Source organism: Hippopotamus amphibius, chromosome 11 (genome assembly GCF_030028045.1).
Source record: "Hippopotamus amphibius kiboko isolate mHipAmp2 chromosome 11, mHipAmp2.hap2, whole genome shotgun sequence".
Taxonomy (NCBI): domain Eukaryota; kingdom Metazoa; phylum Chordata; class Mammalia; order Artiodactyla; family Hippopotamidae; genus Hippopotamus; species Hippopotamus amphibius.
In genome coordinates, this window is record NC_080196.1 from 235,371 (window position 1) to 522,984 (window position 287,614).

The following is a 287,614-nucleotide window of genomic DNA, read 5'->3' on the forward strand; positions in this document are numbered from 1 at the left end:
GGCTTCGCGGCGCCTGCTCCCTTCCCCGCTGGCTCTCGGTGGGCGACGAGGACACGGAGGAGCGAGCCCCACGTGGTGGCAGCCAGTCAGAAACACGGCCGGCCCCCTGCTCTCGCCCCGAACCCTGACCCAAGAGGGCACCTTGTGGAGACCCCTGACCTCCCCACAGTCATGGGAACAGTTTTGGCCGTGGGAACGGGCCCCCGACAGCACGCAGCCCGGCTGCCCGCTTCCAGGGCCGAGCGGCTCTTGGCTCAGGCAGGGCCGGGGAGGAGAGCCCTCCCCAGAGCCGCCGTGTCCGCAGGGCGACTGCACGTGCTCCTCTTCTCTCCCGATCCTTCTCCTTCCTCTCCTCGCCCTCCGCGTGCGTCTTCTCTGAGAGGGCCTGGTTTGGCATTTCCTTCCAGGGCCGGGAGCCTGAAAGGAAGTCCCCTTGGGCAGCTCCCACCAGGCCTCCCCAGAGCCGTGCCAGGGAAACCTCCCAGGAGGGATGTGACCGGTCCCACGGTCAGGGGAAGCCTGACCTCCCCTGCCCTCAGCCTGAGCGTTCTGCGCAGGCGAATAGAGGAGGCTGCTGGCAACTTCAGGACCCACCGTGCTGGGGCAGCTTGGGGCCCCTCCACCTCCCTCCCAGGGGCCGATCTGCCCCGCGAGCCTGCTTCTGGCTCGGATTCCACTCCTTTTTACAGCGTCCTTCTGACCCACCACGTCCAGCTCCCAGGTCAGACTCACCATCCTCCATCCTAAACGTGGTCTCCCTCTGTGCTGGTTCTCCGCACACCCAGGCCCACCTGGCTCCGGCGCCGCCTTTTCCGTGCCCGCCTCGGTCCCCGTGCCCGCCAGCGCCCCACCTCCCGCCTACCTGCGCCGGCACCTCTGGCCCGTCTCGCCCCCACTGCAGAGGGTCCTCCTGAGACTCGAGCTGGGCTCTGTCACTTCTTGCTTTAAAACGGTCAGTGTGCCCCCTGTGGCCCCCTTTCTCCCAGCCATGTTTAAAATGAGTGGTCCCGCTGTCTGATGGAAATGCAGCTTCCTGGGCCCAGCGGCTGAGTCCGAACCCCTGGACTCACAGTGACGCTGGAGAACCGGTGTCCTGCCCACACAGTGCGGGTCCCTTGGCTCTTCTTGAGGCTCCCGGGGTCTTCCTGGTGGGCATCAAGCCCCCTCCCTGGCCCTTTCACCCTGAGTCCCCTCCCCTGGACCCTCCTCTCCCGGAGTCCCAGCCTAGAATATCCTTTCCCTTCCTCTGTGACACTGAAGCCTTGAGGTTCAGGTCAAATGCCACCTTCAGGATGCTCTGGGTTCCCTCAGGGCCGCCCCTTCTGTCTGCCTGATCAGATTTCCTCCTGTGGGCGGTGTGCACAGCGGGGCGGGGGGGGGAAGTGCGTGGGTTGGCGGGGGGGGGGGGGTTGTCCAGGCAGCCCAGCCTCCTGGCTTCCTGGGTGCCTGGTGCCAGGCCTCCCAGAATCTCAGAAGAAAACCTTTGCTGAGATTCAGGGTGTAACTCCAGCCTGAAACAGGTGCAAGGAAAATTAGGGTCCTTGCTTCCAATTTCCAGACTCTGCTTTTGCACGCCCTGCCTTCCCGGAAGAGAGGGGCCCTGCAGCAGAATCTTACTGAGAGAGGGTCTGCGCCAGCCTGGAGAGGGGACTTGGAAGTCACAGGAATGCCCACTGCCACGTGGGGAGGACAGCCCCTGACCCTGTTAAGGAGGGTGAGACCTGCAGGGCAGGGGCGCGGGGCCAGATCACGGGCGAGGCACCTGTTCCTACGTCTCTGAGACCTGGTCACACAGTGGGGGTCACAGCCCGTGGCAAAGCTGGGGCCCTGAGGTTCTGCTGCTGCAGGTTGAGACGCGTGGACGCCAGGACTGAAACCCTGGGGCGGACAGATGGACAGACACCGGCGCATTCGTGGAGCCTCCCCACAAAGGACGGACACGTCCATGTTACTGAGACGTGCACGGTTTCCCGTGTTTCGAGAATAAGCTTCTTTCCTGAACGTTATTCAGTAAGCTCATGCAGAAAACAGCACCCGCTAAATACACACTCATCAACTGGGTGTTTTAACTCGAGAAGCAAAATAAACAAAAGTAACAAGGACTGTGCTGATAGACCCTGAACTTGAAAGAACAAATTCTGAAGGAATTGGGGAGTTTCAATGAACTTTTAAAAAGGAATATTGATTTTTAATTTATAAAGACGAAGGCAGAGAAGAATGGAGCAGGACTTTTGTTTTAGATACTGCAAGAGGAAGTAAAGAAATCGCAAAAATTTACCCCCAAAGGGGCAGCATGTTAATAAAATGTTTATATGCCACAAATTGTATATAAGTCACAAAATGCAAAAATTTAGCCTCACAAAGGCTCTATGTAGGTCATCCAGGATGAACACCTCCAAGCACAACCTGTAAGAATCCATTTACCGCCTGTGACCGTCAGGGACGCTGGTGACGCTCGGTTCAAAATAAAAGCAAAGAGCATCTGCCAAAGAAACTGAGTTAGGGTGTTCACAGCACAGCTCCTCTGAGGCCTTGTATTCTGCATACGCTGGTTCCTTTTAACACGTGACAGACAATGCCGAAAAACAGAGAACCGACTTCTATGAGCAGAAAGAAACACTCAAGTTCATGGGTTTATTCAAAATGCACTGCCTACTGGCTTTGAATAATGATTTTGCCACGAGCTGAAAGAAAAAGCACAACATTTAGAAGAGAAAGAGAATTTCTGAAGGGAACTTCAAAGCAGAAATTTCAGTGTAAACAGGATGAAGGACACAGGTCCGTTCCGTGGCTGCCGAGAGCCTCCGGGGAGCTAGGTGCCCGGGAGGAGCAGCAAGGCTCAGACAGGTGCCTCCTCTACCAGGGGAGGTTCCTGCCCCACCTGTGCTCGTCCACAGGCCACACGCAGAGGGCCACAGGGGACAGAAGGGGAGGACAGCCAGGCACGCACGAGGTCAGCGGGGAGGACAGCTCATCGCCCACCAGAGACCTCAGCCGCTTCCCGGCAGAACCGTCCCCGGCTTCTCACGTTGGGGCTGTTACTGGCGCTCTCTGATGAGCCTTACAAAAAACAGCTTTCCACAACATACGCCTTTTGAGAAAGCCAAACATCTGTCCATGTCCAGACTGTCCCTGTCCCTCCCCAGGGGCCGTGAGTACCTGGCTCGTCTTCCTACCCTGGCCAAACGTACCTTTCAGAACTTTGAAGACGGGAGGCGAGTTGGCCAGCTGGGCACCAGCACCTGGACCTGAATCTCGGTGGGCACCTCCAGCCACCCCTCCGCTCCCTCCTGTGGCCTGTGGACGAGCACAGGTGGGGCGGGAACCTCCCCTGGTAGAGGAGGCACCTTGGCTGCCACGTGGGGGAGGCGGCTGAGGGCAGGAGGGTGGCCGGGCGCTGTGGCGTCACTCCTCAGTCACCACCAGCCGAGTGGGGGAGGCGCACGTGGAGGCCAGGAGGTGCTGGTCCTGGGGGGCCTGGCAGGAAGGCTGGGTGAAAGGTCAGAGGCCAGGGGGCTGCGGGCGTCAGCAAGGTGGGTGGCCTCACCGACCAGCTCATCCTGCCGACATCTGTGCCTCTAACCACTCCTTGATCCCAAGCGTCCGTCTCTCAGATGGACTCGTCACACCTGCCTCGCTTTCCCACGGACCCAGGAGACTAGCCTCGCCCGCATCACGGAGCCTGTCTCTGCGTCAGGACGCTGGGGGGCGTCTGGAGGGAAGAACGCCACGCCGTGTCCCTGAGCTTGGAAACCCTGAGCTTGGAAGGGCAGAACACGTCTGGGGGGGCAGGCTGGGCTCCCTAACCTGATGGGGCGGGCCTCGTGTCACCCCCGGTGTCCCACCCAGGAAAGGTGTCAGGGCTCGTGTGGGTGTGCGGGTCTGAGGCAGGTGCCGTGCACCCTCGGGGGTGCGGGGACCCCACTCTCGGAGGGCCAGCGTTGCCCCATTCGTTGCTCAGAAGCCGATTCCACACGACACTCCCAGGGCGTCCACTTCCACAGCGGCAGGCGGCTTGGCAGCATTGGTGGAGAACGGGGAGCTGAGCCCCTGAATCAGATCGTGTCCGACGTGGCCTGGTGGCTCTCATGCTTCTAAAACAGGGTGAATCGTCTGCGTTCATAACTGGAGGCCTCGGAACATTAAAAAGAACTCATATGCAGATTTTCACATATGTGGCGAGTAGCTGAAAGACAATTTTTTGAGTTGCTTAATATCCAAGTTAAAGTTAGCTACTCTTGCTACAGTCAGTTAATGCGTATAAAGCAGTCAGACAGTTGTGTGTCAAAGGGTGTCGAACATGTAAAGCACAGAGCAAAGGAGGAGCCAACGATTTCCAGCCGAACATGCCATCTGTGAATCTCCCCTAGCGGCCGGGGGGTGGCGGGAGGCTGCATCCCGGCTGCCCCTCCCACGCCCGGCCCCACTCGGCCAGGCTCCACTCTGCCAGGCTCCGCCAAGTTTCCACACCCGGCCTCGGCTCTCCCGCCTGAAGCCTGGAACGTGCGGGCTTTTCTGCGCGCACGCAGGGAGAGGCGCCGTGCGCTCCGCCGGACTGAGGGGACCTGGCCGGGCACACCCCGTTGGCGGGTCACACAGATAAGGACCGAGGCCCAGAGGAGACAGGCCCTGCCCCCTCAGCAGAGTCCAGACCTGCCAGACTCCCCCGGACGCCCTGCGCTGGCAGGAGTGCCGCCTCCTGCCGAGGCCACTGCCCCCCTTGTGTGGAGATGACGCAGAAGACCTCGCTTCTGCCAGGCAGCTCGTGCCCCGGCGGGTTCCGCCCACTGCTCCTCCGGGGTGGCCTCTGGGGCCAGGTGACCAGGCAGCCCGGCTGGGGGCGTGCGGGGAGGGACCAGCAGGATGCAGGCGGTGCCCCTGCCCTGGGCTCAGAGGGCGCTGGGCCACCGGCGCAGGGCCCCTTCAGGCGAGACACACAGGACTGAACACCCAGCAAGGAGGTACCGAGCACGTGCAGGGGGGAGGAGAGCTGCCCCGCCACCGGGGGTGGGGGGGGGGGGGCGGGACCTTCACGCCACACATTCTTCGAAGCAGCACAAGCAGCTCCGGGAGCGGGAAGAGTGGGCGCGGTGGGGGGTCAGGGCTGCAGTGCCATCACTCCTGGAGACCACGGCAAGGAGGTGCCCCCCAGCAACCCGTCGAGTCCCCCCAGACTTGCGCCTCACCTCCCCATCTCTGAGCCTGGAAATTCCAGTCATGTCAGCTTGAGCTCGGCGCACGCGCACCCAAAGCCCCTCACGCGGCCTCCCTCCTCTGACCCCTCCTCGCACCCTGGTCTGCGAGCCCCTCGCTCTCCCCGGGCTCTCCCAGCCCCAGGCTCCCGCCTTAGCCAGGCCACGCCAGACATCCTCCCTTCAGTGGGGTCCGTGCCGTCCATCGGGGGCGGGGGCCGGATTCGCGGTGAGAACAGCACGCACGGTCTCGCCCTGACCCCACCTCTACGCCCTGTGGCCAGGAGGGTTCTGGATGCACACGGCTTTGTTGGCCTGAGTTCTCAGAGTGGTGGCGATCGGCAGAAACGGCTCGTGTGAACCAGCAGCAGCCCTGCGTGGTTCCAAGCCCCTGGGGTTGGGGAGGCTGGGTACAGGGCATAACCAGCTGTCGCACCCTGCCACCGACAGGACCCTCAAGTCTCAGAAGTGACACTTCTTAGGTGACAAGTGACAGTGCGCCCCACAGTGTCCAGCTGGAAGGAGGGTGGAGCTGGAGAATAACGCAGCCTGTGAACGGCTGCAAATGGGAGGAACTGGCTTTTCATGTATTGCTTCAGTTTTCAGAAAATTGCCCAAAGTCTGTGCAAACCATTTGCCCTTTTGTTGGCTTGGTGGAAGGAGTTGGCAGAATCCTAAGGTCCCTTGTGAAGGCCAATTCACGCGTACGCAGAGTCAGAGAAAGGACGCATCACAGGAGACTTCTCAGAACGCTGGCAAGAAGAGGAGACAGAGGGAATAGCTGTTTACACCGTGTCTTTGACTCAGTGACTTTTTACTGCATAATTGATTGAAAATCACAAGCCCAGTTTTCTGTATGTCTGGGTTGTCCTCTGTGCCTGTGGGCAACAGGGTCCCCGAGCCAGGCTTCTGCTCTGGGAATGCTCAAGGCTGTTCTGCAGAGCTGGTTCATTGAAGAAATGCAGGGCACTTAGCAAATTAAATCAGGAAAGTGTATACAGCTCTGCATGAAAAAAGATGCAGGTTTAGGTGCCCTGTTGGTTTTGCCAAGAAATTTATCACATTACAAAATTCAACTCAATTCCTTTAAACTGGGTGTGCTGTGACAGCATTTAACACACAACTTCTTCTCCAGAAGACTCCAGCCCTGCTCCTGTCCTGTGTAAGTAGCTCACACGGTTAGATTTTCCCAGAGGACTGACTGCTCGAGCCCAGGACCTGTTTCCTTCCGTTCCCTCAGAGGGAACATGGCTTCGTGGAGAAGAATGAAGGGAAGACCAGAGGTCAGTGAGTGGCTTTAAAAAAAGAAAAAGGCAGTTTTTCTTACTGTGAACTCACCAAAACCAGAAAGGGCACTGGTTCTCAGAGCAGAAAGAAGAAAACAATTACTTAGGGTTGGAAGACGTGCCAGCGGTTGCTGCCTCCAGCCTGGACGGCACAGAAGGGTGGGGAAGACCACCTCTCGCCCAGTCACACGCGAGGGGCCCGGGCTGCCGTCAGCGCGCCACCGCCAGGCTGACAGGCCCACGCTCAGAGGCTGCTTCTGAAATATCACGACAGGCGACCCAAGGACCGGGAGACCAGGGTAGAGGACGGACTGTGTCCCAGGGTTGGCCACGAGGACCTCGGCAGACCCCTGGGGACCCCTTCCCTTGTCTGTCCCCAGGCCTGAGCACGGCCTGCCCTGCCCCCCAGGGCAGTTTGGCTGGAGATCAAGTAAGAGAAGGCCTATGAGACGACCCTAAATGTGGGCGCACAACCAAAGTGGTGACAGTCTCGACTTGTCGAACACGGCTCAGCGCCATCCCCTCAGCACAGGACGCGGGGCGGTGAGAAGGCCATCGCCTCCACTGCACACCCGAAGGTAAAACTCCACTTTACAGTCCATCGCGAGCTCAGGAATCTGAACCAGGTGCAGCTGCCCCCACCCCTGAGCACTTAATTATCAATAATACCACGCAGCAATAATACTGTCCCATACCACAGTAATGCAGCAATAATACTGTCCCATACCACAGTAATGCAGTCATAATACTGTCCCATACCACAGTAATGCAGCAATAATACTGTCCCATACCACAGTAATGCAGTCATAATACTGTCCCATACCACAGTAATGCAGTCATAATACTGTCCCATACCACAGTAATGCAGTCATAATACTGTCCCATACCACAGTAATGCAGTCATAATACTGTCCCATACCACAGTAATGCAGTCATAATACTGTCCCATACCACAGTAATGCAGTCATAATACTGTCCCATACCACAGTAATGCAGTCATAATACTGTCCCATACCACAGTAATGCAGTCATAATACTGTCCCATACCACAGTAATGCAGTCATAATACTGTCCCATACCACAGTAATGCAGTCATAATACTGTCCCATACCACAGTAATGCAGTCATAATACTGTCCCATACCACAGTAATGCAGTCATAATACTGTCCCATACCACAGTAATGCAGTCATAATACTGTCCCATACCACAGTAATGCAGTCATAATACTGTCCCATACCACAGTAATGCAGTCATAATACTGTCCCATACCACAGTAATGCAGTCATAATACTGTCCCATACCACAGTAATGCAGTCATAATACTGTCCCATACCACAGTAATGCAGTCATAATACTGTCCCATACCACAGTAATGCAGTCATAATACTGTCCCATACCACAGTAATGCAGTCATAATACTGTCCCATACCACAGTAATGCAGTCATAATACTGTCCCATACCACAATATTATGTGACGCTGGAATACTATGACTGCTTAACGTACAGCATGTACTGCTGTACTTACACTAGCACCGTACACACGCGCACCACAGCACTGTGCTATCCGGGTGTACCGCCTGCTTCATACTGTGGCATATCACTACACTACTGTACCATTGCACAACGTATATGACGACCTGTATGAAGATATAATAGTACAATAATAATTTAATAATACTGCCATATAGAATGCCACGGTCAAAGGTAATAATCAGCATTGCATGCACATACAGCCAAAGAGCATTAGAGGAGATATTTACCTTATATGAACTACATCATAACAACAAAACATTTTCAGTATTTTCCTGGCATTTCAGAAGTAACTAAAACTTGCTGCCCTTTGCGTGTTTTCAGTGATATTGTTACACTATTTTTAACACATTGCAGCTCCCTCCCTCTTAAAGAATAGCGAGAAAATAGTTTTATCCAAAACAAGGTTTCAATAATCTATTTTTTGTGTCTCGTATGGGTTTTTCTAAAATACTGTTCTTGCATGTGAGTGTAAAATTTTAAAAGATTGATTTTTAAAATATTGCATTTAGGTAAATTCAGCTTTCCTTACCGTTTCTTTACGACAAATATGAAACGAAAATCGAGCGCCTGTGTTCAGACTGGGCTGCATCTGCAACAGCACGTCCGCATCTGCACAACTCACTGCAGTAGAATCACCTCCGCACGGACTGCGATGATCAGCTCTGTTTTGGGTAGACATTCAATTAACTGATTTCCCATTTGTTTTCACTTTTTTGCAAGCTGTGACATTTGAAGATAACGTCTAGTCTTTCACTGAGGGGCACTCTGATTTCCTCAAGTGTGTGGGGGAGGGTCAACTCTAAAACGTCTGTCATTTCTGTTTCAACTGTGACTAAGACAGAGAAGCCTTCTGTGAGCAGCTGGGGGGCCCGCCTGCCACTCCCCCACTTCCCAGGGGCAGTAAGGGCATCGAGAGTTTCAGTGATTAAAATACACTATTCTTTGTATCCACCTCATCATAAAGAGAAAATACCACTTCTGGTAGATCAATATGACAAATGAGGAAACCAGAAGATGGCGTTGAAGGTTTGCGATCACAGCTTAAAACAAGGCCAACGTGGTTCTCAACGTCTGAAAGTGGATGAGTGAGGAGACTGTTGAAGCAACTGAGTCGGGGCAGAGGACACGTGTGCGAAAGTGCGAAAAGCTCAAGTTTGCCGTTTTTGTTCTTAGCAATCTCCCGTCTGCTGTTGGTGAGCACTTTGAGGAGAGCAGTTCCCCAAAGCAGCACTGATTAAAGTGTAAAGTGGCGTGAAGGCAGCGATGTTCCCCTTTTCGCCGAGGTACCCCAAGTGCCGAGAACGGTTGCTGACAAGCAGAGGTGCCCAGAAACCATCTGTCGGTCGGACGGATGAGTCCATGGAAGAAGAAAGGAAGAAAAACCGCTGTGACCAGAATTTTCTGTGAAAAAAACCTTGTTGTTTATTACACAGACTCTGATAATGGAAAACTTACTTGAGTGAATAAAAACATGGCATCCTGTTAATTTCTGAGAAAGTCGTTGGTTTGAGGAAAAGCATACCCACTCTGCATCTGAGGCTTGTTTTGCTCTAGCCTGAACTTAGTTTGTTCTTTGGGTAGGAGACAGTGGCCCTATATAGAAGATTAAAATAAACACCGAGAAATGAGTGAAATCAAAATCTTTTCAAACCTTGTGAGTTGACCTGGGGTGGTGGTGGTTTACCTGAAATTGCCAACTACACAAAACATGCTGAAGCATCCAAGATGCCCTGGGGCAGTGTAGCAGGTGGGTGCTCAGGGAGTTAATTTGATATTAAGGAGATCTTGGAAAACTAAGTAAAATCACTTCCCTTAAATATCATTCCTATTCTGGACATTCCAAACCCCCATTTCTAAGTTGTTTCTTACCAGGTTGCGCTTAAAACGAGGTCACTGTGAGGTGAAGCCCTGGACCAGTTAGGCACCTGGGTGCTTGGGGATGCTTCCCCGTTTTCCCTGTCGCATAATTACACCTTTGGGGGCTGCGCACTGTCTGGGTCACTGCAGTTCACCAGCTTAACGGATGCCGCATGTGTGAGCATTCCACACACGCAGACGCTGTGAGCCAAGCTAGAGCCTAAGCTATAGCTCAGGGGGATCTGGGCCGTTTCCTTTTTTCTTTTCAATGGGTGTGCTGTTCTCTAAACACGGCGGAGGGGCGGGGCTCTCGCTGACAGCGGCCCTACCGAGGGTGCCCCCCGCTCCCACCCCCATCCCCCACAGCTCTTCGGTAAGGACCATCCTCTATCTTTGGTTACGCGCCCTGCCAGCCAAGTCCCCTTCGCACCGGGTTCCCGCTCCTACACGCCCCCTTCCCGCCCTGACGGCGTGGCTGCAGCTGAGCTGTCATTCGCTACAGGCGCGCCTCCCGCAGTCCCCGCGCGGAGGCCAAGTCCCCCTTCGCGCCTTGCCCTCGGCAGGAAACCGCCCGAGTGAGGTTCCCGGGGCCGTGCGCTCGACTCGAGGTGCGTCCCCAGCCCGGCTCCGGCCCCGCGCGCCCAGCTCTCCGTCCGCAGCCCCGCGCCCCAGCCCCGCGCGCCCAGCTCTCTGCCCGCACCCCCCACCCCCAGACCAGCCCCGCGCGCCCAGCTCTGCGCCCGCATCCCCCACCCCCAGACCAGCCCCGCGCGCCCAGTTCTCTGCCCGAACCCCCCCCCCCCCCGCCACCTCCAGACAGGCCCCGCGCGCCCAGCTCTGCGCCCGCATCCCCCACCCCCAGACCGGGCCCGCGCGCTCAGCTCTGCGCCCGCATCCCCCACCCCCAGACCAGCCCCGCGCGCCCAGCTCTCTGCCCGAACCCCCCCCCACCCCCAGACCGTCCCCGCGCGCCCAGCTCTGCGCCCGCACCCCCACCCCCGCCCGGAGGCGCACCCACTGCGCCCCGCCCCGCCCCAGGCCCCGCCCCAGCGCGGCTTTTAAGCTTTATAAAGTTCCTCTTTCGCACCTCGGAGGCTTAGTTTCGCTGCTTGAACTTGGGACTCGCGGCTGCCCTCAGCTCCGAGTCGGGGGCGAGGTAAGACTTGGGTCGGGAAGGAGCGGGCACTACGGGGGAGCGGGGCGAGACCGGAGATCCCGGGGTCCCTCCCGCGGGCAGCGCAGGGGACCGCCGAGTGGGCCCCAGGAGCAAGCCCGCCCCTCCAGGGAGCCCCGACGCCCGCCCCATCTGCGTTTGGCCCCGGACTCCCGCGGCCCCACAGTCCGTGGGTCGGCCCGGCCCGAGCTCGGGGAGGCCACGCGCTGCACCGGGTGGGATAACGCGAGGTCGGCGGGGCCCGGCAGGGGCCAAGGGGGGGCCCTCGAAGGCACCCACACCGGCGCAGGCTTCACGGCGGGGGATGGTTCCTTTCTCCCGCCGAGGCTGCTTCTGCTCCTCGCCCTTGAGGGGTTCAGGCTCCCTCGGCCTCCGGCTTGCGGCTTCGCGGCTGGCGGTGGCCGAGGAGGCGCTCCAAATTGAGGCCACGCCGGGCCCTGCGCCCCGCGACCCCTCGCCCTCCCCGGCACCCTCACCGCCCCCGCCCTCCCTGGCCGGCCTCCAGGTCGGGCTGAAGCTCGGCGCGCGCGGATGCCCCGCTACGAGGCCGCGCTCCTGGCCCGTCCTCTCCTTGCCAGCTGCCTGGGCCTCCGGGGTCTTCCTGGGGCAAAGAGCGCGGGTTCCGGAGAAGGCCGCTCGCCTGCAATGATGGGCCGCAGGGGAGCCCGCGTGCGAGACACGCCGGGCCACCAAGGGAGCGGGAGCTTGGGAGAGCGCACGAGCGGGGCTGGCCGGCGGCGGGGACCTGGGCCGGGGGGCCTGGGCAGGGGGGCGGGGGCCACGAGGGGGCAAGCGGAGGGCCACGCGTGCTGGCGGCCGGCTGTGGGGAAGGGGGAGCGCTGCGCGAAGGCCAGAGCCGGCCGGCCGGGCAGCGCGTGGGCTTCGGGGCGTGACAGGAGCGGAGCGCCTGGGGGTGCGCGGAGAGGACGGGCCCCGGGGCGGCGGCGGGACGGCGCGCGCGCCCCGCAGACCCGGGCCCGTGGTCACCGCGGGAGGGCGGCCCTCCTCCCCCCCGCAGCGCGGGGCGAGCGCAGGAGCGGACGCTGGGCATGAACCTGGACGGCGGCGGCCGGGGCGGCGAGTTCGGCATGAGCTCCGTGAGCTGCGGCAACGGGAAGCTCCGCCAGTGGCTGATCGACCAGATCGACAGCGGCAAGTACCCCGGGCTGGTGTGGGAGAACGAGGAGAAGAGCGTCTTCCGCATCCCCTGGAAACACGCGGGCAAGCAGGACTACAACCGCGAGGAGGACGCCGCCCTCTTCAAGGTGCCGGGGCGCGGCGGGGCGGGGCGGGCCCGGGGCCAAAGCCCTGGGAGGAGGAGGGGTCGCCACCTCTCCGGTAACTTCGCAGAGGGAGGACCCACCCCCCCCACCACGAGCCTGAGCGCGTGGCGCGCGCGGTACCCGGGGTCAGATGCCCGAGGCTCGCGCGCAGGGAGAGGCGAGGTCCGAGGCTGCCCCTCTGCTTCCGCGGGGCCTCTTCCTGAACCTCTGGGCCGCTCCTCACCAACACGCGTCTGTCCCAGGGCCCCCTTCTGTGAGTCCCCCCCCCCCCCCCCCAGGGTGTGCTGTCCCTGTCTGCTCTCTGTGCCTCTGGGTCTGTTCTCTTCATCTCTCTCTGGATACTCTTCCCTGTGCTCACGTCCCTCTCTGGCCTGCACTCTCCTCTCTGCGCCTTTCGTCTGTGTCTCTCCCCCTGTCTCACTGTCTCCCTCTGACTCCCTCTGGAAAGTTTTCTCTGGGTCTTTCTCCCATCCCCACCCCTTTTGTGTTTCTCTCCCTTCCTCTTTCTGTCTCTCTCCCTCTCAGGGTCTCTGTTCGGGCCTCTCTCTGGGGGTTTCTCTCTTGCCCTCTGTGTGTGTGTCCCTGTCCTGACCAGTTCCCCCTCGGGCACTTTACCCAGTGACCCCACGCGTTTGCGCCCAGCCCCACCACCTGTGGGCAGGGCAGGCGAAGGGGACTTCCTCAGGGAACTTGCTCGCAGAATATCTCAGATCCTCTGACGTCCAGAGATGCTCTACGGTGGCCCCTCACCCAACAGCTCTGTCCCTACTTCCAAGCTTGCCTCAGACACTTGGGTGGGTGGGTGGCTGGGGCCATTTCCAGGGGTCCTCCAATCTCACCCACCTTTTACAAACACCTGATGTCTTCCTGTCCCACATTTTGGGCAACAGTGTGAATCTGAAGCCCCTAACATCATACTTTCCTTTAGAAATACAATTCCCAGATTCTTTTTTGAAAGACCTGTATTTTAAACTTTTTCCCTCTTCTTTCCCACCAGGCTTGGGCGCTATTTAAAGGAAAGTTTCGGGAAGGCATCGACAAGCCAGACCCCCCTACCTGGAAGACACGTTTACGATGTGCCCTGAACAAGAGCAATGACTTTGAGGAGCTGGTGGAGCGGAGCCAGCTGGACATCTCGGACCCCTACAAAGTGTACAGGATCGTTCCCGAGGGAGCCAAGAAAGGTGGGGCGTCCTGACACTGCAAAGTCACGGTCTCGCTGTGAGGGGCCCTTCTTCTGGTTGTGGCGTTTTATAGCGTCCCTGCCTCCGCCTCCCGGTCAAGCCCAGCGGGCGATTTACCCAAGTTCTCTGGTTCTTCAATGGAAATTCTCACGGTTTTAGGGCAGGATAACGTCTCAGACTCCAAGTCTCTACCTGCGTGTGCGCCCGTGTGTGTGTGTGTGTGTGTGTGTGTGTGTGTGTTTCAGTTAGCTCTACTAAGACGTGGGTCCGACTTCCAAGCCCCAGGTGGAAGAGCTGCTGGAAGCTTTACTCACCTCTCAGTCTCTCGTGATTAGCCATGCTGTGGAAGGGAAGCGTTCCTGAGTGTGTGTTGTTACCGTTCACAGTAAGAGAAGTGTCGGTGTTTAGGGTGTGCCGTGGTCAACTGGGTTCAGATTCCCACTTTCCCAGATCCTGACCCGTGTGTCAGAGTAGAGCCCGGGAATCTAGACCACGAGGTGACCTCACTAGCTGCGCGTCTTGCTGGGGCGGGGGGGGTTCCTCGATGCCACAAGGCCCATCACACCGCGGGCTTCATCTGCTTCCCTACTTGTGCTCCATGTGTCAGACCTTGCAGGAACCAGTCTAACGGCCTGGACACATAATTGCCCACGGGAATTGCAGAAAAATGCCTTATTTGTCAACACTGTGTTATGCATTCTAGGAATTAAACTCTCAGGTATTTTTCTAAGTCCTGCCAGTTCCCTTTTCACACTGCGTTTCCCTTTTGCGCAAACACTCAGGAGCGAAGCAGCTGACGATGGAGGACCCGCAGATGCCCATGAGCCACCCCTACAGCATGCCGGCCCCTTACTCCTCACTCCCGGCTCAGGTACCGGATGGGCAGGGCTTCGAGAAGGGGAGGCTGCATCCGTGGGAGGCCACTTGGGCCAGACCCCGCACCGTGGGAAAGACCCGCAGACAGAAGCAGCAGAACTCCGTGTTTGCTGTTTGTCAAACTGCCAAACCAGATCCCAGGTCATTCGATGAATGTTTCCGTTTCCACCCGGTGTTGCTGGTTTGAAGTAAGGGGGACGGGGGGGTGGTGTGTTAGACTTCTGCCGCTGACTCCGAAATCTGGGAAACCGACGTTCTGTGGAAGTCAAAGATTTTGGAAGCAGGACTTTATCATGTGAAACCACAGGGCAGCTGATCCCCGCAGACTTTTCTGATGTGAATTACAGCTCTGTTTTATTCACTTTGCTGGTAAAGGAAGGCACATTTCCCTGCAGTAATTTCGGTGCCAGCTTTAACCATATGATGAAGCTTCACCTAAATCATCACTTCCCAACACTGTCTCCATTGTGTTTTTTAATTCTTCATGGCGAGCTTCCACCAGGCCTTTTCGGATGATAAGATGATTTGGCTGCCAGCCACACGAGAGGTTCTCGAGGAGTCTAGGGGACTCCCCGAGGCTGACACCCAGCTGGCCGCTCTCCACCCCAGCTCCCCCTCTGGTTCCTCCAGCAGGTTCACAACTACATGATTCCACCCCACGACCGAGGCTGGAGGGAGTTCGTCCCTGATCAGCCACACCCAGAGATCCCGTATCAGTGTCCCGTGACCTTCGGACCCCGCAGCCACCACTGGCAAGGCCCAGCCTGTGAAAATGGTAAGGAGGGTGCAGGGGCAGCTGCTGTGGCCAGGGGGCCTGGCCCCTCCTGGTCTGTGCCCTGGGCAGTCCCACGACTCTCCCCTCCTCAGAGGTGCTGGGAAAGGCCTCACCTGCGGTGAAGGCGAGGGAAGGTCCCCAGAGGAGGACCCCAAGGTTCACAGACACCCGGCCTGCCGTATGCCGGTCCCCAGGCTCGGTGCTGCCTCGTGGAGTCTTATTTAAATGTTGCAGGGATCATGCCAGGCCCTGAAAACAGCCCTGGGTTTTACAGGGGCGAGTTTACAGAATGTAAGCAATGTGCCCAAGCTACCCGGTGGGAGTGAGGGGCTGGGATTCAGCTCCAGATCTCCTGGCCCCAGAGCCTGGCCATGTAGGACAGGGGATGTCAGATTTCAGACGGATTGGCTGTAAGTTTTAAATTATCTGCTCAATAAGTTAACATGTTTCTTCCTCCCTGAATAATCTTACATTTTATTTTTAACCTTGGGCAAAAACCAGTCTTTTGCAGTCTTCCTAGAGCAGACTGGACTCTCCCTTAATGCTGACTGTCCCCGTCCTCACATCTGTGAAGTCAGCCCCCTGCAACCGAGCCCGAGCCCCCTCCGCAGGGACACCAGGAGACTGTCGAGCTGCTGGGCTTCTCTTAAGCAGTGGTGTGCCCCCGGCAGTCAGTGCTGGGGTTAGAGGCAAGAGTAAGAGGGGAAGGAGTAGATACTGTGAAGGAAACATAAAAGGCCTCCTCAAAAGGGCATCTGGCTGGTGTTGGTGCCGGGGGTCCCCTGGAGGCCTTCCCCAGACATCAGGACGAGATCTCGCAGCAGAAGCACGGATTCGCTAAGTACAGAGAAAATGTCACCCAGTGTGTTCAGTGCCGCAAAACACAAGCTTTCAGGGCTTTTGAGTTAGTTGTTTAAATAGAAAATCCTGAAACCAGTCAACACACAGGTGGTTTTGGATGGTCTAGGGGTATTGGCTCCCTTTTCCAGTCATGTCTCCGTCACTCTTGCCTTGTGGGATTGAAGAAGTATACCGTTATTTAAGATTTGTATTGAGTGGCTTGTTTACAAACGAGCTATGAGTTGTTTTATTAGCTTTTCGAGAGTGATTTGCAGCGAAGGTGGGTTTTCCACGTTGCCGTGGGGGAGTCGGCGGATGCTGGGTGGGCTTTTGGAATTCGGACTCGGGTCCAGTGTACCAGCTCTGCCGAACGGGTGGCGTGGCGGAGAGGCCGCCCCTAGCGCTGCGAAAGGACAGCCTGGGGCACACCCTGGAAGATACGTGACCTTAAGCGATGCACCAGCGCAGCAAGGCTCTGCCACGCACTCTTCCTCTGCGAGTGTTTCATGCAGCACGCGGCTGCCGTGCCAACAAGAGACGTGGTCCCGTTTTCTCCTGAACCCAGAAGCAGCAGCTGAGGAGCAGGGGCCAAGCCCTGAGCAGGGTTTTGGTCGGGCTCTTGGGCATCAGAGCTCACGCAGGGAGACCGGGCGCACAGCTCTGCGCGAGCTCGCGGTGCGGACACGGGCGAATCACGCTGTCGCTGAGCCTCAGGCAGCGTGCGCAGCAGGTGCGGGGGGAGGCTGCTCAAAGGGCGCAGACTCCAATGACAGGACGCCTGAGGCCTGGGGCCTCGGCCCGGCAGGCGCAGTCGGCAGCGCTCTGTTGTGTTGGAAGTTGCCAGCAGAGTAGGTCTTCGATGTTCTCAGCGCACACACGCGCGCACACGCGCGCACACACGCGCGCACCCAGGGTAATGGTGTGAGGCCCTGGCGGTGTTACCTAACAAACAAGGAAGGAAGGAAAGAAGGAGGGGAGGGAAGCGGGGAGAGAACGACGGAGGGCGACTCCGCCTTCCCTCCCGGCTGGGGAAAGCCTGCTTCCTCCTTCGACCTCGGGTCTCCCGACGCGGCCTCAGCGCGTTTGCCTCTCGGGGGGCCCAGGCCCTCCCCAGGGGCTGGCGGGCCACACGTCAGGGGGAGGCCGCCTCCCTCCGCATCGGGCGGACTCTGTCTAGACGCATCTGATTTCTATTTGCAAACGCAGGTTGCCAGGTGACAGGAACCTTTTATGCTTGTGCCCCGCCCGAGTCCCAGGCCCCCGGGATCCCCATAGAGCCAAGCATAAGGTCTGCCGAAGCCTTGGCCCTCTCAGGTGAGTGGGGCCCCGGAGGCGGCATCGGCGAGGGTCCCCTCACCTCTGGGTGGCTTCCAGGGTCGGCGCGCGAGCCCCGGGAGGCCGGGCCCCGGTCCCGACCCGCCTGCGCGGGCCGCTCCGGGCCGAGGCGTGTGGGGCGCCGCGCGGGTCCGGGGACGCGCTCCAGGGCCCCCTCCGGCCTTGGAGGTGCGCAGGGTCCCAGGGCCGCGCGGGCGCCCCTCGTCCCCGCCGGCTTCCTGGGACCCTGGTGCCCGGCGCTTCCTCCGCGTGGCGCGCGGAGCCTGAGCCCTGAGCGTCTGCGCCTCCTCCCAACGCGGCCCGGCTCGCAGGCCCGCGCGGCTCAGATCTGGCTTTTAGGGGTTCGCCCCTCAAGGAGGCGCCGCCTCAGCGGTCCCGCCTGTTTCGGGGAAGACACCTTGAGGTTTGCTGAGCACGTGTGGTGTGTGTGTATGTATTTTTTAGGTGATGTTTGGACTGTTGTAAGATGAGATGTGCATATCTTAAAAATGAACTGCTTGAGCTTCAGGAGTCTCACCTTGCCCCCAGCCTCTCTGAAAATCAGCAACAGAAAATATAAGCTGAGTTCCCCAGGTTTCAGGAGAGGGGCGCTGCGGGCCCTTCCTTGCGCCCAGGGGAGCTGGGCCGGCGGTTGGGCCCTTTTCCCTCACGAGGTTCTGAAGGAGGCTTGCCGCCTCTCTTCTTAGATGCTCCTGGACGGTGGAGGGAGGAGAGGGTTCTGAGCAGGAAGGCCCGTTTGTTTTTAGAAACTTTCAAACCCTTTTCTTGAGCACCTAAGACTTGTGTGGGTGCCTGAAGAGTAGGAAATAAACAGCTATTTATATCCCTGTGACCTCGTGATTTCTGATGACGTGCAGTGAAAGGAAACCTCGAGTGGCCGACACCCACTGCTCGGAGTTCACAGCGCAGGAGTCGCAGGGGAGGCTTGAGGCAGTGATGTGGGTTGTCTGAGTCTCAGAACCTACCCTTGAGGAATGAGAGGCTTTTGTGGGTTTCTCTGGGTGCGTGCAGTGCAGATAAATTACCAGCCTTGCCCGTGTGTCAGAGGACTGCCGCCTGCTTGCGTTTGAGCCCCACGCGGTTACAGTGGGCACCTTTGCTTCTCGGGAAGCCCTTTGGCGGTCAGGTTGGGGGCCCTTGGCAAACCTGGCTTGGTCCTTTTTGCCCATGGGTCGGATTTTAAAGAAGCTTCTAAAATCAGCAATATTTCAGAAATGAGTTCATCTTGTTTAGTGTTCGAGAAGTGCAGTTTTTGAGCCAGCCTCAGACTCAAACACAAAGTGAAGCGGGTCTCAGCAGACTTTACGCTTGGGACGTTTCCCTCACAAGGTGATTTTATTATACAAGCAGTACATACACAGTGGAAAAATAATTTAAAAATCAGAAAGCAACAAATGGAAAATAAAAACGTCATACTCCCGCCACCCAGAGACCACCGTCAAGGCTTATCCTTCCCGAAACGTCAGTGTGTACTTGTAAGTGTATGTGTATATTTTTTTACATAAATGGTATCATGTTGATATTTTGGGGGTAGTTTTGGATATGGGGACATGTTTGCTTTCATTCTGAAACACCATTAGTGTTAGAAATTATTTGAACTTCGGGTTTACTTCTTCCAAAATCGAGGCTGATTGCTGTGCTTAAGACGGATATTTGTTTGGTGGCGCACGACTCAGGGTATCGGATGTGAGTGTTGTCACCACCATCGTGCACCCCCAAATTCCGAGTCCCAGACACTTGGAAAATGCCGAGTTGGAGAGCGTTACACAGACTCTCCCAGAACTTCTCCACCACCGGGCGAGGTCTCCAGGGGGGAACGTAAGGCCTCGCAGCGTCTGGCCCCCGGGCCCCGTCTCACGAGCGTCCCACCAAGGACACTTGGTTCTGGGCAGTCGTTTGGCATCATGTGGGTACCAGCACCTTGGCTCCTTAGCACTGACCCCGACAGCTCTGTGTTTGCAGACTGTCGGCTCCACATCTGCCTGTACTACCGGGAAATCCTGGTGAAGGAGCTGACCACGTCCAGCCCGGAGGGCTGCCGGATCTCCCACGGCCACACCTATGATGCCAGCAGCCTTGACCAGGTCCTCTTTCCCTACCCGGAGGACAACGGCCAGAGGAAGAACATCGAGAAGCTGCTGAGCCACCTGGAAAGGGGAGTGGTCCTCTGGATGGCCCCCGACGGGCTTTACGCCAAGAGACTCTGCCAGAGCAGGATCTACTGGGACGGGCCCCTGGCCCTGTGCAGCGAGCGGCCCAACAAGCTGGAGAGAGACCAGACCTGCAAGCTCTTTGACACACAGCAGTTTTTATCAGGTACGCTGGTGCATCTCTATCGGACCCGGGCGGCCGTACCTGCGAGGTTTGGGGAGGGTGGAGCTGGTGGGCTCGCCTGCCACGGGGGTCAAAGGCAGCAGGTCCCTCCCAGCAGGTCTTCCTTCTGTGGACCCCTGAGCCCACCGGGTGTGATCCCAGTATAGGTCTCCTGTTGGTTCACCTGTCACCCCGTCAGCAGAGGGTTGTGAAGAGGTGGGAGGTGATCAGGGGGGGCTGCGGTTCAGGCTGAGATCTTGAAATGCTGGGATTCCTCCAGTACTCATCAACGAATAAGGTTCGTATTTACTGGCAAGTGTGATCTCAGCAAGCAGGTCGGCTGATGTTTCAGCTCTTTTAAGGTTCCTAGAAAAGTCACGAAGTTCTAAGTACGCTGTTAGCGTCTGTGGTTGTGAGGTACGCCGGACCTCAGCAGCAGCCTCCCAAGCAGGTGCGACCCCAGGCAAGTGTGTTGAACTGATTTTGCAGAGGGGAAATTATGAGATGGCTTTCAGTTATTTCTAGGTTTCAAACCATCTTCTCCAGAACCAGTAGGTTTTGTTTTCCTAGTTTTGATTTCATGACAATTGAATCAGCCCCGGGCTGGCTTTTGTAAGACCTCCGGCCACCTTCTGGTGGAGGCTTGTCCAGAGGGTCCACTTAGCCGTCCCCGTTCACGATGCTGCTTCTGGACGGAGAAGGCTCCTCCCTGCTGGTTCCTGCCACCCTTCCTCGACCTCATCCTTGACTTTTCCTGTGTAAGCGCCTCCTTCAGAAACACACTGTGTCTTTAGGCTTTCGCAGGCCTCTCTCTTCCCTGAAGCTGCTCCTTGAGTCAATTCACGGGAAGCCCAAAGCGCCTGTGTGCTCCACCACCAAGACGCTCACTCAGCCTTCGGGGCTCCAGTGGCCCACGTTCGCTTAGGCTCTCCAGATGCTCCTTTGCTGCCCAAACACACGTGTCACTGGGCAGCTAACCCTCCCCCAGAGACAGGGGAAGAGGCGCGCTGAGCCCCGGATCCCCCGGCGGCCCCTCCCCGACCCGGACACGCCGCCTCTGGCTGGACCGCCCTGTCTGTCCCGGGGCCCCGCACGCGGACCGCGGTGGGGCCTGAGGAGGAGCTGAGAGCCGCACCTCTGGGGTCTGCGGCGGGGTCTGAGAGAGCCCTGGCTTTGGACCTCCTCCCAGGTGGTGGCTCTCGGATTCAGAAGATACAGCAGGGCGGCGGCTTCATCCCAGGGGAAGGGGCGGGATGCTGGCCGCCGGCCTCCTGGGGCCATGCCCTCCTTTCGTACTTGTCTGGGACCGACAGCTGCTTTGGTTTTGCTCCTTCCTCTGGGCCCAGTGCAGCCTCTTATCTTGACGTGTTTGCTGAGGTTCAAGGAGGAAACTGTGAACTTAGAAGCTGCAGCTGTACAGGCCCTCCCCTACAGTCAGGGATTCCCGCGAACGTTCTCGAGCTGCCAGGCGCCTCAGCTGACTTTTTCAGAGAACTGCGCCAACGTGGCTGGCGTGGGCGTCGCCTCCTGCCTCCCACCTCGCAGTGTGGAAGCCTTGCACACGTTCTGCTGAAGTCGGTTAGGTTTGATTTGAATTCTGGAAGAAAAAAAAAGCAGGAAGTCAATGGTCCAGTGAGTTAGCTAGAAACCTTTCTTCAGTTGAAGAGAACAGTGGAAATCTTTGATATCTACCCATTCAGGACCTGCAGCCGGCTGGGGACAGCCCCGCGGAGCCCGCGGTGCACATGTGATAAGGCAGCAGCCGCAGCCCTGCGGACGGGTAGTGGCTGCGCAAGCGTGTTTCTTCTGGGCACCTGACACTCGCCCCTAGAGGGTGAGCCGGACAGCGAGGCACATGCCTCCAGACAGGCAGGGTGAACGTGGGTGCCTTCGGGACGCGCACCCACGCACGTGGGCCCAGCGCTTCCTGCAGGGCCGCCCTCCCGTCTCAAGTCCACGGCGAGAGAGAAGTAGCTCCGCGTCCCACGGTTCGGTCGCGGCTGCCGGTAACCGGCTCCGTCTCCGAGGTGACGTCAGGCGCTCTCTGCAGTGCCCAGGTCACGTGGGGGCGTGGGGCGCGCAGGTGCTGTGCTAGTCCTGAGATGAGGCTTTCAAGTCATCCTGGATTAAGTCACAAAATTCTGACTTTTTAAAAAGCAGATTTCTCTTCTGTGTAACATGGCTCCGTTTCCTCTTCTTCCTCCTCACTCCTTTCTGTCACCTCTGCCTCCTCACGGCTCCAAGGCTGCCAAGCAAGGTTCCCCTCTTCGGGTGAGACCCCTGAAGTGAAGCGGGGCCCTCGGGAGAGACACGTGTGAACACACACGTGCACGCCTGTGTCCGGTCCCCCCCACCCCCATTCTGGCCCCCCCAGCCTGCGTCCAGCACGTGGGGGTCTGAGCGGTTTCTCTCGTGGTCTCTGCAGAGCTGCAGGCATTCGCCCACCACGGCCGGCCCCTGCCGCGGTTCCAGGTGACTCTGTGCTTCGGGGAGGAGTTTCCAGACCCCCAGAGGCAACGGAAGCTCATCACTGCTCACGTGAGTGTCTCGTCGCCTTTGGGTGGTTGAGTTTCCCTGACCTTCATCAGGGGCAGGGCCCCATTTACAGAAATTCAGACGAGAAGGAAGTATCCAGGGATCTGGGCAGAGGGGGTGGAGGGAGGGAGGGTGTCCAGTGAGCTTGCAGGAGCGCAGGCCAAGACCACGTGCCTCCCAGCCCCGGACGTCACTCACCACCACCGGGCGACCTCCAGCCCTGGGCTTTGTCTGTCCCATCTTTTTTATTTCTCAAGGAAATTGTCCTATTTCCATTTTATAGGGGTTTAAAGGATGATCTAAAAGCCGCCCTTTAAAATTCTTCACATTTAATATTGCTTTTAAAATGCCACCTAAGTGATCTTCACTTGAAGGGGAAGCTTCTCCCAAATGGGAAGTTGTCCACTGACGTGCGTATTTTGTAGGTCCCTCCAAGTGTCCCCCCACCCCCGATCCTCTTTTATTTCTGGATTTTTAGAAATTATTTAATTATCGGAAGCAGGGCCGTGTGCTATTTGGGGGAGGAAAATCTCACAAGAACTTCAGGTAGCCCAGGCCGTGGTCCTGTTCTCCAGCAGAGTCTAAGACGGTTCACCTGTGCCAAGTACACATCCTTCACAAAAAAAGAAAGAAAAAGGTTTAGGTAGATAACATTTAGCATTCATTTGCCACAGAAAACAGTTTTGAATACTTAAGATTTTTGAATTTGAAATCTGAGTACTCTGCACCACCATGTGCCTGCAAGAGGTAGAAAGTTCTACCAAATAATAACAGCATTCAGGTCAGATTTTAATTCCGATAATGTTAATACTGATTATTGAAATCTGAAATAAAACACTATCTAATCTTAAACACAAGACCCCTGCTTCTTGGTTATAAAATCAAAAAAAAACCAACCAAGAAAGAGAAATACAGTCCCCGTAAACTTTAGTTTTCTGATGGTTTCTCCAGTGATCGATAGAGTTAGTGATATAATAATTTATTCTTGTGAGTAACTGTCAAAGGACTCAATAACCTCGGCCCTGGTGAATAAGCGCTCCGAAGGCGGTGGGGAGCCTCTCCTCTGAGCCTCGGGGCGTGGCCGCACCGGCCCGGGTTGGTGAGGACGAGGCCCCAGAGGGCACCCTGAGCCCAGGTGGATGGAGGACGGACTCGTGTGCACCCAGGAGTCCTGCTCCTTTTATTATGATTCAGGTTACATCAGTTACTTCAAAGGAGTTATGCTTAAGTCATTATGTGCCAAATAACATCAAAGCTCAATTTAATAACACAACTGATTGGCTGGAAGCATTCGGTTCTCTCAGACGCCGTAAATTCAGGGAAGAGCTGAATGTTGGATCCTTTTTGGTGAATATGGTTCCCACTGATAACCAGACTAGAAGCCTCTGGGGTCCGTGACCTTCTCTTGTTCCGCAGTAGCCGTCTTGCTGTGGTTTGCTTTTGCTGCCTTCTGTTTTTCTTTTGTCTTTGGTTTAGAAATATACAGATTACCAGGTCATGCGTGCATTGTAAATCGTTGAGCCTCTCGTTGCTGTCAAACTGCAGCTGTGGAAAAATAAATCCATTGGCCTAAATGACCCGATTACCTTAAACGTACCTTTCATTCGGTCACTTTACTCGACTTGCTTCATTCAGTCCTAGTTTAACGTACATTTCAAGCCGCCGTTGGTTTAGAAGTAACGTCTTTACTTTCCCCGTCAGCGGAAACGCAGGACGAAGTAGATCCTGCTCATGGGGTGGTGTACGTGAGGACGCACAGAGCGTCCGTTCTCCCGCAGGCTCCCGACGTGACCCGCGTCGCTGGGTCGTCGCACCTGCCTTTAGGCTCGCCCGTACCCTCAGATGGGAGCGCCGTTGTGGGGTGTTAGAAACAAGAGCTCAGTAACGCCTTTTTTCAATCTTCCACTAAAGGTTGAACCGCTACTAGCCAGGCAGCTGTATTATTTCGCTCAGCAAAACAGCGGACATTTCCTGAGGGGCTACGACTTGCCCGAGCACGTCAGCGGCCCCGAGGATTTCCACAGGCCCGTCCGCCACTCCTCCATCCAGGAGTGAGGACGCCAGGCCAGAGACGTTGCTTCATTGTAAATACCCGACGTGGAGGAGAGCTGACTGGACCCCGACGTCGCCTCTTGAGGAGTATGCAAACTGGGGCTTCGCTCCCACCCCGGAGGAGACACGTAGAAACTCATCTCCGTCTAGCTGACAGAGGGAGCTTTCCTCAGAAGGAGGAATGGCATTGGGGTCCTCTGTCAGCCCCGGTGGTAATGTGAAAACTCGCAACAGTGTGTTTCAATTGACTGAAAAGGCTTCTCCACTTTGATGTGGACTCTTTCTTGAGTGAAGACTGAGAAACCTGCGCCTCAGTTCTGACCACTATGGAGGCCAGGAAGATGCCCACGTGCCCCTCTTCCGCTCAGGGAGGGAGACATGTACCAGCACCTGTGGACGGCTGCTCCGCGGGAAACGCCTGCTGATAGAGCGACGCAGACCCAGCCCTGGGGGCTCCCCCTGCAGGGTGGCACCCCCAGCCCCATCCACCTCGCCGTCTCTTGAGCCAAAAGCATTAGGGCTGCCCTGAGTAGAGCATTTAGTCCACTGATGACAAGATATGATTGTCTTTTTGTCTCTCATCCTATAGAAATGACTGCTAAAACTTTTTCTTAAAGACAACAACAAAAAGAGAGACACGTCAACAATTCAAGTACTAAAGATGTATTTTTGAGTCAACATTTCCCCTCTTGTCCTGCTTGTTTGTTAGGCGACCAGTTACCACGGCAACACTAAGAGGAGGAGCCCCTGCTTGTCCCGGTGGTGAGCCCTGAAGGGAAGGGAGGACAGGCTTCTGAGATTGAGTAATTGCAGGCTCAGGGAGCTGTTTTTGCTTATTTTGTATATTATACGCTTCCTCATGCCAGTGACGGTTTGACAGGGCCTTAAAATGAGTGGGCTTTTCCCAAATACCGCTTTTTATAGAAGCACTAAGATCTCCACTTGCTTAAGTAAACCTGATCATTTATTTGTTGTCCCTTCTGGAAAAGTAGAGACATTTAGACTGATGTAGCTGCTGAATTTTTGTTGTACTAGAAAATAACTGCAATTACTTTTAGGCTCAGCACAGGACTTGAAGTTCTCTTATTCTAGTCTATATTTTTAACTCATTCAACAAACTTGCATTAGACAGATGGTAGCTTTTATCCAACGGCAATGAGAACTGAGAATATCATTTCTTCCTTCCTTCCTTCCTTCCGTCTTTCTTTCTTTCTTGAAGACGTTTTTAGGGATATAATAATACACATTAACTACAGAAAGGGTAAACAGTATTAAAGGGCAAAAACTAAAGCAAATCTTCCTTTTTTCCAGCCCAAATCCTCCTACCTAGAGATGTCCACAAGAAAAGTTTGATTCTTCAAGCACATTTTACCTTTCAATAAGTATACGTAATCTTGAGAAAACTCAGGGGTCCTGTGTGCACTGCCTTGTACGCAGTGCTCTGTTCACCCAGCGGTGCGATCAGCTGTGCTGCTTGGAGGTGCAGCTGCAGGATACACCTCGAGGTCGTCAGCACAGTCTAAGGTGTTCGTTAGCCACGCGGAATGAGCACGTCTGGACGGTAGATTGTACTCCGTGGGCTGCAGTGACGTATGCATCTTATAGATGCGGTATTTGGGGTACATTATCCCAAGGGGGAGACGGATGAGGAGCCGCTGGGAACAGCCGTGTGGCCCCTGCCCCAGGCATGGACCCCAAGCCCCCTGCGCGGTTGTGCTGTCCTCCTGGCTCTCCAGGTAGACACTCAGTTTCAGTCACTGCTGTGGACCCTTTCCTTCTTCTCCCTTTTCGAACATTAAGCTGCTTGACACTGGGGTTACATCTTCTGGAAAATGCGGTTGGTCTGGGCCAGGCCGCTTCCCGCCTCCACAGACACACGGCGGCCTCTGCAGTTCTGAGGGATCCAGAGCCTGAGGTGTTAGAGGGACTGGTTGTGAAACGGTCTGGGGGAAGGGTCCTGACCGTCCTCTCAGGACCTCGCGGAGGGGCCTCCTTCCTTGACAGTGGGCTCAGCAAACCGGAGCTTAGTTTGCTCTCAGCGGAAGATGCTCATAGAGTTTAGGCCCTCATGATTCAAAGGAGCTTTCAGGTTCTCAGGAGAAGAACGTGTAGGTCACAGGGGCGTTCCTGGCTTATTTCCTGTTCTTGAGATTTAGTGACACCATGGGTAGTAACCGATGCCTTCTGGAACACTGTGGGAAGCTGTTTAAACCAAGGCTTTGGAAGCCCCTCAGTCAGCGTGCAGGGAGCCCAGCAAGACAGCTGCGTCTGAGCTGGAGAGGCGGCTCCGCTGGGGGAGAACCCGCCATCTGCCAGCACGACAGCCCCCGGCACTGTGGCCGTCACCTGCGCTGGCTGCGAGCAGAGTGGCACCGTGGGGCGCAGGTGTGAACAGGATTTTCTTCCCGTGTCACCGTGAGCCTTGGTGCAGGTCTGACGTGGGCTTGTGTCTGCCCGCAAGGCTGGTGATGGGGTTGCACCCCCAGGGAAGGCTGCAGCAGCGAAGGCCTTTTTTCTTTTTGGCACGAGTCTTTTTTTTTTTTTAGTAAAATTCCAGACCCAGTTCAGCCCCGCTCTTGCATTTCTCTTGGTTGCGTTTCTCCGCTTTCTCCCCATGTGAGTGCTTCTCTGGCAGTGGTGAGCTCCCTTAAGCTCTCTATTTTTTATCATGTGTGTCCCTAAGTGGTGTGTGCTGATTCACATGTCACTGTTGGGCCGTCCTGCCACAGGCATCGTTCTGCAACTTGCCTTTTTCATGGCCCCGTCTCAGAGCTGGACCCGTGTCTGTGCGGGGGCCCCGTGCACCCGTGTCCACTGCTGTGGGGGAGCCGTCACATGAGTGCAGGGAAGGTCCGTTTTCCTAGTGTCTCCTCTCACGGCTGTTAGGAAGGCACGTGTGTGGCGTAAGCCGAAGGCAGAAGAGACAGGCCAGCCTCCTCCGGGGAAACTCACGTTTTGACCTCGATTCTTGGAGGAGACAGGGATCTGACGGGTGGTGGGCGCGCCCCACGTCGCACTCTGCAGGTGGAGGGGACGAGGCGGCTCCCCAGACCTCACGCCGACCGGGGCTGGTCCCTCTCACCGCCCCGCCTCTGGGGCCCCAGGCTGACGTCCCTCAGGCAGTTGTACATAATTGTGTCATAAAATCTGTTGTAAATCGCTTTTCAAAGCAGATTGATATTTGTGATAACGTTGTGTTTTAGATACTTGATAAATAAAGACTTTTTTAAAAAGTAATCTGTTTTGGGCTGTGTGTGCTATTAAACGCTCATCTTGATAGCTTTTCAAATACTTCCTTCTTCTTCTGTGTTTGGCAGCCTGCTTCCTTCCTGGTTGCTCTGGGCCTCCCTAAAATCAGATCTCAGAGCGCTCAGCGTGTTTAAAAAACCTTGCCACACGTGTCCCAGCACCGAGCAGCCGCCTGCCCTCCTGCTCCGTCTAAGCGGAGCAGGGACGACCCTCGGCCGCGTCTCACAAGGTCTTGCAGAGCCGAGGACACTGGGTCAAGCTTCCCTTCGATTCTGTCACGGTTGCTAAGGGGAACGGGGTGTGGGTTCACCCGCAGCCTGAACGTGGAAAATGACAAGAGCGCGTGAGTGGGGAGCACAGGTGAGACGGAACCGCATCCCCGGAGGCCGTGCGCCCCGCTCCCGCGGCTGCGGCTGCTGTGACCCGGCCTCCAGCCCGCCGGCTCCTGCTCGCTGGCGGTGCTGTTAAAATCCTCGCAGCCAAAGAGCGTGTGGAGCTGTCAGAAGTGTTTGAACTCTGCATCCAGGAGCTGGAATGTTAGAGAAGAATAATTTTGGATGTGCCAAGTGATAACCAAATAGAAATGAGGGAAATGAAGCTATTACACTGATTCGGGGGGCTCTGCCTGCTCAGAAAGTGTGGACGGACGTGAGTTAGGATCACAGCAGGCTGTAGTCAAATGATCTATCGACTCAGTACCCCTGAAAGAGGGTGTAAAGGGAGTCTGTGCCCTTGAATGTGTTCTCAAGTAAGTCCACACCTCTGTCAGGTACCGCATTTGTAAGCCTTTCTTCACACACAGAGCAGGTCTGTCTGTACTGGATTTGGTTTCCTCGACAAGTACACCCTTTCCCATGAAGTACCTGAGCAGAGCAAGCCTCTGCCGGGGAAACCATCACCCCCCACCCCCGTCATCTCTTTGGAAAGAGACTCCTGGGTGACACTAGGTCATCTTCTCCTAGGAGAGACGATACCTAAACTAACCCCGAACATCCTCTGAATTAGAGCAGAGTTGTGAATTCTACGCTGCTACAGGCACCTGGAGAACCAGGAACTCTTTCAGTGACCCCGTCCCCCAGGGGACAGCATGCGGCCCATGGCTGTCCTCGGAGACTTCCTGGAGGACCGGCACCTGGCAGGCAGCAGGCACCTGGCAGAATATATTATCGAGTTCATCTTATCCCAGTCCTTGAATGAATGGTCAGAAGTTTGGAATCTGTTACTTCGCTTCTTTAGAAATTACCATTCTCGGCTCCCCCCTTTCCCACTGGCGTGGCATCACGATGGCTTCACAGAGAATCGTCCCAGCAAACAAAACATCTTTGCCTCCCATGTCCTCTGCTTCTGGGTCAGGTTTCCACAGCAACCTTCCTCTGGAGGAGAATCAGCAGGTCATCCAACACCTCTGTCTTCATGTCTCACCGACCCCTCGCGTCCCCTCGGTGCTCCTGAGCAGCCGCCGGGCCCCCAGGCACCTCTTCTCTCCTGGAAGACTTCTCCTGCTGCCACCGGGCCACCCCGTTCCTCCACCGGGTCCCAGCTCTGACGGCACCCCTTTCTGGAGGCATTTCTTCACGCCCAGGGAGGCTTCCTGGTCACCCCCTCTGTGTGGCTCCGTGAAGCCCGGTTGAAATATTGAAGACGTGCCCCCTCTACGTACCGCCCCCCGACCCCCCGCTCATTCCCAGGGCAGAAGGAGGGTAACGTGGCTCTTGTCTTCCGAAAACACGGGTTCTTCGTGAGGAAAGAGAGGACGGAAGGAAACTGGGAGTTTCGTAAAGATCGCCCCCTTCAGCCCTTCTGGACTCTCAGCAGACGAGATAAAGGTGCCGCGGAAGCGCGTGTGCAGTTGCCAGCGGCTCCCAGGTGAGGGAGAGCTGGGCTCCGCGGCCTGGAAAGAGACTCCGGGGCGTCACCTGAGAGCAGCTGCTGGAGGGGCAGGGCGCGCAGGCTCCGAGGCGGGGGCTGTGCCCGCGCGCAGACCAGGCTGAGGCCAAGCACCCCGGCCTCCCGCTGCCCCCAACCACCTGGACCACAGGGACAGCACCACACTCAGTGCCACCTCCAGGGAAGGGGAGTGAGCCAAAGTGAACTGAGACTGAATGTCTCTGGCGGAGAAAGAGCTAAAATGAAAATTATGCTGTGAAAGAAAACATGAATTGTATTTCTTGAAAACATCAGTCAAGGCTTAGATGTGTACGTGCTGTGTCTGTAGTATGACACTGGCTGTTCTTTGTTGTAGTTGCCTGTTCATTAATTTTCTTCCCCAAAAGAAACTCCTTGAAGACAGGCGCTGGGCCTCACCGTGTACAGTAAGTCCACTGTAATACTCACGAATCTTCCAGTTGCAAAGTTCCAAAGATGCAAACGTGCATTCACATGTCCAGTCGCGTTCGTTCACGTGTCTGGCATACATCGTCACGTGTGGGCATTCTCTGCACATGGCTGTGGTTTGTGTACTTTACTGTGCAGCACCCTAGAGAGTACAGCAGTGCAGCCTCTTTACTTCACGTCCAGGGTGTCCGGAAGCAAGCGTGAAACCAGAGGTGATGGAGCTGGTACTGCTGTACTTTTCAAGGTACTGTACTGTAAGGTTAAAAATGTTTATGTTTGTGTTTGTTTTTATGTATTACTTGTGTGAAAAGTATTATACACCTATTATAGTACAGTATGGTATAGCCGATCGTGTTCGTCGGGGGCCTGGGCTGACTTTGTTGGACTTATGAACAAAGTGGACGTACACACGCGCTCTTGGAATGGAACTCGTTCATGTGTAGGGGACTTATTGTACCTGGTACCTGCAGGGCACGCACACGTGGCTCAGGAGCACCTGTCCACTACATCGGGCAGGTCCAGGGCTTGTGAGCTAAATGGAGGCCGCCAACAGAATGGGAGGCCACGTGCCATTTCAACGTGTTTGGTGCAGAAATATTTGTTATGTGGTCAGGTGAAAAGAAAGCAAGTTCCAAAACAGTGCGATAAACGTTGAAAATGTCTATGAAAACCATGTGTGAAATGTTTTAAAAGAACAGTCAAAAGTGTAAATTGTACCTCTGAGTGTTGGAATGATAGGGGTTTTTAATTTTCTTGTCCACTTTTCCGTATTTTCCAGAGTTTCTCCAGGGACCATGTAGTTAGTACCAGAAGTGAAAAAAAAGCACAAAGTGTAGTCTTTCTAGGTGCGTGTGTCCTTATAAGTTGGTGTGTGGTTTTTCTTTCTTAAGTTGCCCTGTGGGGTCCCCAGTGGTCTCGTTTCAAGGGGACACATTGCACAGCGTGGCCCTTCCTGCCAGGACGTGAGGGACCTCGGTGCTCGGCCCTCCCCTGGCCCCAGGGGCTCCCAGCCTCCCACCCTCCTGGGGTCCTCCTCCTCCTGCGGCTTCCAGTCGGAAGCCAGTCCCCTCAGAACCACCTGTCCTCCACCACGGACGCTGCACGCTGTGCTTGAGCCTCTCTGGGGGCCCTCCGTGCCTGGGGCCGCCCTCCCTCCCTCCCCGGGGGACCTCCCCCACCCCCTCCCTCCCTGGGGGACCTTCCTCCCCTCCCCCACCCCATTTGCTCCTCCAGCCTCCCTCTTTGCCTTTGGCCTCACTCCTTACCTCCTGTGAATGGCAGACGGTAGGGCTGCTCGGAAACAGGAAGGAAAAGAGCATGGATGTGTATTTTCACGTGTGGTGAAACACAGAAATAAAATGTATCCTTCCGGGCGCAGCTCCGTGGCATCAAGTGCAGTCACTAAACGCTGTGCAACCATCACCCCCAGAAGCCTTTCATCGCTCACACTGAAACTCTGTCCCCAGTGACACTCACGCCCTCTGCCTCCCTCAGGCCCTGGAAACCACCATCTGCTTTCTGTCTATGAATCACTCTAGGGGCCTCGTGTAAGTAAAATCATTCCTTGTTCTTTGCGCCTGGTTGACTTCACGAACACACGTCCTCAAGGTCCATCCGTGCCGTAGGCCGCGTCAGGGCTCCGCTCCCTGTCTGCCGGCGGACGGGCCCCGTGCGGACATCCCTTGGTCCTGCTCCGCGGGGACGTGGGGTTTCTTTGGCCGCGGGGCTGGTGTGAACGGGACCGCGGTCGATGTGGGGGCACGATGCCCGAGACCCCGCTTCTAATGCCGCGGGGTGGACGTGGACGCGCCCGAGCCGCCCCACCGTTTCCCCAGCAGCGGCCCCGGCGCGGCGCCCGCCCCGGGCCCGAGGCGTCCCCTTTCTCCACGTGGTCACGCCAACACGTTGTTCTCTGAGGAACACCTTTGAAGACGCGCTGCTCGCGAGCGCAGCCCTGCTGAAGCCCCGCGGGGCGGCCCTCGGCGGCCACTCAGGGAGGCCCGGCCCCGCGCGCGGCGGCCTCCAACAGGCACGCGCTCGCACCCTCCGTTTCTCAGGTGAAGGAGCCGAGGCTCAGCAAACCGCACGTCACCGCCTCATGAACAGCGGCTACGAGGAAAGCCAGGGCTCGAAAGCCCATCCTCAGGCGGCAGCCGAGCGGCGGGCAGGCGGGGGGAGCCCGCGCTCAGCCGCCGGGCCCGGACGTGCGGAGGCCTTCGGCCTCTTTCACCACGAGGAGGCCGCGGGTGCCAGCGCAGCCCTCGAGGCGGACAGAGACCAGAGCCGCCACTTCCCGGGAGAGAGAAGCCCCCCTCTGCGGCGGCGACGGCTGCGGCCCGCTTCCCTCTCTGGGACCCTCTGCACGGTGTCCCGGGTGCCAAGGGCCCTGACGCCTGGGACCTGCTCCTGACGGAGTCCTAGGCCAGAGACGTTGTGGCCCTTGCCCTGTTGTGGGGGACACGGAGGGCCGTGACGGTAGCTACCGTGTTTCAGTCGTGTGGCCAGCGCGTCCCCAGAAGGGACCTGACCCCAGCTCGTCCTGCACCAGGGCCCCGTCTTCCTGCCATAAAAGGCTCTGTGTTTGTGTTTCTTCTGTGAAACGGGGCACGCGCCTCCTGAGGCTGTCACCAGCGCCAGCGGTCGGGTGCTGAGAGTTGGTGCCTGCAGACGCTGGCTGTCGCTCGGGCCAGCCTGGCGTTTATCATGACCTCCTCTGAGGTGAGGGAAGGTGTCGTTCCAGTGTCTCCTGAATTTTAGTCACGTATAGTATTCTGCCTTCAAAATGTTGATTATAATTATGTAAATATTATCTAATGAACATGTATGATGACAAATATGTATGCAATACACGATTATCTATGTGAAATGTGACTTCTCAAAATACATTTAAAAGTACTGTTATTTTTTTAAAAATTTTAGGGTAACTCACTTTTCAAGTTTAAATGTCTGCTTTAGCAACATTTCACTGTAAGCAATGAAAATCTATAAATACACAAAGTGGGTGTGCTTGTTACATATCTATTTTCCAATATCCGTTTAGAATAAATGATAATGGCTGAAATAAAAACACCCACCCTGAACCACCTGAAACACCCTCCCGGGGAGACACCAAGTTCTTTGGGCCCCTGTCTTCCCATGGCATCCGGCATGGTCTTTGTGTCACAGTGTTTATCAAATGCATGGAATATTTAATCAATTAAAAATAATTAATTTCTTGATTGATTATTGACTTCATGGGAAATACATCCCACCTCTAACCCGGTAGCTTTCACTGGCAAGGTATCTCATATCAATGAAAATGCTGTAACACGCTCTTCTTCTTTTAAAGAAGGTTCAAGTGTTCAGTTTGCCGAAATGGGACATGGCGAGTCCTAAAGAAACCCCTGCCCCGGAGACCAAGCACCCTCTGCGCACTGGCCTCTTGAGGGCCTGCGGGGTGGTCTCCGGTGCCCGGGTGGGGCAGGAGGGAAGGGACAGGCCCTCTCTGACCCCTGAGGAGCGGGGCCTCCCTGACCCCTGAGACCTGACCCTCCCTGCATCCTGTTGACCCCACGCTGCCTCCCCAGGTTGGAGGGAAAGCAGAGCCCCGCTGGCCTCGTCCATGAATCTCCTTTCTTCACGTTGTGAGAACATGCTTCTCTCTGTAAACAGTGAGACATCAGCGCCTCTTCCTGGCAAAAGGACCAAGAAGCGCAGTCGAAGGGCCCTCAGGCCCAGCCACCCGGCTGGGCAGCCTCGCCGCACGGACTCGCTGGGTGACTCTGGTCTCACACTCTGGCTGCTGAGCACCCGGACGGCTCCTGGGATGCAGCTCAGGGGGCTGCTTTCCATGGCCACGAGCATCTCAAGGTCTTCAGTCATCACGTGCAATGCTAAACTTTGAAGGAAAAAAAAACCCTTAGGTTTAGATAAAAGTATCTTTTCTTCTTTTGCTCTTGAAGAAAGTGTGGGGGTTAGCGGCAGGCTGTTCTCCATCCGTGAGACGTGCCTGCCCTTCTGGTCACTTTCCTTCTCCCCGTCTGTGACCCACAGGTGGCCCTGGGGTTTCCGTGCTCCTTCCAGCTGGAGCCACGACCCCCATCACCGTGGTGAGCAAGATGGGTTACAGAAGGGAAGATTCGGAGGAGGGCACTTTCCCACTTGAGGGTCTGGGAGGTGGGGCGGGGCAGAGGGTGAGAGGCAGGGATCGGCACCCTTCCACTAATCCCAGATGCCTTTTCAGCCATGAGGTCTTTGAAGGCAGAAGGGCCCCCAGAAGTCCCACCGGAAACGCTGGCAAAAAATCCAGCTATTTGACACAGCTATTTAGACAATCACGAGATTTCAGGGACCAGAAAATCTGAGTGAAAATTGGGTGGACCCTAACCACCCTGGTGGAAGCTTCCGTCTGGGGATGTTGCGGAGGAATACGGCCCCTCGAAGGATGGCCTGAGGGGCACGGGGGAGGGGAAGGGGGGAGGGGAAGGGGGGAAGGGCACGGGGGAGGGGAAGGGGGGAGGGGAAGGGGGGTTGGAGGCAAGGTTGGGGGTCCCTCCCAGGACGCAGCCCAGTGAGTTCGAAGGAACGTGCGGCGTTTTCCATCAGCAGGGAGCGGGAGAGGAGGAGGGTAAGACCCCGGCAGGCCCCTCCCCCAGCACCTGCTCCACCCGTGACCCGCGGGAGCACAGGGCGGGCGGGCACTCGGTGTCAAGTCGCCGCTCGCCCTCCCTGGGCTCAGCTGGAGGCGCCCCCAGCCCCGCTTGCTGGGGGCCTGGGGCGCGCGAGAAGCCCGGCCGGCCTGTTCCTGGAAGCCCAGCAAAAGCCCCCTGCAGCCCAGGCGATGAATAACTGCTTCGCAATTAGAAAGCAACACCAGCAACAGAAGCAAAACCCCAGCTCGGGGGAAAAACGGACCTTTACTCATCCGACAACCCAGGCCTTGGGGCCCCCCGGCGCCAGCAGGGTGGGCCCCCTCCGGGCTCTGGTGTCCCTGGGGGCGGCAAGAGGCTTCACGGGGGAGGGGCGCGCGGCGGCCTGGGGCGGGGCCTCCCCTCCCCCCTTGGAGGATTCTGCATTTTCCCTCCGGCTGCCTCTCCACCGGCCCGCCCGCCCGGGGGGCCCGGTGGGGGGGTCTCCTCCGGGGTCTCCTCCATCCCCTGGGTCCCCTTGGATGGGGGGCCTGCAGGCTTTCTGCAGCTGCGAGGCCTCCCGTGGGGCTGGGCTGTGCTGGGAGCCACCGCTCTCTCCGCGGAAGGGCTGGGGCATCGGAGGGGCTGCAGACCACGTGGGGAGGGCCAGTGGGGGCCACGGGGCGGGAGAGGACCCGGACCTGCAGCAGGAAAAAGGGGCCGCGGGCCCGGACCCTTGGGAGGCTGCTGGGAGGGCGGTCCCGGGGCCGCCAGACACAGGGAGCCGCAGGTAGCAGCTCTGGCCACGTGTCAGCTGCACAGAAACCAGGAAACTCCAGGGTTGCTTTCTCAGGTGCATCTTTGCATGTCTCCTGGGGTCAGTGCTATCTCCTCGCGGGGAGGGGAAAATGACGGCCATGCGGGGTTTCCTGTGAGTCAGAAGTGGGTGTGCTCTCTGCTCTGGGTGGTGGGCGTGAGGGCACAGGAGGAGGGAGGCGGCCGCGACACCCTCCGCAGATGACTTGCTGGCATCGCCGGTCCAGCCTCTGCCTCCTCCCACCCGGTGCCGTGGTCAGCCGGCTCCAGAGGCTGTTAAACAGCCATTATGGGAAATTAGACTGTATAAATGTATAATAAATCATACTACAAGAAGAAGAGCAAATCCTCAAAATACTCATTATTTCCAAACTGTTTGGCTGCCGTCTGGGGCATCCCTGCTCTGGGGATATTTGCGTAACTGTGCCTGTGCTACTGCCTGGTTCTCCCGACTCCGCACCTCTGACCACGGGAGCGTGGGGGCGCTGGGGGGCCCCTGTGGCCCCTCCCCCAGCCGGCTTGGGGAGAGGAAGGGGCGGGGGGAAGGACCCGGGGGTCTCCCGCGTGGGCCCCAGGGGAGGTTCCTAGGGAGCAGGGAACTCGTGCCGCTCCCGACCTCAGGCTGGCCCTCCCCGCCCCCCACCCCCACCCCGCCGGGCCACATCTGTGGGTCCTGCTTTTGCCACGCCCGACACGGCTGCCCCCTCTGTGGCCCCTGCTCCTCTCTCTCTGGTCCCCTTTCCCCTTCTCTTGGTCATGGACGTGCGCTGCACGTCTCTCCCCGGTGCAGGCTCCCCAGGCCGACCCCATGGGTTTCCTGGAGCCCCTCGCTGGGCCAGGGCACAGGAGAGACAGCCCACAGCACCCCCTGGGGTGCGGCGCCCACAGGCACTGCCTGCTGGGCCGTCTCGTACCCTAACTCTTCGAAGCAGGAGGGGTGGTGTGGACCTGGGCAGGGTAGCCCCCGGGTCCATTTCTTTCTTAAGGGGGCTTCTGCTCGCCTCTGGTCACGGCTACTCCCCCAGCCCAGTGCCCCATAAATAAGAGGCGAGCTCGGGAGAGAAGGGGTGCAGCCGAGTGTGCTCCTGGGGGGGATGGGTGTGGATGGGCCCTCCTCTGTGGGCTGGAGCAGCTGCAGAGCGCCTGGCGTGGGCGAGCTCGCGGGCTCCTCCTGGAGAGCAAGTGCGAAGCCTCTGTCCTCAGCCCCCACAGTGAGTGCGCCCTTGTCGTAGCCAGGGCCACGTCTGCCATCAGAAAAGGGACCTCCAAGCCACGGCCACATTTGTGCAGCGCCTCAGGGGCACACACGCCGAGGAGCTCTGTCCCTTTGCCTGTGTGCGTGGCGGGGGTTCGGCAGGGACCGCCGGCCCTGCAGGCTCAGCACTGCCTGCCACGCCGTAAACCTGCCACCTAAGAGGAGCTGCTGCCACAGGGAGGCCTGGTGAGAGGGCAGTCGCCTCTGCAGCCCCTTGTGGTGGGAGGAGTCACCAGGATGGGCCCCCAGGGCACAGGCCCAGCAGCCCAGGAGGCTGCCCTCCACCTGTGGACTCTCTCAGGTGGGTCCAGGGCCCCAGGTGGGGTCAGCCAGCAGGAGAGATGCACCACGAAGGCCTGGTGAGAGGTGAGTCCCTTGGGCCCAACAGAGCAGGTCACGCCCTGCTCTTCCCAGCTGCCCCCGTCCTGATGCCCTACTTACCCCAGACCTCTCAGTTTAACTCAGCAGGGGCCGGAAGGGGAAACACGAGTGGGCAAAGTTCAGGGAAAGTGACCCAAACAGCAGGCTCAGCCCACCTCCCAGCTGTTTCCATGGCACCACTGGTTCTGTCCCATGCTTGTCACCCAAGCCAGGAAGGCACGTGGCAATGAGGTGCCCAAGTCAGTGGCGTGGCTTTCTGGGGTAAAGACCGCCTCAGACCCCAGCCCTTGACCCTGAGACGGGCCTCACACCTTCGAGTGGGTTGTGTGCACCACACAGGGGACCTGCGTCCTGTTCTCTCTGCCACAGCCTGTTCCTGAAACACTGAAGGTCAAGGCCGATTCTCCAGCTGCAAACTGGGCCCCAGGGAACAAGGAGGGGCCATCGCATTGCTGCTTCCAGAGGCCAGGTTTGTACCAAGCAGCTGACATAATGTGCGAAGGCTGTGTAGACAGAAGGGCCCACTTCAGAGGGTGTGCCTCTGGGATCTGTCTTCTACATCTTTATTCCAATGATGCTATTCTCCTAACCCGACACCTTAAATTCAGCTGAATACCCACACCACCTTTATGTCATTATTAGTAATCCCAATTTCTTGTTTAATTTCCATTCAAGATAGGGCTTGCCTGTAAAATGCATTGACAGAGACAGTGTTCTATATTTAGTGAAAGAGATGTTATCTCCAAATTACAGGGAAATTATTACATCAAGTTCCTCTGTTGATGAAATAAATAAACCACAAGAAAGAAAGAAAGTGTATGAGTCGCTGAGAACCAACGCTAGTTGGCTTTCTTGCATCTGAAGGTCCCTTTGCCCATACGTGCTGTCCAAGTGAAGGAGCCACGTGGCTGTGTACTCTCCGTGGCTCAAGAAACAGCAACTGTGACAATCCTCTATGTCCAGAGAAAGTCCTCGACCACAGCCCACCAGGCAGACTGCTGTGTTTGGGGGACAAGACACAATGTGTCCCCTTGGCTTCTACATACAAACTCGAGGTGGACATCCTCCCACTTTTCTTGACACAGAGACAAAGGTGCAGGGCCGGGAGGCTGTGGAGACAGAGACCCTTGGGCCTGGGGTTGCGAACCCCAGCTCCACTTCTGCAGGGGTGACATCGGCAGTCTCCCGACCTCCTCGGGCTCGGGTCTCCCCAGGTGCAGAGCGAGGCCTGAGGACCACCTGGTCCCCTCCTCTGCCGTCACCGCACCTCCCTGGGCTGGGTCCTTCTGGGGTGACCTGCTTCCAAGGTCCTGGGAAGGACGCCCCTCCCTCGGAGGATCAGTCAGGTACTTCAAGTTCTTAACAATGTGTATCGAAAGCCTCCCGTGTTCCGTTTCTCTGATGACTGGTGACGTTGAGAATATTCCACGCGCCTCTTGGCCGCCCGCATGTCTTTTTTGGGAGAAATGTCTGTTTAGATCTCTGCCCGTTTTGTGATTGGGTTGTTCGTTTTCTTGACATAGAGCTGCACGAGCTGTGTGTATATTTTGAAGATTAATCCCTTGTTGGTCGCTTTGTTTGCAAATCAATTCTCCCCTCCTGTGGGTTGTCTTCTTGTTTTGTTCCAGGTGGGCTTGGATATGGGGCTCGACGTTTACAAATACGCGGTTCCTGTGGGGGGTGAGGCGGGAATGCCGGACTCCCTGCTTAATTTTCCTGTAAAAACCTCAAGCTGTTCTAAAAGATAAAGCCTGTGCGTTAACAAGAAGACGGTGTCACTGCCATGTGGGTGACCAGAGCCAGCACCACACGCAGCCTGGTGGGACCTTTGTGCAAATGAGACCGCGTACATCTCTCTTAAGGCGTTTTATTGCCAACGACGAGGCAGTTGTGCCGATAAATATATAAATATTATGTGTGCATTGTTTATTTATAAACACGGACACGAGACTGAGGTGAGCTGCCCCGGGCCGTGCACGTGAACCCTGCAGGACAGCGCCCAGCGGCCCCGCCTCCCGCCAGTCCACGGGGAGGCCGAGGACAGAGAGACACCATGCTTGGGAAGACACATGTCGGAGGTCAGGAAAGATGTGGGGACCAGGTGCGGGGACTGACTCGTCACTGTTCGGGCGGGCTCCCGGCCTGGCTGAGGACAGAGGGTCCGCGCGAGCCACGTGGACAGGAGATGCTGAGTGGCCTCACGACGCTCCTGGGTGACACGTACACCCGGACGCGACTGTCCTCTTCACTCTGGGTGCCACACCCCCCAAAGCAGCCTCGAAATACACGCTGCCCCCCAGGCTGAGGCTGTGACCAGAGCACAGGCTTGAGTGGAGCTGCGTCCGGGTAGCGGCCCCGGCTGCCACCCCCGCCTTTGCCCAGACCCCCGTGGAAACGTATCTGCAGGTGGCTGAGCCCCGGCGGGCGCCCACTGGTTTCCACGTCATGGCCTTGCTACCCTTGCGCACAAGACAAAGAAGCTAAACCAGCCTGGCTCCACAAAGAGCTGCCCCGTGTTCCTGTCCAAGTGAGCTGTACAACTCACACCCCGTGGAGCGGATGTGCCCCACGGAGCCCCCACGTGGTGTCCTGCAGGGCTCGGGTGTGGGGGAGCCAGCCACGGCCCTGCAGAGCCCCGGGCAGACATGCTGGTGGGGTCACATCCGCCAGAGCTCCCCTCACATCCCAGCCACCTGTCGAGGGGGAAGCTGCAGGAGAAAGGCCAGGGCTGCTGGAGCACAGAACACACGCACCGTCCCCACAGTGGGGTCTGGGGAGATGTGGGCTCGAAGAGGTAGCTCTTTGACACTGGTGGCAGTCTCCATTTCCACTGCATTTTTCCAGAAATATTCCACTTTCATTATGAATCTCCAGCTATATGGTTAGTGGATATTTACATAAGTAGTAAATGAGCAAAAACATTCATAGAAATTATACCCATCAACTTCAGGGCAGTGACTCCATCTTTCAGACGCTAGTGGCGGGTAGGCAGTGTAGACCTCTGTTACATTAATATCTGCATGTTTGAAATATTTCCTTAACAAATAAACTACCACCAAAGAAGGTATATGGATGGTAAATAAACACATAGAAAGGTGTTCAATATCCTCGGTCATGAAAGAAATTCGTGTTTAAGCTATAACAAATTCTATACGCCTATTGCAATGGCTAAAACAAGAAAGAGAAAACCTGACAAGAGCAAGTGTTGACAGGATGCAGAGCAACCAAAGCTCTCATGTGTTGTTGGTAAAAAGGCAAAGGTTGGCCGTTTCTTATAGAGTTAAACATACACTTACCATTGACCAAAATATCCCACCACCAGGTATTTAATCCAGAAAAATGAAAACCTCTGTTCACACAAATCATTTCTTGAATGCATTTTTTAAGTGAAAGAAGCCAGACTCAACAGCTACATACTGTACGATTCCACTCACATGACATTCTGGAAAAGTCAAGAAGCGATTAGGCCAGAGAACAGATCCGTGGACGCCAGCGGCATGGATGTGGGAGTTTGGGGAAGGTTGACTGGCAGTGGTCACCCAACTCTGTGCATGTGTCAAAACTCAAGAACTGCACATCAAGAAGAGTGAATTTTAGTGCATGTACATTTTTTTTAAATCTACATCAAAAGTAGGTTTACCTGGTGGTTTCGGATCTCGAGAAAATCATTTTCCCTCCTGAATGTCATAGAATTTTATTTTTCTAACAGGTAACATTCACGGAAATGCCAACTTAAATTTCAGAAAGAAAAACTAAAGAAAGAAGTGGACATCACTGACAGCTTCTACAGAGTCCCAACACAGTGGGGTCAAGAAACCGTCGGAAAAGAGAAGCCAGCTCCAGGAGGCCACGGCCGAGAACCTGAAAATCACAGAAGGTTAAGTCAGAAGAGATGTCAGAGGCAGTTTGTTTCTTCCTCAGTGCGGAAGCTCTGCCCCACGTGGTCGGAGTGTGGGCTGTGGGCGGCACGGGCTGAGAAGGGAGGGGAGAGCGTGAACGGCGAGGCAGGTGCCCCGAGGTATGAACCTGGTACTCTTTTTGTGTCTGTCACCAGACTCTCAGGGCCCTTTCCCTTCCTTTGGCATTTCTGCCTTGCTGGAAAATGTTTCAAATGCCAGGATCCAGGAAACCTCAGCAGCTCCAGCCAGGTACCCTGAGCACAGAAAAGTCAAAGTCCCACGGTCACTCCTTTCTTGGCCGGCCCACCTGTGGGCTCCCCCGAGACTCTGTGGGGGCCTGTGGCTTGAAGATGAGGTGGGGGCCCTGGACGGCTGGCATCCTTCCTTCACGGCAGTCCTGGGGCTGCTAGTGCTACGGGCTGCGTCACACTGATCCCACATCCCCGGAGACCGACAAATGGTTCTGGGCATCACTGATCTGTGAGGATGTGCGGAAGGAAAGAGATCAGAGCAGGGCACCCGGCCTTGGACTCCCTCTCCCAAGAAGGCAGGAACTCCAGAGACATAAAACGTCAGATCTTTTGGGGAAAGGTGCTCATCTCAGGTGGGTTATTTGCACAGCACCTCAGACCACACACACTCAGAATGAATATTTCATAATTGAAATGAGAATTGCCTTCATGGCAGGACCGGCCAAGTGATCTCTAAAGGGAGCGCCTTCAGTCCCCTCTGGCCCAGCGGAAACACACAGGGGCCCTCCGTGAACGTGCCCTCTGCTCTCTGTGCCGGGGCGGGTGGACGTGCCTGTGAGCCCCCCAGCCGTGTGGGGTGGTGAAGACACAGCAAGGAAGCGCAGCGGCCAAGAGAGTGGTCAGAGCAGTGACTCATCTCACTCTCTGCAGGGCTGAGGAACGTTCGCTCTCACAGGGAAAACGCCCAGGTCAAACGCAGGTCTTCGGTCATTAGAAATGCTGCCCGTTCCCCCAAATCCTCGGCCGTCGTCGCTGGCGCGAGCTGAGGTGCAAGAGGACATCTGCCCACAGGCTGGCCTCGTTTGTTCTTGATTACGATGAACTGTGCCTTACAAAGGGGAGAAGAAACAAGTCCTTCTGAGGTATCAGGGCCAGGGTCTGGGCTTGGGACCTGCAGAGGCAGGCGTTCTGGCCCGGAGACGCTCCCTCTCCACAGGCCTCAGGAGAAACCGCGGAGCCACCGCCCTGGGGGACAGGCACCCGCCAGCCCTGCAGGGAGGAGCCGCTGGCCCCCCAGCCTCCGGGCCCTGCGGCCTGGCCAGGCTCCCGGTCTCGAGACGCGTGGTCCTCGAGCTAAACGCTGTCGGTTGACTGGACCCTGAGTAACGTCTGGCAGTTTCCCCAAATCAATCTCACTGGCAGCTGTAGTGAACACTCAGAAGAATGTGTTATGTTCTGCTCTGTGAAGACTTCCAGAAGGAGGACACCGGCTCTGACGCCGAGCTTTTTGTACACAGAACATGACATTGACCATCTTGACCACTTTTAAGCGACAGCTCCGTGGCCTTAAATACGTTCACACTGCCGAGCGGTCGTCAGCACAGAGCTTTTTTCTTCTCTGAACTGAGACTCCGTCCTCGTTAAACACCGACTCCCCGTCCCCTGCCCCAGCCGTCGCCCCCACCCTCCTGCTCTCTGTCTCTACGAATCTGACTCCTGCGGGGACCTCGTGTGAGTGGGATCACACCTCATCGGTCTTCCTGTGACTGGCTCATTTCACTGGGCATCACGTCCTCACACCTCATCCACGTTGGAGCAGGCGTCAGCGCTTCCCTCCTGTTTGAGGCTGAGCAGTACCCCAGCGTTCGGGTGGACCAGGTCGTTCATCCATCGCCCTCTCTGGATGCACTCGCGGGCTGCCCCCCGCCCCAGCTGTTGGGAGCGGTGCAGCTGTGCGTGTGGGTTGCGGACACCTCGTTGACACCCTGCGTTCGTGTCTTTTGGACACACACCCAGATGCGGAACTGCTGGGCCACGTGGTAGTTCCACGTTGAGTTTTCTGAGGAGCCTCCGTGCTGTTTTCCACAGCGCTGCACCACTTCACGCTCCTGCTCTGCCTGGTCAGCGTGGGCTGCTGTAACCAACCACTGCGTGTTTATAAACAAGAAGCAACCACGTCTCAAGGTTCTGGAGGCTGAAGGCCACGACGGTGTTGTGCGCTGGCTTGGTGTCTGGGGAGGATCCTTCCCGGCTCGCAGATGGTCATCTTCTGGCCGTGTCCTCACATGGTGGATGGAAGGGGCAAGGGAACTTCCTGGGGTCCCCTTTCATGAGATCACAGGCCCCATGAGCTGAGGCTCAGGACCCGGTTGTCTCCCAAAGTCCCCACGTCCTCATACTCTAATCCTGACCCTAACCCTAACCCTAACCCTAACCCTTTCATAAGATCACAGGCCCCATGAGCTGAAGGCTCAGGACCCGGTTGTCTCCCAAAGTCCCCACGTCCTCATACTCTAATCCTGACCCTAACCCTAACCCCAACCCTAACCCCATCACCTTGGGGTTAGGATTTCAGCATATGAACTTGGGGGGACACAGGCACCCCAGGATTGAATTTTCTCTAAGTTAGAGACAGACAGGTACAGTTTTAACCGAACGGAGTCGATGGGTAATTGGGGGGTGGGGAGCCGGAACCCCGGATCGGCCTGCCAACCACCCCGCATTTTCAAGGGCCCCTTCAGAAGATGTGTCCCTGGTGCAGCTCTGCAGGGCAGCACTTTGGCAGGAGGCAGAGAGGGACCCAGACACGAGGGGCAGCACCCGCTCGGAGTGCCCGGCCGAGCCGGGCCGTCGCCACGTCCTCCGTGGGGACGGCGTGGAAACCCCGGGAGGTAAAGCACAGCAGCTTGAACCTGGCCAGAGCTGGGTGCCAGTGCGCCTGGGAGACTTTGCGTTTTCGGATTTTGGGGGTTTTCTGGCAAGGAGGGTATATCTAGGAGAATCACCTGCAGGGACCTGCTGAGATGAACTGAGACACTTGGAGGGTAATAATCCCATAAATGTGCAAATAGCACGATTCGTGAGGGTTCACTTGCCGGCTCCCTACACAGCCCCACGAGGGCGGAACGGTGACCCCCACCCGAAGGTGAAGCGAGTCGCCCAGGGTCGCGGGGCTCCCGGGGAGCAGCTTGGATTCCACCCTGGGCTTCTGTGCCCTGTTCTGTCTCCTCGGCAGAGAAAAGCGCGCTGAACACCCAGCCGCCTGCCCTGAAGGTGCTTGCGGTGCAGGTGGGGAGACAGAAAAGAACAGACTCGATGCACAGCGCGTGGCTCTGCGGGCCGAGACTGCTCCGTCTGCCTCGGGGGCAGCTACTCGGGGGCCGCGCTGTGCCGTCTGACGGCATCACACATCACGGCCGGGACCCCCGGGACCATGGCTCCAGGGCAGCGCCGTCTGTGGAGACTGACTTCTCATGTCTGATGAGTTTGGGTCCCCAGAACGGGGTGTGGGGTGGGTGGAACGGGCGCCTTCATTGTTGTCTTAGACGCGTGTCTACCTGATATCATAACAGCGTCTGCAAACCGCAGTCCATGGGTCAAATCCAGCTGCCTGGATTTGACGTTTTTACCAGCCTTTAAAAAATATTGGAAAGCTCTTCTTTGTTCCACCATATTTGACCTCATTGAACAATTTCCATTATCGAGAGCAGCACCAGGAATTGCTCTGATGCCTTAAACGACCTTGTCTGCCCAGAGTATAAATACAGTGACTTTTAAAGCATCTACCACATTCCAAGCACACAGCCTGGGGCGTGTGCTCACGGCAGCCTCAACCGTTCCCGTGGAGCCTGGGGGCTGGGGGCTGTCCTGCGCCACTGTGAGCCTTCTGCTGCCCCCACACCCAGGATTATTGTGAAATAAATCCCAGGCATCACACCAAGCAATAAACCAGTTTTAAAAGCACATATGCCTTAGAAAACTTATTTAACATAAATATATCAAGCAAATCAATTAAGGATTATATTAAATGTCCATGAATGTGTATTGTTCAGAGTCATCTGGGTTAACTAGAAAAACCTTCAATATTTCCTGATACAAATGCACCAAAGACATCTCACTAATCTAGCTGAACTGAAACCAGATCCAGTGTACATTCATTTTCAAAAAAAAAAAAAAGAGCCAAAGAGAACATCATGCAATATTAGAAAACACAGGAAAGTTGAATTTCCCCAGAGAGCCCTCCTGCCGGAGCTGGCGTGGAACCTGGCGGAAGCCCAAGGACAGGGTGGTTGCCGCCACGCCTCCAAGAAAGACGGGCTGACACCCATGCAGCTTGGACCAGAATCGTCCCTCGGAATCAGCACTCTGCAACTGGCGACCTGTGCCCCAGGACATGAAATGTCTGACGTTCCCACAGCACTTTTCAGCCGGCAAAGCACTTTCTTTCCCACGTCATCTCACGGGTGCCCCGAGGAAACTCGTCCAGAATCAGGAGAGCTTGGGTCACAGCCCGTTCCTGTGAACCTCCATCTGGGCACCGCCTCCGCTCCACGGAGAAGGGCCCTTCTGGTCACATCTTCCTGCCGAACTACGTCTGTCCTCAATACCCCAGCCAGAAAGAGGCCTTCGGCCTCAGGGGACGGGACTGGGGCGGGGCAGCCGCGTGCTGCCCCCATGGCAGGACCAGCCGATCCATCAGTGCTCTCTGTGGATGTTTGAGGCGTAGGCGGGTTCAGAACAGACGCGGTCCTGCCTGTGGACCGTCCCCCAGCCCCTGGCGCCTCTGTCCCAGGCGGGCACCTCCTGCTCCGCTCCTCACGGCCGGGGTCCAGGCCGCTCCCAGCACGGAGGACCGTCTGTGCTGTCGCCATCGCACTCAGAGACGCTCGCGTAGGCAGCCCTCCCGCCCCCGGCCCACCTGCAGGGGCCCCCGGCCCTGCGCCCCCTGCGGACGCGTGCCCACTGCTCTGGCCTCCATGTCGGCACCCGGGGACCCCACAGGTCATCGCGGTGAGTCTGTCGCTGGTCAGAGTATTTAAAGCTCCGGGCACCTGTCTGTGTGTTCGTGTCTCCGAAGTCGTGAGTGCACGAGGTCCCCGGCTCCCCTGCTCGGCGGGTGAAGCACTCCTTCCTCAGCCCGTCCCCCCACCCCAGGCTCCCTCCTCGCAGGGACGGCCCTTCTCCATCGTCCCGGCCAGAGACCATCTAGGTCCATCCCGGCCGCTGTGACAAAGCCCCACGGACGGACGGGGCCGTTGGAACAGCAGACACGGCTTCCCACGTTTCCGGAGGCTGAGCCCAGGCCGGTGCCGCCCCGGCTGGCACCCGGTCTCTCTTCCTGCTGGGAGATGCTGTCCTCTCACCGTGTCCTCACAGGTCCCCTCCGAACAGCTTCTCGTAAGGACACGAATCGCATCACGGGGGCCCCACGTCGTGTCCCGATCACCCCCAAAGTCCCCTCCCAGCCCCACCCCTCAGGGTCAGGCTTCAGACACTGGGGGGACGCGTTCGCCCTGTGGCAGAGGGGCCCCCTCACGAGTGCCTGGAGCCACACGCTTCCCCCTCCTTCCCGAAGGCCGAGGCGGGGCTGGTGCTCGCGTGGCGCCCGGGGCGCCGGGCTCAGGGCGTGTAGGAGGGCCCCGCACGCTTGGCGCACAGCACACACGCACTCTCCTCGCTGCTCTCCACGCCTCCCCGCCGTCACGCTGTCTGCATGGCTGTCGCTGCCGAGTAACGTGTGGGCTTAGGTCCCTGCTGTCCACACACAGCGGCCTCCACCGCACGCATTCCTGTGTGTCTGCGACGGTTCCCAGTCACGTGTGGCCGTGGCTGGACGGCTCCCAGGAAGCCCGGGGGCTCTGCGGGCCGGGCGTCTCCCCACCTTTGGGCCTCAGATGTCCTCTCGTCAACCTTCGCCGCCCGTTTAAATGGCTCTCAGTGTCTTCATTTGTTTATTTTTATTTTGGGGCTGTTTTTTCACACTTGTCCTCCTCCTCTTCGTGGTGCTGCAAACACGCAGCTCATAAAACACCGAAGCATGTGCTTCTCTCTGACCCTCGAAAGGGCCCCGGGAGGAGGCGAGGCAGGACGGGTCACCAGGAAGCCATCCCCCGGGGACACTGCCTGCTGGTGACGGGTGAACCGCGAGTCCCGTTCCTCTGATTCTTCTTTCGCTGGTCTTTTAAAAATAATCACCAAGGTGGCAGGCACACGGGGCGAAGACCAGAGGCTGCGGCGCGGCCGCGGGGGAAGCACACGGACGGCACCGGGTCCCTGCCGGCTCCGCGTCCTCGGACCGGCTCCTGGCGGACGCCCCCAGCCCCAGCACGCGCGACCACCCTTCTCCCGGGCACGACTTTAAGCGAGTTCCTGCGCTCCTGACTGGAGGCTGCAGCCGTCGTGCTTTGGCGCTCGTCTCTGAGACTCAGGACCGTGCCCCGTCGGGCGGCGCCCAGAGACCCTGGCCTCCTCTGTGGGCTGCGTGGCGGCCCCGCCGCCGCACATTCCGTTCACAAGTTGGGCCCAAGGACACGGATTTTCTGCTCGGCCAGCCCGTCCCGGGGGAGCTGACACAGCCGTCCCGCTACTCTCGGCTGCAGGCTTTCGCAGGGTCCCTGACGGACCACCTGGGCCCAAGGTGGAGAAGACAGGAACCAGGCACCCCGGGGTCTCCAGCCCTGGAGGCGAGCAAGCCCACAGAACACAGCTGCGGCCAGAAAAAGCACGTGGACGGGGTCCCGGAGGAAAGGACACTTCACTGAGAGAAACGTTTGCATGTGAAACGACAGGGCTTCCTGGAGATGGAAGACATGACCCCTCGAAAACCCGGACCCCACCCTGGACCAGAAACAACCGTGGTCTTCTTTTCTCTCGAGAACCTCAGTGAGATGGTTGGCGACGTCAGAAGACTGTCTGGAGAGCAGATGACAGGACCGAGGTGTTGCCTCTCCGTGTGAGTGACCACGCGGGGCTGGGCAGGCGGCCTCTGTCTTTAATTTTAGGGAACGCGCAAGGATTTAGTGGTGGAGGAATGCGAAGTCTGTGCTTCCAAATGGTCCAGGAAAACATGGTGCAGACAGAGCGAGATGGGGAGGTAAAGGGAAGTGCGTAAGGGACCACCTCGCGGGAGACTGGGTGGAGGGAACGTGGGATTCCCTTACACTGTGGTAGCGACTCCACGTAGGTCTGAACAATTTCAGAATAAAATGTTGGAGAACAGCTGCACAGAGAGCACTGGTCCCGGGGCCACCTGGCTGCCACCGAGGCCTGTGGGTCTGAGGGACAAGCGCACGGTCGTCAGATAGACTCTGTCCTCACTCGGGCAGGAGGCCGCCATTTTCTAAAAGTGTTCGTTCTGATAAAGTGAATGCAAACTTCTGTATAAATGCCGCTAAGCTGGCTTTAGCTCTGATCTTTCCTCTTCTAGGTGAAGGTGTATTAAAGAGTGTGGGTCAAAGCCAGCAGCTGCGCGGCGGGTCCGCGGGGTTCTCTGCGCGGTCTCTGGCGGTTTTCAAGTATGTTTGAAATTTTTATGTAACCAATTCTTGATTGAGATTTGGGTGTGGGCTCTGCTGTGAACGGCGAGGCGCGAGGCTGGGCCGCTGGGCGTGTTTGTCTTGCGTCTGCGACGTGGGGGTCACAGGCCTAAGACCCGTCTGTCGGGGGCTGTGCGGGACGGCGCCGTCCTTTCCGGGGACCCCACCTGCCACCCAGACGCAGCCACCCCTCCCCTGGAGAGGCCAGGCCGGGGTCACAGGAAGTGTAGAGACACGCAGAGCAGGGCTGGAGGGGAGGCAGACGCGAGACCAAGCCCACCTGGTCTCTCCTGACCGACGTGAAAGGAAACGAACGAGAAGGGCAAGAAAGCAGAGGGCGGGAGTGGGGGCAGAGGGGGGCCGGCCGAGGGCCTCCTGCAGGGACAGGGTCAGATGAGGAACCCACCCGCGGAACCCCCCGCGAGCGGCAGCGCAGACAGCGAGGCGGGGTTCCGGGGGGTCCCTGTGCTCAGGGGATCCTTGCGGGGCAGGCGCCGCGGGCACGAGGCTGGTGGACCTGGGCCCTCTCTCCGAACCGAGAACATCTCCACCGGGGACGCCCCCCCCAGAACAGCTTTGGGGAGGATCCTTGGGGGAAACAGCCGGGGGAGGGGGCGGCCGGGGGGCCACAGGAGCAGGCACGTGGGGAACCCACGTGACCGCTGTGCGGAATGTGTTGAATGAACTTGAAATCAAAGACGAAACCACAGCTCGTGAGAGGAAGCGAGGATGCTTCTAGAGAGCGTGAGGCCGCACGGCCCCGAAACGATGGAAAAGCCGGGTCTGCGGGGGGGGGGGGGGGCCGGGGGGGGGTCAGAAACCCAGACCGTGTGAGGCCCTGGTTTTTTCTTCTCAGACGACGGCGGTGATTGCTTTGTTCTTCTTCTGATTTTTCAGACTTCGACGTGATCCATTAGGGGCTTCATAAGAATCACGGTGAATAAACAGCCCGGCACATCTTCACGACCTGCTGGCGGCCACCGGTTTCCGTGGTTTCAGCACCGCTGTTACGACACAGAGTCTGGAACAAACACGGGTGAGGGTGGAGAGCATCGCCCAGGAGCCAGGTCTGGGCTTTTCCAGAAGCCGCCACGGGAACCGACCGCAGACAATGGCAACAAGTGGCAAAGACGAGCTCATCTCCCTCAATGAGGCGCAGCCCGTGTTAAGTTAGAGCTTCCAGGTGGGAAGCCACAGGGGCCGCGGGCCCCTCGGAGCCAGGAACGGAGACGCCCCGATCGCCGGAGCGGACGGGCCCCGACAGGGTCCCACGCATCAGGAAGCGGGGGCCGTGGTCTTCAGCAGGTCTACCCCTCAAGGCGGGGGACAGTGGGGGGCCCGCGGACACTGCGGTCACGGGGGCATCCAGAGGTGTCCGTGGCCTCAGCGCCGAGTCACGGTTTTAATGGAGATATTTGGAATCTGTCCCTTAAGGCCTACCCCGCTCTGATCGTGTGTCCCCGACTCCCAGGCCGCACGTTCTGGCTCTGGGCCTGGGCATCCAGCCCCTCCCGGTCCGATTCCCAGGACCTGGTGCCTGCCCGCCCGCCCGCCCGCCAGAGCCGCAGCCCCTCCCCCGGCCCAGCCCCCGAGGGCAGCCCCCGCTCCACGCTCCACTCGGGAGGACGGAGAGCAGCCCTCCGTGGGGCTGGGGGAGGGCTTGTTTAGCGGCAGCCCCGAGGACGCGCTAGAGCAGATGCACGTCAGCCACGGGACGTGAGGGCGCACAGACCCGAGTGACACAGAAGGTGTCTCCGCTCTGTCCCCGGCGCGGCCTGCCCGGGTCCCCAGCCTTCCGTGGCTCGTGCTGGCGTGGACGCAGGCATCACCCCAGGCCTGTCCTGAGCGGCGTCCCCGGGGTTGGGGCGGGGGGCGCTTTACCGCGCTGGGAACGTGGACGGTGGGTGAAGAGGTGGAGCTCACCTCTCCCAACCTATTCAGTGACTCACGCAATCAATCTTCAAACAAGCACAGGACACACACACAAAACCACCCCTCCTGCGGGTCCCGGGAGAGCGCGCCTCTGGGTGGAAACAGTGATGGAGCGGCGCCGGGCCCAGAGCGCGGCGGGTGCGAGCGCCGGCCTGACTCAGGGGAAGGAAGTAGTGTTTCCACTCAGCTCAAAACAAGTGGTTTCAGGACGGCTTCTGTGTCACTGGCATTTCCCTGCTGTGTTTATGAGACGAGGTGGGAATGGGCGCGTGGTTACTCTCATCTCGTCTTTTACAAGAAACAAGAAGCCCCCGGCGGAACGCTGGCAGGGGGCTGCGCCCTCAGGAGGCGCGGGGGAAACCCGAGGGCGCCCGCGGGGGGGGCCGCCTCAGGACGGAAAGCTGGCAGGGCCGCCTGTCGCAGGCCCCGGACGCCGAGCGAGCGGCAGGTGTCGGGCCAGGCGCGGGGCGGGGGGAGGGGCGCCCCGGAGGACGGGTCGGCGCACGGCCGGGCGGGGGGGGTGCAGCGACCCTCGTGTCCTGAGGACGCTTACCGAGGTCGGCAGCTTCCCCAGAAACCAGACTGCCGGTCCAGAGGTCACAGGGCTGCCTGGATGAGGGTAGGAGCGCGGAGGGTGACCGTCCCAGGGGCGGCTTCTGCACCCCTGGGGGAGCCGGGCCACATTCCCAGAGAGCAGAGCCCGCAGAGGCCCCGACAGGCCCCAGCTGGGGGCCGGGGAGGGAGGACTGGGGCCGGGGGCCGGGGACCAGGGCCGGGGGCCGGCCTCCTCTCCCTGGAGGCAGCCTTCACTGGAATCTCCCAGTCCAAGCAGCCCCAGAGAGTCAGCTGCCTTTGAAGTGACATATCGGGTTCGTGTCTATATTTAGCCTGGAGCGAAAGCCAAGCAGATGAAAGAGTTGCCTGAGCACAGCCAGCTCGGGGAGCGTGCGGCCTGCCAGCCGCGCCGTCTGGGCCAAGCCCATGTTCCACTCACCTGTTTGGGCTGCGATCAGGCAACAAAACAACGGGAGGAAAAAAATCCCCCCGTTTTCGCAAGGAGGTTTACTGGAAAATCTAATAAGCGAGTCGGAAGCACAGCACAGAACCCCGAAACCACCTTCTCATGGCGGAGATGTTCTCACAGTCACCGCTCTCCTTGGCACTGCCTGCAGGCCTGGCCACCGCATCCCCTCTGGCGGCCCGGGCGTCCCGCCGCTGCACCCCAGGCTGCACCGTTATCACCTGCCAGGGCTGACCTTGTCCCCCCACATTCATGCGCTGAGTCCTGGCCGCCAGCACCTCAGGGTGTGGCCGTGTTTGGAGACGGGGCCTGCGAAGAGGTGATCAAGGTAAAATGGGGTCACCAGGAGGGCCCTGACCCCACAGGACGGGTGTCCTTGGACGCAGAAGAGATCTGGATGCAAGCCACACGCCGCACACGGGGTGACAACCACCTGAGGAGCCGGGGCGGGGGGGATGGCCTCGACTGGCCTCAGGGGGGACCACCCGACCAACACCGTGGTCTCGGCTACCCAGCCTCCAGGACGGAGTGGAAGCAGCCTTCCTGCGTTTAAGCTGCCTGACCGTGGAGCTCAGTTACTTGTGGCGGCCGTAGCAGACCCACCCCGTCTTCCTAGGCCCACCCCGTCTTCCTAGGCCCACCCGTCTTCCTAGGTCCACCCGTCTTCCTAGGCCCACCCGTCTTCCTAGGCCCACCCCGTCTTCCTAGGTCCACCCGTCTTCCTAGGCCCACCCGTCTTCCTAGGCCCACCCCCTCTTCCTAGGTCCACCCGTCTTCCTAGGTCCACCCGTCTTCCTAGGCCCACCCGTCTTCCTAGGTCCACCCGTCTTCCTAGGCCCACCCCGTCTTCCTAGGCCCACCCGTCTTCCTAGGCCCACCCCGTCTTCCTAGGCCCACCCGTCTTCCTAGGCCCACCCGTCTTCCTAGGTCCACCCGTCTTCCTAGGTCCACCCGTCTTCCTAGGCCCACCCGTCTTCCTAGGTCCACCCGTCTTCCTAGGCCCACCCCGTCTTCCTAGGCCCACCCGTCTTCCTAGGCCCACCCCGTCTTCCTAGGCCCACCCGTCTTCCTAGGTCCACCCGTCTTCCTAGGCCCACCCGTCTTCCTAGGCCCACCCCGTCTTCCTAGGTCCACCCGTCTTCCTAGGCCCACCCGTCTTCCTAGGCCCACCCGTCTTCCTAGGCCCACCCGTCTTCCTAGGCCCACCCGTCTTCCTAGGCCCACCCGTCTTCCTAGGCCCACCCGTCTTCCTAGGCCCACCCCGTCTTCCTAGGCCCACCCCGTCTTCCTAGGCCCACCCGTCTTCCTAGGCCCACCCGTCTTCCTAGGCCCACCCGTCTTCCTAGGCCCACCCGTCTTCCTAGGCCCACCCCGTCTTCCTAGGCCCACCCGTCTTCCTAGGCCCACCCCGTCTTCCTAGGCCCACCCCGTCTTCCTAGGCCCACCCGTCTTCCTAGGCCCACCCGTCTTCCTAGGCCCACCCGTCTTCCTAGGCCCACCCGTCTTCCTAGGCCCACCCCGTCTTCCTAGGCCCACCCCGTCTTCCTAGGCCCACCCGTCTTCCTAGGCCCACCCCGTCTTCCTAGGCCCACCCGTCTTCCTAGGCCCACCCCGTCTTCCTAGGCCCACCCGTCTTCCTAGGCCCACCCGTCTTCCTAGGCCCACCCGTCTTCCTAGGCCCACCCGTCTTCCTAGGCCCACCCGTCTTCCTAGGCCCACCCGTCTTCCTAGGCCCACCCGTCTTCCTAGGTCCACCCGTCTTCCTAGGCCCACCCCGTCTTCCTAGGCCCACCCGTCTTCCTAGGCCCACCCCGTCTTCCTAGGCCCACCCGTCTTCCTAGGCCCACCCCGTCTTCCTAGGCCCACCCGTCTTCCTAGGCCCACCCCGTCTTCCTAGGCCCACCCGTCTTCCTAGGCCCACCCCGTCTTCCTAGGTCCACCCGTCTTCCTAGGCCCACCCCGTCTTCCTAGGCCCACCCGTCTTCCTAGGCCCACCCCGTCTTCCTAGGCCCACCCCGTCTTCCTAGGTCCACCCGTCTTCCTAGGTCCACCCGTCTTCCTAGGCCCACCCGTCTTCCTAGGCCCACCCGTCTTCCTAGGCCCACCCGTCTTCCTAGGCCCACCCGTCTTCCTAGGCCCACCCGTCTTCCTAGGCCCACCCGTCTTCCTAGGCCCACCCGTCTTCCTAGGCCCACCCGTCTTCCTAGGCCCACCCGTCTTCCTAGGCCCACCCGTCTTCCTAGGCCCACCCGTCTTCCTAGGCCCACCCGTCTTCCTAGGCCCACCCGTCTTCCTAGGCCCACCCGTCTTCCTAGGCCCACCCCGTCTTCCTAGGTCCACCCGTCTTCCTAGGCCCACCCGTCTTCCTAGGCCCACCCGTCTTCCTAGGCCCACCCCGTCTTCCTAGGCCCACCCCGTCTTCCTAGGTCCACCCGTCTTCCTAGGTCCACCCGTCTTCCTAGGTCCACCCGTCTTCCTAGGCCCACCCGTCTTCCTAGGCCCACCCCGTCTTCCTAGGCCCACCCCGTCTTCCTAGGCCCACCCGTCTTCCTAGGCCCACCCGTCTTCCTAGGCCCACCCCGTCTTCCTAGGCCCACCCGTCTTCCTAGGCCCACCCCGTCTTCCTAGGTCCACCCGTCTTCCTAGGCCCACCCGTCTTCCTAGGTCCACCCGTCTTCCTAGGCCCACCCCGTCTTCCTAGGCCCACCCCGTCTTCCTAGGACCACCCGTCTTCCTAGGCCCACCCGTCTTCCTAGGCCCACCCCGTCTTCCTAGGCCCACCCGTCTTCCTAGGCCCACCCGTCTTCCTAGGCCCACCCCGTCTTCCTAGGCCCACCCCGTCTTCCTAGGCCCACCCGTCTTCCTAGGCCCACCCCGTCTTCCTAGGTCCACCCGTCTTCCTAGGCCCACCCCGTCTTCCTAGGTCCACCCGTCTTCCTAGGCCCACCCCGTCTTCCTAGGCCCACCCCGTCTTCCTAGGCCCACCCGTCTTCCTAGGCCCACCCGTCTTCCTAGGCCCACCCCGTCTTCCTAGGCCCACCCCGTCTTCCTAGGCCCACCCGTCTTCCTAGGCCCACCCCGTCTTCCTAGGTCCACCCGTCTTCCTAGGCCCACCCGTCTTCCTAGGTCCACCCGTCTTCCTAGGCCCACCCCGTCTTCCTAGGCCCACCCCGTCTTCCTAGGACCACCCGTCTTCCTAGGCCCACCCGTCTTCCTAGGCCCACCCCGTCTTCCTAGGCCCACCCGTCTTCCTAGGCCCACCCGTCTTCCTAGGCCCACCCGTCTTCCTAGGCCCACCCCGTCTTCCTAGGCCCACCCGTCTTCCTAGGCCCACCCCGTCTTCCTAGGCCCACCCCGTCTTCCTAGGACCACCCGTCTTCCTAGGCCCACCCGTCTTCCTAGGCCCACCCCGTCTTCCTAGGCCCACCCGTCTTCCTAGGCCCACCCGTCTTCCTAGGCCCACCCCGTCTTCCTAGGCCCACCCGTCTTCCTAGGCCCACCCCGTCTTCCTAGGCCCACCCCGTCTTCCTAGGCCCACCCCGTCTTCCTAGGTCCACCCGTCTTCCTAGGCCCACCCCGTCTTCCTAGGCCCACCCGTCTTCCTAGGCCCACCCCGTCTTCCTAGGCCCACCCCGTCTTCCTAGGCCCACCCCGTCTTCCTAGGTCCACCCGTCTTCCTAGGCCCACCCCGTCTTCCTAGGCCCACCCCGTCTTCCTAGGACCACCCGTCTTCCTAGGCCCACCCGTCTTCCTAGGCCCACCCCGTCTTCCTAGGCCCACCCGTCTTCCTAGGCCCACCCGTCTTCCTAGGCCCACCCGTCTTCCTAGGCCCACCCCGTCTTCCTAGGCCCACCCGTCTTCCTAGGCCCACCCGTCTTCCTAGGCCCACCCCGTCTTCCTAGGCCCACCCCGTCTTCCTAGGCCCACCCGTCTTCCTAGGCCCACCCCGTCTTCCTAGGCCCACCCGTCTTCCTAGGCCCACCCCGTCTTCCTAGGCCCACCCGTCTTCCTAGGCCCACCCCGTCTTCCTAGGCCCACCCCGTCTTCCTAGGTCCACCCGTCTTCCTAGGCCCACCCCGTCTTCCTAGGCCCACCCCGTCTTCCTAGGCCCACCCGTCTTCCTAGGCCCACCCGTCTTCCTAGGCCCACCCGTCTTCCTAGGCCCACCCGTCTTCCTAGGCCCACCCCGTCTTCCTAGGTCCACCCGTCTTCCTAGGCCCACCCGTCTTCCTAGGCCCACCCCGTCTTCCTAGGTCCACCCGTCTTCCTAGGCCCACCCGTCTTCCTAGGCCCACCCGTCTTCCTAGGCCCACCCCGTCTTCCTAGGACCACCCGTCTTCCTAGGCCCACCCGTCTTCCTAGGCCCACCCCGTCTTCCTAGGCCCACCCGTCTTCCTAGGCCCACCCGTCTTCCTAGGCCCACCCGTCTTCCTAGGCCCACCCCGTCTTCCTAGGACCACCCGTCTTCCTAGGCCCACCCGTCTTCCTAGGCCCACCCCGTCTTCCTAGGCCCACCCCGTCTTCCTAGGCCCACCCGTCTTCCTAGGCCCACCCGTCTTCCTAGGCCCACCCGTCTTCCTAGGCCCACCCCGTCTTCCTAGGCCCACCCGTCTTCCTAGGCCCACCCGTCTTCCTAGGCCCACCCGTCTTCCTAGGTCCACCCGTCTTCCTAGGCCCACCCGTCTTCCTAGGCCCACCCGTCTTCCTAGGCCCACCCGTCTTCCTAGGTCCACCCGTCTTCCTAGGCCCACCCCGTCTTCCTAGGTCCACCCGTCTTCCTAGAGCCACCCTGTCTCCTTTGCTTTTAAAAAGGAAGCTTGGAAGTCAGCGAGCCCCTTCCCTCTGCGGACAAGGAAGATGAAGCCCCTCATTTGCGCTCAGCCCAGACCCACTGGGCACACCGCCAGGCCCCCCCTGCATGCAGCCACCAGGAGGCCCCTCAGGGTCCAGGTGAGAACTCGGGGTGCCAGTGGGGGCACTAGATTTGTCAGCAGATCAGATGTGGGTGCAGAGGGAAAGGAACAGCAGAGAACGATGCCAAGGGTTTGGCTGGAGGACAGAGACCTGGGTCCTCAGCTTGGACCAGGTCACCGAGGTCCCAGATAGGCCAGGGGTCGCGGGTGGGGAGTGGGGTCCGGGGGACGCTGTGGGGGGGGCCACAGGGCCGGGCAGGGGGAGCCGGGCGAGCCCGGGACCCAGCGGAGGCCGCGGTCAGGGGCCGATTGCCTGCTGCGTCCCTGCAGTCCAGACGTGGATCTGGGGTGACACACACCTGCCCCTCAGTGTGAGACCGTGTGTTAGTTTCCTCCTTCCCATCGGGTGCTCTGGTCATAAATCTCCCTTCTACATGTTACAAACGCCACAATACATTTTCCTACTTTTGGTTTAGACAGTCTCTTAAAGCAATTAAAAATAAGAAAAATGCCTTTGATGTATATTCTCATTTTCAAAATGTTCAGGGTTCTTGTCTGTGTGCGTGTGTGTGTGTCTGTGTGCATGTGTGTCTGTGTGCGTGTGTGCAGACAATAGTTTCCACCTAGCATCTTCCTTTTGACTGAAAAACTTCCTTTCACATTTCTCGTAATGTAGGTCTGCTGTGAGTTCTCTCAGCTTCTGTTTGCTGGAAACGAATTTCCTTAGCTTTAGTTTACCTAAACACCTATATTTTACCCCCTCATTTTGGAGACTTTAATTTGGTGAGGAAATCTGCATAGGGTGTTTGTTTCAGTACTAAAGATGTTTATCCACTGTCTTTGGCAAGGTGCGTCCTCCTATAATTTCCACTCATTAAACCTACCTGTTCAGGCTAAAACTAAGTTCAATACATCTTCTATGCGATAGCCCTTCAAATACTTGAAGACAAGTGTTATTCACCAGTATATTAATTTAAAGATTTAGTGCCAATGTGCCTGATACTCAACAGAAACTAGAGTCAGAGACGAAAGTGGTGCAATGCTTTCTTTCTGGGGCCTCGCGGTCTCGTGAGGACGGAGACCTCGTGCGATGTGGCAGGGGACCGTCCACAGAGCATCCGGGGAGCACCGAGGACGGCTGCAGGCACAACGGGGGTGAGGACGGGGCGCCTGGGAGGGAAGCGGAGCTCGTGAGGGACCCGCGGGGGTGGGGACACTGGGCGTGGACGCTGCGCCAAGGCTCACGTGGGGGGCCCGGGGCCACGTCGTGGGGGCGTCGCTGCCCCTTCCCGCGGTGAGAGCGGCCCAGGCACAGGGAACAGACACGTGTGCGGTGTCGCCAGCGCCGAGGGCGCAGAGGAAGAAGAGCGTTGCTCCTGGGCTGTGCTCGACACCCAGTAGGCGCCGTAGAGAGAGACTCTCTGCACACGTGAGTCGGGACGGACGTCCACAGGCAGCGCAGCCTTCCGGATGCGTTCACGCCCGGAGACGACCTGCAGGGGGCCGGGCCGGGGGCGGGGATGCAGCGACCAGCAGCCCTAGGGAGGCCCCGGGAGCGGCGAGGCAGGGCCGCAGGTGTGGGGTGGACCTGAGACGGCGGGAGGGTGACCGTGCCCAGGCGAAGCCTGGCGGCTGAGGACCGACGCGGGGAGGGCGGGGAGGCCTGGAACGGCGAGGGCCGAGGCGCGGCCCGGGGCAGAGGTGACGATGAGGCCGCATCGCGGGGGAGGACGGGGGCCGGCAGGACGGCCCTCGCGGTCGACCTGGGTGCCGGCAAGGCCCACCCGGCGTCCACGTCTGGCAGGGCCCTCGCGGTGCGCACACCAGGGCGACCGCTACTAAGGACGCCTCGTGGAGACGGGGATGCGGGCTCCTGGGGGGGAGGGACGGCAGGATCCCCGCCCATTGGGAGCCTGCAAGGAGGAGGGTCCAGATGGGACTCAGAAAGGAGGCTGGAGGGACGCGGCTCAGGTCAAGGGCAAGGTCGCCCTCCCCACCGCTCCCGCCAGGTCCCCCGGTGCCCACGCTCCGGGAGCCGCAGAGGGGCTGGTTCGTGGGTCTGAACCGAGCAGACGCCGTCCTGCACCTGCAGCTCCCAGCTCCCCACCTTCCCCAACCGCATCCTTCGTGCTCCGGGCCCCTCTGAGCCCCTTCACGTGGGGGGGGACTTGAACTTCCGGCAGGTTGACGACATGGTCCTCAAATTTCCCCCCAGCTGTTTATTCTGGAAGGATTTTAGGCTTCGGGAAGATGTAGAAGACAGTACAGGGTGGCCCCAGCCCGCACCCGGTTCCCTGACGCCAGGACCTTACACGTGTGTCATCAGTGACCAGAAGGAGGCCCCAGTCCTGTAGAAACATGGCTTTCTCTGCAGGTCTGGTGGCCGGAGGCCGTCTGAGCAGACAAGCCCCGGGGAGGCAGTGGGCAGCGTGGCCCTTGGGGAGGAGCAGGCGGCCTCCCTGCCGGACGGTGCCTCCCTGCCTCGGGGTGGACGTGCCAGCCCTGGGCCGGGTGCTCGTGGGAAGAGACGGGCTGCCTGATGGAGAGAGAACAGCTGTGGGCACTTTACAAACTGTCCCAAAATGACTGAAGGGGTAGGTTCACCTCTGGCGGGAGGAAGGGCGGCCGGCGGCCGGGGCTTCTGCAGGGTCATAGCCCAGGGAGGGCAGCGCTCTGAACTTCCAAGCCCATTTCTATTCTTCTCGGTTTTTCACTCCGATGTCCTTCCGGACTCAGGCAGGAAAACTCACATCAAAGAGAACAGAGCTGACGTGACCGGGTCTCCAGGGCGGCGTCGCACCTGCGACGCAGGGCCGTGCGGGTGCCCAGGCCAGGGCAGGGCTGCACCGGCTCCAGCCGAGGCCCAGCGTGGACCCGACTCCCAGTTCTCGAAGCCCCGACTGCCGGGGGGCTTTCCTGCCTGACACCGTGCTGCCTCTCGATGTTCTTAACATCTCCCGCAGCACTTGCGTCTCAGATGTACGTGAGGGAGCAAATGTATCATCTCTTCTTGTACAGAAGCTTTTTATTTTCTGAATGAAAGCGCACTGGATCTTCTCGCACGTGAAGCAGCACAGAGGTTTCCTGAAAGGAAGGGACAAGGCCTGCCTGGCCGGTGGTCCCGCTCCGGTTCAGCTGGAGGGGCCGCGCACCGCAGGCGGGCGATGGCCTGGTCTCCCCCGCCCCTCACCGCCTCCCACGCAGCATCGTGTGTCCAGGGGATACGTGGTCTCAGAGGCCGGCCCGACCCCACCTGACTAGCTTGAGGCTGGAGGAGGGGCTTAGAATCCACGGAATTTGTACCACAGGCCTGACTGGAGCTGTTCGGGTTCACGGACGTGGGTTTAATGAGACCAGGTCCCTGCAGGGAGAGACACGAAGCCGAGGGGAGCCCGTCCTGTGGAGGAGTGTGGACACAGCACCGGGGCGCAGAGCAGCCCGCGGGGCGGGTCAGGGGCCCCCGCGTTTCTAGGACACGGATCAGCTAAATGACCAAGTGTGAACACATTTTCTAAAAAGTAGACGTTGGCGCAACCCCTTCGTGCGGCCTTGGCCCCCGAGCCCCTGCGCCTTCTGGGTCCCCTCTGTCTTGCCCCGAGCTGGGACCCAGGAGCTCTGTCCCGGACCCGCCAACCTTCCCGCCCGGCACGATCCCACCCCCCGTGGCTTCTCGTGCGCACGACCGTGGGGGTCCGGAGGGGTGCACCCCACGTCTTCAACCCCGAAGAGAAACGTCAGGGAGCTGGCGAAGCGGAGGATGAACGCTGACCCGTGAATGCAGGGCTGACACGGGGCACGTGCTCCCTGCGGCAAGCGGCCGAGGGCGGGTGCTCAGACCGCGCGACCGGGGCCACCGGGTGCCGGCCCTGCCCGCGGGCGCCGGCGGGGCGACGCGCGGCTCTGTGCCCAGACGCGCGGGCGGTTTCCGGAGGTTCCGACCGGGCGCCCGGCCCGCGTGGGTGACGCGTCACGCGCCGTGCCCGCGCCGGGCGCCAGACGGAGGGGACGCGCCTCCGCCACCCGGACGGCGGCCGCCTCTCCCCTGGCCAGGACGGCGGCGCCGCGGGGAGGGACGGGCGCGGGGAGGCCGCCGCGGACCATCGGCTCCGGGGCCGCGCTCCTCCTAGGACGCGGCTTCCGTCCCGCCCGCCTTCCCTCCGGCTCCGAGGCCCGGCGCGCGGGGCGGTGGCGGTGCAGCCCGGCCCTGCCCGGCCCTGCCCGGCCCTGGGATCTCGGCCTCTGCCTCCTCTGCAGCCGCGGGCTCTCCTCTTCGCCTCACAAGCTCCACGCGTCCCGCCTCCTCCTGGCCTTCTTCTTCCGCCGCGTCTCACACTCGGGTGTGAAATTTCCCTGGGCTCCTCGGCTCTCGGTTTTTTCTAACGTTTGTGATGGTTTCTCCTCGGACCAGCGTGTTCCTCAGAAATCTGCTGTGACATTCTCACACGCGCGGTTTCACACTCCTCTCCTCCTGACCGGTTTCTAATCAAATTTTCTTGTGGTTAGGGAACCTGAGAGGGACTTCGCTATTTCGTTGAGACATGCTTTGTGGCTACCATGGGGTCAACTCTCTAATGGATTGTTGTAAGCTTCCAGAAATTTCTGCCAGATTGCTTTCTAATTGTGCTTTTCAAATTTTAAATTTTATGAATATTTTGCTACTTAATCCGTTAATACTGAGAAAAATGTATTAAAAAAATCTACCAACCTGATTGTGGATTTCAGCAATTTTTAAATTATGTATCTTGAGGTTATATTATCAAGCATACCTAAGTTTAGAACTATTTTATCTTCCCGGCAAACTATTACTTTTATCCTTATATAGTAGCTGTTTTTACTCCTGAGCACATTCTGCCCTAAAGTCTCCTTTATTTGATATTAAATTAGCACTACCAGCTTTCTTTTCATCACTATTTTCCTGGCACACTCTTTTTTTTTTTTTGGCCTGGCGTTCTTTTGCTTTCAATTTTTATGAATCTCTATCTTTTAGGACCCAGAAATAACATTTAAAATACCGTATAGATGGAATTTTTGTTGGTCTAATCTGAGGTTCTACCTTATCTGAAAACATTAGTTTGTGACATTGTGTTGATTCATTTAAAAGTACTTTAACCTCCGTGTTCACATTTTTCCATTTACTCTTTTCTGTGCTTTCTGTCTCACCCAAATTAATTACTTCTATTGTTTTTTAATTTTCCTCACTAATATACACTGATTTGAAAGTTCTCTGTATTTTGTTTTGTTTTTCTCTTTTTTTTAAGAACTTTTATTGAGATAGTTAACAGACAATAAACTGCATATATTTAGAGTGTACAATTTGGTGTCCCAATCTCCCAATTCCTGTGAGCCACAAACCTGAAGACCACGCACGTGTAAGCAGCTTGGTGCTGTGATCAAACACGACAAAAAACAAAAAGTTAACCTGAACTTTCAGATGCCAGATTGAAACCATACATTAACCTTAGCTCTAACCAAAACCCCCCAAGAATGACTGCAGCTGTCTGTGCGCGCATGGTGCCCAAACCCAGTGCACGCGCAGCCCGTCTCCCGCCTTCGACAGAAGTCCACGCGCAGCCCGTCGCCCGCCTTCGACAGCACAGACGTAATCACACAGAGGTCGTCAGCACCACAGGCAGGCGTGCGTGCACATCCACACAGGAGAGCGGGGGAGGACAGGTGAGTGGAAACCCACGCAGCCGATCTAAAAAAGTCAGATTCTAACTTGGCAGTATGAAAAGAAAAGATGCAGCCTAGTTTACACTGCAAAATTGAGCCCTAAAGGCTCAGGAACTTGCAGTACACGAACTCCAGAAGTGGGGAGAAAGCTGGGCTGAAAGAGGCAGGTGTTCTTGGGCTCCTCACCTCCCTGCAGGGGAGCCGCAGGAGCTTGGGCGATACCAAGTCCAGGTGAGACAGCGTGGCTGCCCTGAAAACGTGACCTCGGAACCCTCTTTCTGCTCTTGCTTCCAGACATTGAAGGCACCTTATACCCACCTGAGATCAGAAGAACCTCTGGGAAATCTCATCAGCCCCAGAAAAGGGACCTAAATATACCAGTTTTCTGGACTGCCCAGTGGAAAGGCCCATCCAGACCACCCTGAGGCCCAGCCAGCACGTCAGAGCTCCACTGCTAAATTTAAAGATATCCACACTTGCTAGAAATCTGAGGAAAGCTTATGACATTCATTCTACTGCATAAGAAAGAATACAGCAAATTGGAGACTATGAAAAAAGGAAAAAAAAACTTCTAGGAGAGTATCATTCTTTCCAGAGAAATAAGAAATAAACAGGACTCTATAAAAAAGAATATTTAAAGGACAAAAAAGTCATATATTAAAAATAACAGAGCAGAAATAAAAAACCTAATAGAAAGTCTGGACAATAAATGTGAGAGTTTCCCAGAAAGTAAGATAAAGACAAAGAGAAAACAAGAGGGAAAAGATTTAAAAAATTTTAAAAAGGTCCAGGATAGGAGAGCCCAATACCAAACTCAAAACAAAACCCAAAACACCAGGGTCAGAGAAGATTCAAAGAAATAATTCAAGAAAAATTCCCAGAATCTAGACATTCCACCCAGCACCAGGAGCGAAAAAGGCGTCACCCCCAGAGTGGCATTACGGACCGGGCCCCAGGCAACAGGGACGCGCCTCCAGGCAGAGAGGGAGACGGAGCCGGACACGGAGGCCACGGTGCGAAGGCCTCCCACCCCGCGCCCTCGCCAGCTCCTCTAGGCCTCAGACGCTCGCCTCCCGCACACGCTTCTCGGGGGCCGTCAGGCGGAGGGAGAGGTGGTGCCCCAGCTGCTCCGGCAGAGGCTGCGGCCACGGCCGGGACCCGAGGGGACAGGCTGGGCGGCCCGTGGGGCCTGCTCCACACAGAGCTGACGAGCACCTGCAAGGCTGTCCGCAGAGCCGGGCTGGAGGGGCTTCGGGCCCCGGGAGCAGCTACCTGACCGGCCAGGCCGGCGCCGCGGGGAGAGGTGGGTGGGTCACCCAGAGGCGGGGAGGCCGCGGGTGCAGCTAAGAGTGAAGCAACAGCAAGAGCCCGCAAGGCCCAGACGGGCGGGTGGTGGAAGCCACAAGGCTCCCGGGCTCCGGGGAGGGGCCGCACGCGGCCCACTGTCGCGGCACCAGTGCCATCCAGCGTGCTGGCTCCGGTGGCCGGGCAGGGCCTGCGGCCTCCGGGCACTGGGGACGAGTGGGGGGCCCGTCCCGGGAGCCCTGCCGCTCAGCCGGAGACGCGACCAGCGCTCTGCAGGGCTCCTCCGCAGGGAGGCGGGCCCGGCATGCGCGTGTGGAGGCCGGCGGGCAGCGGGAACTGACCAGACACCCAGCGCCGAGGTGGGGTCCGCACGCTGACCCTCTGCACGAAGGCCAGGAGGCTGCGGTCTCCCTGGAGGCCCTGGAGCGGGTGGGGGGTTGGCCCCACGTCTCCAGCCTCTCTGATTCCTTCCTTGCCGCGCTCTGGTCACCCAGGAAACTGCAGATCCGGCTGCCACCTCTCCGTGCTCACCCCCTGGACACCCCTCCCCCACCCAACCTGCCCACGGTCCCTCTGAGCTCGCGTGACTCTCACCACCCTGTGCCCCGCGAACACGGTCCTACTTGTGTCCCCGGGGCGTCCCCTGGCAATCGGAGCTCAGCCAGTCGTTTCTGTTCTCAGGGGTTGTTTGTGCCCAGCTGGAGGTCTGGGGCGGGGAGCAGGAACATTCAAGAAAAATCTAACAGAAATAAGGAAAACCAGCACAACGGTTACCAGCGGCCACAGTCACAACCGGGGACGGTCACGGCTCAAGCGGAGGACAGTGCGGCCGCTCCAGGGCCAGCGGGCCGAGGGACACTCCTGGCCGCCGCAAACAGCAACCACAGACCCAGTGTTTGTTACTTATTTATAGCCTGACCAGGTACAAAGAGGCTTTCCAGGGACACACACAATAAAACCAAATGAACTCTGTGGGTGAGCAGAAAAGGAGGTGACCTTGGTATACAAAAAGCATGATGACTCTACGACATAAAAAAATGCAACCTGCATTTAAAGCAAAGCGAGAGGCACTAAAACTGACGTCCTGAGTTACGTGTATCAAACACTCAACCTGTGCTTCGGGTTTCAGAGCATACTCACCTTTATGACAGTGCTGCTGGATAAATGCCTGACGGCCACGACTTCAAGCACGCGTTAACCAGAATACAGTAAACGCTGCCTGTTTTAGAAACCTCTTGCTGACGGGCAAGCGGGTCGGAACGCATTGTGACTCACACACCCAGCCGAGGGCCTGACAGCACGGGATCAGGACAGAAACACAGCACCGTCTTGAAGCAAATCAGAGCTGCAGTGCCATCTCCCCCATTCGCCTTCTTCAAGGAAACCCAGGGAAGGACGGGGACAAGACAGTGACGCCCGCTTGTGGTGCCGGAGTCACTGCTGGGACACGCACGTCCATGAGACACGGACGCGGACAGTCTCAGCCAACCTGGATGGCTTCCCGTACGTTCTCTGCGCTGAAGGCCAGGCTGACGTGTGGCTGGGCTGTGCCGAACCCAAGGACCTCTGGGCGTCGCACTGCTTCTCGGCACGTTTTTATCTCTTGCACGTTTGCTCCAAGTCCCGCACTGCCTCTCAGGTGTGCTCTACCTTCCCTACGTCCAGCAATCTCCTCTTAACCGCCAAATTCTTCTGTAGCCCAAGCAGCTCTTCTTCCAAGAAGTCCTCCTTGAAGCCCCTCCTTCGGGTCTGAGGTCCTGAAGCGCCAAGGACGGAAGTGCTTCCCTCGTCCTCCTCCCGTGACTGTTCTCGTCCTCCGGCCCGCGCCCCTTGAGCCCTCGGTCCTCCTAGGGGCCTGACAGGGGTGGAGTCCAACAAGGGGAGAAGTAGCAGGACACCTGGTCATGCTTTCCAACAGCGATTAGACAAACACACGGGAAACTGCATGTAAGTATTGGGTTGGCCAAAAAGCTCGTTTTATTTATCTTGAGTGTTAAAACTAGACACATGAAGTTACATAGCTAATGAAAATGTTGAAATAAAGATGGTTAGGGAAAAAACGCCAACAAAATTACATCTCGCATTAAAGACACATTCTTTATTGGCTGAAGGCTGTGCATCAGATATTTAAAACAACAAACATTCAGGATTGCAGTTCTGTAGTTTAGTTCATAGTCGTGGTAGATACAATGGTTAACATGCTTAGAGAGACAAGAGTCCGCGTGTTTCTTAAGAAGCTTTGTTATACGGATACATCTGTCCAGGACGCAACCGTCCCTTCCAGTTGCTACGCCCTCCCCCGACCCCCAATGAACAAATACAACAGCGACTTATCGCAAACGACGGACGCCGCACACGGCCACGCGGGCCCCCAGAGCCCCTGTGTCAGTACAGACGTGCGTGCCAGTGCTGCACGGGGGATTCTGTGACAGCCGAGAAATCTAAAACCCTGACTCAGCTTTCCAAACCAAATGGTGTGACAAAGTCAGGTCGGGGAAGCTGCCCCTGAAGGTCACTGTGGCCTGACCTGTTCCGGTGACGGCGTCAGCGGCAGCGTCCATGCCTGGTGACAGAGACGCCACCAGAGCAGAGGCCCCACAGCCGCCCAGCAGGACACGCGAGGGGCTAGAAGTGGAGCGGAAAGGCCAGGGGGGCTGTGCGGGTGGGGCGCTGGGCCCGCCTGGTTCTGGAGGAGACGCTGACCATGGCAACTGCCCCCAGCTCCCCCCGTGTAAGGGGGTCCCGGGGCAGGAGGCCCACGCCGTGAAGCCCACGTCAGGTTCAAGGCGAGTCACACACAAGAGGCCTGATGTCACGAGCACTGTGAACACAGAAACCAGGCAGAAGAGTTAACGCACGGACAGAGGACCACAGATAACATCCCCAAAGAGAACCCCTTTTTAGGTAGGGCGCACATTTTTCTAAAAGTCTACTTGAATTAGGAACAGTAGACGCATCTGTATGAAACACAGGTTTGAAGCACGCTGCAGAGTTTAGGGCAGGTGAGGCTCCAGACGCGTCCACGTAACTTTCTGATGAATCTCTCGTCCACCCACCACGCGTCTCAGAAGCTGCAGGAGGCCCCGCAGGATGCTTCCGTGCGTGGCCTGAGCCGCCCCGCCTCCCGCAGCCTGCATCACGTGCACGCAGCTGTGAAACAAGTCTACTGTTTTAAAAAGTATTTTAAAGTCATACAGGGTCTAACGTGATAAAAATGACAACGCAAACACGGCTTGGGCATGTTCAATCGGGTCATTTTAGTTGAAACAGAACATATATCAACATCTCTCTAAGCTACCGATTCAGGGGAAAGAAAGGAGACAGAGAGGCTGCAAGCCTAACCAGTGCTTTCCACGCGATACCTGTGGGCACCGGGAGCGCGTCGCCCTGAGGCACCTAGGTCTTCGCGGCGGGCGGGGGGGCGGCCTGGAAGCAGGCCAGCTGCAGGTGCATGCCGCTCTCGACCCGGCTCAGCAGCTCCTCCAGAAGCCTGCAGGCGAGAGGCGGGTGCAGGGCAAGACGCGCTCAGCCCCAGCCACCCCACGGCCCACCCCCGCCCCACGGTGCTCCTCTGGCCGGGAGAGTCACGTCTCTCTGGGCTCTGGACTCGATGACGGAAATAAGTCGAGCAAAGAAGCGCGTCAGAGGGTCACGTATTTACAGACACTCTGCCCCCTTCCCCACCTTAAAACAGACTGCTGTTGGGTGTTTGAGCCTCTAATTTTAAGCCCTTCACATACACTGAAATGTACTCTTTTGGGCATCATTCTGTGACTGTTAATAAACACACTGTATAGCGGCCTCACGACCCCCTCCATCGGGACAGACCAGTCCTGTCACCTCCAAACCCTCTCGTGCTGCCCTTCTGTCGTCACCTCTGCCCTCACCCCACCCCTTGGCAACTACTGGTTTCCTGTTCCTCTTGGTTTGCACTTCTGCCTTTAACAAACATTGCAGAAGTGAACTGAAGATGAATTAAGCCTCAAACGCATCAGGGGCCGCTCCAGCTCCAGCAACATCCGTCTGGTCCCTCCGCTGGCCTGACACAGCGTGTAACTTCAGGCCACGAGGGACCAGACAGCGCATCGGGGGCCCAGAGGAAGCAACCAGGAAGCGAGCGCATCGGTACTGGGACCGAGATCCCTTCTTGGTTTAACGACGCTCCAGCAGATCTGAACCAGCCCCCGTCCCGAACTTCGTCTCGGTGCCTGCTGTTCTCGACTCTGCTAAAAGCACCAGGCTTTTAAGCCTCGTGAGCACGAGCTCCACACGTGAACAGTGAGCGGTGACTTTACTCCTTCCCTGTATTTATGTTAAAGGGACGCACAGGGTCTGAACCATGTGGTCAGAGGGAGGAGCAGGCCTGGAAGGCAGGGTGGCCCCCGGGTCCATCCAGGAACCTGCGAGGCTCTGCTGCCCGCCCTCCCGTGCCCGTCCACGCCCCACGGCGCACGCCCCCCCCCCCGCCCCGGCCCTCTGAGCAGCCACGACGCCCCCGTGCTGTCCAAGCCCATGCCGAGGGCTTCACACCGTCAGGGCGTGTAACTGTCTAGCACGCACCAGCCACCTGCCAGGGCGGGTGGACCTTGCTGGGCTGGGGCAGGAGCCCAGGCCTGCGGTGTTTCCGCTGCCTCGGGTGAGGCGGGCTGGGCACGCGTGACCTCTGCCAGGCCTAGATTTCACCTCGGGTCAGAATTTCCTGTTATGTGAGTAGCAACGTTTCAGGTCAGGCTGAGATCATTAACACAGTATGAGTGAAACACCTATAACACTACTATGTCATGTGTACAAGTTCACTCTTAATACATCATCTCACACAGAGCACAACATGGATACTGCTGACTACTCGAAGGAAAAAATCACTGAGTCCTGCATTTTACTATGCTGTCCTCTCTTACGTTTCTTGAGGTATTATCTTCTTAAAAATTTCAAAAAATAATACAGTTTACTGAGTGAGTCAAAATAAACTTTCTTATGAAAGTTTAAGCGACTGGTATAATCACTCAAAACAAGAAAAAAACTAATTTCTGAATCGTCATAAACCTAGAAGAACGCACCCAGGTCTACCTCCTCCTGTCGCGTGGGAGACAAGCTAACACAACGCATACCTGAGGGCCACCAAGGACCGCCTTCCTCAAGCCCAAGTCTCTACCTGGAGAGGAGGGCTGGGCCCCTGAGAACAGCACCCACTTACTTCCTGTCTGCTGCACTCGACAGCTGCGGCAGGGCTTCCAGGGCCTGCTTGAAACTGGACCTGGAACACAGACAGCATCCCAGGCGGAGACGCGGCCCCACCGGGAAGAGGAGCGTCAGAAAAATGTCTGTCTTACGCACAGAGAAACACACAGGCCCATGAAGCCAGCAGACGCAGGAGGAAAAGTGAACGTGAACGTGAGGGTCTGTGGGAGCAGGGTCAGAAGAATTCAACCAGGAAATACAACACGACTTGAAAAGCAAAGGAGAAACTGATTTTTACACAAGGGTGCTGCTCGTGGTAGATGAGGGCTTGGTGCAGAACTGTTAAATTTAAAAAAGGTCTTTACTTTCAAAACAAAACAGAACTATATTGATAAAGCAGCTGCTGAGACAGGAAGGGAACGATGTAGAAACAGGGATGGTCTTGTGCAAAATTACACAAAGGGGGCATTTCTAGTGCTGACGTGTGCAGGGCCTGGTTCACAGACGATCTCTTAGAGCAGCCGAACATGTCTTAACAGGATTTACCTATTATCATGTTTAAAATGTGTACCATAATGGACAGAGGGGTGTGTGTGTAATTCCACATCATTTCATTTAATGAAACATGGAAAAGGGAGTGAATTTAAAAAGCACCAATTTGGTATGTTTAACTTTTTAAAGTAGAAAGTATCAGAAACGTTACTAAATCAAACGAAAGGCATTTTGGGGGAGATTATTTGGTAATAGCTTATACCGTCCCCGAAGGAACAGTTCTTCTTTTCTCTTTTTGTTTTGACTAAAGCAAATAAATCAATGTGACTATGTTGACTTCAGAGCGGCCTTTGATCCTGTTTTGTAAAAACGTCTGCATCAGGCGACCAGGAAATCAACTCTCAAGCAATGTTTCTCAAACCAGGGCCACGTGTCACAGCAACACAGAGAGACAGCAAAGTCCCAACGGCGTGCCAGCCATTCCTGGGGGCAGGTGCGGGGGGCGGGGACAGGTCACAGCTTGTGGGCACTTGGTCCTCTTCCCTGACGTGGAGAGAAGCTGCTACGACTGCCTCCACTGTCGTCTGGTTTCCTGTAAATCTCCTCATTCACAGAAAAAAAATATGAGGCCATTGCTCTTCGTTTTTACATCAAGACTGTGATGAACAGTTTAGTAGGTGGCTTGAGATATTTTCTTGTTTAATTCCCCCAAAACTTTGCCTAGAAAGTATTATCACCTTCCTTTCAGAGAGGAAGAAGCTGGGCCACGAAAGGTCAAGTCAGCGGGAAGGAACACACAGGTCCTCACACAGAGCACGTCACCCACGGGCCCCGGGGGGCCCTCCTGGTGTCCACCCCTCAGCACCTGCTGGTGGGGGGCCATCCGCGAAGGCCCCTGGTCAGCCGCCAGAACAGGAGCCAGAGGCGAATACCCTCAAGTGTCAGGAAAAAAGGGAAAAGCCTCCTCAGCTGCAGCGATGAGAGGACGGCGGCCAGAGCACGCCGTGTTTAAACGGTTGCCTTGTGGACCCGCACTTCCCAGGCAGTTCTGCCAACGGGGTAAACAATCTTCTGTAGGCAGTGCTGTTTCAGTTCATCTACTGATGTTTCAATGATAGGAAATCCTGACTTTCATTCAAAACAGCTAAAAATCATCATCAAATTTCCACTACAAAATTTTGCAGAGAAACCACAAGGCTTCCTCTTATGCTGATACTCACAATGCTCGAACGGTCCTTCAGAGTCTGTGATGAACAGACTGACTCAGTTATTTTCTCCTTTTCAGAACAAGTGTGCAGAACAAGTGGTGCTCTGCGGCACCACTTACGAGACTAAGACTTAGTGAATGAGAAACATGAAATTATATTAAACCTTTTTTCCTTCTGTGCTACAAAGAAGCTGTCTCAGGAGTCCTTGGCTTATTGTAGGTTTGTGCTTTTAACAAAACACTCAACCAAATGTAAACGATGACATCACGGAGTCCCGAGGGCTCCCTGTGCTCAGTCATCTTCACCTGGGCCCGCACACCTGTACGACGAGCGTTACCTACAGGAGCCCTCAGAACACAGCCACAGAGCATCTCACCTGCTCTCCGGCGTCAGGTGAGCAGCCACGGTGTCCCTCAGGGTGCAGATTTCAAGTCTTGCCTGGAGGTGAGAAAGGAAGAGGTGACCACAGGGAACCGCGCTGACTGTCACACAGAAGGAAGGCGAGGGTCGGTCCCCATCCTGCTCCACGCAGGGCAGACCCCCACGGCCACGGCGGCGGCTCGTTAGAGCGAGCAGACCTTCCAGATCAGCCCAAAGAGATCAGCTGCGACGAAGTCTCCTTTTACTGAAAACTGTCTGACAGTCAGAGCCTGACCACGTGAAGGCAGGTCTCACCCTGAAAGGTGTGGATGGCGCGAGGGTCGCCCAGCCACGGGACCTCACCATCCAACCGCGGCCTCCCTGGCCTCCCTGGGGAGGAAGCGACTTCTCACTGTCCTGAGACGGACGGGAGACCGCAGGACGCTGGCTGCCCCCCACCTCCTGCCCTGCAGCACCATGACGCTAAGCTCTACAGACTCCGCGCAGCGTGACTAAAGTCACAGCTGGTTCTTCTCTTCCTTTTTCTTTCCTTTTTAAAAACAAAACTTGACAAGTTGATCCCAGATAAAACAATATGGGAAAGGAACGGCATAGTTAGAGAAACTCAGACCTTTTGATTTCAAAACTTACTGCAAAGCTATTGGGTTGGCCACAAGTTTCTTCGGTTTTTAAGTAAAAATGAAAGACACATTTTTCATTGTCACCAAGAACTTTATTGGAACAACATATTTCACCCTTTGTTTGCTGTTGTTCCACTACCTTCTGCCACTTTTCAGGCAACTTCATAACTCCATCGTCCCAAAACTTTTTATCTTTTTGAGCAAAGAACTGCTCCAGGTGCCTTTTACAGTCTCCCAGGGAATTGAAATTTTTTCCCTGAAGAGAATTTTGTAAAGACCCAAATAAATGGAAATCCGAAGGTGCAATGTCTGGTGAACACGGCAGATGAATCAGAACTTCCCAGCCAAGCTGTGACAGGTTTTGCCTGGTCATCAAGGAAACATGTGGTCTTACGTCGTCCTGATGGAAGTGTTTTCTGTTGACTAATCCCGGACACTTTCCGTTGAGTGCAGCTTTCAGGTGGATCTGATTGGGAGCAGTACTTGCTGGAATTAATGGTTGGGTTTTCTGGAAGGAGCTCATAATAGAGGACTCCCTTCCAGTCCCACCACATGCACAACATCACCTTCTCTGGATGAAGACCGGCCTTTGGTGCGGTTGGTGGTGGCTCATTTCCCCTGCCCCACGATCTCTCCCGTCCCACATTGTTGTACAGTATCCACGTTTCATCGGCTGTCACAATTTGTTTTAAAAGCGGAACATCTTCATTCCTTTTAAGTAGAGAATCACAAGGGGAACTACAGTCAAGAAGGTTTTTTTCTCTTAACTTCTGTGGAACCCAAACATCAAAGCGACTCACACAACCACGCTGGTGCCAGTGCTCTTCCACGCTTGACGTGGGTGTTCTGAGTGTGTCGGCGTCTCCCGCGCGGCGTCACGTTGGCTGTTCTCAGTGAGTGTCTCCATCTGACCCCTGTCAGCGTCAACTGGTCGACCCGGCCGCGGAGCATCGTCCAGCGAGAAATCTCCAGCACGAAACTTCACAAACCACTTTCGACACGTCCGATCAGTCACAGCACCTTCTCCGCACACTGCACAAATCTTTTTTGCCTTTCAAATTGCGTTTTTAGCTTTCTTGAAGTAATAAAGCATAATATGCCGAAAACGTTGATTCTTTTCTTCTTCAATTTTTTCTGCCACCTTCAACAGCCATTTTAAAGTGGCTACACAAAAATTCATCAACTTTGATAATTTTTTTTTAAAATGCACACTGACATGACAGCTGTCACAATACAATCTAACAAAACAGTTTCGAATGAAACTAAAGACAGCGAAGCACTACCAGAGCCGCTTACCGAGAAAACTGAACAAACTTTTTGGCTAACCTAACACAGTTATCCAGACAGCGCGGCACCGGCACGTGGACAGACATGTGCGTCAACAGAACAGGACCGAGTGCCGAGAAATACACCCTTACATTCACGAGCAGCTGACCTCTAACACGGTGCCGAGACCATTCGGGGGGGAGGCAGTCTCTCCAACACGTGGTGCCGGGACAGCTGGAGGTCCACACCCAAGAGACTGAAGGTGGGTCCCTTCTTTAAAACAAAACCAACGCAAAATGGATCACAGACCTAAATGTAAGTGAAAAAACTATAAAACACTAAAAAGAAAACGGGAGTAAATCTCTGTGATGTTAGGCTAGGCCTGCCTTCTTAGGAGGGACAACAGAAGTACAAGTGACAGAAAAAAAAAAACCTGGGCCTCATCAAAGTTAAAACACGCTGTGCTACAAAGGGCACCATCAGCAAAGGGGCGCTGGCACAGAATGAGGCGCCACGGGGACGGCCACAACCAGCCAGAGGAGCCACAAGTGCCGGCGAGGGCGCGGGAGTCCGCGAGCTTCGGACGCTGCCGGCAGGGAGGCACGTGGTGCAGTCACTTTGAAAACAGCCAGGCAGCTCATCAGAAGACTGCACACAGAGCAGCCACACAACCTGGCGACTCCAGTCCCAGGTGCATCCCCAGGAGAAATGAGAACGTGTCCACAGAAAACCCGTACACACGTGTTCACAGAACCATCCTTCCTATCAGCCAAAACGTGCAAACCCAAACGTCCATCACACGAGACGTGGCATACCTACACAATGGAGCGTGACTCAGCCACACACAGGCCACGACACAGGCCACAGCACGGGCAACCCTGCAAGCATTCTGCTCAGTGAAAGCAGCCAGTCACAGAAAGCCATTCCCTGTGGTCCCACTTATATGAGATTGTCAGAAGAGGCGAACCAGAGACAGAAAGCAGACAGACGCTTGCCAGTAGTGGCGGCGGCGGCCGGAGGGCAGTGGCTGGCGACTGCGAACGGGGCCGGGGGTTTCTCCCCGGGGTGACGCACGTCCCACGATGGACTGTGGAGACGGACTGCACAGCTCTGTGAGCACAGCACAAGACACCTGCTGCACAGCATGACTTTCCTCTGCACGAGATTTCTGAGAACAAGCTAAGCTAATGTGCGCAGCTCCTGCTGAGGGTGGAGAGGTGTGCTCTGCACGCAGCCTGCTGCCCTCGGGCACGTGGGCCTCCAGGGAGGACACCCTCCTTCACCCCCGGACCGCGGTGTGCGTGCTGCCAGGAGACTGTGTAAAAGACACAGCCCTCACCTCCAGGCGTGCACAGAACACAGGCAATGATGCAGGACATGGACAGTTGTCCAATTAAGCAATCAAGGTAAAAGCTGACCTACACAAGGCACAGTGTGTTCAGGGAGATGTTCAGCTTGGAAGGCAACTGTTCGGTTTCACTTTTCAGTGCTTTAGAAGCCTGAAACACGGTAACGAGAAAGCGTACACATGACAGCTCGTCTTCACTGTTTATATGCCAGTGTATATAAAAATGGACCTACAAGGAAGATATCAAAGAGAGAAAACAAGGTAGGGCTTTCAGCTGAATATCTTAGGAAAAGGATTAAATTACTGTAAAACTAATCTTTGCTAGAAATTGCATTCAAACAAAGTGATAAGGTGTTTTAATTAACCTGTGAATCACGCCAATTGTCAAAGCTGTGATTATTTAGACCGTGCACCGGAAAACGCCCCTGCTGCCGGGCTCCTGGGAAGGTCTGAGGCTGGTGGCCACATCGGCCCTTCACATCAGGCCCTCTCACAGTCAGCTGCTCAGAAGGAAGTCACACTCAGGCCCCAACGGCAGTGGGCCGACGTTTTCACAACAGAACAGACGGCCTGTCTCCAGGAGGCACAGAGCCCTGGAGGCCCGGCGGACCCGGAGGCTGGGCTTCCGGTGGGTCCTCGCGCCTCTTCTCGCCCCTTCCTGCCCCTTCCTGCTGGCTGTGAGAGAACCCAGCCGTCAGCTAAGCGGGCTGCAGAGGAAACCTGGGGCAGCGGAGATTCTTGTTGTAGTTCCAGGGCCGCCTGGGCCCAACGCGGCCACTACAGCTTCACAGACGCAATTTCTGTCACTGACCTCCCGCAGCAGAACCGTTGTAAGAGCCATGATCTTTTAACTTGAACTGGAGACGTTACGAAGTTTCTGTGACGGCTCTTCCTCTCGCCAGCTCACCAGGTCCACACACGCACTCGCTCCCTTCCGGCTGTGTGTCTGTGTGGAGACGTCCGGAGGGCGTCACGGCGGGCGCCAGCGCCCAGAGCGGGCTGCTGCAACGTCTGCTGCCCTCTGCGCTAAAAGCCGCACACGCACGACCCCTGGCGGGTTCAGACTGCTCACACGTAGTGTGCGGGAACCGGCCGGAGCGAGGCCGGGACCACCCCCGCGGAGCCCCCTCCACTCCCGCACGTGTGGCAGCCACCCAGGGGACAGCGCTGTCCTGGGGTTTTCTGCACGAGAAGGACACCCGTGCAGTACCAGCGCACCTCTGCGTGAGGCTCCCTCCGTGTGGCTTCCCCGACGCCGAACGGAAACTGTCTTGTGAACCCGCCGTTTGTTTGTGTACCCTCTGACGGACACCTGGGCTGCTTCCCGTGTTTGGCTGGGTACGTGTGTTTTTAGTTTTGAAAGAAAATGCAAGAAACTTTCCCGAAGCCATGGTATTATTTCACACTTTTGCCAACGTGTGAGAACCCGTTTCTCTACAGTCTTGCCAAAATTGGGTGTGTCCAGTCTTTACCTTTCTTCTTTCTGTTGGATGGTAACTTGCTGCAGTGTTAGTGTTCACGTCTCAAGTGACTAATGATGCGAACCGTCCTCCCTGCTGACTGGACATGGAATCACATGTCCCAGGGTCCCTAGAGCTCTGTTTATTTTTTCCCAATTGTTCTTCTCTCTGTTCTTCATGTTGGATAATTCATGTTGACCTACACACTCACTTTTTCTTCTGTCCTTTCTAGCCTGCTGTTATTACCGTCAAGTATATTTTAAAATATTAGTAGGTTATGCTCTTCCACTCCAGGCTTCCTACTTAGCTCCTTGCCCAGGGCCCCTGCATCCCCGGTGAGGCCTTCTGTCTACTCACTCGCTAGGAACACAGAATCCTCTGCATCACTGAATGCGGCTGCCTTAGGACCCTGGTCTGATTTCTAGCAACTGGGTCAACTCAGGGCCGTCTCAGTCGATTGTCTTTCCTACTGAGAATGGGTCATGTTTCCCTGTTTTGTTTTGCTTGTGCATTTCAACTAAATTTGGATGGTAGGCTGGACATTGTGAATGCTATGTTGAGAAGACTCTAGGTTCTGTAACATGCTTCTGAAGAGCTGATTTTTGTTTATTTTAACAAACAATGAACTTATCTGGACACAGACTGAAAACTCTTGGCTCTTGGGCAGCTTTTCAATTCTTACTTGGGTTCTTGCTTTATGTGGGCTGGAGTGGAGTTGACCAGGCGTGTAGCTTAGGGGCCGACCAGAGACTCAGGCGGTGCGTACACAGAACCTGCGGCTCCTGCCTTCCGCTCCCCGCTCTACCTCCCTTGCTTTGCTGTAGCTGTGGCTGCCCTGAAGCCTATTCTTCTAAATGGGAAGAATACACAAACTACTTTTGTGTAGTTTTAGTTTCCTCTGGGCCTGCATTCAGGCTAAAATCCATAAAAAGTGAAGAATTCACCCAAGGGCCATTTCTTCCAGAATCAGCCACTGATGCTCACTCTCCAGTGTCTTGGGTTTTTGTTTTCACGTTTTGTGTGTGTGTGTGTGTGTGTGTGTGTTATTTGGGACTGCAGCTGTTGCCTGCAGGGGGCTGGCCTGATGGGGGGGTTCTCACCACCACTAGAAGCAAAACCCCCAGCACTTTTAGAAAACACCTGCTGGTCCTGCCTCCTACCCATCTGGCTATAGGCAAGCCCACACTCACTGACCTACAGAAGTTGTATTTGCTACTGTAATTATGTAATTTAAGTAAACACAACATAAACCAATGGAACATGCGTAGGAAGAAACAGTTATTTGTCGTTTCTATGCAAACTGCACTGGATGCTTCGGAAAGACTATTTACAAGGAAACTGCTAAAAATTTCCTGTTAAATCAAATATAGTGAAGACAACTGTAAAACAAACAAAAAAATCACAGAACTTCAGAAGGAATCTGCATTCACATGGTTTCACAAGAGTCATCACACTCTAAAGGGACAGGACCTCTGGAACTGCTGGCGTCACGGAGACGGAGCTCTCCCACCCACAGATCCACCAAAGCCACAAAGCCCTTGCGGCCCTGCGGAGGCGAGGGCGCGGGTCCGCGGGGCGGGGCCGGTACCTGCAGGGCGCCGTCTCTGCTGAAGGACGGGACGCACTGCATCAGCCGGCTCAGCTCCTCCGACACCGCCTCCAGCACCCTGGACAGCACCCGAGGCGCCAGGCCGCTGGAAACCGCGAACACCTGCCGGGGCGTGGAGACAAGAAGAGACACGGCGTCACGGGCACTCCTTGGCCTGAATTCGTCAAACACCAAGGGATGCACAAAGCAAAACACCCTAAGCCGTATTTCTGCAGGATCAGAATGATGAAGGAAAGGCAGACACGGGCTTACACACAAGCTGTATTCACTCGCTCACAACAAAATCAGTCCTCTTAAAATATGCTGGCAAGCGTAATTTTGAGAGGTATTGATGGTGACAAACTGAAACGGTTTTAAAGATTTCTTCCTCCGCTTACCCTTTCCCCAGGAAGAAATATGATTTCTAAAGCAGAAATTACAGAAATGAAAACACACTGGGTCAGACTCTCCTTAGATCAAAACAAATGCGACTTCACGTCGGTTGTGTATTCTGCAGTGGACAAGAGAGTCCCCGGTTATACTGTTTGCTGAATTAAATATGTATTTCCTTTGACAAAAACATTGTTTTTAAGCTTTGAATTTTGATATTTTCAAACTATTTTGGACATTTGGTGAAACATATTACTATCCTGATTTATGAGTTAAACTAAATCGTATTTCCTTTTAGCTTTTCCATTTTTCAGATTCGATCACTCGTACTAAACCTTTTGGTCAACCCAAACATAACCTGTGTTGAAGAAAATCTGGGGCAAGGTAAGATCATGCAGAAATAGTAAATGTGAAGTACGAAATTCTACTTTCAGCCACCGGGACAGATTAAAAAGGGACCTGCAAAGCCTCACACAAACAACGTCATGGTTACGGACACAGCGGACATCAAGCACAGCGGCCTCAGCAGGAATCGCTGTCATCACTAAAAGGCCCACGTGTCTGCAGCTCCTCTGATGGCCACCTGCCCACCTATGACGGAAATGTCCTCACTGCCTGATGAGTTAATGCGGCACTCTAACTTTATCAGAAGCTAACCCAACAAAAAAGCGTTTTTACAAGTTTTTGATAAAGCCACGGTTGAACGTGTATCACTCACCCTAAAAGGATGTAGTGATAAATTCCTGCCTGAGTTGAACCCCATGAAACGTTCCTTCATGGAGAAATGTGCGCCCTGCATCCCTAGGAAGTGAAAGTCACAGCCTCGCCTTCACCTTCTGCCCCTGCTGCGTCAGACACAGAGCCAGGCTCAGGACGGAGGCGCGCTGCGTGTCCTCTGCTCCCTCTCCTGCTTCACCCTTAATCGTCCCTATTGTTCCAGTCACTTGGTAACCCAAACAACACGTGTGGACGTGGAGGGTGGCGTAACTCTGACACCCCCGAAGCACCTGCACCAGATGCAGACTCAGAAGATTCTTGAGCAACGGTCACCGCAACAGAAATCTTCTACCAGGAACTCTTTGCTGGGCCCGTTTCATCTGGTGGACAACAGTCCACGGGCTGCAGCCAACCTCGAAGTCCACGACTGCGGAATTACGAAGGTGGTCACCGCGGGGACAGCGGTGGGTCGCCCGCAGAAAGCGCCACAGGAGGGGAGGGCGGCCTGGGTGTGGGGAGGCCGCCTCCTACCATCGGCCTGCGAGCGAACCCTGTCCTTCCAACACGCCCCACGGCTGCGAGAGCAAGACACCAACGCTGACGCGTACACGGCTTAACAAGAGGGCAGTGGATTTTTCCAAGTTAGGAAAAATCTCTTTCAATCTCTCCTCTCTTTATCTTTCAAATATTCATGCGTTTAGTTTTAATTATGAGACAAAAACATACCCAATTTCAGAAAAAGACTCTCATCGTTAAAACACACACGTGTGTGCACTGAAACCAGAGTGGTGTTTTATTTATACCAAAAACACATTCTGAAGGGAAAAAGACCACCATAAAAGCCACTGAATTCGCCTCCTTTCCTCCTCTCCAGTCACCACGTGCCTTGGGGACAGCTGACGGCAGCTTACCTCTGCATGCACGGCGATTATGTTCACCAGAGCTTCTTTTAGGTAGTTCCTGACACCTGAAATCAGATGAGGGGCGGGGGGGAGGCATTCAGTGGAGATGCGCGTGCGGGCGCTTCTGTGGCTGTACCCGCCTCGCGCCCTCCCGGGAGACAGAGAAGCAGCACAGCCCAGGCGCCGGACACCCGGAGGCTGTGTTCACATGCGGTCTACAAGGAAAGGTAAGATTAGGAGTTCTCTCTCATTGTTTTTCCGTCTCTGTCATTGTTTTGTTCTCTGTAGTTGCTGATCAGTCTGCTTCAAAAGTGAAATTTAAAACTGCCCTTCAGCTTCTTCATACACATGTTCTTCATAAACATGTACACACACACGTATACATGTACACACACACACACCCCAGACAAAAACCAGAGAGAGAAGGAGGATATTTACCAAAGTTTATGAAACACACGCTAAACATCTACCATAGCAACTTACTTCCAAATGTAAAAGTCAAATTATTACGCAGAATGACTATTTTGATCTTAAAAAAATTAGTTCGGGGAGAAACTTCTGAAAAAGACACACTCCACCTGCTTCTGTAAAGCAAGGCAGAGACTGGACACACCCGGGGCTTCAGGGTGGCACGGCTGCCCTCCAGCACAGGTGCACACGAGAGGGCAGAGCACGGTCTGAAGGCGGAGCGTGTGGGTCCAGCGCAGCCTCCTCCCTGCAAGCGGTGACCCGTGACCTGCGGCAGGAAGATGGGGGACCAGCTTCATCTTCCATCGACAAATGTGAGAACGCATCCCCGTGTCCTGGTGTTCATAGAGCTCCTTAAGAGCTTGTTGCTCTTTTGCAAGATAAAAAATGTAAAAAGCAAAAGGCTGCTTTATTGTAACTCTGAAACAATTATTTTCACTTGGAGTGGAACAATACTTCAGGATGCCTTCTAGAATTAACTGCACAAACTGACCACTCCCTCTCTATACAACAGAACCCTCTACTGCACTGCAACATCACAGACGTCAACAGTGACGATGCCACCCAAGCTACTGGTTATTCAGGAAGGTTGAACTACGGTCACCTCGCTGACCTGGCATTTGCAAATTCTAAATACACAGCCAGCTTCCGGTTCTGTCGTGCACCGGGGTGTGTAAGGAGGTCCACGGTTTTAATTTTGAGGAGCCAGTCTCAAAAATATTTCTTTGGGATATGAAGATTCATGTGTTTTTAACTCTATTTTGCTGATGGAATAACTGAGGAAACTGGTTGAGAAATAATTAAATACAATCCAGAAATAGGTGGATTCTTCCTGAGAGAAAGGACAGCTGCAGGGTAACGAGTCTTATCTGGGAGGAAAGGCGCGGAGCTTGTGACGGGCAGCACGTGACTTGCGAAGACGACCAGGAAAGCTTTTCTTGGCACAGGGAGGGCCGGCGCCCCGAGGCCCAGGTCCGGGGCGCCCAGAGGCTGTGCTCTGGTTGACTCCGAGACCAGTGCACTCTGGTCCCCCATCTTTAAGCTGCAGCCATGTGGAGGGCTGGCTCACGCACACGCAGAGACAATGCAGTTACCGGCAACCTGGCCCGCCGCCGGGCCAGTGAGGGTGTGCAGAAGCCAGAGGAGGGGCCCCCACGGCCTCTGTCTCCGTGAAGCCGGGTCCTGTCAGTGCTGCTGGGACCAGCACCAGGAGTCGGGGCCCAGCCGCGCGCCTGGAACATGGGGGCAGCTGTGAGCCTCTCAGGCTCCTCAAGGGAACAGGGACGAGTGGGGCCAGAGAGCTGCCTGAGAAGCAGAAAATCGGACTCAGGATGAAGTGAGATGAGGTTACACTTGCCGACCGCACGCCTGGAGCTGGACGTCCGCACTGCCCCACAGGCAAGAGCACCGGACCAGGCGCGGCCAAGGAGCGCCCCGGGAAGAGGTAAATCCAACTCACTAGTGCAAAGCCAAAGACACAGCTGTGGGGTAAGAATACAAGCACAGGTGCTGCTAAGCATCAGGACCAGGTCTGCGTTGACAGACAATTTGAGAGAGAAATCGAGCTTCCTGTTTTATGTTGGCCACCGGATAACACACTGAGAAAAGCCCAGTGTCTCAGCCTCGAACAAGTAACAACATCTTATCCTTCCTGGAGACTTTCTTTCATGAAGAGAAAAAATGGAATAGTTACTCTCTCCCCCAAACAACTGTTCCAAGGGGTAATGCTGGGAACAGAGAAGGGAAAAGCCGTGGTCCTGGGAGGAGAGGACACACAGCTGCTCACGGACCTCGCGTCACCTCAGGAAGGGGGTGGGGAGCCCCCAGTCACGTCAGGAGGGGCGGGGACAGCGGCAGGTCCGAGGGCGCAAGCCAGCCCCAGGGAGCTCGCGAGCCGTGGCCACACCCTCCCGAGCAGGCAGACGGTGTGTAAACCCCCAAAGTGCTAGTCCCTGAGTCTCACCCCAAGGGGCTGGCGCTCACACATGCGTCCAAGGGGCAGGGAGAAGCGGTGCTGGGTGCCCCCATGGGAGCGCTGTGCAAACCACCTCTGTTCCCCAGTGCACGCTGATCTGTGAGGCACTTCCCTGCCATCCCTATGCTGTGGCGTTCCTGAAAGAAGGGGTCATGTTCGGCGGTGGAGATGACTGGAGGGCACTGGGCCAGGTCCCAGAACCCTCGTGTCCAGGGACTGTGGTCTGAAGGTCACACACGTGCAACAGACGAGATCACTACAGTCTTCCAAGGTCAGCATCTCAGCTCCTCCTTCTAAGGAGAGACAGACGAGGCCAGTGTCACCCCCGTTCGTGGCCCTGCTTCCCAGCCCCTGCCCTGAACCTTGTACGGGCCACACCGACACTGCAGTATGTTTCGAAAGCCCGAATGCAGATCTGCCCCTCGGCTTTAACTGCCTGTTGAGCTTTCTGCTTTAAAATGTTGCTCCAAATCCAACTGTAGGAGGATGTAGGCTCTTTCAAACCTGCAGCACAAGAAGCCTGGCACAGTGGGGGCACCGGAGGGCGCCCCTCGCCCCGGGAAGCCCCAAGAGGAGCTGCAGGCACGTTTTGTCATTGGTGTGGCCGAGGCCGCAGAAGGCAGGTGGGGAAGCTGGGGATGCGTCCGAAGGGGTGGGGCCAGGAGTGGATTTTGGTTACGATTTTCAAAGGGTCCACGACTGTGATGAAGGGACTCTCCCTAGCGAACTTTGGTGGTACCTGTTCTCTCTCCACTGCATTTATCTGTATACTATCAATATTATCAACATTAATGATAGATGACAACTTTCAAGTTCATCAGGGTGACAGGACACTCAGCGTGACGTGAGAAGACTCAGGGTCTAAGTTCTGGCTCATCTACATACGAATGATGTGCCTGTAAGACAAAAATCAGTTCACCTTCTAGACAACTGCCTACTTCGCAGAAGGCAGAGATGACAACATCTGCTTTGCTAACGAAGCTGTCACGAAAATATGGTATGTGTTTATCCCCTTATTCTCCAAACACCTGCTGGGCACTGCCAGGGGGGTGCACACCCGTGAGCCAAACAGGCGAGACCCCCGCAAGAGCGCACACGGACCCTGGGGCCAGGACTCCAGAGAAGCCCCATATTTCAGGGGCTGTTTCTTAAGACAAATGACAAGTCAGGTAGAAGGCATGACCACTAGAAAAAACACACACTGATTCCTCTTCCTGAAACACACGGTGCAGCATCTGGATGGCGCGCCGGTGGTGCTGCCACCCGCCAGGGGCGCGGCTCTCCTGAGCAGCACCAGCAACCTCTGCCCGTGAGCAAAGCCCCACTGGCAGCGACAGCACACATGCGTGCGTGCGTGCACACGGGCACACGTGCACACGGGGTCCTTGGGAAGCGGCGGGCCTGGCGGGACTCTCTGGTCATGCTCTGCACTGGTCTGGGGAGGATGGTGGATGTCGCGCCGCGATGGTGGGGACACCTGGCTCCCAGGTGACGTCTGAGCCACGGGCTGAGTGCACGAGAACGGTGAGCGCGACCCGGGGCAGAAGCAGGCGCCGACCTCAGAGCCTCCTGGTGCCGACTGTCCAGCCTCCCCAGGCAGCTCCTGGACGGCCCCGACGGGCAGCCGTCCCGCCTGTGCAGCAGAGACGCTGCCCACACCACGACGGAGCGTCTCTAGGAGGGCAGGGATGCGGGCTCTCGGCCCTGTACGTCTGCAGGGGAGTACCATCTCGCCAGCGACACTGTCCCTGCGCGAGCACAGGGAGCACCCCCCTTCACCGCAGCTCCGCAGCCTCAGACCCACTGCACGCCGCTGGGCTGCAGCAGGTGCTCGAGAATATTCACGGTCGAGAAAAAAAAAGAAGGCAAAGACCACGTGTATCTCCCTTGCTACTAAGCTCCTTGGACTTAACCCTCTTAAATACACTGAGAAGTGAATGCACGAGTGAACAAATACATGAGAGGAAAACTTTATCACAGGCAGGATTCAGGATTCTACGGTATCCACGAAGAGGGCAAATGCCTGGGTGTCTGTGGGATGCCCCGCTGAAGCACGCCTCTCTCCCTCCTCACAGGATTTAAGAAAACAGAGACAGTCTTTCTGAAATAATTTTTCAGGATCCATCTTAAAAATACAACTTGAATAAAGAAAGTAGAGCAGGACTTCCTAGGTGGCGTAGTGGGTAAGAATCCGCCTGCCAATGCAGGGGACACGGGTTCAATCCCTGCCCCAGGAAGACCCCACATGCCGTGGACCAACTAAGCCCATGCGCCACAACTATTGAGCCTGCGTTCCAGAGCCCGTGAGCCACAACTACCGAGCCCATGTGCCACAACTACTGAACCCATGCGCCTAGAGCCCGTGCTCTGCAACAACAGAAAGCATTGCAATGAGAAGCCCGCGCACCGCAACGAAGAGCAGCCCCCGCTCACTACAACCAGAGAAAGCCCGTGTGCAGCAACGAAGACCCAACACAGCCAATAAAATAAATTAAGTAAATAAACAAAAACAAGTAGAGCAGAACAGAATATTGCTAAGGCTGAATGTATTTGTTTTCAAAATATGATTCTTCTAGCTATATTCTTACGCAAGTAGCTTGCTCCAAATAAGAAAACATTCAACGCTCGCTGAGCGCTCACCCTGCCAGATACTTAGGAAGGTGCTCGGCTTATCAGAACACGTGAGCACGGCAGTAAACATGCCGGCTTTCGTTTCGGCTCCAACAGCAGCGGGTCCCAGGTGCCGACGCTGCGGGACGCGGGAAGGGGCTGGCAGCGTGAGCACGTGCACAGGAAGAACACAGCACACGGGCAAGAGCTACTTGGCTGGGATGCAGTAGTCAAGTGCTGTTTGTAAAAAGGTTCCTCTTAGATAAACCCCCACAACTTTCCATGTTATTTAGACACAGAATGAGAGCGGCTTCTAAGTATTTACAATACGACCTCCTTGACTCTCTGAATGTGAAATTAGAATGTGTCATGATATTCGACCAAAAAAGCGTCCCCACCCACGCAGCATCGGGCCAGACTGTCACTGAGCAGTTCGCCTAGCGGCCCAGCTGGGAATTCCCCACGGAGAAGGCAGAGCCCAGCTCTTCTGGGCAGGAGCCTCTGGGCCCCTCGCAGGGTGGGCTTCTCGTAAGGGGGCCTGGACCTCAGAACGTCTTCGCAAACAAGGAAGGTCTTGTTTTTCACACATCAAAGTGGAAAAGAAGTCTCTTTTCTTGCTCTATTTGTCAGTTTCTTGTTTTAATCAAGTAAGGAGGGCACAATTTTGGAATACCTCGTACAATTTTTATTGAGTGCCTATCTCTATTAACATGCCAGACCCTGTTCCATGTGCTGGGGGCATGGAAGTGGCCTCAAGAGTAAACCCACAGAAACCAAAGCCCCCTCCTCACAGGGCTTACACGCCACTGGGGACACACGCAGATTGGAAAACATAGCCACCTTGTACGGGAGAGAGCCTTACTTCGTCTGTGAAACAGCCCCCAAGAAAGCAAGTGCCTGAAATAAAACTGTTTGGCAGCAACAAAACAGAGGTCTTCTGTTTGATGAGAACTGTTTGTGGAGAAGTGGTCCCCGACAGGTGGCAGGGAGGCAGGGCTCCTATGTGCCCATCTCAAGGAGTGACTCCCTACAGCATGTAGCAGCTGACACACGTGGGGGCACAGAATGGCGGGGATTTAAACCCTGGCTGGAAAACCAGTTCATCCACGGAAGCTTCAGGGTTTCCTTGAAGGATGGGAAAACGCGTATTCAATTAACAAGTGTTACACAGGCAGGTCTGCGTCTCCTGCTAACAACGTGGACAAACCCCCGGGTTCACCTCTCTAGAGAATGTTGCAACGAATGACAGAACAGGGAACCTGTGAATTAAGCCTATACTCTTCATTTGTTCTGCAACAATTAAATGTGCACTGAGAAGAATTAAGATGCAGGAGCGTAAGTTTCCTAATGACAAATAAAAGTCCAACAGGCTTCCCCTTTCTCCTTCTCCCTATTTTGGTGTGCACTCTTCCAGACCTCTGCCTACGCATACACATTTTTTTTCCTGGAAACTCAGTTTACAGTCCACACTCTTCCCTTGAAACGTGCTTCCTTCCACAACGTACCCCACACGCACGCCTGCATGCGGCACGTGTCAACCTGACAGCTTCCAACGGCTGCCTGGCATTCTACAGCAGGGGTGTGCCGTCATTTATTTACCCTCCTGTTTATTCTCATTTACTTGTTTTATTATTCATTTTACTCTATTTATTCATAACCTACTCTCCTACTACTTGACAGTCACGTTACCACCGCAAACAATGCCGCAACGATACCACCCCTCGTATTCTCGTAGAATAATTTACTCAAGGTATCTTCTAAAAGAGGAATTGCTGAGTCAAAGGTTTTAGGTTTCGATAGATTCTGCCAACTTGCCATTGAAAAGGCCTTTTCACTTCCTTAACTTGGATTCTCTAATCACTGTAATTAACAATAACCATTAAATGTGCTCCTCCAACTCTGAGGCTGACAAAACTCTCAGGCCAAAACACTGGGAGACAAATTGAAGCAAAATGCAAACCTCAAAGGAAATTCACTTTGTTACATAAGACTTATACTCAGTCTGGCTGTATAAAGAGTATCTGAGAGAGCTGGGCAGAAAGACAGGGCACACACAGAAAACACCGCCCCCTCTCCCGGCACCAGGAAAGCATTTCCTGTCACATCCTCCAAACACAGACTGGTCTCAAGGTGCCCTGCCTCGTGTTGTTCTGAAACAGGATACTCAGTCAATAATAAAAGCAATCTAGCTCTGGAAACTCTGGAGATACTACCTACTTTATAAACCACATTTCCTGTTTTTAACCCTTATGCCCTAAATCAGTTACCAGTCCTAGTCTACAGATAAAAATAGATTGAAAAATACTATAAATATCCCACAATGTACTTTTTTTGGGTCAAACTGAAACACTACATGAAAGAACTTTGGGGTGTTTTTTTTTTCAAGTAAATTATCTATTCAATTATAGTGTGAAGACACATTATCGAAATTACTGCCTATTAAAAAAAGGCAACCAGAAACAGTATCAATACTGTCAGGCTGATTAAAAAGGCCTGAACGTTCTGCAACAAAATCAGCTTTTGCTGGAACAGAGAACAGGCTTTAGGTCCAAGTCTTTATGTTTTAGTTCGCTCTTTCTTAAATTAATGACCTTTTCTAAATCGATACATGTCTTTTGACATGTAGGGGATTTTAAAATGAATACCTGGGGGGGAAAGGACACTCTTCATATGTGGTATAAGAACAAATAACCCAGCCTCTACACTGTTCTATTTTCTGTCTCAGAATCCTTTTTTTTTTTTTTTTTTTGCTTTAATTAATACATCTCCTAGCTTTTAAATATGAACAGGAAAACTTTTTCCTGTGAAAACAGAAAATATTACTTGCAGTGAAAATAACAGTAAAATCATTTCATGGCTTATTTTTTCCATTTGTAAGAACTGATTTATATTCATAAGAGTTTAGCCTTCACAAAACTTCAGAGACAAACAGCTTTGAAGATCCCAACATGGGCAAGAGAATCACAACCTCTCCCATGTCTAAGTCAGTCTGATGTGTGAAACAGTCTGAGTTATACTAACCGAAAATATTACAGAACACTTCATACAGGTAGCATGAAGCATCAGTTTCAACACTCAAAACGGATACACTGAATTTTTGACTTAAAGGTATAAAAATTTAACATTAACATACATCAAATTCATTGTTTCAACTTCTTTTGGCAGAAAAAGTTGTTTGCATTAGAAGGCAACGTCAATGAGAAAAGTGAAAGTGACAAGAAAGTAGCACTCACTCTATGTATGCAAATGTGTTTGTTTCACACTGTGAGGCGTCACAGCTGCACGTCACACTTCACGAAGGTCTGCTGTAGCTTCAGATTTCACCATCTCTAGGAGTATCATTTTGCCCCCAACACGAGGGACTTCAACAGAATCACACTAACAAAAGCGTATGAGAGAAGCCGGGCTGAGGAACACGGCTCCGGAGCCCGCCAGCTCGGTTCAGGAGGGCGGCCCCCCGCCGCCGAGCCCGCGGCCGAGGGCGCACACGCGTGGCCGCGGCCGGTGGCTCCGCCCCGAGCAGCTCTGCCCGCCACGCCGCGGCGCCCGCGACTCGGCACAGGGTCCCACCCGCCGCGAGGGACGCGAAATCCCACAGGATACGTTCCCGCCATTAAACCAAAGGAAAGGCCCCGGAAGCAACAACCGCGGAGCTGTGGCCACACGGAGGGCGGGAAAAAGATGAGAGCCGAGACGTCACTTGGAGTTTCGTCTTCGTTCGTACACGAAGCGGTCTTTGAAGTCCGCGTCCGGAGAAGCCTGACCGCGAGCAGCGAAGCCCGGGCCTGGCCGGCACCAGAGGCGCAGCGGGCGGGGGCCCGGGAGAGGGCGCCCCGGCGTCCTGTGTCCCGCTGGGACGCCTGCAAAGCCGCGCGGCCGCTCGGACTCGGGACCAGAACCTTCACCCGGACTCGTGAGCTCCCAGGCGTCTTCCCTCGGGAAGGGGTCGCTGACCGGTTCTCAGGGGCTGCCCCACCCTGGGTGCCGACGCTTGCGTGGATCGCTCTGCCGCGTGCGCTGCTCCGGGCCTGGCAACAGGGCCGTGCAGATGCTGTGCTCTTCCCAGGACCCTCCTCATTCCTGACCGTAAACCTCACGCGTCGGCCACGCTTCCAGACGATCCCGCCTCAGCCACAGCTGGACCGGGGAAAGGCGAGCCGGACACGCCCTGGGCTCCCACGGGCCTCTGCCCATCTCTGCAGCCAGGGAGCCCACGAGGCCTCTGCCCATCTCTGCAGCCAGGGAGCCCACGGGCTGCACGCGGGAGAGAGGAAGACGAGCCTCGGACAGAGGAAGCTGAAAAGTGCTTTTTAATCCAACTACCTACAAATGGCAGGATACGCAAAGTTACACAGTATTGTTACCCCTCGGGTCTGACCTGTTTCCTCACCCGACACACCTCTGCGATCAGAAGACACAATTAGACTTGGGAGACAGAACTGGGCTGAGGGCATAATTCTCCTGCTCTGAATAAGCCATGACATCTCTTATTCTTCAAATGTAAAAAATCTGCCACATGGGGAAGGTAATGTCTTGGCCTGACGGGATCGTGAGAGGATAAAGGGACAGGGTGGTCACTCAGGCGTCTCCGCTCTTGGAGCCTGCCCTTCATCCAGGGCAGGGGGACCGAGAACCACGCTGGCACGCAGGCCCTGGCCTCCGCAGCCACGTCTGCCCTCCGTGGGCAGTGCAGGAACACCCTCTCCCAGAGAGGAAGAGGGACGCTGATGAACAGGAACCGTCTACGACAACTGATTTCTTTTAAGATTTACATTTAACCGTACAAAAAGCATTTCTGAATTGACACCAGTGACTTAAAGGTCTGAGTCTGCGTTCACTGCGTCGGAGACCCGGCCTTCGCGGCTTTCAGAGCTGAGGAAGCACAAAGCAGCGGCCCAAAGGTGAGCGTTCGCAAGAGGTGTCCAGTGGCCGCACCTGCTGATCACGACCCACGCTCCGCTGCCGAGGGTTTATGTCTGCAAACAGGAATCTTCTCCTCTTTTCAAATCCAGCAGAGCTCACACACAGGGAAGCACGTAAATCTTGTGTGTAACGTGATACTTTCTGCATTCTGCACACACGTGTGACCAGCATCCCGACGGAGACGTGGCACGCGTCCTCCCCGCGCCGCCTGACCCCCACCGCCCCGGGCGGGCCTGCTCTCACACGGGCAGAGGCGTGAACTCACACAGGAGCTCGCGGTTTGCGTCTCCCCGCAACCTATGGGCGGGTTTCGTGTGGGAGGGGCTTCCCTGCCACACAGACCTTGACCGGACGAGCACTCACACATGTGCCTGCCCCGCTGCCGGTGGGCACGGGGGTGCGTTGCCTCCAGCTTCTGGCTGCTTCAGTCAAAGCTGCCACGGAGACTGCTGTCTTCAGGTGCGTGAACACTCACTCCTGACGTCCTGGGATGGAGCTGGGGCACTGCCAACGTGCACGGTCACCTCGGAGGGCTAGGCCAGTCTTCTCACGGGGAGCGGAGAGCAGGACCCTGTGTCCCATCAAACACCCCACCACCGTCCGGCAGGGCAGGTGCCGTCCTGCTGGGCGTGGGCCCACATGCCCAAAAGCAGCACGTGCTCCAGTTTAAAGACTTAAAAAAAAAAAAAAAAAGATTTCCACACCTATCTTCCTAGCATAAGATAGAAAAGCCACAGCACAAAGGAAAACAAGAGAGAAAAATCCAAGCATAGACACCGATTTTTCTTTTCATTCACACAATCCAACCGTACAGCACAGGAACACTCATTCCTTTCCTTCCTGTCACATCTCAAGTCCCTGAAGGTGGCTTTGTGATTTCATAAAACCCATTATCGCTCCCCTCAATAACACAAACCCACTCAGAGTGACACGCGCTCCGTGCCTAATTCTGAGGTCCTTGTTACCCTAATCACAGGCTGTCACACCATTTGCAGTCAGAAATGACAGCAGTCGCAAAATGAAAAATGCGTTTTCAAATATATCACGTTCATGCATCTACTTTGGTTGTCACTCATTTTGATTATTAGTATGAGATATTAATGGAAAACTGAAGTAAACTGATCCAAAAGAAAACTCACATCTGAGCACACTTCCTGCGCAACACGAAGACTTTACTCACATTACCTTCAGTCTGCTTCCAACCTGAGCTTTGGGCTTGCACCGCCCCACGGCCGGCCTGCTCACACGGGGCGGACACGGGGAGTCTGCCAGGTCACGCAGCTCACGGATACACTGAGGCACAGACAAGTCCCAGTTTTGTTGAGCAAGTGTCCTCGGCTTCAGGGGAGGGAAGCAAGTCTCTGAGCCCCTCCAGGCCCGTGGGTCTCCTTCCTACTGTGGACGCCCAGGAAGCATCTGAGACGTTGTTGTTTTAAAAACACCGGAATGTGGAGAACCAACAGCCGTGAGAACGGCTCCCTGTTGAGCTGCACCTGATGGCGTCAGGGATTGGCTTCTGCTGCTTATTGTCAAGGGAAGATGGTTACGAAAGTTTTCACCTGGTGTTGCGAGAGAGACACAGCAGAGAAGGCATTTCCGGCCCAGGTCTGACAGGTTAGAGGAGGTGAAATGTCCAAAGACCGCTCTACGGTTTAGATTTCTCACAAAACCCGAAAGGTGTGCATCCTCTACTGGAACGCGCGAACTTGGCAGTTTCTGGGTGGGGGCGCGTTCAGGCTGTGACGCTCCCCAGGCGCACAGGACCCCCTGCCAGGCTGCGAGGGTCAGTCTGGCAGAGGAGGGGGTGGCCCTGGGAGAGAAGGACGGGCCGGCAAAGCCAAGCGAGGGTGAAGAGGTGTCCCTGAGGCGTCTGTCTGCAGGGGATGTTACAGAAGCCGCTGGGTAGACCTGTGCGTGTGAGAACCTCGTGGACGGGAGGGCAGCAGAGGCTCAGTTGCTCTTCTCACCCAGGTCCAGTTTCCTGCTGTAAAGGCTTATCGACACTTTGAATGAAACTCTAAACATACTGGTGTTTCTAGCGTAGCCTTCCAGAAACAAAGTTATAACTGTTCCAGTACACAGAGGACAGCATGAAACACACACTCTTCAGCTCTTCCTAGAAGTGAGCGACGAGGGACCCTCACTTACTGCCACACCATCCCATGCCCAGAAACACAAAGGAAAATGAAGAAATTAAACAAAAAGCTCAGGAAGGTATGTTAGGGAACACGGGCATTGGAAGTGAATAAGAACATATGAAGTTCTTATTTTAACATCTTTCTATCCTTTCCACGCCAAGTCTTCTAACCCCTTGTCTACCCCTGGCTGTTTTGTAATCTCTCTTGCTCCCTTTGAAATCATCAAAATAGCTGTACTATAGTTGGAGCTAAGGCTGTCCAGAGAGGCAGAATTATAGCCAATTAGCCTCTGGTGTGCTGACAAGGCTTAGTCCTGTGGGAGAGGCAACAACTACGTAATGTCATTAATAATGATTCCCAATAAAAAAAGGAGACCACATACACACCCACACACACACACCCACACACACACACACACACACGCATGTAGTCTTCAGGTATCTGCACTGACTACAAAGTAGCTTCTTGGGTTTCTTTTAAACAACTGTATGTCCTCAGTTTCACTACTGTGACTTCAATCCCTTAGATTCTGTTAACCACTGACTAACATCTCAAAGCACTTTTTTGTTACGAAGTCGAAATACAACGTTTGGAATCACCTGAACCTCAGCTTTCTATTGTGATACATGTTTTAAATAACTGGGAAAATGAACACTTGCCACTGTTTTCAGGTTAAAGCAACAATTTGAAGTTGTCTGCTCACTAAGCCAGCAACGCACCTCACCCACCCAAACACTGAGACGACTGCAGCTCCACTGGACCCGCAGCCAACGCCAAGTGCATAGGCGCTAACCCTCATCGGTGTATCTTCTTCAGCAGAACCAGGAGAATATGACCTGAGGCTCTGGTTCTGAGGAGGAATCAGGGTGGAGGTAACGAAGCTACGACATCCAAGCTAAACTCACGAAAGTGACAGCCCAACGCCTGGCCGGCGGGGCTGTCACTGTCCCTATCGTGGTGCCCGTGTACTTGCTGGCTGGGCTGTGGCCAAGCGGAGGGGCTGACGCAGCTGTCAGCTCCGTGTGCCGGGGCACCAGGCCTCCACCAGCTCTCAGGTCCTGCCCTGAGTCTCAGACCAGAACGAAAGCAGGCCCTCCAGCGCCCTTTAAAACTCCTCACACAGAACTGTCTGAAGACAAATACTTGTAAGTTTAGAGTCAGCATTAACCTCAAAGGTAGCCAAGGTCACAGGAGATAATAAAATGGCTGCATGAAGAAAGGAACACCAAAGCGTACGTAGGAAGCATGTACGCGTATCCACTATCTTGCTGTGTCCCACCGCACACACAGCTGTGAAGTGCGTAAATGAGTTTTAGGTCATAATCAGACAAACAAAATCAGGTGAAGTAAGCACAAAAATCCCTAACACTGTCCACAGGACCTTAGAAACAGACGTTCCACAGACTTGTAATCCCAGAGCATCCATGCAGCTTTCCTAGCGCCTCACTGGCCAGAGGGGACACAGCCAGTCACGAGCTGATGGGCAGGAACGTGATGTCAGGGCGCAGGCCAGTGGGTGAGACGGGACGCGACGCCACCGCTGAGATATGAGAACCACCAGGTAACGTGCTTGTCCAATCACGCGACGGACTTTTGGGTGCAATTTAACGAGAGTGAGGGGGGCACCTAGGAAGGACAGAGACACAGTGTGGAGAGAGTAAAAGTTAAGAGACAGGAAGCTTCTCCACCTTTCCTATCACTTTATTCCTGTCCGATGGGAGGAGAAGGCACACACTGGGCACGACAGCCGGATGACAGAAAGCAGGGAGGGCCTGGGCCACGGGGAGAGACTCCCAGCCAGAGAGGGAAGAGCCTGCCTGTTGAAACAACAGCCACGACAACAGATTGAAACTCCTTAAATATGCTCAAGCCATGAGTTAATAAAGATAATTAAAAAATTAAACCAACACCTTGTTCATCACCTTTAAAAAAACATGAAGGAACCAACTCATTCTGAAAACTGTAAATGAGGAGAAAATCAAATATTTATCCTGCCTTTCCTGTATGAACTGTACTTCAGAGCAACCGAACAGTAACACTGATGAAGTTTTTATTTTTCAATTTTGTGCTCCAGCTCCAACCGTTAGTTTGCAATCTCTGAGGAAACAGGAGATCACGGCCAACAACTACCAAGTGGTGCTAAAACCATGAGATGCAAAGTTTATGACAGAGTTTTACAGGGTGGAGCAAGCTGGGACCACTGGAATCCTATTTCCAATCCTAACATCACAAACAAGGAGGCAATCAAATACGGTGGACCTGCTGGTGGCAGAAAACAAATGAAAACAAAACCCAACCGGAAACGGGTGAAGCTGCGCTACTGATCACACGTCCAAGGGAACCCGAGGGACGGAGGACACGACAAATGACACCACGAGGAGGCAACGTAAAAAACCCAGCACGTGAGAACGCCCGCAGAACTACCCGACTCAACAGGTAAGCTGGAGAGGGGGCCCCAGGAGGAAAAAAAACTTCAGACACAGCAAGTAAAAGCAACACACAGACCTTGGCAGAATCCCCATCTCCACAAACTATCCAGAAAAAGCTTTTACGAGAACTCTGGACACTGACTGGATACTTGATAAAATTCACAAATTACGTTAATGAGGTTATGCTTTCAAAGAAATCAGTCCTCATCTGACCCGTGTGTGGGGGAAACGGCCCTCCGTCTGGAGGCGGGCAGAGGGCTGGCCCTGCTGGAGCTGCCTCTGGGTCAGGAGCTGCTCTTCCCTGTTCTGCTGCGATAAACGTCCAGGAACGTCCAAAATAATGGCCTTTGCAAAGAACAGCACAGTGGTCTACCCTGGTGCCAAACAGCTATCGGTTTAAGACATAATAAAACAAATGCTTTGACAGATAAGGCGTGCAACGAAGAAAGTATGTAGGCCACAGGTCATCTCAAGGTTAATACATTTCACATTGAATACCATCAGAGCCAATACTTAGCTTTACTGAAAAACGCTTGGCAGACAAACTGTAACCAAACGTCCAAAGCACTGTATAAACGGTTTTACAGCACTGACACTGATGCATGAAACTGCTTACAGAAAAAGAGAAAAAGGCTGGGAAAGAAGTGAAGTGAAGTAATGAAAGTGTGATTTAAAAAAGATGACTGACCAGGACCCTCCTTCCTTTGAAAAACGTAAAATTGCTTTTCTCTTATAAACAAATGAAATACACATTTATTAAAATCTACCTGACAGTATTTTTTAAATGAAATTAAAAACAGTCCAAGGAATTGATAAAACTCTTCTTTCTGAGTTCAGTACCGAGAAAGACTACTGACTCAGACGTCTCTCTTCACGTGTGGAGTTTACGCGACTGGCATCCGTTTTGATCAAAAGCAGAAGCAACAAGGTTCCAAACCGCCCTGTGACCAGGGCGCAGGAACCCTGTGGAGCGGCCCTGAGAGGACGGCACTGCACTCCACGTGCGAGAAGAGGACAGACGTTGAAATGTCCACCAACAGCACCAAGGATGTGAGGCTGCTACAGGCGCCCTCAGAATTCTGCAAAGCTCGGTCTTCAGAGTAATTCTGGAAAGGCGAGATGACATTCAGAGACCGTTGGTGTCACATCTATTTGATAATACAGTATTCTCATGCTTTCTTTCATTTTAGAATTTTTTTATTTATTTATTGGCTGCACTGGGTCTTTGCTGCCGCACGTGGGCTTTCTCTAGTTGCGGCGAGTGGGGGCTACTCTTGGTTGCGGTGCGCGGGCTTCTCAGTGCGGTGGCTTCTCTTGCTGCGGAGCAAAGGCTCTAGGCGCGGGGGCTTCAGCAGTCGTGGCGGCTTCAGCAGTCATGGCTCGCGGGCTCTAGAGCACAGGCTCAGCAGTTGTGGCGCACGGGCTTAGCTGCTCCACGGCACGCGGGGTCTTCCCGGCCCAGGGCTGGAACCCATGTCCCCTGCACTGGCAGGCGGATTCTTAACCCCGGCGCCACCGGGGACGCCCCATATTCTCATGATTTCTAAACGGGTGGTTCACATGTGAGTTTTAGTAACTGTTTCCTTATTCAATCAACCAAAGTTCTCTCCTTTAACATTAACTGGATTGAAAGAGAATTCAGTCTGACATTCTGTTGAAAATATCTATTAGTGCAGAAACTAAACTGTAAATTAGTATTTTACTTGCTTGAGTAATTTACGCCAAGGTGTTTCTCATTAACCAACCAACTGACGGACTAAGTCTGTTAGGGAAGGTTTTCTGTGCGCTGGGCACCGCCGAGGGCTGTGGCCACAGTGGTGGGGGGGGGGGGGGGGCGCGTGGAAGGAGACCTGGAGACGGGGGGGCGGGGCTGTAGGAGCAGGAGGGAGGGCGGGCCTCAGGGCTGGGTCCACCCTCCAGACCAGAGGCTGGCTGTGGGCTGTGGAGGGAAAGACGCTTGGGGTCCCTTTCTAGCTCTGCACACTGCCTCGGTCACTGACCCTTGAGCTGCTGGCCACGGTATTTTATTTGCAATAGGATTTAATATGTAGATTCTGAAATAATTCTGCTCCTTTGTTTGTTAACGGGACAAAAGATTTTTATCTGCTGAAATGAGCCGGCAGAGCCAGAGCCCGCGACCTCCTGCTGGATGCTCAGGTCTGGTGTTTTAAAGGAGCTGAGTGGGGCCACCCGGGGGAGGACAGCCCCCGTCCACCTTCGGCGGGCTCGGCAGTGCCTGGGGGTGTGCCCCCTTCTCCCTCGTGCCCCGCCCCGACCGTGGGAGGCGGCGAGCAGGCAGAGGAGCTGCTTTGCGGAGACGGCTGGGCTGGGGGCCCCGGGCTCTCCTTCGGACCCTCCGGCACGGCTTCCTCACCTGCTGACTCGCGTGTCTCAGCCTTCCGTCGGTTGGAAATTTGGACAGAGAGGAAGACTGTTATTCACTGATTCCCCAGGCCCCAAGATTCAGATGATGCTTTCTTTCCTTCCTTCCGCGCAGGCTGAGGTGGTGATGGGGTGAGAGCCTCCGCTCCGCTCCCCCGACCTTGGACTCATCTACCAGGAGGACCCGGAAAGCAGGATGGCAGCAGCCCGGGGACAGCACTTAGTGACTCCCCAAGAAGTGTCAGGAGAAGATTTCCCTACGGGTGGTTACAGCTTAACAACGCACGCAACCAGTGTTTAGACGGAGACGCTGATGTGCTGAGGTGAACGGCAGGCAGCCTGGCCAGCTCCGAGCTCCTCGTGCAGACCTCCGTGCCGCTCGCTCCCGAAACACACGAAGGCGTGTTCAGAGAGCAGAGCTGGGGGAAAACAGCCAATCAAGATAGTCTTCACAGGGCAGTGGAAAGATGCTTTCCTTAGGCAACTGCAAAGCAACGATGATAATTTAAAGAAAGTAACAGATGATGAGACGGTCAATGCACAACAGAAGTTGTTCTTCACATTCTCCCCTCCCCCAGTGATGCACTGGATTTCAACGTTGAAGGATAAAAAGAACACCTCAAGAGCTCCAAGAGGACAGTTTTAAAAAACAAACGGATATAACATCATAAGAGAATCACAGATCTATTTAGCTTTTCTTCCTGCCACCTAAAGCTGCGATCCTTTTCCCCAGCACACCGGCCCTCACACCACCACCAGCCACCCCACCGCACGCAGAGAAGCACGCACCCGGGTACACACGCAAAGGTGAGGCTGGCTCCGGGAGACGCTCGAGAGGACGCTGCTGCCAGGGCTGGTTCCTTGCGCCCACCCTGCCCCTCGCGTGTCACTGGGAGCAGGACACACGGCTGCACTCCACCTCCTCCGGGGAGAATCACCGCCTCCCCTCGCACGCGGCAGCATCCCCGCGTCCCACCACCCTCTAACCCTGGAATCAGCAGCGAGGGAAGGGCAGGCTGCCTCGGACGCAGCGGACCTGATGGCGCTGGCGGGACGTGTGAACGGAAAGCAAGCGTCTTCTCCAGCTGTCCACGCGAGGACTCTCTCACAGACGTCGGGCAGGCCCAGCGCCCTCCAAGAACTGGACCTGGCCCGCTGCTGAGCTGCAGCGGTCCTGCTCCGGGTTCCGTGCGCCCCCTGCAGGCCCCGCCCGGCGCCCCGCTCGCGCACATCGTCGGTGACATACACGCCTTCCCTCCTCCTCACGACTGCAATGACTACAATTAACAAAAGAGCATTTTGTGCTAAAAATCAGTTAAGTACTTTACCTATATAAAGATTCTTAAATTCGTTTATTACCTTTAGGAATATATGCAAACTTAAATGCTGACAGAACACCAATATTTAAGTGAAAATTTAAAGAAAGATTACTTTTCTTATTTAATACGTTTTAAAGATGTGAACATCCATGTGTGTTTGTAAACGGAGACTAAGACCATTTTCAATGTAGCTAAAACCCAGTAACTGCAGATGAGAACAATGGAGCAGGCAGTTCAGTGACTCAGAACGAACCAGGATAACCCCTCCCGACACACACACAAGTGAAGAGGCGACAATTTAAACACCCAACTGTCAGGTGAAAAAAGCACAGCTACGGCGTTAACGAATCTCTCTTCTTGAATCGTGAAATTAATCAACTGGATTCTTAAAAAAAATTACCACAAACAGTATCAGAAACGAAGTTTATTGCTAACTATAGCAGTAAATAGTCGGTAACCTATATGATTTGCAAAATTCAGCTTTGGATGAGATTTTAGAGATGAAAATTCTAAAGATAATACTAAACTTGCTAACTGAAATTATTTTGGAAGACTAAAGTCAACGTGTTTTGGCTGTTCACCTTACACGAGGTCTCAAAACTTCAGTCAGCTTTAAAGAAACTAAAAATCACTATATGACTGTGCGAGACTGAGGTTCAGTTGGGGATCACGCAGTCAAAGTGACACCAAGAACAGAACTAAGTACAGTTTATAAAAGTGAAACCAACACCAACAATTTCTAAGAGGCTTTGAAATCAGAGAAATGGCAAATGAATGGCTGACAGAGCAGTGGCGAGTGCGTCTGCTCAGGAAGGAAGTTTATCTGGAAGAAAGAGCCACAGGCCTCGCGGCCACGTGGCCGGCAGAACCCCACTTCTGTATAAACGTCGCCCAGACAATCAGGACATCCTCTTGCACCCATCATCCCTCACCCCGAGGGCTGGGGAGACGTGAGCTGGCAGAGAAAGGACGCCAGGTCCCTTACAGGCAGGACCTGGACACTCCGCGTCAGCTGCCCACCTGGAGGGTGCGGCCAAGGCCCTAAGACCCCGGCACTGCCCTTGCCGCACCCTCGTCCTGACAAGGACTCAGCAAGACGCACCCCAGCTGTCCCTGAAGAGCACGTGGCGTTCTGCACAGACGCTGTGAGAGCTGCTCACGTGTAGGGATCCCTGCTGGGCAGGCTCCAGTTCGAATGCAGTTACTCAAGACTCAGGGCTTGCACGGGAGACAAATGCTAAATGCTTGCTTCGGTTAAACACATATGCACATGCACTGTGTACTATTTATTAAAAGTGAACATCACACGATTTACTTTTCTATCGGGAAAACAACTGAGAAAAATCACTGCAAAACCATAGAGCAAATACGCGGAAGACAAACTGAAGTGTGACCTGCACGTTTACTGAGGCTGTGAACTGGGAACTCCCACCCTCACCTCGCAGCCCAGGAGCCGGCGGCCCAGTGCCTGGGCGGGGAGGGGCAGGGAAGCCCCCGGAGACGGCCTGGCAGGGCCGGGAGCAGGACAGGCAGGGCTGAGCCGGAGGACGGGGTGGCCTGAGGGGTTCGAGCAGGGGAGTGACGGACGGGCTTGGCACACAGGCGAGCGGCCGGGGACGGGAAGACGGGTGCGGGGCTTGGGCGACACGGGGGCATCCTGCCAGGAAACCGAGGGTGGCGGGGGCAGAACCAGGGTGCGGAGAAGAGCGGGAGCGCTGGCTGGCCCCAGTGCTGGGGAGGGCGGAGGGCACTCGTCTACGAGGGGAGGGGGGCCTGAAGCTCAGCCCAGAGGTCGGGCTGCGGACGTGGACGCTGGAGGCGCCAGTCGCCCGCGAGCAGATGAAGCCGCCCAGAGTCTGAGGAAAGACCCGCAAGCCCAGGGGGAGCCAACGTCCCGGGGACGCCGGGGTGCGAGGAGACTGAGGGCCGCCCTCCAGCACAGGGACCAGAGGGGGCTGCAGGGGCCGTCCCTCCCAGGGAGAGGGAGCAGCGGGGGCGCGGTGCGCACGGAGCCAGACGGCGCGCACACCCACGGGCCCAGCCCCGGCACAGACGTGGAGCTGCGCGGGTGCCGGAGCCGCTGGGAGGCACGAGAGGACACGGGGCGAGTGCGGTCTCTGAGGAGCCACCCGGGTGACTCTCCTAAGCTGGGCTGCGGAGAGGAGAGTGATGAGGCTTGAGTGCAGCTGGGGCACCAGAGCCCAGGGTTCACGCCCGACCTCCCAGCCACCCTTCCCCGACCCTCAGGAGGTGCTGAGTAACTGGTCTTAAGACAGCTGAAATTCAGAAGACTGTCATAAGGATGAAGTGATAATTATGTGCAAGGCACAGGCATTACAGACACACAAATGACAAACGTATCGCAAGGAGTTAAAAAATTTAGGGTGTGCACGTGTACGCATGTGTGTGTGAGAGGGTACCTATGTGTGCATGTGTGCAAGGCCTCCTGTAGGACAAGACTTCTGCGCCTGTGAACTGGGGACGGGCTAACTGCCTGCACGAGAGTCTGGTGCAGCAGGGCCCACGTGGAGTAACTCACACACGTCACAGGGGAGGGCCCACGGAGAGGCAAGAGCCGTCAGCGGAAGCCGCCCCTCGGCCCCCAACGGGGAAACAGCAGCCGGGCTTGTCTGCAGAGCCTGGGGCCCAGCCCAGACCACAGCTGACCACTGGGCACTGTTCCCTTGAGGAGAAAGTGGAGACATCTGATTGAAAAACATTCTGCGACCTGCCCCTTGGAATTCTGAACCTTTCAGTCACTGCTCTGTAAAAAACATAAATGATGTGAAGTCTGAGAATGTGAAAGGAATCTCCTCACATCTTTGTTTAAAAACTCCCCAAAACAGGGAAACAAAAAACAGAAACAAAAAACACACCCATTAGGTTCGTGTACTGAAGCGTTATAAGCGAGAGTAAAAGGGCCTGGAAGCAACCCTCCTGACCTGGGAGGACTTCGGGGAAAGCACCTGTGTGGGCGCGGGCCCGCCGGGCCGGGAGCGAGGCCGGGGCAGCCAGGACACGGGCACGGCTCCGTGGGAGCTGCAAGGGGTCCCCGCTGTTACGGAACAAACCCTCCCAAGCAGGCACCAAGCACCACATGGGAGTCTGGACAAGGGAGACACAGAGCCTGGGAGGCAAGAGCCTCTGTCTGTCTGTGAATTTGCGAATCTGTGGTAAACTATCGTGGTGGCATGTCTCACCTGAACCGATAAGGATCTTGTTGTCACTCCTAATCCAATATTCACCTATTTCTCTGCAGGAATCTCTACTGAGGCTGTGACATAACATGTGGTATATGCACTATATTACCTTCCTAAAGTCCCAAAATATGGAAATTCCCAAAGTCATCTAGCCCAAGAGTTTTGAAAAGGACTGTAGATCACAAGTTCCAGAGGCTGTCAACAGATGACCGTCAGTGAGGCCCTGAAAGTCATGTCTGTTCACGTGAAGTCAGGAGCCCGGCTTACACAGAAGGTGAGTCTCAACACCCACCCTGGACAACTGACTGCTACCCACGACCTCAGGAATTTGGCGTTAAGATGCTCAAACAATGTAAAGGCCGGTGCTGGGAACACATGTACAGCACTCGCCCTTGTAGACAATTATCCTACACATCAGATACGCGTAACTCCCAGAGGTTAGATCTAAAACGCCACGCCTGCTCTCCGTGGGCCACGCCACCTCTGCAGGGTGGATGGCTGGTGTCCGGATATTGAAGCAGAGGCCTGAGGACAACAGGACTCACGGGGGAGGATTTCTGTCTAAGTAAAGGGAAGGCCCTGGGGAAGGACATGGAAAGTCTGGGCTACCACAGGCCCAGTGCACTGCAGGCGGCTGGAGAGGCCGCGGGTAGGGGCGCGAGAGTCAGCACGGACCACTCTGCAGATTTTACGGTAAGTTAACAGGAAGACACTGCAAAAATTTTAAGCAAGTTACTGATAGGATCAGACTTAAACTGTGAAAGAATATATTTGGATGTGAACTATAATCCAGTTTGGACACAGAAGAGGATGTGAACACAGGTAATGGCCTCAGGGGAAAAGCTCAATGACAGTCAGCTGCAGGCAGAAGACTCCTATGTCTACAATGGCGGTGACGGCAGGAATTAAACACCTGCAGTCATGTAAACTATTACTAATTGAAGGATTCTGGCATGACTGTATCGTCACCCCTAATATGGACAGTAACAATAAAAAGCAAAGGTGTTTAAAGAGTAAACAGTGTTACCACCATCTGATAGAAGCATCACACAACAAAAACGACAGGTGATTGCAACCGTTAGTTGAAAGAATGAAGGCACCTCAACCTGGCAGCAGGTCACTGGCACAGCCACACACACCCCAAAGAACCCACGTCTAACATGAGCAGAACCACTTCCACGTCAGGCTACACCAACACAACGATGTCTGTGGACAGCTTGGCTTTCTGTATTCTACAGTACTTCACACAAAGAAACAACTATTTGATCAATCAAAAAATGTATTTCATTCAGCAAGCAACAGTTATTTCTAAAATATATATATGAGGTGATTTAAGTGACTTTCATTTGATGTCACAGTGGTAACACTAGAGCTGTCAGCCATCCTTCTGCAGGCGGATTTTCTTTGCTAAATTATTACAATACTCTCACGCCCATACGTTCTCCTTGTATCTTTCACCTTTTTGGCATCAATAACTGGGTCTTCCACAGAAGTGACCAAATGTCTTAAGTAAATTTTTTGATGAAGGTTGCAAGGTCATTGCATAAAACTGTCACTCACAGTCTATTATTTCTATGCAGTAAAGAAATATCACAGGAAGCAAGTGTGCACTACTGAGATGATCACACATTGTGATGTGTAATTAATTATTCTCTGGAATTTAAGAATATCTTTAACCATTTTAAGTACTAATAATCAAAAGTCTACCATACCCCAAAGTATCAAAAAATGGGTCTAAGCTAATAAAAAGTTAACATCAATCCCTCAGTAAATATGAAAAAAATAAGAATGAAAAGAAAAGCATCTGAGGCACGTGCTGAGGAAAGCAAACCCGTATTCACCCTCCAGATGCATCTGGAGGCTTCAGTAACCTCACACCACCCACCTGTCGGAGGCAGGCAGTCCTTCCAGTCAAAGTAGCCTGCATAAATCCCAGGTTCCAAGGAGCCAACGATGGGGTCTGCCTTCAATTCAATGTAGTTTTCAAAGAGTCTTTGGTCCAACTCTTTCAAGGAGGCCATGCTAACCTATAAACACAAATAAGATTAAGTATGAGCTATCTACTTGAGGATGAAGAAAGAGGAAAACACTGTAAATAAACACGTCAGCAGATTTTAACAGTGCTTATTCAATTTTCCTACAAAGGCATGCTTTTTATTTTACTTTCAGTAATAAAGACCACTCTAGTGCAGCTGTGTAACAAGATAAGAATTAGTGCCCTATACAGACCAGGGGCCGTCTTCACAAGAAGGTCAGCCCACATGAACTGGTTCCTGCTGGGGGGCGGGGGTCAGTGTCAGCCTTGCAGGTCCGTGCCTGGTCTCACCAGCACCCAGGGGCCGAGCCCTCAACACGGGAGGAGTGCGAACCTGGGGAGTGCAGGGTCGGGCCGGCACGAGACTGTACTAGAGGTCGTAGACCATGCAATACAGCAAGAAAAGATATCGGGGAAAAAAGAACACAACTGTCTTTTCAACACATACTGTAAAGCAATCATAATACATGTGTAATTACAGTAATAATGAACACAATGCAATACTCAGTAAGAGACAGATCACCTCCCACAAGATAACAGTGAAAACGACAAAGCCTCTGGGAAAAAGAAATCTAGGACATTGGAGCAGGTCAAGATTTTGACAGGATATGAAAGACACTAAACATTTTTAGAAGGTCATAAATTGAATCTCATCAAAATTTATAATTTCTACTCAAAGATACCATTAAATATACATATAAAAAAAAGCAAGCCATGGACTGGGAGAATAAAAAATATATATCTTACAAAGACATACACAGATTTCGAACATCACTAATAGAAAGGTAAACAATCCCATTAACAAATGAGCAAGTGAACTGAACAGGCGCTTTGAAACACCTAAATGCATAAGAAAGATGCCTAACACCACTTTTTATCAGAGAGCATCAATGAAAACCAGGAGATGGGCTAAAAGAAAACATAATGTGACGTGGGGGTGAGCAGGTGGGGCACCTGGATACTCACACAGCTGGCTGAGTGTGACGGAGACCCCCACTTGGGAAAACTACTCAGAGTTTCTATCAGCTTATTCCATGACCAGCAATTCTACTTCTAGGTACATATGCAGGATAAGAGAGTACAAATGTCCACAAAAAGACTTTTACAGCAGTGCCCACAGCACCTTCATTCATAAAAGACCTAAAACTGGAAACAAACCAAAGCCCATTACCAAGAATGAGTAAGCAAAATACGTTACCCAAACGCCGCAATAAAAGAAATGAACCAACAACAGACACACAATTTGGCTGAATCTCAGAAATGATTAGGTCTGAGCAAAAGCAGCCAGACACAGAAGACTACAAACTATGGTTCCACAAAGTTCAAGAACAGGTGAAGGTACCCTGTGCTGACACAAGTGAGAACAGTGCTGAGAGGGTTGCCCACGGCCTTTTGATCTGGGTGGTGGGTGCTGTGAAGAAGTCATCAATCTATATACCCTTAGGGCCTGTATGTTTTACTATATATGCGGTATTCCTCAACTGAAAAAAAAGGTTGGAAATAAATGTATGCACGGATAGGTACCAGGCAAATGAAACAATGAGAATCAACAGGACTCACCTCGTAAATTATTCTATGAGGACTCGAAATGATAAGTTATGAGCCTCGTGTAGCACACTTAAAGTACATAATAAATGCCAGCAGCTGTGATTATCGTCGTTCACATGCCCTGTTCACACCACCTGAGGAGCACAGATGTCAGCGGCGTTCTCCTGACCACTATCTGAAATGCAAGGACAGGGTCCCTCCATCATGAACGTACCACCTGAGAGTGATGGATGAAAGTTATGTGAAAAGAACTGTCCACGGTCCACTAGAGCAGAGAGATAAGAAAACACCCAAAAGACTATGCTCACAGAATGTGGCTGATGAGGAAGCAGAGAGCGAGCGCTAACGGGCTGCAAAGCTTCTCAGGGGAGGGGGGCCGGGGGCGAGTGTCTTCCAGGCCAGCCGTCTCTAATGGAAAAGGGGCAAAGGTGCTCATTCGATAGCCACACAATCAGAAACAGGTGTGAGGTGTGCAGGCCCACTGACGCATGGATGTTTTTCAGGAGTAGATGCTACAGCACCTACCGCGAGAGCCGGCAGACGGGGAGTGTGGGTGCAGAAGTGGACCCTGAACTAAACGACTGGGCGGAGGCTCGGCACCCTGAACCCCAGCACACAGTTCAAGGTCAGCTGTGGTCCAACAACAGGTAACAACGTGCAGAAACACAGAGTACACTGGGAGGCAGCGTTCTAGAGGCTTGTGATGATCTACCATCTTTCTCTTTGGCAGCAACGTGTAAGTCAAGGTGTCCTGATGTCACATGTGGTCACGGGGTGCACATCCAGGAACAAAACACCTGCTCAGCCAGTGCCCTGCTTCCCCGGTGTCTACACAGGGGTCTGCAGCTTGCTCAAAATAGTTAAACGTTAAATCATTTCACTGTTGTGATTTAATGTTTCCAACTTAAATTTTCCAGTTTACTATTTTAAAAACTTTGCAGTAAGAATACTTAAAAAAGAAAAAAAAGTTTCTGAGAAAGAAAAAAAAAAAAAAAAAACAGAGAAAAAGCCCTGTTATTTTCATTTCAAACATGACAGAAAGAGTACATTTAACTGAGCCGACTCTATAGAAAGAAACTCATTAAACTATAATCAGAATCTCTATGCAAGTGAATCTGGATTACTAGGTTCAGTCAAAGTAATATATTTTTAATTCTTTACAAACAGATGGCTGGACAGACAGTGAACTGATATTCCTTCTTGTTACTGAACCATAACTTGTCAAATGTGGACAAAATAAATGCTAAGTAAATAGTTAATTTAAAAAACTAAACCCTAATCCCCTAGTAGAGGTGGCGCTATCAAAATAAAAAAGCAAGCTGTGATAAAATAGGACACCCTGTCTCCCTGACACAGAAGGACCAACTAGGACCGGCTGGCGGGAGCTCTTTTTCCTCACTTCCTTCACCTTCTGCCGTGGTTCTAACCTGTGACTGTTTAAAGATCTACAGATTCCCCAAATTGTTTGTTTTCTGTGAATTTTTTTTGTAATCAAGTTAACCAGCTCACATCCCATTAATTAGGCTTCACCTGACTGCCAAAATCTCCCTCTCCACTTACTTGGGTACAGCCTGCAGCTGACTTGGCCACCTACACAGGACCGTCTGAGGGCCACCGTCTCCTACACTGGGGCAGTGTTTCAAGTTGCACTAGTCCTGAGTAAGTTAGTTGTTCTCCCTGACTTAGTAATAAAAACCAAAAAGAGTTTCTGGAAAAACAACTTTAATAAAATGTCAATAGACAGCAAATTTCAGCAAGATTAGACATAACACACGCGGCAGTGGGTAAGAGGAGAGAGCTGAAGAAATACTCCTCGTCATTACAGAGAATTTAAAGATGAGGGAAAAAACATGAAAGAAAAAGGCAAGAGGCATGGAGAATATAAAGACTGATACAGATCCAAGAGGAATTCTTAAAGTGAGAAAAGAGTGAACAGGGAAGAATATTTGAAGAGTTAATGGCTGAGAATTTTCCAGGATTGATTAAAAGCATCAATCAGAGTCAGGGGAAAAAGGCAAAAAAAAAAAAAAAAAAAAAAAAAATCACACCAAGAGACACATCACAGTCGAGCTACAGGACGGTAGACATGAAGAAAATATCTAAAAAGTAGCCAAAGAGAGACTGTACAACATTTTTCTCAGTAACTGACATTAAACACACACATACACAAAAGGGACAAGAGAGAAGATGGAACAACTCACACACCTGGTCTAACAGACACACATGGAACGTGGTATTCAAAACTGAGGGACACTCTTTGCAAGCAAGATAGAATATTTAGGAAAACTCACCATGTATCATCTGCAAAGCAAGTTTCAACAAAGTTAAAAACGTGATACTCTGACATCAGAACACTCAAGTTAGAAATCTCTAACAAAGAAAAAACTAACTCCCAATATGGAAACTAACTGCTCCTCAATTTGAAAATTTAAAATCACACTTCTACATACTGGTGTGTCAAAGGAAAACGCACAATTAAAATTGGAAAACACAAACTGAACCACTAAAGCACCATGTTTTAGCACGTGGGACACAGCTAGAGAGAGGGAAAGTCACAGCTTTAAATGTTCATATTACAAAGGGAAAGGGTTGGAACCAGGGGGCTATGCAAACAAAACAATTAAGCTCAGCACCCCATCACTGGATCGAAAACAAGGATGTGAAGAGAGATCCGTGAAGACCGAGGCTGGTTCTTGAAAAGACTCTGGCAGAGCTGATCAAGGATGAAGCCTGGAAAGACCGAGGAAGCAGCGCTCAGTACAAAAGGGTCACAGCTGCAGATGCCGCTGAGATTACAGGAGTGCAGAACTACTATAAATCTACTTTATGCCACACATTTGAAAATTTAGGCAAAATGGACAAAGTCCAAGAAAAATACAGATGCCCAACACTAACAAGAAGAAACAGAAAGCCTGAATGGTTCTTTAACCGTTAAAGAAAATGAACCAGTCATTAAAAATTGTCTCACAGAGAAAATATAGGCCTAGAAAGTTTTACCAGAGTTCTTCCAAATATTCAAAGAACAAATACTATAATTCCAACTCTTATATAAACTCTTTCAGGAGAAGAAAAAAGGAGACACTCTAATTTATGTTACAAATTAGCATAACCGACACGCAGCATCACGGATATACTTCAAAAACAGTATTGAGTAGAAAGAGGAGACAGAGAAAAACGCATGCTGTATCATCCCATTTACGCCATTTAAAACTCAAAAGCAGGTGACAGTAAACACCGTATTAATTAGGAGTCAGGAAACGCAGACGTGACCCCTGGGGAGGGAGGTGATACAAACGTGCACCGAGGGTCCCGGCCACGACACGCGTGTCTCCAGCCGCTCACGTCTGCACAAGCGCTGTTCCTCGGGAGGGTATTCACATAGAAATACTGGAAAATAATTTACACTCCAGAAAAGAAGTAAGCCGAGGTGAAACTCCTCTCAACGTGAGGGGGCGAATGCGATTCCAGCGTGTGGAGGCAGCCTCCCAGAGAGGGGGCCCGACCAGCCTGCGCTTTGGGAGCCGAGGCGGCGCCGGCGCGGGAGGCTTCCTGGGGGCGGGACGCCTGGAGCCGAGACAGGCCAAGAGGGGCGATCGGGGGTCGTGAAGCTGCGGCTGGGGAGCAGGCCCCCCGGCGGAGTCCACACAGCTCAGGCCAGCGCCCCGGCAGAACCCGGCGCGCGGACACCGGGCGGATGCTCGCTGAACGGATGAGTGTGCAAAGCCGTCCGCGGGGCTGAGCAAAGACGGGGGCGCCGGGGTGGGAAGGAGGGACGGCAGGGTCAGACCTGCGTCCGCCCCCGGGGACGACGAGCCGCAGAGCGAAGGGGCTGAGAGGGGGCGGGCGCCGGTGACCGCGGCTGAGCCTGGGCGGGAGGAGCCAGCCAGAGCGCTGGGCGCGCGGCGGAGGACGCACGGCGGCTGGCCTGGGAGACGGAGGCAAGGGCACCCCCCGGGCCCGGCTGGCCGACAGACGCGACTCCCGGAAAGAGGGGCTGGCGTGGAGGAGGAGGGCGACGGGAGACCAGCCCGAGGACAGAGATGGGAAGGGGGTGCGGTGGAAGTTGACTCCAGTGGCTCAAGGTTTCAGCTTCGGACCCCACATCCTGCCCACGTGGTGAACGCACAGTTTTCCTCACTTATGTCCTGCATGTCCCCGACTTTCTAAACAGACTCTGAGCTTCTCTCTCATCTCTGAAACATCTTCTATGTGAAGTCAGAGCAGCACTATGTACAAGGGCCAAGACTTGAAAGCACCCGAACGTCCATCGACAGACGAATGAAAAAAGAGGATGTGGTCTCTATATACAATGGAGCACTGCTCAGCCATAAAAAGAACGCAGAACGCAATGCTGCCGTTTGCGGCAATGGACGGACTTGAAGGGCATCATGCTTAGTGAAGTAAGTCAGACAGAGAGAGACAAATGCTGTATGACATCACTTATATGTGGAATCCAAAACAATACAACACACTAGTGAATGCAACGAAAAAGAAACACTCACAGATACAGAGAACAAACCGGTGGTTACCAGTGGGGAGGGGGAGGGGCACAGCAGGGTGGGGAGGGGGAGGCACGAGCTCCCGGGTGCAAGATGGGCTCCAGGACGTGCGGTACAACACAGGCAACAGAGCCAATGCTTTGTAATAACTGTAAATGGAGTGTAACCTTTAAAAATTGTACTAAAAAACAAAGTAAATTTTTAACAAGAATAAATAAAAACAGCAAAAAAAGAATTATATACAATTAAGCTAAAACCAACTGAATGTGTAAAATAGGATACCTAAGGTTCAAGTGACTCAAAAACCTTTAAAACGGGTTGCTATAAAGGACTTTCCCTGGACATGTTTTAAAAAACCTCTCCTTTCTCCACCTCCACGTTGGAATATCTGAAAGAGATTTAGGGGCTGCAAATAAAACCTCGATCCAGAATTTAACGCCAGACGTTAACGGCCGTTGTGACTACATTCCTGAGGTGGTCAAAACTCTGCAATTATCCAAACTCTAAATTAGATAATTCCCTTTAAAAGACAGGTTAAAATAGCATTTTACATATGTAAAAAAAATTCCTTGGAGTTATGTAATTACAGCTACCGCAATAAAGTTATAAGCTAAAGTTTATTAACCATATAGTTCTGGTTTTCCCTTCTCAAAGAATTAAGGACTTGCGGTAAATCTGCTTTGCAAACTTAAAATGCAAAACTCTGTCCTTCCTTAAACCTCTCAGTGCCTTTAAAAGGAACTCTTCTAGAATGTAAACAGTCAATGAGCATATGAAAAAGTGTCACCTATCAAATTAAAAGCTATAATCAGCAATGATGGCTAAATGTGGTGAGACCAGCTTCCGAAAAGCAACCTAGCAAACTCTACCAGGAGTCTCTGGAGTGGTAATCCTACTTCTTAGGAATCTATGGAGAGGCAGCAAGAAATGTGACCAAAGACCATCTTCCTCTCTCAGTAACAACAACAAAAATAACCTTAAGGTTCCCAGCAGGAAAAAAAAGATAATAAAAATTTTAAAATGTTGCATCCACACTAACAAATATTATAAAGCCATAAAACTCATATTTACAAAAACTGTTACTAAAAATGGAAACGCGTGGGCACAACAGATCAACAGAAAGAGATACATTCAATGTAAACGGAATTCAGAAAAATGTTTCATATTTTTTATAACATATATAGATACGGGCATATAGTATATATAAGACACTAATTGTATTCACTAAAATAAGACTGTCTTTGGTGTATTACAGATCATTTTTAAAATTTTTTTAGATTTTCAGTATCTCTCCTTTTAAAAAATGATGACTAGGTATTACTTTCATAATAAGGAGACAAATGCATGACTGCAAAGACATTTCCAAACTTGAGAAAAACACAAAGGCGCTGGCGTGCACGTGGACACGCACCCTGCACTCTGGGTTGGCGCCTGCTGCACGGATTCCAAACAGCACAGCCACTGAAGGCCTACAGCGGGGCCTGTTTTAAAGGAAGCATCTTGTAGGGAAAGATGCATTTGATACTCTGATCCGATACATTTCATGTTTATTACTTAATGTTGTTTTATAAAGTCCAAAGTGATATACATTAATCAACCAGCTTCATGTCCGATGCGTTTGGTGAAGTTTCACGGAAACAATTTTGTTCGTCATTTCAACGTACGGACAACGCTGGGTCAGAAAGCACTCTGGGTTTAGCACGAGAAACTTAATTTTGAGGCCTGCTTTGCTCTGCTGCCTGTAGGTCAAGGCATTAACCTCTCTGAGCATCTTTCTGTATGAAAAAAAAACGGAGTTAATAATACTTTCCTTAATCACAGAACTACTTTCATCGAGTAAAACTGTATATATATAATCATCCTAGCTGGAAAAGATGAGCGATCAATAAATTTTAACGAACTCCTAACAAGCATGATTATTCATGTCTGTTCCTACGCAAAAACTAACCCTACTCTCGAAGATGAAGAATGAGATAAAGGGACTGAAAAGCTGGCCATTTCCGCGCCTCTCCTGGCGCAGCTCCTGGTGGAATAAGGAAGCAGAAGGAACTGTGTCTGGAGAAGCTTGGCAACATGCCTGCCGGGAGCTGGAGGGAGACCTGAGCGAGGCGGGGCCTGTCTGGGAGAAGGACACCAGGCAGAAGCCCCTCCAAGAGCAGAGCGGAGCAGAGAAGGGAAGGGAGGGGATGACCCGTGTGCCCTGGGACTGCTCCGGGGTCCGGGCCCCCAGAGCCACTTCCTGTCTGAGAAGGGAGCCACGGAAGCCAGCGGCAGGCGGCAGCGTTTCACCTTAAAGCAGAAAGCATATTTTACTTGGTGGGCATCATGAAATGAGCGCGTTCACTCAGAGAAAACAGAATCCCCACAGGCAGCACAAATCCAGTTTACTGTCTATTTCTTTAATACTCAACTGAATGATTTCAAAAGATTCGACTCCAAATTCTGAGTGACAAAAATAGCCCACCCCCAGATCCTCCATACCACCTCGGTCTTAGAACCACCTGGACAAAGACTGGGAAGGACATCAGAGCCTATCTGCACGTCAACTGCATTCCACTTCTTAATGCTACAAACTGAATCTAATAGATAATTCCCACTTACAACTGTGTAAAAACCTAAAAATCTCCTTGCTTGTTATATGCAATTCCTAATCATTTCATATATTTTTAAAGTGATAAAAGATTTTTTCAATAACAATGTTGGTGTCATTACTGTTACTGCATAAAAACAAAATGCCCACTTTCTACAAATACTAACTTTTTACTGCAGGAGAGCACCCTGCAATTCTTAACACAAAAATTTCTGGAAATAAGCTCGACATTTGGCCCTAAAATTAAGTCACAACATTTCTCATCAGGATGATTAATCTTTACGAAAAGGCAGGAAAACAAGACACAGCCACCCACTCTGACATTTTCAACCTTTGAAAAAAAATCCCAATCTAGTTTATGAACTGAACCATCATTTGTAAAAAGTATGCAGTCCATCAAGAGTGCTTTTTGATTATAAGATTGACAAGATCACTATCTTTCTTATTCTCTGCACTGAGAAAACTGTACTGACATTACAAAAGTGGTTCTAGCTTAGTTTTACTTAGAAATCTGATAAACCTTTGCCCGGGAACCAAGCAACCTTTAATAATAACAAGATTACTTCATTTTTTCCTTCTCTGCTTACTTGAGAAATGTAAACAACAAAGTGTGACATCTAAAAAAAACTACTCCACTGACTTCTACAGGACTCATTTTTGTCTGCCCTTCTACAGGCAGGACTGGAAAGTGGAGGGGATGTATTTTTCAGGTAAGAGAGTAATCGAGAGCAGTGCCTGCAGGCGTGTGTGTGTGTGTGTGTGTGTGTGTGTGTGTGTGTGTGTGGGTGTGTGTGGGTGTGTGGGTGTGTGTGTGCGCGCGCATGCGCATGTGTGTGTGCTCCAGCACCCGTGCCTGTGCTCCAGCAGGCACGCAGAAGCCCTGCTGTGGTCCCCTGGAGGCGGAGAGAGGAAGAGGAGGTAGTTCTGCAGGCTCAGGGCTTGCTGTCAGCTAGAAATAACAGCTTTAACCTAAAAGAAGCCAAATCAGAGATGACTCTTAAGGATCTGAGTTTGAAGCCTTTCTTTCCTTTCCTTTCCTTTCCTCAGTTTTGAAAAGCTTAGGTGGGAAATATACCAACTCTACCCCTGAGAGGGCTCTAGAGCTCTGGAGAAAAAGGAGAGCGTCACATCAGTGACTCAGGGGGCCAGGGCGGATGAGGGTGGGGAAGGAGCAGGGGGTAAGGGGGGCTGAGAAAACAGCTGGAAACTAAGCAGATGGACACAACCACTCGCCCATTTAACACACTTCACTTACCTGTGTTATTTTTTCTATTCCCTGAAAGTTGTGCTTTTCAAAATGCTCTGCTATATTTAGGAAGGTGTGACGTTCCAGGTAGCAGCAATTACTCAGGACTATCAAAAGTCGCTGTTCCTAAAACCAAAACAAATTTTTAGAAAATTACATTTATAGTAACAAATTGAAACTCTAACAGATAACATTTATCACTTGTTAAACTTAATTATAATCTCCTGGTGTTTAATATCACTATTCAACACTGTTTTTCGTCGTTCACTCTTTCCAATAACAGAGAGAAACACAATACAATTCTATCACTCTAATAACTGCTCCCGTGACACAGTGCGCTAAAGAGTCACACCAGGCTGGACGCAAGTCCCTTTTGCAACTTCACAGCTGAAGGGAAAACGGACGGAACACAGTGAAACAGGATCAGCTGCTGTGCTTGTGAAAGGGACTCCACTTCACCGATTATTCTGCTTCACACTGTTTGCACCCCAAAAAAGCTATGAAAACGGATATGTAAAAATAGCTACCCAAAAATGTAGAAACCCTCAGAAAATAATTTCTAAACTTCCCATAACCTGGAGGAGAACTGTAATGCCATCCACAGATGGGCTCCTTCACAGGACGTGTTACGCAGAAGAGTCTCGCTCTTCTGGGGACTGACCTCTCCCCAGCCGGCCGTGGAGGGCTGTTCCACGCTCCCCCGGCTTCCAGCTGCCTAAGCTGATTTCTTATCAAAGTCGCCAGACCCCGGGCCGATACAGCCACCGCCCTCTTGGAGTTCAGTGAACTGGCTTTGTAAAGAAAGTTCCAGGAATGGCACTGTCCCTGCTCCCGCAGGTGTGATGGCTTCTCTGGAACAGCTGTGACTAATTTAGGGCCGTGGTTTAGATCCGTGACTAAAATCTAAGGCAGGCTGTGCCTGCTGCCAGGTCCTCACCAGGGTGACTTAGGCTAAGGTCAGGGGGGCAGAAGGGAACAGCCAGGCCCTGGCAGGCGCACAGACCACAGGGCTACGCTCCGGAGCCGCGTCACCCAAGAACTCCATCGGCTCCTTCAAAACGTGCAAGACATCCTATGTCTGTACTTAAAACGCTACTGTTTAGTTCTGGCAGCGTGTGGCCTGCTTGCTGCCTTTTGTGGTCGTCAACAGATACAACTAAAGGCCCAGGAATAATCACGGTGCTTTCAAAGCAATGAAAGGTTGTAAGTGGCCTGAATGACTCCCCAGATGGGAAGCCGAGGCTCGAACAAGGTCAGCGCGCTCCGCGTCCACCCCTCCTCCGCGTCCACCCCTCCTCCGCGTCCACCCCTCCTCCACGTCCTGTGTTCAGACTGCCCGAGACAGGCGCTGGGAGGTGCCAGGCGAGGCTGGGGGAGGCCAGACCCCTGCCCACCCCCGTGTCACCATCACGTGGTCCCTGTAGAGCACGGGACATAAAGTCACCGTGACGCTTTATCAGCCGCTCCGAGCACACGGCATCACAAACATCTCACCTGCCCTCTCAGCCCACAACCAGCCTTTGCTTAGCTTCCTCGGGAGTCTGCCCTCCAGGCATGGCCCCCGCCCCCTGCCCCTTTCCTGCCCTGCTCATTAATTAATTCTGGTTGATGTTCACCCTTGTAATCTGAATGGTTCTTCCCCCAGAATGGAAAAACTATTCGAGCGATTTGAAGTCCTACTCTTAGTAAGCGTATTTTTTCCTCAAATATAACCAGTCAGAGGAAACAAGAGTGTGAAGAAAAACTGACAATCGAATTCCTAAACTGAACGCCTCGTCAAGAGCTGATGAACGACTGAGATGAACACACACGTTTGAAAATAACAACTCAGCCCATCCAAGGCGGCACCTGCAGACCGGGGCCTGTAACCTGGGCAACAGACCCGGGCCTGTAACCTGGGCAAGGCGGCACCTGCAGACCCGGGCCTGTAACCTGGGCAAGGTGGCACCTGCAGACCGAGGGCTCCCCGGCCTCACGTGCCATTCCGGCTCCTCCACGGCATCTCTGTGATGCGGGCGTGAGGCCGTCCTCAGTGGCGTGCCCGAGATTCTCCTGTCAGTAAGCAGCAGACCAGGAGGTGAACCAGAAGCCTAGCCCTTTTTCTTCCCACAGCTGCCTCTCTGCTGGATGACAGAACAAGACCCTAAGACGACCTCAATCACCGGGACCAACTCTAACGCGATATCCCCCAATGGGGAAAAACACAGGAACTGAATGTGGTACCAAATCTGGACCAACGTCAGGAGAGTGAAACGGGAGAGAGAAGGTCCAGCGAGCAGCAGAAGCAAGTGTGAAGCACGTGGGGGTCTGGGTGACAGCAGAGTGGAGGCTCAGGTGTGGTTCGGGGGAGTCCCGGCTCAGGGGAGAAGCAGCGCCCAGCAAGTGGTGTCCGCTCGAGCAGGGACGCTGCGGGCACACAGCAGCTGCTGCGGACGCGGGAAGACCCTCACGTAGGCACGGGGCTCGTCCCCAAAGACCCAGAAATGGCGTCAGTTGGCCAGACAGGCGGCAAGGCCTGTCTCAACTGAGAAGGACCCTTCCTCAGCGTGTCCTCCTCTAGCCTTCCTCCCACGTTCACAGGGCAAGAACAGCGTGAACTCACCACACGGCCGTCCTCCGCTGCCCTCATCCCTGACCCAGTGCAGGCAGGTGCCCCTCGGCCGTCCACACGCCCTCCCAGGAGGCCTGATGCCCCGTCAGTCTCGATACCGCTCAATACTCCGATGCTTAGACGCGCTTTCCACCCGTCTCAGGGACACGCTCCCCCTGGATCTGCTTCTCTCTGATCCTTCCTTCTCAAGGAACTTCCAGGCTCCCTGCCTCGGGCCTTCCCTCAGATACTGGTACCCCAATTCTGTTTGTATATCTTTGGCCCTCCTCTGTTACTATTTTTCCTGGTATTCTCATCCACGCCCAGGCCTTATATTGCTGACTCACAAACCTGTACCTCGATCTCTCTCCTGGGGTCCAATCAGCCACCAGACATCCCACCTCAGCGTCTCTCATTCAACACATCTGCTCCCAAACTGAATTTTTAATCTTTCTTTAGAATCTGTTTTCTTCCTGAATTCTCTCCGTGAACAGCGCTATTATCTACCTAGTCACTCAAGTAATTAAACCTACGACAGCTTTTAAAAAAAATTACTTTGATTAAACTATACTTTTCCTAATACAGCAAATCCTTATTGGGAATTCATACTTATAACAATTGTATAAATAATATATGGCAGGAAATTTAGGTCACATGTTTTCTTTCCTGAGCGACACACACATCCTTCAAGCCAATGACAAACCTGAGAGGGTTATTATCATTTTTTTTTTTAAGACAGCTGGAGTTTGAATTTCAACGGCTGAATGTACATACCGGATAAAGTGTGTGTGTGTGAATCCTCCTAAACACACGCATATGTTTAAAACGTGTGTGTTTACAGAAAAGGTGATTTGGTTTTGGTTTTGCCATGGAATTCTGTGTTCAAATAAAATGCTATTAGGGAACCTACAGAAAAAAAAATAGAGAAAAGCAGAGCTTCTCTGTTTAAAGAGGAAACTATGGAGAAAGAGTGCCCATCCTTTGCCTCTTTCCCAGCCTTCAAGCACCAGGAACCACACTCAGGAACCCACACGACGCGGAGAGGAGACAGAAGCACTTCAGTGGCAACTTCAGCGAAAATGTTTCTAAGTGTGTAATACACACAAGACTATACCTTTACTATACTTCCACAAAATAAAACACGGCTCCAAAGTAAGAGCAGTACGCTACAGCAGCAACACGCAACAAGCATCAGTCATTTAGACGGAGTGACGAGACAGTCATTACGCAGCTTTTAAATGACACGTATTACTTTCTATGTATCATCTTAATTATTCACGATCTTACTTACAGAAGTCAAACTGAAGTCTTCATGGATACTTCCAAACAAATCAGGAGATGAAATGTCAACGGAGAGACTGAACAAAGAAGCAAGAAAACAGCTAGAGTTAAAGCACTAAAATTAAAAATGCTGATATAACGTTATACGTCAATTATACCTCAATAAAAAAAAGCAATGAAACCTATGTAAATCTGACTTTAAAATCTTTTGGTCAAAAATCATGTAACTTTCTGTTCTTTAATATTTAACACCTAACAGCTCACAGTAGACACTGTGGACTATCTATGAACACAGGCATATAACATGTGCTTTTGGGCTCCTCCTAATAATTTAATTTCCAGGTATAGACTCTCACAATGGAAATGTTTTTGCCCATCATAATCTAGAGGGGACTTTTTCGAGCTCACATTCATAGTAAATGACTTACAGGTGAGTTGTGTTAGGAACTAAGTTAATAACCCACAGGAGACTAGACAGAAACTGCAAGGGAGGAAACACCAAAGACCCACTGATTAATTTATAGGTACCGCAGAATAGTAGTTAACATCTTAGCGGGACTCCTTTTCTTTAAATCTAAACAACCAATTTTAGAATTCATATGGAAGACTAAACAGATAAAAATATCAAATAATATCTAAAAACAGAGAAGCAGTAAAAGAATACCAATCTGAAAAACATTAAAAAAATAAACTAATGATAATTAAAACAACAAAAACTGATTGATAGGGAACATTTGTGCATGAACAGAACAGAAGATAAAGTTCAGAAATACCTTCACCACACAGTAGAATTCAGTGATGTGTGGGACAGAAATGGTAACAAAACAACAAGAAAAGACTTATTTAATCAAAAACATCAGGAAACTGATTAACAATACAAATTCCTGGTAAGTTAATATGCTAAACACATACAATCAAAGAAAAACTAGAATAACTAAATATGTATTAAGTCTCAGAGAGATAAGTGTCCTATATACTGAGAGGCCAAACCCATGGAAACATGGAAACAGACAAACATGGAAAAAATTCCAGTTGTCAGTTATAGACTTAAGAGGCATGTATTTCAGTATGATCTGTGTCAGAGCATAAACTTTAGGTACACAGAAGATACACGTGCCAAATATTCAGAAAGACTAGCTTTTAAAAAATCCCAGAGAGCATCATTCTAAGAGAATTCTCACACGAATTTGGAAACATCAGGAATCGACACGTGCCTCTGGGGCTCAGCTGGCCGAGTGTGGCCCAGAGTGACTTCTACCTGCACCGCGTGCGTCCGCAGGAGCCCAGGCAACCCCAGCACCACGGCCGTGACAGCCGCCCACCAGGAGTCATGCAACTCAACTCCCCGTTTTATCATCTATAAACCCTGCTCCTCTGGACGCCTAGCAAGCTAACCGTGTGTTCCGTTTGCTCAACGTGCCTCCAGCAAAGCTGAGACAAGTTCAGAAGATGAAGAGCCTGTGGAACGAATACAGGCCACATGTATAAAAATACAACTCACGTGAACACTCGCGCTCTCTCATTGGACGTCTCAGGGTGTAAGCCCAAACACAGAACAAGAGTCTGTATTTTCAACCCTCGTACGCGTTATCGGCAAGGCTCCTGTCATCTCTACTTACTGTGCAGTATCTACGTCAGCATCGGGCTTGCAGCTCAACTGTTCCAGACAGTGTATAAAAACCTAAGTCAAAAATAAGACGTTTCAGTGGTATGAACGCTTAGATACTAATCTATTCGGACATTAAAGGTAATTTTATGTAAATAATCAGAAATACAGGCTCTGTCCTGTAAGTGGTATGCACGCACATACACCTTCTGTGTGTCCCGTGTATGGAGCGCACGCACACACACACACACACACACACACACACACAACAGGCACGCGCTGGCAACACGCATCCCAGTGCATGAGGCTACGTGCTCAGCAACTTGAAGCACCTCTTTTGATCCCATCATGAGGTTCTTGAACACATTTTATTTGCTTCTCTCACATGTGTTCAGCTGTGTTTCTGTGCCCAGAAGGCACCGGTCCCAAAGAACCTGGCGCTCTGGGTATGATGTAAACAACCGCCATGTCATCTCACCTGTGCTCTGACAGATACACACACGCAAGGCACCACGAGAACACAAGCAAGGGAGCGTAATACAAATGAGGTCTCGGGGCGCTGCTAGGCAAGGGGGAGCTCATCTTGCCTTGAACTTATTTACCACAAACTACTACGTGCTCAGGCGAGATGGAAAAGAACAGCTATTTCACGTCTGCTGGGCACGGACTATGGACAGCAGGGAGGACGAGCACTCGGCACTATTGCAGGCGTCGGTGCTTCGACACGGTACCTGCATGATATTGATGCTCAGCTGGCAAACCTCCTCCTGGGTTCTGGGCTGCTGAAAGACCTGCAAGGAAGAACGAGAACTTTTTGTTTATGAAGTTCACATGAGACGTTAACACGTGAAAAAGCGCACCCGGTGTGGGCAACCTGACTCCGAGAGAGGCGGGAACGGAGAGCAGGCCTCGGGCCGGGTGACCGGCACGGCGATGACCCAAACCCGCTCGGTGGGCCCCGGCCCCGCCCCCCACCCCGCCCCCGGGCGGCTGCTCTCGCACACTCACGCTGGCTTCTCCGGGCTTGCACTCCAGGACGCCTCGCAGCGACTGCAGGGAGAGCAGCACGCAGCGCTCAAACTGGCAGGGCTGCGGGAGACAGAAGCACACAGGCCCTGGGCGCGCAACCCCGGAGCAGGGGCGCACGCGGCCCCGACGTCCCGCTTCCCAGACGTGCGGAGAGGGACCGGGACACAGATAACCTCCCCGTCACCCGGACCCAGACCCGGCGTGCTCTGCACTTGACATTTAAAGATGCTGAGTCCCAAAAGCACATCTAATTCAGCCAGGACAGACGTCGGGTAGAACGAGAATTTTTCTTCAAGATTCTACTCTTCTGATGGGCAGATGCCAGGATAAAGCGCAGACACAGCCCACACGGCACGTCCCGGGCCTTCCTCACCTCTGCACCCGTCAACACCGCGGACGGCGGTGACCACGACCCAGAGTGGGCCGGCACCCTTCATTCAAAACCGTCTCTCCGGTCACCTTCTACGTCCATCAAGTCAGAAGACGAAACTCGAAAACATACCCAACGGATGGCCTTCAGGACGCGTCTGCCTGAGCCCTAACCGCACCCCAGGCTCGCCCTGTGTCAGGCTCACTCCCGGGACGGCGACACGCGTCCTCATTACGTATACATTCTGGGCGGAGTCGACACACGGTCACTTTCACAGAAAAAAAGTGCAGAAGTAAAATAAACGGATTGCAAAGAAGAGTAAGTGCCACGAAGAGGACGAGGGGGCACGCCGAGGAAAGGGGACGGGGCGGTGGTGGGGGGCTGCTCTACGCAGGAGAAGCCCCCGAGGCGTGAGGACACCCACGCCGAGACCCGGGGCGCGCGGGGCCACCGAGCCGGAGACGGGAGGGGCCGGGAGGCCCGCTGCGCCAGCTCTGCGCAGCATGTGCAGTCGGGCCTTCCCCGCCACGCACACCGCAGGCACTAAGAGAAGTGGGGGGGAAATCGAACAGAAAACAGAGACACCCGTGTACAAACCAAAGCAAGAGGAGTTCCCTTCCACAGAGAGGGAGCCAGGCCTGAGGCAGCTTCACGTCCTTGTCACACGGTGCTCTGGAGCCGCCAGAGGGCACCGTCAGGCACGCGCAGCCGTCGCGGCGCAGAACCCGCCACGGGCAGGGCAAGAACCCGGCTGGCGCAGAGCGCCACACGCGTCAGAGGCTGGCAAGACGCCCCCCACCGAACCCGCCCGCCTGCCCCAGGAGGGAGCAGAATCTATGACGGTACAATACTAACAGCGGGAATTCAACCCCAAGTTCAAGGGCGGGCAGGTCAGTGCCACTGTTCCCGTGCGGGTACCTAACTTTCTGGCAGGAGGGTGTGAACAGAGCCCAGGGAGCACTCCCGGTGGGAACGGGAGCAAGTGCGTCTACGCAGCGGCCACTTCTTTCTTCTGAGAAGAAAGCACGCGCACTATCTCTGCCTCTGTGGGTGAGCCGCCCAAGGCAGCTGACTGTAAGTTATCACATCCCATTCTGGTGATTCTGAAAGAAGAAAATTCTCAGACTCATCCAAACGGAAAACAGGCAGAAAACACTTCCAACACAAGTAGAAAAGAGGATGCTCTCCAACAAGCTGTTTCAGACACTCAGCTGAAAGCACAGTCATGTGCGTTTCTTTAACTTGACAAGGACTCGCAGGGAAAGAAGCATCCTGATTTCAGACAAGCGGGATCAGCACCATGGAAACGCTAAGAAAACATAAAGTCACGTGTGTGACAGCCTTTGCGACCACTGACTCTCGGTTCAAAACCTGGGGGTTTCAGATGTTCGATGAACACGCCGAGCTGGGCCCTGGATGTGGCTCCAGGCCTGGACTCACCTTCCCTCGCGCTGGAGGTCTGTGCCCCAGCTGGCGGCACACGCAGCTCCCACACGTCTAGGGGGTGATCAGCACACTTCCCCAGCGACGTCCAGGGAGACACGCTGGCTGGCACCGAACCGTGCCTGAGTGGGTTTAGGTCTCTGGCCTGTGTGTCACCAAACACGAAACTAGCTATTCTATGGTTGCAGTTTCTTACCATATTACAGTTAAAAATTGACTAGAAGCAAGTTTCTAGAGTAACCATTTCAAAGGACTTTCGAGGGGGCTTGTCTCCTACAAACAAACAACCTCAGACGTGGCTGCTACCTCCCCTGCACACACTGCGGACCCCGCGGCGCAGTCCTCACACAAGTGCACGAGACGGGGTGCGTGAGCAACCCGAGCCTGAAGAAGGGCCTGCAGCCAACAACTGTTTCATGACTAAGCTGTTCAATTTTGGTCAGTTTTTTTTCTTTTTAATGAACATAAATCCTTCAAAACAGATGCTCTGTTTTCTCAGACTGAACACACACAATGATCTTGTGCAAAGAAGCCAGTACTAAGAACCCAGCGTCAGGACCGTGCGGCCCGTTCTGCCCTGGCTGGTTTCATTTGGGGCAGTAACTCAGTGGTGTTGGTCCAGCGATGTCTCTATGGCCAGCCGTCCGGGCCTGCTGTGATAATTAGGGAGGACACAGGTGTAGGACAGAGCTTTGATAACAGTAAGGCTTTATGTAAATCTAAGGTATTTTTATTACACTGGCCCTAGTGTTACAAGTATTCGTTTAAAAGAATTAAAATCCTCCATATGTGTATAAAGATTTGTAGGTTACAGCTTTTCTGGACAGCATCTCACTTAATCCTAGCCAACAACACTGTGAGCAAACATTCTGCAGAGGGGTTCAGGGGCTTCTGAAGATGGCAGGGCTCCTGAGGCAGAGCCAAGGACGGAAGCAGACCAGACGCTGAAGCAGCGCAGGGCCTTCCCTCCACACCAGTGCCGCCCAACACAAGTGCGGCGTGAGCCACAAACACACGTCCTGTGTGGAACCTTAGCTTTTCTAGGAACCGCAATAAGAAAAGTAAAAGAAAAGCATAAATTTTAATTTATAACTTCGGAGGAAAAGAAGGAAAGAATTTCAACTTGTCAAAAATTCCCCAGCTGTCAGAGGAAGACTGTGGACCAGCACACACACTCAAGGACACGAAGAAATGCTGCAGGGGACGGCGGCTCCTCAACAACCCGAGCAGCCCCACCACACTGTCAGACGCTGTACGCCCGCACCCGTCTGCTAAGGTAAGACAGAAACTGCTGAGGCCGGCAACGTGCTCTGCTAAAAAGCTACATGTTTTCCACCCTCCATCGCAGACAGCATGTGGATGAATTCTGGCCAATCAAATGCCAGCAGAGTTGTCAGCTGTGGCTCCTGGGAATGCTGGACTTCCCTGCTGACAGGAACAAGGCCGTGATGGCTGGAACTGCAGTGGCCATCCTGTGATCATGAGGCCACCCTGAGAGAGGAGCCACACTAAGGATCACAAAGCAGAGGCTGGAGGAGCCCTGGACCCTGCCCGCACTGCATGACGTAGCTGCCACCCCAGTCCCAACCTCTTTAGTGGGAGAGAAAAAGGAAATGCCCCCTTGTGTAAGCCACGGCGGGCATGTTTTCACCTACAGGGCTGCTGTGGGATCCACGGGACAGACTGGAAAGCGTGAACTCAGGAGCCCTGACCCACCACCACCTCCAAGGGGATTCCGGAAATCTCAAAGCCCCATCTGAAAGGACGACTCCTCCACAGTGAGCAGACTGGCTGTGGCTGCCTGCCTGGCCTCTCGTGCATCTGGAGGCGCTCACTGCTGTCTGTGCTGCCTTCGGGCCCAGCAACAGCATGTCTCCCCCCATCATGAATTTCTGAAAAAATTCAAGCTGCTGGGTAACTGAGAATTACATTTAAAAATGTAACACAAACAAAAAATAGTTAAGAGTGACAGAATGAAGAACGATCACTCTAACGGGGATCCAGTTTTTACTACTTTTTAAATATCTGTGGTCAGTGTTAAGCGAAAATGACTCTGCGAAGGAAAGCTTTAAGAAGTTGCGTTTCCATTTCCAGAAACTTTTTAGAGCTGCAACAGAGACAGCACAGGCTCGTCATTATCAAAAACATCAACTGTCTTGCACACATTGGACAAGAACGATTCATCACTGAAAAAGGTTTAAACTTACTAGAGACGTCAGGCCTTCACTGTCCACAACCCAGTCCTCCTTTTCGGCCAATCTCTTTATCTCTGCAGGGAACACAAGCACACAAAGGCGTCTTGTTTCACGTATCTCACTGAACTTTAGAGAGAGAAATCCAAAAAGGTTATGGTTTTTAACTTTTTTATATGTTTGTAAAAACTTAGTGAAAGTAGGGATAGACTATAACTCTGGCAGACTCAAGGATTTACATGTGTACGACTCCCTGGGTTTTTCTAAGAAAACATGAATGTAAATAAAACTGTCCACTTAACCCAACCTGGAGGGTGCTGGGCTAGGCTCGCTGACAGCGTCAGGGGACAGTCGGCACCAACTCAGCACCCGATGACCCTGAACAGGTACCAAACAGGACACACGGCGGTGTCCCCCGAGAACTCTGGCGACCAGAGTGGACCCTCCCTCGGCGCCCTGTGTGCCCAGTGACGACAGCACGGCTCCCATGGAGGGCGGGGGGAGGACGGCGCCCGGAGCACACGCGAGGGCCGAGCCCTCGGCCGGGCCAGGAGCCAGTCTGTGCAGATGCGGCCTTCCTGCCACAAGCTCCTGGGCACAGACACCAGCAGCCTGCAGCCTTTATAACAATGGTCTTCACTGTTTTTGAAAATAGGTGGCACCCAAAAGGCCGCCTGGTGAAGAGAACCTTTATTGTTTATGACTATGTGCAAAAATTCTGAAAACTCTAAAAGTATAAAGAAACTTTCGCTGCAAAGAGAAACTGTTAACAGTCTTTCTTCTGATTCTATGCTGATACTTCTAAATTAAAATTTCAAATACATATATATTTTCAAAATTGGGATCATACTTCACACACATTTTATGTTCTACTTTTTCCACTTAACGTTTCCCATAAGGATGTCCTTACACCCTTAAATATTTTTCAAGTATATCCATCTTGATTTCTGCATGGTCTGGCATCTCAAAGTAAATAGTTTGAAAAGTATTCAAAAAAGAAAAAAAATATATCGAGCTACAGATGATCTGAAACATTCAAATTTCTGTAAGAGCATCTCCTTCTTGCTTCCGAGGATCGGGACGCTGAAGAGGTGGCGTGTGCCGAGAGCGGCTGTCTGGCCAAGGCTATCTGTGCTTCTCAACACACCTTCTGCCGTGTGCTGCAGCGTGACCACCACACAACGCACTCGCAGGTCCAAGATGAGGTCCTGGACCGTCTGCAGCAGGTCAGTAGGAATCTCGAGGGCCGTCAAGGACTCATAAGTAAGCCTGTGGAACAAACACAGCAAAGCGGAGGTGAGCAGAGCGGGATCCAGAAGCAACTCCTGACATCACCTCGGTCGCCCCACGATTCACGACGGCGCCTGCAAGCTGCAGGGTGACGCCGAAAACAAGGGGCGAGCAGGCCCACGACAGGGATGACAGCATCGCACGGGAAAGGGGACACTCTCGTCAGACACAAGCACCGGGAAGGGTTAAGAGCTCGATTATTAGATGACACACAGGAAACGGTGGACACAAAAGGACAGACTAAGCGTCTGTGTCGAGTGTCTTGACAATCGTATCCGCACTCAGTGTGTGCTCCCCCCCTTCTCCGGAGGACACGCCCACATTTACCTCAGAGTCTGGATGACGTGCGCAAGCCACTGCCCGGAGAGCTCCGCCTCCACCTCCCAGCCCGCGTGCTGCCGCCCTCCGCCCTCCGCCACGCTGAGCGGGAGCAGGGCCCCGCGGACCAGCCGCACCAGGCAGTGCATCACTTCCTGGACCATTTTCTAGACAATGATAAACAAGCAAAACTGCATTAAACGGCATCAACTTGATTAAGTCAACTGCGGGAGGCGGCCTGCACAAGACAAATGTCTCCAACGTAGATCAAGCCTTCTAGTCACTTTGGTGGAGAAAACCCTACCCCAAGAAAAAGTCTCCATACCCATCCTTAACTTACCTTAAAATCATTTTGTCTTTGTCTTACATTCTTAGATCTTTCAATGTGGCCTGACTTCTCAGCAGTCTTCAAAATTAAAAACAAAAACAAAAACAAAAACAGAAGAACATATTAGTTGTCTTTAGAAATAATTTATAAAAATAAGTGCTTTGGCAGTTGTACATAAAGAAAGCATGAAATATGGTTACAACTTGATTAAAAGGAACGTATAAGAAGTAATCTAAGTCTCTGATTAAAGGATGACTAATCAGAAAGCCCTTCTTATTCCAACAAAAAGCCATTCATCGTCCTAAAACCTTTAAGAACAACGGCCGTCAGTAAAGCTAAGCATTAAGCTGAAGCTACCCTCCTGGTAGGCGGACCCCACATGCCGTCTTCATCCACGCTCTTCTACGGTTAGACCTACGGGCGCTCGGCCCACGACGCTGCCCCAGCACTGCTCCCGGGGGGCGCGGAGCCGAGAGCAGCTCTGGACAGGCGGCCGGCCGTCTCCGGGCCCTGCTCCACTCTCCCCAACAGCATTCGTTAGTACGCGCACTAACGCTGGCATTTTATCTTTAAAAAATCACACATCCCTGCTCCTCTTCCAGGGGTTTTACAGTCTAATTTAGGAGGGAATGTATTCTAGAGCTGAGTGTGATCTGTTTACTGATAACCATGCTTTCCTCTGATTTCTCTTTCTCCTTAGAGTAATGTATAGAAGACAACTTTACACTGATTAAAAGAGAAATCTCTTCAACTGGATTTCAATTAATTTTTTATTATCAAATTTTCTAACATCTAAATATTATTATTTAGAATGTTCTCACAGGGCAAACTTAGGAAACTTTCCAAAGAAACAAGCCATCACAAAATGGTACAATGCAAAAGAAAATTCTGATACTTCACAAACATAATGTAAAAGTTACCCTTTAAAGGTAAATTACTGCTGTATTTGGTTAGAGAACTTGCAAGTTAGGAACAAATGAATTAAAAATGATTATGATATTGATGCCAAAGAACTTTTAAAATATTTCAAGTAATGTTATTCCTCTTTTAGGTATAAGCTGGAGGAAGTGTGGAGAGTCGGCCTACACGATCAACACTGCTGACTGGAAGGAGTAAAACGAGGACAAGGATCACTGCCGTTCTCAGCAAAGTACCAGGTGCCCTGGCAGAAGAGGCCAGCACACACAGACACACACGCCTCTTCCAGCAATAATGCACACATTGTGCAGCTTCTATCATTTTTTTCTTTGTAAAGAAGCCCTTTTGAAAGAATTATTACATTCACAATAACAACAATAAGCGAATTTCTAAGTTCACTGGCCAACAATACTCAAAATTCTTTGCACACTGGGATTTACAGAAATTGATGCTTTTATTGCTTTATTAAGACAAATGAGAAATAACTGAAGCGTTTCAGAGCTGCAGTGAGAAGTGACCAGAGGGGCTCGTGTCAGAGTCTGCCCAGCGAGAAGGAGAGGCGCAGGCTGCAGTGTGGGGGAAGGGGTGGAGTGCCCCTGCCCTCCGCAGGTGTGACACTCCCCCCATCTCCACGTGTCCTTTGGGGGCTTCATGGAGGCTTCACTAAGTAGACACGACTGATTAGATCACTGGCGACTGAGCTGGGCCTCCAGCCCCTCTCCCCGCGGTCTGGGGGTGGGACTCAAAGCTCCTACTCTCCAGAGACACAGCTGGCCCTCCAGACAAGGAGCCCCATCCTCAGGTGGGAGACAAGACCCTCATGCACATAACAAAGGGCCTCTTGCTCCCTTCTCACTCAGGAAGTAATGATAGCAATCGTGAACAAGATCAAACATATAAATCACAAGACGACAGCACCACATTTACAGCTCCAACCCAAATCTTTCCTCTGAGGCCCAGATCTGAATTTCAGATTGCCTGCGTGGTGTCGGAAGAAGGCCTAATAAGCGGAACCAGGTGAAGTAGTGGCGCTTCCTGGGCCTGGATATGCTGACGGCGGACCCTGGGGTGTGCTAACCTCCACAGTCACAGGAGCCAGCCCCTGAGACGAAACCTCGTTCTCTTTACATACATCCTATCGGTTGTTTTCCGATCCCCGGGCTGATCAGACCTGGTTTACTGTGCTGTGGAGGAAGGAAGGGACTCTGCAAGAAGGATGTGATTTGTCTCCAAGAAGGGTCGTGCCCACATAAAGCTGTAAGTGCCCTGACTGTCAGATGGTGTCTTTTCTGGTTGCATCTGCCACAGTACCCAATGCTGAGTTTTTTATACAGTGGGGCTTATTCAATGGGAAGATTATGTCACAGTCCTTTGTTCCGTGACATATTTTTGAATCAAAGAAAAGACTGAAAATCAATTGTTAAAAAAATCATACCAAAATTATGGTTAAACTCTGCCAGAACAATTCTGCCCATCGCACAGGTGCTAACGCATGCATGGGGACACCTACTGGGCAGAACAGCTGTCTAAATGTCGAGGCCCTGGAGGGGCGAGGGGCGGGGGCGCTGGCGGTGAGGCACACCTCTTCCAGTTGTTAAACATCCTTGCTTGTGGTGTTAACGCGATGGAGAGCGGAACGTCTCCCACATGCTGCATTCTGTGTAGTCTGCCCTACTTTTAAAAGAAAATTTAATTTTGGAACAGAAAGTACATTTTAATTTACACACCATGAGTTATCCATTTTTTAAAAATGCTGATTCCTATTGTTTAAAAATTATTTGGATACTTTAAAAGTTTTCACCTCAAAATACACTATATTTAAAATATATCTAAAGGTGAGATCTTACCCTACTATTAGCCATTTCGCTAGCTAAAAACCTTAACTCTTTCCTGCACACACAGACCAAAACTACTTTGTGGTAAGACCAACGGCTAGATCTCACTGTTTTGATTCACATGTTACTTCACGTGGCCTTGACTGGTCTGAAGAGCTATTTGTTAAACTGTTGGAAACTCCATCTAAATCTCTTAACGGACGAACTCTAAATAAAACAAAACGGTTTTACAACAAGAAAAAATAAGAAATCCCAAGTAAATTGTGTTTAAACATTACAGAGCTTCCTTGCATGAAATTAAAACCCTGGAACTCTTCCCAGTATTGTTTTAATTAAGTCTCTGGCTCTCACTCATGACACAACGGCATCTCCATTCCTTCTACGTCCTCTGGTGTCTTTCTCGCTTTTCAATAGAGGGCAACTTAATTCAAAAGCATGTCCAACCCAGTGAAGTGAATTACACTCAATTAATAATTCGTACTATAAACTTTTTTAAAAGTTTACAAATATAAATAGGTAGAAGTTCCACAGGCACATCCAGCTCAGCACCACCAGTCACAGAGACTCTCCAGGGCATATGTTACTCCCGCGCTCACTCACTTCTCATCTGCAACCATGTCCTTCATTCAGACGTTTACCACAACCAGGCGCACCGGCAGGGAAGGAGAACACACTCCCTTTTCACTAAATTATCCCAGACCAGCAACCCTGAAAAGATGCAAGAGGAGGCAACTCCTGCCCACGCGTAGGGGCCACCTCCAGACACTGACCCAACTGGAGGGAAAACACTCGGCTGGAAACAAACCTAGGCTTCAGGCCGCCTCCTGGGCGCTGCTCCCTCAGATGGGAGGACCCGCCTGGCTCAGCCCGTCTCTGTTCTGCACCAGCCCCGTACTTCTTAACCCAACTAAACTTGGTTCACAAAACACTTACTGTGTGCCAGGCCAATGACACTTCAAATACTGGAAAACATATTCACTCCAAATAATAAAGGCAAATTCTTACTTATCGGGCGGACATGTCACGTAACGTTAGCTCATCGAATTCCTAAACCAGCGCCCCAGAAGCAGGCAGAGAAGCAAGGTTGTCTGCCTCAGGCCACAGCCAGCACGCGACACACCTCGGGGGGCCCACCCCAGCCCCAGTACGGCAGGAGCAGCTGTGAACCTCGCAGCCAGGCCCTGGCGTGGCAGCCCCTTCCCTCTCCAGCCTCAAGAGAGACCTGCGCGAGAGGGAGCAGGTAAGAGGAGGGACCGCGTGGCGGGGCTGGGGGGTGGGGAGTGGCTGTCCCCCACTGCGGCAGAAGGCAAGAAACCCAAACCCTCCCCACCACAGAGGCCGCCACTCTCGCCCAGCTGCGGTGCACAAAAATGCCAGCTGAAGAGGCACGTCTGAAAGCAGGACACTGAGAAAACTTTTGTCTGGACATCTAAAAGCACTCCCTTCCTCAGGCAGCAATAAGAAAGTCTGCACTTGTGAAGGCCAAACTCTACACTCTACACATATTTTATGGAAGACTGACTTTCTTTGTACAGTTAACTTTTCAACAGAGCTTTTGTATAACCAAGTGACACAAAATGGACATAAAAGAGTTGTGACGTATGTTACTTACTGCTATACTATTTCAATGTATCAGTAACTGATACACTGCTGAAATCATCAGAAGAAAAAAATACAGTGATAATTCATGCTTAAGAGACTGGTTTTTCTGCACGAAGGCATTTGCTTTTCCGTGCACGACTGTTTTCCTGTTTTTCATGTAGTAAACAAATTTTATGGTTTAGATTACTAACCTTTCATTTAAACAAACATCTAGGGATCTACCAGGTTTAAAGGAAAAGAGAGAGCGGCAAACTTCTTTAATAGCGGCATGAGCACACGTCCGTGTCAAAGGAGACCGGACGGAACTTGAGGACCAAGACACCCACCACCTTCCGTGAAGGGAGCGAGGTCTCAAACTGCAGAGGTGTCCTTGGTGTAAAAGAGCAAAAGCAGTTTTGTGCCAGCAAGTGCACTACCCCCAGGAAGACCCCACCTCTCCCCGCTCCCCCAGGGCTGTGAAGAGTCTCCTCGGAGACACGAAACCAGAGCTGTCTTCTCCCGAGTCACCGCGGCTCCAGGCAAAGGGCCTCAGAGTCTATCTTCCGGGACCTGGGGGCCTGTCATGGCGCCTGAAGGGAGACAACTGAGAGAGGAGTCCGATTCTGTGTACTACACACAAAATCAGAGTCGTTACTTTATGTTCGTAATTTCCATGCTCCAATAATATATGAGCAGGGCACTAAGTACACGTGCAACTTGTGAGAATGTAAAGGGGGCCAGAAAACAGGATCTTTAAGCTCTTTCCAACTAGGGAACTCCCTCTCACTTCAGACCCATGTGCAAGATGCAAACATTTTATCCTTGTTTTATCATTTGTTCACCGTCAACTGCACAACAGTTTCATCCACAATTTGGTCTGACTGGCATTACAGTCAACTCGGAGTCATTCATTCCTTGAGGGCCTATCTCCCTGAAGCCTCATCCCCACCTTCTGAGAGAGACCCTCACTGCTCTCTTTTTACAGTCTAGGATTGTGACTCGCAGAACAGTTCCGTACCTTGTTCAAGGCCACAGAGCTATCAAGTGTTAAGGCTTTATAGCGTTTTCAACCAATCTTAAAATATCTGACAATATTCAGAGGCTCTGGGCTTCTGGGGCTTTAAAAAAGTCACTTCAAACTCTAAAATTTTTAAGACTAGAAATTCACAACGACTTAGCTACATCTACAGTCAAATGTGTACACATACCTCACTGAAAAGGCTTCCATTAACATATGAAATCCAGAGTTTCCAGAAGTTGGGCAGCTGACTTAAAACAAGCTTGGTCAATTTTTCAACAAATGCCACCCGGTGGGGAGTTTTATATCTCCAAGCTGAAGGGGAAAAGAATAAAACACGATCAGCACCCTTTTGAAATCAAGAACAGAAGTCTGTCTGAACGCACTGCTGCTGCTCCCCCACCTAACAGTGGGGCCCACGCAGCCCCACGGGGGCCGCAGGGCCTTCACCTGCTGATAGAGCAGCACTTCCTTCTCCCACCAACGACCACGGGCTGCGGGCAGAGAGGAGGCACAGGAGCAGAGGGGCCTGCTTTCTCAGCGGGCCTGGCCGGGGCGGAGGGGGCTCGCAGGACAGGAGAGCTTCACAGACAAGGGGCTTCCGCGTTCCAGCCTTGTCATAAGGCTGTCATGTTTCTCTTCAAAAAGCCATGCCTCGGGCTGCCCCGTGGCCAGTAACTGAACTCGAGGCCCCTATTAACCTGTCAGACGTGCACTATGCACCCTACAAGGTGAAACTCAGTAAGGAAGCCAGTCCCCATAAAGGAACACACGCAAGCACAATCATGGAATTAAACACACCTCCCATAACAAATAAGTGTAAGAAAAGGTAAAACCCCCGAAGCCTCTTGGATTACACATGGTTTGATGCAGTTACTGGAGGAAGTAGGACACAGGTCTGACAGATTTCTTATGGGAAGAGTAAGTCTGAGGCAGTAAAAGCAAGCGTATCACGTCTGGGGGCACCGACCGCTTCCGAAGCTTCACCGCCCCCGCCCCCTGCTTCCTGGCCCTGCCGCTCAGCTTCGGAGTCCAGGGGGAGGGTGGATCGTCCTCATTTTAAAATGCTTAATAATCTTCTAAGCAGACAATATATGGTGAGAAAAACGTACAAGGCGTCCAGGGAGAAGCCTCCCTCCCGCTCGCACCCCCAAGTGCTCAGTCCCCAGTCCAGCCATGAGACACCACTGTCAAGGACCTCCTTTTGATTCCTTCTGAAATGTAAATATAAATACGAATTCTCCCCCTACCAAATAAAGCTAAACACACTGTGTTCACATCTGGCTTGTTTTCAATCGGCAACGATCCTGCAGTTCTTCCACATTCATACATGAAATGCTTCCTACTGGGTTAGCCAAAAGGTTCTTTGGGTTTGGTTTGGTTTTTTTTTTTGGTAAAATGGCTCCAGTAGCACTTAGTTGTCTTTAACTTCATTCGAAACAATTCTGTTAGGTTGTATGTGACAGCTGTCATATCAGCGTGCATTAAAAAAAGACTCATCAAAACTGGTGAATTTTTGTGTAGCCATTTTAATATTGAAGATGGAAGAAAAGAATCAACGTTTTCGGCATATAATGCTTCATTATTTCAAGAAAAGTAAAAACGCAGTAAAGATTTGTGCAGTGTACGGAGAAGGTGCTGTGACTGATCGGACGTGTCGAAAGTGGTTTGTGAAGTTTCGTGCTGGAGATTTCTCGCTGGACGATGCTCCGCGGCCGGGTCGACCAGTTGACGCTGACAGGGGTCAGATGGAGACACTCACGGAGAACAGCCAACGTGACGCCGCGCGGGAGACGCCGACACACTCAGAACACCCACGTCAAGCGTGGAAGAGCACTGGCACCAGCGTGGCTGTGTGAGTCGCTTTGATGTCTGGGTTCCACAGAAGTTAAGAGAAAAAAACTTTCTTGACTGTAGTTCCCCTTGTGATTCTCTACTTAAAAGGAATGAAAATGTTCCGTTTTTAAAACAAATTGTGACAGCCGATGAAACGTGGATACTGTACAACAATGTGGGACGGGAGAGATCGTGGGGCAGGGGAAATGAGCCACCACCAACCGCGCCAAAGGCCGGTCTTCATCCAGAGAAGGTGATGTTGTGCATGTGGTGGGACTGGAAGGGAGTCCTCTATTATGAGCTCCTTCCAGAAAACCCAACCATTAATTCCAGCAAGTACTGCTCCCAATCAGATCCACCTGAAAGCTGCACTCAACGGAAAGTGTCCGGGATTAGTCAACAGAAAACACTTCCATCAGGACGACGTAAGACCGCATGTTTCTTTGATGACCAGGCAAAACCTGTCACAGCTTGGCTGGGAAGTTCTGATTCATCTGCCGTGTTCACCAGACATTGCACCTTCGGATTTCCATTTATTTGGGTCTTTACAAAATTCTCTTCAGGGAAAAAATTTCAATTCCCTGGGAGACTGTAAAAGGCACCTGGAGCAGTTCTTTGCTCAAAAAGATAAAAAGTTTTGGGACGATGGAGTTATGAAGTTGCCTGAAAAGTGGCAGAAGGTAGTGGAACAACAGCAAACAAAGGGTGAAATATGTTGTTCCAATAAAGTTCTTGGTGACAATGAAAAATGTGTCTTTCATTTTTACTTAAAAAACGAAGGCACTGGGCCACGAGTCTGTGGGATGAGAGGTGCAGCTCATCTGGACACGGAGCGGAAACAGACCAACTCAACACAGACCAACACAAGCTGCCTTCCAAAGGAGGCAGCACCAGACCCTGCGAGGCCGCAGCTCAGGTGTTACAGGCCAAGGACAAGGCAGGAAACAGGACAAGATCTAAAACCTGAAGCTTCGGAAGACCCACCTCATAAGGTTGCAAGCAGACTCTTACACAGGATCGTCCCCAAAATTAATTTCAAAAGATTAATGTTTTGAAAATTAGTTTCAGAAGATCAGTGCCCTGCGGCCACACCGACCTCCAGTCTGTGTCCCGTGCTGGGAGAGCTCACCGGGCTCCCGGGCTCACAGAGCCTTGGCTGGGCCTGCAGGGAAATACTGGAAGCTGACCCATGCTGCCAAGCCCCCCGGTCTGAGGCGGTGACCCCCGCGCACCCTGTACAGGCACACGCCCCGCACACACACCCCCTGCTCCCAGGGCACTCGGCACGGGGTGCCTCTGCCCCAAGGGGGAGCGGACACCGCCCTCTCCCCTCTCAGAGAGACGTCCTTTCCAAAGTACAAAATAAACAAAGAAGGAGTAAACTCAGCTTCTCTTGTTGAATCCCTGAATTAATAAGTATTCCATTCGAAATGATTTTATGATAGAAGTATCTCGAGAACTATAAATAAAAACAGAGCAAACCAATTCCAAAAGGCTTCCAGAAAGGTTCTGCTGACTGAATCTTTTTATGGCAGATAAACTGGGAAAATGATTTTGTCTGGATTCCCCTGGGGGTGGTGTGTCCCTGCAGAGGCGCACACTGGCCGCAGGGCCGCATCCCTGCGGGGCTGGCACTCAGGCACCAGGGCTCCCGGGAGACACACGGGCTCCTGCGGCCTCTGCCTGGCGACAGGAACAATTCTGAGGGTCGCGTGTCTTCTGGTCTCTTTATCACCAGCAGGTTCTTCACACTCACGTGCCTGAGTGCCGAGAACCTCTCCTCGTCCCTTCCAAGCCCACTGCATCCACACGCTGGTCAGCATAACGGAAAAATGACTTTGGATTTTCTTGTCTTACGGATACATTCCCACAAGCTCTCTCACTGAAAGAGTAACTTCAAGAGTTACCTCTTAAGACTGGTGAAAAGAACGAAGGGGATGTGGCAGGAGCATCCAATTTATTCTCAATGGAAATCATTACGTAGACATTTTTGGTCACAAAATTTGGCTTTGGTCACAAGATCAAGAATGAGCTTCCTCAACTTTACGTTACTGTTTGCTGCAACGATCCTTCGCGATGCTCCAATTTCAAGCAATAACTTTAGAGAAATTACTTTGCTTCCACTTCCAGCCACGCTGGAGTAGCGAGCATTGGATTTAACCTCTAGTCATGAACAACTAGGAAATTGAAGGGGTGGGAACACCTAAACAAGCGTTTCCACAGGCAGCACAGGACTGTGATCCCTCAGGGAGGGTAAGGAAACGGTGGTGAGCCCACAACTGCTCTGGATTTCCGCCTGCAATTTCTAGACAAGAGAGGTCAAGGGAGGAGGACCCGGAGCAGAGCTGAGCGGGCTTTGTGAGTTGGAACGATGGAGCCCAGAGCGGGAGGCGAGTGGACAACGAAGGGAAGAGCTCTGGAGAGGAGGAAGGGACTGTGCAGGGGGGAAAGCTCCAAGAATCCACACAAGAGTCTTCCTAAGCCATGCTTATGCCCAGTGAACCTCACAGCCAGGAAATGTAAGGCCAAGGCTTCCCAGGAGTCACACGGGCAGGGAGGGGGCAGTCTTCCCAAGCAACCCCAGGCCGTTCAGGAGTGGGCTCGGGTCTCCCTAAAGGCAGGCTACCGCTCCAGCAAGCTAACCACAGGCCTCGGATGAGTCAACCTCATCGGCAAGTAACTGATACAACAAAGTCTCGCACTCTTTAAAGGAAGACAACAAAACTCACACACTCAACACTGAACGTTCCCAGTGTCTAAGAAACAATAAACACGATTAGCCAGGCTAAAAGGCAGGGGAAGGAAAATCAGAATCAGAAACCAGGGAGAAAACCAGTCAAGAGGAACAGACCCACAAATGGCAGAGACAGAATTAAGGACGAGGTTCAAGTAAAGGAAAACAGGAAGATAATGAGGAAAGAAAGGGAAGATATTTAGAAGAACCAAATGGAAGTGCTAGAGATGAAAAAGTATATGAAACTTTTAGCTTAGACACTGAAGATAAAAGATCAGAGAAGCTGAAGGCACAGCAATTAACTCTACAATGAAACACGGAGTAGAGAAACTGGGCTGGGGACAGATCCTCAGTGACCTACAGGATGAGTTATTGGCTTAACATACATGCAGCTGGGGTTCCAGAAAAGGAAGTGGAACAGAAAGATGTCTGACAAAATGATAGCCAAAAATTTTCCAAATTTGATGAAAACGTCCAGAATTTGATGAAGTAAATCCAAGAAGCTTGACAAAACCAGGCAGGATAAATGTGAACTATTCAAGATGGTATAATTCATGACAGTCAGCCTCAAGTACAACTTCTAATGGTTTTAAGCCTGTCTGCATGTCAGCTGGTGGTGCTGAATCACATACGGGCAGGGAAGGGGTGTGGAAAGGATTTTTACAGGTGATGTATCATCCTACTCATTAAAGGAAGGGAGTACTTTTTGAAACTCAGGGGGGCTGCACTCCGGGGTCAGACCCTGGCTGCATCTGCTTAGAGGGCTATGTGGTACCACGATGTACAGAAGCCAACAGCTCTGCTCTCCGGTGTTTATATCCTCGTGTCTGGTCGGCCGGGAGGAGGATGGGGACAGGACCAGAGGGAACGCGGGCAGTTACAGGAGACCTTCACTGAGCACAAGCGAGTCGCTGGGTTTTGGTGCCTGTGATGGACATTCATTCACACTGTTAATAAAGCTTAAAGAAGAAAACTCTACTCCAGTACTTAAAAGAATAACATGAAATACTTCGAAATAATCTTCAGAGGTATCTGAACTTAGTAAGAATTAGGGTATTTCTATTACCTTATTTGCATTTCTTGTATCTAGTATTGAGGTTATACGTGGCCCGTGACTAACAGCATCTCACTGGTACACGAATGCATTATAACCAATGTGCTTTACATCTCATACAGGTAAACAAACAACAGCTAACTGCCAACCACAGGAAGAAATGTAACACGGTTACAATCTGAGATGCCTTATCACAGGAAAAATGATTAGCAATTAACTTGTGATTAATAAACAACCAACTCTTTTCACACCAAATTTTAAAATTCATTAAAAAGGTGCCTACCGTACTGGACTACACAAATTAACTTTTGTTGCAACTTTCATCCTAAAGAGGTTCTCAGAGAATTTTTCCTGTGGCATATTTTTAAAAACTCAACCACAGAAATATGTGGAATAACACTAACCGGTGCCCAATGATTTTAAAAAAATCTAACGGCATTTCTTTAACGTACAACGTAAGACGCGTTTCCATGATCTGAACTTAATAGTGGGCGGAAGGGACGGCCCCGGCGACGCTCTGGAACAGCAGGCACGCGACGGCGGGGTCTACCGCGAGAAAGGCGCGGGCGAAGCGCCGGAGACCTCACCGCCATCCCGCCCGGGCCGGCAGCGGCTGCCCCTCTTCAGCGACGCCGCCCTCGGGCCCAGAGAGGCGGCGTTTCCACGGACGCGCGGCGCTCACTGGGGAGTTAACGGACGGGTGCGCTGAGGTATTTCTTGCTCAGCCGTTCCATCCTTTTAAAGAAGACAGCTACTAAAGTAAAACCAGAAACATTTTCTCTGAATAGCTTCTAAAAGTCACTCCCACCATACAGATTTGGAGGATTAAATCTGTGACTCTGGTTTAATGCAGACATGTAACTTAAGTATCATTCCAGAATTTATATTCAGCAAAACGGAGGGGACACGGTGCTACACACATAAAAATCAGGATGAAAATCGTTTTTTTTCAAAAGCAACTTGGCACTTGGAAAGGAAGGTACAGAGTATAGTGGAGCAGAGGTATGGCATAAACCTTTGACCTCTCCCTTAAAATTGAACTCTGCAAATTCCATGACGTCTTTCTCTGGGATGTGGGCTGTGGTTCCTTGCTTCTGCTCCCACCGCCGGCCACCCAACCTGGATCCCTCTCGCCCGCACTGATAATACTTGAGAAGTTGAACCCCTCCCTCACTGCCGTCGAGACATCTCTTTATTCTCCTGGGTTAATGCCCCCCAAATACTGCTTCCTCGATTCTCTTCTCAGAAGTCTTCCAGAAAACCCTCAGAATTTCAACCCAAATTACCTAACAACCAGGAAACACTTTTACTAAGGTGGTTCTCCAGAGCCACCAGGAACGGAATCCCACGTTGCCAATCCGGTTGGCAAGAGGCTGGTGTTAACGGGTCGCGCAGAGCTCCACAGCTGAGCACTCAGAGATCTCCAAAACAAGCTGAATTCAACAGACATTCAGAGTGTTCACCGTGAGAGCACACGACGCAAGCTCGAAGTGCTCTCTGCCCCCAGTACCCCCACTGCTGGGAGAAGGAACGCTGTGTCGCTGACAGCGTTCTGCCTTCTGCTGCTCGGGAACATTCCAGGCAGCACTTTCCGGGCATAAGGATCAATGTCATGTCTCTGTCCACAGCCACGGGGTCTTCTGCACAGAACTCCTTCATATACACTGAGCAACTGATCCTAAATTATTCAATAAGAACACTATTCCTTGTTTTATAACTTAGCAGAAGAAAAGGTTACAGATTTGTTTCCAGGTGCAAAAGACGAAACCCGTTTATAAAATAATGACTTTATGTCAGTGATACCGTCAGTTACCCAGTAACATCAAACACGCCTTTACTGAGCCCTTCCCGTGTGCTGGGAATCCCAGGCCCCTGGGGTTAGGTGACGGTGACAGGTATAGGCCTGCTCTCAAGGTGTTCACATTCTAGCAGTAGAGGCAGAGAACCAAGACATAAATAAAATATAGAAAAAAGAGTCTGCTTTCGTGGGCTCCTCCCACCATGAGCCACTTAACACGACAGTCTGAGCGAGCTCCCTGCATCCTCACAGATTCTACCAGGTTTTATAGAAACAGAAACTAAATCATTTGAACAGATGTTTTTTTACTGGAACCTAATTTTATTAAAAACCTATGATGTTCTAGCTACTATGCTAAATGCTTTATTTACATGTACTTCTACTTTGGAAAACACTAAATCTAGGATAAGAAGACTTGTAAAATTCAACATTTTAAAACAGCAAGAAAAACGACAGAGTAAGAAAACACGAACTTGAAGAAATAGTATTTTTTATAATTGATTTTTTTCTATATCAGAGGAACGTGTGTGTGGAAGCTTTAAAGATTTATGACTTCTCCTCTGAAGTTTATATAGTCACCACTATTAATTGCAGAATTCAGGAAATATCAAAATATCCATTTTCTGACATACTTTAAAAGGAAATGTAAAAAAGCCCAAACTCAGCACCACATTAAATATTTATATAATATTGTATAATTTATATAAACATGTATATTGAAAAGTGCAAGAAGAGAATGCTTTAATTCAAAATGTTATAAGTTACTACCCTTGAAGGTTTCAGGACTATAAGTTTTTGGTTAAGAAGGAAAATATTTCCTAGTTTCCTAAACACACACTGTATACCATTCCTACAAAAAATACAATGATCATTAGATAGATCCTCAGAAACAGTTTTGTCCCATAACTGGTGTGTTTACAGCATTAATTTAAATGCATAATATTAAGTCATTTATGTAGTTTAATTTAAATAAATTTTGAAACTGCTAAAGAAACTGCTGTATTTTTCCCTTTAATAACAGAAACTACTAAGAGCATGCTTTTCTTCTATTAGAAACCGTATCAGCGTTTTCTACGGCAGCAGGAGAAGAAAGTCTACCACGAACCAATCGCGCACGTGGAGGTGTCTGCGGTACTGCAGCAAGGACGGCACCGCGGCAGGGCGAGGGCGGCCCCCAGGCCCTGGGGATGGAGGCGGCCTGGCACATGCTGAGTGAGGGCCCGGCTGGCGGCGCGCTGCACAGCCCGGGGACCAGCCCTGTGCCGGGCGCCGGGCCTGAGCCCGCAACGCGCTCTCCTGCAGCAGTCTGCTCCTTCCTCCTGCCAGGCTGTCCTGCAACAAGTTACCTCACAGGGACTTAGGAGGGCTGTCCTTTGAGGAGAAAATTAATGACAACATTTAAAATCTTAGCTGTCAGAAATTATTTACTATCAAGCGTCAAAACAAAACAAAAAAAAAAACTTGAGGATTCTGACACTCTTTAAACTTAAATTACATGATGATATTTTTACCCCACAAAACGATTACATGTATGAAGTGTTTTTGATGATAAACAAGCATTTTATTATAAAAGAGAGAAAGATGGAATGTTTCTGTAACATAAAATCAGCAAAACGTTTTAAAGTATCTTACAAGAAATCTGTTTATTTTCTCTTGACTGTTTTACCTCACAATATGACAGCAATCTCTCTTGATGTGTTTAAGAGAAGTATGTTATATAACATACACGGTTACAAACGAGAGTGATTAGGAGGTTCCACAACATCACGCTCTGATGTATGTGCAGACCACACGCAACTGAAAATTAGGTCACTTGCTATATCCTCCGTTATCTGCCCTGATAGCCAGCTAAGGGTGGTGTTCAACACACGTGCACACAGGACTTCAGTTTCTCATTAGAAGCTTGGTTTGCACCAAGACGTTCTGCAGGTAACAGAGACTAAAGATTTTGTGAAATGGTTTGTCTTTTTCAAACGCAACACTGCGTTAATGTGAGCTATGAGAGGTCCTCTGCTTCCTTGACAGTAAATTTTCTCTGGAATGAACTGTTCCTATGATTTTTTCCTAGGCGGAAGTTTTTTAAAAGTCTTTTATCAGATAGGACGACAGCCTAGCGTTCTTTCATCCGTGCTCATACTGACAAACCGTCCCCCGTGCCAAGATTCCCACGGCGCTGCGGCTGGAGGAGCCACAGGTGGCCTGACCCTCATCGCCTGTGAAAATCAGGGCCTGAAACTACACAATCTTTAACGTCTTTTTTAGCTGTAAAATTCTGACTCCATGATACAAAACTTGAACCTGAAACTGTAAGTCAGCACTGAGAACAAAATGGGAAACATCCTTATTCTGCTCACTATTCCTGCACTTCAGGACAACGGCAGGCGGTATCACCTAAACGTAGATAAACAGCACGCCTCTACACAGAGAGCAAATGTGAACACTAAGTCGTAAGAGGAAATTTCGCCAAGAAAATATTAAAGGCGACAAAAAACGTAACAGGGAAAATTTCACCAGGATTTACTACTACTGTGGACCTTACAGCCTGGCTATTTCAAACGCACCAAGCAGAGTAACCGATACATGCACTCCAATGTGTGCTGATAAGATGAAACCTGTGTGGCTGCAACCTGTCCAAGTTGTCTGAGGAATGATTGCAGGTGAAAAGCACTCTCAAGACAAAACTGCAGACAGAGACATTTCCACCAGCACAGTATTTCCAGTCCTGAAATTCTACATGGTTTTTGTAGGAAAAAAGGATATTCACAAAATTCTAGAACTAAATAATCTTAGGGTAGAGCTGTATCCTCTACATTTCACAAACTAGTACTTGAGATTTTACCAATACATCGAAGAAAAGATATATATCTTATCTACAGGTGCTTGGAAAAAGCATCTTGGAAGAAAAACTTTTAAACACTTAAAATTAAAAAAAAAAAAAGACTAAGCTTCTTAGTTCCTGACACCTCATAGAAGAAATGCTCACATACTGAGGTGTGAGGAGGTCATTCTGGCTTATACACGAGTTAACTTGAATTTTATCCTAACTAGAACAGCCTGTTTGTGCCCTATCAAACATACGCTGCACATCTGCTTTAATTATTAAAGAAAAGGGCACAGTGACCAGAAGTAAAGAATGTCCATGTTGAAAATAAAGGTGAACCACCTCTCCTCCTGGGAGGCCCGTGCCGGTCCTCCTTGGATGGTGAGACCCCCTCCCAGGAGCCAAGGCCACGCGGACTCGCTGCTCTGTCCGTGCGGGTCTCTCACCCGGACGTGTCTGATGCTCTTTGCTCGGACAAGACAGAGAACCGTGCTGAAGACCCTGCTTCTCCAGAGCAGCTCCTCAGAGTGACCTGAGGCTGTCTTCCGGGCTAGAGCCCTCAGTGTGGCTCAAATAAAACTCTTTTCCTATTACAGATTGTTTACTTTCGTCGACACACGTGGGTCGACATTCTGTTTCTCTGATTAAATAAAGCTTCTAAAACACGCTACCAGCGTTCTCAAAAGGAAATATTTTTCTAATTGGGAGTATGCAGGAGAAATTTAACAGATTATAAACAAATATAAAATTAGAAAAATCATCTTTGGAATACTATATGAACAAAACAAATTTATTTTTAATAAGAGAAAAACAGAAAATCTGTTTTCAGAAGCTTCAGAAGTAATTTTCTTCAGAACACTAACATTCCTAGCCACTTCACCAAAAGAATAAAAGCGGCAGTTTGGAAATCAAGTTTAAAGTGCATTACTTTCCTAAAAGAAAATCTATTAATCTTTCACAATCTGCTATGGACACGTTGAAAGACTTGCTATTTTTTTCCAACAACTGTGAGATTTCTATCAGATAAAAAGTCTTTAGCTTTGTGCAAACTTAAAGATATGGCAAGACTTTCTGGGAAGCTCAGAAACTTAAGGGTTTACATTAAAACTCTGATTCTTACACAAAAAACTAATAATGGTGTTAGGAAGATCTGTAAAAAATGCTTATTACACTGAGGACTCCACATCACATGCCAAACCCTTCCGACTCCAGCTGTGCGCGCTCCCCCCTCCTTAAATGCAGGGGTGGCCAGGATGTGCGTCCCAGACTCCCTGGGTCACAAAGGGCAGGAGAGGCTTTTCGTGGGGGGGGGGGGGGCCTGCAGATGTGGGCCAGGTTCACCATGCCTCCCGCACGGCTTTCTCCCAGCCCACGTGGTGTGGGAGCCCTGGTCTACAGCTGACTCTCCCGGCGGCCCACTTCCTCAGCCCGAAGCACCTCTGGACACACTTCCTTCCCTGTGCGCAGCAGGCCCCCGTCCTGCGCAGCAGCCCGACCTCCCCTGCCGCCTGCGGACCACACTCGGGCCAGGAGCCTCCGCAGACACAGGCCGGCTGGAGTCCTGCCAGGCGCAGCACACACGAGGGTCGGTGCCAGGGCAGGGCGGGCGCGGCAAGGCAGTGACCCCCCCGCCAGGAAGGAGGCTGCGCCCCAGACAAGAATGCCGGTTTTGATCTGACGCTTCTATACACACATGTAAAGTCCCTACGGGGCACTTCCTCAACGTACAGGGGATGGTTCAGTCTGAATTAAACCAAGGAAGGTGTATTTAACAGGACGCATAACCTCCCTCCACCTCTTAGAGCAGCGGACCAAGCTCTGATCTGTATCTCAACGTTGTTCGGAATAAAAGGTGAAAGGAGGAGACATATTTTCAAAGCAAGACCACAGGTGTGAACCTTGAAGAAACACTTCTCAGCTAACACTGGCTACACACGCAAGAACCAAACGTCGTAAAAAGCTGGTTAGAAGAGTAACAAAACCCGAACTTTTTATGCTTTTATTTAAGTACTACCCTTTTTTTGCAGTTATATATAGATTTAAGTAGAGAAAACCTGCTTAGACTATATAAGCAACAGAATTATTACAAAAATAACAACGCAGAATTGAAATATTTGTAACAATGAATATTTTAAAATTACCAGTTAATGCTAGCAATTCAAGGTGGGCTTGACATTTACCACCAAAACCCTTTTCCTCTTAAGGCTGGTGGATGGGTCTCCCTCCAGACAGTGAACCAAGCAGAAAAGAAACAGCGGCCAAGACGTCACGCTGAGAGGTCCTCCTGACCGCAGCCCTGCTGCCCTGCCTGATCTGACACAGACAGATACGTCCACCAGGCGATCAGAACCGAGCACGAAACAGGAGAAACGAGGGAAGCCTCACTCCGCCAGCGACACCCGACAGCTGGGGCCCTGCTGACAGGACCTGCGAGTGAATGCTGTGCTATTCAAACAGCACATCAAATGCTCAAGTGCTAGCTTGACTTTTAAAACACTGTTTAACTTACTAGCATTAATTACTAGTCTTCATTTTAATTTGGAAGCTGAATTTGTCTTTTCAAATTAGATTAAAAAACAAACTTACAATCATGTAAAATCCTGCTGAGCTGCATCAGGTAACTAAAACTGCTTACATAAACGTACACCATTTACAAGCAACAGCGACAGCTTCTGACAGGACGCACTGTGAATCTAACTCGTGGCACACTGACTATCACCTAGGTCTCTTCCCTCTCTGAAAAAAGGACAAGAGGGAAAGGAAAACCACACACCACTTTGCTGGAGAGAAGATTTCTGCTATTACAGTCATAAACTGGTACTTTTCTTCTATTCCTCTCTCCTGAATCTACTTCCTTTTGTATATCCTTGTGGCTTATGAATCTCAAAGCACGTGAGTAAAATCCCACTACATTTAGAAGCACTGCCCCTTCTAAAGCCAGCGGAAGCCACGGTGAGCAGGTGAAGCACAATGCACGTGGGGAGGACTCGGTCCCAGGGACACGAAGGTGGAGACCAAACCAGCGCCGCCTGCCTGCGCCTGCAGGAGCTGCCCCTCTGCTTTCTAAGTCAACGTCCATCGTTCTAGGCTTATGTCGGTACGATAGACGTTCAGGAGAGAAACTGTTTTTTAAATCTCCAAAAGAATAAACTTTATAAAAGTTTATATTACACTTCCTAATGTACAACCTCATTATAACAACTTTAAAACAAAAATTATAAATTTTACTAAGATATGTGATACACGCCTAACAACACGTTTACTGCCTTCTTCAACACAGAGATACTTCCGCGGTTACGTGGCAGATGCGGTCATCTGCTGCCGGTGTGCTCCGGAGGATGCGGCCCACTCTGGTGTCCAGAAGCCCCCGGCCCCACACTGGGGAAATACTGTGTTTATCACCCCACCCAGTATCTGCATCAAGGTCACAGCTGTATTTGTTAAATGTCAAGAAAAAACATAGTTTCGTTATACTAAATTCACAAAATTGTACATAAATTTAAAATGTAATTTATGCATGTATTTCATGAGCTTAAGTTGAAAATATAGGCTTTTTATATTATAAGACCATTGGATAAACAAACCTTTATTTCAGCAAGTAATTAATCTAATAATATGCTCAATGTCTGAAATAATTAAAAACAGTAGATATTTAGCCTCTATTCTTAGTATTTTTCCTCTGTAACAGAGCCACACTGTGATGTCCAGAATAACCTTTCAGATGTGACATGTCTCTAAGTTTTCAAAGAGAACCTGAGCCACATATAAATGTACTTCTTTCTGCCGTGTGACTGTCTGAAAGAATCTACTGCTTCTATTCTAAGTGTGCCAATCTGCCTCTGTTCTAACACGTCCGCATACAGCCCAAAGTAGAGAAAATTACTCTACAACCAGGCCCATGCCCTTCCCAGGAGCTACTAGGTGTAGTCAGCATATACTTCAAGAGTTAAATTCACATTCAGGACAAAGGGAAAAAACACCTCTGAAGGCTACCTTTAAAAATCCTGTTTGAGAATGTCAGTAGGTGGTTAAACCAAAGGCTTTTCCTGGCAGGAAACCTGAAGATTTACTCTAATTTTGGCCCTATTTCACAGGAATTTTAAGAAACGAATGGCACTTCTTACAAGGCAGTAAAAGTTTTGGAAGAGAAGCTGAACAGTTAACTAGCTCAGGCTGGAAGAAAACAGACCCATCCATGGGTGTTTATGCTTTCAAGAAGGATTTTTTTAATGTTGATCTTTGTTGTTGGTTTTCCCCTCACGTCTGTCTCCCCTTCGATCACACCTGGGCTACAGAGGCAGGCCACGGAAGATAAGCGAGGAATCCCGGGTGGCCGGCCGGGCGTGCGGACGCGCAGTGGTCACCTCCTGCCTGGGTCCTGGTGGGCACCGTCCGTGTAATTACTGTGAGCACTGGAGGCCAAAGAAGGCTCTACTGCACGGTTCGTAAGAACATCAACCCCACGACCCACCTCTGTTGACAAATGCTTTGTATACAATAGAATCTATCCTGGACAAACATGGCTTTTTTATGCAGCGCTGCTGTCTCTGAAATTCTATCCCCGTCTTGGCTCATGAACTTTGCGTGAAGACCACAAGACTGAATACAATTAACATTTTAACCCAAACCACCATGTGAAGACTTAAAAAAAGAACGTACATGTTAATCGGGTTTCTTAAATTCATGCATAAAAACCAGCTTTACTTAAAAGATACAAAGAAGTCTTTTCCTGTCTGAAATATTTACAGTCGATCTTTTTAAAATTGTACTTCACTTAACAAGACTCTTCCGCCTGGGGGTTAATCCATCGATTACACACATTTCTCTGGTGTCAGACGTCCAAGTACAGATGTTACAACAGAACTTACCATTCATCCTTAGATTTAGAATGCAACCAGCTTTCACTCTGAAAACAGGTTCCCGAGAAGACCTGAACGAAAGTGCCGCCGCCCCGTAAGCAGGCACCGCCAGCACCCCACCAGCCGTTCACTGTGCTCGGAGAGCTGCCTGAGGAAACACCGGCCTCGGCAACAGAGCACAGAGAGGTCTGCGGAAGCACCGCGCAGGACACGGAGAAGCTGGGCTGTCACCTGGCTGCTCAGAGGCAGCCTCCTCACACGCGAAACAGAGCCAGGTCCACCTCCCAGGTGTCTTCCAGACCCAAAACGCTGTACGTGTGAGAGGATGGCCAACAGAAGGTCCGAATGGTATTGAGGAGACCTGCCCTCACACTGGCTTCATCTCTACCAATCGTAAACATCAACTGCGAGTCCACCAGGAACAATCGCGTGTGGGTTGCTTGAAAGAGACACTGCGCTTCTTCCCAGCAAACTGGTAATGAAGGTCAATATTTTATACACACAACGCCCCCACACCCGTGCCTGCGCTATGGGATCACATCGCCCGTACACAGGCAGGCACACAGCCGAGAGCGGACGTGTCCAGAGACACTCACACGGATGCTGGCAGCCTGGAGAGCGTTCAGGTGCCCGGTGGCCAAGTGGGCGCTACATCGCTGACGGCTAAGTCTTCCAGGAAACAAGCTCTGTCTCCATCGGCGTCACATCTCGTGCCATCTGCCTTTGCGCTGGCCATCAATTAAAAGGCCACAGTATCCATGTGGTTAAAAAGATACTAGAGATATTACACTGCTTTTGAATTTGACAATTAACTGAATACTTGATATTAAGAAACGACTGCTAACATTTCAGGTAATGGTAATATTTACAGTTTTCACAAAGCATCTTTATCTTTGAAAATTACATACTGAAATAATTATGGATGAAATGATGTGGCCTGCTTCAAAACTAATTCGGGGTGAGGGAGGGGCTGTAGATACAACGGGACTGGCTGTGAGTGGATAACTGCCGAAACTGGGTGGGTACACGGCAGGTTGTGGTATCACCTTTGGCGCCCTTAAGTATGTTTGGAATTCTCCAAAAGAAAGTAACAAAAACTCCTTCTAACATGAGCTCAAAAGAACACACCAACCTCCCAACTAAAAGGCGCCTGTCTGTTAGGACCGTCTGCACTGTTTGCCGACACGGGTGCGCACGGCTCGGGATGTTCTTCCAAATGTTAACGGACAATTCAATCACAACTACAAACACCCGGCCAGTGAGTTCAGGAAATGGACCATCCCGAACTGTACTGTCATGAAAGCTGCGGAGGAAGTTCAAAGAGCCATAAGCTGCTAGGTTTCACTTCCTAATCAGAAAGACCAACTTGTGAAAATAACTGTAGGTAAACCTCATCACTAACAAAAGGGTCTGTCTGGTGCACATTCCTCCAACTATCTCAGAAGCGAGCGGCTACTTCTACAACAGGCTTGCTCAGAGTGAAGAAAAAGGCAGGTCTCCAGTTACACAGATGCTCATGTCTTACTCCCGCGTGGACTCCACGGCTAGAGAGTCTAAGGTAACGGGCAGGGATGGGGAGGAGGCTGGGGAGTGACCATCTTTAAAAACACCCAGGGCGCTGGGATGGGCAGCCAGGGTCGAGAGTCCCGCCCAACAGAGCAGACTCAGTAAACAAGAACCTGAGGCCCTCTGAATACCTGCAATGACCTCAGAGCGTGTACGCTGCCTGATGTCATTCTCACTTGCTAAAACTATAAAATCATTAATGACATAACAGGAGTTTGGATGTGGCATCAGTAGACATGTGGGTTCCCTAAACATCAAGAAGAGAAAAGAACAGACTCACAGCTGGAAAATACTCAAATCCAACCCACTAACTCACAACAAGACTAAACTATCAATAAATAATGGTGGCCTCCCTGTGGCACCTCCTTCTGTGCCAGGACTGCGCTCATGTCACGTCACTTTCTCCTCCTGAAACCGTGCCCGCTTTACCCACCTATCTGGTGGCTCAGACCACCTAAACTGCACTTGCCAAGGTCACCAGGAGCCTCGGCACAAAATCGAAAGGACATGCCCCCGTCAGACTTTTCACCTTAAAACCCTTGCCAACCCTTCCTTTCCCTCCTGGCCCACCCTTCCTCCTCTCCTCCACCAGCCCTGTAAACATCACTCCCTGGGAGTCTGTCCTACATTGGTCTCCTTTTTCTCCTTCGTGGGTGAATATTTCAACTCCCAGGGACCATCTACGTGCAGACCACATCCAAATCTCTGCTCTTTAAATTCGACTATCTACCGGATGTCTCCACTTGCACAGCAGGCAGCTGCAAATCCACCCGTCTGAAGAAAAGGGAAAAGCATCTCCTCCTCCGCGCCCCAATGCCACGGCCCGCCGTCCCACCCAGGTGCCGGGGTCACCCTGCGATCACCAGGTCCTGCCGAGCCCAGGCTCCGGACGGCGCTCAGATGCCCCCCTCCCCCACCCCCGCGGCCTCCGTGCCGGCGAGACGCCCGAATCGCCGCAGCAGCCTGCCCACCAGCTCCGCCGTCGCCCTGTCCTCGGGCCCTGCCCAGCTTCAGCGCCCCGGACGGGGTCCACCCGGGCCCAGGGCGTCCCCGGACGGCGGCCGCGGCCGCGCCTCCGCCTCCACGCTCCTCGGGCTGCCCGGCGGGCGCGCCGCGGCGCCCAGGCTCCCGGGGAGCAGGGCCACGTCCCCACGCCCCCATCTTCCGCTCCCGCCCCGAGCGCGGCCCGCCGGGGGGCCTCCCCCCGCTCTGTCGCTGCTCGGGGGAGGGTCCCGGGGGGCACGCGCGCCGGGGGCCTTACCTCTGAGGTCCCGCACGCAGCCCTCCCGGCAGCGCTGCATGAGCTGGAGGACCCACCGGTGCTGCGCGCCGATGCACTGCCACGCGGGGTCGCCTGGCGCGCGGAGGTCGGACAGGTACCTGCAACGGCAAGGCCACGGCTCACCAGGGCGGCGCGGCCGTGGAGGGCACTGGCGGAGAGCCGGCGTGCCTTCAGGGCGCCCCTTTTAAGAACCCCTGAAACTGCGTCCGTTAGTAAAGCATCCGTCAATACTAGTCTTTGGTATTCAAGTCTAAACGAAAGAAACTTCTTCTCGTGCAATTAACAAACGGTAAAACTACATGCTAGGGAGTTAGCACTTTACAAAAAAAACCACGAAGAAGACGAAGGCAGCTTGCAATGCGCTCCTACATGCCCGCTATCCTCAGTTACGCTCTGTCCTGCGTGTTTCTGCTTAGTCCTCAAGGACACAGGACACAGGCTCCGTGCCTCTGCTCTGACGCGCGGCCACGAGGTGGCGCTGTGCCCCCGCTTTCCATCCCGTCTAAGCGGGGCGGCCGACGGCAAGACCCCTTTACTATGGAAAGACGTGCTGACAGCCAGCCCTGACCTCCCAGTCCTAATTCTGATTCACGGGAAGCTCTTTCTCTAGAAGATATGGTATAGATGGCCATTCTTCTTACTTTTAGAAGAGTTCTTAAAATACTTAAAGTTGTCCTTCTTTGTAAAATTCCAAACCCAGATACACAACTGAAATAGATTTCAGCTGAAAAATTTCTGCCAGATATTATTAAAAACGCAGCCCTCATGAACTATATAAATATAACAACTTCAATCCAATAGGATCAACTTCGAAAGGTGGACTCACCGTCTTAAAATTACTCTTAAACCCTAAGCTATCTGTCGCTTGGGATTAAAGTTTTGTTCAAGAACAAGTTTTAACTAATGGTGACAAGCTGTGACCTCTGATCACGCAGGGGCACCCCTGGGCTCCTCCCCCAGTTTCTCCAGTACCGAGCGTTTCCTTACTCAGTCTTCTCAGTGGGCAGCTAACGACAGGAGAAACAGGCAGTGATACATAAAACCCCGAGAAGAAGCCTGACGTCTCACTCGGGAACCAGCCACCTCCCCGACCTCCGCGGGCTAACGGGGACGGCTGGTTTCCAAGGAGAGCAGCGTGTCCCGCGTGGGCCCTTCTCCTCCCAGGGCCGTGACCCTCTATTTACAGGGGCCAGGAGGCTGTCTGTGCTGAGAGTCTGACAACTCAATGAACAGCATCCCCAGGAGGATCTAACAGTGACCTTCAGCTTGGCACAGACAGTTCATTTCAAAGATGTCAACACCCAATCGGACGCTTCCTCTCACACAGGCTTTCCTCTTCCATCCTCTGGAATATAAATATGACAAATAGCACACCGGGTCATCCCTTTCCACAGAGACTGTATCCGTGATGGCATCCTTCCTGCTGGGGACTGCCTGTGGGAGCTTCTCCTCAGACAGGTTTGCGTTGCCCCCAGAGGCTCCTGCAGCACGTCCTCCTGACACGGGTGCTCACACGGCCTCCTCAGATCCGCACCAGCAGTAAACGCGGGGCCATCCCTGCAGGACAGCTGCTTCCCCTGCGCTCTGACCCGCCGAGCAGGGCGCACAGGGCCCGTTGCAGGGCTCGTTCTCGAGCGGCATAGCAAGAGCCATACGCCTTTCTGCTCAGCATCTTCTCTCTCTAGTATGTTGACTAGGTCCTCCTCTATCATCTTGTTAATACATGTTACATAAAAGAATTCTATAAAGAAAGATAAACTTGTTGTCTCAGAAACTCTACAGTGTTTCAGTTCAGAAGTACAACTTGTGCTAGGCCTTTCCCTGGTTAAATGAGTTAATCCAGTAAGTTTCTTCTTTTCTTTTAGTATGTAGCTTAAAAATAAGTAGTTTCATTTCAAAGATCCTGGCTTACAATATGATACGGGTTATTGCTATTTCCTTTAAAAGTGCGTTATCAAAGAGCACTTTTTAAAAAGGCTTTTTTAGAAGGAAAAAGGTAAGGAATGTTTACTATGATGCGTATCGGCTCGAACTTTTAAAATTTAAGAATTAAAGTCGCGAGCCATACGCGGACGTGATTTTTAACAGTTACCAAGGACAGAATCACACTGACATGGAAGGAAGCATGTGGCGCTCTGCTTCCTGTGTACGCTGCTGGCACCCGCAGAGTGAGCGGAGGGAGGCCCACGAGGGCGTGCTTAGCTAGACACAGTGGCGGACCACAGCGCGACCACACGGGGCGCCTGGCTCGCTCACTCCCCGCGCAGCGGCGGCGATGTGAGAACTCAGAGGCGTAGTTTTGCCGATGGTAAAGCTGAGCGTCTCCACCCCCACCTGCTGCTCACAGGACCACTCATCACAGGTTCCAAAGTCCAAGAGTACAGGGCCTGGCTGTGATGTTATGTTTCCTATTCATTAATAACTAAACCCTTAATTTAAAAAGGATAACGGAATTGCTCAGTGTCTTCTCAAAGGATCAAAAATAAAATAATGATTAAAAATTAAGTAAATTACTTGACATTCTCCGTGACATACTTGTTCTTTTCCCTTTAAAATGACAGAGAATAAAACATTAAATGGGCCATTTAAAAGAATCGCTTTTAACAGCCACCATCTTTTAAATGGTATCCCAGCAGGTTAACCGGTCACAGGAGCTGCGTGGCAGTGATGTGCACGATGGCAATTCACGGCATAAAGAAATCCTGCACTCGATGAGGTTTGACACACTACACGATCAGCAAATGTAACAGAGTAAATGTAAACAGGTGAATAGACCCAAAGCCGGATCTGTGAAGCAGCACGGCAGAGCACAGACAAGACGCGGACGCCCCCTAGACGCGAGGGTGACCTCCCTGAAACTCTGCTACTTTACATGTTTACAAAAAAAAAAAGAAAGCAGTTGGATAACTAACACGCAGTTTATTCGCAGCATTAAATTTCTACGATTCTACAGGCCAGAAAAAATGCCCCAAATGCGTCCTTTCCCCTACGGGTGCTTGGAGAAAAGCAAAGGCTGGGAAGCCGACAGACGGAGGCCTGAGGCAGTGGAGGCCCAGCAGCTGCCCGAGGCCCAGGTCCTCACCTGTGTGCAGGTGCGACCATCGCTGCGTGGTGGCTGTGAGGCTCAGACGGGCCGCACAGGCTCGCGGGGGGCAGCCAGCAGTTCTGGTGCCCCCTCCCTCTCGGGGAACATGGTTCCCACCATGCTGTGGTGTCCGTGGCTTTTGCTGTTACTGCTATCTTTTTCAAGTACGCCTTCCCACTTCCTTTTCAAGATGGGAAGCTTCCAGAATTTTCTCTGCTGTTGAGCCCTGGCCACTCTCGGGGCACCAGAGACTCTCCTGCCCCGTGGGACAGTGCCACCTCCAGGCCAGTCAGGGAACCCCCGCCTGTGGAGGCCCACAGGGACCACCCCCCACCCCCGCTGGTCTGCGTAAGATGCTGTGGACAGGAGGAGAGGTGCAATGAGGCTGCTTTTCCTTTCTCCAAACCAGCAAGATTTTCTTGCCTTGAAAGAGTGAGTGCTCCCAAATTTACGAGTACACAAAAGAACTCTGCTGTCCTACACGAGGTATCCCTGAATGTCTGCTACCTGTTTTCCCTCTTACCATTGCATCAATCTCCCAATCTGCCCCAAATTAGCTTTAAGAGATACCTGATGTATCCAGTACTATCCAGATATACGTGATCTACCAAAAGTCTTGCAGAAGGTTTACCTTATGTAACGTTTTTGGTCATGTAAGGTCGATGGTGTCTCAAGCAACTTAGCCAGAAGTAATTCTCTTAAAGCTTCAATCCGTGTTTCTACTTCAGCATAGTCTGTTTAAAAAGGAAAGAATTACATGATTTCCCTTGTAAAGGAAAGAATGAAAATTTAAAATTAAATTATGGAAAGCAGAGCAGCGGGTAGAGGGGCCGATGGAGAAGAGGCACAAAGGGAATGTCTGGACTGATGAAGGCACCCCCTGCAGTGCCGTCTCCACAGTATGTGTATTTGTCAAACTCACTGACTGCAACATGCAAGCTTGTGTGCATCACTGCATGTAAATTTACTACAAGGAAAATAGCATTAAGTTTTCTGGGTCCCTACGGGTTTAATCTACAGATTTAGTCAAGCCCGTGATGTTTCTCCCACTTAATAAGGCATTATCATAAGGCATTTTAGGCTCTTTTTATTTTCTGTGACTCCAGCCTTACAGATAATTTCAAAAGTTGTTTAGTTTACTTTAAAGCAGGGTTAGAATTCATAAATACATTGGTCTTTCTGAAAGGGAAGATTAAAAGGTAGATTTCCATTTCTGCAAAATATCTGTAATTGATTCTTTCCAGTAAAAGAGACTTTAATAGCATCATCATTAACAAGCAACAAAGAATGTCCAAGACTAACCTATCCTATAGTTTTCGCTCCATCTCAGTAAGAAAAGCCATCGTGTTACTTCTGAAGTAACTGTCTCACACTTGAGAAAGGGCACCATATATAAACAAAAACTAAAAGGCATGTAACATTCTTTGCAGAATACATTCCACATTCTCCCTGTAAAAGCAGAGTAGAAAATCTAAAAGTAATAAACAAATCTTACATTTCTTGAAAACTTGCACCTCCGTTTTCCCAAAAAGTGACTTGGCCTTTTCATAATCGTTAATAACCACATCATAATCACCCTTTAAAGTAAAGAAACATTTTGGAGACCGTCAGTGACGTTTAACAAAGACATCTGGTTAACTTAAAAACCATCTTAACAACTCTTTAAAATTTATGACATCTATGACCATAGGTACATAAATATGCACTCTACCTTTTGGATATTCCTTTCAATATTTAGAGGAAGGTTGAAAAGAAACTTAAATCGCTGGAGCACATTGAGTGCATTTCTAGTGGAATCTGCCTTGTCCTTTCGACCTAGGACTTCTTGAAATAATGTGTCCGCAGTGTTACTTGCTCCTATTTTAAAGGGACAAAAAGAAACTTAGTAAAAACTAATTTTAATCAGAAAATGTGTACCTGGGCAAAAGAAACAAAATGTTAGGCTGCTATTGTACTTGATATTAAAACTTGAGAGACATTTTTCTAAAAGCCAGCTATACTGGAGTTTTTTTTATAGTTTGCTAAAATACAATTTCCATTTTGCCTGCTAAAAGTCTTTTCATATGTGTATTCCAATTAATGGTAGCCAATTAAGAATAACCATACTTACCAGGCCCAAATAAATGCTCGAATGTGAATCTACACTTATTTTAGCTTCTTTTCAGTTTCACAGCATCATGGACCCTTAGGTTATTTCATTAGTTCAGACAACAGGTCAGTGCACACACGTGCGTGTGTGCACACACGCTCGCTACTTAAACGCTCCAGATGCAATAGCCACATATCCACAGTAATTAAAGAAAAATTTTTCAGAAAAGTTGTTCAAAGGAAATATTTTAGACCTCATCCTATTTCTACATAAAAGCATCAATTTATGTAGCAGGCAGAGACAATTACATAAGCAATTTAAAACGTCAAATTTTAACACACCATCATTAATAAATATATCTAAAATCAGCTTAATATTTCTTAAAATGATACGCAAACTGGAAATTTCATATATATGTATTTTTTTTGAAGACGTCAAACTATATGCACCACTGTAATGAAAGAGTTTCTTCAAAACAAAATTTACTGCGTACAAAAACAGTTAAGCTTTTTCAACTTGTGAATTATTTCTAATTGGTCACAAGGAAATGGGAGAAAAAGGATAAACTTTTTTGGCTGTTTGATCACTGCTCATAAGAAGTTTCTACATTATCTGGTCTAATGACTATACTTTAAGCAAAGATGAAAAAAATGACCTCAGGCTCGCTGGGTGGCTGGCGTGCCGCATTCTCTGGTCCACACTGTGGGTGGCCTGAGCGTGTTAAAAGTGGTCTTTGTAACATAATTGTTTTACCTAAATAATGTTTAACTTCTGTTGAAATTTTAAAGGCCTGATTTAAAAACTTTGTTTTGTCAGGGTAGCTGTTTCCTACATGCTATTTAATGTGGAATACTCAATTTCTACTATGAGGAAAAAAAAACCCCTTCTTGCCACCAAACCATATAGTGATGACTAAATGAATACTGGAAACCTGATGAAGGTTAAAAGTATTTTTCGTGGAAGAAAATCACTATTAAGCATTTGTTTATCATTTAGAAATAAACCCCATGAACTGAGGCATCGTGAATTCACAGATACGTGAACGGAGACTGAATATCTTTAAAGGCCGATTACATATGTGTGTGCTGCGGGTGTTAAATCCCCAAGCACTTTCTCTACAATGAAGGACTAAAAAACACCAAAATTGGATTTTTTTGTCTTATTTTAAAGACAGTAAAAAAATACCAACTGATAATTTCAAATTCCCCTAAAAAACTAAGAAAACAAGTACAGGTAGAAAATCCCTTAAAATTAAATAAAATATCAATATTTAATACAGAAAAATTTATGGGCAGAAATTATAAACTATAAAATTATCATTTAATTTATTTACACAGAAATGCAGATATACAGAGAACTTTAGTTTACGCACAAGTTCTGCTGTGAAATTAACATTTTAGTCTAAGAGAACTCCTGTCCATAAACTTCTGTTCTGCTGTGGACGTTACTGCATTCACAGCAGAAATTCTGGGAGTTCATAACTCTGATAACGGGACGATTACCTCCAGCAACAGAACAAACGGAAGCAGCGAAATCAAGATGTGTGCAAGCAGAGCAGCATCAGCAGCAGCTCAGCATCCACAACGGAGGCCTTCATTCTGCGGGGCACGCTGGCTCCGGGAGCTGAAGCGGCCCCGCCCTGCAGGCCACCTGCACCCGCACGCCGGCAGCCCCGGGCACCGGCAGACTGAGGCCGCCCCTTCCCCCGCAGGGACAGGGGTCACGGGCGCGGGGACGGGGCCCCCCAGCACTGACGGCAATGATACCGGCCTCAGCTCAGCTGGCAGGACAGTGACATTCTGCTCAGCGGGAGACAGGGTGGCAGGGAGGGACCTGGAAAAGCCGAGGTCTTGGGAGCAGACGGGCTGGGGCCATGGGGAGATGGATGCGCCCTGGGGTGTGACACAGCATCGGGAACAGAGCTGACACAGTAGCCTGACAGCTGCTGGGAGAGTAAACCTCCAACATTCTCACCACACAGAAACGGAATCACGTGTGGTGATGACACCAGAGGGGTGCCCATGTGGCATCACACACAGGTACCAACCATCACGGTGAGCACCTTAAATTCACACAGTATCCTGCGTCAGCTATATCTCAACAGAGCTGGAGAATAAGATGGGAAGACGGGTCACTGCAGCACTGCCCACGGACCAGTCAAACTCACAGCTGCCTCAATGATGGGAAAAAACTGTAACTGTGGCAGGAACCCATCCTCCACAGAAACCAGTCACGTAGTTCTGACGGCGCCTGGTCATCTCAAGCAGCCTCATTAATGTGAACACGAAACTCTCTCTGGTTCCTTTCACGGCACTGGCACCCGGCCCACTTAGTGCCCACCAGCCAACGTCGGCCTGCCTGGCCTAGCCCCCTCCTCTCTTCACCCACTTTTCCATCGGGTGCCCCCGTGCGGGCTCAGGACCCCTGCCATCAGAGCATGGTCACAGCACCATTTAACCCCCTGCCTATCTGGCCCTAAGTTCCACTAGATTATAAACTCTCAGAAGTAAAGCGCGGGCTTCCTAGGTGGCGCAGTGGTTAAGAATCCACCTGCCGATGCAGGAGACACGGGTTCCATCCCTGTTCCAGGAAGATCCCACATGCTGCGGAGCAACGAAGCCCGTGCGCCACAACTATCGAGCCTGAGCTTTAGAGCCCGTGAGCCACAACTATTGTGCCCATGTGCTGCAACTACTGAAGCCCACGCGCCTGGAGCCCGTGCTCCGCAACAAGAGAAGCCACGGCAGTGAGGAGCCCGCGCACTGCAACCAAGAGTGGCCCCCACTCACCACAACTAAAAAGAAAGTTCGCGCACAGCAAAAAAGACCCAACATGGCCAATAAAATAAACAAATTTATAAAAAAAAAAAAACCTCAGGAAAAAGGCATATAAGTTAGTACATACTTATACATAAGATTAACACATTAATAATAATCTAAGCAAACTAGACTGCATTCGCACTTCTGTATAATTTCAGTTCCCCAGTAGTACAGCTCCTGAAGATGGGTGACCAGGATACGCCGTCTGGGCAGGGGGCCTGCTCGCACGGTGGCAGCCACGCCCCTCCCAGCTCCATACTCAACACTGGACCCAGCACGGCACTTGATACAAGCAGTCTTACACATGTTGGCCAAGTTCACCTGAATCAACAAAACTTCTCCTAAGATAGCAGACATCAACATCCCATTAATTTAAAGATATTTCTAGAAAAAATGGAATATATTCTACAAGAAATTTTTATCCCAGAAAGTCCTGAGTCTCAAAGAAGTGACATTCATGTCAAGCCAATTTAACCCCAAAACGAGCAAACTTCAGTAGAAAGTTAAAAGGAGACATTTCTAGAAAAAGTTTGTGCTTATAAAGGAATAGAAGTAAAATAATTTCCCTTACAAATTTTACACCACAAGTCCCCAAGGAGAATTATCTAAACTACTGAAAAGAAAAAAGCATGTTAACACACTACACCAGGCCTCACCCACAAAACAGATCTTAAGTTTTCCCAAACCTAAACAAATACCCACACGATGAGGCATTCATACTGCCAGCTTGTTCTCACAAGTACCTTCTAAAAGTCACTGGCATAATCTTTTTTTTTAAAAATAGGTATCATGGTTTGATGGCAATTTCTCCAGGGAAAATAACATCCCTACGTAGAAAATATCCTTCCAAGACCTTAAAATGTCTGACTATGCTAATACAGAAATAGCTTTAGTAAATGCTTATCTGGGCTGAATCCAGAATATATTCATTTGAACAAAGCTGGTGACTTGGTTCTCGAATGAGAACAAAGAATAGGTAACATCTCAAAAGAAAAATATTTAAAGTGCTGTGAAACTGGTAAATTCTGGGATGAAATCCCAGTACTCAAACCCAAGGAAGGCCTGTATCAAATTAAAGCTTCTTTCTCTAGGAAGCACTTTTTTTATCAGAGACCCCCAGGTTTATGAACAGATACTCACAAAAAAAGCTCAGAAATTCCTGCCGACGGGACTAAGTGAAGCTAGACTGACGTGCCATCCCAGCCCTGCGTTCACAGAGCACCAAAGAGCCGATGTAGAGCTCTTCGCTCGTTACTTACTCTCGACCCCGCTTCCTGGGGGATCACATGCTACATGTGCTTATACCTGGAAACTAGGGAAGTCCCCTGGGCGCTACCGCTCCTGGTCCAGTGTTTTACTACATGCGTGGAAGAGAAGAGTTTACTTTTAAGCCACTAATACTATAACAGGGGTTGCTTTATCTGATGAGTTTCTTCTAAATCAGGAAGGATAAGCAGCTGGAAGTTCAGATGTCAGAAAAAAGAGGGGAGGCAGACAGGGCCTCAAACTGCATGCATCAGTTGCTCTCAACCTACAGTTCTTACCAAATGTCTCAGTCAGCAACACTCAAGTAGGCAGCTGCCTCAGATTTGTTCTGGAAAAAGGCAAGGCACAAATACACAGACGGCAGCTCGGTGTCGTCGTTCCAGCAGCTGATGTTATTTGCGTTAACAAAGATGCTTTTTCAGGTTTCTGGTCAATGACAATCCTCACTACTGCCTCAGCGTTTCTCTATCTTTGATGATGCTGTTTATATACGGGCCTCCTTTATGGTGGCAAATTTTACTTCTTAAGAAGTACACTGGCTTGCTTTCAAATGATGATCTCTCACAAATATAAAATGCAAACAGAAAGAAAACACTCATTTTCAATGTTTTTATTCCCCTTTATGTTCATGAAATCACTACATTTACAAATAAATACTAAAATACAGCTTACTGCCTTGTTCTGTGAAATCAGGTCCAAGAACTATATCAAAGCTTGTTATAAAGTCCATAAATAGTTTTGGGCAGAAGGACAAACTTACTGTTCAGAACATTCTCCAGCTTCTGCGTCATGGACCCTTCCACTTTTTCCGTCCCGTCCGCTTCTAGTTTTTGATGGATAGCTAGAAAAAAAACAGCTAGTTAAAATGTAGGCTACTGTAATGTGTAGGAAAACATTACGTCAAAATGACACTCAAACAGCTTTAAAAAATGGTCATATTTTCACTGCAGAAAGAAGCAAAAACATACAAAAACTCTGCACAAACTCTGCAAAGTAACCAGCAGACACCAGTCTAGCCATGGTGGTTTAACGCTATTAAAATTACAGTACATAATACACATATTTAGTCACCTGCTCATCAAGGCTGGGGGTACTGATGGTGGAATTTAAAAGAAAAGGAAGGCTTATTTAAGTAACATCTTTGATATTTGGTCATAGGAAAGTCATTCTTATTTCTCAGTTTCACCATCTACAAGATAGAAATACTCTGTAAAGGTCAATTTGTGGCTGTACAATTACAGTGGAGTTGTTGCTAATACTGATGTATGTCTGAATGATTCTGATAAAGAGTATTAGGAAATCATTAATTTATATTTAAAAACTTTTACCTACTGAAGAGAGGAGGTTTTAAACAGCAAATCATGCTTGCTTAGGTGAATCATTAAGAAAAATTTCAAAACAAACTTCCAAATACAATTTCAAATTCAAAACTGCGACATCGAGAAAGTAATAAAAACAGCAAGGCAAACATCGTGAGACATGGCCATCAGCAGAGCGCCACGGGAAGTCTCCAACACACGACGCCCGTGCGGCAGGAAGCCGACGACGAGGCCCTAACATTAGTCCTGTCTCACAGATGGAGGAATCACAGCTCCGTGAAATTAAATGACTTGACCAAGGTCACAAAGCCAAACCCTGAATGTGAGCACAAGGCCTCAGCCCACCTGCCCACACTGCGCGGACAGATGACCCAAACCCCTTAGGCCCCTGGTGCCACACCTGCAACGTGGGAACAACAAAACTACCACGTCAGTGGGGAAACTGCATTTAGCTGCAAGTAAGAGATTTCTTTATAAAGAACAGCTGCTGAGACAGCCAGGATTTTATGCCAGCACACACGCGGCCGCAGGACGGCTCACTCCCCAGCGCCCTGCAGGGCTCCACGCAGGCGGCAGCACTCCTGGATGCCAGCTCTCCTCTAACATCCAAGCTCCTCCCTAGAAGGAATGCACAGGTTCTGCCTCCACCCAGCAGTCAGGAGGGGCAGGTTTAGGGGAAAAAGTCAGTCTAAGCAAAATAGATGTGCGTTTCTTTAGTCAATTACAATTTGGTTGGGCTCCCCTGACTCGCTGGTTAGTGAGTTCTGGGTCAAATGTGCTTTGAACACATTCTCAGTGCGTGATGACATCGTTTTTTGCTTCTTTTAATTAGTTTCTAATCCTAACCTTGTCCCTTTTTATACTTTTTATAAAACAACCTCAAATTTTGTTTGAAATTCTAAAATAGACTGCTTCTCTGTTGAAAACAACACATTCATAGAAAGAAAAATATATATATTTGGGGCAGGGAGAAACAACCACTATATATTTTTTTTTTACTGTCTTATAATTCTTGGTTGATTCAGGAATGAAAAGAAAGTTTATTTATCTAATGTTTCAAATTTGCATTATGTGATGACATAAAACATTTCCACATACCTTGAACTTGTTAAGATAAATGAAAAAGAACTTTCCTGTATCTTTACAGAGTGGAGAGGAAAACCCCAGATGTTAAAAAGGGAAACGAGCAGGACACCCAAGTTCCGAGTGAGCACAGCTGCTCGCACGACGCCCGAGCAAGGGCTGCTGCTCGCACAACGCCCGAGCAAGGGCCGCTGCGCGTCTGACCGTCCCGGTCGCAGGAGGGCACGAGGCCTGCGGGCACGTCATCAACGGTCACTGTTCCCAGCCTGTCCGTGGCAGTAAGAGGACACACCTGAGGACAGCCCTGCCCGACTGCGGCTTCTAAGGCAGAACTGCACTGGGGAGCCAGCAGCGCGCTCTCCGTGCCTGACAGGCCCCTGGGGCTCCGCAGGGCCAGGCTGCTGCGGGGCTCAGCCCTGTTCTGCCACAAAGCAGCTTCCTCACCCGCTCCACACAGTCAGGCTGTCAGCCGGCACGAGGACCCAGAGACACTGCGATCTGATAAAAGCCATCCTATTTTCCAGAAAACTAATCCAAACAACCCAATGTCTGGGTCACTTGACCTTTTATTTTCTCTGAAAACATTTTTAAATAGTGTCACTCAATAAGCAACTTGGTCCACCATCACAGGCTTGTTCGAGTTTCTAATGTTTTAAAACTTAAATACGTTGAGCAGGTTGAACAGCATAAATCTACATCTGGGAAACAAAAAAAGTACGTACGTGAAAGTTCTAGAAAGACTGCCTAACGATTCAAAGACACTGTTTCACTGAGCTCTCTCATAGAACGTGGACATCGAATTTTCTAACTTCAATTTAAAAATTCAAAACATGTGCCTATGCATTTATACAACGCCATTATTAGGTGAGCACTAAGGAAGGGGGTGCGTGCGGGTGGAGACCCTCAGGAGTGTCGGGCGCACGGCCATCCACGAGCTGCAGACCCGAACCACTGAACGTCACGACTGGCCTGTGTGAGGCAGGAACGTTCGAGCCACGTCAGAGACTGGCAAACTACCTCCGTAAGAAGCAGCGAGTAGTCACTGTGGGCTCTGGGGGCCCACGGGGCCTCTATCACACATTCTCCTCTCTTGTTTTCTTAAACAACTCTTGAGAAACAGCACGTTTAGCTCCTGATAAGTACAAAGACAGGTGTGGCCTAATTTGGTCCAGGTGGCAACCTTGGAGGATAATGCTTCCTAAAACAGGAGACAAGGCAGGGTTAGGGTGAGATGTACTGATACCTCAAATTTACACAGAGCTTTTCAAACACTTAGTTTTCTACTTCTTATCCTACCACAGATAGGATTTTATCAGAGTGGCTAAATCATACATAAATCACATCTACATTGGTTGGGTACTCTGTGAATCCTTTCCTTCCTCGGTTATACTGAAAAAAAATAATAAAATAATGCCAACTACTCCTTAGAAGACCAGCAGGTACAAAGGAGTCCGCTTAGGCGAGTGGGTCCTGGATAATCATGTACCGGGTTGTCTGCACCCCTCAACAGAGGGCCCCCCTCCTGGAGCAGCAGCGACACACAGACAGAGGGAGGGCCACGCGTGTTCTGAGCGGCAGAACCAGGATGGTGTGGGACACGGTAAAGAAAACAACCATAATAATAAAGACACTGAGGTTGGCACTGGCAGATCAGTTACGCCAGACATGCTTCTCGTCACAGGAATAAAGAAAACAGCGTAAAAACTTAAAGATAAATAAAAACCACACAAGAGGTAATTGCTGCTAATTATGCAGCAAAAACAGAAATCAGACTTTTCTTTTCTGATAAACAAGGAAAATAAGGAAACAATGAACAGGCTGGGGAAATGGCATAAGCAGGTCTGAAAGAGCTAAGCAACCTTGGCTATCCTTCAGCTGTTACTATGAACACACACCTGCAGCTGACGTGTCCTGACTCCCCAGGAGTCCTACTGCGCACCTCCCCAGGACACTCCCCTCCCCCCACACTCCCTTGGAGCACTCTTCAGTTCAGAAAGAATGTCACAGGCGTGGAAGTTCAGGGACACTAGACCTGGCTGCTGAGCCACCTGATACCAGCTTTGGCAGTGAATTTACAGAAGAAAAGAAAAAAAAATGCAAGATCTTCATGACTTTGAGCTTATCGCCTGCCCCAGACCAGGAGCTCGGGCTATTAAACCTCTCCCTATTCCCCAGGGAAGAGGGGCACAGTCCTTGAGGTGCTAGCCTGCTGTGTTCCCTCTTTGCCTGGCAAAGAATAAAGCTACTCTCTCTCCTCCAAACTCTGTGTCTCCACGTTTCTATTTGACATCAGCACACAGAGAGCCAAGATTCTGGCATCACTAACTGTACACCTGCCTGGGATGGACTGAAAAAAATCCTTGGACTGTGTCTGAAAGAGTCCACTCAGTCAAGAGAAGAACAGGGAAGAGAAAGGCGTTCAGCCAGCGAACTCTGCAACAAAGGCTGGCCCACACCAGACACACCTGCAGACTTTTTCCTACCTCTCAGGGACTGTAGAATGTCTCCCCCACTGTTCTCACCTCCAACACCCCTGTAAGGAAAGGACTGCGTACATACAACCGCTTCCCAGCACCCAGCATGCTGGAGAGAGAGGGAAACTAGCAGCACCTCCTGCTCTGGGCACCGTGCAGGCAGGCAGCAGGGGAGGAGGCCGCTCAGAGACAACCAGGAGTACCGTTAAAACCTGCAGGTGTGCGTCTACAGACTCTGAAAGCTCATCAAGTGCTGTGTAAAATTAATAAAAACAACACCTCATTCCAATATATCCTGAAGAGGTTTTGTTTTGTTTTTGTTTTTTTAATAATTCGAGGCTAAACAAATACACCTTAAGCATTTAGGCAGCGAGAAAAATAATCAAGTCACCTACAAGTAATCAAGAACTACTCTGGCTCAGGATTCCTGCCTGCAACACTAGGAGACCCTGGACCAATGTTTTCAAAATCATTCTCTTACAGCCATGGGGCTGTTCATGTATGAAAGCAAAAGACACTTCTACATGCAGGAATTCAGCAGATAACACCCAAGAGTTACAAAACAAAGAATCCAAAGAGGAAAGATGAGATATAAATAACTGGCAACAAACAGTAAAGCCAATTAAATGAATGCATGTAAATGGTAAATTTTAAGTAACTGTGGTAAATATGAAACTAAATGCAAAAGACAAAAATAAATCTAGAAACAGAATAATAAAATAGAAAAGGTTAAAAAAAAAAACAGCTGGGTCTACGACTTCAGATTAAATTGAGACCAGAAAAAAAAGGAAAGCACATGAGGAATGCAGGCATGCCAAACTGCGATCATGCACAACAGGAGGCAGACAGAGCCTGGAACAGCATCTCCCAGTTCTGCAAACAATACGGTCTACATAGCAGAGGGAAACATGAAAAAAATAAATAAGTAAATACCAGAACAAAAGGACCAAAGTTTCAGTTATGATAAATGTACATGGCTTAAATTCTTCTATTAAATGGCAAAACCTCTCAGAATTGTATAAGAAATATAAATCCTACCATTTATTCCTTACAAGAGAGACGCAAAATCAGAATTTCTCAAGGTTAAATAGAGCTTAATGCATAACATCATCAAGCAGATGAATACAAAAGGAAGGGTATGGACTGTTAATTTTATACAGTAAAGAACTTAATCTTGCCCAAAGTGAGGGATGGCCTTTGCCCTCGGCTGCTGAAAGGTCATCTCTAAGCTCTTCAAGCCTCTCCCGTGACAAATGTCTCTGTTTACTTGGGGACCTTGGGCTGGCACCACATAGTGACAAGGAGGTTTATGGGGAGGGCTCTGGTCACTTGGCATCGGCTCCATCGATCTCCGGAGGGACTGGAGATGAAGGTCAGCCGCGGGGGCAGTCGTGTCTGCATGGCACAGTCCCGATAAAAACTCCACAAGCCAGGCGTGGGTGCAACACTCCATGCCACATTCTCATGTTGCCACCAGGAGGGTCAGTGCCGCATGACTGCATCGGAGAGGACGAGGGGGCTCCCCCTGGGTGGGGCTGCCCGGCCCCGCCCCACACTGCCCCGCTGCGTGTACCCCTCCCCAGGCTGAGCCACTCCGTCTGTCTCCTTCCTCTGTACTAAACCACACCTGTGAGTACAACAGCTTTCAGTGAGCTCTGGGAGTCCTTCTCGCTGATCACCAAACTGAGGTGGTCCTGGGAACTGCCCCAATTTTGCAGCTATTATTACTACATTACAGTATAATATTAGTATCAAGAGAATCCAAGCATCGAAAGTTACAAAGGAAACGTTTTACATGCAAAGAAAAACTGACAGAAGCAAAATTAAAGAGGGAGATCTGTCTGACATGTTCATTATAAATGACCTAGACTTAAATAACACACTTAATCAGGCACTGGTCATGATACACCAATCAGTGTGCCCTGAAGAGAACATGCAGTTGCAGAAAACTGGAATCTACTAAGAAACACATTTTCTTTTCATAATATAGACTAGAAACTGACTTTAAAAAACAAAAATCCACCTCAAACTACTGGATCAAAAAGGAAAATTAAAATTTCAAATTTTAAGAACACAAAGAAGGCATAACTAAAGAATCAATGTAAATAAAGAAGTAGGACACACCAATGAATGAAATTGGTGAGAAGGGCCTACTACATGAATTTTTAATGACTTTTAAATTATAATGCCATTCCAAAAGACACGAAAATCTTAATGAAATACAGACCTTCAGGAGAAAGCCCAACCAAAATCCACAAAACACAAAAAGTAGAGATTTCGAAAGTGTACCTATATACACACTGCCGGTGTCTATATATACACCCCAGGGTCTCTCTCCAGAAGGAACAGACACTAACGCCGCCTGACGGGATATGCGCGGAAGCACACACTACCACGTGCAGCCACAAAGGTCAGAACTGAGTCTCGTCTGGAGTCCAATCAGATAAGCCCCAGCAACCCAACGGGGAGCACAACACGCTAATGGCACCGGGAGGAAGGCATCGGTCAAATCCAGAGTGCGGGCTACCCTACAGGACAAACAGCGGGGGAGCCCCAGCAGACGCCTGAGGGCCACCTTACCTGACAGGGCGTCCTGCGCCTCAAAGAAAGTACTGAGCCCCCCTTTCACGTAAGCCAGGCTGCCCTCGCTCTTCTTGTTGGCCTGTCTCTTCAGGTGCGTGACTGCCATCTTGAGCTGTTCAAAACTGAAGAGAAATGAAGAAGCCACAGGAAGACGATGCAGTAAGTGTGACGTACTGAGGTGCACTGGAAAGATACAGCCTGAGACAGTGTGCGATCGGATGAAACCGAGCTCTCAAACTCGTACCTGCATCTCAACCCTCCCACGTCGCGCACGTGCACGCCGCACGTACAGCAGCTATAGAAGTGCCAGGCCCCGAGGGGCAAATACCCATTGAGACCCAAACCAAATCCTCACACAGGACGCGCCAGGTAAGCAGCTCTGAGGAGCATCTCCCAGGTGGGGAGACGTGGACCTCACAGCGGCGGGGGGCAGGACTGACGAGGACCCCTCGCCGTCCACGACGATGCTCGGGACAGAAGCTGAGCACCCAGTGCTCCTCGGCACATCGTGGCCAGGCCCCGCCACTGACAGTGAAATTACAGAAAACCTGGGGGTCAACTCAAAATGTAAATAACTAAAAAGACCACACTACTTCATCTCTATATCTCAAGCAGAGAACAAGAGGCAAGCTTGTATTTCAGAGCTTTTATTTCCACTTGAACTAAGAAAATCTGGCTGTAAAATGTTGATTATATTCTTGAGTGCCAAGATGGCCCTCACAGAGAACAGAGATCGACGCTGACATACCGTAACAGAAAAGCCCACCTATAATGTGAAATCAGAACCTCCTTCCGCAAAGGAAGACTTCAGACATTTGCTCTAAAAATTTATCAGGCCAACTTTAGGCTATATATACGCACCAGCTTTCCCCGTTTTGTATAACGGTTTTCATCCCAATAGGTGAAGGAAGAATTTGTCCTAAGGTATATTTTAACAAGTTGGCTTTTCAAGAGTATACATTTTAAACAAGAAACCATTCATTTACTCAGATATTTTTACTGAATATAACTGTTTTAAGCCAGTCTTGCAAAAAATTTAAAGACCTGCTCTTGTAGAGAGGATAAGTAAACTATAGGTAGCAGACACAAAGGGGCACTTTAATTGGATATAGGACCCCTGTTTATTTTTTGGCTCAGTTTTTAAGCCAAGTCTTTGCACAATGATAAATAACTCATCTTCCTTTGCTCTCTGGTCAAGGGAAGAGGTGTGTTCCTCATTTTAAATCAGCAACTCGAGAATTCTGTTACCTGAGTGTGGGGGGTGGGATCCCATTCAGATACAGGACAAGCTGAGGCTCCGAAGTTTTAATGGGTGGCATAAATAAACATATAGAAACAACATGATACAGGAAATATGGGTCCTCTAATTAACGAGCCCATTTTATAAATAAGGAAACAGACACTCTGAGATGTCCACAAGCTCACCTGAGGTCAACAGACTGCTAGGCAGCAAAGCCAGAGGGAATCCCGGGTCACCGCACGTCCGGTGAGTGGCACCCTGCGAAACCACACGACAGCCCAGTATCCACTAACCTGGTGTTGGAGTGGTTCTCTATGAGGTACCAGGCAGCTGAGAAGTTCTCACTTGTAAAATCAGCACTCATTCCAGGGAACAGCGTTTCTAAGTCCTTCTGGGGAAATTTACCTCTGAGGGAGGAAAAAGGTTGAAGACATATTTTGAGTGCTGTTACTGCAAAGACGCAACAGCAGTGAGAAACGTGAACACACAGCATCACAGCACACGAGACACTGTGGCGCCTGTGTGTGTGTAAAACACACGTCCTACCTCCGCTGACTTAACATATAGGCTCTGCACATATAAGATAGGAGGTTAGCTAAAATACAGAAATCACATCAATAAAAATATAAGATTTAAAGACGCTGAATTGATACTTCATGAAATCTATCCAAATATGAAATCATTTCCTACTCAATTGATAAAAATCAAAATTTGGGTACATTGAAATTAAAAACAGTAAATCAACTTGTTAAAATGCCTTTTGTTAAAGATCTATATGAAAGCTGGTGTAAGACACACCGATGCCTGACGACGCCTGCTGATGAAGTCAGATCCGCGAGTATATAAAACTCATGTTTCCATGTCCCCATCCAGATCAATCTCAAGAAAAGCTTAGGCTAACGGACACTCTCTCATCTGCAGCTCACCTTCTTGCCTGTGTTTTTAAGGTCAACTTCTGGATCTGCTCATTTACCTATTCATTCAAACACTACTTAAGTACCTACCGCAGGTATCAGGCTCCACCCTGGAGGTGAGCCAGTTGCGTCCAAGAACAAAAGGAACTGGGCGGACCCTGCCCACTAAGGGCCCTTACAGTACCGGCCCTCTGTCTGCAGGATGATGTCCAAGCTCTGTGGTCAAGTCCCTCCATTTCCCAAACCCGCTTCTCTTGCAGGACTCATTTCTGCTACCCGAATCCTCGAAGTGAAGCTCCAGCAACTTCAAAGGGATCACAGTTTCCTGCAAACATCCTGGTCGTTTTTACCTGGTTCCCCTCTGACTGACATCGTTCCCCACCCCCACATGGGACACAACATTATGTTGTCTCCAAAATGTATTCAGTGGGAGAAATTATCCCACCCCCCCGGAAGAAAATGTGTGCAGGTCCAATGACTTCTACTCTTAGAGTCCCGATGTTATTATTACAGACACAGCCTCATTTCAGAAGTTAGGCAGCCTCGGCCCAGGGCAACACCCTGCCTCCACCCACAAGCACTGCCTGCTGGAGCCCCTCGCCTTGCATGTGACCAGTCCCCTCGGGCACAGCTGACAAAGGCCTGGAGCCCACTTTCTCCAGGGTGCGGCGGCCCTAACCAGGTCTGCAGCAGCTCTCGCCCTCCAGCTCCCGCCCATCTCCCCATCTCTCCTGGCTCCTGCATCCCCATTCTCCCTCAGAGGGCGAGGGACGCAAGTCCCAAACACAGCCTCCACGACGTCCCCTGGAAACCCTGCATCTGAACATGGAGGCCGGCACTTCAGCCAGGAGACCTGTTGCCTCCCTTTACACCTACCTCTCTCACCATGGAGTCTTCCTTAGCTGGGGGAAGAAAAGCCCTACTCAACACGGGAGTGACAGACAAGGTGAGGTTGGACTAAGGGAGCCATGGACACCCGCTGGCATCACCCGAGTCTTAGTAACCCGGAGCCCACGTTAACCTGCATCTTTCCTCTCGGGCTTCAAGAGTGAGGAATACCTGCAGCCTCAGTCTTCCTGGGGGGCGTGCGTGACCCATACGCTCACTGGTCTCTGTCACCAGACAGTCTTTGAGAGGGAACTGGGAACCGCACCTTCAGAAGTTTATTTTGGTTTAGATTCTTCATGCTGGTTTGATGATTTACTTAGTAAACAAATCCTGCCACCTCTGGACGTTTTGATCATTTAATTTATTTGTGCTTCATGCCTCCACATGCGAACTTTGCGGGAATATATGGAGACGTAGCTGAGCCCCAGGGAGGCACCCAAAAGTCTTCCGCTCTGACAGGCAAGGGCCACGTGCCACAGTCCTGCCTTCCCCGGCAGGCAGTGTCTGCCCGGGGTGCTGTCTAAGCTGGAAAGGACGGCTCGGGGCAGCAGTGGGGCCCTCAGTGGTGTGAAGACAAGCATGGCAGCCCACCTACCACTTTTTTGTCACCCTGGCGCTCTACGAGTCCTAAAAGTTAGTCTTAACAGAATCACCTGATACCAACTAAATTTCTGTTATTAACAGTCTTTATAAATAATTCGACTCCAAGAAATTCTCATCTAACAAGGATCAGGTCCACACAGAGACTGAAGACACAGCTGACAAAAAAGCAGCAGAAACGGCCCCTGAGGAGCCCGCCTGAGCGGCTCCCCCTCGCCCCGGCCCCGCGGCTTCCCTCTGGTTGGGTGCTTCCTACCCATCACCAAAGCACACGGTGAGGAGAGTGGCTGGATTTAAGGATGACAGGACCAAAAAGGGCTCTGGGACAATGACAGCAAATAAAGCAAAGAGCCCCCACATGCAGACACAAAACTCAGCAATGCAGAGGCTGGATGCCACGCTGAGATGGCTAAGGCCACTCAGGGGGTGTAGTTTTAAGAAAAGAAAAGGCTTTGTCTTCCTGTCTGGCATACTGCAGCCAAGGTCCACCCAAGTTGCTGCAGGTGACAGGACCGCCCTCTTTCTCACGGCTGAGTAGCACTCCTGTGTGTGTGTGTCTTGGAGGCACACGTGGGCTGTGTCCACACCGTGGCTCCTGTGAGTGAAGACTGTGGCCGTATCTTGGCTATCGTGACTCGTGCTGCGGTGAGCGTGGGGTGCAGATAACTTTGGATCCCGTTTCCATTTCCTTTGGATGAACACTCAGCAGTGGGACTGCTGGTCCTACGACAGTCCTATTTTTAACTTTTTGAGGAACTCCATGCTGTTTCCCACAGCGGCTGCACCAATTTGCACTCCCACCAACCGCGCGTGAGGGTTCCCTTTCCTCCACACCTTTCCCAGCACGTGGTGTCTGCTGTCTCCTGGTGAGGGCCACTCTGACAGGTGTGAGGGTGCCTCGCCGTGGTTCTGACCGGCCTCTCCCTGATGACGAGGGATGCTCAACACCGCTTCCGGGCCGGTTGGCATCTGCGCGTCTTTGGAGAATGTCTATTCAGATCCTCTGTCCACTTTTTAGTCAGATTGGTTGTTTTGTTTTGTTTGCTGGTTTGCTTTTTTGCTATGGAGTTGTAGGCTTTTTATATATTTTGGATATTAACCACTTGTCAGGTGCACAAATATAAGCCTCTTATCAGATGTGCAAAAGGTGTGAAATTAAAAAAAAAGTCAAACTCCTAGAAACAAGTAGGAAAATGATTGCCTGGAGGTGAGCGAATAGGGAGAGGGAGAAACTTTCACTTGCGAGATGAATAAGGTCTGAGGATCTAATGTGTAACATGTGACTGTAGTTGATAACACCACAGAGAGAACAGAACTTAAATGTTCTCACCAAAAAAAAAAGAAAAAAGGAAAAGAAGAAAATATGTGCGGTGATAAATGTGTTAGTGACCTAGATGGTGGGAATCCTTTTACAATGTATACGTATATCAAATCACCAAGACACATACTTTAAATCTCTTACAAATTTGTCAATCATTCCTCACTAAAGCTAAAAAAAAGTTAAAAAAACAAAAGGTTGTATTCTATACTGTTAGAATGCTTAAACTGGTGGTCTTGAAAGATACAAACCCCAACCCTCTAGAAGTTTCCAGATGTAAAACTGTTCTGATCCTTAACGCTTAGTAACATCTCATCTGTAATGTCCTACGTTGTTGTTTTTACACACATAAATGGGCCTGCTTCATCACAAGACAAAGGCCTGAGGTCTAGAGTGGGCTCTAGGAGGGGACGCTGAGCCCCCAGAGTCCCTCCGCATGTCATCCTCCCCAGGCCTCCACGGGCCCTACACCCCTGTACATCGCTTCAAGGATGAGGGGGTGCGGGGCACCCGGACACTGAGTGCTGGTGTTAGTGTGAGTGGCGCCACCTGGGAGGGGCCACGTGGGCTTCTGCCAGTGAGCCCCCACTGAGATCTGAAGTTTTAACCCCCCCCACCCGCTGCACTTGCCACACACACAGCTCCTTCAAGCACCTAAACGGGTCAAGAGTTTGAAAGGTACTGGACCTCTTGGTCAGAACTCTGTAAGTCCTAGTTCCCAAGCCCGCATCATCACCCCTAAGACTGAGTTTATCTTAGAGTGATTTCTTAGTGAAGACATTCAACTCTTACCAATCTTACTCTACATTTAAATTGGAAAAAGGGCATTCAGACTTACACTAGGAATCAGACATACAAGAATAAGACAAATTATATTAAAGATAACAACATCCTACCACAGAGACGTCAAACAGTTTGATGTAAACCACACAACTGGGCCCACTGGTAGCCAGTGACCCGACACTCCCTCCCAGCTCGCAGACAGAACCAGCCGCACAGCGGGGCGCTCGCGCCCTGGCCGCGTGCAGACACCGAGGGTCCAGAGCAGCCGTGCCTCCCGTGCCCTCCTCGCTGCGGACTGTGTTCTGAGCAGCAGTGACGAGGGAGGCGCTGCTGGAGCACTTCCGGGAAGGTCTCCACGCTCCTAAGGAGGCTTGAGAAGAGACAGCGTCTCTCTGCTCTCAGACTTGTGCTCCGTGATGTGCTGCGTATCAGCACTGTTTCAGTAATACCACATCTTCATCACTCCATCATCATCTACTGTGTGTAACTGCTGCTTCAGCACCAGAAATCACTAAAGCCGTTCTGCAGTTACGGAGGACATCCACGCGATGCGAGGGCGGCCGGACAGCAAGCCCGGGCTCCTGCCATCTCAGCGGCACTCCGAGCACCGGCGCCATCAGCGGTGGGGTCCACCATCTCTGGACCTTGCATACTATGAGAAATAAGTATCTTTTTTGCTTAAACCAGATGTATGTTTGTTTTCTGTTACTTACGGCTGAAGGCATCCTGAGTCAAGAGTCTATCCCCAAATCAGATCTTCTACGCAAACATCTCCAAATGAAGGTGAGACACAAGATCCAGAGCAAACAGACAACGCCGGAAGCCATGGCTCCGTGGGGCGCACTCCCGCGGAAGCAGGGATGGCTCGCGGCGCGTCCACGCGCTGGCTGGAGCCGGAGGAGCAGCGTTGAGGGCGCTATTGAACCTGCCCGAGCTTCCACTTCTTCAGGAGGATAACGGGATCAAAACAGCTTCCTCTTAGGAACATTCTGAGGATTAAAGCAGATCATGCACGTGGAAGGCTTGGCTGCTTTTGACACGTAATAAATGCTCAAAAATGTTGCTTGCTGTTATTTTTATTCTTTATACTCGGTTTTCTATATTTAACAGACTCTCTTAATAAGAACCATTTTATCTGATTCTCATCACAACGCAATGAGTTATAGATGCCCATTTCACAGTCAGGAAACAGCCCCAGAGAGGCTGCGTGCAAATAGTCAAGAACAGGACCTCATACTTCTACTGCCAAATAAAGAACCAGAGAATCTTCGGCGTGAAAAAGAAAGCCACAACTACAAATCTAGAAAGACAGACACTGAGGGCGAGAGTGATTCAGAATGCAGAAAACTGCGAGTGGTCCTGGAAACAGCACGAGGCAGGGCAGAGGCACTGCGTCAACGGAGCACAAAGTCGCAGAGCTAAACCTGAAGCCGCTGTCCTAAATAACTGAATCTTGGGCTCTGACCCTCCAAGTGAAGTGATGGCTTAGCAGGTCAGTAACAGCAGGTATATTGTGAGGGATTCAAACGAAATCCACACGTTAAACACACTAACAGGAGAGTGCAAGCAACACAGCGTCTACTGTGTAAACACGTGAAGTGTTTCCGTGGCTACTGGCCTCGTGCCCCTACAGCACACGCCCCCCATCAGACGGCAGTGTGAGCTCAGGCTACACCTTCCGAAAAGGTCTGTCCACGAAGACCCAGGTACAGACCAAGCGGTCAGAAGTGGTTAGAAAACTAACACGAATGTCCTCAACACAGCGGCGTCTGCTTTCAAATACGAAAACAACATGCAGTGATGACCCTTGAGCCAGCAAAACAACAAAAACCCTCCTGAGAAAACCCCTAACTACTGCACAGAGGAGCCTGGGTGCAGCTGCACCACCGCGCTCACCGAAGGGGACACGCTCTCCTGACCTGCAGGTGGACAGGTGGGAGGAGAGGGGGCTCGCGCAGCTCTTCCAAGTGCGTCACACTCAACTCCCATAGGTTTCACTCCAGCACCGTCGTTACTCTGTGCATTAAATGGTATGAACTTGTTTTAGGTGGTGTGTTTTTTTTTCCTTTTTTTGGTCTCACACAGTTTCCGGACCTAGGCACTATATCACAGCCCACAAATCTGTTTTTATAACATTTCTAAAAAGTAAATTTATCCAAGCCTCTTCCCTTCCACACTCATACTGAGAACTGTGTTGTCATCTTTCCTTGTTTTTTCAATGGAGCAGGGAAGCTGGTCACCTTTTCTCTCTACTGGAAAGCCAAACTGATGAGGATCGAGTCAGACCTGCACTGCGCATAAAACCCACAAGGAAATAAAACAGATACGAATGGTGCATCAACTGACCACTCTACACAGCTCTCCCCAGGTAGTAATTATATCACATAAAGACAGGAAGGCGGAAAAGCAGAAGGAGGGGGAACAGGAGGGGTGACGCTCCATTTTAACGCCCTTCTTCCATATATGTACTGTCTTCAGTAAAACCTAGTGAAGGCTTTTACCCATTAATATGAACCTGTTTTTACCTTCTTTTTCAGTTTAAATAGTTTGTCTCCATCATAATTTAAGCAGTGCAAAGAATGTATACTTGTGAATCAGTATAATAAACCAGAAATACAGACTTTTTACAAGCAAATCCTAGTCTCAGTACAAAGTAAAGTTATTTTTTTCTGAGCAATTAGTAACATTTTTATAAGTATCAAGGCACCATGTGTGCAAAACATCAGTTAAAAATCTAGGAACCTGAAGGACTTTAGCAGCCGAAGGAGGCCTGTAAATGCCCGCAAATGCCGGCTGTTAAGCCTGTGGGCTGAAAGACGGCAGCGTGTGCGCTGACTACAGCAATAAAACATTTATTAAGCCCTGACTCACACCACAGAGCCACAGCTACATTCCGTTACTCTCACGCGCTGCTCGCAGTCAGACGCACTGGCCACAGCGCTGCAGCGCCCGCGTGGCTCCGCCGTGTCCACCTGGCTGTGGGCCGAGAATCTGCCTCAACATCCACACTGCAGTGGCCAGGAGCTGGTTCCTGCTCCAGAGGCGCCCTCACCACTTCAGTCTGGGAATTCATCAGGACCATGGTACTTGAGAACAAGCAGTCATAATTCTTCAAACCTTCTCAATTAATACATTTCAACAAGCAAGTAATTAAATCCTGTTATTCCTTCTCTGACATTTTTTTTTAAATTAGAAATAGGTCCTCTCTCGTCTTTTAATTACAAAAGAAACCCCAAATGACATTAATAAAAACAGAAATAAAAGACATAGTAAAAGGAAAAGCTCTTAGGGATTCTAACCTGAACATAACACCATTCTCTACGGGGACCAAAGCTTCTATCTAAAAAATATGAAGTGAGTCAGGGAAATAAAACACACACCAACATTTTAACATCTGCTTTTCCTTTCCTATTCTCTTTTTCTAAAATAAGGCTTCTCTATCTGAGGTCAAAGACTTCAATAAAACAAATGCAGTTTTCCTGACAGTAGGTTTAAAAGGTGAAAAGGAACATGGAAAAGCATTTTTTCTGGCTAAAACTACTCTCTTTCCTTGGTTTCTACATCTTTTCCTTCTTTCACCTGTTTTCTTGCTTCCCAGTATCTCTATCCACTCTTTCTTCTGACCAGAAAACTTGCTAAAGACTAGAAACAGGCAGAACGGCTCCGGCTGTGCTTTCGCTGTCTGGCGGGCCTGCCCAAGGCCCCCTGACCCCCCCACACCCGCGCCCCGTCTCCGCTCCGCGGCTGTTACAGAAGCAGAAGCAAGAGGGCTGGTGGTGGCGAGGGGCGCCTGGCAAAGAAGCACCCGTCAGGTGAAGATGCAACTGGCTACCGAGCAGGAGAGGTGGCCGTTGCTGCACCCTTCAGCATTCCTCACTGCCCATACGTCTGTCCTCTGTAATCCCCTCTGAGCTGGTTTTAACACTTCCCTGGTTTTCCCATGATTAATGAATTAAATAAAAGCTTGGACGTGTGCGCATTTTGTATTTTTATGAGAGTCACACTTTTACCCTTCAAAAACTATCCTTCAGTCCTTCTGTGGCTGAGCAACTACTGAAGCTTTCAAGGAACAGTTTGAAAGAAATATTACTGTAAATTTTATCACCATTTAGGCACTTCCTGAATGTACATAATACTCCTTTAAGATCTGAAAACAAATTTATCACCCTGAAATCTTAATTCATAAGAAGACTCTTTGCCCGGGCAGCAGAGCACGGAGTGGGACACAGGGAAGAAGAGCAGAGGACCACGGTGACGAGGAGGCACACCCACCATGCACCTGCTGCGAGCCAGCGCCCCGCCCACCGACACCCACACGCCAGTGACACAGGCCCCCCCGTCTGCACCTGAGGAAGCTGAGCAGACTCCAAGTCACCCTGCAAGTCATGGGAGGGCCGAGAGTTAAACTGAGACAGGGGCTCGCACCCAACCAGACTGCCTCAGAGGGGAAAGAGGACAACCTCTAAAGAGCTGGGCACCTCTGGGGTCTCCTGCCTGGTCACCAGTGCTACCTAAGGACTATCCTGACGCATGTGAAGAGAAAGGGCTGTAAGAGAGAGTTCAAGCCGAGCCCCTTCGTGGGTGGCAGCAGTGACGGGAACAGCCAAGAGCATCAGAAGGTGCGAGGACGTGAAGAGGGAACGAGATCAAACGAGGGGCGGGTTACGTGCTAAACTAAACATCAAGGCAATCCATCTCATGATAGGAAATAACACCTGCACCCTAACTTTGACAGTTCCGCCTACAGCTCAGACAGAAGTCAGACCATATTCTTGTACACCTTGTGCAAATGCGCAAACCCGTATCCTCCTTACAAAAGAACAGTCCAAAGGGCCTTCTGCTCCTCACCTCCTCTGTGGTGGGCCTTGGAAAGGACCGAACCCAGGGCACTGAAGCAGGCCACTGAGAGGTTTCCTCTCAACCACAAAGTCCATCCACGCAGGAAATTGTGCTCAAAGACCCAGCAATTACCTTTCCTTCCTGGACCTTCTTGATTCTTAAACGCTTAATTTACTGGACACTGAAACCCTTAAAACAGCTCCAAAGAGCTCCACGCTGGCCAAAGAGCTTCACAGCTCTGACCCAGGACAGTCCGCGCTCACTACAAGCTACCAAACCCCAGGCCTTTTTCAACACAGGACAACTTCCTAAGACAAACACATGCTCCCTCCCTCTCAGCCATTGCAAACCCCGGCAACTGAAAAAGAAGCTTGCTTTGATTTACTAATGGTCTTTAAGTGTAGGCTTGAAGGGTAAACACTGGTTTGACCAAAACTTCATTCGTTTTTTTCCCCTATAAGATGGCTCTAGTAGTGCTCAGTTGTCTTTCATTCGAAACAATTTGGTTAGATTGTATTCTGACAGCTGTCATATTAGTGTGCTTTAAAAAAAAAAATCAAAATCGGTGAAATTTTGTGTAGCCATTTTAATATTGAAGATGGAAGGAAAAAAGCAACATTTTCGGCATATTATGCTTTATTATTTCAAGAAAGGTAAAAACGCAGTTTGAAACGCAGTAAAGATTTCTGCAGTGTACGGAGAAGGTGCTGTGACTGATCGGACGTGTCGAAAGTGGTTTGTGAAGTTTCGTGCTGGAGATTTCTCGCTGGACGATGCTCCGTGGCCGGGTCGACCAGTTGACGCTGACAGGGGTCAGATGGAGACACTCACTGAGAACAGCCAACGTGACGCCGCGCGGGAGACGCCGACACACTCAGAACACCCACGTCAAGCGTGGAAGAGCACTGGCACCAGCGTGGTTGTGTGAGTCGCTTTGATGTTTGGGTTCCACAGAAGTTAAGAGAAAAAAACCTTCTTGACTGTAGTTCCCCTTGTGATCCTCTACTTAAAAGGAAAGAAAATGTTCCGTTTTTAAAACAAATTGTGACAGCCGATGAAACGTGGATACTGTACAACAATGTGGGATGGGAGAGAGCCACCACCAACCGTGCCAAAGGCCGGTCTTCATTCAGAGAAGGTGATGTTGTGCATGTGGTGGGACTGGAAGGGAGTCCTCTATTATGAGCTCCTTCCAGAAAACCCAACCATTAATTCCAGCAAGTACTGCTCCCAATCAGACCACCTGAAAGCCGCACTCGACGGAAAGTGTCCGGGATTAGGCAACAGAAAACACATAATCTTCCATCAGGACGACGCAAGACTGCATGTTTTTTTGATGACCAGGCAAAACCTGTCACAGCTTGGCTGGGAAGTTCTGATTCATCTGCCGTGTTCACCAGACATTGCACCTTCGGATTTCCATTTATTTGGGTCTTTACAAAATTCTCTTAAGGGAAAAAATTTCAATTCCCTGGAAGACTGTAAAAGGCACCTGGAGCAGTTCTTTGCTCAGAAAGATAAAAAGTTTTGGGAAGATGGAGTTATGAAGTTGCCTGAAAAGTGGCAGAAGGTAGTGGAACAAAAGGGTGAACATGTTGTAGAATAAAGTTCTCGGTAAAATGAAAAATGTCTTTTATTTTTATTTAAAAACCAAAGGAACTTTTTGGCCAATCCAATATATATAAAGATTAGTGGACAATTTTCTCCACTCCTAGCAACACCTAAAACAAAGCTGTGGCTGAAGCGGCAGCAGAGCTAACCTGTCGCCTGCAGAGGTGCTCCTGGGAGAGCGCTCGGGTGGAACTTCACCAGCAGAGCCACCAAGGCCAAGAGACAAATCCGACACAACTCACGTGTGAGGTGAACGGACTAAGGGAGGTGTGAGGATGCAGGCACGGACTTTATATAAAAGCTCCTAAACACTGTGTTACACATAATCCCTTAACACTAGGGACTGAGAAAAGGGAGTTCTAGATTTGGTCCAAGACACCCTGAAAGATATCATTTACCTGCCACAATTCTGGTAAAGTAAGTCTGAATTAAGTATGAACTACAGGCAGGGGTTGTAAACAAAATGACAACACTACACTGATTCTAATTACTGGCAAATATTTCCCGAAAAATCAAGCACGTGGAAAATTCTATTCTAATTTCAAGTGTCATCTAAATATTTAAAGTTAATTCTCATATCACTGAGTGTCAGTTACTAAAAATGTCAAGATACTGCTCTTCCTCACAAAATGGAAACTCAAAAACTGAAGAGGTAAGTAGTTTTGCCAGCTGCTCTAACAAATTGGAAGGTTCGCTCTAGCAAAGCTGACCAGGCTCCAGAAAGCCACACCCCCACGATAGAGGTGTCTTCCCGTGCTTTCCTGGGTGCTTCTGGAACCTGGCTCTCTTCGCTCTGAAGACACGGGACTTCTCAGCAACTGGAAAGAGACAACCGAGGTAAGGCAGTACTCACTTTTCAATCTCAATGCCGAGTGGATTAGCAGGACGCAAGGACAAGGGAGGAATCCCTTTATTCCTGTCCGTGCGCATGTCATAGTAATTCATCTCCTCGACCCACACGGCGGACTGATCCAAAATACCTACCAAAAGAGGAACACGGCCTTAGTAAGACACGCACTCCCCAGGCACTAAGCCTTCCCAGACTGTTTTACTGTTTTAAGACCTAATACAAAATGCAAGCTAAAGTTATTTTTTTAAAGGATTTGAGGGCACAAAAGCTCCAGATTTTTTTTTAATGGCTGGTAGCTTAATTAAAACCACTAAAAATCTATTAAAAGGCAAGAATAACACCCCTTGATTGCACTGTACATGATTCAATACATTAGACAAATTAAGCCTCTGAGAAAAAGTTCTGCTAACACAAATGTTTTAGCAGATTTCTGCTACTGATTTCTCTGTATTTGAAAAACCCGAACTTTTTGGCCATCCCAATATACAACAATCAGTCAAACACCCTCCAAGGAAAGCATGGCTTGTGTGATGGAAATGACTAGGAAATTCAGGAAAAACAAAATGTCATCTCTGAAAACAGTACCCTCTTCCCTGTGACTGAGCCCTTCCTCACTCTCCCAGCACAGCACTTCCCAGCTCACCTGGGACCCGGGCGGCAACAGGGGTGGGCAGGGAGCAAGGGAGCAAGCGGGGCCAGAGAGGGGCCGAGCACGCCTCCGGAGCCCTCTGGTTCTATCGGCACCCACAGTCCTGCCAGGACAGCCTGCAAGGAGGCTCTGCCAGAGGGTAAGCTCAGGCCCAGACACGCAGGTTCAGCTCTACGGACCCTGTACTGGGCTAAGGCCTGGGCAGAGTTAGTTTTAGCATAAAATGAATACTTTCAAGTAAGTTTTCTTTATCTGCTGTATAACCATGGTATAGGTGAAGCCGGATTCTCTCAAAAAGACTTAACTTCCTCCAGAAAAGTGGAAACAAGTTCCTGCTTTAATTTCACAGTTCAGTTTTCAAAGACATTAAATAAAACCTAGTAAACAAAAACAAGAATACTGTGTGTGTGTATATATATGTACATACATTTGCATACACATATGTACATACATATACATTCCATTTTGAATTTTCCCTTAAACTCCTCAGATTTTTATTTATTAAAAAAAACCTAGGAATTGAAGGATAGAACGCTGAAGAAAGGCTTTATGCTCTAAGACAGAAACAAAATTTGCAAAACTATTTGCTTTTCTGTAGGAGAGAAGGATGGCCTGGGCTTAATTATACCTGTGCTGGTCTCACATTATAAAAATCTCTCTCAAGTAGGGACCGTGTACAAGTCTTTACAGGACCAGAAAGATGAACCTGACACTACCCTTACTCCAGCAGGAAAGATGCACGGACACAGAGAGCTGGAGGAAGAATAACGGAAACCACTGAACTGCGGGGCCCTTGGTCCATGTGAGGGGCTGGGCGAAGCACCTCCCCCAGTGTTCCAGCTCATCCAATCCTCCGAGTCAGAGCACACTGGGCGCCACTCCCGCCCACAGCTGGCCGCTCAGGCCCAGATCCATCTTCAGGGTCCGGTTCCTCACACCAAGCTCTCTGTCCCAAGGCGAGGAAGCGCGGGTTACGCGCACAGAGGGGACATGGGAAGGGCTCTGGGGCCCAGAAGAGTGTGATTTCTAGCTTGGAGGCTAGAGGCACACCTGGGTGGGCAACATCCTGTCCGGGACGCGAGGGATGCAGAAAGGGAAGGAAAACAACATTATGTGGATAATATTACCAGCGAATCTGGCCAAACCAGGTAGATATTTCACCTCAAATCTTATCTGTATCATAGAAAGAAATGCAACTCCTGTATCCAAGATCAAGAAACTAAAACTGGCATTTCAACATGTTAAATGAACAGATTTTATAAAGGCCTCAGAACAACAGTTCTTCTAATGACTATCATCCTTAGGGTTTACTGTTAGCTCAGCAAACTGCCTTTTCAAAAATAATGCAAATTTTAACCATTCCTGAAAAAATAAACATAAACTGAATCTAAATTAATGACATTAGAGCAAGCAAATTTTATAGTAATTTACCGCATGCCAATTTTAAAAGACAAAACCCACTTTTTTCTTCTCTGGCGTAAAGTCATGGGAAATGATACCTATTTTCTCAGGTTTGAGCAGCTTGAAGGCGACTGTGGAGGTTCCTCTGCCACCTGACTTGGTTGTGACAATAATGTCCCCTTTGTCGTTCTTGGCCTGTCCCACTCGACATACTATTTTACTCGCAGACATCCACTCTGCTGTCAGGAGGCAATTATGCCCACAAATTGTCAGACCTGAAAGTAAAAGCACGCATGTAACAAAGTCCAAAAGAACGACTATCCCAGGAAAAGACCATTCTTTTGTTAGCATCGCCCAGGCCTTTTTCAAGAGCTGGAAGACAAATCTAGAGATAGCACTTCCTGGTTCATTAGTTAGTTATTTCTATCCTGGGATATACCCAATATTATTTGCAAATAAACTACTGTCTCGACTTTTGTCTTTTTCCCTCTAATATTTAAGACTTGTTTTAGATTATACTTAAGTTTCTTCAAACATCAATGGAATTAGAAAATAATAACCAAAATAATGTCTAGGCATTCCAGATCACTTAACCATGAGAATCCTAAATTGCTTTCATAGGTATTAGAAAGAAAATTACTGCTATTCTTAGAAGTCCAAGTTATTGCTATAAAGTTCTGAAGTGTATTAATTAATGTGTACATCATTCCCCAAAAACCTATCTAACATCTTCCTGAAAACAACCTGCACACACATTTTCCCCAGCGCTCGATGACCGGTGGTATTACAGAAGGAACTGAAGTAGGCACCTGATGTCAAGCATGGCCTGGAGCCTGTTACATCAGTAAGTGTTCTCAAGCATTCCTGGGTTACTAGCTGCCTTTTCCACGTCTGCACGTCACTCCTGCCACGGTGGTCCACCTGCCTACGTGATTCCCTCACGATCCTGTCGCTATACCACACTCTGTTTCCAAAATCTCAGCCCACACCTGGCATCTCTGCCCAAACCCACGTAAACCGGTGTGCAGGCAGTAAGCAGACAGGGAAGACACGGCCCCAGGCAAAGGATCAACATCCCACCATGCGCATTTCTGCTCAACAGAAACTGACCTGATAGACAAGCACAGAGAGAAGAGATCAGAGAGTACGTGGCAGACGCCCGACACTCACACCTTCTTTCCTCACCATCTAACTCTCGATGTTGCGCAGCAGTCAAGTTTGGCACGTGCAACTTTTTTTTTAAATCAGATACCAGGGAGAAAAGGGAACCCTCTTGCACTGTGGGTGGGAATGTAAATTGGTACAGCCACTATGGATGGAGAACAGTATGGAGGCTCCTTAAAAGACTAAAAATGGAATTACCAGATGGCCCAGCAAGCCCACTACTGGGCACATACCCAGAGAACACCAGAATTCAAAAAGATACATGCACCCCGATGTTCACGGCAGCACTATTTACAATAGCCAGGACATGGAAGCAACCTAAGTGTCCATCCACAGACAAATGGATAAAGAAGATGTCGTACATATATACAATGGAATACTACTCAGCTGTAAAAAGGAATGAAATTGGGACATCTGTAGAGACATGTATGGAGCTAGAGACTGTCATACAGAGTGAAGTGAGTCAGAAAGAGAAAAACAAATATTGTATAGTAACGCATATATGCGGAATCTAGAAAAATGGTACAGATCAGTGGGTTTGCAAGGCAGAAACAGGGACACAGATGTAGAGAACAACCATATGGACACCAAGGGGGGAAGTGGCGGTGGGGGGTGTTGGGGTGGGATGAATTGGGAGATTGGGATTGCCATATATACATTACTAATAAGAAAAAAAATAGCAAATTGTATACTTTAAATATATGCAGTTTACTGTATGTCAATTATAGCTCAATAAAAGCTCTTTAAAAAAAATCAGATAGCAGGAACAACCTCAACTTGTGCCAAATTTGGTTGAAAAAAAACGTAGAAAGGGATTCAAGTTATCTTTTGCTGCAACAAAGCACTATTCAATAAGACTCTTATATTAACCATAAAAGAATAAAAACAACTCCATTTTAAAGACATTTATTGAAATAATTAATTTCAGAGATTTCCCTAAAACATCTATTATTACTTATTCATATAAGGAATGCAGTTTTTCTAATGATAGCACTTAAAAGTTCCTTTAGGACTAAATTTCCTACTGGTTTTTTAAATGTGTAATGATATTTACCCATATATAAATGCATTCATAATTCAAAATTATTTTTCAAAATGGGAGTGTTTGTTAGTTCTCCTGATAACTCAATTTTTATTATGAAAAATTTAAGAAATTTAAGAGGTTGAAAGCACCCCTGGAACGCCTCTCTGCCTCCAAGGTAAGCCTGTGAAACACTTCAATACATACTCACTCAAATAATTTTTATGTATACATAAATCAATCTATGTATTTTTTAAATAAATAGGAAATGTTTTAATTTATGAACTGTAATTATAGATGGTGGATATTTTCATATCACTCCAGGCTAATACATAACTTGACATTTTAAAATTTTATAATACCAAAAAGATTTTTTGTTATTTAAATGTTAACTTTAGAAAGGAAATAACCCAACGATAAATGTCAGGACTTAATGTATTAAAGTTTCTAATATAAGTTCCCAGCTGAGCCATCTTACGACTAAAACTGAGAAATGGGAGATTTCAGATATACAGGCATAAAGCCTTAAAAACAAGTTCCAGATGAGCAAACATGTATGATATCCATAATGCTACAAGTCTGGGGGAAAAGCACCTGGAATAATGGCTCATCCATCTCGCTGCAGCTGCAATCAAGGTTCCTCCGATTTAATATCTATTCTGCATTTTAACTAAAAAAATTAATAATCACTGCATAATTTAAAACTTTGATTTAAACAGATCATTTTAAATGTCATGGAAATTAGGTAAGATCATAAGATCTATTTCTTAAGCATGTTTTGCTAAGAAATCTGCTTCATGAAATATAACATTTTTTTTTTAAGTAACTTGTAGAATTTCAAATGAAGTGTTTTTATCATGTTTTATTTGGTTAACGTACACGTCACCAGAGTTAAAAACACCTAAATTGTTTAGTAGGTTAAGTTTGCTTTTTTAAAAACTGGCTTCTTGGCAATACATGGGCAGGCTAAAGGCTGAACTAGCAGGTTTACAAAAGTCACACACACTCAGTCCAACAGGAACCGCACTGCCTGGAGTGAGAGCGAGGTCAACAACCACACAGACCAGTGACAGGCACATGTGGGGGCTCAGGGACTGTCAGTTAAACGGCGGGACAGAACCTCCATCTAGGTGGTCTACTTCCATGAACTCCAGGGACCTTTCCACTCTGGACAAAGAACAGTCTGGAATGAGCTTTGTCAAGAATCGAGACGTAGGATAAGAAAGACCGCCTTCATAAGGATAATAAACTTGTTTTATTTACTGAAGAATCAAAACCTATAGCTAGAGAAAACAATATAAAATGAAACCTACAAAAGCAACACTAGTGAAAAGAATGAACTGGGAAGGGCAAGGCTCAGTATTTAAACACAGCGCCCAGCTTTACTCAACTTCCTCTTTTCCAAGGCGGGGACGGCCGGAAACAACCTGTCAACCAGCAGCTACAGTGCAAGCAAAACAAGCTCCTGCTCGGAACCGCCGGCATGCACCAAGGGGTCCTTCGTAAATTAAGAAATGAGTCAAGAGAACGTCTGAACCCAAGCAAATTCACGTGGGAAAGCAGAACCCATTCAGCAGCACATACTGGGAGCCTCCGGTCCTCGTGCTGAGCGTCTCTGCACACCCACACGCAGAGCTCACACAGTGATGCTGATGGCTTGCTCTCTACCCTGGCTGCGCCTGACACGCGTCTGTATTTAAAAAGCAAGCGATGAGGCTCCATCTGAGAGAGTGCGAATCAGCACCTGAGGCCAGAGCACTCCTGTAAGTCCTCGGGAAGACGACGACGCGCCAGGAGAGAACCACCGACAGAGCAGAATGCGGAAACCGCCAGCAGGAAAGGGTCTCCACCAGAGGAGGGGGGCACACTGCTAACCAACATGAAAAAACACGTATGCAGCGCCAGCTGGATGCACAGTGTTCTATCACTCACGTCCTTGGGCTTAAAAAGATAAAAAACATAAACTGATCCTAAAAGCTAACATGTAGCGAGCACTAGGGGAGCCTAGGAAAGCCGTGGGTGGGCATGAGTTTGTGGAGGGCCTGCGGCTGTAAGTCTGGAGCCTCGGAGCTCCCCGCCCGCCAAGACGGGCGTCGCTGCCGACCAGTGGCCCACAGCCCGCAGGTGCGGCTGGGCAAGCGCACGGGCCCTCCAGGTGGAGGGAGTTTGGACTGGAACGGAAGAGGCCTGGCTCTCCCAGCCCTTGAGGAAGAACACTGACAGCCGCAGGAGGGGAGACCAGAAGCCCACCCTGAGGAAAGGAGGCGGGTCTCAGCTGTGGGGACTTTCTCAAGGATCGGGTCAAAGACAACAGACAAGATCCGATACAAGCGATCTTAACAGAAAAATCAGAAAACCAAACAATTCTTTCATTTCTATTCAGATCATCCTGTACAGACCCCAGGGCTGCTTTTCTATCACCTTCACTATTTCAAAACAGTATATCTCCCCTCCGTTGTCCAACCTAAAAATGCATTTACCGTGAACACGCAGCATCGTCCCTGCCCTTACCTATGAGGTCAGCTGTCCCGGTCCCCAGGTTTTCTCCTCTAATCGTGACCTTTGTCCACGGGATTCCTTCATTTGGAGAGATGCCTGTCACAAGGGGGGGCTGTCGTGATCGAGACATCGTGCTTGTTGCGGAAACTGGGGGTCGAGCTACAGAAGTAATCTGTTAGAAGAGAAAGGAAAAAAGGATTAGTGCCAACTGAGATGAGCATCAACTAGAGATGCCAAAACTGGACGTTCAGTACCAAACACAGCCACAGTCTTCAACACACAGAGCTGGATCTTCCAGCTGTCCATCAGCCGGTCTGCCACATCTCCTGCATGTGAAGGTGACTGAGGACACTCACCAGTACTGCGAGGGAGACATCAGGAACACCAGCTCCCGATGTGAGGACAGACAGAACCTAAGGTCCCCCGGGCTCCATGCCCCCACCTGCTGCACCCCAAGGATATGCTGGGGGCTCCTGGAGGAGGACATTTTCAACTAACCAGATTCATAAAAATTAAAGAACATCTCCATTCTCATAGGTGTACTAAATTTCGTTTTATTTTTGTATTAGACTTAGTATAGCAACTCTTTTTAAATGTGTCCAAATCAATGCACTGACATTCTCTACACGCGGCAGGAGCACAGACTTGCTAGCTGTCCCAGTGCAGAGGGCAGAAGTGCAGCTTCTGAAGTCAGATGTCCTGCACTCTCGCCCTGGCGCTCCGACTCACTCATTCCGCTCCAAAACTCTTGTTTTCAAATACAGACACTGCAGCCAGTAAGAGAACCTTCCAGAAGGCTGTAACTAACATCAGGTAGATAGTGCCAGCAACGCGGAACATCCAGCACACAGCAGGCCACCAATAAACAAGAAAACCTCACGGATAAACCCACAGAACTCCTCAAGGGCTCCAGCCTTCAGAGGCCCTGGAAGACGAGAGAAGGGCGGGTGCAGAGAAAAACTGCAAGAACTTGCTGGCTGGCTGGCTTTTCACAGCGTGAAGTTAGACAGTGTCCCCTGCCTTCACTGCGCCATCAGCCAGACCAGAAGTTCAGTCTCTGACAAAACCAAACAGAAGGGGCCAGAGTGAGGGACACCAGGCATGGGGGAGGAGGGTGCCAACCCTCTCAGCCACCTCCACCTTCTCCGGGTGACAAGAACCACTCTGGAGAAACTAAGGGGCCCTGGGAAGAGAGAACCGGAACGCTAACATGGAAGGGTCCCCCCAGAAAGAAGGGCCACTTGCAGCCACATCACCCAAGGAAACACCACACACAGACCAACTCTGCCCACGCACAGACTGAACAAACAGCGGCCACAGCCCCCTCCCAAAACGCACAAGGACAAACAAAGGCTGTAAGGTGGTCAAGGAAAATACGTGAGCGAGAGATGAAAGTCAGATTTAAAAAAATGATCCAGAGGAAACAGAGATCAGGTCGGCGGTACGGTGTAAAGTGTTTTCCCCCCCCAAATTATTGAAGTCCTAATCCAGGACCTCAGAATGTGACTGTGTTTAGAGACTGGGACTTTAAAGAGGTTAAGGTATAGTGAGGTCATTAGGGCGGGCCCTGATCCCACAGGACCAGGGTCCTTATAAGAAGAGGAGATGAGGACACAGACACACACACAGGGACGACCACGGGAGGACACAGGGAGGAGGTGGCATCTCCAAGCCACGCAGGGAGGCCTCAGGAGAAGGCAGCCCTGCCCACACCTTGACCTTGGACGTCCCGCCTCCAGATCATGAGAAAATAAATGTCTGTTGTTTCAGCCTCTAGTCCTTTGTTATGTTACGGCGGCTGCAACACATTAACACGGTGGATAACAGAAAAAAAAAGCAAAACAACAACAACAACAACAAACCACACTTCACAAATATTGTAAACTTTGATCCCAAATAAATATCTGCAGAAGGAGAAAACTCTTATGCCTAAAAGAACCGGATGCCATGAAAAGGAATCAATCCAAGAATAACAGTTCTTGAAACCTTCAAAAGAGGCAAAAGAAACAAGATTTATATTGTCCTGTTAATGTAGGAACTGACCATTGTTTTAACCAAAGCAGTGTAAGGCTGCAAGCAGGCAGCTGTGTGTCTGGGAAGAGGGAGGGAGCTTTACATTCCACCCAGAAGTGACTATCGAGACACTGGCACATCTGCCACAGATCTGGAAGCACAGAAGTTGGGGCTGGCGGGGTGAGCCAACCAGTCTAGGGTGTGCTGGGGTGTAAAGAGGTGATGGGCTTTGTCCCTGGTTTCTGGGTGGGAGACCCAAATCCCAAGGAGTGTCTTCGCTCTGCAGGAACCCTCAGCACTGTTCGGAAGTGGTGCTCCTGACAGCCCAGTACACCAGGACTGCCAAACCAGAGAGGGCGACCCCATGATGAGAGGGCTGGGGTTCCAGACACCATCGGCGTGGCCTCCCCTGGAAGACCGGGGCGGGGCGGCTGGAGACTAAGTGCAATCATGCCCATGTAACTCGCGTAACATGCTTAAAACAGCAAAACAAGAGCCGCAAAAAGCAAAGGACCAGGGGACGTTACCATTCGTCCAACGAACCAAATTAGGTGACCCAAGGTTATCTTGAACTCCCCTCCCTCCCCATCGCACCCCTGGAATCGAACAGTCAGAATCCCCTGGCAGAGCCCAAGGTCGACTGCTTCTCCCCCTGGAAACGGAAGCAAGACAGCTCCTAACGGGTCACTCTGCCCCTGTCATCCCTCGGCTGCAATTCACCCTCAGCAAACACCGCAGTCAGTTCTTGTTCTCGAAACTACAGGTCTACTCATCATTCCTGATTCAAAAAAATCTCCATGACACCCCACTGCTCAGTGGTCTCCAGTGCCCACAACATCCTCAGCAGTTTGTTAAAACCTGTCACCATCAGACTCTTCTGCACTCCCCATGTTACCCTCAGTCATCTCCCTCACCCATCTGACACTAACCACACAAGCCCACTCACCTCTTAAGAACCAAGTTCTTTTATGCCTTCCTGATTTCATTTACCTTATCCTGACTGAAGAGAAAGTCTTTCCAAGTTTCTTGAATCCTTACCAAGATTTCAAAGTCAAATGTTACCTTTGTGTCTCCCTGATCCCTCCTTCTACAAGGCTTCTGTCACATAAGTGTTAAATCTTAGACACCAAGTATGCAACTCCTTGTGGAAGACACACACTGTTGAATCAACTCAACATCTCTAATACCTGTCATACAGTACCTGACACAAAATAAATGTGCCAGATGATTGCTGACAAGTTGAATAAACGTTTTCTGAATGTTCATGGTATCAATGGAATACTGGAATTAAAACAGGACAAAGAGGTGCAAGAGGTAGAGAATATGGATGGGGAGAAGTATTAGGCATACACATGAAAAAACAAAAAAAAGTTTAAAAGACACTTGCATACAACAGCACCAAAAAGAATAAAATACTCAGGAATGACTTTTACAAAAGTGCAAAACTTGTACTTTGAAAACTATAAAAAAAAATGTTGAAAGAAATTAAAGACCTAAATAAATTGAAAGATGTGGACAGGAAGACAATATTGTTAAGACGGCACCACTCCCCAGAGTTAGGGATAGACCGTTTTCAAGGTCACACACCTAACTAGCTGTAAAACAGACCAGACCCTTAGTTTCCTGATTCACAGGAGTCTGATACTGCTCTTTCCTTTAGAGCATCCTGCATCCTACTAGGTCATCTGCGTACCTGATAGTCACATTCTAAGAACCTCAGTTGTTTCCTACGTGGCTGGGGCACTGGCTCATCCTACTGTGAAACAGAATTGAAATTAGAATACCTCTGGTCTCAAAAAAAAGCGCGTGCACACACACACACACAAACAATTAGGACAAGACATTTTCAGTTTACTCCCAATTTTCCAAATCCATTTGGAAGGCATTTACAGCGGACCATAACCTCACCTATCGTCATCCTCCGGTTTGTCTGAGTAAAACAAAGCCGCGTCTGGTAATAGCAGCTAACGTCTGGGCCACTGTGGATGATCACGGATCAGAAAGTATGATCCACTTTCTGATTCGCGGCTGAAAAGCACAGCTCTGTTCCAGACACACCCAAAGCCGCTGAAATCCGGTGCTCCTTATGCTGGTTCCCAAGTAAAACTTGAATGGCATTTCCTCACCACAAAGGTCGCCCACATGTCCCCAAGCAGGGACAAGCCATCATCTCAGGAAGACCAGTAAGCCATTTAACTTAGAAATACAAGAATATCTACTTTTTACACTACATTGTCCACAACACACACGACACTACTGACCCACAAAGTATGCACTCAGTAAGTATCTGTGGCATGAATTCTGGAAAGAGACCTCTCCTTTCAACCCACCTCCAATCACAAATGCCCTGCATCATAGATAATGTTCTTACATTTAAAGTCACAAATAAATGAAATATATTATCATCACTCTCAGGGAAGAGCCTAAGCCTTAAGAAAACAGAACTTAGTTTCTGAACATTTTCAGTTTCACAACTCATGTCAAATTAACAAGGGTATTTTTAAAGGAAAACTTTCATCTACAGTTGTCATTAAGTGCCTACAGATTTTCCTCACAAGGATTTTCCAAATGCAATAAAGCAACAGTCTTTGAAATTCTGTCATAAGATCTTTCTTATATAAATACACTGAACAGAGGTTAACAAAAGTCTGACTTTCTTGTCATAAGCCTCATTTTTTAATTAAAACAATATCCAGCCTTTACATTATATAGCCATGTGAGATAATGAAAGAGGTAAAGAATAAAAAGTGAAAGAACCTACCCTAAAATTACACACCACAAGCTCACTGCATCTTTTGAAAGCAGAATGACAGAGACAGGAGGTAAAGTAGCTATTACTACTCGTGTAAGGAAAATTATTGCAGATACAGAATAAGCCATTTTAAGGCAATATCCTCACCCAAGTACACTAATAATAAAGGTTTAAATAATACAAATGGACAAATGATAAAGTCTGACAGCGCTACAGTACCATATTGAGAACTTCACATATATACATAGGTACATGTAGATGAGCTGCAAATTGTTACATCCTGGCTCTTAGCCTGAGAACATACTCCACACTTAAAACCTGTTAGGTACCAAACAGGGGTATAGGTTTGCTAAAAAGGAATCGTACAGAAATCTGTTGTGTTGGTAAACACTAATAATGAACTATAAGAAAGAGAAAAAAAGAAAATAATCCCATTTAAAATCACACCAAAAAGAATAAAATACCTAGGAAGGAAATTTAACCAAGGAGGTGAAAGACCAATACTCTAAAAATTATAAAGCATTCATGAAGGAAACTGAAGGTGATACAAAGAAATGGAAAGATACCCTGTGTTCATGGACTGAAAGAATTAAATATTGTTAAAATGCCTGTACTGCCCACAGCAATCTACAGATTTAAGGCTATTCCTATCAAAATGCCCATGACATCTTTCACAGAACTAGAATAAACAATCCTAAAACTTGTACGGAGCCACAAAAGACCCCAAACAGCCAAAGCAACCTTGAGAAAGAAGAACAGAGATGGAGGAATCACACTCTCTGACTCAAGACTATACTACAAAGCTACAGTATTCAAAACAGCGTGGAACTGGCGCGCACACACACACACACACACACACACACACACATATCAATGGAACAGAAAAGAAAGCCCAGAAATGTACCCACAGTTATTTATGACAACAGAGGCAAGACTATACAGTGGGGGGAAAACAGCCTCTTCAATAAATGGTGTTGGGAAAACTGGACAGCTACATGCAAACGAACAAAATTACAATGTTTTTTCATACCATAAACAAAAACTTGAAATGGATTAAAGACCTAAATGTAAGAAAACACAGGAAGTGCACTCTTTCACACTGGTCTTAGCAATATTTTTTGGATCTGTCTTCTCAGACAAGGGAAACAAAACCAAAAATAAACAAATGGAACTACATCAAACTGAGAAGCTCTTGCACAGCAAAGGAAACCATCATCAAAACGAAGAGGTACCCTACTGAATAGAAGAAGATAATCGCAATTAATATGCCTAATAAGGGGTTAATACGCAAAATATATTCATACAACTCAATATCTAACAACCTGAATAGAAACTGGGCAGAGGACCTGAACAAGCATTTTCCCAAAGAAGACATGCAGGTGGCCAACAGGCACATGAAAAGATGCTCAACATCACTAATCACTGAAGAAACGCAAATCAAAACCACAATGAGACATCACCTCACACTAGTCAGAATGGCTTTCCTCAAAAAGACAAGAAATGAGTGTTGGTGAGGATGTGGAGAAAAGGGGACCCTTATGCACTGTTGGTGGGAATGTAAATTGGTGCAGCCACTATGGAAAGCAGTATAAAGTTCCCTCAAAAAAATTAAAAATAGAACTACCACATGATCCAGCAATTCCACTCCTGGGTATACATCCAAAGAAAACAAAAACAATAATTCAAAAAGATACATGCACCCTCAATGTTCATGGTAGCTTTATCTGCAATAGCCAAGATACGGAAGCAACCCAAGTGTCCATCCACATGAATAGATTAAAAAAGACACACACACACACACACACACACACACACACACACACACACACACACAATGGAATACTACTCAGCCATTAAAAAGAGTAAAATGTTGTCACTTGCAACAACATGGATGGACTTGGAGGGCTTATGCTTAGTGAAAAAAGTCAGACAAAGAAAGACAAACACTGTATGTTTTCATTTATATGTGGGATCTAACAAATAAAGCAAATGAACGAATATAACAGAGTCACAGACACAGAGAACTAGTGGTTACCAGCAGAGAGGGGATGAGGGGATGCGTCAAACAAGGCAAGGGGATTAAGAGGTACAAACTACTAGGTATAAAACAGCTAAGTCACAGGATGTAATGAACCAAACAGGAAATACAAGAGTGTTTTATAATAACTTTACATGGAGTACAATCTATAAATATCGAGTCACTGTTATACACCTGAAACTAATATAATGCTGTAAGTCAATTATACTTCAACCTAAAAAAGTAAAAAATTTTAAAAAGCAATCACAATTCTGACATGTCTCCAGACTCATGTTAATTTACCAAGAACTTTTCAACTATCTGGACCTGAGTGGGAATAAACAGGACTAAGAGGACCCTTATAGGAATTAACCAGATAATACACATTTGTCTGATTTCTTTTGATGTTGGTATGGTGTTGATATATTTACAATGAATAAACATACACTTAAGAGTGATTTTTTTTTTTTAGTAATGGAGTAAAAAAAAAATCACCACATCATATGAATTGTTGGCCTAGTTTATAGCAAATTATATTTAGTGGGACAATAAAAACTACACTGAACCATTTCTGGATATAAGGAAGCACTTTAATACTACATTTTGTCAATGATTTATATTCTGTAGATACAATGAAAATGAAAGCATAAGTGTTTTCTTCTCAGCAGTGTTTCTCCAAAAAGAAATAATTGGAAGAAGCTGAATTTCTAAACTTGATGCCTTGATGTTTTTTTAATGTGAGGTCTTGGTTTACCACAGAATTATCATTTTGTGGCAAATAAATTCCTTACTACCTATAAGAACAACGGACATCTTCACACAAGGACCATAGCATGGTAATGCCCTTCAAAAAGCCTTCACACTTGCATTTTAGGTAAGTAACAGATTCACAAGGTAATCTAGATATATTGTAATAAACAAAAGCATATCCAAGCTTTAAGTCTCTGAATGAAGCCTTGACAGAACAACCTCAAAAACTGAACATCTATGAATAGTTTGGGGATCTGGGTTCTAAGCTGGGTTCTGACATTAACAGCTAAAAGCTCTTGGTTACTTTTATGCGCTCTGAAACAGTTTTCTCATCTGCATATAAGGTGGCTGGGTGAGATTATTCTTAAGGCTGCTTTTTAGTTCTTGATGCTATCGGGGTCTTACTTATAGGACAAAGCTTTTAAATGCAATGTAAGACTCTAGAATCTGGCCTCCCAAGCTTTTTACAATTAAACTAAACTATAATAAAAGCATGTTGCTATTCATTTAAAATTCCTTGTCCTTATTATAAAACATTTTTGATACATCATTAGAAGAATCTGAATTTTTAAGATCTTATATTTGAATGTTAGATGGCCTAATTATCCCCTTCATCTTCAAAAGGTATATTGAAAAGACTAGGCTACAAAGCTTTTACCGATACTTTTTAAAAAAATGAATTATTAAAAGTAAAGCATTATAATAGTTACCACAGATTAAAATACACATTTATTTTAAAAATTTACAAACCATAGGTTTTTTCATTTCCCCAGTTTTATTAAAGGAGAAACAGAAAGAGAGAGATAGACTGGGGGAAGGAAGGAGAGGAGAGGAATGTAACATTTAGATAAAAAGAGAGACTTTTACTACAGTTTAGAAATTCTCATTTAATTAATAAACCAAAGAAAAGAAATGTGGAAAAGATACTACAGACAAGCATAATAAGTCATTTCTGTGCAATGGCACAATTAAAAAAAAATTCTGCAGATTTTATAATTTTCTGTGTTAAAGATTTGTTTTGCATTTTTATCTTGCATTTAAAGTCTACAAAAATACTGATGAGATCAAGGGATTTTAAAATGTTAAAAGTAGTTTTTTAAAAAAACTTCACAAACAGCTTTGAAAATATTCACCGAGCATTTGTGTATAACTCAGAATTCAGAAAGTAAACAGCTCCATAAAGCTTAAACAATAACTCTGAAACGGTTGTGTATTATTAATTTTAAGACTACGTCTGAAATACTTCTGAAAAAACAACTGTTTGATCATCCTGTATTATAACGCTCAAGAGTACAGAATGAAAATCTATTCAAAACCAAAAGAGGCTGCAGGAGCCAGAGCTCATGTGACTTGCCTAGGTCTTACATTTCTGTGTTCTTTCCACAACACCATGAATGGAATTCAGAAATCAGCAAAACAAAATAAATTAACAAAGTATTTTATCATCAAATCTAGTAGGAAATTATTCATTACTGATGGAATACAGTCATGGGAATTTAATGAGTCTGCAAAAATGAAGCCTGCCAAGCTAGTGGTTTATCTTATTGCATAAGCCATTAAAAAACTAAAATTCAGTGTGAAAGAATATGAACCTCCCCTCTTCATGAGATTTTTAGCTCACTGTATTAGCCCTTTATAACCCCTTCTTTCTCTTCTCAAAATAATAATGCAGTAAGAATTATTTTCTAAATGGAATACTGGAACACTAAGAGGAAAAAGTGAAAACTTGATTTATATAAAAGTTACCCATAAGAAGCATCTTGGTCCACGTCAACTTGACTATTTCTTTGAATCCTTGTGTTATTAGTAAACCTCACAAATGACCAATTCAAACTTTGTAGATGATAAATCTAAACCCATGCATATACACTAGCATATTTTGACAAAATACACGCAGCTTATCAAAGACTACATAATGCACGCAAATGCTAACAAACACTTTCTATCTTTCAGGTATCATATTGAGCTCTCTAAATTAAGAAAAAACCCTCAGAAGATGTTTATATTTCTTTTTTAAAAAGTGAAGTTCCCATTTTACACCATAGCATTTTAAAATAAACTACTGATCAAACTGTTTCAGGATTCAAGGTTATTTTTATTTTGTTGCAATCCTTTTTCCCAAAAAAGAAAAAAAAAAAAAAAAAAAAAGAGTTGAGTTAGAAAAGCTTTTCCTTGTTGGCACCTTAAAAAGCAATAAAAACCTGACAATAAACACAAAAATGAACTATCCAACTCTCTTCACCAATGATTTTTAATGACAGCTTTACAAAGGAAGAAGCTCAACAAAAGGTACACCTGTATAAGCCGGTGAGTGCAGACTTTCAACCCAATTAGCTCAGGGTCTCTTTTCATTTTGAAAAGACCACATGCTTCATAAAAACAAAACCAAGCCAAGATGGTGGAGTAGGAAGACCCTGAGCTCACCTCCTCCAATGGGCACGTTGAAACTGCAACTACATACAGAGAAACTACTGATGAGAAAACCTGAAGACTAGCAGAAAATATCTTCTGCAACTAAAAACGTGAAGAAGGAACCACACAAGACAGGTAGGAGAAGCACAGATGTGGTGTAGTCAAGACCCGTGCCCCCAGGTGGGCAACTCACAAACAGGAGGGTAACGCAACTTGAGAGGTGCCCCCACGGACAGAAGGTGGTCCACGACCCACGTCGGGCTCCCCTGCCTGGGGCTCCTACACCAGGAAGGTGACACAGCCCCCAGATCGTTTGGCTTTATGACCATGGGGGTTGCTCTGGGGAGGGCCAGAGAGCTGTGGGAAATACAGACTCCACTCTCAAAGGGCACACACAACATCTCACAGGCTCCGTGACTCGAGGCAGAAGTTGCCATCTGAAAGGACCCTGGGTCAGACCCACTTGCTGATCTTGGAGAAACTCCAGGAGAGGGAGGAGGCCCTGGGCCGCAGACCCTGGCGGCAGCCATTCTGGGAGCTCATCCTGTCGGGAGGGCACTGGTGCTGGCCGGGGCCGTTCCGGAATCCCCCCTCTAGCGCATCCGTGTGGACCTGGCACCACCCACCAGTCCACGGGTACCAGTACTGGGTAGCCTCAGGCCAAGCAGCTAGCTGGGCAGGGACACAATCCCCCCACCAGCAGGTCTGCTGCCTTAACACCCCCGACCCCCGGCCACCCTAGGACCCAGCCCTGTCCACCAGAGTCCAGGACCTGGCCTCACCCACCAGTGGGTGGGCACGAGCCCCCGGACCCCATGGGCCCCAACTCCACCCACTAGCGAGCAGACACAAGCTCCAAGACCACCAGCCTGCTGTGTCAGACGCAGCCCACCCACTCGCAGGCCAGCACCAGCCCCAGCATCCCGTGGGCCCTAGCCCTGCCCACGGCAGGCCAGCAGCAGCTTCCGAATACCCTGGACCCTGCAGCCAGCCACGTCAGTCACCAGTCCCACCCGCTGGTGGGCTGGCATCAGCTCGAGGACCCCCAAGACCCTGCAGAAGACACTCAGGAACCTGGCTCTGCCCACCCGTGAGCCGGCACTAGCCCCACAAGCTCCCAGGCCTTGTCCCTGCCCATCAGCAGGGCACCACCAGCTCTGAGGCATCCTGGACGCCTCAGCCTCAATCCTCACCTTTCCCCCCCTCCTCCTCCCTGCCCACAGGAGCTTTGGGGTTGCCGCTTGGACTGAGAAAAGGATAGGCATGTCCAGCGCAGAAACAGTCCAACTGCATGAGCAGACTGAAAACCATCCCTCGGGGCAAGGAGCCACCTTCACCGTCACGTGCAGACGTCCACACACAGCCACCTCAGTCGGGGGCCACAGCTGTGCGCTCTGCTGCCTCGTCTAACACGTAAATGACACAGGGGACACCTTGCCGTGTTTGTAAACACAAACCCACACCCGCTTCAGGCTCCTTCGCGTTCCACTGTACGAACGTATAATCAAAGCGGCATTTAGAGGCTTCCAGGTTTTGCTGCTGGACCTTGCCGATGAGTCCTTGACTGCAAGCGACGTCTGCACATTCACCCAGTTCCTCCCTCTCACTGCATTCAGAGGCACTCCCAGCCAGAGCATGTGCACTGAGGACCCCAGCGTGACACCAATCTGGCGGGCAGTGCTATCCGCACACCCCCCACTGCCAACCGTGGCGTCAGCAACCTACCTAACCTGCAGCAACCTGACAGGCAGAACAAAATAAACGGTTTCACTTGCACTGTGCGTGAACGCCACTTTCATCACCTGTGCATCTTTTTATTAGGTTTAATTTCCTTAATTATGAGCCCTCTGGTGAGAATGCTCGCCCTCTGTCCACTGTCCACACTGTCTGAATTTCCCCACTTATCACTGTCTTTTCACATTGTTTACAGTGCTCTTGGCCCTCAGGAAATTGAGTCTTTTAACATCGAACCTATTCACCTTTTCTTTGCTACTTTACAGTCACACATTCAAAGTCATGTTCCTGGTACTTTAATGCTGTTTTATCTTTATGATTATTTAACTCACTTGCAATCTGTTTTGGAGTACTGAGAATAGCTGGTTGACCACAATACCATCTCACTGTTTTCTCCACTGATCTGAAATGCCCCTTTCATCACTGACAAAAATTCTCAATTTGAGTCTGTTTCTGGACCCCCTATATTTCACTCCACTGATCTATTTTGCACCTATGACATAACTTAATTTTGTATTATAATTATCTGATAAGACAATCAATCCTTAACAAGTTCTCTTAGCCATCTCTCAGAGATACTGGTCCAGATGAACTCTAAAATGTTTCTTTGATTCTAAAACTAATCCTACTAGAATTGTGATTGGAATTATCACCACCCGCCATCCTCTGTTCATACTTTTTTGTCCATCTCTATTGCCTAGAGTGCATGTCCCATAGAGAAGGGGTTCTGCCTCTCCCGTACACTGCTGCACACCCAGAATTCAGAACAGTATGTTCTAAACAGTATGAACAGTTAGAACAGTAGTTCTAACTGATGCCTAACATGTTATCTGTTAAATGAACACATGTATCAGTTACACAGAATGTATGGATAATTGCAGTACATTTAAGATATCTACAACATTGAATCTTACTTATTTTTTATGACTGTCAATAAACTGTTCAGCTCTGTTCACAGGGAAAGTTCATGTAATTTATCTGAAATCAACTTATCGAGCCTCTCTCAACTGAAATCATTTTGCAAAAGATCTTTTATGTTTTCTCTGCAGAAAATCTTATTACCTTTAAATACTGTAATAACTTTGGCTCTTACTGGTCAATATCTGTGTCACTTATTTGCACTGCCTTACTGCATGTGCTGGGATGCCCCCGACAATGCTAACCATGGTAACTGCAGCAGGCAAGCCTCTGGAGCAGCACTTCTCCACGGTTCTGCCTCCAAGAGAAGCCTTTTTATTTAGGTCTTTTTCCTAATCACCCTAGAGAAATTTTAATATCATCAATATATGTTTATCTGCACTTTATACGTAAAGATTAAGATTTTCTGTCCCCTCGAGAGCTAATATTCAGTTATTGCTCCTGGGGAGAATTTTAGAATACTTTTCAGAAAGTCAGATATTCTGATCTGATTTTCAAGTTTAGTATCATACTAGTTTCTTCCACAGTTAAGGTTTTATTACTTTTTTCATTGTCTTGAGTATGTGAAAATATCTTTTTCATGGTGAAGACTCATCAATACTTTGTTTTAATGACCTTTTTATAATAGTCCCCGATGTAAGCTATAAACTCTACTTTCTTTTTCAGGCACACTGTTACTAATTCATTAATGACATCTTCAACATGTATTAATTCCTCTTCCTTGCATTTTATTTTGCTTTTTTTCTATCTGTCTAGACTGAATACTTAGTTCGTTTGTTCTAATCCAATATAATTCTTATTCTTAATACCCCACAGGTACTCTTAATCCCCCATAGGTAAGGCTTTTTTCCTCTGGCTTACTTCAGATTTTCTCTTTTTGATTTTCTGCAATCTGAATATAATATGATTAGATGCAGATTTTCTAGTACTGATCCTGCCTGGTATTCCCTGTTTCCTAGATCTGCCATTTGCTGTCTAGTATTAATACTGGAAAATTCTCAGTCATTACTGCTTCACATCATTTCCACAGAGAGGGGGCAAATGGAGACTCACCCATCCTGTTCCCCAGAGTCCCCCCTGATGTCCCCATGCTCAACCCTCCACTCTGTCCTCCTCCACCCTGTCCCCTAAACTGTACACTGAATAAGAAAAAAGAAAAAAAAACTTTTTATAGAAAAAAAAAAAAAAAGAAAAAATCACAAAACAGACAAAAAGGAAAGAAGCCAACTGTGGTCTACGTCTCTCATCAAAAATCAGCTCCCTAGGTAAAAGGTCCAAAACCTAGGCCCACCCAGGGACTCACACAAGAGCTCGGAATTTCCTAACCGTGGTTCCTTATGAGGTCAGAGCAAGAAATGGGCCTACAGCAGCTGGAGGTAACCCACAGTGGTTTTCTCAGTTTTTTGGTCTCAAGAACCATTTACTCTTTTTGTAAAAAAAGGGGGGAGGGAACCCCAAAGGACCTTTTGTTTACATTAGTGATAGCAATTAATATTTACTTTATTAGAAATTAAAACCTATAGGATGCTTCAGTGGCTTTTTTATTTCTATTGTGAAAAGCTGTAATAATTTTTGCCTTTAAAAAGCTCACGTCTACACCCAAAACAATTCAACTCCTTTTTCTTTAAGCTCTAAGTGATTGGTCTCAAAGTGATGCCACAACTTAACCAGCAAGATGACACTCTAAGAAAATGTTCTGAAAAGTATGCATGACCATAAAAACTTAAACAAATTGGTTAAAAAAAAAAAAAAAACTTACATGCTGGGCGTATATATTATATACGCATAAATATATTTAGGTAAATATTTGGCATTTTAGAATACTTATTGCCAGGAACTTTTTCTATAAATTTAAAATCATTTTACACACACAAATATATACACATACATATACAAAACACATATTATGTATATGTATATATAAACATATACATATACACACACAAATACATACATAATACAATATATAAAGCTTCCATGGGACAGTTTCCTGACCAGATGTTCAGAGAAGTTGCAGCCTGCATATCAAGTGACCTTTTCTGGACAAGACCCTATTGTGAAGAGGAAAAACCTGCCCAACTGACACCAGCCTAGCACAGAAAGCTTCCAGTAAACAGGTAAGCCTGGCCCTGACCTTGGAAGCCTATGATGGACCACGCTGGGGGCTGCCGGGCTCCAGCAGCCACTCCAGGCTAGCCCCAAGGTCCCACCTGCCCCCAGGGCCCAGGACAGCCTGCAGGTCCAGATGCAGGGAAACAGGTCGACCGCCCCAGCCAGCTGTGCTCGACGAATTATCAGCTTCCTCAAAAACACACCCAAGGCCTAGAAAAGGCCCCCAAACCCGGCAAGAAACAACAGACTCTTGTTTCCTGCGATGGATCCAATGGAAATTCAAGCTCTGGGCTAGTAATTTACATGAGCATTTTCAACTTTTGCAAATAAAAAAATATAATTCCTTTCTTTAACAACAATAATTATATAATCTATATATTTATAAATGTGTTACTATATAATTTATATATTATGATTTTAGAGTGTATAGAAAAAGTTTAGTATTCTAAAATGCTAAGTAGTTTTATTAATACTGGTAAGATTATCAGATTAAACAGCCTGTCCAAAGTCACAGCTAGTGAGTGGCAGAGCTGGGATTCAAAACCAGGCCTCGGGCCCATGTTATTCTGATTCTCCGTGTGATTTTTCTTTTTTACCTTTTATTATAGAAATTTTAAGCATACAGAAAGGAAGAGAGACCAGCATAATGAAGCCCCAAGTTCCCATTTCGTCTCTTTTTCGACTACATCTCCTCAACACACTTTATGCTGTTTTTGAGGGAGTAAAGAAGATCCCAGATATCACACCATTTCACCTATACAGATTTCAGTTTGTGTCTCTATAAAGGACTTTGTACTCAGCCCAAGTTCAACTGCTCTATATTGTCTCAAAAGCTATTTGTTACATTGATGTGGTAGAATCGAGATCCAACCAGTGCTCCTAAGAAAGGGAGGGTGGGTAAAAAATAAAACAAAACCGACTCTACCTTTGCGTACGCATACCTACATGACGAATATGGAGAAAGGCTGAGGACAGATTCCAGAGGTCAATGTCTTTGGTTGGGAGAGGGGGGAGGGTCAGGGAAATCATGTTTGTATAGGACTTTCCCTGGGGTGGTGAGCACCAACGCAAACTTCTGAGATGCAGCTGGCCTTGGGCTGCACAGAAAGGCCAACTGCAGAGCACAGGACGGAGCAGCCCTCGTCGACAGGGACCCAGGCAGTCTACCGCGTCCTTAGGACAGTGACCACATGACCTTTCCTCTCAGCAGTTCTGGACCTGCTTGCTTCTCCTCCAAATCGACCTGCACTGGAAAGGGATTACAACAAATAGCAACCCATACATTTAAAAAAAAAAAAAAGAAAAGAAAAAAAGCATTAAAGTACCAAGGTCCCTGATAAAGAGCCGTCCACCTTCAATGGGTTTGGTTAGGAGTGTATCACATTCTTTCCTGTGCGCCCAGCACCTAGCCCAGCGCCAGAACTTGGCAGTTGGCAGCTGGGAGAACGGACCCGGGAACGCATGGGCTCACTGCGCTTTCTTCTTCTGGCGCTTCAAGGACAGCAGAAAACCTCAGGCCGTGTGGGATTCCAGCTAAGAGACACCACCGAGAGCTGGCCTGTGAGAGGGAGGCCGACCTGACTCGTCCCACTGCAGGACAGATGCCATTCTTGATTCTGTGCCATGTCCTGTGCACTATTTTTTAAACCACTAAATGTGCGCCACAATAGGAATCGCCAAAAACTACTACTGAGTCCTCTAACTGCACCCTAAAAGTTTTCTTGATCACCCTGTGACGGCTCCTCTGGCCACTCAGCCCAGAGGCGCTCACTTTACAGGCAGGTTACAGCTCAGGCCAGATTAACTGCCAAGACCATGCAGAACAACCCCTCTTCTTGGGCTGCCTCGGGAGGTGTGGCCTCCAATTGTAACGCCCAAGAGGTGAAAAATTTGCTACTCTATTACCACTTCCATAAAGAATTACCTGAAAATCAGAAATCTAATGTGTACGGTCAGATCTTTAATATTGTGTCCCCTTTTCCCCAAAAACAGTTTAAATGTTTAAACCAAGTTTACCCCTTGTAAATCTTTGGTTAAAAAAATCAAAGGGGTAAAAAATCTGAGTTTTACTCCTCGTAAATCTTTGATTAAACAAATATTTATTTTTCAACCATCTTTTATTTCTATGAAAATCAAGCCAAAACTGATTTAAAGTCTGATTTTTCAGTTTAAAAAATCCACATGTAAAAAAGGGAGGAGCAGTACTGAGAATATAAAAAAAGATTCCAACTCCTCAGTTCTAAATAATGTGAAGTCCAAACAAAGATAGTAATTTTTTCCTTAAGCTTAAGGACGAATTTGTCTTCAACAGAGAAGCATTTAGAGATGCTATTTTTTAAAATGCTGCCAAGGTACTACGGCTCTACAGAAAAGCTCTACAGATGCTTTTCTTTGCCCTGCAAAGGACGTGCTACTCTGGAGGGCAGTTTCCCACTCCTGTGGCCCCTCTCCCTGCTTCCCTGCTCAGGGCTCATTCCTAGAGCACTCAGCCCAACAAACAGGAAGCACGAAATGGAGGCACTGGGTCCAATCAGGATTTATCCACTGAGAGTTCAAACAACCGGTTGGCAATGACTGCTGACACTGCAACTCAGGTCCCGGCAGGACTGCTGCGGCAGAGGGCTGGGTGACAGACAGGCAGTACACATGTGGCACGTCTATCAAAGATAAGCCTAGAGCATTTCACAGCTCCTGTTAAGTATTTGTTTCCAAAACGTTAAGTTCAATGTTATTTATAATGATTAATTTGAGTATAACCTCCATTTATCAGTGTTTTCTTTCTATATATAATTTTCACTTGCTAGATAAAAAACATAAGGAAATTACTAATACTACACACATTCTGCCATAATCAACACAAAAGGTTACATACCGCATGATTCCATTTCCATGAACATTCAGAAGAGGTAAACCCAGAGAGACGGTGAGATGATTAGTGGCGGCTAGAGGAGGGGACGGGAAGGGACCGATCGTGGAGTGATGAAATGTTGCTTTGTGAATATCCTCATTTTGCAGAACCCCAAAATAGACACAAGAGCAGATTAAGAATGGCAGCATTTTTTTAAAGCATCTGACACCACCACGTTCTAAAATCTTCTGAGTCAAGATCAAATGAGACTAAGGGCAGCCAAGGCCAGGACTGAAAGGGAGCAAGGGAGAGGAGGAAGGCTATACCCTCCCCGTTCACTTACTGAAACTAAGGGTTAAAATCAGCAGGGAAAGCAGCAGAACAACAATAAGCCCCTCTGGAAAGCGTCAGTGGCCTGGCCTGTCCAGTCCTGAACAGGCATCAGCAACACCAACTCCATTCCAGCAAGACTGTTGGGGAGACAGGGAGAGGAAGAAGTAAACAATGGACAATCCCAATGACATCAACAGTCCACATGTGCTCACTTAAATCACAGGATACTGAACCATCTCTACAAGAATGGTCAAGAATGAGAAGGGAATGAAATCTAGAAACTACTGCTAAGCTATTGATAACGAAAGAATCAGGGAAAAAAGATACTGTCCTAAATTTATATTATTGCATAAAAACAAAGCTTCATTTCTCATTAAAAAAAAAAATTCAACGGAGTAAAATTAAAGATCCAATTGGCTTTATTCAAGATTCATGCATTGGGAAACATTCCCTCCAGGAAACAGAAAGGAGCGCCTCCTCGGAGCTCTCCGCAGTGGAAGACTCCTGCAGGCAGAGGAGCTGGTAAAGCAGGTACCAGCACAGAGCTGTTCCAGGCAAGGTCAGCTTCCTCCAGGGGACAGCACAGATTATCTCACTAGTCCTGACCAAGTAATTCCAGAATGACTGGTTAAGATTATCTTCCTGGGAAAGCCTGAAACTGCAACTAAATTAGGTATGAAAGTCTCAGTTTGGTGACATGGGCTTAGCACAAGTGCTTCCATTTTGAGCCTGTTGTCTCTTTTTTCAGCAGTCTCGGCTTGTCAGATCTTTACTATGAAATAAGCCAATAAGACTGCTGACAAATAAAATAACTACTGTCAACAGGCATGCCAAAATCAATGTAGATTTTCAAAAAAGGTCAAGGAATCAACTGTCAGCTTAAATTGGTTACTTTTATTAAAACTGTTAAACATGACAGGATGTCACTTAACTCCCAGATTCCTTTACATGAGCAGAGCTGGGTTAATTAGACCCAAATTTTGTATAATAGCTTTCCCAATTTCTAAAAATGCATCAACTTTGTCACTTATCAAAACTTCTGCTTTATTTCCCTAGCTCTACCTCAAAGGAAACACCTCCAAGGCTGCATATCTTGACACAGTGAAAGCAACACCACCCCAGCACTCAGCAGTGCCATTAGCATTTCTGAGCCTCGGGGATCAAACAGGGAGACGCGGCCGCCGAGGCTGCAGCCCAGCTGTGAGGGATCCGAGCTGCTCGCGGCGGAGTCAGGCTTAACAGAAACCCTGGGCACAATCCGGCATCCGAAATAAAGTAAACAGTCGTGCTCTCTCCCATCCACCCTGTTAGCAGCCTCTCGGCGAGAAGACCACACACTCGGACCACACAGCGCCAGCCTGACTCGCACGCAACATCCGCCAGCTGTCACACGGCGGCAGGAGGGGAGCGGGGAGGAGGGGGGAGGGGGAGGGGCGGCGAGCCAGGAAGGGAGAGCGCAGGGACGGCGAAGCCTTGTCTCCCTGAGAAAACAAGCCGGTCCGGCCCTGTGTGGCCTTGACCTGTCCTCCCCCAGCCAATTTAGCAGCTGATGAAGGATTAACAAAGCTCCCATTTAACATCAATTAACCTCCGATCCATCACAGGTCAAAAGAGAAAATTACCATTATAAAAGTAGTTCATTAAAATAAAGACAGACACATTTTCCTAAAATCCATAATATATACTCAAATAAATGCATTTTTTTAAGATTTATATTACATTGTTTTTAACCCTCTTGCTTCTTTTCCTTTAATGAAGCGCACAGCATGAATGTGAAGTGTTTCTGCAACAGAGGTCAGAAAATTTTAATTTTATAATTTTCCCATATTTTACTGTGGCACCATCTTTAATTTTCCAAAAGACTTCCTGGTAGAACAAAAGACAGCAAATTATTTTTTACATAACTTCAGACTAAATATACACAGAAAAAAATAACAGCATTGGGGAGACAAAACAAAATGTAACCACAAAGTAGCTTTAAAAGGGTTAAACCAAAACTTGTTGCTATTAGTGAGGAAGAATTTTGACTGGAATAGCAGACAAGAAATTTGAACAAAACTAGGGATCAAGTGGTCTTTCCCTGTCAGGTACCCAGAGGCCCAGCTCAGCTAAAGGGATAAGGCCCCGAGTTGGGAAAACAGAAGTTCTGACTCACTGAAGACTTGGAGAACCTTCCGCAACAGGCCAAGGAAAGCCTCCTGACGATGAAGCACTATTTTCTGAGATCAGGCCGTAGAAAAGTGAGCTTCCCCCCAAAACTACCAAATAATAGTAATAATAAACTCCCAAACTCCCCCAGCCCCCACCCATGCTACTCCAGTGAGCATCATAGAGGAGCAAATCAGAAAGGCAGACCCTCAGCAGCCCAGCCCAACCCACAGACACACGTCTCTGCCACTCTGTGCGCAACAGGCAGACCTCTCCTGCCCAGAACCCTCCTGGATCCAAAGGACCCCAAAAAATCTGGCTGCAGAGCTGCCGAATGAGTTTGAAAAATAAAATCATACTCAACTAGACTCTTGGGCCACCCACCAACAGACCCAAACTGCAGAATTCACCACATCTTCCTGGAGCTACTTCAACCTGCCCTGCCCCCAGGGCAAGGCCTGGTGGGGGCTGGCCCCAGAGGGATCTCCCAGAGACCCGGGGCGAAGTCTCAGAGAACGGTGATTCACCTCCTTCAGCCCTCTGTAAACTCTACTTTTCCTGAGCAAGGTCAAGTCCTATCACACTGCCACACCCCTTACATCTCACACGTCAGGACGGAACAAGTCAGACACGGGTTGTGAACTCCTGTCCAGTGCCCTAAGTTAATCATCTCCCTCCTCCTGCTCTCTCTCAAAACCATAGTTAACAAAATCACAGTCATGCGCGAATCTGAAAGAACCCACGGGTACCAAATGCACAGAGGCGGCTCCTGAGGTCTCAGGAGGAATGTTAGCAGAAAGGAAGGGCTGGACACAGAAGAGATAAAGCTCCCCGCTTTCCCGGCTCTCTTCTTTTACCTCTGCCCTTCATTACTCCCATAAACAAAGAATAACTGAGATGTACTGGGTTTTTAAACGAATGTATACGTTTCAATTTATCTGGGAAAAAAATCCAACAACTTAAAAAATATAACTGATAAATAACACAATTTTTTTTTTCATGGGGAAAAAAAGCCCTTCGCTCCTGCTCCAATGTTTGGAGGTACGGGGTTAAAGGGAGAGAAGGTATATGAGGTGACTAGCAGAGAATGCTGGAAACCAGACAGTCCACAGGGAAAGCCTGACAATTCCACTCTCCAGAGCTCCCACACACCTCATCTGTCACATAAATACTCGATTACCCAGCTATTCTTTTCTCTTTTTTTTTTGGTAACTTTCTTTTTGGTATTTAACTGCCTCTTTTTTTTTTTTAATTTCTTCCTTCCTTCCTTCCTTTTTCTTTCTTTCTTTCTTGGCTGCATTGGGTCTTCCTTACTGCACATAGGCTTTCTCTAGTTGCAACCAGCAGGGGCTACACTTCATTGTGGTGCACGGGCTCCTCACTGCGGTGGCTTCTCTTGTTGCAGGGCACGGGCCCTAGGCACGCGGCTTCAGTAGTTGTGGCACACAGGCTCAGTAGTTGTGGCTCCTGGGCTCTAGAGTGTATGCTCAGTCGTTCTGGCGCGCGGGCTTAGTTGCTCCAAGGCATGTGGGATCTTCCCAGCCCAGGGCTCAAACCCACATCCTCTGCATTGGCAGGCAGATTCTTAACCACTGCACCACCTAGGAAGTCCCCCAGCTATTCTCTTAAAACAAGTACTGAATTCTACCTTAATTAGAAGAGTTTATTAAAACTCTCCTTTATTTCCCAGAAACTATAAACTCTCTGCCTCAGCAGGCTAAGTCTCCTCCTAGGGGACAGTTATCTTGGCTACATGTGAAAGTTAAAAGCTGTGCGTCCAAAGGTGGCTGGTCCTCTAACTCGGGCCCTCAACACCCAGGGCCATGGACCAGTACTGGTCCGCGGGCTGTTAGGAACCAGGCAGCATAGCAGCAGGTGGACAGTGGGTGAGTGAGCAAAGCTTCACGTGAAGCCGCATCTGCCGCTCCCCATCACTCATATCACCGCCTGAACCATCCCACACCCCATCTCCCGCCCCTCCATCCGTGGAAAAATTGTCCTCCAATGAAACCAGTTCCTGGTGCCAAAAAGGTTGGGGACCACTGCTCTAACTCGTGCCACTGGACACTGGTGACTATCACGAATGAAACAGAACAGTGCAAATCCATCGTGTCCACCAGCGCCCTCCAAAAGAGAAACAAGAACAAAAAAGTCAAAGAAGGTGCACTACTTAACGGAAGGACGAAGGGAGAGTGCTTCGTGTCAAAGCACAGCATTATTTGCTCAGCAGTCTACAGCCAGTTGTCCCCATGTCCCTACCACCTCCTCTTTACTAGGTCCACGTGGGTTGGACAAAACATAACTTCTTGATATGTTCGGAAATGTAAGTTTTTAGGGAAAAAAATGTCCAGGTGTCCACCCCACCCCCAAAAGACAGGTCACCTGGACAATATTGAAAAGGTCATTATCAAATAAAACCGATTTCTATTTTTGTTTAGTGGACCCAGAAGATTTGAGATACACAAAGAGACTGGTTACCACCCAGCACCTCAAAAGGTGACAGCATCAGACTCCCATCCCTCAGAAAAACAAAGAGATGCAGATAAACCAGGATCTGAAATACCCTCAGACTGTTCAGTCAAAACAAGCATCTATTAAGCACTACACTGGAGAAATGACAGGAACAAGACCTAGTGACAAGGGGGTCCTGGGTGACCTTGGCCTTGGGGTGAGTGATGAGGAGTATAAACAACTATTTAAGAAACCCAGCTGGGAAGGGAAGGAATGAGAGGGTCTTTAACAGGGGAATGTGAAATCAAGGGAGGATGCTACCTTTTTATTGTTGTTTTTCTGTCTTGCTTTACTCTTATCTGTCTAAGCATGTTTCAAGGCTGACAGGAAGGAGCCTTTGGCAAGAGATGAACACTGAGTGGAGTGCACCCGAAGGCAGGAGTGGAGGGGCAGTACAGGGCCCAGGCACAGGGATCCGTCCTGGGATAAATGCAATCTCTTTCAGTGTAACTGGGAGGAGGAAAGGCTTTGGAAGAAAGAGCCCAGGATTCTCCTCTGACAGCTCTAATAGTTCTCCAGTTGCAAGATTATCTGCTAAGAGTAGAGACTGATTATGTGAAAGGATGAGAGGTTTGAGAAGAGTGGGAAATGCTTAACATAGATTCTGCAGAGAAGCAGCAAGTGCTAACAAGGAAAACTCTATAATGAATTCTTTGATGGCCAGTTGCAATTGGTGACCATGGATTTACAGGGGTACAAATGTAGACGCTAGGATTTTCCTCTGCTGGTCTTAGCAACTCAGTTCAAGCATTAAAAAAGGCAAAGAGCTGAGATGGTCCAGGGCTGAGAATCTGCCAGACAAATGCCACAGAAAGATGAGGGAGGATATAACTGAGCATCCTGGTAGGAGAGTGAGGGAAGATAGGGTAAAAAAGCAGATGTAATGGAGGTAACTGAGCGAGGATCAAAAAGTTAAGAGGCTGCCAGCAAAGAGTGGGTGCCCTGAGCTCTGGATTTCAGAGGGGAACCAGTGTCAGGTTGGGGCACCTCATTCCTGCTCCCCTAGTCCTCAGCACCACACCGCTGGCAGCAGCCACACCCCTCAGCTGAGACTCCAGCCCTGACAGCTTTGCTTTCTCCTCTGTCCCCTCCAGCTGTTTAGTTTCCCTCTGGGCCTCACTATCCCATTTGTTCCCTCACCCTGCCCACACCTCTGCAAGCAGTTCCTCTACTTACATCTCTTTATTTGAACCATCTGGCATGAATACTGATTCCTACTGACTTATCCAGATACACATTATGTCAATCACATGGGGCTTTCATTAAAATTAAAGCAAAACCAAATATTCCTTGCTTTTTGTCTTGTTTTGTCTTTAAGTAAAATTATAATACAACAAAAGTTAAAATCATACACTCTCCAAAATCACAGCACTTTACAAGTGGATAAAGCCTTAAAAAATTCACCAAAGCTTACAGATCAAACTAAAGCCAACACTGCCAAGAGCAGCACAGCTAGCAAGTAGCAGAGGGAGAGCTCAGTCTGCGCTGCACAAGGACTTCTGAGAGCTAGCCTGTGCCGGGCACCACCCTAGGTCATACCAAGGGTCCCCCTTGTGCAGCTTACATTCCGACTAAGATCCAGGCTTCCAAGTCCTAGTGTCCACTGCTCTTTCCATACTGGCACCAAGATTTATCGTAAGTAGGAAACAATAAGTAGAAGAAATTACTAAAACCAAAACTTAAGCAAACTGTATAGTCCACTCTAGTCTTAAAAGCCACCAACAGTATTAAAGAATGTTAGGCTTCCTAGGTGGCGCAGTGGTTAAGAATCCGCCTGCCAATGCAGAGGACATGGGTTCAATCCCTGCTCCAGGAAGATCCCACATGCCACGGAGCAACTAAGCCCGTGTGCCAAAAAAAAAAAAAAAAAAAAAAAGAATGTTAATGAAGCTTTTGGGCAAACCTAATACAATTTTCCAGAAAAAAATGTCTCATAAGTCAGTTCCAAACTCCCATGCCTGAACTTCAAGGCACTCCATAATCTAAAATGCACTCCCTTCCCAGCCTGTAGGCCTCTGTTCCTCATAAGCCATCCAAACATTCACATGCCTTCTCTCTGAAGAGCCACATCAAGGTCCAATCTCCATGGAGCTTTCCCGGTTGCTCCAACCCCGAAAGATCCTTCCCCCCTCTGAATTCCTGTTGTACTTACACTGAATACTGCCGCTTAGTTCTTGGCTATTTAATGGAAAGGGCAAAAATATCCCCTTCTCAATACAGACTTATTTTATTTCTAACATGTGTCAGGCATATGCAAAAACTGGGAGTTACAGAAATGACTAGGATGAATCCTTGTCTGGCAAGAGCTTAGTCTTTTGACAAATAATAGCTACAGCCCCTAAGATAACAAAAACAGGACAAGTGCTAAGTAGTTATAGGATGCACTGAGCTGGAAATTTTCAAAGCATGAAGAACTCTGAGATAATCTAGTTTTATGTATTCTCAGGTACAAGGGAACCGGAGCCCAAAAAGGCTGCTAAGTAGCTCAGCCCATGCTACAAGGCAAGTGCTGGTAACACACGGACCAGTAAAGGGATTTTCGACTCCATAATTTTCGAATTGAGATCTAAGGATGCCTACGGGTGCGTCCACAGCTCCAAGATGCATCAGTCCTCTACAACTGCCGTAAGGTGGGTTTACACCAACAATTCTTTTACGTCCACGTAAAGCTGCACAGAGCCCGTGACCCACCACACGGTCTCCCCAGGCCATCCCGGGGGGTCCGGGGACACCCGCCCCGGGGCCTGGGAACAGCCCAGGCCCTGGCACGCGGCGCGGCGCCCGACGTGGCTGCCCGCGCGGTCCACAGGCAGGCTCCAGCCCGCGGCCCGCGGCCCCCAGCGCGGCGCCAGGCAGGGCGCGAGGCCCTTGACCGGACGACGGCCCGCGCAGAGGCCGCCAGTGCTCATTCCGCTTCCCGGCGGGCGCGCGCGGAACAGGCTCTCAGACACGGGTGGGAGGAACGAGAGGGTAGCCCCGCGGGCCGAGCGTCATCTCTCAGCGAGCCGGGTTTTCAGCGTGATGCGCAGTTCAGGAAACTAGATGCCTGACAAGAGGGAAAGATCATTTCCCGAGGGGTGCGAGCGTTGTTCCGAGGCAGCCTCGCGGGATCCTCGGCTGCAGAGCCCCAGATCCCTCCGTGAGAGGGCCGACGCGCCCGCGGGAGCCTAAGCGCCCGGCCTGCCCGGAGCTCGGCCCGGACGTCGGCGCCCCGCAGCCGGCCGCGCGGCCCCAGCCAGCACTCGCTTTCCCGCACAGCGCGCCCCTGGTGCGTTTACTCAGAGCGACGAAACCATCCCCGTGCGCCCACCCTTCCCGGCGGGTCCAGGCTTCAGCGATGCGGAAGCGCTCGCTCCCACTCACGGGCAGGCTCTTCGGCGCCGGTTTCCCGCCCGCCCGGGCTGCGCGCCCGCCCGAGCCGCCCGCCCGGGCGTGAAGCAGAGCGCGCGGGGCCTCGCCGCGGGGCCTCACGGGCGGCTCAGCCCTCAGAGACGACACGGCTCCGGGCGAGTCCGCGAGCGCGCCCGGCCTCCGCCGCCCCGTCTGTGGCACGCGGCTGAGGCAGCGGGTCCGGAGCTGCCGCGACGCGCACCCGGCACACGCCCCCGAGGCTCTCCGGAGCCGCCGCCCAGCACGGCCGGCGAAGCCCGCCTCCGCCCTGGGCCCTCAGGCCCCACACAGGGGCAGGCGAGCAGGCGCGCCAGGAAGCAGCTGAGGCCCGCCGCGGCCCGGCCCCGGGGCTGAGGGCTCCGCAGGTGCCCGCGGGAGCGGGGCGGGTCCGGGACCCCCGCAGGTGCCCGGGACGGGGGCGGGGCCGGGACCCCCCAGGTGCCCGGACGGGAGGGTCTGGGGGCGGGGCCCCGCAGGTGACCGGGACGGGGGGGCGGGGCCGGGACGCCCCAGGTGCCCGGGACCGAGGGGTCTGGGGGCGGGACCCCCGCAGGTGCCCGGGACGGGGGGGCGGGGCCGGGACTCCCCAGGTGCCCGGGACCGGGGGGTCTGGGGGCGGGGCCCCCGCAGGTGCCCCTCCGCACAGTCGCGGCTGCAGAGCGCCGCGAGGTTGACGGCGGTTGCTGGCCCTCCCGCCCGCCTCCGGCCGGCCTCAGCCAAGGCCTCGGCACCCACGCCTACCTGAGGCCCGCACGGACAGGGGCCCCGCGCTCCTCCGAGGGCTCCCGGGCCGCGGCCGCCCCGCCGCCAGCGCCCTCACTTCCGCCGCCGGAGCGCCGAGGGCGTCGATCCGCCGCGCCGTCGCGAGCCGAGCGCCCGACGGCCGAGCCTCGGGGGCGGGGCGGGGCGGGGCGGGGCGGGGCGGGGCGGGGGCGGGGCACGGGGAGCGCGGAGGACCCGGCCGCGACCCGGTCCCTCAGCGGCCGCAGGCTGAGTCTCCGCGTCCGGGCCGCAGGCGGCGCGCAGCCCGGGAGGCCGCGGTGCTCGCGGCCCGGAGCCCTGAGCGTGGACACGGCTCGGAACCAGCGGGCAGGCGCTGCCGTGCTCGGGCCTCGGACACTGAGGGCGGCCCCTCCGGGCCCAGGAAGAGGGAAGCGGCGGCCGGAAGTGACGCGCCGCCCCGAGCGCGGCGGGGCCGGAAAGCAACGAGCTCTTCCGGCCGCTGGGTTTGGTGCGGAAGCAGCCGCGCGGGGCGCCTTCCGGCGCCGGGAGGCGGCGGGGCCGGCACTCTTCTCCGGCCGGCCGCGCGGGGCGCCCCGGCGGCTACCCGCGGCGAACGGGCCCGCGAATGTGTCGCCGTGGGGCGGTGATGCAGCGGAGGCTCGGCGGCGAGCGCCGTTCCTCAGACGCAGCCGCGGCGCCCCCACCCGGGAGGGCCTGCGCGAGGGAGAGGGCTCGGCCTGGAGGGCGCGGGTCAGGCCAGCGCGCGGCGGCGCGGCCCCGGCTCCCGCGGCAGCGTGGGCGCTGTGCCGGGGTACCCGGAGCTCCCTGCCGCCTGACGACCTCGCCTCCTTCGGGCCCCTCACGCGGGCCACAAAATCGGACCCTCGCGATCAGGAGGAAGCGGGGGTGCGGAGAGCGACTCTGGACTTGGGGCGCCCCGGGCATCTTTTCCGTGACTGGCGATGCCGGCGGGAGGCCTGACAGGGGCGTGGCGGCCAGAGGCTCCGGACCCGCGAGGACGGAGATCCGCTCACGTCCTCGGGCAAGCGCCCGGGCCCGCAGAAGGGCTGGCGGAGGGTCCCCTGCAGTCCAGGATGCGTGACAGAGGAGGCGGGTGCCGGGAGCCTCTGCGGCGCAGGACCACGGGCAGCAGGAGCCCGCAGCTCCGCCTGTCGGCGCGCCGGCTGTGGGTGCGGGGCGCCGGGGACAGGGCCGCGCGAGCCTCTGACGCCTGTCCCCGGGCCTCGGGGCCTTCTTCCCGGACACGTGGCAAGCTGGAAGCGCTGGAGAGCTCCCCGGCCTGGAGGCAGGCTTCAGCCAGAGCCGGGCAAGCGGTTGGCGTGGAGCTCTGGCTGCCTGGCTCCCGGGGCGGCGGGAGGCACGGTGTCCAGCGTGTCCGCGGCTCCGCTCGAAACTGGGCCCCGGTGCCCTCAGGACCTCTCCTTGCTCCCTCCCCATCCCCTCCTGGTGTTTCCTCCTGTTACCCCCCAAGTTAAATACTAGCCTGGAAGACGTATCTCAGGGTCGCTCTCCGGGGCAGTCCAGCCGAGATAGGCGGTATCACAGAAAAATAAGCAACCTTTGCTTATTACAATTGGAATACCTTTATGTGTTGAATTGCACACCTGTTAGAGACATCCTGAGGAAAAAAGAAGGTGATATTTTGGACAAACGCTGTGAGTTGTGGGACTTGGCGCGACTTCGTTTTGCTCCCCTTTGCCTCGGAGGGAGAGCTCCTGTGAGCCGACACTCAGCTGTCCCAGGATCGTTCACTTTAAACACAGGACGCGTGAGTCAGTGGCCTGCAGCGCAGTCGGCGTGGTACCCACCTCACAGTGAGACTGAACCTGTTTCTTGTCTCTCCTTTGCTCTCGGCGATGTGTCATTTCCCAGGTCAGGCGGTCCTGCCATTAGGCTGGTAGGAATGACTCTTGAGGACTCACAGGTCTTTCCTGGATCACAAAAATGACAAATAATACTGTGTCCCTGGGACAGAAACACTAGAAGGAGAAAGAGCCTTTTGCTCATATAAAAATTACTGGTAGTGTTTCTCTTTTCTTAAACTTCTGGCCCACGTCCTGAAGCCAGCTGGCAAATGTTAGTGCAGTATGTGCAGAAGCTGGACGGAAATTAAATCATTAAGCGCAGAATCGCTGTAGTAGCTGCGGAGGCAACTACATATCATTGTACACCTTGTGTTTTCAATTCTGCATCAGGTTTCGTCTGACCTAGAGAGGAAAAAATAACTTTGAAGCATGGAAATCCTTTAGTTTCAGTCTTAGCAAACGCTATGATGGCACAGTTCCCTGTTCCATCAGGTTTTTTTTTTACATTAAGTGAACACCTGAACTGTTTCATGCTGCGTGGCAGGTCAGTTTGTAATGGGCCGTAGTTAGTACAGATTCTTATCCTCAGAGCAACTATAATTTGCCACATTAAGTGATCCTTTTTACCAAAGACTGACACGCGTTTGATCTCCTGTTAACTCACAGCTTCACAGAGCCCCTTGCTGGCAAATTCCTGTCTGTGTTATTGTAGATACCACAGAGCTGTAGACAGTAGGTATTCCATACATCAGGCCAGCTGCCCAGAGGTAGCACTAAGCATGAGCGCAGCCTCAGGAAGTGTTGGATGGAAAACTGAAACTAACAATCGTAACAACACATTATGATGGTGGCAGACTCAGGGAGACGGCCATTTCCAGTAGTCTATTTCAACATACGCTCCATGGTCCCTTAGAGGAAAAACGATGAGCCGGATTTACTATGTAAATCTGGACGATAGGTGAATTGTTGAGATGTTTCATCAAATGCCCAGCTTTGTCGTTCTTTGCAGGAGTCTTTTGTGGTTTAAGATCACAAGGACAACTTGAAATCCTCCGAGGTTGTAACAGTTACGAGGATGTGTCAGCAATTCTCAGATTAGGCCTGTTGGTTAAGGAACCTTGCTACCCTGTACTCCTAGCAAATGCTTTGGCGTGGACTTCAGCATCTGTGTTTCTCATCAGCTTCAAAGCTCTGTATCTGCAGAGGCTTCAAAATAATCTCTCCAGTTTTACAGCAAAGCAGAGCCCTTGTGTTTTTCTGCTTACCTTCTATTTGCATATTTTATTAACAAAATTGTCAAAGAAACTGGGTCTTTGTAAGGGTGTGGCGTTTCCACGGTGTCACTCCACTGCTGCTGCCCAGCGTGAAGGCGCAGCTGTGTTTACTTCGGGGTCTCTCCCAGGCGTCTGTAGGTGGTCTGGAAGAGAACAGAAATTGAGGAGAGTCACTGGCTGCCAGAGAGACGTGAGAGGTGTGGCACCTGGAGAGAGGGAACAGGGTTGGAGTGAAGCTTGCCCTAGTGACGGCAGGGGCCTCCTGCCTGGCTGGGCCCCGCTGGTGCTGAGGTTCCTGTGACTAGGAGTTTAGACCGCCTTATGTTCTCAGTGAAGGGCTTATTGCTGAATATAAGGTAGCATTTTAATTTGTTGTAAATCGCTAGGCAATAGTAGGTGGTTGGGGGCTTTTTTCGTTTGTTTTAGGTTTTTGAGTGCTTTCTCTTTTCAAAATTTCCACTTAAAGGTCCTGTATACTTTGCATTTGTCAGTAGCCATAGGAAATGGTACCCTGTTCCCAGTCTGTTCCACTAACGTGCTACTTACACTGATGCATTGGGGCTCAGAGCTGCCGGCAGACCGGCCAGCCCCTCTGGGCTCTGCTGTGAAGAAATGTCAGCAGTTGTGGCTCCACTTGGGCAGGGAGGCATGTTGCCGGCCTCTCAGCTTTTGTGTAGGATTTCAGTCCTCTGGACACGTCTTCATGATGGCTTCCCACTTCTCAGGAGTTTTAGGAATGCCTTGCATACCCGTAGTGTGCTGGGCCTCAGATCTCATTCTTTTTTGTTCTAACATGACACGATTTTTATCTGAGTCCTTTCATTGCTCAGCTAACTCCTTGGTTTCCCATAAAGCCAATAAAAGATTTCAACTCCCTGAAGGCAGTTTTCTCACCGTCTGTTTTCAGTAGATTTCGTCTCCGCTGTGGACTAAGCAGTACCCCCTTTGGGGTGGTGAACGTGTTCCCCACAGTGACAGCAAGCATCTGTGTGCAGGACCCACTCACCACGCCCGTCCTGGCTCCCAGGCCCACGTCCTGGGGGCTCGTCCTGCCCCCCTGCCCCCTGTGAGCTCCTCTACAAGCAGCTGCTGGTGTTCTCCTGCTGCACGGTATCCCGGGCCAGCCCCCAGCAGGACAGAGCTCCCTGTACACTTTCCATGGTGCAGAGGTATGAGGAATACACAAAAAATTAAAAACCAAAGATAGTGTCCAGCCCACACTTTAGACAACAGTCTGAACCTTTGTTCTTTCTAACTGGACCCTTATAATAAAAGCGATAACATAAAGTGTAGCCAATTGATTTGAGTAAGAACTTATTTTTATGCTCCCGGTGGAGTTTGAGCAGTGACATACTAAAAATAAAGAAACAAATAGCCATGGTTCCTGAAAAATCAAGAGTTGACTATACTGCTGTTGGTTTAAATATAGATAGATAGTAGATAGGTAGATAGATAGATAATAGGTAGATAGGTAGATAGATAGATGGATAGGTTAAGTACACTGGGAGTCCAGAAAACCACATTCTGGGCCAGGCCTTATATGGTTCCTGATCAGATGCATTCTTTGACCCCTTGGGAGTTCCAGTCATCCCATTTTTAAGGTGATGGGTGGGATACACTGTAAAGTCCCTGTAAGCTCTCAAATCCCACAACCCCACTTTTCAACAAACAGCTATTCTGCAGTGAATTTTAGCTGAACTGTAGGGCCTTCCTCGCAGCTTCATCTGGCCATGTGCATAGGACAGGACATGTGGGGGTGTTAGTGGAGTTTTTCTGAGTGTTAGGGGGTTGCACTAATTGTTTTTGGTATTCCATTAAAGGGATCTTTTGTTCTTTGAATTGTCACCTGTAAGGCAACCCATTGTTGAACTTGAAGCAGAACTTCTCTGTTGCCGTCCCTGAACTTGGAGCAGATTGTTGATCCTTCTCTGTTTCCATAGCTTTTGCTCCTCTGTCCTGAATCACATCCACACCTCCGCAGCTCCCAGCCCTGTGAACTAATATGTTTGCTTCTTTGCCCCTGGCTTGGGCACTGCAGTGGAAAGTGGAACCATAAGAGATTAGCTGTGAAGTAAAGTAATGAAGAGGAAAACAATACGTTGTGTTTTTATTGAATTCCGACTTTTCCATAAAGTAATTCCTTCTAAGCTTGGCCTCATTTTCTCAGACCCCAGATGTGCAGGCTGTGTTGTTCTGCGTTATCGTAATAATGCTCTACGTATACATATATGCTGCACAGCATCCCGCTTACAGACACGCGAAGGCGCAGACACCAACAACAGGTCTTCGCCCACGCGTGTGCTTTCTTGCTAATAAACAATAGCTTTTCAAACTGTAGGCAGGTGAGGCTCCCTAACAAAGTTTTATTTTGAGAACTAGTGGAGACTCTCTCTCTAATACTGTAGTTATAATTTTATCCTAGAAATTTATATGCTCCGTTTTTTATTTCAAATTGTGGAAGAAAACTTCGATGACTGCTGTTAGTCCTTTCACATCATTTGTGTCTTGGGTATGTTTAAATGTCATTGTCACTGCTGTTCGGTGGCCTTCTGTTTGTAAGCTTGTATTTGTCAGAACACATTTAGAAGGGGGTTTTCATTCTTCAGGAAGATCAGTTTTGAACCAGAATTTATAGACCGTATTTTCCTTGGTTGCAGTGCTGTCTTGCTCTGAAGTGCCAACTCTCTTCCACTGTCTAATGGGAGAGTGATCAGCCACTGTGTGACAAGACACAACATGGGTTAATAGCCAGGAAAAAAATTAAACACCATCCAGTGTAACAGTGTTTTGAATAAACATACTGCTAACTGCTGACTCAAAATTTGGCAGCAATTTTTCTAGTAAATATAATTTCAGACCAGAAACTATAATGTAAAGTAGAACATCACCCAAATATAGGGGGTGCAATGCATTGCTGTACAGCCCTGGCCTTCCCTGACCCCATGGGTTTTGGCATGTTTCGAGAGAAATGAGAGAGAGATGAATTCTCAAAGAACTGAGACTGTTCTGAATGAGACCGGGCAGCTTCCCACATCAAACAGAGAGGCAAGCTTTTTGCATTTTTAGTCCATCTATACTTACAGAATTTTAACATTGCTTTCCTTTCTTGGTTTACACACCATAAATTCTTTACTTTCTTTAAAGATGTCTAATTTCCAAACTCACCAAATTGAATACATTAAATGTGTGCAGTTTTTTATTCAATTCTAATTCAATGGAGCTGGTAGTAATTTTTTAATGTCTGAGATATCTGTGTTTAGCTGGTGCTTGACGTAGTTGAATTCTGGAAAGCACTTTCAAAAAAAAGGTTTATTTTCTGCACAAAACTAATCATCTAATTCAGAGAGATCCTCTGTACAAGTATGTTGCAGCAATCCGAGCTTGCTTTTCAGATCAGCAAGTCCTGACACAGTGCCTCCTACTCTCGGCGTGGCTCTTTTTCCTACATGTCCTCTCATGGTTTCTATAAAGTAAGCTTATCTGCCATTAGAGACATTATAATTAGTTTTTTGCAATATTTATTTTCCAAAAGTAAAATAAGGAAAACGTACTTTGGAAGGTGAGAGGCAATGATGATAAATGGAAAACCCTGTTTTGTCGTCTTTTTATTTTTTTGCACGCAGGTCTTGTTTTATAAATATTTACAACCAGGGCTGAAACAAATTGATTGCCTGAGACAATCTTTTGGGGGAAGATGTTTAAGAAATAAGAAAATAACAGCTAAAACTCCAAGGGATCTGTCTTTCCTGCTTGTTTTTCAAGCATACTTAAGCATATTTAAATCCACTCAAAATTCTGAGTGGAACGAAGGAAAGGACTGGGGTATTGGTTAGGTTTGAGTGAACACAATTATGTAAGCAGAGTTAGGGTAAAAATAATCCACCCTAGAACACAGGGCTATCACGCAACTAACCTTGTTCCAATGCTAGCCTAGATGGACATGCTGCTTTAAAAGTGAGTGACCTATACGCTATTAATCTTTGCATTTTTTGATGTGAACTTATTTGTGTAGGAAGAAGTATACATGGTGTAATTCACATTTTTGTGATCTCTATTAGAAATATGGAAATACAGACCATCTTTAAGCTTCACATGAGAATACATCCGCAAGTAAATATACAACACATTATTGCCAGTTTTTTTGAAAAAAGGCAATAACAGATCATTCAAATGTACTGTGAAACTATGCGCCCATCCTGATTCGGAATCTCATAATTGCACGTTAAACGGTTTTAAATCACCATAAATGTTATATGTTTCATGACATTTAATGAACCTAAATAACTAATTTAGAATACTGACCTTGCTTATAAAATATAATTATAGGGCGCAAGTAGCTCTGTTATGCAATCAGAGCTTTCTCCTTTATCCAGTGAGATGTCATGTTGTCTTAGTACATAAACAGCAGCAGCAAATTAACTTTTATAACCTTGAGAGAACTTACATTTTTTAAAGTGGAAATTAGAATAGTTCTCATTGTAGAAGCACTTTAATGAACTGCACTTCTAAGAAGACTAAGCAAGCAGCTTATTTAAAGATGAAAAAATTAGGAGGGTGGGGGGGACTCGAGGTGGGGAGTCAAGGAAGGGAGGGAATACGGGGATATGTGTATAAAAACAGATGATTGAACCTGGTGTACCCCCCAAAAAAATAAATTAAAAAAAAAAAAAGATGAAAAAATTAAAGATAAAAAATTTTAGCAACTCTGATATATGAATTTAGGCTGACTCATCTTTTCAGCATATCTGTAATAATTACAATAAAATTAATATTGCTAGCAATATTTACAATTAATAAGTCTCCAACTGCTGAGAAACAGAGACAAAAACCTTCTTTCATGTACAAAATCTATAGGAGTCTGAGGTGTAAACATCTCCATCCAGCCTTGGAGTTCTTTTCAGGCCGTTATAAACATAATCACACAGAGATCCTCACGGCCAGGCCAGGGGTGCCGAGCCCTGGGGGCAGGAGCTGGTGGCCGCCAGAACGTTCCAGAAGAGTGAAGCAAGCACTCGGACCTGGCAGAGGTGGTAGCGGCAGGCATCAACTTCCTAGCCCTTTTGCATAAATAATTCATCTTAGATTCATGGGGATTGATTATATCTTGTGGCTTTTTATTTCCTGAAAATCACACTTTCATAGTGAAGAGAAGAACTGTTAGGAAACCAGGAGAGGCAGCAGCGGGCAGGCAGGGACCCTCAGCTGGCACGTGAGGATGCGGGATGGAACTGAGCAGGAGGGACTGGGACACGGGGCCACAGACTGGGTTCCCTCCTGCCGTTCCCTTCCTCCCCGCCTTCCGTTTCCATTTCTCGGCAGAACAAATGCTTCTGAGAAAACTGGACGAAAGAGTAGCAAGTGGCTGCAGGGACTTATTGACAGCTCGGCTTTCACCTGCTTTGAGCCACAGGAGGTGGCAGGTGAAGGCAGCCTCCCCAAGTGCAGAAAAATGCCCTGAGCAGATGCCCCCACCTTGTCTTCGGGCAAGAGTCACCCGGCCGGTAGGCCAGGGGCTCGCTGAGCGCAGGCCAGTGGTGGACACTGCCCTCTCCGCACCCCCACATACACACACGTGCATATGGACACGCACACATGCACACACACACCACCACACACATGCATGCACACACCCACATGCAAGTGCGCCCACGCACACGCACACTAACACACGTCCACAAGTACGCACACACTAAGAAAAGAATGAAAACTTAAACCGAGTTTGGAGGTATCCGCTGCTGAGAAGGGCTGCAGGGGGGAGGGGTGGCCCTGGGGGGGTCACAGTCCCACGGACGGCGGCTGTGAGGACTGGGGGCCACTGGGGGGGCTCCAGGCTTTGGATGTTCAGATGCCATTTTGTCTTAACCCGGTTTTAACCCACCTGCCTCATCCTGTCTCATCCATCACAGCTTAAACATTTATTTGCCTCGCCTCTCTTCCATCTTTTCTGTAAATTGAGGCCTTCAGCCGAGTTCTCTGTGAAAAGAATGCTGACAGCAGCATTCTAATGTTTAAAACACTCTCCGATTGACACACTTCTCTTTTGTGGCTGACCTCCTCGTCACAGGGAGGTTGTGAACTGTGCTTTGCTTTCAACGGCTCTTGAGATGGTCCGAGGCCGTGTAACTGGAGACTGGTGTTTGGAAGGGCCTGGGCTCCGCTCCTTGTCCCAAAGCGAGTGGACCGTCTACACTGGCAGATCCTTGGCCTGGAAGTCTGTTAGGTGCCTTGTTCTCCTAGTTATGTACCACTTTTTGCCTCTATTACAAGAAAGTGTTCAGAAGAACCAGCTTATTTTCTCAAGAAAAAGAAATCAGGACCTGGTTTATTTTGCTTTGTGCTTTGGATAAACTAATCCAAATCAGGTGAGTTGTCAGTTGTGTACAGTTGGATGTCAGATGCAGAAAACCGATACACAGATCCAACAGTTCTGTTCTCCAACGTTGTACATGTGCCTCATTTGCTGTTCAAGTCGTTAAGTTTCCAGAGAAAGCACAGATGAGAAGATGTTGATACGCAGGCTTTCTGTTTCGTGCAGCACACCGGCAGCCTGTTCCCCTGCAGCCCACACTGCAGGTAACAGCCCGCCCCTTTCCTAGAAATCCTCCAGCCCGGCCTTGGCGGTTTTGCTAGGAGTAGTTTCGACATTTTAGGAATTAACTTCTGCTGGGCAGTTCCTCGATTCGGCCATGAATTATGTCTGTGCACACGCTGTGAAACCTACTCTGGAGTCACACAGCCCCACCCGAGGAAGCGGCAGCTCTGCCCGATGCAGGCCAGGGCTGGCCACAAGACGTGTGTGGTTCTTGTTTGTTCTGTGAAGCGCGTTCTTTTAAAAAATATTTTGCTATTTCACATCTAGGGAAGAAGTCATCGGCCGTGCTAAAATTTATCGTTAACCCCAGCAAAGTGGAAATGATTGTGGGAAATATTAGAAACATGTGATTTTTGTTTTTGAGACTTTGTACAAGTAGTAAAGCATATTTTTCCCATATCTGTCCTGACGTAACTACAAACGGCGAGTCTCCTAATGGACTGGCTCTCAGATGACATTTATTTTCCTAAGGTGTAATTTAACATAACAAGGCAGACCTAAGAAGAGGCCCACTACTGGAAAAAATGATATGAATGTGAATAATGTGATTTCCTTTTAAAATTTTATTAAAATAAGGGAAATGAAAGGAAAAAATACTAAATAAAATATACTTGAATTTACCAAGTTAATGCAGTTCTGCTGGCTTATTTTCTAAGCTGTTTAGAAGGTCAGAAGAACTGCACTGGGTCAAACATTTGACACAGCCATCCAGGGTCAAGTATCTTCTTTATTTAAAGTGTAATATTTTCCTATTTTTCACGCTTGATTCTATTACTATGTCTATATTTTTAATAAACATACAGTTACCTTCCTTCAATGCCTTTTCTTAAAGCACAATATTTAATGTGCTTTTTAAACAAGCGAGCCTCAGAGAATTATTATGAACCTCAGTTCCATATGTTGAAAAATACTTTTGTAGTTTACGAAGAGCTATGTAAACATGAAGCGTCGCCGTTAGTATATGCACAGCATTTCTTATGGAGTGAGTTTCAAATACATAATCAGTAGCACATGAAAAACCGTACTTATGTTATTCAGCTCACATCTGTATACTCAAACTCAGTACCTTCAGCAATATTTGCATGGTCCAAGCAGATTCTTTTTTTCTCTTTAACACCCTTAATTTTAAGACAAAATGTGTATGGAAAAGAAATCCTATTTATGATTCATAGTGAAGCTTTAATAGGTTCGTTCGCCTGAGAAGCCAGATGCCTTCATGTGCTTGTTTTTATGGGAAGGGATGTGCCATTTCAAACTAGGACGATGAGAAAAAAAGCCATTGTCATTGATTTTTTTTGACAATTTAGCGCTATTTCCAATTTTTAAAAAGTAACTCAGAATAGAACTTAATATTATTAATTGTTTGGTTGAATGAACAGATAAAATTTTTTTATTTCCCCAAATTAGTTGCCCAAACTAACTAGCACAGACATTTCTGAAGATGTTACTTGCAGACCACAGCCATAGCAGCTTTGCTCCATGAGACGGTCTTACCGATGCCCCATTTGGAGGTGAATCGATGTACAATTCGTGTGCCCATCAGTTACACCAATGGTGGAAATGCGTGCAAACCGAGGGAAGGCAGCTCTCAAGCTTAAGAAAACAACCTAGACTCAGTCCTACTTAAGACACAACACTGGAAATGTATTTGCCCCTCAACTGGACTCCTTCAGGGAGTTTAAAGTAATTGTCTTTGGTAACTACGTTTATTTAACATGTGCATATATTTTCAGCCATTCTAAATTTTTCTTTTAAAATATTTCATGCAAAATGTATCAGATGTTAAAAATTCACTCTATATATACTCATTTCAGAAATGAAAGATGCACACATTCAGGATGAAATCAATAGGCAGTTTTAAGGTGTAAATTCTCTAAGCCATGTGTATAAATTCAATTTTTGCCAAAACTGTATTTTTACACAACTTCATTGAAATAGATTCCTCTTTGAATATTAGGCAATACAAAATTTACAGCAGTGGTAGATTATTAGAACAACATGGGATAACATCTTGATAAAATTAAAAGTTCCACTGTTAGCCTTCATATTGCTAAAGAGAAATGCCCCTGCAAACCAGGCTGTGATTTGTACGAAACTCCAGTGTTGCTGTGACGCTTTCTTACGTGCACGAATCCGACAGAAAATTCGAGCCAGGGCATCGTATGACGATTTAGATATGGACAGTCAATTGCTGAATTTTACCAAGTAGTTTTGAATGTTACCTCCTATTTATCTTTCATTTTTCATGGTAACTGAGCCCATCACTGTGTTTTTTTCTTTTTAAGGAGAAAGTCAACTTGTCTTTTGCGTTTCCTGAGAAAAGCAGGCATTTCTGATGGTTTACATTTAGTCACAATTTATAAACGCCATCCTGCGGATCCAAATGGGGCGCAGTCGCCTTTTGCTGACGGGAACTGGCTTTTTTTCTCATTGTCCTAGTTTGAAATTGAAACGCTGCACTGCTGAGAAAATGCCATGAAAATATAACCCACTGCATTCCAGGAACATAAATAAGCAAGGCCACCCAAATTTTCAATTAGTGCTTGTGCAGGATTCAGGAAATGGCAAGAGATCCGTCCCAGGCGCCCCAGGCAGGGTCGTGGACACGGAGCAGTGGCAGGAGGGCCGGGAGGGGATGCAGGCGCAGCGTGAGGGTGGCCGTCTCCAGGGAAAACTGCAGAGCAGCGGGGGATGTGACGCCGGAGGCAGGCGGCAGGCTGCCCGATTCAGGGGTTTAGTGGTGAAGTAGCACTTGAAAGTCCTGGCGGCATTGTATATTTAAATCCTAAGCTTCCTGAGCGTTCTCAGGACCCTGCACATACAGCGTTCGCCACTGGAAACAGAAATACTCCAGGCAGTGGGTGAAATTATAAAATGCTCATGAGTTAAAGTGTCAGGCCTAAGGGTGGGGTGTCTCCCACTTGGAGGCAAGGCTTGTAGCCGGTGGGTGTGTCCTGAGGCAGGGAAAAGGGGGGCCCCTTCCCTCCCCAAAGCCAGGGCCAGTATTGCCTGAGCACAGATTTCTGAGGGAGGAAGAAAGTTACGCTGTAGAAGCTCCTTTCCCTCAATGTGTTTTTCTGAAATGCTCAAGTCACTGGTTTGAAGGTAATACTCGAAAGCCACAAAAGGAAATCTGGGAGACAACAGACTCTTTGGGAACCGTGTGTTCGTCCCTGACTCCTGCGTTATCCCTTCATCGGCTTTCTGTTCCACTTCTCAGATTTCAGCATTTAGAGTTTCGCAGCTCATCATGTTGAAGTTGGCTGAGAAGAAGGGAGAAAGCCTTGGTTTTCCAGCGGCACGGTGCTGGCTGGGCTTACAAAACAGCCCCTTTTATTTTCATGGATTTTATCTGTGTTCTGGGTCTACTCGTATTTAATCTCAAACCACACAAAAGCCTTTGATCACCTTCACACTGCCTTGGTGAAAAGTGAGTCTACACATTTGATTCACTCCTACAACCAAGGAGTGAGATAATTGAGGAGTTATTATATGGACTCCAGTTGTTACAACAAGGAGTAAAACTCACGGGTGATCTCGCCAAGCTACGACTGTGGGGCAGGAAGAGCGGGGCTGAGCGGAAGACAGCACCCAGCACTGAGCCGAAGATGAAACGTGAAAGCCAAATTATGCTTTGTAATGATTGAAATAAGAATGCTGTGTATTTGTCGTAAATATAGGGGAGCTTTTAAAAAACGGTCATTCATCACCTTTCAAAAACAGAGTAAATGGCACCCAAGCACTGGCTGTTTTTCTTCCTGAGGATTCCTTGCGGCTGAGAGTGTTTTCTTGGCAAATCAGCTATTTTGCTAGGTTTGAAAGGCTATCATTTCCTTTTGATAGTAAGATCAGGAATTTCATTTCTACATAATACTGCAGCATTTCCTACAATTGAATTCTAATGATTTGGGAGTGTGCTCTTATTTTTCCTACACAAAATATGGAACGGGGTGAAAAAAGAAAGAAACCACTTGCCATTTGCAATGGTTTCAAAATACATATGCCTTTGGATAAGATACCAAAACAGATATCCACGAGGCAAGGTTTCGAGCTCAGTGCAGAGTTGGAAGAGACCTTGACACCACATGGACCAAACCTCTGATTTTATAGATGAAAAAGTTAAGGTCTGGCAGCGGACAATTGGCAGGACCATATTTCCAGTAAAACTGAGTAGGAAACGTTGAGGTCTCATGTTCTTTCTGGATTGCTTCAATCGAGCATCTTTCTCACAGGTTGTGGGGGGTGACATTCCTGTTTAGGGCAGTCCCTGCCCCTCCTACAGGCCCCCCGGCCCCCTGGGGTCAGTCTCAGCCCCGGGCTTGTTTCCACGGTGGAACTGCAGCAGCAGAGAAAGCCTGAGAAGCGATCATGGGGTCTGTCACCTTCTTTCCCTCTCGGAGGATGTCTGCATCATTCTGGATGAAGATGCTTCCTCAGCTGTGGTCCTGGGAGAAAGACTGGCAGGGCAGAGCCATGGCCAGGACGGGGGTCATGGGAGTGTGAGGGAAGCGCTGTTGTTGTCAGTCCCGAGGGTTCAGTGTTGTTTGTTGCGGTAGCAAAGAACAGCTCAGCCTCTGTGGTGTTGCCGCAAAGGCAGATGTGGTCCCCCCCCTGCACAGCTTCACCGCGATCAGGGCCCTTCTGTACATCACCATCCGGATTTTTTGCATCAAGTTCAAAAAGTGGGCTCGTGGAGGGCAGACACCCACGTGCTGAGCTCCAGGGCTCTGCGGACATGCCCGCAGGTGTCACCCAGAAAGCGTGGGTCCTGCCGCCCAGCAGCAGTGGGGGGGCCCCTGCACCACCATGGGGTGCTCTCATTTGATGGGACGTCCGATGCATCAGCTGGGCTGCCATGAGAGGAGGGACTACAGGGAAAAGGGAGCAGAAGAATGTTCTCTCTTTGGTAACTTCAGGTGGCCTCTACCTGGGCCACATGTTCCCACAGGCAAAAGTCAGAAACAGTAGCCACAACAGGCTAGAGAGTGACCTGTTTCTAAGACAGCAGTAGAGCTGGCACAGAGCGACTGGGGAATCCAGAAGGTCCTCTTGGAGGAGGCGGCTTTTCTGCTGGGCTTTGAGGAATGAGCAGGAGTTCAGTATTCAGAGACAGCAGGGAACGGCCTCCAGCCCCACGGGCCACTGTGATGAGAAGCCTTGGGAGGAAGGTCTGGGATGTTTTGTAAGTGTGCTGCCTCTTCCAGAATGAATCTTTAACTCAGAGAATTGATATTTACTGCATCAGGGCAAGCGTTCGTTTGTTTTGTTCTTTATGCAGGTGGGAGAGGAGGTTCTGAGAGGTGTTCTCTCCCAGCATCTTGGTGACCGTCTGGCCGAGTCCTCATCCAGCTGGTTTCTCTGCTCTCACCCCTGCGTCCCCACCCAGCACTGGGCACTTGGCACAGGGCAGCCCCAGCTGCGATCCTGAAACCACACACAGGCAGCGCTTGACACAAACCCTCAGTGAAGAGCAGCCCCTCCACGCTGCTGGCCTTCCTCAGGTCCACGTGACGGAGGGGTGTGCACACTTCGTGAAGTGAAGGAGATCCCGGCCTGTCTGCAACATGTAGAGAAAAATCAGACTCTCCATCAAGGTTCTCCCAGCATTTACGACGACTGTCTTTCCCTGAAGGTCATGATTCACAGCTCAGCCGCACATCTTCCGATTTTCTACGTAACTGTGTGCACCTTTACAAATTCGTTGGTGACTAAAATTAAAAAAAAAAAAACTGGAAAAAAGCAATGTCTGATTGTCCTTTGAAATTCACTGACAAACCATGGCTTTATTTCAGCTCAGTGTTTTAAAACAATATTCTCAACAAGCTGAATTTCTCGTCCCGTCTCCACTCCTGGAGGGTCTGTGTACGTCCTTGAGTCACGGGCAGAGCCTTAGCGCCCAGTGAGAGCTCGTCCTTGGAGGGACGTGCTCACCGAGCACTTCTGTCTGCTGGCCAGTGTGGAGCTGGTGGGAATGGCCGGGACAACATGGAAAGAGCCACAGAGACTATCTAGTCCAATACAGATTTTCAACAGGTAACAAATTTATTAGCATGATCTAGGTGAACACAGTAGGCACTGTTGCGGCTCTCCCCCTTAGCGGCTGCGTGGATGAACACAGAGATGGAAAATGGGCTTTGGCATCCAAGAGGCTCGTGCTGAAGCCCAGGCTCTGCCCAGTGCTGCTCGGGCAGGCTTCCGTTTTCCAAGGCCCTGAATGGAGACCACGTCCTCTGCTTCCCAGCATCGTGGCATCTGGCCCAAAGCAGATGCTCCTTGAGGGTCTGTCTCCTTGTCTTTTTCCATCGAAGGTGAGCACCTACCGTGTACTCGGTGCCTACGAAGCACTCATCAGGTTCCACCTTGCGTGCGGCGGCTGGCTCAGGGCACGGAACCCAGTGCTTTCCCTCTTCCTGCCCTTCACTCCCCCCGCCGCCTCCGGCTGAAAGACAAACCCAAACCAGAGCCTGTTTAGAGGTCATGGCACAGGGCCACCTCCAGTAGAGCAGGCCATTCTGAATTTAAATTTGTCACCATTTTCCATAGAGGGAATGAGAGAGAAATTGAATTTAATTTAGTATAAAAAATAAACATTTCTGGGTGCTGGAAACGTCTGTGGGGTTTAAGAGCTGTTATCATTAATCAGTTAAGCGTGTTTACCCGGAGTCCTGACGGCTGTGAAACTGAGCCGCTCTCCCGAGCCCTTCAACGGACTTGCCACCGCGGCCGGGACAGTGGGACACACATGTCCCCAGCCACCACCCCGTGCCCAGCGACGCATGGCCTTGGCCCCGTCACAGTGCGCTCTCCACGGCTCAAGAGGAGGGAGGGCAGAGAGTGGCCCGAGCATCGCAGAGCCCGGCGCCCTGGGCTCGCCTGCGGCTCTCGACCTGCGGCCACAGCCCGCTCTCGCGGCTGTGCTCTAAACAGTCCTCCTGTCGCAGATTGGAGAGGCAGTGTCGTCTGTGAGCTCCCTGTATCCTGGGTGTGAGAGAGCGTGGTAACTCTTACCATTGGCTAATCTTCCCTCAGGTGCAGGGTACAGGGCATTTGCCTGGGGGGCAAGCTGCTCAGGTGCAGACTCTGGGAGGCTGTGCTCCAGCACGGGTGGGCTGGGGCCGAGGTGAGAGGAGCGCTGTGACCTTGTCCCATGACGGTGCTCCTACCTCGTACAGAAGAAACTTTCCTAAGAAACTAAAGCAAAAAGGAAACAGTGCAGAAAATGTGAAACCTTGAAAATAAGCAGGTTTCCTGTTAAGAAAAGAATTTGGCCTCCAGTAGACACACGTGTGTTAGTAGGTGTGATTATCCTTATTATTAGTGAATTCAGCTGCTCGCTGGATTCTGTGCTGGTGGCTGTGATGGAAACGGCCAGAGGGAAACATCAGGAATTCCGCGTCGGAGGTGTTGCGTGGAAGACAGTCGAGCCCGAGTTGCCCTGGCGAGGGCAGAGCTAGAGACACGGAGGTGATCTCTGGAGCAAGGGTCCTGCAGGAGACCAGGAGCGCTGAGCGGCTGGGGAGGGAGGGGCACTGGGGGAGGGCGCGGCAGCGCTGGAGGGAGACCACGCATTTTCTGAGGGAGACGGTGGTTCAGCTCAGCTGTGTTGCTTCTCCCCCAGCAGTCGGTAAGGAGGGTGTGAGGCTTGACCTGGAGTGTGGAACATGGCCGTCCCGGCACCTGGGACAGGAGGGGCTCCTGCAAGGTCGTGTGCCTGCAGAGCAGAGTGTGGAGGTGCAGGCGGCCCAGCGGGGGCGGCACCAGCTCTGTCCATCGTCCTCCCGCCCCGGGGCGTGGGGGCGTGGGGGAGCTCCGCTCTTCAGACCTCAGCCTTCAGCGGGCACTTCTGCAGGGACCACAGTGTCCTCAGCTCCTTCCCGACCTTTTCAGGAAGAACTGAGAAGCAGCAGTGATGGTTCAGGTGCTTGAAATGAGGGAAGCCACCTGACACCCTCATCTAAATGATGCAGAAATTGGCCCAAAGAGATCTGCGGGTGTAATTCGGAAGCTGAGGGATCCTGCGTCCTAAAATCAATCTATGGGTTGTGTCTGCAAGGAACAGAAGGTTTTCCTGCCCTTTAAAAAGATTGCAATGTGCTTAGTATATAAAATACATACGACACCCGTGATCGCAGCGAAGGACTGCCAGTGACACCGATCACTTTGGAGTCGTTACAGATGCTTCTTGACCTAATCAGGTCGTCTTCCTGCTGTGGACTGAGTCATATTCCCCACAAATTCACACGTCGGAGCCTCAGCCCCAGTGTGACTGTATTTGGAGATGGGCCTTTACAGAGGTAATTAAGGTTAAATGAGGTCATACGACTGGTGTCCTTATGGGAAGAGAGACACACACACTGAGGACACAGCCACTCCACAACAAGCCAAGGAGACAGGGAGGCCTCGGAAGGAACCGGCGCTGCCGACACCTGGTCTCCGGCTCCCAGCCTCCAAAACTGGGAGACATGAACGTCGGTTGTTGCAGCCACCCCATCTGTAGTATTTTGTTACAGCCCCAGCAGACACAGACACTCCCAACCCGCTTACCTAGACACTCAATTCTACTGCTACGATATCTCTTGAGCTTATTCGCTCTTCACCAGCCCCTGCGGGGCCCCAGTTCAGGCGCTCACCTCTTTCCTGCACCATTGAAATCACCTCCATGTTGGTCTCGTGTCCGCTGTGACCCACTCATCCTTCATGGGTCCCAGGGACCAGAGCCAGGAATAGAACTGGAGTTGGAGTCTCCCTTCGAGGTGCCCCTGGTGTTGGGGACGTGGCGGACGGGGTACGGGAATGCTCACCAGGGGCTCAGGCTCTGAACACAGTGGTCCAGCGGGAGGAAACCAGCACAGCCCGGGACACGCCGGGAAGGGGCAGCTCACAGCACCACTGATTCACTTGCCGATTTGCTCCACGCATAGGCCACGTCCTGAGCACTTGGCACGCAGACCCAGTGGTGGCTGAGTGAGAAGGGATCCCTGACCTGGACGAGCTTGCGTTCTGGTGGTGGAGACACCACACACACAGGAACCACCGAGATGAAGACGCGAGGCGGGGCAGGTGTTGTGCAGGCAGAGGAAGGTGACGGGGTGGGGGCACTGCTTCCTCGCGGTGGTCAGAGGAGGAGGGGCCTGCAGGGGACCACGTGCGCGCGCAGGGAGGAAAGCTGCAGGGACACAAGGTCTGCCAAGAGCTGGATGATGCAGTGTCTTGTTGGCCGTGGAAGGGAGTTGTATTTCCTTCTGATTGGAGTGGGCAGTGGCTGGAGGGTCGTGTCCTGGGAGGCCAGAGGTGTCCAGTTCCACTTAGGAAGCAGGAAGGAAACCTGAGGGACCACTGGATGTGGCCAGAGGAAAACGCTGGGTGCGTTTGATCAGAGCCAGTCTGGCGGATCACGGGACGGAAACTGCCCTAAACTAGCGTGAGCTGAGGAGGGAAGGCGAGTGAGGGTGAGGACGAGGAAGAGGGGAGCGAGGGCAGGGCAGCCGGCAGGGACGGGCGCAGGAGGCGGTGTCCACGGCGGGCAGGACGGGCTTGTTCCGATGCTGCTGGGGGCGGCGTGTGCGGAGGGCGGCGGCTCCGTGAAGGGGCTTGGTCCCCAGGTGGGCCGGGCGGGCAGGGCCTGGAGCACAAGCAGGAGGGCTGAAGAAGCCGGGGAATGGACGCGTTCTCCCAGGATGAAATGTTTCAGACCTTTGCAAAGATACGAAGTTTCTGTCTTACTGATTTTTGTAGAACAAACAATTCATAATTAAAGACTTAGCTTTTGTCTTTCTGTGCTGTCAATGTTAAACACGTCTCTGATAGGGACGTATATACCTGACTTGTGAGTGTTAACATTAAAATTATAATGTTGAGGAATAAAGAATTTAATGACTATTCAAATATTGCACGAGAGTTCGCCGCAAAGGAACGCCCTCTCCCTGTATTTCTAGCGCATTAAGGAAAACCGCGATCTTTTTTGTTTTGGAGGGCGAAGGCGCCAGCGGTGGGGCAGTTTCGGGATGTGAAAGTTCACCTTAAATTCTGCGGCGCAGAGTTCTGAGATGCCCTGTTCTGTCCAGCTGCAGGAGCTGCCACCAGAGGGAGTATAGGGGGCTTCTCCTGCGGAAACGTGGAACGAAACCTGAACAAACCCGCGTCCCAACAGGGACCACTCATTCTTGCTACCTGTCTCCTAGGCGGCGGATTTGCTAGTAATGGTCAAATGCTGAAGCTGGAGAAGTGACGTTTTCTCCTTATTTGATTATTTCTCTTGTAAAAACATGTCTGTTAAAGAAGTTTCAGTATTTTTCAACATTTGCAGAGACATACATTCCTCATGTATGTAGAGATTTTAAAATGCAACCAAAATACAGAGTGCAACAATGATACATTCTGAAATAACTCCTCTGTTATATGATGCTCTTAACCAGCCTTAATAAGAGATAAAAATATAGGCTTTAACTGCTATTTCTTTGTGGAATTCAAGCCAAGGAGACCCCGTCCCCGTCTCAGCAGGCTGCTCCCTGACTCTGGGCGTGCAGTAAGTTCCCAGCCAAGGATGCACTTCTCCCCTACGACACTTCTCTGTGGCTCCTCGCGCGCGTTCGCGGAGTGCGCTGCGGTTCTGTTCGCCTCTGCTGCCCTTTCCAGACCTCTGCGGCTTCCTGTGAGCCGTGGGTCTTTCTCATGTGAAACCACAGGTCCGTCCAGAACCACAGCACTGATCCCGACCGCTGGAATTTCAGCCGCTGTCCCAGGCGGTTTTCAGAGCCCCGCGCTCACACCCAGGTCTTACGTGACGACCCTCTGGTGCCTGCAATCACCACGGTTTCTCCAGGGCCCGGGGCCAGCCTTTCAACGTCGCTGCACGTTGGCGGGTGCCCCTCTGCAGATGGTGCTCTCGGACGGGAGGCCCACGGGAACGAGGCCGCGACCTCCCCCGAGTGCTCCGGCGCCTGCCGGGTCGCCCGGGGCCTCGTCTTCGCAGCAGGAACGTGCCTTTCATAGGGTCTCGCTTTCAGCTGAGGGTCTCAAACTTTCGTCATCACCAGCACCCACCGCGGGCTGGGTGAACCCCAGGTGCTGCGCCCCAACCTCCGAGTCTCCGGTTCTGTAGGTCTGGGAGGCGTTGTTAAAGAAAATAATTTTTCTGCCTCTTGTTAAGGAAGGCAAGGAAGACATCACTCAAGGGGCCACTTCCGCAGGGCCCTGTCGTTGGGGACAGAGACGGCGCTCGACTCTGAACGCAGGGAAGGTGGGGGTTTACAGCCGAGGAGCAGGAGGGGCCGGGGAAGGAACAGTGCTGCGAGGAAACGTCACGCGTGGGGGGGGGGGCGGTTCCTGGAAACGTCACGCGTGGGGGGGCGGTTCCTGGAAACGTCACGCGTGGGGGGCGGTTCCTGGAAACGTCACGCGTGGGGGGGCGGTTCCTGGAAACGTCACGCGTGGGGGGGCGGTTCCTGGAAACGTCACGCGTGGGGGGGCGGTTCCTGGAAACGTCACGCGTGGGGGGGCGGTTCCTGGAAACGTCACGCGTGGGGGGGCGGTTCCTGGAAACGTCACGCGTGGGGGGGCGGTTCCTGGCTGAGGGGCGATCAGCCGTCCTGGGCGCCGGGGGTGATCGCGTGATCAGACACCGGCCGTGAGCCGCCGGCGAGGGGTGGGGTTCTGGCTAAAGCCGCCCTGCAGGTCCGCGCAGAAAGCCGACAAGGCGGAGAAGGAGGGCCCAGCTGAGAAGAGGGCTGGGGGGCTGGGGCTGGTCGAGGAGAGCGTCTCGGTCACGGTCGCGGTCCCCGTCACGGGGACGCTTGTTCCAGGTGACGCGGATGCTCCGGGCCCAGGAACCCAGCATGGAGCCCTGGCTCTGGGACGTCGTGAGCTCCTCTGGGAAGGAGAACTGCACGCGTGGTGGGTGCCGTCCCCGCTGAAAGCGCTGGCGTTGCTGTGGCACCTTGGGGCCTGCGCCCTGTGGGGGCTGCGGGGAGCCCCGCGCCAACAGGACACGAGCCAGCTGCGTGTCGGGGCCTGTGCCAGGCGCAGGGCGGGCGGGCGCGGAGCCCTCAGAGGGTCAGTCTGGAGGTGGGCGGCCCCCGTGCTGTTACTGCTGTGGGAGCTATTCGCCGCTTGTGCTGTTGGACACAGGAAGTGCTCGCTCGACCTCCCCGTCCATCTCTGTGAGGGGTGGGTTTGGCCTCGGCCTTGGAGTCACCAGCACAGGTGGCGGGCGGGCGGCCAGCCCCATGGCCCTGCGTACGTCTGGGCCGCAGCCTGGGCTCCTGGGTTCTGCGCGGAGGCCGCTGGGCCCTCGTCACAGAGTCTGACTCCGCGGGTGGCCTGGGCTTCTTTCAGCCTGCTTATCTGTTTCTTTAAAGGCACCTAGATTCACAGCCTCTAAGGTCAGGCTCCTCCAACAGGTGTGAGCGGTCCCTCCCGGCTGGGGGGTGAGAAAGCACAGCGCCGCCCTGAGGGGGATCCTTGGTGGGGCTGGGAGGCTGCCTGATTCCCCTGGGGGGGTGGGCACCCCATGCTCCCCCCGCCCTGGCGTCCCTCCGACGCAGCCAGACCCCTGGAAGTGCAGGGGGAGGTGGAGCCCTGGGGGCGATGCCCGGTGTGGGGGGATTCGTGCATGCTCCCCCAGCCCTGGGCCTGGGAGAGGAGGGTCTCTGAGGCGGTTCCTCGCGGACCCCAGTGGGACTCAGCTCCGTCCCCACAGGGGCACCCAGCCCAGCCACCCCTGCCCGCCTTCCCTCCTTCCCCATCCCTCTCTGCTCTCTCGCTGCACTCAAGTCTTCTCTCAGGCTCTGCATTGGGGAAAATTCAAAACTGGGACACAGACTACTCAATATCACTCAACCGCAAAACTGACACAGACATTTGAGATACTCAATAGCACTTAAAGAACTGAGGCCGGAGCTCTAACGGTGCAGCAGGCTTTTCCTTCCCAGGGGAGAAATGGAGAACAATTGCTCTGAATTCTGCCAAGGATTCTCTGCTGTCCCTTTTCCTGCTGCACAGTCCCACCTCAAACCCTGCACTTCAGCCCCGACGCACATGGAGTCCTGACCAGCGACTTCCGCTGAGCACACCCCGGACCTCTGCCTTCCACACACGCCGCCCTCTCCTTCTGGAAACTCGCTCCCCTTGTTCTGGACGCAGACTCTGTGGTCTCCGCACCTCATTCTTCCTTGTGTTGCTCAGGTCCCTGAAGTATGGCTTTTCTGTCATTTTGATAAATAAAAGCTGTTCTCCCCACTCCATATTCCACTTACTTGGGCTATTTATTCTAGAATGTAAAGTAAAAGCCAAGCCATTTAAAGATGAATTTCCTTAATTCATATTGGTTTCATTGGTACAGGGATAGAAATAGGGTTGGAACACCTGGAAAGTTCACACTTGACCCCAGACATGTGGAACTCGCACCATCCCAGGTGCAGAGTGATGAGTGTGTCAACCGGTGTGATTTGTCATCTTTGAAGCACGTGTAAATAGTGATCTGTTTGACACCTAGTAAACGTCATAGAAGATGAGTGTATCGTGTAATCCTGTGGAAGAGACTGTGGTGACGTATTTAACCACGAGCATAATGATGGGGGAAAAATTGACACAGAAAATAAGGTTCAGACGTCTGAAAACACGTAATATGGCTCTTCTGAAGTGTATCTGATGTGATACGCGAATGCAACTTCTATAGAGTCATTTTTATATGAGAAGACTGAAGAACGTGTTTCAGCCTCATACTGCCCGGCGGGCTGTCATTTTCGGGCCAGAGATGCCTAGAGCTGACGCGTTCCCTCTTATCTTTAAAACACAAATGATGGTGCTTTAGAGATAAGAGGGAACAGTCTCCACCTGGAGCTGAAAAAAGAACGTGCCCCCGTGACCTTAAAAGTGTCGACTGAACCCAAAAAGTGTAGACTGAGAGGTTATTGCTTTACTGGAACGTATTTTATTCCAAGAATCTGTTTTAAGAATCACGTAAAATTCTCGTTCAAAGTAAGGAGACACGTCCCGTCTCCTCCAGCAGCAACGGAACTGTGGTAGGAAGGACGTCCTTCATCGCGCAGAAACAAGGTCCCCCGTCAGCCACCCTGTCCGCGTCCGCTCCCCTCTCCTCTGCCGCCTCCTCTCCCTCGCACGCAGATGTCTGCAGCCGTGAGCCGTGCTCGCCCCTCTTCCTAAACATCGTGCTTTTCTCTTTAGCTCACGACTGAGTTCCTCGGCCAAGCGCTTTATAGACGTGCAGGGAGCGGGAACGTCACATAAAGTGGAATGGGTTGTGAAAACAGGCCGTTCCCGTCTCTCCCAAGACACGCAAATCTCTGAACAACCTCCCAGGAGGAGACAGCCAAGGGCATATTCCGATTTTATAGCGTGAGGCTCAGGATATTGAATGAAGTACGGTTATGACGTGACTGAAAATGAAACGCGTTTCAGAAAGACGTTGAAGGTCCAGCAGCGCTAAGACAAGTTTTACTGTATTCACGGTCGTTCGTTTTGCTCTTTCTCTTCCCGTGTGAGCCCGTGGCAGAAAGCACTCTTCCGGCTTTCCGAAGGGTTCGGTCAATGCATTCAAAGCTGTTGTCCTTTTCTTCGTCAAAGATGGCGTTGTTGGAGGGCGCATGTATAAACTTTCCTTCCCGCTGAGTAGACCACGTGGAAAAACGCTTATTTTATTTTTTCTTGTAGGAATAAAATTGCAATCTTTCAACGGAACATGTTGATTATACCATCTGGCACATAATTTCCATGCTTAAATTAAGCTGAGAAATCAATTCAGTGTTGAAAGATATTATCCGTTTAACATTTTTCACCTCCAAGCAATTCGAGAAAGTAGGGCAAAAATGAGTTGTTTTCATTTCTAAGTATGTGAATGATATAGGTCTTGAATATTTTCTTCCACACAGAAGAAAATTATAATTTATAAGTGGATCACTGTGATCTACTGGGATTTCTCGTCCTGCAGTTGTGCCAAAGCTCTGCTGTGTTGCCGGAGCCCAGCCTGCAGACTCCGGTGACTGTCAGGCGAGAGCAGCTCCAGTGAGTGGATGGGAAATTACCCACGTCGTGTGAGGACCTGTCCTAAGACTTGTTCGCGTTTTGTTCAGACTTCTCCTAGTTAAGCCGTTTGTGAGTCCGGGTTGCTGCCGATAGTAAAGCACGATAATCAGAGGATAATACGCAAGTTAGGGCCGTTAGTGAGGCTGAGTAACCAACAAGTGTGGGAACCCAGAGTAAAAGGAATGAAAACGGCCGCCCGGGGGATGGAGGTTCCTTCATCAGGGCCTCCTGAGGGTGCAAGTCAGTGCCCGGCACCTGAGACCTCCCAGCCCACAGCTGAAGCCACAGTGACCTTTGCTCAGGGCCCTGAGTGGTGGGACTGCACAGCCCTAGCACCTGCCACAAATTGCCAACAAAAAGGAGCTTTGAAACTGGAGTAAATTCATATGGTAAAAAAATGGGGGAGAGGTTACAATTGGTTAGGATTTCTGCTTTCATTTCTTTGACTGATTTAAAAAAGGCATCTTTAAAATATTGGTTAAACTTTTTAAGTTTTGCTGTTTAAAGAGTAATTTTTTTTTTTTTTTTTTGATTAAGAAAGAAAGAATGGGAAGTTCACACTCAGCGGGGAGGAGGAGTTACACAGCTTTCACCACCTGGCGTCACCCTGTCCCCAGTCTTTGATGCCCACCTGCCTGTCGCCGGTGCCCGGGGCCCCAGGAGAACAGAAGATTTAAGTGCTTTCACACCACAGGGAGCTTTGAAGGCACTGCAAGCAGGTGAATGGAGTTTTTCAGAAAGTCCAGATTCTAGCTCTAGTTCAGCTATAGACCCACAGTCTATTTGGAAAATAGATACTGAAAATTTTGCCACAGGGACTTTGCATAAGAATAGTAACAGCAAAGATAATCATAACACTTCCCACGGCCCCTGCCGTCCCTGTGAGCCGGGGAGGCACCAGGGCTTGGGGCTGAAGTGGCAGTCCCGGGTCTGCTGTCTGCTGGGCACGCGTGCTTGGGAGAAGCTCTCTCGCTGTGGTCCTGATTTAAAACCGTGGGGAATTTCTTGCGTTTATGGAAACAGGGGCAGTGTGTGCAGGAGTCCGGCCGGGGGGTTCTCAGGCGGTATTCCGTGCGTGACTGAGCCTGAGCCACGAGGACCAAGGCGCCGGCAGACAGAAGCCCCGTCCCACCTGCGGCTCTGCCGTACGTTCCTCCCAGTCTGTGCGGCAGGGGAACTGGACGCCGCGCTCCTGGCCCTCGGCTATGGCGAGAGATGGAGACAGAGAGACAGAGATGGCGAGGGAGAAGGGCCCGGCAGGCGGCTGGAGGGGACGGCGGCGCGTTGGCAAGGACAGGCTCTCCGTGTGGAAAGCGCCCGCCGAGGCCGCGTCCTGCAGGGACGGGCGCACAGGTGCGCGGGGAAGATGCGCTGGGGCCTTGCAGCAAGGGGCCAGGGCCCACCGGAAGGAGGAGCGCCCGCCCTGGAGCAGGGCCGGCCCCGAGCCCCTGGCTGCTGGGGGCCCACAGGGCCAGTCTGCCTCTCTGCCCTCGTCCCGCCCCGTCTCCAGGGCCAGGGTCGCTGCAGCCGCTGGGGGGGGCTTCTCCAATTTTCCCGTGTGTTCAAGAAATCAGTTTAAAAGTGGAGAGGAGACTGTTGAGTCCAAACTCATCTGTTCACCCCTTCGCCGCCGTTCCCTGCCTGCCAGTGTCTCCCACTGGCTGACCACTTTGTCAGCAGCCGCCGAACCCTCTGAGTTACAAAAAGTGATCGAAATGAACTGCCCGCGTTTTCAGGGCTGGGAAAAGGCACGAGTAGAAGAAATTCTAATAAAGTTCTGACTCATACAACTTGAACTTCCTACCTCTGCAATATGAAATGCGTGTTTTATACACAGTCTCCATGGCCATTTACAGGTGTTAGATCAGAAGCAGGAGTCGGGACAGACAGGGGATAATCTAATAGAACAGCTACACGGTTCAAACAGAGTGTGTTTCCTTTTTATATTATCATCTGGGTGTCTGTGAAATTTCATGCAAATCAATCTCAATTTACCACATGGTTTGGGTCTTTCATAAAACATTCTGGCTGTGGTATTTCTACATTTTAGCTGTAAAATTCTCCATAAATGGGGGCACTTATTATATTTTTTAATATGTGGAATGATTCCGTTAGTACAAGAATCCAGAAGAAGAAAACCTTACTCCAGGTAGAGAAATTAGCTTTTCACCAGCTCCCAAGAGCAGCGCTCACACCTGTGTCTTGTTCGGACGCGGGGGAGGGCAGCGTTGGAAGGCACCGCCCCTCGGGATTCCTTGATATTTTTGCTACCGTGATCGCGGTGACCCGTGGCCCAGCCCTGCCGGTGGACACGTTGTCAACTAAGCGAGCACTTGCGAGCGCTCTCAGGTGCGTCTGGGCGGAACCGAAGGTCTTGTTGGTCACCTCGGTCACCCGTCCCCGTGTTTCGGGGGCCTGGGCCTGGCGGCCCTGAGAGTCCCCCGTTCACGTGCATTCTGGAGGATGGTGAGCAGAGGCCACCGTCGTTCACGGTGAGAAGAAAATCAAGGTCGAAGCTGGGAGGCTGCTCTCAGACGCAGGCCGATTAGGCCGGTCAAGTAAGGACCGAGTTCGGGAGGCACAGCAAAGCCCAACCTTTGGTGTCACTTAGGGAGAGGCTGAGAGGTTAGAGGGCTCCTCAGTGCTAGTTGGAAGAAAGGGGGGCGGCTCAGGGATCCCCCAGACGGCCCCCTTGAGGCGTCGTGTAAGCGTGTGTGCGTGCAGGCCCTTGTGTTCACAGGAGAACCCAGCCTGCAGGCCACCCGCCCGTCTCCCGCAGGCAGGCCGGCCGTGGCCCCGTCTCCCGGGAGGGAGGTGGACGTCGCGGCTTTCTGCTCTGGTGCGGGCCTGTGGGGAGCAGATCCGCCCTGGGAGGTTTGGATTTAGTATTCTCAAACTCATTTCTTTTCCACATTCCAAGAGGATTTCTTCCCTGAAGAAAAGGGGGCACAGGAAAGCAAGCCCCCGTGTTTTTATTCAGACGTGCTCCCCAACGTCCTTTCTGCACCCCCCGAAAGGACCGTCGTTTTTCAAAGGAAAATATCAGGGAAGACATATCACGTCGCTAAAAAAAGTGACTGTAAAAAGTCATTGGGCCTGCCGGCAGGACCACACTCAAAGCAAAGATCACAATCTACCCCTTTCTCAAAAGTCTCCAAAGTGTTTTTGAGGCGGTTAATAACGATGAGCGGGATGAGGAAAGCCGGGTGGCGCGGCCGGGAGGCACCCGCAGTGGCCCCTCCGCGAGTCAGGTGTCCGCTGCCACGCGCTCTAGAACCGAGGGTGGCGTCCCTGCAGAACACGTGCTTCTATTTATTCTTTGGTGGCGGCTGGAGCACCTGGGTTAGCTTTACGCCACCGCACACGGACTCTCGGAGGAGGAGGAGGAGGAGGGCGAGGAGGAGGGCTCTGGCCGTCCCTGCTGTTATTTCACCTGTGGGAGCACAAGAGTAAAAGCCTCCCAGGACTCTGAAGCACCGAAATTATTTGCATTGTATTACTTCTGCAGTATATTACCTCTGTTTATTAAATGCCCAGTTATTCGGCTCTTCTTAAGGGTGATAACAGCAGGAAGTCAAAACCAGCATGAAGTTCACGTGCGCCGGTGAGGTTCACGGTCGCTGTAAGAAGAGCAGGGCGGCTCTCTTGTTGCACACGGACACGGGGATGGTCCTGGCTTGTTATCTGGCGGGACTGCGCTGAGCAGGACCGGACCCATCTCGCCGATCCTCCCGGGGACCCCGTGAGACAGCTCTCGGCAACTCCGCTATCCAGACAAAGAAGGAGAAGCCTGCAAAAGGTGTGCGAGGCAGGAACCCGGGCAGCCTGACTTCCCAGCCTGCCGTGGGGCCTCCCGATGGCTGGACCCAGAAACTCTGAGATGCGGCCACACAGAACGTGGAGGAACCGCAAACTTCCTCTAGTACTTGTGTGTTCATCTGGATGTCAGAGAGAAAAATAAAACTAGCTGGCCCATCCATCCTCTTCCCCACCCCCATCACCACGGGAAGCTCTGAGTGGCGCCCAGAACTGCTTCCCAAGGTCCGTTCTTCCTGTAGGAGCCCCAGTGCTGACTATGAAGGAGACCCCCAGTCACCCACAAAGGAAACACAAACTCCCCCTGCCCGGGCCTGTGAGGCCCCCCCCGCTGGTCCCCAGGCTCTGCCCCTCTCCCCCGTCCCCTGGGAGCTGTGAGGCATCTTCCCCAGCCCCCACCCGGGGCGCAGCCCCTGCAGTGGCCCCCCCCCCCCGCTTCCCTCACCCCTGTAGTCTCGTCTCCGCCCCGGCGGGTGCTCCTGGAACCCCCGTGCTCACCTGTGTCCTGGCTCTCCTCCACCAGATGGAACCTCCCCGAGATCCGAGAGGGCTCCCAGAAGTGTGTCACCAAGTACACGCTCAATAAATATTTGCCAGATGAAAGCATGAGCTTTCACAGCTGCTGTTGCTTGGAAAGAAGGGAAAGGTGGGTTTGTAAAGAAAAATATTCAGGAAATTCAGAGAGTATCGCAGAAATGAAGTGCACTGGAGATGATACACATTCTGAGAGTGGAATGAGGACGCCTGACACCTGGACAATGCTGCGTATGCTGTATTCCATGTCATCAGCTACAGACGCGGGCGTTCCATTTTCTGTAAACTCTAAGTAATGATTAACATTCACAGATAAAATTAGCCCCTTCAGTCAAAGAGCTGCACCTGCCTGTGTAGACGAGTAGATGTCTGTAGAGGCCAGGTTTGCACCCGGATGTGCGTGACTAACCAGCATTGTTAAACCCATGGGGAAACCAGGTTATACTCCCTTCAGAATTCCCCAGGACGGGTGACAATAAAAGACTAGCAGAGGAATGAACATTTCTGTCCGCCTTAGAGACGGAGCAGTGGCCACGTACTAATGTCTGCTTTCACAGTGGACGCACGGCGCCGACTCCACTCTGAACACATCAGGGCAATTGTGCTGAATTAACGGAGGGACAGAACCAGCTGGAAACCAGTGCGCGGCTCTCCTGTTTATACTCATTTTCCTGGTGAGCCCGCCGTGGAAAGTGCACCGAAGCCAAAGCGCAGGGAGGGACTTTGCACCTTGAACCACCTCATGCGCGCAGCTCTGTTTCTCCAGAAGCAGCGTGTAGGGGAAGCCATGCAAACGACCATTGGCTTTTCGCGCTGAGACGCACTAAGACTTTACAACTGAGTGTGTAAAGAAAGGACTGACCCTGTTGGGGTTGAACTGATTTGTGGGCGTGAGCGGTCTGGGGCCAGGGGCTCGCGTCCTGGTGGGTCTGCGGCTGTCACTCAGGGCTCGTGGTCACCGGGCAGGCCTCGGCCCTCTCAGTCCTGATCCCAGCCGCTCTCATCATCCCTGCAGTGAAGACGTACCACAGAAAATACCAGAAATTAAACCTCTCACCAGGAGAGATGAGCAGAGCCTGAAGGCTTAAGAATTTTAAGTGAGGAGAGAAAACACGGTGTGGGAAGTCCCCGAGAAGGGCTTGTTCCATGCCCCGCACCCGGTTCCTTCTCTGGGGAGTTGACGTCGAAACACTGGGGGGCTTTGGCAAAATCTATTGGAAACAAAGGACGTTTCTATAATGTCCATTTGATTCAAAAAGTGGGCAAAGGGAGAAAAATCTTTGACGAGTGTACCCTGCTCTGCAATCTGGATTCGGCCGTGAGGCTCAGAGCCTAGGGGGTGGCTGCCCGAGGAGACAGGAGATGCTGACGTCCCAGTCCTCGGTGACGGAAGACCTGGCCGCTCCCAAAGGTCTGCAGGTGGGCTTCTTCCTTTTGTTGTTATTTGAAACAGGTGAATGTGGGTGGCCTCCTTCCATTCATTCATTGGAGACTATTTCCTGCCCATCTGCAAAGTGCTGGACCCTCTTCCCGGTGCTGGAGACACAGCAGGAAAAAAAGACAAAATCCCTGCACTCCTGGGGGCTTACACTCCAGCGGAGAATGCAGACAATCAAAACTCTTAAAACGTGTGTAAGACGACAGATGTGACACACACTGTGGGGAAATAAAGGGTTGGGGGCTTCAAGCCAAAGACGTAGAAGAGGCAAAAAGTTATTATGTGACAATAAAGGGTCAGTCCAGCAAGAGGATGTAACTTTTGTAAATATTTATGCACCCAACATAGCAGCACCCAGATAGGTAAAGTAAATGTGAACAGACCTCAGAAGAGACTTAGCGAGAGGTGGGTACCAGGGCTCACACCTTCAGCTGTAAGGGGCGTAAGGTCTGAGGATCTCATGTAAAACATGGTGACAACACCGTAACGTGTAGTTGAAATTTGCTGAGAGAGTAGAACCTAATTACTCTCACGAAGAAGAAGGAGGAGGAGGAGGGGGAGAGAAAAAAAAGTGTATGTGAGGTAATGGACATGTTAACTCAATGGGGAAAATCCGTTCACAACATATATGTCAAATCATTACGATGAGTGCTTTAAATGTCCTACAATTTTATTTGTCGATTGTGTCCATAAAGCTGAAATTAAGAAGAAAAGGAAGAGGAGGAAGGAACGGGGACAGCCGTGCTGGGGGACGGGGCTCACAGAAAGAGATGACGTTTGAGGAAAGACCCAGAGGCCTGAGCAGAAGCCACGTGGGTGTCCGGTTGATGCTTCTGCGGAAGGAGCAGCAGGTGCAGAGGTGCTGAGACAGGAGGTCCTGTGCACGTGGGGTGTCACCAGGAGGCGGACGCGGTGTGCGCCTGGAGTCCTGCGTCTAGAAGCAGCGCTGGGCGGGAGGGGGCACGTACTCGTAGCCTGCAGCTGTCCTCAGGATGCTAGGTCTGAAGCCTACGGTCATATTTCAAGTGAATCTAATTAAAATTGCAAATCACAACATCTATTTTGATTTCAAGTACTTTACAGAGAAAATATTAACTTTAATATTTCAACAGCTGGCATTTTCTGTAAGTGGTCTGTGGGCTGTCAGAGACAACTCGCCATTAATGAAGCATTATTTGGGTATAATATAAATTAAGGAAATTGATTCTTAAAAAACATAACACAGTCTTTGACTTCAGTGTGAATCTGGCCTCTTCAGGGTTGTCGCTTGGGAAGCTGGGCACATGTTCTGGTGAGTGACAGGTCCTCGGAATGCTTTGCTTGTCCTATTTGAGATTGTTTTCAAATATTGGAAAATTAAAATAAAATCTTGTTTTTGGTCATTGTTTGGGGGTGTGAATTTCATTTTTGAAAACTTGCAAGTCTTTCTCAGCAGTCTTGGTGATTACAGAGGGTCATCTGTTACAATCTAACAGCAAAACGAGAAGTGCTGTGGATTTGGTGACAGAGTTCGTCTTCAGCTCACTGGACAAGCCAGGCTTTGGTATTTCTCTGATTCTCCAAATGCAGGACAGAGCTGATAATGCAGAGGGGGCAGGTTATTGCAAAACCGTTATAAAAGCACATCCTCTGCAGTGACCATAGACATACAGGTATTTTATCACAGCTGTGCTTTTTGTGGGCAACAAAGATCATTTTTTAAATCAAAATGCCCTTGATATTTTGACATAAGTTTGACTTTAGCAAAGTTAGTTCACATCAAACTAAAACTGATGGAAAGAATGTGTGTATAATTTGGGGAACACAGAGCCTGGGTTCCTACCACTAAGGGAAGAGTTGAGTGGCCGTGTGCAGCGGGATGTCCTCTGTTCCTGTGTTTCTCCTCTCCCTCACCTCCTGGCCAGGAGCAACCGCCCTCCCCCAGCTCTTTTCTTGTCTCTCAGCGAACCTTCTAGCTACCTTCTTAGCTTCCACCAAGACCCAGAACTGAGGCACCAGGACTGAGCACAGACCCAAAGACCCCCAGCCTTCAGCTCCTGCTTCCGCCTGCACACGAGGAACCCTGCTGTCTGCCAGGTGGGCCGGCCTCCCCCAAGACCCTCCCACTTCCCTGAGCATCAGACGTTGTTATCTGTGCCCTTCAGAGGGCAGCTAAGGGTCCTGGGACTCCATCTGTGGTTTAGTTTTTAAAAATTTTTTAAGAACTTTTATTACGCTATAATTGACATACAAGAAACTGCATGTACTTAATGTATACGTTGATATTTTTTTCTTATTAGTGATGTATATGTGGCAATCCCAGTCTCCAAGTTCATCCCACCCAAACCCCCCACCCCACCCACCTCCCCGCGTTCCCCCCTTGGTATCCATATGGTTGTTCTCTACATCTGTGTCTCTATTTCTGCCTTGCAAACCGGTTGATTTGTACCATTTTTCTATAGCCCATATTTATGTGTTAATATACGATATGTGTTTTTCTCTTTCTGACTCACTTCACTCTGTATGACAGCCTCCAGGTCCATCCATGTCTCTGCAAATGTCCCAGTTTTGTTCCTTTTTACAGCTGAGTAATATTCCATTGTATATATGTACCACATCTTTTTTATCCAGTCATCTGTTGAAAGACATTTAGGTTGCTTCCATGTCCTGGCTATTGTAAATAGGGCTGCAGTGAACATTGGGGTGCATGTGTCTTTTTGAATGATGGTGTTCTCTGGGTATATGCCCAGGAGTGGGATTGCTGGGTCATATGGTAACTCTGTTTTTAGTTTCTCAAGGAACCTCCATCCTGTTCTCCATAGTGGCTGTATCCATTTACATTCCCACCAACAGTGCAGGAGCCTTCCCTTTTCTCCACACCCTCTCCAGCAGTTACTGTTTGTAGATTTTCTGACGACGCCCATTCTGACCGGTGTGAGGTCCATCATTTAAATTGTCACCAGGTTCCCAGACTCAAAGCTCTTTTCGTCCCCACGTGGTCACACTTTCCCCTCATTAATGCCTGAGCCAGGCTGTTCACACCCACAAGAGGCCTGACGTAAAGCCTTTGAGTTCAAGAGTTGGGGTGACAGGGGTGGAGGCTCTTACACCCAAGAGGGTTCTGAAGGACCCTGCTGTGTTTCACGCTGCCGCTCCCACTGTGGCATCTTCCCGTTCCTCAGCCTTCTCAGCCCCAGCTGTCAACTGCACGTCACTCCGCGGCCAAGGCCTCACAGTCTCCCAGAAGCACGTCCCCTGCCCCCCACCCAGCACCCCTGGTCTCCCCTACCTTCCCAGCGCTCGGTGAGGGAAGAAGGGCATCGCATGTACACGTCCTCTACCTGGATCTTGGTGGGGACCACGCGGGCTGTTGTGCACGTGGGAGACACCGTTTTTGCGCTTCAGGTGAGGCTCCCCTCCGGACAAAAGAAAAGGTCGGGCTTCTTTGGAAAGAGCCTGGGGTGTGTGCGTTCTGTGCAGGTGAGCCGTGCCTATGGAAATGGTAGAGGCTGGCTTTCATTCCTGCCTCAAAGAGGTTCCACCTCTTCATGGAAGTTACCTGTAGAGATGACCAAAGACAGAGCCAATGTTTTCTCAAAGGAAGTCTGGATTTGCTCGGGTATGCGGCGATTCTTACATGAGATCTTAGAATTCCATCCACAGACAATAGAAGATTAAAGGGGCAGGTGTTTACAGGTAGTTGTGTCACCATAGGTGAGCCTGAGGCTACGTGGTTCTGGGTACTGTTTTCTAATGGGTCTGCTGGGACGGTGAGCTGTAGAGATGCTCCCACAGACGCGAAGACTGGAGGTGGTTGATGTGAAATGTAATTCAGATTCTGGTGCAGCGAACACGGAGCATTTCCTCCTCGTGGTAACTCCATTCCTGAAGGTCGTTCTCAGTTCACGTCCTGTATACAGTTTAGTGTTGCTCTTAAATGCATTTTATTGCATGGCAAATCTTGGAGAATTTATGCCCCACGTGTGAAGTAGATGGCAGCTATCATTCTGGACATTTAACTATTGAATCCATCCATCCAGCCCCGTTGCGGATCTTAAGTTTTACACTTTGCGGATTTCCCTAAATTTTCCAAAACAAGCTTGTGTTACTTTCAAATCAGAAGACTAATTCTAAGTATTAGAATATATAGTTATATAGTTATGTGTATTTATGCATATATACATATATTATACACGTGTATATATGTATTTGCTCCGGTGATCTTTCCCGACCTACTGGTGATTCAGCTACAAGTTTTTTTTTTTCTGGCCCCAGCTAGCAGCTTGCGGGATCTTAGCTCCTGACCAGGGATTGAACCCGGGGCCTCCGCAGAGTGCAGAAAGTGCAGCGTCCTGACCGCGGGAGGGAGCGCCAGGGAACTCCCTCAGCGGCAGTGCTTGACAAGCACCTCTCCAGACGATCCTATCTCAAACCAAACTCCTCCTCTTCCTTGTATCTGAGACAAGCACCTTCACGGAGACAGTGACCCAAACCGTCCCCGTCGCCTTCCTGGCGCCACCGGTCAAGGAGGCCCGCCTGCTCCACGTCTCAGAATTTCTCCCCGACTTGGTCTCCTCTCTCCTAGGTTACCGTCCCTCCAACCCACCCTCTGCAAAGTCACAACGGTGATCATTCTAGAACACAAACTCACCCAAATAGCACGGCCTCTTGGATTAAACTGAAGCTCCCCCGCGTGCCTGGGGACGCAGTCCCCAACTCACCCGTCCGCCTCCACGCCCAGGGCTGATGCTACCGCTGTCCACCGTGCGCGACTCCTTCACCTGCCGGGCTGAGCCAGCGGCGCTGCACGGGCTCTGCAATGTTCCCGCCGGGCACTGACCACCACCCGCCTGCACACCTTTCGGGACTGAAAGTAAGCTCCTACCTCCTACTTGGAACAGTTGGACCCACTCGTTTTCCACCAAATCTGCCCTACGGTTTGCTTCGCCTACACGTGTGATGGACGCGATGCCTGTATCAATCTTGTCACGTGTCCAGGCCCGCCGTATTCAAGACTGTTTTAATAGCTAGTAGAGACCATTCAGATCGAGAACCTGCCCTGGGGCTGAAGGACTGGGATCTCCCGTTTGCTTTGGGTCATCCTGGCGCCCAGTGTTAGCAGCCGAGCTGAGAGCAGAGAAGCTGGGGCCAGGCCTCTGGCCGCCTGGCTCCACCTTGGCTGTGCAGGACTATAATGCGAAGTAAAGCACACAGGACGCCGAGAACCTGGCCAGCTGGGGACTTTCCTCATGCCCACTCTGGATGTTTAAGGTGAGTAAATGCCTTCAGACTTGGGCTTGGATGAAGGGAGTTGGTTTGTCAACTGCTGCTTTGCTGTGTAGACACAGCTGGTGCTAGACATTTGCATTTGGTTATGTTTGACTTACTCTGATGTCTAAATCTATTTTTTGACAGGGAAACCTAAAAGAAAAAAAAAATCTGCCTTGAAGTTTCCTTGTGAAACAGTCAGGGCTATACTCAAATTCTTCCTTACACGCAGATGAGAATTGTGCCTTTAAATGAATAAGGAGCTCCAAGGTCATCCTCAGCTACACAGTGGGAAGCGGGGCGGAGAAGAAAAGAATGTGTTGGAAAGCAGCGGGCCAGCCCCGCCACTGAATCCTCTTCCTGTGGCCTAATCACGGCTGCTTTGTGGAGGGCCCATCACAGAACAGATAGAATGGAGAGGTTCTTACGCTGGAACATTCTGCATAGAGAAAATGTCTGCAGACGATTCCATCTGGAAATTAGTTTCATCACCTGTTTGCGGCGTCTTGGGTCCTAATAAACCTATTTTACAGAACGTTAAGTGTCTGGCAGTGCTATAACGAATGATGATTACATTCTGTCTGTTTTACAAATCCCTTTTTCCTTTTTACTGTCACAATACTTTGAAATGAATTAAGCAGCTGCCCCGTTGTTTGAGAGGCAGCTGTTTCATGGCTAAATCAACCCCAACTCCAGCAACCACCAGCTCGCTAGGGATTTACTTTGAACGTTTCAATGATAAGTGACAAAGTCCTCATGTTTAGGTATACTCTGATATGAGTCACACCCAGAGAACTTGGGAAAGAGGAAAAGGGAAAAGGAATACAACTGGTCAAGCTTTTTGTTTGTTTCAGTGTCACACATAAGGTTACTGCCAGAAGGCACGCTCATTTCTCCCGACCAAGAACTTCATTCAGAAATGTCAATATCAGTTAACAGCAATGCAGTATAATCACTCTATTCAATAAACAGTGAACAAGACACAGACATTTTCAGCTAAAAGAGGACTTACCAGAGTGTACCTTTTAGCAATTTAGTAGTTAATTAGTGAAAAAAAAAAATTTCTTTTTAACAACATCTGGTGAACAGTCTCTAATTTCTAAAGTTCTGGAACGGAAAGCCACTGCACAAATTCATTGCAACGAACAGTCTGCAGGTTGTTTACCTTTATGCCAATCTCATCCCCTAGCAGAAAAATATATTTCAAATGTGTTTCTGTATTAAAAACCAAACCAAAGCAAAAAGCAATTTCAGATTTCTGGGCATGACGTTAATGCCATTCAGCTTGTCAGCTGCCCCCCGGGGGTGACGACGCCATCGTGGTCCTGGCAGTAAAACCAGCCACGTCGTACAGAAAAAGGGTGCATGGTGATGCCCTCAATCTGCTGCATCCTGCAGACGGGCCACGCGCAGGAGTTGGGGGGTGGGGCTGCAGCTCCTGCCTCGTCTCAGCTGGTGCCTCCACGGCCCTCTTTTCCCTGCGAGAGGGGTTAGTAGGAACGATCTGATGAACAGGTCAGGACAAATCCATCCCCCACGAGCGTCACCGGTCCTCGCCACGCTGTCAGTGCCGCAGCAGTAACGTACAGGTTGGCAGTGAGTAGCACCGACAGCCTGAAATACTTAGGTTGTTCTGCAGTTTAATGACTTGCCAAAGCCTGTCTCTTTCAAAATTTTTAAGAAGGTTTTACGGCTGAGTTAATTTACATGCCTGGTTTACCCAGACAATATCGGGCTACATTTTGCTTTGAAATGCATGACATCAGTCACTGACATGTATCGGAGGTCAAAACTTGATCTTGGTTAGAGCAACACCTTGCATTGATTAGATCTCTTTCTCCTAAGAAACACACAGTATGTTCACATTCATAATACGCGTCCTCATAGAAGCCACTTGAGTTTTCAAGGAGAAGGCGTAGCTTCAGTTTATGGATGAGAAAATAAAGATTAAGGACCCAACTCAAGCAGAAAGTTTGTCATTACTGGGAGGTGCTCTTAGTGGTAAGAAAGCTGGGCTGTACGTAAAGAATAGGGTGACCGTCCGCAGTTTGCCGTTAGCTTTGAGACATTGGACGGGCCGGCTGTCCTTGCACTGCCCTGGCTTCTCCATCTGTAAGTGGAGGTAACGTTCAGTTCATTTTTGTATCTTCAGAGCTGTAGAGTCAGAGTTGCCATGGGCAGCTGGCTATACGATTTCTATGAAAAGAAAAAAGTACAATGTAGACACTGTATGGGAAAAGGTCCTCCAAGAAAGCAGACCCGGGCCTTGTGTTTCTGGAGGCACACTGTGGCAGCCGCCTGTCCCAGGAGATGAGACCCCCGGGGACGGGTGGTTTATCACCACGAGGCTCTGAGTGGGTTCGGCAAGGTGGGGGTACGTGCTTCACATGTGGAGGTGGGGGAAGGAATTGTCACAGGTCTTCTAGGGGAAGAGGCGGCGAGAACTGAAGGCGTCCTCCGGGAAGGAAACTGAGGGAAAGAGCAAAGGGGCCGAACGGGAACTGTGTTAACCTCCTTCGGGACGCGTGCAGCCTGGGGCTGCGTCCACGTGCCCGAGCCTGAGCGGACGACCCAGGGTCACCAGGGTCACCGTGCGGGTCTGTCTGGACTGCCTGACGCTCAGGCGGGGCTGGTACTAGGGGTTTCCGGAGAGGATGCCCCCGGGGGCTTCCTTACACCCAGGTGACAAATAAGTCGGGGGCAACATCTGACCAGAAACCTGCAGGTTAGCTGCAAAACGTGTCCCATCGCTGTGGTGGAAGGAAGGGTGATTTTTAAAATATTTCCATCATGCATTTGAGTTCTTCATAATTTAGATTTCATATGCAGGGACCAAACGAAACAGTCACGCAGCTGTGTCCTCTTGCAGAGCACGGACAAAAGTGACACTCGGATTTCGTCTCCAGTTTAAGCCCAACCAAGTGCGTGGACTTCACCTCCTTGCAGAGAAGAGAAGAGAAGGGGGCCCCGCAGAAGGCGCTGAGAACAGTTAGGGACGGAGAGGCTGACATGTTACTATCGCTTCCACCACGTGGTAAGGGCAGCACAGCTGTCAGCCTTTCTTGTATTATACCAAAGGCTCGCACGTCAAAAACAGGAGATGGGGGGACACATCTTCCAGTTAGAGAGAATCACCTCTTAAACTAAACTCGAAGTCGTCCAAGGATCCTGGTTTCACCGGTCCGGACATTTTGAGCGCTCCCAGGTGAGAGAATGCGTGACGTTGAGAACCACTGCCTTCAAAGACCCACAGCTGAATTTTTTTAGTGCGAGGAGGAAGAGAGAAAAGAAATAAGAGACGGAAACAGTTCTGCTTGTAAAATATTTTCACTATGGTATTGGTGGTTGAGGTATGGGGCATCGATAATATTTAATAGGAAGTATAACAATTAAAGTTAGTTTGGGGGGACTTCCCTGGTGGTCCAGTGGTAAAGAATCCGTCCTGCGATGCAGGACTTGGGTTTGATCCCTGGTCAGGGAACTAAGCCTGAGCGCCTCAACTAGAGAACCTTCATGCCCTGGAGCCCACGCACCACAACTAGAGAAGAGAAAAAAACCCCACATGCCACAACTAGAGAGAAGTCCGCACGCTGCAGCCAAGAGCCGCAACAAAGATCCCTCATGCCGCAGCTAAGACCCGACACAGCCAAATAAATAAATAAATTAAATAAAGTTAGTTTTAGGTGTTAAGTATTTTATTTCTTTTGATGAATGCTCACGGGGGCTTTGACTATCTTGTCAGTGGTCTGGTTGGTTGGTCCATTTTCTAGTTTGGTTCAGGTTGTATCACAGCAAACAGAAGATCCACTCCCCTGGTTGGCTGGCAGCAATCTAACCAAAGTGCACATCTCCCTTTACCCCACAGGTAACTGATGGAAACCTCTGTGCTGCTGTTCGGGTTGTGTGATCGTCTCAGACCCGTGTGGCGGCGCTTCACTGCCATGTGCTTATTTGGCCTCTGCACATCTTGTTTGGTGAGGTGTTTGTTCAGATCTTTTGCCCATTTTGTAACTGGGGTGTTTGTTTCCTTTTTTCCCTATTACTTTTGTCATTTAATTACGTGTTTTTTGATAAAATTGTATATATTTAAGGTGCAAAACATGATATTATATATATGTGTATGTACATATATACACAGAATGAAATTATTATAGCCAAGCTAATTAACAAACCACCGCCTCACATAGCTACCATGTTTTGGCGTGGTGAGCGCACCTCCGATCTACTCTTTCAGCGAGAGTTCAGCGCTCACTGCAGTGTTACTTAGGCCTCACGCTGTACACCAGGTCTCCAGACCCCCAGCCAGCCCTGGTAACCACATTCTACTCTCTGCTTCTAAGAGTTTGATATTTGTTTTCTTATTATTGAGTTTTAAGAGAACTTTGTATATTTTGGATACCGGTCCTTTATCAGACATGAGGTTTACAAATATTTTCTCCCAATCTGTGCTTTGTCTTCTCATTCTCCTGAGTGTCTCAAGCAGAAGTTTTTAATTTTGATGAAGTTCCTCTTATCAACTTTTTCTTTCATGATCCCGCTTTTGGTGTTGTGTCTAAAAAGTTATCGCCAAACCCAAACTCACAGTCTCCTAGATTTTCTCCTGTTTTATCTTCCAGGAGCTTTATAGCTTAGCCTTTTCATTCTGTCTTTGACCCGTTGTGAGTTAATTATTATGAAGGTTGTGAGGTCTGTGTCTGGATTCATCGTTTTTCATGCAGATCCCAGTTTCTCCAGCACCATGTGTTAGAAGGACTGTCCTTCCTCTATTGAGCTGCCTTCACTCTTTTGCCAAAGATCAATTTACTGTCTCTGTGTTGGTCTATTTCTGGGCTTGTTATTCTGCTCCATTGATATGTTTGTCTTATTTTTCTACCATTGCCACAACGTCTTGATTACTGTAGCTTTATAAAAAGTCTTGAAGTCGGGTAATGCCAGTTCTCCAATTGTGTTCTTCTGCAATATTTTCTTTGACTATCCTTGGTCTTTTGTCTCTCCATATAAAGTTTAGAATCAGATTGTCAATATCCGTAAAGTAACTTGCTGAGATTTAGATTGGGATTGCATTGAACCTATAGGTCAAGTTGAGAAAACTGACCTCTTAATTGTATGTCTTCCTATCCATGGAGATGTACTATCTCTCCATTTATTTAGATCTTCTTTGATTTCTTTAATTAGTTTTATAGTTTTCCTTATATGCATTTGGTACATATTTTGTTAGGCTTATATCTAAGTTTTAATTTTTTGGTGTTAAATGATGTGTTTTTAATATCAAATTTCAATTATTTACTGCGGATATCAGGGAAAGCAATTGAATTTTGTATATTAACCTTTTATTCTGCAATCTTATGCTTATTAGTGCCAAGGGGTTTTTTTTTTTTTCCTTTGGTCAATTTTTTGGGATTGTCTACATAGACAATGATGTTATCTGCAAAAAATGATAGTTTATTTCTTCCTTCCCAAGCTGTAAGCCTGTTATTTCCTTTTCTCATTTTATTGCATTAGCTAGCCCTTCTAACACAATGTTCAACAGGAGTGGTAAAAAGGCAAATCTTCACTTGTTCCTGATCTTAGGAGCAAAGCATCTGGTTTCTCATCATCACGTGTGATGCCAGCAGTGGAGTTTTTATAGATGATCTTTATTAAGTTGAAGATGTTCCCCTCTATAAATTTTTAATTAGAAAAAATCATACAGATAACATACATGAACACATTCTCAGTGCAAAGGCCTCAGTAAAGAACCATACGTGATAAAACACTTATTTTCCCCTCTCTTCATCCCTGGTCTCCATTCCCAATCATACTTATATTCTCAGAGGTGATGCTAGTAGTTTACGAATATTATTCCACGTAATGCTCTGTGCAGACGCACACACGTTTACATCCAGCTGCAGTCTGGCGTTATTGCTTGGTTTCCCTCCTCATGTATGGAATCGTGCTATGCGGCAGTAACATCTATTGTCTGGCCATTATGTGCTAGGCACCGCTCCACCCATACTCACTCACACAATCCTCACAACACTGCCTTTGATGTAGATGCTATTATTATTTTTATTTTGTAAGTAATAAACAGACGGAAAAGTTAACTAGCCTCTCTTTAACTGAAACTCCTCCTTCCAAGGTCAGCAATGGCCTCCCCATTTGCTACATCCACTTCTCGTCTCTTTGACGCACGAGCTGGTGATCACTCCTTCCTCTACGATGTGCGTGTACACTTGGATTCCAAGAGGTCACTCCTGCTCACTGGTCTCACTGGTCGCTCTTTTTCGGTCTCCCCTGCTGGTTCCACCTGTTATCTCTGAGTGAGTGTTGGAGACCACAGGGCTCAGGCTTCAGTTCTTTCCTCTGTTTCACCACGTGAATTCCCTTGGGATCGCACGGCGTCTCTCGAGTTTGAAGACAGCTTTGTGCTGGTGGCCCCCAAACGTATAACTCCAGCTCTGAGCACTCTTCCAATTCACATTTATAAATCAGTTGCCTAGTCAGTGCAACCAGTGGACATTTAAAAGACAGTTAAAACTCAACAAGTTTAAAATGGAACTCCTGATGTTTTCGCCCTACTGGTCCACCTATGGTTCCCTTCAAGACTTTCTAAACCTCATGCCATGTGTCTAATTGGTGGACTCTACTACATACACCAGACTCCCAGCTTCAGGGACTACGGGAAATGTTGTTCTTTATTTTACATCCTGTCCAAACAGAAAGGTGGTTAAAGAGGGTTCAAAGAGCCATGCCAAGTATTTACCACGGTCAGTTTACTTGTTTATTTTTCAAGAAATAAAAACATTTGAAAATTTTATAATTTATTTATTAATGCTCATATTTTTATTTTTCTTTGCTTTCTTTAAGTTTATTATAATTTACTTTTTCTAAATTTTTGAATTGGATGCTTAATTTATAGATTTTCATCCTTCTTTTTCTTGTATGTATATTTAGGGCTATAAATTTTCCTCTGAGCAGTGCTTTCTTGTATCCTATAAGGTCTGATATTTAGTCTTTCCATGAAAACTTACAGTAATTTCTATAATTTTATGGGAAGTTTATAGCTATTCTTCAATTTCAATTTTGATTTCTCTCTGAACAAACAATTGTTTAAATGAGTGTTCTAAAATTTTCAAGTGACAGGGGTTTTTTTGTTTCTTGTATTATTATTAATGTATAGTTTTATTTCATTTTGGTCAGAGAATGGAGCCTGTATTACACTTTTAAAAACTTACTGAGCAATTTTTATGACCTGGTGTATGGTCAACTTTATGAATGTTCCATGTTTACATGAAAATAAGATGCATTCTTTCTTTTAGGGCACAGAGTTCAAAGTACATCCAAATGTATGTATCTCATTATATTAATTAGATATTTTTTGATCACTTGATCTGTCCTGGGTTGAGACATGTGAAATAAAGTTTCCTGAAAATAATGCCCTTCTGTATATTTTTTCTTATAGTATTACATAATTTGATTTATGAAGTAGGTACTATATTATTTGATTCATAGAATTTAATAAATTTTCCTTCTTTACTTGACTTGATACTTTTGCTCTGAAATCAGCCTTAAATAGTATTAAATTAACAACTTTTTTTGGTTTGTATTTGCCTAATATCCTTTTACCATTATTTATTTTAATGTTTAGCTGGCATATAGCATAATGCTGAATTTTGCTTTGTGGCACGACTTAGAAGTCTGCTTCTGTTGTGAAGAACGTCTTGCCTATTTGCACTTGCTGACCTGACCCTATACCAGTTTCTATGTGCCACAATATTTAACATTATACCGTTGATTAAAGTTTAATTTTTTTTCATAGTATGGTTTGTATTTTCTTTATTCCTTCTTCACTGTTTCTTCTGATAACTTGGATGGTTTGAATTTTTGTTCTAATGGTTCACTTTATAAATTCACACTTCTTTAGGCAATATCCTTTGACGTCCTTCTATGAACATTATTATAATTTATATATCGTCCCTTCTCACCTTCTTTTCATCCCTCCATCATGCAATTCTTTTTTTACTCTTCTTAGTGTTACTGTACATCTTTAAACACACCTTACATTGACTCATCAGCTCCAAGTGTCATAACGGTCTATCCAGGGTAAAACATAAGCATGAAATCAGCATATTTATACTTTTTTGTGCCTTCTTTTTTATTTCTCACATGTTTTGCAGTACTATTTCTACACTGACAAGATTTATAAAATTTACTGTATTTAGCCTGTGTTTGCTTTAATCCTAATCCTGAAATTTGATGGATTTAGTGTTCACTGCTAGCTTTTGGCCAAAGTCCATCCTTTAATGATTTCTTTAGTAAAGGGTCATGGGAACCGAGTTCTTGCATGCTCTGAACTTTCGCTGTTGCCTTTTCATGTGAGTGAGACTTCAGTTGGCTGTAATATTCTCAGACCTTCCCTTATATGGTTGAAGCCATTGCAGGTATGGTCACCTGTCTCCTGACGTCACACGTGACTGTGAGAGAAGCTGAGGCCAGCAATGATAGTTTCTTCTCGGAGACAGTCATCTAATGTGTGTTTCTCGCTCGTTTGTTTGGGATGCTCAAGAGAGTTTTTCTTAAACATTAAAGTCCAGTTACTTTACTACGATGTTTCTTAATGTTGATCGTTCTTTGTGGGTTTTTTCTGGGACTTCTCAACTGGTAAATTCAAATCTAATTGTATTACTTCTTCTAAGCTCTCCTGAATTATATAGTTTTAAGTTATAAAATAATTTAAATAAACATAAAACTATAGAGAATAATAGAAGAATCTCCATATCTACCATCCAGCTTTACCAAATCTTAAATTTTACACATTTTTTTAAGCAAAGGTTTGTAGGAAAAGTGTGGAAATATTCCTCTAACATGGATCTGTTGCTACAGTTGGGTTGGTTTGATAAGTGAATCTGAAATTGTTAACCTTGAAATCCGGTGGCTTAATTTTTCAGAGATTGTATAAAACGGTAGCATTCCTGGGAAGCTTCCTCTGGCCTGTGCTGAGAATTCATGATATTTGTGGCCCAGTGTCCTTAAGGACGGCTTTGTGACTGTTGGTTGTGCTTTGTCCGTATCATACTAACTGACGCTATGGTTGTGCAAGAACACGATAGGGAAGGCAGGGTTTGCAATCGTCAGGGAGACCTTTGTGCCAACGTCTGGACGTCATCTCAGGAGATGGGATGTGTTTGAGGTGTGGTCCTTGCCCTCAAGTAGGTGGAGAGTACATTTGTGTGCAAGAATGGTACAAATCAGTCTGCGATAAGGCGTGTGACAGAGACACGGGGCCTCCCAGGTAAATGCTTTTGCCATGTGTGGGAGCAAAATATTGTCCCCCTGCGTCCCCCGGAAAAGCTGCCCCGTCCTAATCCCTGGAGCCTGGGAGGAGCCTAGCTTACATGGCACAGGGACATTAGGGCTGCCAGTGGAATGAAGGTTGCTAACTGGCTGACCTCAGGGAGCCTAAGGTAGGGAGACTGTCTTGACTTATCTGGGGGACCCAGCATCATCAGACGTGTCCTTAAAAGCGGACAAGGGGGCAGGAAAAGAGAGTCAGAGGGGGACGGGGAGACGTGACTACAGAAGGTCAGGGAGATGGGACATGGCTGGCTTTGGAGAGGAGGAAGGGGGCCTTGGGGCCAGGATGCGGCGAAAAGAAGAGAAAACGGATTCTCCCCTGGAATCTCAGGAGGGACCCGCCCTGTCGAACGCGTGCTTTAGCCCAGTGAGACGGTCAAGACTCCACGCCTGCCGACCGACCGCAGAGACTCCGTTGCTGTCACCTCGTCGTGGTCAGTAGGTGCCGCAGCAGGAGGAGGCCGAAGCTGCGTGTCTGGGGAGGGGAGGGGACACGGCAGGCAAAGGGACGTTCCCACGGGGAGGAGCAGGGCTGGGGGGCGGGGAGGGCCTCCCCTGCGGAGAAGCAGCTGACGGGCAGCTGTGGGCTGCAGCTGGGTCGGGAAGGGCCTCAAGGACCGTGCCCAGGTGCGGCCTTGATCTTTAGGACAAAAGTCCGTGCAGCGTTTGAGCACAGCCGTGAAATTCTTGGTTTTGTCTCTTAGAAAGAAAAAGTGATGTTTCATCCATTTATGATAAAAGCTCTCCAGAAAATGGGCATAGAAAGAAATTACCTCAACATAATAAAAGCCATATATGAAAAACCAAAAGCCAACATCGTTCTCAATGGGGAAAAACTGAAAAATTCCCTCTAAGAACAGGAACAAGACAAGGGTGTCCACTCTCACCATTATTATTCAACATAGTTTTGGAAGTTTTAGCCACAGCAATCAGAGAAGAAAAAGAAATAAAAAGAATACAAATTGGAAAAGAAGAAGTAAAATTGTCACTCTTTGCAGATGACGTGATATTATATATAGAAAACCCTAAAGACTCTACCAGAAAACTGCTAGCACTAATTGATGAGTTTAGTAAAGTAGCAGGATACAAAATTAATGCACAGAAATCTCTTGCATTCCTATACACTAACAACGGAAGAGCAGAAAGAGAGATTAAGGAACCTCTCCCATTCACCATTACAACAAAAAGAATAAAATACCTAGGAATAAACCTGACTAAGGAGGCAAAAGATCTGTATGCAGAAAACTTTAAGACACTGATGAAAGAAATCAAAGACAACACAAACAGATGGAGGGACATACCATGTTCCTGGATTGGAAGAACCAACATAGTGAAAATGACTGTACTACCCAAAGCAATTTACAGATTCAATGCAATCCCGATCAAATTACCAACGGCATTTTTCACAGAAGTAGAGCAAGAAATCTTATGATTTGTATGGAAACGCAAAAGACCCTGAAGAGCCAAAGCAATCTTGAGAAGGAAAAATGGAGTGGGTGGAATCAGGCTTCCTGACTTCAAACTATACTACAAGGCCATAGTGATCAAGACAGTGTGGTACTGGCACAAAAATAGAAAGGAAGATCAATGGAATAGAATAGAGAACTCAGAAGTAAGCCCAAACACATATGGGCACCTTATCTTTGACAAAGGAGGCACGAATATACAATGGAAAAAAGACAGCCTCTTCAATAAGTGGTGCTGGGAACATTGGACAGCAACATGTAAAAGAATGAAATGAGAACACTTCCTAACACCATACACAAAAATAAACTCCAAATGGATTAAAGACCTACATGTAAGGCCAGACACTATAAAACTCCTCCAGGAAAACATAGGCAGAACACTGTATGACATCCATCAAAGCAAGATCCTTTTGGACCCACCTCCTAGAATCATGGAAATAAAATCAAGAATAAACAAATGGGACCTCATGAAACTTAAAAGCTTTTGCACAGCGAAAGAAACCGTAAACAAGACTAGAAGGCAACCCTCAGAATGGGAAAAAATAGCTGCCTACGAAACAACGGACAAAGGATTAACCTTCAAAATATACAAGCAGCTCATGAAGCTTAATACCAAAAAAGCAAATAACCCAATCCACAAATGGGCGGAAGACCTAAATAGACATTTCTCCAAAGAAGACATACAGATGGCCAACAAACACATGAAAAGATGCTCAACATCACTCATCATCAGAGAAATGCAAGTCAAAGCCACAATGAGGTATCACCTCACACCGATCAGAATGGCCATCATCACAAAATCTGGAAACAACAAATGTTGGAGAGGGTGTGGAGAAAAGGGAACTCTCCTGCACTGTTGGTGGGAACGTAAGTTGGTACAGCCACTATGGAAAACAACTTGGAGGTTCCTTAAAAAACTACACATAGAACTACCATATGATCCAGTAATCCCACTCCTGGGCATACACCCAAAGAAAACCATAATCCCAAAAGAAACATGTACCATCATGTTTATTGCAGCACTCTTTGCAATAGCCAGGACATGGAAGCAACCTAAATGCCCATCAACAGATGAATGGATAAAGAAGATGTGGCATATATATACAACGGAATATTACTCTGCTATAGAAAGGGATGAGATGGAGCTATATGTCATGAGGTGGATAGACCTGGAGTCTGTCATACAGAGTGAAGTAAGTCAGAAAGAGAAGGACAAATATTGTATGCTAACTCACATATACGGAATCTAAAAATGGTACTGATGAACTCAGGGACAAGAACAAGGATGCAGATGCAGAGGATGGACTGGAGAACTCGAGGTTTGGGAGGGGGTGGGGGTGAAGGGGAAGCTGAGACGAAGCGAGAGAGTAGCACAGACATATATATACTACCAACTGTAAAACAGAGAGCCAGTGGGAAGTTGTTGCATAACAAACGGAGTCCAACTCGAGGATGGAAGCTGCCTTAGAGGACTGGGACGGGGAGGGTGTGGGGGGGGAGTCAAGAGAGGGAGGGAATACGGGGATATGTGTATAAAAACAGATGATGGAACCTGGTGTACCCCCCAAAAAATAATAAATAAATAAAAAAAAGAAAAAGAAAAAGTGATGTTTCCAAGCCAGAGCAGAGCCCGGGGAGCCCCCGGCCGAGGCAGACGCAGGGTTCTGCTGCGACGGCGGCTCTGCAGGGAGGCCTTGCGGCCTGAGCGCCCGCGGGAAGGCCGCGCGCGCGGGTCTGCGAGGCCCAGGGCCGGGGCTGGGCGGGCGGCCGAGCGGGGCGCGCAGGAGGCCCCGGGGGCCGGGGCGTGGCGGGCCCTCGGGCGGCCCTGCTGGCGCCGCTCGCACAGGGGCTGGTTCCCTGTCCCGGGCGACCGCGCCCGGCTCCTGTCGTGGGCGTCACGTACGCCCCGTGTGGGTCAGCGGGCCGGCCGGGGCGCCACCGGCCGCCCAAACGGCCAAGCGTGAAGGCGGAGCGCGTCAGGGCTGCGGCCCGCTCCGCCCGGCGGCGCGCGCTCGGGGACCAGCTCCCGGCCTCGCCCGGGCTGGGGCCGCGGGCCTCCGGCGCTCGGCCGGGAACACGCGGGGGAAGCGGGCGTCCGGCTGCGGGTCCCGCCCGCGACGCCCCTAGACGGCGGTTGCGATGGAGCCCTGGCGTCGGGGCGTGTTCTGGGCGCTGGGGGAGGAGGCGAGGAAGAGAACCGAGCGTGTGAGAGCGCGTTTCTGGGGACGTGCCTGAGGGGCCTCCCGTGCTGAGTCCTCAGCTTATCACCTCGGCTTCTGTGATGGCCTGCAGTCCCTGGGATGAGCGTGTCTCACCTCTCCCTGCGTGATCAAGAGCAGATTCTTTTATCAGCTCATCCGGTGGCCGTCGTCATGGTTCCGTCATTTCAGTGCTGTGTGTAACTGCCAGGCGGCAGGAGGGCTGTCCCCAAGCGGACGGCTGGCGTAGACGTGTGGACACTCGAAGGCGGAAATGACCTGGCTGGTGAAACCCAGGGGGGTTCACGAGAAGTCTTCCTGCCCGCGTTTTCATCCTGACATCACGCGTGTGCTGCCACAAGTGCAGGAAGTGTGCCCACGTCATACTCAGGTCCCCACCCGCGGACGTCCAGTGTCTCGAGCTGCTGGCCGGGCTCTGCCGTCCTGCCACTTTGGGTGGAAAATAGGGCATCACGGAATAGTCTCTAGACATCTGTTCTAGGCTGTGAGTTTTGATACACACTGGGTGTTTTTGAAGGCTCTAATCTGACCACAAGTTAATAGAGATAATTACTGGGGAGGAAAAGGGGATTTATAAGCCAGAAATGTGAAAATGTAGTGTCACAATGCCTTGAATGTTACATGCGTATATCTGTATCTCTGTGTGCATGTGTGTGTGTGTGTCTCTGTATATACACACACGTTTCTGGATTATATACGTGCATGCTAATACGGCAAAGCACACTTCAGGAAATACACTAAAACGTTGACAGGATACCTCTGAAGTGGAATTGTGTATGATTTTTCTTTTCATCTTTACTTCTTTGCATTTTATGTATTATCTAAAGTGAACATGTATTATTTTTGTAACCAGGAGAAATAAAGTTTCTTTTTTAAAAGTCAAAAAAAACCTCCAGCGTGCTTTCCTGTGACCTATGGTACGTGCTTTTTTCTGATGCGGGTGAATGTTGTCCATTTGCACGCCAGGTAGCAATACCTTTGTCTTCCACGTTTTCAACCCATTTACCCCTGTAAGCTGTAAGAACCAGCACAAGTCAGCTGCGTGTCCTTTAACCTCCTGTTTGTCTTCACTGTATTTACCCCTGAATTTTGATAGGAAGAAATGATGCTGTTGCCCCTAAAAGTCACATAATAATTTTATTTTAGGCCAATTGCATCTTAAAATAAGTGAAGTAGTGACCAACCGAGTGTGGACAAATGACTCTAAATCTTAGAGTCTCGTTTCACCCGGACGTGCGATGTTTGGCTTCATGTGTCAGTGTCGCTCGTACCCAGTTATCTAAGTAAACGCCCGTCGAGGTGTTTGCATGAAGAGATTTAGTCGATGTGGTTAACACACCCACCACCAGTTTACTTTAAACAGTAAAGGGACGGCTCTGGAAAATGTAGGTAGGCATCAGCTAATCAGGAGAAGGCTGTACGAGCAAAACTGAGGTTTCCTGGAGAATTTATGCATCAAGGCTATGACCCAGCTTCCGCCCGCCAACCCCACACACGCTGGACCAGCCGAGTCCCGCAGCGTGTGAGCCGGTTCCTTCAGGCCAGCCAATCTCTCTCTCTTCTGTCTGTGTTTATCATCTATCTATCTATCTATCTATCTATCTATCTATCTATCTATCTATCATCTATCTATCTATCTATCTATCTATCTATATCTATCATCTATCTTGTCTATCTATCTAATCTATCTATCGTCTATCTATCTGTCTATCTATCTATCTATCTATCATCTATATCATCTATCTTGTCTATCTAATCTATCATCTATCTGTCTATCTATCTATCATCATCTATCTATCATCTATCTATCTGTATCTATCATCTATCTATCATCTATATCATCTTATCTACCTACCTATCTGTCTATCCATCTATCTATCTATAATCCATCTATCTCTCCTATTGAATGATTCCATTTCTCTAGAGGACCCTGACCGATATAGATTTTGGTACTGGGAAGAGGGTTTCTATGCTAACAAACATCTAAAACTGTGGAAGTGTCTTGGGCATTAGGCAGTGGGTAGACACTGGAGGAATTCTGAGGTGCAGGGTGGGAAAAGCCTAGATTGCCTTGGAGATAGTGCTGGTATAAAAATGGACTTTGAGGTGATTCGGCTGCAGTCTCAGGAGGAAGCGAAGAGGGTGGTAGAGAAAGTTTCCATCGTCTTAGGGAATATATATTGTCTGGATCAGAACATTGCTAGAGATGTGAACCTCAAAGGTACCTCCGGTGAGACTTGAGAAAGAAGTGAGAAAAATGTTATTGGACACTGGAGGTGAGCCTTGTTACGTAACGGTAGGGTATTTGGCTGAACTAACTTCTATGTTGGGCGGAAAGTGATGCACTTGGATATTTAGCTGAGAGATTTCCAAGCAAAGTGTGATGGAGGGATGACGCGGTTGCTCCTTGCTGTTTATAGTAAACTGCAGGAAGGAGAGGAACTGCAGAGCGCACCGCGAAGCGGAAAGAGCCAGCATCTGATGACTGGGAAATCCTCAGCCTGTCTGTGTGGCCAAGGATGCCAAGGTGTGCTCTGGAGAAAGGGCCAAGGCTGAGGCTGGACAAGCTTCGATGAAGCGGGAAGGGGTAATCCCTGTGGATCCCCTGAACCACGGCAGCGGGAGTGAGGAGCAGGGGCAGCGTGAAGCAGGGAAAATCCACGCCGGACCCTCGTGTCCAGCGACACTGGAATCCGTGATACCCATGGAAGACCTACCAGGTTTATGAGGATGTCACACCAGTGGCTTGGACTGGAGGGGACAAGCAGAGGGTGAGCTGAGGGAAGCATGCCAGGCTTCTGGGTTCCGCGGGCGGAAAGCGCATGGCCTAGAGGGCAGAGCTGGTCAGATGTTTCCTGGGGCCTCCGTGGCGCCAGAGAGTAGAGACCACGGGATTATTCCCAGGCCTTGAAACCTGACGGAACTTGCCCTGCTGCATCTTGAACTTGCTCAAGACGAGAGGCCCTTTGTCCCCCACCTAGGAAAGCCTATCCCACGCCTGTCCCACCTTCACTTTTTGGAAGCAGTTACCTTGTTTTCTGGTCTCACGGTCCCCAGAGGGAGAGGTATTTTGTCCTCATGCCCAGATCTCATCCATGTCTGGTTGAGATGGTGAGAGTGGAGCTTTCTGAGCAGATGATGCTGAGATTAGACGTGTGGGGATGCTGGGATGGGCTGAATGTACATTTTGGGGCCAGCAGGGGCGCGTCCCTCCGAAGGTCACGTCCACCTAGGATCTCAGAACGTGGTCCTGTTTGGAAACAGAGTCTTCGCAGGTGTCAGTGTTAAGGTAAGATGTGGTCACAGTTGAGCAGGGTGGACCCTAAGTCCAAAATGTCTGGTGTCAGAGGCTCACAGGGAGGATGCCGGGGGACCGCAGAGCTGGAGTCCGGCTTCGGGAACCGGAACCGGGGGAGAGAGAACCCCTGCTGCTGTTACCCCGTGCGTGGCTGTCTGTTCTGGCAGCTGCGGGAACGCCCCGGGTGGTATCTCAGCGAAGCAGAAGGGGAGCTGACCTCGCCTTCGCAGCCCGGGGGGCGTGTTTCCCCGCAGGGCCGGCCGAAGGCGAAGCGGAGTGTGGAGCGGGCGGTGACCCGGGGGCCGCAGGCAGCCCCACGCCCGGCTCCCGCGCTGACCCGCTCCCCGCTCGACGCGGGGGCTCCGGCTTCTGAGGACGCGCGTCTTCTCCGATCATCGCTAGTTTGGGACCCGGAGAAGACACAGGTTCCTTGCCGGTATTGAAGCCTCCGATTTTCATTGTGCCGCTTTCTAAGGCGCGTTGCCTCGGTCGAGGCTCCGCTGGGGACCCGCACAGTGAGCTGTGGGGCAGCCGCTCGCGGGGCTCAGGTCGCAGTGTCTACTCTCCGCAAGATGCAACTTCCTGTTTCAGAGACAAAGGACTGAAAAAGGGTTTTAGATGGGCCCCCAAGCCTCCTTGACTAGCAAATAGCTTTTAACAGACAACGCTTTAATGGGATATGGGGAACCAGGTCAATAACAAAAGTATTGAATATCCCTTTAAATGTATCTGGGTTTAAAACGCGGGAAGGGAATAGATTTGGCAACGTTTCTTCTGGATTTTACAGAATTCAAAATGCTTGGAAAATGTCTACACATACGCCCAAACACAACTGCAAAAAATTTATCCCCGACCTGGGGAGACAGCAAAAGTGAGAGGTGCACATCCAAACAGCTTGTGGGCGGCGTGGCCAGATGGAGCCGGTTATCTCCCGGGGACCCGCTCCGAGGAAGGCAGGAGGCACCCCGGGAGCGGGGGTGGGAAGCCGCCCGGGCACGGCCGACCTGGCGGCTCTCAGCCCCGTGGAGCGTGCGCTTCCCATTTGCTCACGTGTGGAGGACCGGGGCTCACGGAGCTGCACGTCCGCGGTGGGTTTTGTGACAGGGAATGAGCCCATTCATCCGGCAGCAAGTAAGCCGAGCCTAGAGCGGAGCTGGCGCCCTGTAGAACCTCCCCTTGTGCGGCTTCCTGAAGTGGTGCTGGGGCAGCCCGGGCAGCCCTGTGCTCCGAACCCGGGACACGCTTTGGGTTGGACCCGCCTGGGCCGGGACCATGGTCTCTGCGTGTGCAGCCGCGGCTCTTAGCAACCTGGGTCTTGAACTACCAAGTTACTACACCGGCTTTAGGACAGAGAAGGAAAAAGTAGACACGGTGAATCCTGATGAAGCCCAGTCTCCGCTAAGTGCCTACTGTGTGCCAGTCCCTGAAGAGACGGAGGCAGGGAACTGCCCGGAACTCCGGGGAGTACGGGCAGGCGGGGCCTGCGTGTCTGCCTTTGGGCCCCGAAGCAGAGGCTGGCATGACCTTGAGGACCACGTGTGTATTTAGTGTGACCCCAAGAAACACGGGCAGAAACGTGTAACAAGAGGAACTAGCTGTGTGGTGGGCGCCTGCTAACTCTGCCGGGATGCGGAATGTGGGATGTGGGATGTGGGATGCCGGATGCGGGATGCAGGATGCGGTGCAGACCAAGGCCTGAGGCTGGTCCAGCCAGAGAGAGGGAGACGGGGCAGCGCACCCGCCATGGCGCCGGCTTTCCCTGCGCAGGTTGGGTGGAAGCCGGTGGGGGGGGTGGGGGGCGTGTGTGTGTGGGGGGGTGGGCTGCTCTGCAGGTGCTGAGGGCCAGTCGCGGGGTGAAGGGTGCCCGACAAGTGCAGGAGTTCAGACGAGGGAGAGCGTCGTGGCATGTGGCGAGGGGGGACCTTTACGGATGGGGTGGGGACTGAGAGTCAGGGAAGTTGGGGAGAGTCTCAGGGGTTCCCGAAAGCCTGAGCTGGTGGCAGAAGGTTGATTGAGCCGCATCTGCTCAGGGGTGCCCTGCAGAGCACAGGGACTGGCCCATCAAGGACTGTGTTGCAGGACCGCAGATGTGGGAAGACATTCAGGAGCCTTTCTGAAACCTTGAAAATGTTACAGTATGTGGGCCGAGCGATGGGATTCAGAATGTCCTGCTTGAGCAGTGGAGGAGCTGAGGGTGCGGGGCGTGGAGACTAATATCACCCTGTTTGGCCCTGAAGGACGGCTGGTTAGCCAAAGACGGGTAAGATTCCTCAGAGGAGGAACAACCTAAGGCAGGCACAGCCGCAGAGGGGCCAACAGGGGTGGTGCATAGAGCCTTCCTTATATCACCCTGTTTGGCCCTGGAGGATGAGTGGTTAGCCAGAGACGGGTAAGATTCCTCAAGGGAGGAACAACCTAAGACAGGCACAGTCGCAGAGGGGCCAACACGGGTGGGGCACAGACCCCCAATATCCGAGAGAGGTCTCCTGCCCCCAGGGCTGTTTTGCTCTCCAGGCCCAGCTCAGATCCACACCTGCTCAACTCGGACCCAGGAAGCAAACAAAGATCATTGTCTCAGTCATGTGAGGCCTTTGATTATTTATGGGTGTAACCTGAGAATGTTAGCCGAAGAACTCAATAAAAGCAACGTGGGATGAGTCAGCAGGGCTCTTGATCCGAGAGGTCTTGAGCCCCCCGTCCCACTTTTCTCTTCAGTCTGTGTCTGTGTCTGTGTCTTCTTCAAGCTTGCGGCACCCGTCACTCACCTCGAGTCGCCGAGCTGGTCTCGGCACGCAGATACTGAGGGTGATACTTGAGCAGAGACACATGAAGAAGAACTGGGGTGCAGTGGACTCTCCTGCTTGTCTCCCCAAATCCATCCACTCATCTCCCAGAGCTGTAGGGTTTTCAGCTGGGTCCGTAGCTGGCTGCACAAAATGCAGATGTCATCTCTGGCAGCCAGGTGTGGCCAGGTGGCCAAGTTCTGGCGGGTGTGTGTGTGGGGGTGTGTGTGAAAGGAAGGCATGGAAGCCACACCTGGGCTTTGCCCCTGCTGGGCAGCTCTCCCCTCTTCTCCCCCCCTCTCCCCCCTCCCCAGTGGCCGGTGTGTGCGCTTCGTGGGGAGCATCACTCGGATGAGGCAGCACTTTGGGGGAAGCCGAAAACCAGGCAGGGGGACTTGAGCCCGCGGAAACTCTGTGGAGCAGAAGCGCCCATCAGCAAGACGACACCTGTGTTCTCGCGAGCAGGCTAGGGAAATGAACCCAGCAGGAACGTTCAGAGCGAGCCTGGGAGGGAAGGAGGCAGAAGGACCACGCGTCCTTCTCATCAGTCATGCTCTGCGGCTGGCGTTCTCTGTTACGCTGAGCCTTTTCATGTTCTGATGCTTAAATCTTAGATGGTTCCTCCTTTTAGACCTCCGTTTGCGTATTTGCAAACTGACATCATGGTGATTAGAGTTCCTAAAATATTGGAAGGGGGGTCAGGACTGAGAGCCTGACAGAGAGGAGAGAAGGTGCACAGGGGGTCTCGGGAGGCACGGCCTGAGTGAGAGAAGACGCGTGAGATCACGTCCTGGGACATGTTGAAGGAGAAGGGTCATCGGGGCAGGACCCTCAGCCCGCTGGGCCCAGATATGTGTGTGCGTGCACGTGGACGTCTGTGCAGGAGGGGAGCCTGGTTGGGAAGATGGATGGGGTCGGGGTGTCTTGGTAGGCGTTGCAGTAGCGATTGTCTTAAACCAATTAGGCTGATATTTGGCAGGTAACGAATTGTTGTATTGCCCACTTACCACCTCATCAAATAAAAAAGCCCAGATTTGTGTGATACAGCCCATCAGAGATGCAAATCAAATGTGCCTTTACTCTCAGTGGCCTTGCGATGCTTATGCTGCTGTGAGATTAGAATTGAAGAGCCGGTGCCGGCTGAGCTTAAGGGTCACCTCTTGGCCAGAGGCGTCAAAATAGCATCCTCTGTCTGCCTGCTATGGGCGGTCCCAGTGCCCTGGAAGGCACCCTCCAAAGACTCGGGAACAGAGTCTTCCCCGTCGGGTGCCCCACGTGACTGGCACCCCTGGGCACACGTCCCTGGAGCGCTCAGAGCAGGGGCCTCAGTGCTGTGAGTTGAGCTGCCTGGCGTCAGGTCTCGTGCCTTTTCGGAGCTTTGTGCCTAAATCCTCAAAAGAGCTTCCCAGGGACTGTGACGCTGGCCCCGGGCAGGCTCAGGAAGTGTGTGGATAAGTGAGCCCGCGACGGACCACAGGCTTGGTGAACCGTCAGGGCCTGCGTGAAGGATGGCTGAGCTTCCCAGAACCACGTGCTCTCTAGAACCTCGGTCCCCGGGGGGGTGTCCATCCCAGCTTCTGTTCAAACTTCTTTTCTCTGTTGAGGGTTCAGAGAGACCCTGTGCCCTGTCCCTTGCTTAATCAGCCTCTTTCTGTAGATCAATAGGTACGTTCATGTCTTTAGCTTTTATTGGGCAGTCATTTTGTGACCCATATGTAATTCATTAGTATGTAAAATGCTCTGCTTTTTGAGCCAAAATAATATCCAGGCTGTCTGAAAAGTCTGGCAACAGAGGATAAACTTATTTCAAATAGTTTATTAGTTACATTTTCAAATAATATACTTAATATGTTTCCCCTCAACCTCCAGACACCTTTTTAGATAAAGTAACTCTAAATTTAAAAGAGGTCTGATCTTTAGCCTGAAAAAATACAATAAATATACTATTTCCCCCAAGTCTCCAGGACATTGGGAGTGTACTTATTGCAGTTTTGTTTCAGATTAACAATAGGGTCATTGCTTTAAATTTAGAGGTATTTCATCTGAAAAGCTGTCTGGAGGTTGAAGAAAAACATATTGAAGATATCTTTTTTTTTTAATAATGTAAATAACATGTTGTTTAAAACTAAGATTTTCATGTGTGTGCAGAATTTTTGTACATCGTGTAATTGATAAGCGTCTTGGAAAGTTTATTTTAAGTTCTTTGTTATGGATTGGTTAAAGAAGACCAAGTGCTTCGACATTTATTTTCAAGTGTCTACTCACAATATGTTCAGAAATAAAACATAAAGATTGAGGTTTTTGGCTTGGTCCAAACTTTACACTCTGCAAAAAATATTTTAAAAGGAGAGAATAATAAATTTGAAATAGGAAATAGGGAAAAGCGCCTAACATTCTCCATCAACCATCTGTCTTTGTGATCGAGCTCCACACGCTCTATAAATCTTTACAGGGACTTCATGGGTGGGGCCTACAGGGCGGGAAATGAGATTTTTTTAAACTGATGCCGTATTCACAGGCCGACGCCCTTCACTGTCTGAGCAAAACCGTCTCGTTTGAAGATTGGGGCACATTTCACGTCAGCCTGGCTCCGGCGACCCCTCGGATCCCTGGGTTGGGTGGTGTCCTCAAGAAATCCCAGCTTTGTTGCCACCGCTTTTCACGATCTCTTCTCCCATTTGTGTAGTTGCGTCCAAGTTCAAGGATGACGGGAGAAGCTCTGCTGTGCCCTCTGCGTAGAGACGGTGACTCAGGCTAGAACTGCGTCTGGGAGCCCCTTCGGATAAAATTTGTCTTTGTGTGTAAACCCGCCCCGGGGACCCAGCCCGAGTGGGGCTACACAGACTCGAGAATGGCGACGGTTGGCAAATTTGCAGTCCCAGCAAAAAGTAGGGGTTAGAGAAAATCAATAGAAATAGTAATAACCCATGAAGACATTCTAGAAGAAATTTGCTTCCAAAAACAGCTGGGTTTGTTAGTCTAAACCCTGCTCGCGGACTTGACCCTTGCCGAGCCCTCCCCAGCTCTGGGAGCAGAGCTGGGCAGACCCGTTCCCAAGTTTACTCGTGCAGCCGCACCTCTTTAACACTTTTTGAACCAGCGCTTACTGGCTTGCAATGTAATATAGTTTATGTTTGCATTTCCCTCTAGTTTTGTCTACATATGCCTCAGGGGGAAAATGCTTGTATATCCCCCTGACCTTTTAATAAATTACTGCTGAGCTTAGAGACACGTTTTTCTCTGCACCTAGTTTTCCTGCCCTGTGAACTGAGATTCTCTCTGCAGGCGTACCCCAGGCCGGCCACAGCAGGGGTGCCGGGGCCGCAACAACACTGGCGCCTTTTACTTTAAGGCGCACATCCGCGTGGACGGAGAACTGTCAGTCGACAGACAGAAAGCCCGACTCTCTCAAGGCGCGTGGAGATCACCTCTCACGCTAATGCAGAGCTCTGTCATCTGAAAACCGATGACCAGCGTCGTGCGCTGTGTGACAGGTGACCAGCTGTCTGGGACACCTCCTCCTGGTAGCACAAAGCTGGGGGCACCCATTCTGGCCGCTGGACCTTCCCTTCTTCCACGTCACATGAGGAGGCTTATATGACAGATGCAAACTCTATCTAAAAGTACAGTTTATGCCCTCCGTTGCTTACAGAGTTGTTCAGAAGCCGTAAAATGTAGCAAACGGCCTCAGACAAGACCCTCTCTGATGAGGCAGCTGAGACTCTCTAGGTCTTGGAGCCCAGGCATCTGTGGGCAGAGGCAGCAGGATCACCTCCTGGTGGGAAAAGGAGAGCCAGGTCGGGGAGGAGGGACTTGAACTTGACCTTGAAATGAATACGTTGTCATGTTTTTAAAGCTGGAATGTGGGAGAGACCTCATTACAGGTAAGAAATGCGTGTTGGTGTGACCAGGGCCGGGTGGCCGGGAAGAAGGAGGGGACGCAGGAGGCATCGGGGCAGGGCTGGTCTGACCCGTGTGCCCAGCGACCGGGGTCCTGGAGGCCCGCGTGGGGGCCCCGTGCCTCTAGCCAGGCTGCTCTGTTGGTCTCCGAAGCAGTGGTAACTCAGCCTCAGGCCTTTCTCCCAACCTGGATGCTATCTGCACTGGGACTGTGTAATTATTTATGAGAATCTGAAATTAGAATTTTATATTTTTTAAACTTTTATCTCTAATAAATTTTGTGTTTGTTTTTGGCTCCTCGCTCAAGGCCTGGAAATCATTTTGGTGCAGATTCTGTCACCTGCCCCTTCAGCTGTTCCCACCAGCCTGGCCTTACGAGGCTTTGCTCCAGGCCACCGTCACCTGCGCGGTCCACCCCTGTGGGTCACAGTGAGTCCCGCAACTGCAGGTGCGCCTGATATTAACAACACTTCCCTTCCGCCCTCGGTTCTCCACCGAAACTTCAGTCGCTTCGCGTGGCTGGAGGCAGCCTTCTTTCCTCTTCAAGTGCCGACCAGCTGTGGATGAACCCATGATTCCGTGAGTGTCTTTCTGTATCTGAGTCCAGAACAGCAGTCTAGGACCGGAGATGCGTCTAGTTCTCTCTTAGACAAAGCTGGCGCTTTTGTCCTTTTCGAGTGTTCGTGAACCTCTCTTTGTTCAGTGTGGTTCCTCAGCTATGACTAAACACGGTCGAGTTAAGATTTTCCGAAGGGGATTATATCCAAGTGCCCACTAAAGCGTGCCCGGGAGGGGTTTCCAGGACACGAAGGGGGTGGCTGGCCGCTGTGGCCCTCAGGCTGCCCTCTGCGTCTCACCGGCCCCACGGGTGCCCCCAGGGCTCCGGCGAGGTCCCGTGGTCCTCTCCGCCCGCTCCCCCCACCCCCCAGCCTGTTCCCTGGAGGCCAGGGAGCAGTGATTGGAGGAGTCACACCCTGGCAGGAATATTTCAATAATTTCAGCAGCTCTTTCCAGGATGGCTGAAGAGAAGCAGGGTCTGGAATCAATTTGCAGCTTTTCCCTGACTGCACTCTCACTGGCTTCTTTGATGGGCAGTTTTACAGAAGATTTGCCCTGGGGGGCCGGGCAGCTCTGCTACAGCCCTTGCCTCCGGGGGCTGTGCGCCCGCAGAGAAATCTGGGTGTCTCTGGGCTGCAGGCCCACCACGTCCGTGCCCGTGAGAAGAGCAGCTTTATCTGCGTGCTTACTGCGCTCTGGGGTGAATACCCTTAGAGAAGGGCCAGGGCCAGAGCCGTCCTCTTTTCGAGGGACGTGGACCTTGTAACACTGTCTCATCACTGGACGCCCGAGGAATGTACGACAACACACCTACCAGGCAATTGTTCTGTACCCAAATGATGAGGTCATTTCTCTTTTTCCTTTTCTTTCTGGTCAAACGCGCATTCTCTTTTGTCCAGCTTTTCATATGCATTCGAACTGGCTTTCCTTGGTGTGTGTCCTCTTTCGTTAACCAGCAGAAACTGGAGTGCTTCAGGCCTTTCCTTCTCACATGAAACCTTGGCTGCTTTTTCTCCCAATATTTGGAAAATCAAGGTGCTGTGTGGGCTGCCCGTGTGCGGGGTGGGTCTGGAAGCGCTCTGGGGCCTAGTTAGTCGTCTCCTCTCCTCTCCTCTCCTCTCCCACCCACTGGGAACTTCTGTGTCTGCCTTCCAAGGTGGGTAAAGTTCCCTGTAAACGTCCATCCTTTGCACACTTTCCCTCAAAGCGTCTAATTACCCAGAATTACCCACTTATCTGGGCTGAATTAGCCGTTTGCTGCGTAGACTGCCTGGCAGGGAAGCTCCTGGACTCTGGACACAGACCTCAGTGGGCTGGCTGTAGGGCGAAGGCTGAGACCTAGTTTCCTTTTGATTGAACGGGAACAGGTCAAAGGGCCCCTGAAGAGTATACAACACTCCAGTTCAAAGCAGATCCTGGAAGACACTGAAAGAAGGAGGAGGAATGTGGGAATGCAATGGGACGGGGTGCTTTCATCCTGACTGGGGGGACTTTGATTCGCTGCAGATATAAGACCAAACAGAGCGCCCCACCCCCGCCCCCCAGGGCAGGCTTCCCCGAGGGAAACGGAAGTTCTGAGGAATGATGGGCTTGCCCTCGTTCCAGCTGACTCTGTCATGAAAGTCTGGGAGAGTCTGTGTGAGAAATCTCCCTTGTCTCCCTGTACGCTGAATAAGTAAAGTTGCTGGGGATTCGGAAGTTGTCTTTGCAACCGCCAGGACTGTTGGCTGTGAATTCCGCGCTGTGGGTTACACATCCACACTGCGTACTGGGGAGAGCCGCCCTCCCCCAGGGCCCCCGAGAGCGCTGCCTGAGATCCCGGGCAAGGAGCAGCTTCAGGAAAGAACCGGGGACCTTCCCACACTCGGGAAGCGGAGCCAAGAGGAAGACCTGGCAGCCGCAGGGAAGGCAGAAGGAAGCGCAGAGGTGGCCCCACCAGGAGACCGTACCGGGAGGGGTCAACCTGAGGCTGCTGGGAAGGGGAGCGAGGGGAGCCAGGAAACTAGCCGCTGTGCTGGACGAGAGGGGGGCCCTTGCTGAACTTGACGGGAGTCATCTCTGTCAAATAGCAGAGAGAAAAGCTCTGTCTGACAGGCTTTACGTAAAGGAGTTCAGTTGTTCAAGAAACAGGCGTATGCATCTTTGGCAATGATGAGACATTTAGGAAGAAAACCTGATGTGACCTCCACGTCCCCCTCCTCCCCAACCCCGGGACAGGATCTCTGGTCCCAATTCACCCTGTCCTGCCCGGGAGGACGTGGCCACCACAGAGCATCCCAAACCCTGGGTCCAGGCTCTGCGACGTCTGGGAGGCCAGGTGACACGGACAAGGTGACGTGGGCCGGGAGGGGCTCCTGGGGACGGAGATTCCGGCCCCGCTCAAAGCTGGGCTTAATGGGAGGGTGCGGGTCGGCGGGTCCCACCAAGGACTGCACTTTAATTCCTCCCCGTGGCTTGTCCCAGCTCTTCCTTTCATTCCTCCCTTTACTCAAATGACACCTCGGCTGTTCATTTTTGCCCCTGTGAAAGATGCTGGGGAAGAAAGATGCCTAAGTCCCCGCCTTCCCCTGTCATCATTCCCATAAAGATATCTGTATCCTGGGTCCGTGCATAGAATGCGTAACGGGAACACAGCACGCATGGGATGCCCGGGGCAGTCATTTCAGTGCTCAGCCCTCGCCCGAGGGATCAGGTCATTATGTCTGGGGTAGCCCCAGGAACCAGCAGAACTCCCCCCCCCGGTGATGCCTGGGTCCCAGCCAGGGCTGGCACCACCCCAGGGAGTAGTGCCCCTCCCAGTGTGGCCCCTGGAGCAGCAGTAGCACCTGGAAACCGTGGGAGACGCAGAGGTGCCGTCCCACCCAGACCTGCAGCATTGGTGTCACCGAGCCCTCTGGGGTTTCCAGCCTGCACTAATGTTTGAGAATGTCTGCACTGGAGAAGCTCACTTTCCAAGAGTCAGAGGACTGCAGAGCTGCCGTAGGACACACATACTTACAACCAGTCAACACAGGGTAGAGTATCTCCTATGAATCAGATCTACAAAGAACAAAAGAGAAACACTCTTGCCCTCCAGGGATGTACGGTCCATACTGAGAACCATGCAGAGCAACCGGATATCAATAACAGAACAGACTAACACAGAGATAATCGCAGACTTACGGGTGGTTTTCTGGTGACATGGTTGACATTTGGAGAATCACAACCTGACTGCGTGTACGAGTCCACGGTCACACGTCCTTTCCTACTGAGTTTTGTGGACTTTCTTCCCCGTGGTCTTTGGCATTGCTTGTGGGAAAACTGAGCCTAAAAGGAATTTCCTCCTTGTTGGTGGCTTCCTTTTTCTGTTTGGATGTTGGAAGAAAATGTTCACGATCCTTGCAATCAAATAGGAATTCAATAACCTAACCAGGATGTGTCTCAGGGACTGGCCTCTATTTTCTTTTCTGAACAAAGATGTGCTGTTTTCATCTGTGGATTCAGTACTTCACTCATTTCAGAATAATTTTTGTGTTGCATCTCTGATCTTTTAAAACGGAACTCAACAATTCTTATGTGGCTAGATCTAGCCCTTCATAACTATTAAAAGTTGCTGGAGGTGTTTAGAGTGGGATATTCTCATAGGCTGGCATTGGTTTCTCAGATATGACACCAAAATCACTAGCAACAAAAGAAATAAACAGATAGGTTGGACTTGATCAAAGTTAAAAACTTTTGTGTTTCAAAGGACATTATCGTGAAAGTGAAAAGACAAACCACAGAATGAAAGAAATATTTGTAAATCACAATATAATAATGTCCACAATATGTAAAGAACTCTTACAATTCAACAATAAAAAGACAACCCACTTTAAAAATGGGCAAAGGATTTGAATAGATATTTTTTCAAAGAAGGAACGCAAAGAAGGTTTACAGGAAAAGATGCTCAACATACTCATCCCATGCATTTCAAAACCATAGTGAGATACCACCTCACAGCCACTCAGACGGCCACGATGAAAAGATGAACGATAGCCAGTGTTTGAGAGGTTGGGAGACGTTGGAACCTGGTACAGTGCTGGTGGGAGCGCAAGATGGTACCACCACTTTAGAGAACAGTCTGGAGTTAGAGCTAAACCGAATTACCGTGTGACCCGGCGATTCCCCTCCTGGGTATATACCCCCTGAACTGAAAACACATGCTGCACAAAAACTCGTGTACATGAATCTTCACAGCAGCTTTATACGCAAAAGGCAAAAAGAGGGAGAAACCCAAATGTTTATAAACTGATAAACGGATTAGTAAGATGTGGTGTAGCCGTACAACAAGAAGTTATTCAGCGTGCTTTAGAAAGGAAGGCTACAACATGGGTGAACCTTGAAAACATTGTGCCACATTGTTGCAGCTAAACGCAGAAGACCCCACATGGTATGATTCCACGCACGTGCAGCTTCCGGACAGGCAAACCTACAGAGACGCCAGGTAGATCAGGGATGGCCTGGAGAGGGCTGGGGGCAGGGGAGGAGGTGGGAGTAACCCCCAGTGAGCACAGGGGTTTGTTTCTGCAGTGAGTAAAGTGCCCAAAATCAACTGTGGTAAGGACTGCATGACTGTGAATACACTAAAAGCTGCTGAATTGTATACACTAAGTGGGTGACTCTTGTACGTGAATTGTATCTCAATAAGGCTGTTAAAAACTTAGTAGCTTTCTGGCCTGCATGCTTTCGGCCACTTCCACATGCCACTAACCACACCCAGAGGATATTTCAAGAATAGTTCTCAAGGTCACTTACTTCCGTTGCTTTGCTGTCCTCAGGCCTCTGGCTCCCCCACCCCTCCTTCTTGCTGGGCTTCCCCTAGCCCATTTCACCCCTGAAATAACAGTGGAGGCCACACCTCCACGTTATGGTATGATTTTTAGTCATTTTACCAAACGGCCAGGTTTACCCTCCTGCTCTCAAGCTCCCCTGGTTGCACCTGTTCCTGCTCGGATCTGGAAGCGCTTGGCTTCTCTGTTCCTCACGCCCCACGTTTCTGGACGCGCTCCGTCCACTTTCACACCCGCTTGTTGTGCTCTGTTTCTTGAAACACGCGTGCAGCTGATGCAGCCAACACACAGCACTCACCTGGGTTTTTTAAGGTGAGTTTTATTCGTCTTTAAAACTTTTCTACTTTGAAAAAAAAGTAGAAACAGTACAAGCAACACCCATAACACTAAAAGCAGGTTCACCGTTTCTCAATATTTTGCCCTAATTGTTGTATTACTACAAATTGTTGCCTTATGGAAAGAATAGGGCACAGTAATTTCATACCAGGAAAGCCCACTAACAACATAAATCTACCAAACCATCATCAGGCAATCAATACTTAGTTCCAACGTTGTGCTCCAGATTCCAAGGGTACAAAGGGAAAATGAAACATGGCTCCTATTCCCTGAAGTCTAGGTGGGAGGCCTGACAACTCACCTGAAACCACTGTGAAGTAGGAAGAGACTGTAAAAGTGATGGAAGTTCATGGAAGGCTGGAAGAATTCTAAAATTATCATTGCAAGGAAACTTAGAAATGGTCCTCTCCAAACTCCTGTGAACAAATCCTCTCTACCTCTTTTCTTACCAGTGATCCTACAGTCTTTGCTAAAATATTTTCAGTGTTGAGACCCAAGACCTAGCAGTGCGGCCCATCCCGCCTGCTTTGAGTGTCAGCGATTTTCCTCTTCCTCAACCAGAAAGGGGTTTGCTCTAAGCTTCACCTCTTGGCCCCAGTTGAGCCCCAGTAAGTGGCTCCTGCTTGATCCCATTCCTGGGTGGAGTTCGAACGCCAAAGGCAGGGGAAGCACAGACTCTGCCGCTGTAGCCATCTGAGATTCCCCCCCAAACCCAGCGGGACAGTCTGCCTTCTGTCGGGTCCCAGTCTCGGCTTCCAGCCTGGAGACGGAGCCTGGGGGAGTGAGCACGTGTCTCTTGCGTACCCGCTGGAGGCGACGGGAGCCCTGATGCCACAGCCCCCTGCACGGGTCAGACCCTGGTCCCTAAGCTCGTCCCCTTCCCACACTGCACACGTGCTTCCCAACCACCCTCAGCATCGCGGGGAGGGTGAGCTCCGTGTGCTGCAGGGCGAGACCGCCGTCTCACCTTCCTTGGCCATAGGGATGGGGTTTTGGGGTTTGGAACGGAGCCCTAACACCCTTCAGTGAAAGCCCTCCTCTTCCCGCCCCATATCTCCCTGTGGGATGAGGGGTGTGGGACGCGGGGTCTTTGCCGTTCCCTCCGTGCCCCTCCAGCCCCCGTGGCCAAGTCCTACCTCCAGGGTTGCCTCGGACAGCAGGGTCTTCGCCCCACACACTGTGTCCACGAGGAGCCCAGGCCCCGGGGGCTCACCACCCCCACCCCAGCCCACGTGGATCTGTGCATCTTCTCTTCCCACCGTGGCTTCCCTTCTCTCCTCGACTCCTGAGGCCCTGACGCCACCCAGGCTTGGTTTCAGGGCCCTCGGGTCGCGTGTGCCTTCCAAGGCTGGGACCTTCGTCCCCCAGGCAGGGTGTCGGAGGCCTGAGCGCTGCCCGCCCGGGGGCCCTCTGGGTCCCGGGGGTGGGGGGAGGGAGGCCCCGGCAAAGTGTGATGCCCCCGGCGGGGGGGTGCCCTCGCTCCGTAATTGCCAAGACTGAGGTGTCAAACTGATCACTGCTTTTTTTTCAAGGTGGAATTTTAGTTATTCCCTTCACGTTTTAGTTTTCTCTTTAATTGGTACCATAAGCCGTGGCTCCAAATTAATGGAGGCATTGCTACAATATTAGGTAGATACTCCATATTGCTGATTTAGTAAAATAAATTCAGAACACGTTTTCTGAGTAGCATTTTGCCCACCGAAGCCTGAATAAATGATAAGGATTCTAGAAATCAGAAAGAGCAGCAAGAAGCCAGTGGATCCGTCAGCATAATAAGAACAAAGTAATCCCCACCGTGGCCACAACCACAGCATTTCATCAATGTGAGTATTCGATAATTTAGTAGCCATCGAAATGGAAATGTTCTAACAACAACTGGCAACAATATGCAGACGGATCAACCCCTACGCAGCTCAGATTAAAGAGGAAAATTGAGTTATTTCAAGCACCAGCTATGCCAGCTCCGCGTCAGCTTATGTCATTAGGGCGCTGGGAGGAAAGCTAATTTTCGCCTTTCAGAAATAGTGAGTATGGCCAAGCCCTTTTGACAGTTATTGTGTTTCCCAAGAGGAAAAAAAAAGAGGCGGACTCGTCTCTTCCTGGGTTATGACTTCCGGGCATGAGAGAGAAGACAGCTGTGTGAGCAGCTTGTCAATGCCATCGAAGGCCGTAGTGTCGGTTACTCGAAGAAACGTCGCGCCAGAGGAAAGCATCTCAAGTGAACTTATATTTGTGTCCATGAAAATGGCGGATAAATGAGCATGGTGTGGAGCTGTCCCCACACAAAGGGCGGTGCAGGCAACCGTGCTGTCGGCTCCCAACAGGTGTCAAGTGCCAAGGGTCTGGCGGACACACTGACCTCACCATAACTCTGGACGGGCGACGGCCAGCTGTGAGCCACGGACGGGACTCGGTGTGTGACTTGGGGGACTCAGGAAGAAGGAGGGGAACAGGTGGGCGCAAGACTGGGCTTCTGAGGTGACCTGGAGGGGAAGGAAGGGGCCCCGGGGCCAGCGTGGGGGGTCAGACCTCGTGGAAGCGGAGTATCCAGCAGCAGTGGTCAGACCCTTAACCGTGGGCGCTTGCGGGCCTCCACTCTGCGGAGGAGGATCTATTGCCTGCAGACAGTGATGGCTCGGCGCCCAGCAGCCAGAGCCGGAGATGAGAGGGCCGCCTGGACCTCCTCGAGGGCGGGCCCTGCTTCTGAGGACGAGCTTTCTAGCCTTCGAGGATGACGATGGAAACGTTGATGCTCTTTTTTCATACTTTTCTGCTCCTGACATGTGTGCAAATGGCACTTCTGAGAGAGACACCAGTTTGTATGGAAACGAGTTATGTTGTATCCCCTCTTCCTATTTGTGTTGTAGAGGGGCTGGATTTGCTTTCAATCATGTGAAGCGTGACATCATATTTCCTCCAGAATTATTTTCTTCCGTATTCTTTGTAACTTAAAAAATTTTGTCTATGTACACTATAACTGAGTGTTTAGGAATTCATTCAAAGTTTTATTTTGCTGCATTTTTGTATAATTTTTATTGCCATATTTACCTCTCGTGTTCTATTAGACATCAAAGTTATTTTATAACGTGGCTTGCCTTTTAGTTGCTAGTATTCACAGATTCGGTCATGCTCTTTGCCCCCGCAGTGGCCGTGGATACTGTGAGAGCTAGCTTTCCAGCAGATGCGCTGTTTTGTTACCTAGTGTGTGTCCGGACCAACCACGAGGCACAGCTTCTTCAGCGCTGGGATGGGATGCTTTCCTTTCAGAGTTGATGGGTCATGGTGTATATCCAGAACTTGAAAACTGCTTTCGATACAGGTTACATTTTTTTTCAAAAAGTTTTCTTATAAACTGGGGTGCATCTTACGCATTTTGTGTGAAGTAGATATGTTTATAGCAAGTAATTAATAGAGTAATCTAAGGGTATCGATTTCCCTGGGACCTGAAATTGTCTCATTAATGCAAAAGCATAAATATACTCAACTGTAGTTATATTAATGTGATTTTATTCTTGATGTAGTTGGTTGGACAAAGAAGAGATTGGCAATAGAGAATTGGAGGAGTTATGGACATCTTGTATCCATTAAAGCTGATGTAGAAAACCAAAATATTAATTAAGTAGCAAGCACTACTTTGTGATTTCTGAATTCTTTCTTACTTTTTTTTGCAGGGAGGAAATATTCAACTTATTAACAAATTTAGGCTTAGAAAAATAAAATATATATCTGATTTTAAATTTTCTAAGTACGTTAAAAATCTCTCAGGAAATCTTAAACTTCTTGTTTTAATATTTTGTGTTTACTATCTTTTGCTGCCTTTTCTATTGGAAAAATAAAAAATACAAATACTGAAAATAATATAACAAAAACTCAGGTTCTCACCTTTCAAGATGAACAAATGCTATGTGTTAAAACATTTGCTTCAGTCCAATCCGAGTACAAGGTAAACAGAGCACGCAGGTAGGCCCAGAGGCTCCGGGTCGCTTCGCTGCGAAGGACGGAGGGAATCTCCGCGGTTGGCGTCTCCTGCTCCACGCCGAGCCACTGGGGGCTCCGCGGAATCGGGTTACATCAGAAGCTCTCACGCAGGTCAGCTCCACTTAAACTTTGCAGGATGCTGGAAAAAGCAGAATAACAACCCAGAAAGACGAGGGAGGGCCTGAGGACACACAGCCCTGCGGTGCTTCGACGCTGGGGACAAGCAGTTCGGACCCAGGCCACTCTGCTGCTGGCCCGCCCCTCGCAGCTTTGTCCAGAGCCGCGCAGGCCCCGGTGCTCAGAGCCCCGGGCTTGAAACGCTGGCATCAGGGCGGGGGGTTGGAAATCAGGCCTGGGTTATACCTGGGTTAAACCTCCCCCACGTCACGGGTGAGGACACCGCGGCCCGGGGAGTGAGCGAGGTCTCCGGGACGCAGGGCGAACGGTCACAGAGCGGGGAGGCAGGCTCCATCTTCCCCTTCCCCGCCGCCTCCCTCCGGTGAAGTCGCTGCTCTCTAATCGATCTGAACCAGAGCCAGCAATGTTAACATTCAGGAAGTTTCAGGATTGTATTTCTTATCCTGGGCTTAGAAGAGAGGGAAGATTGAAGAAATGCTTTATTCTGCCTACTATCTACTGGGACTTGAGTTCTAAAAGGAGAAGTTGCATGAAACAGCAGAAAGGGCTTCTTTTTCCAAGTGAGCGTCGCCTGATTAAACGGTTAACACACCCAAACTTCCCGGAGGGGAGGTCGGACCGCCTTTGAAATGCTCTTGGGGATGAAATAGCATTGGCTGCATACCCAATGCTAGAAAAACAGTTAGTGCTGTTTGCTATTTCCAGAAGGTGCCTGTGCCCCGGAGGGGTCTTTCATGTAGATCCTCTAAGAGGATCCTGTGCGTCTTCATGCATTTTTCATCAACTTTGCTTATGATTAATGCAGCCTTAAGTCCTGGTCCTCGTGGGAGGAGAGGTGAGCTCACCTGCCCGTTTAATTATACGGAAGCCTGCAAGTGTGCGTTATTCAGCAGATTACAAGCATTTCACAGACAGCAGGGTCGAGAGACTTCCTTAACAATGCCTCCTACTCACCCACAATGGGGGTACAGCTGTGCGTACCCTGTACCCTCCGGGATTTTGGTTTCTGTGCTATAGATTTGGAGATATTTACGCCAGTGATCAATTTGGGGACCCCTTCCAATTTCACCACTTGGTGATGTGATGTAGCTACAATGGACAGGCTCAGAATACGACAGAACTGGCACAGTTTCGAGCTGAGTGAGCTGGAGCTTGGTCTGTACCTTCTCATCTGTAAAATGGGCACAGGCCACCTCCATAATCCTGCAAACCAGAGGAGACGCTGTCGCTGTTATTATGCAAATATTAACGCAAAGCCTCTGAAGAAAGATGCCTGCATGTGTGCGAGGAGGGAACCCAGGTTAGACTCTGAATCTGGGCCTGATTCTCCAGGAAAGGGCACTGCTTTCTCCTAATTCTGTATTTTCTGCTCACATGCCCCCCTGACGGGACCTGCTGCTGAGATGAGTTTTTCCTCCGGGTTTTGGGGTATTTCCTCGGGACTGGCACTGCCGTCTACAGCGCTGCCGTGCGGCTCAGAAGGGACCCAGGGCTGATGCCACAGCTTCCCAGGCCCGCCACTCTGCTGGATCAGTCACTGCCCACCACGGGGCGGCCGGAAATCCTGTGGGGTCTGAGCCACCGGTGTAACCGCAGGCTCTCTGGGGGAGTAAGATGAACCTCGACGCCCTGCACAGAGGCTTGGCATCAGGACGGCTTGGGAAGGACAGGGTGGCCGCCTGGTGCAATGTGCCCTCTTACCTGCTTGGAGGAAAATAAATGATGTGACAATCTGCCCATTCTATGCATTGCAGCAAAGTCCTCTCTTTATCTCGTAGCTAAGAAATAATGGCCATCCAAAAATTATGTGTATTTGGCTTTGGGATTTGCTTTTGTAGGTACATTTGAACATATGCCTGAAGCTCTGTCTGAAATTTTGCCTTGGACCAAATTAAGACTGCCCCTCCTCCGCCCACCCCGCATAAAGCTGCGGAAGAACAGGGGGAGCCAAGACGCTGTCCACCTTCCCCCACGGCCTGCCCTCCGCCCCGGCCAGCTCTGGGGGAGCCCAGCAGAACCCCCACGCCCCCGCCCTCCCAGACGCACCTCTGCCCCCACCTCCACCCCCAGGAGAGAGCAAGGGCAAGCACGGAGAGGCAGGACCAGCGCAGCCGGGACGGGGCTGGGATGCCATCTGCAGGTGCAAACCCCACCCCCACCCCGGTGCAGCCATCCACGCGGGGGAGGGTCAGGCCCACTGGGCACTGGAAAGCGGCCTCCGTCCCCGGCCCCTCCCTGGCCACCGGCTCCCCTGCCCCCCACCAGGCACTTCGGGTTTTCCAGCAGCAATAACAAGCCCCGGCACGTGCACAATAAAGGCTGCCCTTTGACGTTCAATTTTGACTCAGCTTTTAAAGTGGCATTAAATGTAACAATGTAATCGCTTTCTCACCTCAGTATTTTGTGTTTCATTTGTGAGTTTTACCACAAAAAAATGAGATTTTCTTAGATCACAGAATCTAGGAATTAAAATGCAGTTTGAAAGACTTTTGTGGGTAATAGTCACCAAAATATTTTACTTTTCATTCATACGCTTAGACGTTTTAATAGAAATAAGTTATTCAATGTTTTCCACCAGAATTTTCTTTAGAGTATCTCAAGACCCTAGACCCTCGTTATACGCTGCATAGGAAAAATGACTTTCTTTTAAAAATGGTATTTAAAAACTATTTTAATTCTTTTAGCACCGTTTAAAGGAATCAATTATATCAATTTTTTCATATGTGTATATAAATACATATGTACACGTCACTTTTTATTGTATTTGCAGGAAGCCCTCCTATGTTCAAAATCCGCCTGAGTTTGTAACGTGCAGCCTTATCTGTGGTGTGTCACAAGAGGCCGTGATGAGTCTCGGATTTGAATCCAGCGACTGGACTTGTCCACCCATTAGCCGTGGCCTTGCTCAGCGGCCTCCTCGCCGCTGGATGTTCCCGCGTGACTGCTGGCACGGCGGTGTCACCCCTGCTCCGTGACGTGGCGGGGCCGGGGTGGCCGTGGCCCGGGATGACCTTGCCGTCGGCCCTCAGGGGAGGGTGAGCGGCCCCGCTGGAGGCCGGTTTACGGGAGCGGCCGCCCCGCCAGGCTGCGCGGTTCCCTCGCCAGCCCCGCCGCTTCCCTTTCCCGCCTGTGTACCTGCTGGGGGGGCGCAGAGGGGTGTCCGTCCTCCCTCCGGGAGCCCGTCCGCACGCGCCCTGGTCTTGTCAGGCCCGGGCCTCGGGCACAGAGACCAAAGAGCAAGAGAGTGAAACTCCGAGGTTACACGGTCACATGTCGTCAGGAATTAAAACGAAGCGCGAGAGTAGCACAGACGTGTATATACGACCAACTGTAAAATAGAGAGCCAGTGGGAAGTTGTTGTATAACAAAGGGGGATCAACTCGAGGATGGAAGATGCCTTAGAGGACTGGGGCGGGGAGGGTGGGGGGGACTTGAGGGGGGGCAGAGTCAATGGAGGGAGGGAATACGGGGAGATGTGTATAAAAACGATGATTGAACTTGCTGTACCCCCCAAAAAATGTAAAAAAATTTAAAAAAAGATGTAATTGACATATAAAAAAAATGGATTTCTTCACAGATGGTCAGGCACACAGGGCTTTGCATCCATGTACGTATGAGACACATTTAAAGTAGTCACGGAAGGTTTTCAGGAACCATCACGTTCACACACGGCGCTGGTTCACAAGCAGACGACGTGTCTGCTGTATGGAAGGAGCTGTGGTGGTGGCCACTTGGAAGTCTCCCCGTTTCCCGGGGCCTCTGCCCCCCGGGCGCAGATGCCTGTCCCCGCCATTTGTGTCAATGTCCCCACTTTGACGTGTCCAGGGACGGATTCCTGCCCGAGACACAGAAGCAGGTACAATCCAGGCTGATAAGAGATGGGGGAGCTGCAACCAGGAAACCCCAGAGCAGAAACGGGAGCCCCTGGCTGCGTCTGGCGGTGCCCGTGACCTCAGCGGGGTGGTCGGGAGGTGGCCCCGGGTTTCCGGCCGCAGTGAGTCACGTCGGGGGCTTTGCCGGGGCCGCCGGAGGCCAGGTGTCCCTGCCCAGGTCTGTGTCCTGGAGACTCGTTTCACCCACACCCTCCAGCCCGGTTTCAGGTTTCTAACTTTCTCTGCTTTAAGAAACATCCTTGGAGACACTCTTAACCCTGCTGCTTCTGTCACCAGCCGCCTTTGTCTTTTGTCCCTAACCTGGAAGGTTCGGGTTTCAGCGGAACATGTGTCGCTGCGTTGAAGTGTGGGCTGCTTGCCGGCATAAACACCGATATATCCGAGGCCAGAGACGGGCTCACGGGTCGATACCAAAGCCTGCTGGAGATGTAAAGGGTCACTGGCTGTTTTCTGAGGAAAGGTAGTTCCTGCAAGAAGGGGCCCCCATCCTTGGTAGCCCCTCACGACTAGAAGCAAGCATCTAGCATCGCCCACTGAGAGGAGAAAGCATCCTCTGATCATTTCTTTTCTTTTAGTAGGAGGGATGGGTTGAGCTAGCTTCCTACCAAATGTGAAATAAATTAATCAGTAAAAGTACTTAGGAAGTGCTTCTCTTTGACTTTTTTTTTTTTTTAAATAGAGCACAGGCTCAGTAGTTGTGGCACACAGGCCCAGCTGCTCTGCAGCATGTGGGATCTTCCCTAGCCAGGGATCAAACCCACATTCCCTGCATTGGCAGGCAGATTTTTAACCACCGCGCCACCAGGGAAGTCTCTTTGACTTTTTGACACAAGTAAAAGTAAAGGACCCAAGAGCGCAGAAATATTTGTTTAAAAAAACCCACAAGAAACGAGGGACGCTGACATTCCTTGTAGGCTTGAAATATATGAGAAATGAAGGCTGCTTTACTTGAGGGGGAGACAGGCTGGCTTAGCCTTGTGGGCAGCGACCGTAACAAAGACGGCAGAGGACCCACCCAGCATCACTTTCTACACCGAAACGTGTGACTCTTGCTCAAGAGGAACCGGCGGCAGCGAGCAGGGAAACGTGCTTTAAATCTGGCAAAAATAGTGAGTGTGACCACACTCTTCACACCCAGCTTTTCCTTTACACACACATCCTGTTGGCAACCTGGAAACGATACGTCCTCCTTCGTGGTGATGGGAGGGGACAGTGCCCGTCCCTTCCTCCCTCCGCTGACGGATGCTGAGGTCCCTGTGTTCAGCGCTTGCGATGGGTTTCCTGAGCCCCACCATGCTTTGTCAGCCTCCAGAAACCAAAGCTTTCTGTCTAAATGCAGGTTTAATGCAAATTCCTCCCTTCATTGCACCTTACATACACACAAAAACTCTGTAGGTTTCAAAGTATATAATTTATTAACCATCTTATTTTTACATTAAAATACTTTATTAAAAAAAGTACGGCAAACCCAATTTGCATCCTTTAACTCAAAAATTTATTTATTTGCATATAAACTGATTAAAATTTCTCTGCCTTAGGTGGCACATGGATATGTTTTAAGATCTCCCTAAAATAGAATAAAGCACTCCCTGTAAACCTACCAGGGACACAGAGATAATGGTAAAATAACTGAAAGTCTAATAAATACACTCCATCATCTGCCCCCAAAAGAACTTTTGATGTTATTTCTTCTTTGTTTTAAAACCGGGAGAGAAGTTCAGAGTAATGTTTGTTAAATCAAACGTTCACTTCTGAAAACGTCTTAAACTTTCTGCAAGTTTGGAGATAATTTTTTAAAAGTGGCTGAATGCCTACTGAGACTGCTAAGCATAGATTTTGAAGCACTAGTCCTAGGATTACGGAGTTTTAGTAACAAATCAGAAATAATGCTAATGTTTACAAAGCTGCGGCACTAAACTATTACATTATACAGACCATAGAAAGGGGTTTGTAAATTTTATCTTCTTTCACTGTCTACTTAAATTTCAGAAAAACCCAACCCTTAAGGTTAGGCAAAATATTCAGTAAATGTTAAAGTTTCCATTTTAAAACCACTTAAAAATTAAGAAATTCTCAAAGAGCAATAGAGACATTAAATCACTAAAAATAGCTTTCACGCAGTTCCGAGCCTTGGAGGAACGTGCTGTTCTTTATGCATGTTTCAGATTCTTGTATTTCTTTCTTCCATTTTTATCGGTAGTCTTCTTACATGATTTTAGTAAAAGTTTTTTCTCATTCTTGTCAACAGTAGAGAAAGAGCCTTCCAAGTTTACGTTTTTGTTAGGATTTAAATGAAATTCTTCAAGATTCAGCACTTTCCTTGTGAAAAATGGAACGTGTCAAGAAGGCGACAGTTCGGGATGAGGTTTTGATGAGAGCTTTAGGACGAACTCAAAGCTTTATAATTTCTAGGAAGAGACCAGGATACCTACATCGAGCTGCCGAACTTGCATTTTACACCAGTTAACAGTGCGGCGCTGCGTGCAGTGTCTGAAGACTGAAGAGGGCAGGCGCGTCCCGAGACGAGGGACCGGGGCCGTGCGGGGACAGCGCCAGCAGGGGGCGCCTGGGAGCCGAAGCCGAGTTCAGCCCCGAAGGCCTGAAACCAGGGGAGCCCACTTTGCAGGCTCTCCCAGGTCCCTGGGAAAGAGAGGAGTGGAGATGTGAAGGTGTTTCTGATTGTGGATTTTTTTTAGGACTTGAGAAAATGGCTTTAATTAGTTTACAGGACTTCGTATGGTTTGGTTCCATTTACATGAAACGTCCTAAACGGGGCAAATTGCAGAGCAGGTGGTCGCCCAGGGCTGGGGGCTGGCAGGCTGGCGGGTGGGGGCGGGATGGAGGTTTGCGGGGTGTTGAGGGGAGTCGGTGTTCTGAGGGGTAAAATACCTCCTGAAACCGTGGGGATGGTTACAACGCGGTGGAAATACTAAGAGCTGTGGAACTGTACTCTTTACGTGGGTGCATTACGTGGTATGAGAACTGTATCTTGACAAAACTGTTGCTGTGAACTTACAGCACCTTAGAAGTCTTAATGTGGACATCTCCACATTTATTTTTAATGCATGTTAATGTGTTTTCAGATAATCAATTATAACATGCCCTGGTGACTGAAATCTCTGTTAGCGGTTTCATTTCAAACAGACACAGATTAATTGATGTCTTCTCAGGTGAACCCACACCCTTTCTCAGGAGCCCTGGGCGAGAGGGGGGCTGCGGGCAGAGCTCCCTGGTGGTCCTTTGCTCCCCACCCCCTCTCCCGTTTGTAAACTGACGGGCGGCCTTTCCCCTCAGGTGTGGTTTTAACGCTGCATCACAGCGTCTCCTCCTCCCTCTGCTCACTTGTGACCGAGTGGAAACTGAGAAGACTTTCCGTTCATTTCCAGCAACTTCTGTACAACATTTGCACATTTGAGTGAGGGTGGAGAAACGGTTTTATTGTCTCACATTTGCTAAGCCCGCTTTGGAAGCAGATGTTTGAACCTTTTGTTAAATGACTAGGGTTTGGACGTCTGAATAAAACATTACTTGTATTTTAAAGTTTTAATAAAATTAGTTTTTTATTAAAATATTTGATTAACATTGTTAGAATTTCCAAAATTGGGATTTTATGTGTAATAAATGATAGAGCAGGCAGTCAGATTCATATATATTTAATAAATATATGTCTAGCTATACCTCCTGACTTTTTAACTCAGCACTTTTAAACTTAGAAAAGTGGATATGTATTTTTCAGACATAGGGACATTTTTGGAGAAATGTGTTTTGAATCACAGAAAGAAAAATTCCAAATTGATTAACTTTTTACTTTTTTCTTAATGAAAAAAGATCTTTTGTGGTTCACTCTTGAATTCTTTCATTTCACTGGGTCTTTACACAGCCAGTCATTGGAACATACTAGCTTATTTGTTTTCTTTTCCTCTTCAGGATAAACACTTTAAAGACATCAAAACAAAAAGTCACCCATCTGGTTCTCCCGAACAGTATTCCGTCTCCCAGAGATGTCCAGCCCTCACGGTGTCCTGGAGATGAGACAGCAAAGCGATGACATTTGCCTTGACCGTTTTCACTTTGCAGTTTTACCAGCCCCGTCCACATTTTCCTTTTATCACTTATTGCCCACCACCAGTAGCCAAATATGCAAAAAGAGGTTGAATCCTCCCCCCCCCCCCCCCCAGAGTATCGACG

The 287,614-nt window shown here is 50.5% G+C and overlaps 2 protein-coding genes across 11 annotated transcripts; one reads left to right on the top strand and one right to left on the bottom strand.

The window, feature by feature from the left end:
- The first annotated feature begins 11,928 nt into the window (after positions 1 to 11,928).
- Positions 11,929 to 27,334, top strand: IRF4 (interferon regulatory factor 4). 3 transcript variants are annotated; one of them, XM_057700623.1, is made up of 8 exons: positions 11,929 to 12,310; positions 13,326 to 13,512; positions 14,295 to 14,383; positions 15,019 to 15,163; positions 17,210 to 17,317; positions 19,301 to 19,654; positions 22,077 to 22,189; positions 24,098 to 27,334. In XM_057700623.1, exons 1-8 carry the CDS (start codon positions 12,095 to 12,097, stop codon positions 24,239 to 24,241), a joined length of 1,356 nt encoding a protein of 451 aa, XP_057556606.1. In that variant the 5' UTR covers positions 11,929 to 12,094; the 3' UTR covers positions 24,242 to 27,334. The 3 variants fall into 3 exon arrangements, with proteins under 3 accessions (XP_057556606.1, XP_057556607.1, XP_057556608.1); XM_057700624.1 differs by having other exon boundaries at positions 15,022 to 15,163; XM_057700625.1 differs by lacking the exon at positions 17,210 to 17,317.
- A 37,748-nt stretch (positions 27,335 to 65,082) lies between these two features.
- On the bottom strand, positions 65,083 to 211,171 carry EXOC2 (exocyst complex component 2). 8 transcript variants are annotated; one of them, XM_057699582.1, is made up of 28 exons: positions 210,966 to 211,171; positions 184,299 to 184,458; positions 179,701 to 179,877; positions 177,556 to 177,682; positions 166,043 to 166,156; positions 164,507 to 164,631; positions 157,811 to 157,891; positions 152,588 to 152,733; positions 152,372 to 152,453; positions 151,508 to 151,610; positions 147,771 to 147,889; positions 130,032 to 130,156; positions 124,502 to 124,567; positions 124,171 to 124,328; positions 123,701 to 123,822; positions 122,569 to 122,630; positions 118,528 to 118,608; positions 118,251 to 118,310; positions 117,533 to 117,594; positions 115,924 to 115,990; positions 112,052 to 112,168; positions 102,010 to 102,151; positions 78,690 to 78,745; positions 76,672 to 76,794; positions 70,385 to 70,446; positions 68,325 to 68,384; positions 66,493 to 66,620; positions 65,083 to 65,951 (listed from the first exon to the last, which is right to left on the bottom strand). In XM_057699582.1, exons 2-27 carry the CDS (start codon positions 184,414 to 184,416, stop codon positions 66,527 to 66,529), a joined length of 2,649 nt encoding a protein of 882 aa, XP_057555565.1. In that variant the 5' UTR covers positions 184,417 to 184,458; positions 210,966 to 211,171; the 3' UTR covers positions 65,083 to 65,951; positions 66,493 to 66,526. The 8 variants fall into 8 exon arrangements, 4 of the variants coding, with proteins under 4 accessions (XP_057555565.1, XP_057555566.1, XP_057555567.1 ...); XR_009048053.1 differs by lacking the exons at positions 65,083 to 65,951; positions 78,690 to 78,745 and having other exon boundaries at positions 66,595 to 66,620; XM_057699583.1 differs by lacking the exons at positions 65,083 to 65,951; positions 66,493 to 66,620 and having other exon boundaries at positions 67,620 to 68,384.
- Positions 211,172 to 287,614: the final 76,443 nt, after the last annotated feature.

Coding starts and splice junctions, on each gene's coding strand:
- EXOC2 (XM_057699581.1), bottom strand. CDS start 184,416: ATGTCTCGATCACGACAGCCCCCCCTTGTGACAGGCATCTCTCCAAAT. Junction 124,329..124,501: donor AAAGACAAAATGATTTTAAG/GTAAGTTAAGGA, acceptor ATCATTGTCTAG/AAAATGGTCCAGGAAGTGAT. Junction 118,311..118,527: donor GCAAGCCCGGAGAAGCCAGC/GTGAGTGTGCGA, acceptor TCTTCCTTGCAG/GTCTTTCAGCAGCCCAGAAC.
- IRF4 (XM_057700623.1), top strand. CDS start 12,095: ATGAACCTGGACGGCGGCGGCCGGGGCGGCGAGTTCGGCATGAGCTCC. Junction 13,513..14,294: donor TCCCGAGGGAGCCAAGAAAG/GTGGGGCGTCCT, acceptor GCAAACACTCAG/GAGCGAAGCAGCTGACGATG. Junction 15,164..17,209: donor AGGCCCAGCCTGTGAAAATG/GTAAGGAGGGTG, acceptor TTGCAAACGCAG/GTTGCCAGGTGACAGGAACC.